Raw genomic sequence first — 288,358 nt, 5'->3', positions numbered from 1 at the left:
TACTTGGTCACTTATTCCATGTGTTTGTGATTCAATCTGTGAAGAATAACTTCCCAATGTTTGTGCAAAGTTTACCCTTCACAAGTTTCCAACTGTGTCCCCGTGTTCTTGATGAACTCATTTTAAAGTCACCGTCTCGATCCACTGGACTAATTCCCTTCATAATTTTAAACACTTCAGTCAGGTCTCCTCTTAATCTTCTTTTTCTTAAACTGTAAAAGCTCAGCTCTTTTAATCTTTCCTCATAACTCATCCCGTGTAGCCCTGGCATCAGCTTAGTCACTCGTCTCTGGACTGGACCGTACTGCTGTGTCACTCATGTGTGTCTGGGGATCTCTCTCCTAAATTCATCTTGGGTAAGCAATCCCACCCTGGGAAGTGAGGGGGTGTTGTCGCTAACAGTTTTGTCTCTTTCTGTTCCCACAGCCAGGAGAAGATGCCCAGTGAGAGCAACTGACTGCACCCCTTCTGGAAGTAAGACTGTATATACGTGAAGCACTCACAGAAGGTGGTGTCTCATTCTGGATCAACACATACGAGAGACAGAGCTCTGAACCAGACCTGATTGTTAAAGCAACATTATACTTTGTGTTTCTGCTTAAAGTTACTTTGATAATTAAACATGGCTGCCTCTGACAGTGTGGATCCGGCTCCATGACCCCTTTTCTCATTTGGGAACCTCTTGAACCTGACACTGTTGATAGTCATGACCAGGATGAGCTGTACAAATGAGGACATCACATGAAGCAAGGGGAAGTTGTAAAAGTGTTCAGTGCTTTGTGACAGATGGCCGGGGCCCATGCCTGGTCGGGACACCCCTTCACCACATCTGCCAGGGGGACAAGGGTGGGAAACCCAGTATCTCCCCCTGGATGCTGGATGGCAGCCTCCCTGGGTTGCAGCGGTGCCTCGGACTCCCCCAGGGCATCATGGGGGTTGGAGTTCTGTACAACTCTGTGGGATTCTTCAGGGGAGCTGCTGGCTCCTTTTGGGCACTGGTTTCGCCTTACCCGGAAGTGCAGCCGGATGTCGGAAATCGAACACCTGGAGCACTTCCAGATACCCAATAAAAGGAAACCAGCGACCACCACTCAGTGGCCAGAGTCGGGTGGGAGGAGGACAAAGCTTGCTGAGGAGGAGTGGTGGTGCCAAGAGGAAGAAAGTGCTTGGTGTATTTGTATACTGTGCTTGGAACTGTGTTGTGGCTGGAGGGATTATGGGGAAGACATGCCCTCCAGCTGAAGAATAATAAACAGTTTATTCATTTCACACGTGCCTCCCGTGTGCAATCTGTGTCGGGTCGGGCGCTATACAGCGTCCATCTTACAGCTTTTATTAAAAACAATCCAAAAGTGTTCACAAATGCAGTGCTCCATCAAAAATAAATAATCCATCAAAAGGTGTATCAGTGGAGGTTAAAAATCACAATAAATAAATCCATTAAAAGCAAGGATCAAAACAACTGGCAGGAACAATCCTTTTTTTAAAAAACCCGGCGCCTTCTTTTAACACCCCTTCAGGCTCCCCTGCTTATCCCGTGTGGGCCTTGCAGCGGAGGTGTCGCCCAAACAGCAGACGCAGCTCACCTTCCTCAGGTCTGTTTGCCTGCATTCCCAAGGCTATGGACAGGTTTCTTAACCAAACTAAGATTTGGGTCCTCAATGGCCAGGGTGCTCACGCTGGAGCTCTCCTCCCAAGTCTCCTCGACTCCCGCTGTCTTCCGATTCTTATACGGCGAGTCGCTTTTTTTTACGCACATCGCTCTGGCTCCCCAAGTTGTTCATCCAGTGCGACAGTCCTTCAGCCCTCGGGCGTCAATCTCTCACGCCGCTCAAGGGACTCTCCTTCCCAGCTGCCTGTCTTCTCATCCTCAAGCCTGCTCTCCTCAACTCGCACACCGGCTCCTTCTGCTTCCTGCCTTCCTCTCTCTTGATCCTCCATTCATTTTCCTTTCTGTTTCTTTTTTCCTCCTCGCACTCACGCTTCCCCTTTTAATATGAGGACATGGCACAGCTGTGTCGATTAGCAGCTCCCGGCCCCAGTTAGGCTCACGGATGATCCCTCACCTCTGCACTTAGTGTAGAAACCCCGCTCCTTCATCACTCCTGGGAACCGCTCTCGCCACGCTACCTCGCTCCCTCCTACCAAGACATGAGTGTGGCAATTATTTATTTAAAAAGGTGGAAATTAGCCACGGACCTCATTTTACCACACTGCCATCCCAACATTTCTTGGGATCAGTTGTCATACATCGCACGACCACAGCTGCTATGTCTTTTGTGTAGCCTGGAGACCAAAGGTGGTGACAGCACTCCAGGTGAGGTCTAAACAGTGCGTTGTAAAGCTTGAGTATAACCTCCAATTAGAGAGGAGGCTACCATTTCTCTTTGCCAAGGCTCTGTCACAAATATGGATTTATTCATAGAATAAAACATGAGTGGAAATATTGGGAAAGATGATTCACTGCAGTAATGGGCTATAAGTCTGAAAGAGGGCATCTGCAGGAAAAGTTAACCTGGGAATGTGTTCTTACACAAATTACTATTGTGACGGATGGCCAGGACCATTACCCGGCCAGAATGCCGTCTGGGTGAAAGGACTGAGGGAGAGACCACATTGGAGGTATTAACTTCCCTGAGACACTAAAGGGCAGCCCCCCTGGGTTGCTACAGCATCATGGATCCCTGCAGGGCATGTCAGGAGTTGTAGTTTGGAGCAGCCCTGTTAGGTTCCGTTGGCACCGCCAAAGGGTGCAGCTGAGTCCTTAGTTTTAACCACTTCTGCTACACCCGGAAGTGCGGCCAGAAGAAGGTCAAGAAACACCTGGAGAACTTCCAGGTGTACTATAAAAGGAGCTGCCTCACCATCAGTCGAAGAGCCAGAGTCAGGAGGTGGAGGACAAAGCTTACGAGGAGGAGTGGAGAAAAAGAAGAGAGAGAATGACGAAAGGATTGTATGTTACTGTATATTATTTGGTTCTTTTGTGCTGTGCTGGGAAGTGGAGAGCAACAGAAAACGCTTCCCCCATTTAAATACAGGTGTGTTGTCTGGCAAGCCTTGTGTCTCAGCCTGTCTGTGTCTGTTTTTTTTTTTTTTTGTTCTTTATTTCGCCTTATACAATTTCTTTTATTAGGAACTTGTTAGTTTTCACACACTCCGTGGGGTCAGAGCGCAGGGTCAGCCATTGTACAGCGGCCCTGGAGCAAGTGAAGGTTAAGGGCCTTGCTCAAGGGCCCAGCAGAGTAGGATCTCTTTTGGCAGTGACGGGGATTCGAACCGGCAACCTTCGGGATACCAGCACAGATCCTTAGCCTCAGAGCCACCACTCCGCCCTAATATGCCCTCTGTTGGTTCACACTTTGTTGCAGCCTTGTGCCAAAATCATTTTTAATTCTGTTTTTCTCCTATTAAGCAATACTCAATTCCCCCGAATGACAAATCAAAAATAACATTTTACACATTTTTGAAAATGTATTAAAACCAAAGCTTGAAATCCCCTATTGACACCAGTTTTCATACCCTTCCCATTGGCTCATGTGCATCCCATTCTCTTGATCATCACTGTGATGTTTCTAAATCGTGTTTGATGTCCGCCTGTGGTCAATTCAATGTATTGGACTGCAGGCACACATCTGTCTATAGAAGATCCCACAGCAAAGTGAAAACTCAAGCCATGAGGTCCAAGGAATTACCGGCAGAGCTCAAGAACAGGATTGTGTGGAGGCACAGATCAGGAGGAAGACTACAAAAACATGTGTGTCGCATTGAAGAAACCCAAGAGCACAGTGGACTCCACAGTTCTTAAAAGGAATAAGTCTGGAACAACCAAGACTCTACCTAGAGCCAAACTGAACAATCAGGGGTGAAGGGCCTTGGTAAGAGAAGTGACCAACAACCTAATAGTCCATCTGGCTGAGCTCCAGAGAACCTGTGTGGAGATTAGCGAGACCACCTGAAGGACAACCATCACCGCCATACTCCACTAATCTGAACTGTATGGCAGAGTAGCCAAAAGACACATGGAAGCCTACTTGGAGTCTGAAAAGAGGAACCTGAAGGACTCTTTTGAAGAATAAGATTCTCTGATCTAGTGAAACCAAAACTGTATGGCACAATTCAGTCTGAGGAAACCAAGTACTGATCATCACCTATGCAATACCATTCCAACAGAGAAGCATGGTGGTGGCAGCATCACACTGAAGGGTTGTTTGTCAGAGACTAGGAGACTAGACAGGGTTGAGAAAAAGCTGAATGGAGCAACATATGGAGATATCCTTAAAGAAAACCTGACGCAGAGGGCTCGGGACCTCAGACTGGGCTGAACATTCACATTTCAACAGGACAATGATCCTAAGCAGAAAGCAAAGACAACGCAGAATTGGTTTAGGGACAACTCTGGGAATGTGGCCCAGCCCAGCCAGATCTCTGGAAAGACCTGAAAATAGCTGTCCAGTGATGGTCTCCATCCAACTTGAAAGGATTTGCAGAGAAGAATGTCAGCAAATCCCCAAATCCAGTTGTGTTATGCTTGTTCCATCATACCTAAGAAGACTCCAGACTGGAATCGCTGCCTTGTGTCGTATTTCTGTTTTTTATTTTATTGAATTTGCAAACATTTCTAAATTCCTGTTTTCTCCTTATCATTCTGGGGTATTGAGTGTTTCTTGATGTAAATTTAAATAATTTTAGGACAAGGCTGCAACATAACAAAATGTGAATAAAGTGAAAGGCTTTGAATACCTTCTGAAGGTCTGTACGTCCCCCCTTGGCTCCAATAGCTGGTATTGCCCCTTCATTTCCCATAACCCTTCACCAGTCTCTGACATTCACTGTTAAAAGTTCTTCCCACTCCTCCATGCAGAATACTTTCAGCTGTGTGAAGCTTCAGGGGTGTCTTGCATGCACAGCTCATTTCAAATCTCCGTACAGCATCTCGATGGGATTCAGATCCGTACTTTGACTTGGCCATTCCAGAACCTTCCATGTCTTTCTTTTCAGCCATTACTTGGTGGATTTAAGAATAGGTTTAGGGTTCATTGTCGGGTTGCACGGTCCACTATGAGTTGAGTTTCAATCTTCTGGAAGGTGGCCTCACATTATCCTTAAGTACCTTCTGGTACAAAGAAGAGCTCCCAATGGATTCTATGATGTTAAGCTATGCAGGCCTTGATGCAGTAAAGCAGCGCCAGCCCAGAACATTTCCACCATCATCCATGCTTTACAGTTACTCTCAGGTTCTGTCCTGGGATTGTTTCTGCATTGCATTGCACCTGAGGGTTTCTGGGATAGGCTACAGCTTCCCTGTGACCCCGCTCAGGATAAGTGGTCTTGAAAGATGGATGGACAGATGGATAATTGGATTGCACTTCAAATATTACCAAGAGGGTACTAAGCATCAACCTGTGGGGCTTTAGAACCATTACGTAGAACAAGAAGTACAGGAAAGGACATTTTTGTAATAATAATAATAAAATACATTTTTGTAGCCTGCATTATCTAGGTGGCCCCAAAGTATAGTGGTTAACTTTGCTATTTCATGGGTAGAGCATCCTGCATTGAGGTTGTTGGCCATGTGGATTTTGCATGTGTCTCAGTGACATGTGTGGCATCTCTCAACTGGTACCAATGCCAACCAGGTGACAATGTGAATGGGCACTGCAATGGACCAGTGGCCTGTCCAGCTTTGTTTACTGTCCTGCCTTGCACCCAGTGTTTCTGAGATAGGCTCTGATGATCCTAATCTGGAATAAGTAGTCTGGCACAATCCAACAATTCTATTTCTATCATTTTTATTATTATTTAAAAGCGTTCCTTTGTACCTTATTATATGTTATGAATTTTAGCTATTCTTTCTTTCTTTATCTGCCTGGTAGGTTTTAATTGAGGCGAACTGGAGTCGCTTTCCATCACACACACTGTCGTCTCCCTATCAGCCCCTCTAAATGGACCATCAGATGCTGTCAAGTTGCTTAGCAACCGTGTACCAGACCTCCCTGTAGCTATTCTGATTTCTAGGAGAGAGTGAAAGACAGAGAGTGTTATCAAGGAGCATCGGTGGGGGGAAATAAATGACTTTTTTTTTTAATCTGACAAGTGTGAATCACCTGCTCATATCCACGAACCAAAAAACAAGATGGATTCAGTATCAGAGCCTCATGAGGAAGGCTAAAGAAGAATATTAAAGGGGGGGGGGGGTCTTCCAAAATAATCCTAAATAGGGCTTCAGGTGCCATAGAGAGAGAAACAGTCTGTCATCTGAACATCGAGTCAAACAAGAGGCTCATCTGCAGGCCCTCAAGTGAAGACAGAACTCCTCCAAATTGCAAAGTTCATTTCTTTTTTTAACAGACATCATCAGTCAGTGTCTTCTTCTATGATCTCATCTGTTGGCCATTGAGGTAAAATTAACAGACACATATGTTTATACAGTTTGTATATTTAGGACTAACGTTGACTTTATCCTCAGCACAGTACTGTGCTCTACAAATATACAGTGGTGCCTTGGTTTGCAAGCATAATTCGTTCCAGAAACATAGCTGTAATCCAAAGCACTGGTATATCAAAGCAAATTTCCCCATAAGAAACAATGGAAACTCAGATGATTCGTTCCACAAATCAAAAATATTTATATAAAACTGATTAATACAAAATACTGCCTACTTGAGTGTCTTGCTCCATCGTCACAATCCCCCTCGTGTTCTTAGATCCGCAGATCAGCTGCTCCTAACCGTTCCCAAGGCACATTTTAAAGTTCGTGGTGAAAGGGCTTTTTCCGTCTGTGCACCCAGGCTCTGGAACTCCTTACCTTTAGTGGTTAGGCAAGCCACTTCAGTCGCCACATTCAAATCACACCTAAAAACGCACTTCTTCACATTGGCTTTTAATTCTTAACCTGTTTTATTTCCACTTGCTTTTTGCTATTTCTCTGTTTTATTGGGTCCCCTGACCTGTTTTTAGTGTCTCTGTTTTAATTCTCTCTTAATGTTTGTTTTTAATATTTTGCTTTTAGTCTTGCTTGTTTTAACTGTACAGAGCTTCGGTCAGTTGTAATGCTGTGTTTTTAAGTGCTTAACAAATAAAAATGGTATGGTATGGTAAAATATAAAGTCAAAATACATAAAACAAATTAACCTGCACTTTACCTTTGAAACGAATTGTGGCTGGTGTGAGGGAGACGAGAGAGAGGAGAGGAAGACGAGGAGGGTTATTGTGTAGGACGACTTTCAGTCTAACTAACGGAATCCCTGCTATCTTGTTGGCTCACTGGAATCTTTTTCTTTTTTTGCGACTTTAACAAGGAACCTATCCAATGACAGTTGCTTTCACCTCCTTTTGAGGATTTTGCAGAAATGTGACATCACATTGTCATTAAACAGATTCATCGCTCGCACTGCTGCAGACTCATTCGGGTGGTGCTTTTCTACAAAATGTTTTTGTTGCAGTACAGTTACTAAAGAACAGTCAGTACACTTGGACACATAATAAAAAAATACTTTACGCACACACGCAGTCACAATGCTATAGTAAACGGCATACGTGTGCATGGATGTTGACTATATGAGCGAGGCACGCCAACTGAGAATGAGTATGGGAGATGATTACCCACAATCCCGCAGTGAGAGAGAAGAACCATTGACTCAGTTGTGATCACACAACGCTCAGCAGACAAAGTGTATATGTACTACTCGTATTGCAAGACCTCGCTTGTTTATCAAGTTAAAATCTCTCTATTATATAAAAACATCCTGCAACGAGACAAGATTTTTTTGAAGAGATTTTTACAAGTCCCGCGAGACTTTGGCCATGAGATATTTTCAAGTCACGCCCTCCTCTCAACCATATTCAACCACTCCTCTCACCTCTCATTCGTGTGAATGCTTTTGTCAGACACAGTTCCTGCTTTCTCAGCTCTGATAAATTTGAGCGTTTTCCTCACTTTAAGTTCCCAATAAAAGAAGACTTATTATGTCCAAATCTTATTGAAGAATTTCATCACGAAGGGTAATCAACAGAAAATATGAGTAGACGGGCAATCTTAGCACCGAGAAACGATGAAGTCAAACAAATTAACACGAAAAATGTCGATCAGTTACACGGCAAATTGGTTAAATGCGTATCAGTAGACTACGCTGAAACAGTTGGTGGTGATCATGTGGAAGATGAAAACATCAACTTACAATGTCCTGAAGAATATCTACCACTGTTAACACTGTTCGGTCTTCCACTGCAGGAATTACTGTAGAAAGAAGGATGTATCCAAGAAAGGTAATGTAGTACATCTTCAGGGGATAACATTAAACAGCAAAGGAGATCTTGATATGCTATTTGTATTAAAATGTTAACAGTTTCCCATTAGAATGGCTTTAGCAAGTTGTTTTATTTAATAGAGAGAAATAAACGAAATTCAATCACGAGCAGTTATATGTTGTGTTGTCACGATGAAATTCCAAACACAGAATCAAAATTCAATGCAATATTGACGAAAATTTAATTCAAAAAATAGTTTTTACTGAAGTTTCACAGTAAAAATGTAAGTTTATAAAGTATTTGCGTTTTAATTTCAAAGCCAAACAGAACAAAATCGTATTATCAATGAATAACTCTAATGCAACATGAAACATAATTTACTTTCAAATTATTATGTTTTACTATTTTTGAATATGGTTAATTACTCGCTGTAATGTAAAACCGTTAGTTCTATTATGTATATGTAACAATTCCCACGAAAATAAAAATCTGTTTAACTTGTACGGCCGCATCTCCATATGCGAGTGGCAGAACCGCAAAGAGTCTAATGTGTAGCGCAGGCCCGGGAGTTGGCGAGCGAAGCGAGCAGGGTGCAAAGCCCCCTAGTTTATTAAAAATTTTTGCTCGTCTTGCAATACACTTGCATACCAAGTTACTTGCAATCCAAGGTTTTACTATACTTTATATTGTGCTCTATACATACTGTATGTACTAATGTACTATAAATAACATTCATGTTTATAATGCGACTTTCCATACTGAGCTCCATTCCAAGGCACTTTCAACAGTACACACCTACAGGACAATACTGTCTCCATCTGTCTGTTTTCTAACCCACTTCTCCACTTGAGTGTTACAGGGTGCTGGTGCCTGCCCCATGTGCATTTGGTACAAAGCAGTAACCAACCCCAGACAGGGTGACAGGCCACTGCCAGGACACTCATGTACACACTGCACTCATCAAATGACTCCACTAGCCCCTTTGGTTTAGATGTTTAAAGTGCATGTGCAAATACCTTTCATTCGGAAACAAATCCCATGATTCTTGTTCATTTGATTTTTGAACTGCCTCCTTACCTGAGAATGAGTCATGGAATTCTCGTTCATTTGATTTGCTAACAAGTCACGCAATTCTCACTCATGTGATTTGCAAAACATTCATCTGATTCTCATTCATTTTGTTCGTTAACTGAAACATTACCCAAGAAAGCGAGTGATACGATTCTCATTCAATTGAACCACAAATGAGTCACATGATTCTTATTCATTTGATTCGCAAATGAGTCATGCAATTCACCTTCATTTGATTTGCAAACTGAATCATTACCTGAGAACAAGTCACACGAGTTTCGTTTATTTGCTTTGCGAATAAGTGACACGATTCTCAGTCATTTGACTCATGAACTGAATCATTACCCGAGAATGTGTCACATGATTCTCATTCATTTCAATCAAGAATGAGCTATACAAATATCATTCATTTGATTTGTGAAGTGAATCATTACTCAAGAATGAGTCACATGATTCTTATTCAATTAACTTGTGATTGAGTCACACAATTCTCATGCATTTGATCCGTGAACTGAAACATTACCAGAGAAAGCAAGTCACATGATTCTCATTAATTTGGTTTGCAAATGAGTTCTCACTCTTTTGATTTGAAAATACGTCATATGGTTCCCATTGATTTCATTCATGCAATAAATCATTAACCGACACTGAGTCACATGATCCTCATAGACTTGATTTGCAAATAACTCATTCATTTGATAGCAAATTAGTCACACAATTCTCATTCATTTGATTCATGAACTTCATCAGTCCCTGAGAATGAGTCACATGATCCTCATTCAAGTAACTTTGAAATGAGCCACATGAGTCTCATTCACATGATTCATGCACGAGTCATGTGATTGTCATTCATTTGATTTGTGAACTAAATCATCAGCTGAGAAGGAGCCATACGATTCTTGTTTATTTGATTCGCAAACAAGTCACACAGTTCTCTTTCATTTGATTCGTGAACTGAAACATTACCTGAGAATGAGTCACATGATTATCATTTACTTGACTTGTGAATGAATCACATCATTTTTGTTCATTTTATTGATGAACCGAATCATTACCTGAGAATGAGTGACATGTAGGTAGTGCCCGAGCTAGGATTTGAAGCTGTGGTATTATTCTGCATATATTGCTAGGACACTGGCAGGTGTAAGACGAAAAACTTACTGTATGAATTTTTAAAGTGTGTCAAACTATTCCTGCCTGTTTAAATCCTGATATCATTTGTAACAGCACATCAAGTTATATGTGAGACCATATGACAGATACTGTACCAGCACAGTGACAAGTCAGGCCATTGAAAGGTGTGAAGCTCGGCAGGTCAATGACAGGTGCTAATAGGGGAGGTCAGTGTGGACCCTGGCCTTGCCCTAAAATTTGAGTATTGCTTGGTGGTCATAGGGTGATAGGCCTACCATCCAAAGCTTGTTTGTATCGGCTAGCCCACATCACTTGCCACTTTGAACAAGAGGTAGTGGCAATCTTTTTTTGTAAGGGCACAAAACTCTCCACACAGGAGCATAAAAATAAAATAACATAAGAAATCTGACAAACAAGAGGAAACCATTCATTCCTTCTGGCTTGTTTGTTTAACTAATAGCTAAGCTATCTTAATATCTCATCCAAATCTTAAATATAAACGTCTACATGTGGAAGTGTGTGCGTGTGTCTGTCCAGCCCGGAAGTGAGAGGTGGATTCGGGGTAAGGGCTCCACCTCCAAGATACACAAGTGAAGCCAGCAAAACAAAACATCCAAGTAGAGAGTTACTCGCTTAGCGGCTAATACAGAAGTGAGGCGAACACATAGGCAAAACGGTAACCCCTTTGACTTTTCCTCCCACCGCTAATACGCTAAGGAATGAAACCAGGAAGAACATCTTTACACAAAGAGTTGTAGGAATTAGTAACAGACTATCAAGACTTGCAGCAGACCACCTTTATTAAGTACTAGCTATGTTAGCCCGTGCTGTAAAAAGCCCGGGGTCCTAACCTACAAAGTTTTAAATAACCTTGCACCAAACTACATCAGTGACCTTCTCCATCACTATGTGCCTGCCCGCCCACTAAGGTCCTCTGATTCTGGTAATCTTGTTGTGCCCCCCACTAATCTACACTCCATGGGTGACAGCAGGGCCTTCAGCTGTATAGCGCCCAGACTCTGGAATGGCCTACCAAAATTAATCAGGTCAGCTGACTCCATGAATTCTTTTAAAAAACAACTCAAAACTCATCTGTTCAGGAAGGCTTTTAGCTCTACTTGACTTTATTACCTTTCTCTCAGTTTACTTCTCTGTCACGATGCTCATGTAACCTGTGTGTGTGTGTGTGAGACCATCAATTATGTTGTCTGTTTTTTTTTTCAGAATTTACTGTCTTAATCTTCTTTATTTATTTATCTGGTTTGTACAATGCTATATACTGTATATTCTGCCGTTCTTTATTATATTCTGTAAGTGCCTTGAGCATGGGAAAGGCGCTATATAAATAAAATGTATTATTATTATTACACAAGCGAGGCGAGCACGTCGGCAAAACAAAACCTCCGAAGAAAGACAAAGTCACTTAGCTGCTAATACACAAGCGAGGCGAGCACATCGGCAAAACAAAACCTCCTAGGAGAGAGATGCCCAGAGTAGTTCCTGTCAATTACCTGACATCTCTACATTTCAATTTTGGTTCTGACGATTTCAGTAGTTTCTAGGACCCCAGGCTTTTTACAGCACGGGCTAACATAGCTAGTACTTAATAAAGGTGGTCTGCTGCAAGTCTTGATAGTCTGTTACTAATTCCTACAACTCTTTGTGTAAAGATGTTCTTCCTGGTTTCAGTCCTAAATGCACTTCCCTTTAACTTCCACTGGTGTCCTCGAGTGTGTGATGCACCCTTAAGGTGAAAGAACTCTGCTGGATCTACTTAAACAGGTTTAATTCTCTAGGCCTGTCAGAGTATGACATGTCCTTAAGTCTTAGGGTCAGATTTATAAAACTTGCATCTGCACAAAAAGAGGCCCATAATGTGCGTAGACAACTTTCCATACAAAATATATAAAATAAAACTTGATGGGAGAACATGTGTATTGTCAAGCATGAGAGCATAGGGAGCCATGGGTGTTGAGCTTACTACTATTGCGGGGAAAGATTTGAATGGGACACCACAGCTAAACGAGTTTCCATGTGACTTAGAATGGAGGAGAACCATCTAGAGGACTGAAGACGTCACTTCCACCAAGGATGACAAACGCCCGTCTCTTTTGCTGCACCAGAAAAACATTTGTGACTGGATCTTCAATGTTTGAGATTGGACCTTTCAACCGAAGGCTCCCTATCCTGTTGTACCGTGATGTGCCAAATAAAAAGCACCATGTTTTCATTATTTTGCTGTCCCTTGGCACTAGACATTAACCAGGATACCCACTCGTACCCCAACTCTGATTATTTCTTTGTGTATTTTTACAATGTGCTTATAGCAACTCTGAACCTTCCATACACAAAAAAGTGGGAATGCACTCTTCCTTTCAAAAACCCCAGAGTACATTGGAGAAAGGATCTCTCACTTAATATTTCAGAAATGGAGTGGAAGGCGGCCATTTCGCAGAATACACTCGAGCTCCATACGCACAAATCATCCAGCCATTCAACTTTAAATCTTTTATCGGTCACATTTATCTTGTTTAAAATTGTCCAAAAATGTTTCCAGGGCGAGACTCAACCTGTGAACGTTGCAATCGAGCTCCAGCCTCACTTGGCCACAAGTTCTGAGCGTGCACCAAATTAATAACATTTTGGACAAAAATCTTTGGTGCCTATCAGACAGCCTTGGTGTCACAATCCCTCCTAATCCACTAACAGCTGTGTTTGGTGGGCTACCAGAGGGGCTTAAAGTGAAGAAGGACAAACAAACTGTAATTACCTTTACTTCACTATTGGCACATAGACTTGTCTTGCACAATTGGAAGAATCCCACCCCACCACTTTTAAGTCAGTGGGTAACTGATGTTCTATACTACTTGAAATTGGAAAAAAATCAAATTCACACTTAGAGGATCTGTGCAGAACTTTTTAAAAATATGGCAGGACCTAATCAATAACATTTTAGAATAAGCTTCCATTTTGGAGAAAAGGATACCCTTCTTTCACGTACCTTTCATAGAATAGCTTCGGTTGCTCTCTCTTTCTCTTTGGTGGGGATTGAATTTTGCTTTGATTTGTAAAATTGACTATATGGAATATTATCTGTTTCTAATTAAAATCAATAAAAATAGGAAAAAAAACAGTCGGAAGTCAGTGTTGTTTAGTGGGTTCAAGAGACTAAGGCAGTGTGGTGTAGTGGTTAAGGGTTTGGACTTCAAACCCTGAGGTGGTGGGTTCAAATCCTGCTACTGACCCTGAACAAGTCACTTGACCTGCCTGTACTCCAGTTGGAAAACCAAAAGAAATGCAACCAACTGTATCATAAATGTTGGAAGTCACTTAGCATTAACCAAATAAGTAAATGTAAATAATGGACCATTGATCAAGTATGGAAATTCAACCAAACTAGCTAAAAGACAAATCACTCGCATAATAATTCATAGCACAGAGTTGGTGTTGTGAACTAAATCAGCCTCGGACACGCAGAAAGGTTTGGGGCAGCCACCCATGTAATGTACTTGGCTGCAATGGTTTAAATAAGCACTGAAGTGCACAGGTCGAGTTCTCAAGTTGAACTGACTCATTGAGTTAAAATGGCGTCTTTATAGACCAGGTCCCAGAAATAATGTCATCTTGGATGCCGGGACTGGAATGTGATGTTTCATGATGGCCGGGGAACCAGAAGTGACATCTTTCGGGGTCTGGAACCGGAAGTGACATGTTTTGGGGCACCAGAGCCGAAAGTGACATCTTTCGAGGCTCCGGAACCGGACGTGGCATCTTTCATGGTGCCAGAACCGGAAGTGATGTCTTTGCAAAGAAATCAGGCAGTTTTTTCCGTATCTGGTCTGCAGAGGAAACAGAGGAAAGTTTAGCGTACCCCTCCATCCACTATCCTGGCGTGGATTTACCTTCTTTCGGTCCACTCAGCTTCCTCCTATTTGCACGTGTGTCACAGCGTGAAAAACATATTAAACCTCATAAGTGAAAAATATGACGCCCAGACTGTATCGTAGTTCCCTTTTGAAAGGATCAATGCTGCATATTTGCACTGAAGAAATAATTTGGTTTTCGTTAGTTTGTATCATTTACCGGTTATCACTTCTCAGTGAACTGACCGACAGGTTAGGAATATCACTGCCAGGCTTCGCTCCATCATGCCCACTGCGCTGGAAGCCATTAACCAACCGACAAGGCACTATATCGAGTTGTCGTATGGTGTGAGTGCACTTACAGTACATAAAGCATAACATGTTTTTACCAGCATAAAAATGCAATTTGCTGTCCTGTGCGGTTCTCCCCACATAATTGGAGCACTTCACTGCACTCATATTGCAATAAGGGCACCTAGCAAGAATGAAGCTGCTTTTGTTAACCATAAGCAGTGACATTCCATTAACACACAGTGCTCCAAAGTGTGAAAGGCACACATCATGTCTCATTTTCTTGGGTCAGCTCATGATTCATTTATTTTTGATAGACATGATGGAGCTGTACATGGTGAATGGTTTGTTGGTAAGGAAATTGGCTGAACCCTCAGTGTTTCATATAGATAGATAGATAGATAGATAGATAGATAGATAGATAGATAGATAGATAGATAGATAGATAGATAGATAGATAGATAGATAGATAGATAGATAGATAGATAGATAGATAGATAGATAGATAGATAGATAGATAGATAGATAGATAGATAGATAGATACTTTAGTAATCCCAAGGGGAAATTCACATACTGTACTCCAGCAGCAGCATACTGATACAAAAAACAATATTAAATTAAAGATTGATAACAATGCAGGAAACAACATATGGCCTGTGCTATTCATTGTAACAGCAATCACATCATTACATGTGCCAGGTGATAATGGCTACCTGCTCAGATGCTCACACCTGTCTTTGTCACCCAGAACATAGAGGAGAGGAGCTATAATGCCACACATGCTCTTGCGTTCTCATTTGTGGTGCACACCACAGGACTCCTTAAATGCAGGGCCCAATGTCTTGATGCCCCAGGTGGGAGGCGGCTCTACCAACTAATAAAGGGCTGCAGCATCGTGTTTGCATATGTATGAGGTTGATTTGCATAGTCCATATATGGCTGTTTCAGGGTGGAAACCAGGCAGGGTTTGAGGCACATTCATGTATGCCCATTTACAAGTTGTGTAGAAATGTGTGTATGCAAAACTTCATAAATTAGATTTTTTTTCCTGTTTTTTTAGCATATGCATTCTTTCACAATCAAAAACATGCAAAGTTTTTCAAAAGAGATCCCCTGGAATGCAGTTGGCTGCTTGGTTGCTATCTTCTGCACCTCTCCAAATGCTGAGGGGCACTACAGCAGCGGGTGAAATAGGAACTGGCATACCAATAACCATAGATGGACATCCTGGAGGGAAAACAGCCTGACTGGCATGGTTAGAAGTCCCTTTCCCGGTCAGGAGGCTAGATGTTTGGGACAAGTGGGAGTCTGCCTCCAATGGACAGATTGTTCTCTCATACACTTGATTGCAGTATCTCTTCTAGAAGCCAACAGGGAAGCATGGGATTTGTGGAGTCATGAGGTGATGGACTCCACAGGATTGGATTGTGACTCAAAAGTAGCCTGTCAAAGGCACTTTTGGGTAAACAAAGTAAGTTTAATTGAGCCCAGCACTGTTGCTGTACAGTTGAGTCTGGGGTTTGGGGCTCAGTAACACCCCTAATGGCCACAGATGCTATGTCTTTCTTGTAGTGCTGAGACCACAACTGTACACAATATTGCAGATACGGTCTGACTACTACATAGGAATATTACATTTTCTTTTTTGTTGGACAGAAAAGTATTTACATAAAATACATAAGGTATACCTTGTGAACACGGCCCCAAGGGGACGCCATCGCTCCTCCGAAACCCCCTTTTAAACAGTGATTCAATGGGAAACAAACACAGCTTTTCATCTCCGCTTTGCGGGATCTGCTGCTAGCCGGATCATCTGCATCTCGCACAGGGCTTTGAACATTTAAAAGACCGCGCAACGGCTGTCCTACTGTCTCACTGCCTTGTCTCTCTCCCCCCAGACACCATCTGCTCTGGTCGGGGCTCCCCAGCTGCTATGCCCCTTTCAGAGAGGAAGATTTTGTGTTCTTTTGACCAAAAGGCGGAGCCAAGGCAGCCAGTTGTCCCTTGTGCAGCCTGAACACTCCTGAAAGAGACTCGTGTTTGTTCCGCCTGTACTGGAATAAAGTTTCTGTCTCTTGGGAAACCCTGAGTGCTCCTGTGCAACTTTGTGACCCAAGCGTGACAACCTCTGTATCTTCAAAGCACAATCAGTTTGTCTCAGTACAACGGTGTGTTTTGAAACACAGGTTGGATATTTGGCACCCTGCTACATCTTTAAATAATTCAAGTCTCTGTCATGTAACTTTTTGGTCTTGACCCACTATGGGACAGTAGGATGGTTTAAAGTCAGAGTGAGTGGGAAGAAATAATGCAGTGTGATCTGTCAGCAGAGAAATGGGGCCACATGGGCCGTGACGGTGGTGTGATGGTCAGCACTAAGATATCAGGGTTCAATTATTGACCGTTATGTTGAACTTTTTCCTTAGTGAAGCATTTCTCTCGTTATTTTTGTCACAGCCCCAAGTCACCCCGAGTGAGGCCATATTTATGGGAGTCTGAGGGGTGGAGTGGAGAAGAGGACACACGCCCCTGCAGGAAGGCCAAGTCATATTTTTTTCAGTATTGCTGCCTTTGAGTTAATGGAATTGGACTGGAATTCCTGTGACAAAATGAATAATTATTTTGTGTTTTCAACTTTTAGTTTACATTGCGGGCTTTTACTAATTAACTATTATAATAATAATAATTCATTACATTTATATAGCGCTTTTCTCAGTACTCAAAGCACTATTCACACAGGGAGGAACTGGGAAGCTAACCCACAATCTTCCACAGTCTCCTTACTGCAAAGCAGCAGCACTACCACTGCACCACACACCAGTCCTTCACTATTTTCAATCACTCTAGCCGAAAACTATTGTTTTATGCATATTATATTCTTCTCGATTCAAAATCATAATCATAGACTTTGCCTGTTTATTGGAATATAATAATTGAATTTCTTACTGTAAAAAATGCCTTTTAAAATAAAGAATTTAGGTGTCATATCATCTCAAATAAATATGCTGTTTACCTTTCCTTCTTATCAGTCCTTTATCATGGTGGCGCGGTGATAGCGCTCCTGCCTCGCAGTAAGGAGACGTGGGTTCACTTCCGAGAGCCTCCCAGAGTGGAGTCTGCATGTTCTCCCCGTGTCTATGTGGGTTTCCTCCCACAGTCCAAAGACATGCAGGTTAGGTGCATTGGCAATCCTAAATTGTGCTTGGTGTGTGTATTCCCTGCAGTGGGTTGGCGCCCTGCCTGGGATTTGTTCCTGCCTTGTGCCCTGGCATTGGCTCCAGCAGACCCCTGTGTTAGGATAATGGATGGATAGTTCTTTATAAACATTCCTTAACTTTTGGTTTACAGAAAACATGTTGTTGCCCCCTGGCTACCAAAGTTATCTACCGGCACCCATGGTCATACTGTCTCTGGAGTCATTTATTGCAATTGGGGTTTGCACCAAACGGAAAAAACAAAAATGTTGTAAACAAAGAAGTTTTCCAATGCTAACAGGAAGTATGTACTAAATTAAACAAGTTTTTGGGTTTCCACTATATACCTTGTAATTAATAAAATTAAGGAATATGTAATTATTTACTTTTCCTCTTTCTAATCATTGTAGCTCAGCTAGTAATGCCATGTCACACGTGTGCCTGGTGATCACCATCTGGGCTCTGATGAGGTAGGCCAGTGGCTCTCAAACTGTGGGGCAGGCCCCCCTAGGGGGGCACAAAGTAACAAAAAGGGGGGAGTGAAGATGTGAAAAAAAGAAAACAAGAATCGAAAATATGAAAAATACATCTATTGAAAAACAAAACAAATTAACTTAAACAACATTCTGATATAGAAAAATAAATACAGAGTTAGATAAAAGTTAAGTAGGTATAATAAAATATGCATCTATGATATATCATTAATTAAAAAAGAACAAATTGGTATAGTGGGCTCCTTTCAAAAAAATGTTAGGGGGGGGGGGGTGTGATTAAAACGTTATGAAAACTCGTGTGGCAAATACTTAAAGGTTGAGAAACTCTGAGGTAGGCAAAACCACTCCGGGACAAGAGGGGGTGCTAGTGCTGACTGTATCTTCTCTTTCCTTCATAGCTCTGAGATGACAGACAAGGAGGATACCAAACACCCAACACACACCCAACCCCAGTGCCTCCAGATGGCTCCGTCCTTCCTGGCAGAAACACCAATACAACAGGTGGTCCCTGAAAGGTGGCGCTTCATCTTGAGTGAGCAGTCATCGAGGACGTGTTGCTACTATGACAGGATGTTTTGAAGCCAACTTTATTTTATGCCAAGCACTCTCTTCTGCTGATTTTGTTAATGCTGACTAAAGAGGGTCACCCAACTGGTACCCCAAGCATTTCTTAGGGTCTGTTCACCCAGTCACAACAGTATAAATAAATGTGCACTGAATGCTGGTCTGGTCTCGTGTTCCACATTGGTCACTTTAAACTGTACATCATGTCCGTATCACATCCTGGTGCCTGACATACCAAACATTACACATGGTGCACCCTTTCACCAGTCACATCCCATAATCTAACAGGTTGAGGGTTGAGGTAGGCGGGATGAGTATAACTGAATCAGACCTCCTCTTCCTGCAGACCCTCTCTGATCCACAATCTCACTAGTGACACTACTCGCTCCTCTCCACCACCTCGCCTGGGCTCGGGTCCTCAGGACGGCCCACACTTCACAGGGAGGTACACTTTTTTGCCTCTATGATTAAGGACACTCCTTAAGTTTTAAATAACTATTCAAAAAATAAATAAATACCAAATTGGCAGAGATGAGGCTAACAAGTCACACTCGACATTGCTGCACTTTTCTGTACTTTAAAGATCTGCATAAAGATGAGCCGACACAATTACCCACTTATGCGCAATCACCGAAACTCGCGCCCTGCAATGATGAGATGCAAAGTGGCTCCCACCCGCCGACCATTTCAATTTGCATTATAAAGAAAATTACAGCAGTCAGTGGGGGGTGGTGGCACTTGGGGGGAGGGGAGTGTTTAAAAGAAATCGGGCAGTTCAGTGTGCCAGAGTGTGAATGAGGATGAGGTATGAGTGAGCTTAAAGATGCACATCTGTATATCTCATATAGTGACTTCCATATCTATCAGTCTAAGCCAGAAGTGCTTAAGTGTGTTTTATATATAATGTACTGTATATATAGCAATACAGCCTCCCTAACCCGACACAGACAAGCAAACACACAAGTGCAGCACACAACACACTTTTATTCACAGCTGGGAAGTGTTTTTTCCTTTTAGTACAAAGTACCAAAGTACACTGTTCACAGTCCTTCTCATCTCTTTGTCTCTCTCTCTCTGTCCTTCCACATCCACTCCTCTTCCGGCAAGCTTCGCCCTTCTTCCTCCCCACTCTGGCTCTCTGAGTAGTGGCAGCTGGCTGCTTTTATAGGACACACAGAAACAATCCAGTTGTCCAACGAGCTTCTTCTGGTAGCACTTCCGGGTGTGACTGAAGTGTTGCCAAACAGGGCTTAGCAAACGTCCAGGTGCTCCTGGTGGTGACTACGGACCCCAGTAGGGTTGAGCTTCCATGCTCCAAATCTGTGGCCCAGCTCCAAGCAAGGGGGGGTCCCCTAATGTGTCCCGGGGGAGATAATGTCCTGGACAAGCTCTCTCTCCTGGGTCCTTCCATTATCGGGGCATTCTGGCCGGGTTTCTCTTTGGGAATTCTATCTATCTATCTATCTATCTATCTATCTATCTATCTATCTATCTATCTATCTATCTATCTATCTATCTATCTATCTATCTATCTATCTATCTATCTATCTATCTATCATATAGTGCCTTTCATATCTATCTATCTATCTATCTATCTATCTATCTATCTATCTATCTATCTATCTATCTATCTATCTATCTATCTATCTATCTATCTATCTATCATATAGTGCCTTTCATATCTATCTATCTATCTATCTATCTATCTATCTATCTATCTATCTATCTATCTATCTATCTATCTATCTATCTATCTATCTATCTATCTATCTATCTATCTATCATATAGTGCCTTTCATATCTATCTATCTATCTATCTATCTATCTATCTATCTATCTATCTATCTATCTATCTATCTATCTATCTATCTATGTATCTATCTATTATATAGTGCCTTTCATATCTATCTATCTATCTATCTATCTATCTATCTATCTATCTATCTATCTATCTATCTATCTATCTATCTATCTATCTATCTATCTATCTATCTATCTATCATATAGTGCCTGTCACATCTATCTATCTATCTATCTATCTATCTATCTATCTATCTATCTATCTATCTATCTATCTATCTATCTATCTATCTATCTATCTATCTATCTATCATATAGTGCCTGTCACATCTATCTATCTATCTATCTATCTATCTATCTATCTATCTATCTATCTATCTATCTATCTATCTATCTATCTATCTATCTATCTATCTATCTACAATGCATCTGGAAAGTATTCACAGCGCATCACTTTTTCCACATTTTGTTATGTTACAGCCTTATTCCAAAATGGATTAAATTCATTTTTTTCCTCAGAATTCTACACACAACACCCCATAATGACAACGTGAAAAAAGTTTACTTGAGATTTTTGCAAATTTATTAAAAATAAAAAAATTGAGAAAGCACATGTACATAAGTATTCACAGCCTTTGCCATGAAGCTCAAAATTGAGCTCAGGTGCATCCTGTTTCCCCTGATCATCCTTGAGATGTTTCTGCAGCTTCATTGGAGTCCACCTGTGGTAAATTCAGTTGACTGGACATGATTTGGAAAGGCACACACATGTTTATAGAAGGTCCCACAGTTGACAGTTCATGTCAGAGCACAAACCAAGCATGAAGTCAAAGGAATTGTCTGTAGACCTCCGAGACAGGATTGTCTCGAGGCACAAATCTGGGGAAGGTTACAGAAAAATTTCTGCTGCTTTGAAGGTCCCAATGAGCACAGTGGCCTCCATCATCCATAAGTGAAAGAAGTTCAAAAACACCAGGACTCTTCCCAGAACTGGCCGGCCATCTAAACTGAGCGATTGGAGGAGAAGGGCCTTAGTCAGGGAGGTGACCAAGAACCCGATGGTCACTCTGTCAGAGCTCCAGAGGTTCTCTGTGGAGAGAGGAGAACATTCCAGAAGGACAACCATCTCTGCAGCAATCCACCAATCAGGCCTGTATGGTAGAGTGGCCAGACAGAAGCCACTCCTTAGTAAAAGGCACATGGCAGCCCACCTGGAGTTTGCCAAAAGGCACCTGAAGGACTCTCAGACCATGAGAAAGAAAATTCTCTGGTCTGATGAGACAAAGATTGAACTCTGGTGTGAATGCCAGGCGTCACGTTTGGAGGAAACCAGGCACCGCTCATCACCAGGCCAATACCATCCCTACAGTGAAGCATGGTGGTGGCAGCATCATGCTGTGGGGATATTTTTCAGTGGCAGGGACTGGGAGACTAGTCAGGATAAAGGGAAAGATGACTGCAGCAATGTACAAAGACATCCTGGATGAAAACCTGCTCCAGAGCGCTCTTGATCTCAGACTGGGGCGACGGTTCATCTTTCAGCAGGACAACGACCCTAAGCACACAGCCAAGATATCAAAGGAGTGGCTTCAAGACAACTCTGTGAATGTCCTTGAGTGGCCCAGCCAGAGCCCAGACTTGAATCCGATTGACCATCTCTGGAGAGATCTTAAAATGGCTGTGCACTGACGCTTCCCATCCAACAAGATAGAGCTTGAGAGGTGCTGCAAAGAGGAATGGGCAAAACTGGCCAAGGATAGGTGTGCCAAGCTTGTGGCATCATATTCAAAAAGACTTGAGGCTGTAATTGCTGCCAAAGGGGCACCGACAAAGTATTGAGCAAAGGCTGTGAATACTTATGGACATGGGATGTCTCAGTTTTTTTATTTTTAATAAATTTGCAAAAATCTCAAGTAAAGTTTTTTCACGTTGTCATTATGGGGTGTTGTGTGTAGAATTCTGAGGAAAAAAATGAATTTAATCCATTTTGGAATAAGGCTGTAACATAACAAAATGTGGAAAAAGTGATGCGCTGTGAATACTTTCTGGATGCATTCTATCTATCTATCTATCTATCTATCTATCTATCTATCTATCTATCTATCTATCTATCTATCTATCTATCTATCTATCTATCTATCTATCTATTATATAGTGCCTTTCATATCTATCTATCTATCTATCTATCTATCTATCTATCTATCTATCTATCTATTATATAGTGCCTTTCATATCTATCTATCTATCTATCTATCTATCTATCTATCTATCTATCTATCTATCTATCTATCTATCTATCTATCTATCTATCTATTATATAGTGCCTTTCATATCTATCTATCTATCTATCTATCTATCTATCTATCTATCTATCTATCTATCTATCTATCTATCTATCTATCTATCTATTATATAGTGCCTTTCATATCTATCTATCTATCTATCTATCTATCTATCTATCTATTATATAGTGCCTTTCATATCTATCTATCTATCTATCTATCTATCTATCTATCTATCTATCTATTATATAGTGCCTTTCATATCTATCTATCTATCTATCTATCTATTATATAGTGCCTTTCATATCTATCTATCTATCTATCTATCTATCTATCTATCTATCTATCTATCTATCTATCTATCTATCTATCTATCTATCTATCTATCTATTATATAGTGCCTTTCATATCTATCTATCTATCTATCTATCTATCTATCTATCTATCTATCTATCTATCTATCTATCTATCTATTATATAGTGCCTTTCATATCTATCTATCTATCTATCTATCTATCTATCTATCTATCTATCTATCTATCTATCTATCTATTATATAGTGCCTTTCATATCTATCTATCTATCTATCTATCTATCTATCTATCTATCTATCTATCTATCTATCTATCTATCTATCTATCTATCTATCTATCTATCTATTATATAGTGCCTTTCATATCTATCTATCTATCTATCTATCTATCTATCTATCTATCTATCTATCTATCTATCTATCTATCTATCTATCTATTATATAGTGCCTTTCATATCTATCTATCTATCTATCTATCTATCTATCTATCTATCTATCTATCTATCTATCTATCTATCTATCTATCTATTATATAGTGCCTTTCATATCTATCTATCTATCTATCTATCTATCTATCTATCTATCTATCTATCTATCTATCTATCTATCTATTATATAGTGCCTTTCATATCTATCTATCTATCTATCTATCTATCTATCTATCTATCTATCTATCTATCTATCTATCTATCTATCTATCTATTATATAGTGCCTTTCATATCTATCTATCTATCTATCTATCTATCTATCTATCTATCTATCTATCTATCTATCTATCTATCTATCTATTATATAGTGCCTTTCATATCTATCTATCTATCTATCTATCTATCTATCTATCTATCTATCTATCTATCTATCTATCTATCTATCTATTATATAGTGCCTTTCATATCTATCTATCTATCTATCTATCTATCTATCTATCTATCTATCTATCTATCTATCTATCTATCTATCTATTTATCTATCTATCTATCTATCTATCTATCTATCTATCTATTATATAGTGCCTTTCATATCTATCTATCTATCTATCTATCTATCTATCTATCTATCTATCTATCTATCTATCTATCTATCTATCTATTATATAGTGCCTTTCATATCTATCTATCTATCTATCTATCTATCTATCTATCTATCTATCTATCTATCTATCTATCTATCTATCTATCTATCTATCTATCTATCTATTATATCGTGCCTTTCATATCTATCTATCTATCTATCTATCTATCTATCTATCTATCTATCTATCTATCTATCTATCTATCTATCTATTATATAGTGCCTTTCATATCTATCTATCTATCTATCTATCTATCTATCTATCTATCTATCTATCTATCTATCTATCTATCTATCTATCTATCTATCTATCTATTATATAGTGCCTTTCATATCTATCTATCTATCTATCTATCTATCTATCTATCTATCTATCTATCTATCTATCTATCTATCTATCTGTCTATCTATTATATAGTGCCTTTCATATCTATCTATCTATCTATCTATCTATCTATCTATCTATCTATCTATCTATCTATCTATCTATCTATCTATCTATCTATCTATCTATCTATCTATCTATCTATCTAATAACTAGTAGTGAATGCCCACTTTGAGTGTTAATAAGAATCCAGCCACATTTGCGTCACACTTGTGCCACTATGCTTTGTGAATGAGGGGCACGTGGAATCAGGCCAACACAACAGCTCTACCATTTTGGCAAACTAGGTGGTTGCTTAGGTTACAAAATTTGAGGGGGGTGTCATTTTCTAACCATTACAGATCCTAACTTACAAACACTTTGACAAAATACAACAGTAAGGGGACCAACTCCCTGGTTTTTGTTTGAATGCATAGATTTCTCAAATTGAAACACCAAGCTGAAAGAATGCAGAGATCGTAGTTTATAAAATAGCCCCCCCCCTCCATCTTTGATTTAAATACCATTTATGAAAGCAGCCAAAATGCCAAGTGAGGACTGCTAACAGCAAGCTCTTCATTTTTATATACGTGTAACTAAGCATGAGAAAGTATAATTCTCCTTATATATGAAGTGAAACCCAAAGGTTGTCTTTTATTGGCACTTCCTCATCCAAAACTCCTTTTTATTTAACAAATTTATTCTCAAAACTAATTACTCAGTGGTAATTTTTTATGACTCTGATTTTTGCAACACGTGACTTCTCAGTCTCTCAGTTTTGACCCCTTTTATGCTTTCTGACTGTGTCTTATCGTCTGATCTTCTTCAAAAGTATTTTTTTCCTAGTTCTCACTATATTTAACTTTATTTCCTAGTAGGCCTTAGGAGACTCCAGGGTTAGGGTTTTGTGCTTTGGTTATAACCCTGGTGTTAGGATTCTGTGTTCTCATTATGAATCTGATTTTGGATTTTAATTTTGCCTTCACGTTCTGGTTAATTGTTCTCGTTTTGGCTCCTCTGGAATTCCAATCCTTTCTTACGTTTTTGACCCTGATTTCCTGTTTCTCAGTCCTCTCCGGGTTGTTTTATACTCACAATAATTCTCGCTACTCTGTGTGTCTTAACAGTCCAACTGAGTGCCGCAGCTGTGAATTCTAGCCTGGTTTGCTTTATAAAGTGCATTGCACAGACTCATGTGAATGTTGGATTGATGACATCCTGACTGCAGCTGGATTACTTACACAAGCCCTGAGTCGTGCTGACTTAAAAAACTGGCAGCCATTGCACCACATCCTCCCAACCCCCTCGCCATCAAGCTGCTTAAAAATCTAGAAAAAGAGGTCAGTCAGCACCTACCTGATGATAAATCCTGACAGGTCGAAAGCCTCCGAGACAGCGCTGGTCAGATAGCTCAAGTGAAGCCCAATAAAACACTGGAAACCTGCAAGCTCGTCTGACTCTTAGAGGTAGTGAACATATATCAGGTCAGCTGGGACAGGAAAAAAATCCATCCAGCCATTATCAGTCCAGTGTGGCATCAAAGAGGGCTTAGCACTCATCCCAGGAGCACTGGAGTGCAAGGCAGGCACCAGCCCTGAATGGGACATCTGTCCATCACAGAGCACACTCATTCCCTCCTAGGGGCCCAGACTTGCATATTGAACCAACACACACTATTTTGGGATGAAAACCGGATGTTAAGTTTCTTTATGATTCATTTTTTAGTATTGGCCATTTCTTACGATAGCTTCTGTTAATGTTGTTCTGTGGACTTATTATTTAGTAGATGTGTTTAATATACTGATTTTGTTCTTGTAAGAGCCATTTGCTAGTTATTTAAGTCATTTTAAATGTTTCCCTATATAGTCTATGGGAGGCTCTTATAACCCCCACAAGCTGAATTGTGTTCGCATATGTACTCGCATATAACCCGAAAAATGAATCATAAAATCAGACCCCGACTTATACGCCCGTTCAATTTTTTTTTTTTTACATCTTCTTGCCTCCTCCAATCTCACACCAGTTTCTCAGACACATCGAATTTTGTTGCAGCAGAGCAGTTACCAATTTCTTTCGCCACTTGAACGACCTTTAATTTAACCCTTAAACTGCCACCTACTTGGGGGTTAATGCACCCCTGGACACCAAATACTTTTTTACTGCACTTTTTAAGTAAACGTCACAATTTACAAAGAAAATGTGAAATTTTAATGGAACACATTTTTTTTCAATGTGATGTCACGTCCGGGCTTGAGCCAATGGTTGAAGACCTTCATGAGCCCGATCCTCTTTGACCTCACTTCCTGTCTTCCCCTTTAAAAGCCTCCACCTTTTCCCTATCCTCTCAGTTCTCTTTTGGACTCCGTTTTGTAGACATCCATCCATCCATCCATTTTCCAACCCGCTGAATCCGAACACAGGGTCACGGGGGTCTGATGGAGCCAATCCCAGCCAACACAGGGCACAAGGCAGGAACCAATCCTGGGCAGGGTGCCAACCCACCACAGGACACACACAAACACACCCACACACCAAGCACACACTAGGGCCAATTTAGAATCACCAATCCACCTAACCTGCATGTCTTTGGACTGTGGGAGGAAACCGGAGCGCTCAGAGGAAACCCACGCAGACACGGGGAGAACATGCAAACTCCACGCAGGGAGGACCCAGGAAGCGAACCCAGGTCCCCAGGTCTCCCAACTGCGAGGCAGCAGCGCTACCCACTGCACCACCGTGCCGCCGTTTTGTGGACATCAGTGCTGTATTCATTTTTCGACTTTGCAGCCAGGATACCAATTATACAGGTGGCTGGCCCAAACCTTGCTATGGCTCTGTGTGGAGTTTGTTACACTGGTATAGTCGGCAGGATGGAAAGGTCCCAGAAAAGAAGGGGACAGGACCTGCGCCGTACCCAGATGGGAGCGTACCAGGGCTGAGTTTTCAGACGGGGAGGGTGTTCCGTGATTCGGAAAGACCCGGTGCAGGCTCTGCTCCTGGCCCACTTAACTGGACAACCCAGGTGGGAGGGGTTCACAGACTGGGGCTGCCTTGGAGGAGAGAGGTGAAGGGGGCTTATTATGCTCTCCTGGGGGAGAGTGCCCGTCTCCCTGTGAAGGCAGAACCCTGAGTTTCACCTAGGGGTGCCCCAGACTGGCAGGTGAATAAAATATGAAAGTGGAGGTTCGACCCAGAGCGGTCGACCCACAAGCAAGCCCGGTCGCAGTGGGCTGCGGTAGAACACTGGTTACAGGCAGGTGAAAACAAGCCCTACCAAATAATAGAGCAGGTGGATTGCTACCTCGCGGTTTTGCCCAGCCGGTCTGGGGTAAAGACTTTCAAAATATGAAAGGTTTGATAGACCTCATTGACATGCAGGGGACGGCCTCGCAACCTGGGGGAACAGAACCGTCTCTTAGTCGAGTTCAGCCGCTGTATATCCCTGTATCCGCTGTATCCCCCTCCAGTACAACTTGTGCCAACGTCCATGGAGTCGCCAGGCGCGCAAACCGCTTGGGAGCGAGGAGGAATGCAGGTGGAGGGGCAGGAGGGGTTGGTGTGCTCTGACTAACCTGTTGGCGGTCCCACACACAGGTACGGTGATCGTAAACAGGTATAATACCACAGCCTTGTTTGATTCCAGCAGCTACATTACCATTGTTGCCCACTGATTTGTGCTACCACGATAGTGGTTAAAATTTAAGACCAGTATAACCTGTGTCCACCGAGAAATCCGCTGATACAGGTCCGCCATCTGTGTCATCAATTACGGAGGATCGGTTCAGAAATGAACCGTGGTGGTCCTCCCAGATCCACCACACCCGGTGATACTGGGGCGGGACTGGTCTAAAATTAAAAGCGGCGAGACACACACCACTCCTGGTGTTAACTTAGGCCTAGTTATAGAGGGGATGAGCCATCTCAAGCTGCCTCCACGTCGTGTAACCAGCCGGCAGAGAGACGAAGCAGCCTCCCTGAGTGACATGGCAACTCCCGGAAAATATTGCCCCTTAGTGGACAGCCCGGACCCTCTCTCCTTGTTGCAGTTTCAGTTTAGAGAAACATCTGCTTCTTTTGAAAGAGAGCAGTGGAATGACGATTCCTTTAAGTTTGCCAAAAATGCGGTGGTCCTGGTCAACAGCCAACGTACTTACAGGGTCCTCACTTTGTTTTAGAGAACGACCTTTTGTATCCTTTTGTATCGTGTAGCTGAGCACGAGGAACAGGAGAGATGGCTGCTGCTAATCCCGTGGACCTTCCGGCAGCAGGTCTGTGAGTTACAACACGCCCTCCTCCTAGGTGGCCAACTGAGCACCGAGAAAATCATGGAGCGGATCAAGCTCCACTTTTACTGACCGGGAATCAATGAGGAGGTTCGTCACTTTTGCACTTCCTGCTTGGAGTGTCAATTGTGACAAATTCCTAGGAAGGACCGTGCTCCTCTCATTCCTATTCCCCTAATTGATGTCCCATTTCACAGAATTGGGGTCGATTTAGTCCAAGGACACAAGTACATTTTAGTCCTCGTGGATTATGCTACCAAATACCCCGAAGCTGTTCCATTGTGCTCAGCCACTTCTAAAGCCATCGCACGGGAATTAGTAGTGGTCTTTGCACGTGTAGGCATCCCTAAGGTAGTCCTGACGGACCAAGGGACACCTTTTACATTGGAGACGTTCAAGGAGACTGACAAGTTACTGAAAATAAAGCATCTAAAGACCACGGTATATCATCCTCAAACCAATGGTTTGGTAGAGAGATTCAATCAGACTCTCAAACAAATGCTTCTTAAGGTGGTCAACGAGGATGGAAGGAACTGGGATCAGCTCCTCCCCCTCATCCTTTTTGCCTATCGGGAAGTCCCTCAAGCCTTCCACAGGGTTCTCCCCTTTTGAATTATTGTATGGGTGACAACCCCGGGGCATATTAGATATTTTAAAAGAAGGATGGGAAGAAGAGGCTCTTCCCTCAACAAATATATTGGAATATATCGCACAATTACACGATAGATTTGGTAAAATTCGGCCCCTCCTCAAAAGTCACGTGGAAGATGCAGAAGAAGTACAGGTCCGATATTACGACCGTGGCACGTCTCTCCAGGAGTTCCACCCGGGAGATCACGTCATGGTCCTAGTACCTACCTCCCACTCTAAGTTACTTGCCCATTGGCAAGGTCCCTACGAAGTTAAGGAGAGGAAAGGACTCGTCGACTATTTGGTGAGTCAACCCAATCGTTAGCTGAGGGATCAGGTTTATCATGTAAATCTGCTGAATACCGTGGAAGGACAGGGATCCCGATCCCTCCTCCAGTCAGCCCCGCTCACTGTTTGCTCATATGGCTAGCTGTGCTGAGCCAAAGCGTCAATGGTGTGGAACACCCCATCATGTTCCTGAGCTGGAAACTGTTGGACCAGGAGGAGAGGGAGGCTTTAGCGATTAAATGGGAAATTACTCAGCTGAGGTACTACCTGTTGGGCTGGGAATTCACCTTTATCACGGACCATGCACCTTTACAGTGGATGGCCCTGCACAAGGAGTCGAATCCGTGGGTCACCCAGTGGTTTCTTGACCTCCAGCTGTGCAAGTTTTTGCTCATTCATCATCGGGGCTTTCTTCACGCCAATTCCGACGCTCTTTCTCGGGTTCGCAACCTCTCGGTTAGGGTCGCCCGACCCAATTGGTCTGGGGTGAGGGGAGTGCCTTATCACACACGTGCGCATGGGAGGCAGCTAAAGGGCTTGAGTAAGGGCAGTTCAGAATCAGACCGGGATGTGGCAGAGTGCACTGACTCTTTTTCTCTCTTTCCTGCAGACCATTCACGGAGATTCCACCTGGTCCTCTTGACATCACTTCCAGGGTCGAACCTATGGAAGGAGACCTTGCCGGCTCCGGCCCCTGTGATGTCACGTCTGGGCTTGAACCTATGGTTGAAGACCCTCATGATCCCGACCCCTTTGACCTCACATCCTGTCTTTCCCATTAAAATCGTCCACCTTTTCTCTATTCCTCAGTTCTCTTTTGGACTCGGTTTTGTGCACATCAGTACTGTATTCATTTTTCGACTTTGCAGCCAGGATACCAATTATACGGTGTGATGGACGGCCGGCTACAGACTCCGGTCAACACCCCGAGGCCGCCAGAAGGACCCCTTCCGGACAGCATGATTGTGCCCCGAGTTCCAGCAGGGCCTCATGGACTTTGTAGTTTGTATACACAGCCCTGCTGGATACCTTGGGGACCACCGGGAGTCGCTGTAGGGGGGGCTAGTGGGCTCTTATGTGCCCTATAACCCGGGAGTGCATCATCATCACGTGACAGGAAGGAACGACGTGCTCCCGGGCTGAAGAAAAGGACTGTTTACCCTGACCCAGAGGGAATAAGGACTTGTGGGTTTGGCCGGGAACCACTTCCGGGTTAGGGGATATAAATGGACTGTGGGAAAGCCCAGACACTGAGCTGAGCTGGGAGGCAGGGTGGCAAGTGTCTGGGCGAGGAGGAGAGAGTATTATTGATTTATTATTGTGATTTATGAGTGTGGAGTGGAGGGTGCTTTGTGCACAGTGTAACAGTAAAATAAATAGTGATTACACTTTCATCTGGTGTTCAGAGTGGTACCTGAGGGTTCAAGAGGTGGACCACGCCTCTATCTGCTACAACGGGTGGCTGCCCCAAAACTTGCTATGGCTCTGTATGGAGTTTGTGACAATGTGTATGAGGGTGTGAGATACAAAAAACACAAAACAGTGTCAATGTAGTTTGTGTATTACTGTGTGGTCACAAGGCACAATACATAGAAGTAAAAAGGCAGTGTGCTCCGTGGTTACTCTCTCAGGTGGCTGTTAGCATATCATTGTCTCTTGGACCAAGAGCATGAGTTTTCCGCATTCGACTTATACAACCGACATTATAAAATATGGAAATTAAGTCCCGACTTATCCGCGGGAGAACTTAAACGCGAGTATATATGGTAGTCTAACTATTTCTTGTCTCACTTATAGATTAGTCTCAGTTAGTGACCTGCCTTGCCGTGTGTAAGGCATGGAGGGCACACAGTTTTAAACCGGGCCTTAATGTGCCCAATAGTACATAACACAACGTGCTCTATTGAACTTCCAGTGCCATACATTTAGAGCTTACTGAAGGCAAAGTAAAGCATAATTTAAGTTTAGAAACAATTGAAGTTAGACAAGAAAAGTTAAGTTTAGAGAAGAAACGTTTTTTTCCATTTTTTTTTTTTGCTTTTTTTTCTACGTGTGTAACAACCTTTCCTTTATTCTTGTGTGGACTGTTTGTCTTGAATTTTCACTAAACCTTTTAAAATGAACTTTTGGACAAAGATATTTCTTTCAGCATGTGTTTGTCCCGTGCTTGATCCTGCTTTACTGACCAGCAGCTACAGTTATGTTTAGGGATATTGACAGTATGTGCTGTCTTTCTAAGTGCCATTGTGTTCTCTGTTGTCACATAAATGGACAGGACACATAAAAAAGTTTGGGGCAGCCACCCGTATATTATACCCTGGCTGCAAAAGGGTTGGAGTTGTGTCTGGTTCAAAGTCCAAAACAGAACTGATGATAGGTGGCAAAGATGGAGGCTTTAAAGGTCAGGACAGGAAGTGACGTCATCCTGGAAGGCAGACCCGGAAGTGATGTCATCACATGCACCAGAACTGGAAGTGGTGTCATCATGGAAGGCAGAACCGGAAGTGACGTCTTCGCAGGCACCGGAAGTGGTGTCATCATAGAAGGCAGAAACCAGAAGTGACGTTCCTCACAGGCGCCGGAACCGGAAGTGACATCATCATGGGAGGCAGAAACCAGAAGTGCCGTGCTCAGAGGCACCGAAAATGGTATCATCATGGGAGGCAGAACCAGAAGTGAATTTGTGAATTTCCCCTTGGGATTAATAAAGTATCTATCTATCTATCTATCTATCTATCTATCTATCTATCTATCTATCTATCTATCTATCTATCTATCTATCTATCTATCTATCTATCTATCTATCTATCTATCTATCCATCCATCCATTTTCCAACCCGCTGAATCCGAACACAGGGTCACGGGGGTCTGCTGGAGCCAATCCCAGCCAACACAGGGCACAAGGCAGGGAACCAATCCTGGGCAGGGTGCCATCCCACCGCAGATCTATCTATCTATCTATCTATCTATCTATCTATCTATCTATCTATCTATCTATCTATCTATCTATCTATCTATCTATCTATCTATCTATCTATCTATCTATCTATCTATCTATCTATCTAAGTGACGTTCCTCACAGGAGCCGGAACCGGAAGTGACGTCATCACAGGCGTCAGAAACCAGAAGTGATGTTGTCTGGGCAGGAAGTGACGTCATCACAGGGCGCCAGAAACCTGTGGAATTTCCCGTGAATGGTCTGCAGAGGATTGAGAGAAAAAGTCAGTGCACCTCGCCACCCCCTGGTCAGACATGGAATTGTCACTATTCTCGCCATTTAGCTGCCTCCCATGTACACATGTGTGACATGTGTTTAGGGGGTGGAACCCAATGAGATGGGATCACACTGTCCAGCATTGCTAGAGACCACCATCAGCCATTTAAAGAATGCTAGCGAGTGAGTTGGGTTGTGGTTCATTGGAATGTGCTCTTGTAAGTATTCCATTTGATTTTGATTATCTGGCTTTTGACTTTTTCTGCTCTGGTTATTGTAATCTTCTTTTGGTTTGTATTTTTGGGACATTGTTTTTAGGATTGCCTTTTGCCATCTGTATTATTACTTCACCAAAGTGGACTTCACCAAATTTGTTTTTGGGTTGGTCTGCTCTCTCACCCTAAACACCCTACACACTGTCACACGTGTGTGGCACATGGGACAGCTTATGGGCCCTGGTGATTGTAATTACCTACTTCCCCAGATGTTGGTGTTGTATTGTAATGCCTTTTCTCTTCCTCCAACTGTAGACCAGAAGATTGACAGCTGTAACATCTCTGATGTCACTTCTGGTGTCCATCTGCCTGGACCCACCTATATCTACCATGAAATGACTGGAAGTTCAAGCATTTTGAAATCATTTCACTTTGGAACTCTTGTCTGAAAAGATTTTTTTTTTTTGTAATTACTTCTTGTTTTCTTAATTCTGGTGCGTTCCAGCTATAGGGGGTGTGGAAGCTGGCCCGGACACAGACAGGTAGACATGTTTAAAGCACCACAACACGTTTATTTACAATACTAATATTTACAATAGTGACACACACAACCCCAAACTCCCCCAAAGTCCAGGCCTTCACGATAATGCCTCTCTCTCTCAGGTCCGCCTCCACTCCTCTCCTCCAAGACTTTGTCTCTCGTTCTCCCGACTCCAGCCACTGAATGGAGGGTGGTGGCCCCTTTTATAATAACATCATTTTCCGGCACTCCCCAGTATGGCGGAAGTAACGGCTGTGCACCTGGAAGCATTCTAGGTGTCCCTGGTCTTCTTCCCCCAGAACTTCCAGGTGTGGCGGAAGTGCTGAGGGTCAGGGCTCCATAGGCATTGGGGCACCCCCTGGCGGTGACCACAGGCCCCTATAAGGTTCAGCTTCCAAGCTCAGTTCCCATGGTCCCCAAAACCACCAGGGCGGTCGCCCCCTCGTGGTCTGGAGGAGGCATAAGCCCTCCCCCAGTCCTCCTGGGCGTCCCGGGTGGGTACCACCCCCAGCCACTTGCCACAGGGGTCACCAGGTGGTGCCGCAACTCTTTATCATGGTCTTTCTAATCTTTGACAACACACTCAAAAAGGCACAGAGAGATAATCCACATAAACCCTGATTAGGAGTAATGCTTGCACAGCATTATCACTCTTCAGTATTCCATATAGGGACTCACTTGTATTAGCATGAACAACACATGGGAATCCTCAGGTATATCCTAAGGCAAAGGCTGCCTTAGTCCACAGGAAAAACCTAAACATATAAAGGCTGATACACCTTCACTGTGTCTGCAGATAAAGCCCAGACGTATAGGCTGAAACACCTTGTTCCCCAAGAATAACAGACGCATACAGTGAATGTCCCTAGATAAATCCCAACTCTTTTACCTTGGTCCTTGAGAATAATGTCCCCTGATATAACATGGACCTAAAGCTGACACACCTGGTTCCTCAAGAATAACTGAGACTCATAAAGGCCAATTCACCTTCATTCTGTCCCTGGATATGATCTACCTCTAAAAACTGACACACTTTGATCCTCAAGGATATCCCAGGCCAAGGTTATTATAGTTTTTGCCTTTTTATATTAGTTTTTATTTCTATATTTTTTCTGAACTTACTTGGAAATTCAGTTTAGTGTTCGTTTTCCCTTGTTGTTAGTTTTAATTTAGTTTTTATTTCACAAAGACCTTTCTGTTTTCTTTTTATATATATATTAGTTTCAGTTTTAGTTTTAGTAATTGTGGTATGGTTAAAGAACTACTATGGGGTTTTGTTTTGTGTCATAATCAGACAGTGAAGTACACTTAATGGGTTGGGATATGAGCTTAAAGTGAGAGCGGCATTTGGGGGTGGCAAGTGGGGCAACCGCCCCAAGCCCCATGCCTAAGGGGGCCCCGCTTTTGAGGTCCACATGTCGAGCAGATTTGTCAAGCTATACTCTCCAGTATATACAGTATATATTTGAGATGCCTCTAAGAGGAACCCTCTTCAAGGTCAAATTCCATATATGTACGTCTTTGAAAATATTCCATAGTCCACCTTCATTGCTCAAAAAGGGTCGCCAGTATAATCCCTTCCTAAAATAGGTATAGCCCATTAGTCGCTGGGTTGGCTTCTGTTTTGACTTAGGAACAACTGATGGCTTGTCGCTTACGAGTCATTTGTTTCTGGAGAACCAACCATCGTTTCTTTGTCGAGTTTTTGGTTCAGTTTGTTACAGTAGGCCTAGTTGATTCAGTGCAGGAAGTGTTTGGTAGTGGAATGCACAGCAACGTTTTATTACTGGTTTAGCCGTATTCCTGTCGACGCCATGGGTGGCACACTTTTTAATAGATTATATCGTTATATTTTGATAAAGTCCGCATGTTATCTTTAAAATTTAGCTGAATACTGTAATGAGAAAATCCGGTGTATGTTTATACAGTCCACACATACTGGTAACAGCATTTGACGTAACCGGCCCCGCATGGTTTACTATCTGGTTTTGTTTTTGGCTGATAAAAACAAGCATAATTAAAACCAGATTCTGAATATGAACAATTTCATGCAATTTTATAATTTTTTAAATATTTCCTATGTCATTTGTGTTGAACAAATGTGCATTGACTATTGGCACTTTTTAGCTTTTCCTTTTCTTGGCCCAAAATGGGCCAATTTGTGATACAATTTAGGTGAATTTTAAGGTTTGAGGGTTTTTTACTTTAAATGTCTACAGCACACAATATATCTCACTCCAAGACAATGTGCTCACAATTAATGCCTTCAATATTGTACTCAAAAATCTCCCATACTGGGCTTTATTATTTTCTACCTGCCATATTGATCTCTGATTCTTTCCCAATCACATAAAATTTATAGTAAGAATTTTGCCACCTGTAGGCCTGAAAAGATAACAAGAAGCAGAAAACAGATTCTACTGTGTTCTGACAGGTGTGATCATGAAAATCATGGGGGCTTAGGAAGAACGGGGGTCTTAGGCTTGAATCTGTGTGCAGATCCCACCTAGCTGTATTAAGGGACACAAAGTAAAAATATATACAGCATATTTTCTAAACTCACTCATCCAGAGCAGGATCATAGAAAACCTGGAGCCTTTCCCAGCAGGTCTGGATGCAAGGCAGGAAACATCCGTGGACAGGGTGCCAGCCTATTGCAACTTCTTCTTCTGCTCCCATTAGGGGTCGCCACAGCAGATCATCTTGTTCCTTCTCTTCCTGTCCTCGTCATCTTGCTTTGTTACACCCGCCACCTGCCTGTCCTTTCTCACCACATCGATATACCTTCTCTTAGGCCTTCCTCTTTTCCTATTGCCTGGCAGTGCTATCTTTAACATCCTTCTCCCAATATACCCAGCATCTCTCGTCTGCACATGTCCAAACCAACGCAATCTCACTTCCCTGACTTTGTCTCCCAACCGTCCAACTTGAGCTGACCCTCTAATGTCCTCATTTCTAATCCTGTCCATCCTCATCACACCCAAAGCAAATCTTAGCATCTTTAACTCTTCTACCTCCAGCTCTGTCTCCTGCTTTCTGGTCAGTGCCACCGTCTCCAGCCCATATAACATAGCTGGTCTCACTACCGTCCTGTAGACATTCTCTTTTGCAAGCCTATTGCAACAATACTATATACAGTACTGTGCAAAAGTTTTAGGCAGGTGTGAAAAAATGCTCTAAACAAAGAATGCTTTCAAAAATGGAAGTGTTAATCATTTATTTTCATCAATCAACAAAATGCAGTGAATGAACAAAAGAGAAATCTAAATCAAATCAATATTTGGTGTGCCCACCCTTTGCCTTCAAAACAGCATCAATTCTTCTAGGTACACTTACACATAGTTTTTGAAGGAACTCGGCTGGTTGGTTGTTCCAAACATCTTGGAGAACTAACCACAGATCTTCTGTGGATGTAGGCTTCCTAGAAGGATGCTGTCTCTTCATGTAATCCCAGACACACTCAACGATGTTGAGATCATGGCTCTGTGGGGGCCATACCATCACTTCCAGGACTTCTTGTTCTTCTTTACGCTGAAGATAGTTCTTAATGACTTTGGCTGTATGTTTGGGGTCGTTGTGCTGCTGCAGAATAAATTTGGGGCCAATCATACACCTCCCTGATTGTATTGCATGATGGATAAGTATCTGCCTGTATTTCTCAGCATTGAGAACAATATTAATCCTGACCAAATCTCCAACTTCATTTGCAGAAATGCAGCCCCAAATGTTCAAGGAACCTCCACCATGCTTCACTGTTGCCTGCAGACACTCATTATTGTACCGCTCTCCATCCCTTCGATGAACAAACTGCCTTCTGCTACAGCCAAATATTTCAAATTTTGACTCATCAGTCCAGAGCACCTGCTGCCATTTTTCTGCACCCCCAGTTCCTATGTTTTCATGCATACTTGAGTCGCTTGGCCTTGTTTCCACGTCGGAGGTATGGCGTTTTGGCTGCAAATCTTCCATGAAGACCACTTCTGGACAGACTTCTCCAGACAGTAGATGGGTGTACCTGGGTCCCACTGGTTTCTGCCAGTTCTGAGCTGATGGCACTGCTGGTCATCTTCCGATTTTGAAGGGTAATAAGCTTGATGTGTCTTTCATCTGCTGCACTAAGTTTCCTTGGCCGACCACTGCGTCTACGATCCTCAACGTTGCCCGTTTCTTTGTGCTTCTTCAAAGAGCTTGAACAGCACATCTTGAAAACCCCAGTCTGCTTTGAAATCTTTGTCTGGGAGAGACCTTGCTGATGCAGTAGAACTACCTTGTGTCTTGTTGCTGTGCTCAATCTTGCCATGACATGAAACTGTCTTCCACAACCTCACCTTGGTAGCAGAGTTTGGCTGTTCCTCACCCAGTTTTAAGCCTCCTACACAGCTGTTTCTGTTTCAGTTAATGACTGTGTTTCAACCTACATGTGACATTGATGATCATTAGCACCTGTTTGGTAGAATTGGTTGATCAGACACCTGACTAGAATCCTCCAAAATCCCTGACTTTGTGCAAGTGGACCTATAAGAATTGATGCTGGTTTGAAGGCAAAAGGTAGTAACACCAAATATTGATTTAGATTTTTCTTTTGTTCACTCACTTTGCATTTTGTAAATTGATAACAACAAACAATCATTATTTATATTTCTGAAAGCATTCTTTGTTTACAGCATTTTTTCACACCTGCCTAAAACTTTTGCACAGTACTGTTTATGTAATAGGTATGACATGACTGATGTTAAGACAAAACAGCATGATATTTTAACTATTTATTCTAAGAAAGAGAGAGAAAGATTGAAGAAGGAGGCAAATACAGTATTTTAAAACATAATTTTACCAATGGATTATTTTTAACAATATTACTTATTTTGATCTGTGAATGTAAAACTAAAAAGTTAAATTAATAAATACAGAATAAATGCAAAAACATATTGGTAGGTTTATTTTTTTCTCCAGTTGGCAGACTCTCTTCACCTACCTTCCTGTAGTTCAGCAGATATGTTACCAACTCAAGGTTTGTATCACTTCATTGTTAAACGACCTCTTTAAAGCAAAAGTGATTGATGAGCAACAATATGCCGATCTTGTATGTTGACCATCAGTCTCTTGATCAGTGCCGTTTTATTTTCAAAAAGGATTTTTCCTGTGCGAAGTGGCAGGTGAATTATTCTCAACAAAACACAGACACCTGAGAAATAAACTGAAATGTTACTCAATCGTAATTTTTCTGTCCATACAGTAAAGATTTTGTTGACCAGCACATTCTGACTTCAAGCATTTGAATTATATTTTGTTTTAAAAGAAGTGCAAAGAAATGCCGCAGCTCATCATAATGGACACCAGACTCAGGCAGCCAGGAATTTAGCTTAGTGTGTGTTTGCTGTATTAACTGCTGTGTACATATACTGTATCTTGGGTTCAGTCAGAATTACAGTTAACATGTCGTCATTTATGAACAGACTTAAATTCTGTAAGGGATCATCTGTTTCTAATACAGGGAACTATCAGCCTTGAAAGTTGCTGAGCACATCCAAACCAACATCATCACCTTGGTATGCTTCACTAACACCTGAACCAGAATCTATCATGCTGTCACTATCAGCTCCTGAAGAACTGTCATTATTATCACACAGTACATTGCTTTCTTCACACGCTTTGTGCCCGTATTCAGCTTGCTCTGTCACCGCAAATGTTGTGTCAACACGGCGGAGTGGTGGCTCTGAGGCTAAGGATCTGCACTGGCAATCGGAAGGTTGCCGGTTCGAATCCCGTAAATGCTAATAGAGACTCTGCTCTGTTGGGCCCTTGCAATTGCTGAGCGCTTTGAGTAGTGAGAAAAGCGCTATATAAATGCAAAGAATTATTATTATTAACACCACCCTCCATTACCAGCCACCATTTACTGGATGAATGTACGTGGGCGGCTCGTGGTGGATGACTTTTTGTTTTAGAGTTGGTTAAAGACTAACAGCAGGAATGTTTATTCAAAAACCAAATATGAAATTCTAATTAAAATATTTTGATTAATTTCAGGACTCCTGCAGCTCAGGTTAGCCCTTGCATAAGTCCAGTTGTTATGAACTAAAAATATTTTTAGCAAATTATTATTTTATTTCAGTTAGTTTTTCCAGGGGCGGCACGGTGGCGCAGTGGGTAGCGCTGCTGTCTCACAGTTGGGGGACCTGGGTTCGCTTCCCGGGTCCTCCCTGTGTGGAGTTTGCATGTTCTCCCCGTGTCTGCGTGGGTTTCCTCCCACAGTACAAAGACATGTAGGTTAGGTGGATGGCAATTCTAAATTGGCCCTAGTGTATGCTTGGTGTTTGTGTGTGTTCTGCGGTGGGTTGGCACCCTGCCCCGGATTGGTTCCTGCCCTGTGTTGGCTGGGATTGGCTCCAGCAGACCCCCGTGACCCTGTTTTCAGATTCAGCGGGTTGGAAACTGGATGGATGGATAGTTTTTCCAGCTACTTTAATAGTTTCACTTAGATTTAGTGTTTCACTTCGGTTTTGTTAATTATTTTATTTCACTTTACAAAAATGTTTTTTCACTAATTGTTTCAGTTTTGATTTTAGTTTTCACTAACTATAATAACCTTGTCCCATGTTGCCGTATACATCCTAAATCTAAGGCTACATTGGTCCCCAAGTATAACCTAGACACATAAAGCCTGAAAATCCTTCACTGTGCCCCCAGATCTAACCTAGACCTTAAGGCTGAAACACCTTGAAAGTCCAAGAATAACCTGGACACATACATCTTCCATGATAATAACCTGCATCTAAAGGCTGGCACACCTTGATCCCCGAGAATAAGCTAGACACATAAATACCCCCTGATGTAAACCGAGACCTAAAGCTGACACACCTTGACCCCCATGAATAATCTAAACACAACTTGGTTAATACCACTTACTAACTAATTATCAAGAGTTTCACTTACTGTGGCATGCCCTTCAGCCTGCAGGGGAAATTTAACAATAATCTCCCTTCATTAGGTACCCTGTGTTTGTTTTATTACTTCAGTCACTCTAGATATAAAGACTAAGTATTGTGGTAAAAATTAGGCAGCAGACAGAAAATGATTTGAGGATGGCCACCCCGTATACTGAAAAATCACAAGAAGAAAAGAAATACATCTTTACATAAACAGAGTTCACAACTGAACTGACTAACAGGTTGAGTCTGCTCTATAAATATGGTGGATAGGAGGAAGAGGTGGAGTCAGGGTGGCCAGAACAGGAATTGATGTGGCAGAAAGGTGTATTCTGAGTACCAGAAATGACATCATCAGGGTTTGCCGGAAGTGATGTCAACAGTGGGTGGACTGGTGGTGATGTCATTGAGAGGCGAGGCCTTTGGCTGAACTGCAGAGGAACAAGAGGAAAGAGGATCAGGTGAGAACGCCAACCCTCGGTTTGGCTGGTGAATAACGCTATGTGAGACCGTAAACTGCTCCCCATGTGCATGTACTGTATGTGACAGTATATACATTTAAAATCCAAGTTGTATTTATTAAAAGTGAATGATAGCAGTAGAAGAAAGTCTGAATAAATATACTCTTAGAAAGTTTACTGAAAATTAGCAGGAGCGTCAAAAGAGGATGTTGTCCTGAGCATCTTTTAGATTCGGCAGTTGGGCTGATGCATGAGTTGCGTTCTCAGTTGATCAGATGGAATGGTGTCTCTTTCTCTGATGTATCCGTCTTTGACGTCACTCTCCCCAGTTGTTAATCCTTCGGATGGGCTGTTATTTATGTCAAAAATTCATGTGGGCTATGGACCTCATGACATTACACATCAATGACTGGCTTGCTATCCCGGTGATGGATGGCTCTGTCCAAAAGCTTTGATCATTGTACTTATCTGTCTTGCTGTCTCCCAGTTCTTTTACTATTAAGTTGTAAACTGTCTAAGCATTTTAAACTAAAAGCACCATTAATTACTTAGTTAACAAAACACATGCATTACAGTTCTAAAGTTGCTAAATTAATGATCACAAAAAAAGATTGTAAATGTGGTTAGATAAGTTGCCTTCATGGTCATTTTCCTTTATTAATTGTAAATGAAAAGTTGATTCAGTTTCTTTCGGATCTCCTCAGACGACTTTCTCCTTTGCTTTCTCTGGTCCATGTTCAGTGTGGGACACACGTTGATACCAAACAGCAGAGTGACGACTTTTCTCCATTTACAGTCATATGAAAAAGTTTGGGACTCCCTCTCAGCCTGCGTAATAATTGACTCTCCATAAAAGATAACAGTGGTCTGTCTTTCATTTCCTAGGAACATCTAAGTACTGCGGTGTTTTCTGAAACAAAGATTTTTTAGTGAAGCAGTATTTAGTTGTACGAAATTAAATCAAATGTGAAAAAATGGCTGTGCACAAATGTGGGTCCCCTTGTCATTTTGCTGATTTAAATGCCTGTCACTGCTCAATGCTGATTACTTACAACACCAAATTGGCTTTTTCTTTTAAAAGCACATTTTCTTAGGGTTATGTATTCTGGTTCCCACTTCTCCATTCAGTTCATCTTCATGTTGTAATTCTGGTGATAGGCTAGTAATGATGAGAAGTAGTGAATTCAACATGGAAGTGGGTTGGGGTTTGGCAAAGGGCGACCCTACTGGAATTAAGGCAACACCAGCAGACCGGAGGAAAATGGTCATGGCTGAAGTCCATCAGCATGAAGAGGAGAGAAGATGGGCCAAGGTTGTGGTGCAGGCTAAACAGGGTCAATGGACAAGGTGGGAGAATTTGGAAATGCGAAAGATCAGCTGGAAGGACATGTGGATGATGGAAGCGGGTAGGATAAGTTTCCTCATTCAAGCTACTTATGATGTTCTCCCTACCCCTCAAAACCTCAACCAATGCCTAGGTGAAGATCAATCATGCCACGTCTGCTCAACACCAGGTACACTGCGGCACATCCTCACAGGTTGCAAAGTAAGCCTCTTTCAAGGACGATATACCTGGAGACACGACCAAGTGCTTAAATGTCTTGCAGCTACTCTGGAAAGCAAGAGAACTGCCATTAATGGAGTGCAATCCAGAGAGACCAACTTAAATGTGCCTTTGTTGTTTGTTCGGGAAGGGGATCAAAGACAACACCAGTTTTCCCTGAAGACCAGATTGGGTGAGATGAAGACAGCACGGGACTGGCAAATGCTAGTGGATGTGGGCCAATGACTCACAGTCCCACCAGAAATAGCAGTCACCAACCTGAGGTCTGACCTGGTCTTATGGTCAAGCACACAGCGCAAGGTATACTTTGTTGATCTCACAGTTCCCTGGGAAGATGTAGTGCAGGAAGCTTTTGAAAGGAAAAAACTGAGATATTCCGAGTTTGCAGCGGAGGCAGGACAGCAAGGAAGAAATGTAAAAATCTACCCAGTGGAGGTTGGATGCAGGGGCTTAGTTGCAACATCCACAGTAAAGTTGATGAGGGACCTTGGCATTAGTGGGCATGCCCTACACTATGCCATTAAGGAAATATCTAGGGTAGCAGAATGGAGCAGCCAGTGGCTATTGATTAAAAGAGAAGACCCTATCTGGTCTCCCAAATAAGAAGGCTGGAGAAATGCAGAGGGGGTGATTCTGGGATGCCAGATACCACTGCTGAGGATACTGGAGACGTCGTGGGCCTAGTCAGTGAAATGCTGATGAAAGTAGGAGCCCACTTGACAACCCTAGTGATGTGGCTGCCCAGCCTCCTCAAAACATTGGAAACATAATGCGATTTCTTCTTTTAGGTATGCTGTCAGGTGTAAGTTTGGCTCAGGGAAGAGGACGCCCCTGCCTTGCATAGTCCCCGGGCACTATGGATGTTAAACATCTCATCCTGTGTATTTGAAATCTTGTTTTGACTTCACTTACGGCTTAGTCCTCTTGGTTTTGTTGCATCATTAGAAAGAAATGTCTCCCAAGAGGCACCATGTGTCATGTCATGAAGGCTCTGCTATTGAATTTAGTACAATGTTTCAGCATGATGTTTAAGCTCGCTAGACTCCTTCAGTACTGTGTCTCTCCGGAAAATCGTTGGGTACCGTTGGTTTGACTTTGTGTCGAATGAGCAGTTGCTCATGGAGTCTTGAATGAAGCACATTAACTGCATTGTGAGGGAGTGTCAGTTACGGCACTACGGCCATGTGGCGCGTTTCACCGAGGGTGATCCAGCTCATAAGATCCTCATTGCTGGGGACCCGAGTGGCTGGAGCAGGACAAGGGGTTGCCCACGTAACACCTGGCTACAGCAGATAACGGGTCATTTCCGGAGGGTGGGACTGGACTGCGTGTCTGCTTTGGGGGTTGCCAACCAAGATCCTGAGTTGTTTCGTAGTGTAGTGGGTGCGGGAATGCACTGTACCAGTTGTGGCGGGCGGCTGGGGGCTATGCCAAGAAGCACCGAGAGAGGGACTATGCCTCCCCCGGACCATGAGAGGGCAGCCGCCCTGGTTTGTGTGGGGGCCACGGGAATTGAGGATGGAAGCTCAACCCTACAGGGGCTGTGGCCACTGCCAGGGGGCGCCCGGACAAGTAAGGAGCCCTGGACATCAGCACTTCTGCCACACCCAGAGGTGCTGGTCAAAGAAATACCAGGGACCAGGGATGCTTCCGGGTGCTCATGCGCCACACCAGGAAGTGCCACAGGAAGCTCATCAAGGGTCAACTGGAGCATGTCCGGGTGGAAATAAAAGGGGCCGCCTCCCTCCATTCATTAGCCGGAGTCGGAATGAAGAGGACAGAGCTTGGGAAGACGGAGATGGAGGCAGCAAAGGACCAGTGGAAGATCTGGGAAGAAGGGTGATTGGTGCAGGGGCACTGTGTGTTGTGCGGGACTTAGGACTTGTAAAATAGTGTAAATAAAACTGTGTGTTGGACTTATTGGTGTCTGTCTGTCTGTCTGTGTCCGGGCTGAACTTTCACACAGTGCATGCTCTCCAATTTGACTTGACTTGACTTAAGCTCGCTGTCCGATGTTACGGATTTAAACATTCCATGGTGTTAGTCTTAAGCTCATTGTATTAAGTATTTTGGTTCCTACTTCTCAATTTTGTGCAGAATCTTGGTGTTTTAATTCTGGTGATATTCTTTTAGTTTTGGTAACAACTCCTGAGAATTCTTGTTCTGGCTTCACTTACGGTTTAAGTTTTCATGAGTTTGTTAATAAATTGCTAGGATGAATGGTGTCGTTAGTAAAAAATATCTTCCAAAAAAGCACCACATCTCGCATCACAAAGACTCTGCTATAGAATTTAGTACAATGTTTCAGCTCCCTGCCCAAAATTAGGGATTAATCCTTCTATGGTGTTAGTCTTGAGCTCATAGTGTTAGTTATTCTGGTTTACACTTCCTAATTCAGTTTACAGCCTTAATGTTTTGGTCCTAGGGATATTCTCGAAGTCTTGGTAATGATTCCTCGCAATTACGCATTGCTCATGTCACGTCACAAATGCTCTGCTATGCAATTTAGTACAATGTTTCAGCTCGCTGGTCAACCTTCCACATTGTTAGTCTTGAGCTCATAAGATTAGACAGAATGGTTTCTACTTCTCAATTTAGTTAATAGTCTTAGCATTTTAATTCTGGTGATATTGTTTTAGTTTTGTGAACGACTCCTGCAGTTCTTTTTTTCAACATCGCTTATGTCACCTCACAAAAGTTCTGTGATAGAATTTAGTACAACGCAACAGCTGTTTGTCCGAGGTTATGGATTTAAACCTTGCCATGATTTTAATCTTGAGCTCTTAACAACAAAAACATTTATTTATATAGCACATTTTCATACAAAAAGTAGCTCAAAGTGCTTTACTTAATGAAGAAAAGAAAAATAAAAGACAAAATAAGAAATTAAAATAAGACAACATTAGTTAACATAGAAAAAGAGTAAGGGCCGATGGCAAGGGGGGACATAAAAAACAAACAAAAAAAAAACTCCAAACTAATTAGAGTTAATTAGAGTTAGCTAATTTGGTTTCCACTTCCTAATTCAGTTCATAGTTTTAGTATTTTAATTCTGGTGATATTGTTTTAGTTTTGGGAACAACTCCTGCAATTCTTTTATCGACTTCGCTTATGTCATGTCACAAAAGTAGAATTTAGTACAACGTTTCAGCTGTTTTTCCGAGGTTACGGATTTAAACCTTCCATGGTTTTAATCTTGAGCTCTTAGGGCTGACTAATTTTTTTCCCACTCATAATTCATTTCATAGTCTTAGTGTTTTAATTCTGGTGATATTCTTTTAGAATTGCTCCTGCAATTCTTTTTTTGACTTTGCTTATGTCACGTCACAAAAGTTCTGCCACAGAATTTAGTACAATGTTACAGCTGTTTGTCCGAGGTTACGTATTTAAACATTCCATAGTTTGAATCTTGAACTCATAGAGTTAACTAATCAGGTTTCTGCTTCAAATTCAGTATATAGTTTTAGCATTTTAATTTTGGTAATATTCTTTTAGATTTGGGAACAACTCCTGACAATTCTTGTTTTGTCTTTGCTTATGGTTTAACCCTGTTGATGTTGTTACTGATCACACTGGTCAACAAGCATTTTGCTACTGGGATTCTTTCATCTGTACTTTAACAAATTTCATCTTGCTGACTCCAAATCTGAAATACCGGTTTCGTCCAGCACGTCTCATTTTTTAGTTATGATGTTCCAGGTCTTGGACAACTAGGGTGACTGGACAGTAAAGGCGATACGTTTTCAGCATTTAAGAAATAAGTTTGGTCTCGAGAAAAGTGAAGCCAAAATTACGGAAGGTGTTTTTGTTGGCCCTGAAATACGTGAATTGATACTTAAAGAGGAGTTCAAAAGGAAACTGAATCTGCACCCTCATTCATGCAGGTTGTACAGAATTTTCTTGACAGTCACAGAGCAGAGAATTATTCTGAGCTTGTGGAGAATATGCTGAAAGTATATCAGCTTACGGGAGCCAGAATGTCACGGAAGATGCATTTTTTACATTCTCATCTCGACTTTTTTCCACCAAATCTAAGCAATGTCAGAGATGAGCATGGGGAAAGATTTCATCAAGATATAAAGGTGATGGAAAATTCACTCCGAGCATGATGGGTGACTACTGTTGGTTCTTGGAAAGAGAGACGGATGTGCAGTACAAGCGCAAAAGCCATTGCCTCCAACATTTTTGGGCACGCCGACCTCACTTTTATATTGAGGTAAATTGACATAAATATGCTTTAACGTGTCTCTGGTATTGTCTTCTGGTTTGTTTTCAGAATAAACACACCAAAACAATTTTGGTGGGACAGAGTCCAAACTCCAGATATTGATATTGTTGATATATTTATATTGTGGCGGCACGGTGGCGCAGTGGGTTTGATTCCCAGGTCCTCCCTGCGTGGAGTTTGCATGTTCTCCCCGTGTCTGCGTGGGTTTCCTCCGGGCGCTCCGGTTTCTTCCCACAGTTGAAAGACATGCAGATTAGGTGGATTGGTGAGTCTAAATTGGCCCTAGTGTGTGCTTGGTGTGTGGGTGTGTTTGTGTGTGTCCTGTGGTGGGTTGGCACCCTGCCCAGGATTGTTTCCTGCCTTGTGCCCTGTGTTGGCTGGGATTGGCTCCAGCAGACCCCCGTGACCCTGTGTTCGGATTCAGCGGGTTGGAAAATGGATGGATGGATATTTATATTGATATTCAAAATTGTCAAAATGTCAATGATGTGTATTTCAAAAACCTGATTTGCTAGCTTAATTCCGATTTAATATTTGAAATCAGTGTAAAAAAACTTAATAAAAAGATGCTCTGAAGTTCCCAGAAGCAAATAAAAAAATATTTTTTTGTAGACCAGTGTTATACTTGGGTATTCTAAAACGCTATTTCTCCAAAATGCGCACATCTCCTGGTTGATTTTAAACAGCTTCTTTTTGACTGATCACAAGCTGAGTGTCAGCAGACAATACAAAGAGGTTGGCTAGAATTACAGTAAAAAAGGGCATTTGCAGAGAGTCAGTGCTGTGGTCCAGCTGAGCCACTTTAAGCATTCACAACTGGCATAACACATACAAAGTACATAAAGGCACTCATTCTTTAGAATGATGGCACAACGGTGAACTTTCTGTGCCTCCACCCTTCACTTTTAATATACCAAACAATGAAAATGAATCAAATACTTCACATCCAAAAGAGGAATTCTTCATCCCAGGCCAACGGCTTAGCATGACACAGAGCTAAAGGAGTGCAGGTGAGAAGAGATTTCATGTGAGTGTGGCAAATGACAGCAAGGCCCTGGACTGAAACACCAAGTTATGAAGCTGCCATCCCCTGATGGTCCAGAGCTACACGTTCAAGTCTCCCCCCGTCCGCAGTCACAGGTTGCCCCCAATATCACCACATTTGAAAAGACAGTGATACCTTCTGTGAGAAACCTGTGCCATCATTTGTTCTACCAGCGTCCCTGAACAGCAATCAGAAAACCAAGCAGTCACTTTAACCCTTTATTCGCATTTAAGAATGGTACTCAACAACCGACAGCTACACAGATTCCTACTCAGGAACTCTTGGTGTACAAGAAAAGTCCTCATTTGGATCTCCACAGACTACTAGTGACATTTTTTATTTTTTTTTTTGCAGCAAATGAAATCTTCTTCTTATAAACAGCAAGCGATTTACTACTGATATACCCTACTAAATTTCTTCCAAGTTGGCCCAGGTAATAAAGCTGTTTTTATTTTTTAACATACAAGTTGTTTGGTTTAATTAATTAATTTATTTAATGAATTATTTATTTTAAATTTTTCATTATAACAATCCCAACAGAATATTCAGCTTTATTTTTCTTGCATCTCCCCTCCTGTTATCCAGGGTTCAGCATCTCCGTCATTGGAAGGTGTGCTCACTTTTTTTTTTTTTTAACTTTTATTAATAATTTTTCCCTTTTGCTTTGTCAATTTCCGATGGCTCGGTGGCAGCGGTTGGACTGTGCTTGCCAGCGTCCTTTGGAAAACAGGAAACAGTTTTTAGCTTGCAAGACCGCCGGGGAGGGGACGGCTAGCCCACCACCTCCTTACTGGGCTCTCTTTCTCGCTGATTGCACTTGTTCATTTTCATCTCTGTGAGCTGGATGTACCTCAGCACGTTGGTATCTGGAAAAGAAAGAAGAAGACAGACAGTCCAGCATGGAGAGTCACTTGGGAGGCGAAACTTGGGACTCTTTACCAGTACAGTGCATTCAGGAAGCCCTCAGACTCTTTCATTTTCTGCACACTTTATTGGGTTGCAGATTTCATTTTCAATGGATACATTTGCCAGTTTAGCTCATCAATCCACACTCAATAACCCATAATGACAAATTGAAAACGTTTTCAGAAAGATTTTCAAATTTATTAAAAATAAAAAACTAACATCTCTCATTCCTAGAAGTTTTCAGAACCTTTGCTATGGCACCCAGAATTTTGCTCAGGTTCATTCTCTGTTTGCCTTAATTCTCCTTGAAATGTGTCTAGAACTAAATTGGACTTTACCGTTGTGTGGTATAGCGGGTCCACAGCTTCAAAAATTTGGCCAGTTTTAAATCCAGATATCCGTGTCAGTCTCCGTGGGCACAATTGCACGACTGCGGGTAGTTAATGAGGTAATTGGTTAAGTCGTACCTACATGTGTGAGTGCCATCTGTGAACGACCAGCTTCGACCATGAACAGACACCAAGACAACTATGTCCGAAACACACTCATTTATTGTGTTTTCCTTCAGCCAGTACAGCACAATGCCCAAAACACTCTCAGTTCTTATTGTTTTCTTCTCCTGCCACCTCTACTCCTCTCTCGTCAAGCTCCGTCACGCTACCTCCCAACTCTGGCTCTCGGTATGGAGTGAGGCGGCCTCTTTTATCCAGTACCTGGATGTGCTCCAGGTGCTTCCTTACGAGCTTCCTGCAGCACTTCCAGATGTGGTGGAAGTGCTGCACGAGCATCTGGAAGCACACCGGGTGTCTGTCTTTGGGCTTAGCAGTACTTCCTGTTGTGGTGGAAGTGCTGCACTCCATGATTCCTGGAACGTTTGGGCACCCCCTAGTGGTGGCCACGTGCCCCAACCGGATGGAGCCTCCCAGCTCCGATCTTGTGGCTCCCCTGCACCCCAGGATGGTAGCCCTCTCATGTCCCGGGGGAGGTATTGGCGTTCTCCCGGTCCTTCTATGTCCCAGGCATCCCGACTGTGCAGCCGTCTATCACACATCATTCTCAATTGCTTCATCGGCTTCCTGCGGAGTGTGATTAAGTTGCTGCGCCCGTATAAGTACGGGCCGGCACAGGGGGATTGAGGGGGAAAAAAGGACAAAAAAAGAAGATCGAAAGAAAGAGAAGGGGGTTAAAAGACGTGAAAAGCAGTCTTGGGGGGATGATCTGGCCACCTGGAAGGAGAAGGCAGTACGAGCTGGGGCCCTGCAAAGGAGCATCACCTGTGGCGCTCTAGGGGCTGGTTCACCCCTCTCAATATTTTGGTGGAGTGGGTCAAGCAAGGAAGATGACCTCCCTAGGCATGAGTGAGCGAGAAGAGAGCCGACTTCGGATGGTCAGGCTGCGCAGTGTGGAGAGACAGGAGTTGGCAGAATGGAGTTTGTGGCTGCTGAGTCTCCGCCAGCTACGCGAGTGATGGGTGAGCCGGGGAGATGATGAAAGAGGTGGGCTGAGATTGTGAGGAGTTAGGCTGCGCGTTAACCACTGATTTTAATGGATTTATTATTTATTGTTTTTATCCCCTCACTTTTCACCTGGTTTTATGGATTTATTTATGCACTGTTTTTTAGAACACTGCACAGTGGACATGTTTGACTGTTTTTTAATAAAAGCACCTGAGTACTTTTTCCACCATCCCCATGCTTCATCTGAGATTTGTCCCGATTTGTCAGCTCAGCTTCTCCATAACTTTCATCAGTGTTGGGTTCTACAGACTCCAAGAGGTGAAGAGAGAGTCTGGAAGGGACCGGCATTGTCACACGTTGGCAGACTGAATTAATTGGACATCACTTAGAAAGGCACATGTATACCTGTGTATGTAAGGTCCACAGTTCATACTGCATATCAGGACAAAATACCAAGCCATGAAGACCAAGAAACCTTGTGGACCTCCGCAATCAAATAGTGGTGTGGTAGAGATCAGGGCAAGGAGATTAAACCATTTCTAAAGCTTTGTTTGTTCCCAGGATTACAGTAGCCTTGATAGTTGTGAAATGGAAGAAGTGTGGAACCACCAGGACTCTTCCTTGAGTTGGCCCTCCAGCCAAATAGAGTAAGTGGGCAAGAAGTCCCTTGCTCAGGGAGGTAACCAAGAACTGAATTGTCTCTCTAACAGAGCTTCAGAAGCCCTCTGATGAGATGGGAGAATCTGCTGGAAGGCTGGCCATCTCTGAATCACTCCATCAATCTGGCATTTATGGTAGAGTGGCAAGATGGTAGCCATTTTTTAGTTAAAGGGATACGACAGTTTAAAGGACTCTGAGAGCAAGAGAAAAGATCCTCTGGTTTGATTAGACAAAAATGGAGCTCTTAGGGTAGAACATGTGAGAGTTGATTATTACTGAAAAATATGATTTTCACTAATTCATTATATATTGATAATATTGAATGACTTCTGTCCTTGTTAATTGTTAGCTTTTGCTTTTAGCACTATTAGAAAGTGTTTCAATTAAAGCCTCTTGGTCTGTGACCCAGTCTTGCTGCTACTTTAGCACAAGGACAAGTATGGATAAGGGAACAAGTATAATCTAGTGGAGCAGAATCCTGTCTATCAGTAACTAGCAAGGACACCAGATGTGAAACTAATCACATACGGCATTTAAGAAGCATCACCACCATCTGTACGTCAGTCATATCTTTTTATGTTCAGAGTGACTCCATGTACTGTATGTGTCAGTAAAGGTATTCTTCCCATCCTAAACTGCCTTTCTTGATTTAATGTTGTTAAATTCAAAGAACTATTCCTGGCGAAGACCAGACAATACTCATCATCTGCTTAATACCATCCCTAAGGTGAAACATGGTGGTGTCAACATTATGCTATGGACTTTCAGGGACAGGAAAATGTGTCAGAATTGAGTGAAGAATGAATGCAGCCAAATGCTGAGAGGTCTTTGATGAAAATTTCCACTCCACCTCCAAAAAACATACAATGAAGACAACACTGGAGTGGCTTCAGTACAAGTCACTGAGTGTCCTTGAGTGGCCTGGCCAAAGCACAGACAAACCCCATAGAACATCTGCGAGGAGACCTGAAAATGGCATTTTACAGATGCATGGAACTCGAAAGGATCTGCCAGGAAGAATTGGAAGAAACTGCCTGAATCCTCGGAAACCCACTGTGGCTGCAGGACTTTGTTCCAACCAGCTTCTGTTTTTAATTGAACTGCTGGTCTAATTAAGTGAACTATTATTTCCCAAGTTCTGTGTTTTGGGAACAATATAGAAATTAGAAAACTAAGTTAGGTAAATATATTTATACCAGTAATGGTGCACTGCACGATAACGTGCACTGAATACACTTGACTTGTAGTTTTCATTCTCTTTCTCTGTACGTTTGCCATTCATTTGCTCAGAGGCTGATGCGCTTGCTGAGCAGCCTGCTTCTTCTCTTCTTTCGTCTGCATCTTTTCTCGTTAAAACTGATTAAGTCGGTGTTTGTATTGCAGTTATTTAGTACGTTTTCTTTAATTTTTCACTTAAGCTGGCTTCAATATGCCTCAAGAATGATTTAAGATATGAAGAGGTAGGGGAAGTGACAGCGAAGGTAGAGAATGATTAGTAACACACCAGTTAACCTGTCAGGGAAACACATGGAGAACATGCAGCCACCACACAGAGACCAGGGAGGCATTGTGTGATATTACAGCACCCTCAGAGTGTATGTAGATCCTGGCACTTTTTCACATTTTGTTTTCTTGCTAAAATCATTTCAGTTCATTTTTTTTCCCTCATCTAACAACACTCAATACCCCAAACTGACAAAGCAATATTTCAATTTTTTAAGTGTACGGTAGTAAATTTGAAAAGGATACATTAACTCCTTCTTTCTCTTTGTCATTCTGGGCTACTGAGTGTTGTTTGATTTCAGACCAAATGAATTTAAATAATTTTAGCACAGGATTGCAACCAAACAGAATGTGTAAAGAGTGAAGGTGTCTGAATACTTTCTGAAGGCGCTGTATATTTGTGAAGGTCTACAGAGCATCTAAATGGAAAGTGCACTTTATACAAATCAATGACATTGAACAAAATTCTCATCGAGTATAAGCAGATCTTCAGCAGAAACGAGACGAGCTAAAGCCCATGCTGCACACAGAAAACACCCCCATGCACGTCTTCCATACTCCGCACATCCATAATTGCTAATGTAAATGTCAGTGCTGAGCAGTAATGGCCGTTTCACGTGGAGATGTTCACTGGTGCAGATATGCGAGTGCACAATCTGACGTCTTCACGCCAGGGGCCAACGTTCACCAAGTTAAAAGTGCGTCTCCGAACGGTCTGTGCTGGCTTGCCGCTGACTGCAGAATCCTTGGAGACATTTGTGTGTCACGTCTCATCTCGCTGAGCACCACCCTGCTAAAGGAGCCGCAAACGTCGCCACTTCTAGGTATCTGGGATGGACTCAGCTCCAGCAACCTGGGTTCACATTGCAGACTCATCACAATCTGTTATTATTATTATTATTATTATTATTATTTGATGGACACCTTCATATAAGGTGACTTGGAATATTTGAGATACAATTGGTTCCATGTCTTTTGTTTTTCCAATTGCAGCAGACACAATGGCCACACAGTGTCAGCAGCAGGATTTGAACCCACAACCTCAGGGTGTGAAGTCCAAAGCCTTAACCAAGATGCCACACTGCCACTCTCTATAATAAAATTGACAGATGGCTTTGTTATAAAGCACTTGGTAGCAGTGCCTGATGTTAAAATGCACAATACAGAATGATGGAAATGCAAACAAATTGGAAGGAGGGGGCCAGCACACCCCTAAAAGAGGGGGCCTGAAGGCAGCAGAGGGTAGAAAGGAGGTGCAGGATAGACTGATAAGGAGATAGGCCATCTTAATCATGACTCTCATCGAGGGGCAAGAGAAAGTAGAATCATAAGACAAAGCCACCATTTTCTAAAGGTCAAACAGCACACCCCTGAGGCTGCTCTCCATACCTGAGGGAACTTTAAAGTAAGGAAGGTGGGCAGTGCAGAGCTGACCCTGAAAGAACCCACGTAGTTGTGCGTAGTTACCTGTTGGTTCTCGGATTTTGGCCTCCTTCAAGTACTGCAGCGCGTTGTCAAAGTCACCCAGGTGGTAAAACGCAATGCCCGCTCGGTACATGGCTTTGAAGTTGTCCCCCTGTTTCTCCAGAACCTTCAAGCAATACTCTTTAACGCGCTCATAATTCACCAACTCGGACTGCAGCAGGCAGGCTGGGGAAAGACAGAGGGAGAGAAAAGGAGAATGAGAAATGAAGAAAAAAGAAAAACCCTCAACACCAGGAAGTATAAAACAGAGAGCTGAAGGTGCGTTTGTGTGCCTGCAAATCCACAGTTTGAACCTCCCTGAGGCAAACTCTGCACTGACCCCCCACTGGCACAGGGCAACACCACAGGCACAGGCTACATCTCAGTGCAAAAGCTAAGCAGTGGCCTCCGCCTGGGCAGCACCAGGGACACCTGCTAGTACAAAATGAAATGGAATTAGCAAAACATAAAGGAATGCTAGAAAATTAGAAAAAGTGAATCCGTCATTCAGTCAGGGAACATAAGTAACATCTCATATTCATCTAATTTATATAGAGGGCTTTCACATATATCTACCTACCTACCTACCCGCCTATCTCTAATACAGTTCCATCCCTATCCATCTACCTACTATGTGGTGCCTTTCATATCTATCATTTTTATAGTTTCTTTACTATTTATCTATCCATACTAGTTTTATATAGCACCTTATCTCCTTAACTATCCATCTATCTATTTTAAATCCCTCAGAGGAATGACAGGCATCCTGGCTGGGATGGAGAGTAATCTCTTGCCCGGACTGGATGCCTTAATTTAAGGACCACTGCAATGGAGACGTAACCCAGTTGGAACGCCCTTTAATCTTCATCTCAGCTGGGATCAGTCTATGATGGATGGACGGGCTCAACATTGATTCTGGGAACAGTTCTAGGATTGTCCGTGTACTTATTTTTTCTGTTGATTACCCTTCGTGATGAAGTTCTTCAATCAGATTTAAACATAATACATCTTCTTTAATTGGGAACTTAAAGTGAGGAAAACGTTAAAATGTATAAGAGCTGAGAGCGCAGGAACTGTGTCTGTCAAAAGCATTCACACAAATGAGAGGTGAGGTCTTGTTTGAAAATGTTAGAGAGGAGGCCGGAACTTGAAAAAATCTGTCTTCCAAAAAGTCTCGTCTCCAAAAAGTCAAAGGACTTTTTTATATCATATAGAGACTTACAGAATCTATTTATGCATTTATTCATTTAAAGAGCTTCTGTAAAAAGGCAAATTTCACTTTAGGGACAAATAAAAGTTCTATCTATCTATCTATCTATCTATCTATCTATCTATCTATCTATCTATCTATCTATCTATCTATCTATCTATCTATCTATCTATCTATCTATCTATCTATCTATCTATCTATCTATCTATCTATCTAGTGCCTTTATTTTCAAAGATTCCTTGGTTTCCAAAAGCTGTCACTGTCTCTTTGCTTCATATAGCTCCTTTCACAGAGTGCATTATCACTAAGCACTCAATAAACACATCCATCATTCCTTGCATGGCACCTTTTACAGGCAGTGATTATACAAAGTGTTTACTTCATCTGCAGAACACTTCTCACAGAGTGCCCTAATAAAAGAGCACTTTACAAAGCCATTCATTGATTTTTATTTAATGCCTTGCTGTTAAGAACAAGACCACCAAAGTGCTTCAGAATGGAGTCCAACAAGAAAAGAGAAAGCCCCATGGGAAGTCTATGGAGGCAACACAATATACACAAAGTAGCACTATATAAAGTTTATACCTGAATCTCTTACCCAGACTGGAGGCCGTAATGCAAGGACCACTGGAATGGAGACATAACCCAGCTGGAACACCCTTTAATCCTTATCCCAGCTGGGATCAGTCTATGATGGATGGACGGGCTCAACGTGAATTCTGGGAACAGTTCATACCAACTGGAAGATGGCAGTATTCTTTCGAGGCTGATCCCAATCAGGACAACTTCAGGGTTGGAGCACAGAAGTGCATCCCTATTAGGGTCCTTGTGCACCACCAGAGGGCGCTGTTGTGGGGAGGATAATTTTGACCTACAACTGTTCCCAACTAGCAATGCAGTGACACTGAAACAAGCCTCGGATTTTGCATGAAAGGAAACCTGCCATCTCACACCTCACCTCGGGGAGTCAGGAGGCAGCGAGTGACTTGTGTTTTGCTGATTGATTCTTTGCATGGTTTATTATTGGAAGGGTGATTTGGTTTAATAAATTTCTTTTTTTAAAACTCAAAATCGTGTTGATCGTGTTGATCACAATATTCTTAGAAATCGCCTTAGTCAATGGGTGGGACTCTCTGCCGGTGTCTTAAATTGGTTTGAGTCCTACCTGGCAGGTAGAAAAGTCTTTCTTAGTTGTGGTAATTATAGTTCAAAGACCCCTGATATTCTATATGGTGTTCCACAAGGCTCTATCCTGGGTCCGCTGCTCTTTTCGATCTCCATGCTTCCGTTAGGTCAGATTATCTCAAGGCCTAACGTGAGCTACCACAGCTATGCTGATGACACACAGCTGTACTTATCAATAGCGCCTGATGACCCCGACTCTCTTGATTCACTGATACAATGTCTTACTTGTGTTTCTAAGTGGATGAGTAGTAATTTTCTCAAACTAAATAAGGAGAAAACAGAAATTTTAGTGATTGGCAAAAATGGATATAATGAGGTTATTAGAAATAAACTAGATGCATTAGGATTAAGAGTCAAGAAGGAGGTAAAGGAGGTAAAGAATTTATTGACTCTGACCTGAATTTTAAATCACATATTAATAAGATTATTAGGACAGCACTTTTTCACTTAAGAAATATAGCAAAAGTTTGACCTCTTATAACATTTCAAGATGCTGAGAAATTAGTTTACGCTTTTGTTTTTAGTTGACTAGATTGCTGTAATGCACTCCTCTCAGGACCACCCAAAAAAAAACATCAATCAATGAGTGCAGAAGGCAGCTGCGAGAATCTTAAATAGGAAAAGAAAATCCAAACACATCTCTCCAGTTCTGATGTCACTACATTGGTTACCTGTGCCCTTTAGAATTGACTTTAAAATACTGATTATGGTTTACAAAGCCTTCAATAATCTGCTCCATCTCAGAATGTCTTTCACCTTACAATCCAAATCATAACCTTAGATCTTCAAATGGGTGTCTGCTTAGAATTCCAAGAGCTAAAATTAAAAGAAGTGCTGAGGTGGCCTTCTGCTGTTATGCACCTAAAATCTGGAATAGCTGACCGATAGAAATTCGCCAGGCTAATACAGTGGAGCAGTTTGAAAAACTGCTAAAAACTCATTAGTGTAACATGGCTTTCTCATAGCTTAATTTTAGTTTAACCCTGATATTCTGTATATGCATTGAATTATCATCATCATTCATGGTGGCTCTGAAATCTTTACTAACACCTACTTTCTCTGCTGTTCTTTTTCCGGTTTTCTGTGGTGCCGATCTGCACCACCACCACCTGATCAAAGCACCGTGATGTCCCTACATTGATGGATTAAAGGCCAGAAGTCCACATGACCGTCATCATCAAGTCCTTCCATGTGAACCCTGAATACCATGAGGACTGACTGAGGTTATTGATGTGAGGTAGAATGCCTAGAGGGGACTGGATGGTCTCATATCCTGAAACCCCTACAGATTTTATCTTTTTCTCCAGCCGTCTGGAATTTTGTTTGTTTTTTCTGTCCTCCCTGGCCATCGGACCTTACTTTTATTCTATGTTAATTAGTGATCCCTAATTCTATTTTTTAATTTATTTGGTCTTATTTCTCTTTCTTCATCTTGTAAAGCATTTTGAGCTACATCATTTGTATGAAAATATGCTATAGAAAGAAATGTTGTTGTTGTTGTGTTGGACATTACTGTGTCTGTGGTTTGGGGCTCAGTGGCACCCCCTTGTAATTACCCTGTCTATCTCCTTTTAGATGTACTAGGGGGCTTCGCCCCCTTCTCGCTTTGCTCGCCAACTCCCCAACTGCGCTTCACGCCAGCAACTTCACGTCTCTGCTGCTTGCAAACAAAACTTTTAATTCTTGTTGATAGGCCTCTTCATTGGGAAGAAACACTACTTTTCCTTGATGGCAACATGAATTAGATGATCTACAAGTCTGCGATTTAAAGTTTAAAGCCAAACAATATCTACATTCAGTACTTCTGTCATATCACCTCTGTCCATATATTCGATCTCTTTTTTCGCTTTTACCTTTTCGTCAATATTGCATTGAATTTTGATTCCGTGTTTGGAATTACATCGTGACAACGCAACGTATAACTGCCCGTGAGTGAATGTCATTTATTTCTCTCTACACGAACTGTGTCTGGCAATAACATTCACACAAATGAGAAATGATTGAACTGTGTGCGTGAATGTAAATGTTTTAGATGTGATCGTGACTTTTCCAAATCTCTTTGCATAAAGACTTGTCTCGCGGGGCTTGAAATTTTCTCTCTTTCACTTTCACCAAACAACAAATCTTTTAATTCTCGCAGATACGTCTCTTCTTTGGGAAGAAACATTATTTTTCCCTGATGGCAACACAAATTAAACGATCTACAAGTCTCCGACTTAAAGTTTAAATTCGAACAATATAATCAATCTATTTTCACTGTTCCGTTATTTCACCGAGTAATAATTTCCATTTGTTTGCGCTAATGTGATCTTTACTATCATTTGTTTGAGACGTTCGAATTTTCGCTCTTCCATTATCTCTAACCTGCTCTGCATGTGTGTCATGCCAACGTTTTTAAAATCTTTACGACGTTCTACTTTGTCATCTACAAAATCTTTTATTTCCGGCTCCGGGCATGGTGAAATTTCTTGGCACAAAGTCCCGTCTCGCAGGACGTGAAAGTATTTCTCTGAAAAAGTCATGTCTCATCACAGGATAATAGAGAGATATAGTATATAGTGCCTTTCATATGTATGTACTTATCAATTATCTCCTCCATTATTTTAAATAGCACCTGTCTATCTATCTATCTATCTATCTATCTATCTATCTATCTATCTATCTATCTATCTATCTATCTATCTATCTATCTATCTATCAATTGTAACAGATAGAGGGCGTTGTCATCCTCTTGAACCCTCAGACTTGACTCCAAACACCAGTTAAAAGTCCAATAATGTGTTTTATTTGGACAATACAATGCACAAAGCACCCTCCACTCCACAATACTCATAAATCAATAATCACTACAATACTCAATAATCACAATCCTCCACTCCCAGACGCGTTGCCACCCTTCCACCCAGCTCAGCTCGCTGGCTGGGATCTCCCACAATCCTTTTATAGTCCATGACCCGGAAGTGTTTCTAAGCCCTCAGTCCATGTGATTACCCAGCACTTCCAGGTCAAACGAAAACTCCTTCTCTTCATCCGCCCGGAAGCACTTTATTTCTTCCAACCATGTGACTAGGATTTACTTCCGGACTGTATGGAAAATAAACGCGTCTGTGTCTCCCTGCTGCATCCCCTGGTGGCCCCGACGTTATCCAGCAGGGCTGTGTATTAAAACTCCATAGTCCATGATGCCCTGCTGGAATTCGGGGCATCTCCACATTGCAAGGAGGGCTCCATCTAGCAGCCTAGGGGTATTGGCCAGGATGAATGGCCAGCCATATCCCACACTATCTATCTATCTATCTATCTATCTATCTATCTATCTATCTATCTATCTATCTATCTATACGGTGTCGTTGTTACCTATTAACTTATACCTGAATCCAACTCAGGGTCTCAAAGTGGTCCCAGCCAGTCCCAGACATTTTAGCTGCAAGGCAGGAGAGAATTCTAGACAGGTTGGCAATCACACCTGCACAAACTCAACCTCACTTGTATGGAGTCTCTGTGTAATCTGACATGGTCATCATTAGGGACATGAGAGGAACACCACAGAGATGGTGAGAACATGGAGGCTTTGAACTCAAGTTCCTGCTGAGGTTAAGCAGCACTATATAAAGATGTCCAATTTAGGGTCACTGGGTAATCACTGGGTGCAAGGCAAGTAAAAAAAAAAACCCTAGAGAGGTCATCAGTTCATCACCTACCCGGGGACAGTTTAGAGTCTCCAGTTTCCAGAACACGCTGTTCTTTATGGATGTGGCAGGACTCATGCAGGGTGTTGGGGGCTCAGCAATTCATGCAAAGTAGGAGAAAGGCTGTCAGTCCATCACAGGGTAGACTTGTCCACACTCCCCCACACTTGTATGGTGTCTCAAAATAATCTGACAGGCACATCTTTAGGGATAAGGGAGGTGATACACACAGAAGGGGAGAACATCTGGACAGCCAGCAACCACATTTTGAACCCAAGTTCTGGCAGAGCTGAAGCAGCACTTTATAAAGATTCCACATTACCCCAGTCCCAGACCCCACACTGCTCGGTATAAGGCAGGACAAAACCCCCAGGTAAGCCACCCGTCCATAACAGCTCACACTCACACACACATCAACAGTGGGGACAGTTTGGGGGTCATCAGTTTACATAACATGCTATCCCTTACTAATGTGGGAAAGGAAAATCCGCTCAGACTTGGGGAGCACATGGAAAGGCAATGCGGAAAATGACCAGGTTGGGATTTGAACTAACGTCCTACAAAGGTGAAGTAGCACAACATAAAGACTGATCACATGGTGGTCCGGGCCTATCACCACAGCAATGGGTGCAAGGCAGGAGAAAATCCCAGACAGGCCATCAGTCCATCACAGGGTAGACTTGTCCACACTCACCCTCACTTGAATGGTGTCTCAAAGTAACCCGACAGACACATCTCTAGGGACAAGGGAGGAAAAACACAGATAGGGGGGACATGTGGACAGGCATCAACTGGGCTTTGAAGCTAAGTTCCTGCAGAGGTGAACTAGCACTGTATATGGTGTCATGCATGTGAACATCTTAAGGGCTCTGGGGATTGTAATTCCCCGCTGCTCCGGGGGTTGGCACTGTGTTCTTATGCCTTTTCTCTTACTCCTTCTGCACTTGGGTTCCAATCCGGGTGGTTTGGCATGTGGTGGGTGTGGCAACGTGCTATTGGCACAAGCACCCCACCTCCTCCTCCTCCTCCTCCACTGCAGATAGGAAGATTGACGGCTATAACATCAGTGACATCATGCTCAGTGTCCATGAGCCAGGACCCACCTCTTCCTGCCAGAAGGACCCAAACCTTACTTGAGTCACTTCTGATATGAACGTGCGTCCGTGAAGATGTTTCCTCAATTGTTGCTTGTTTTCTTTGCTTTAAAACTATTCAATTATACAGGGTTACCAGGGTGGTCCCCCAAATCGTTATCATGGTCTTGTCTATTCTCTTACAACAGATTAGACAGACAGACAGACAGACAGACAGACAGACAGACAGACAGACAGACAGACAGACAGACAGACAGACAGATAGATAGATAGATAGATAGATAGATAGATAGATAGATAGATAGATAGATAGATAGATAGATAGATAGATAGATAGATAGATAGATAGATAGATAGATACTTTATTAATCCCAAGGGGAAATTCACATACTCCAGCAGCAGCATATTGATAAAGAGCAATATTAAAGAGTGATAACAATGCAGTTATACAAACAGACAATAACTTTGTATAATGTTAACGTTTACCCCCCCGGGTGGAATTGAAGAGTCACATAGTTTGGTGGAGGAACGATCTCCTCAGTCTGTCAGTGGAGCAGGACGGTGACAGCAGTCTGTCGCTGCAGCTGCTCCTCTGTCTGGAGATGATACTGTTCAGTGGATTCTCCATGATTGACAGGAGTCTGCTCAGCGCCCTTCGCTCTGCCACAGATGTCAAACTGTCCAGCTCTGTGCCTACAATAGAGCCTGCCTTCCTCACCAGTTTGTCCAGGCATGAGGCGTCCCTCTTCTTTATGCTACCTCCCCAGCACACCACCGCATAGAAGAGGGCGCTCGCCACAACCATCTGATAGAACATCTGCAGCATCTTATTGCAGATGTTGAAGGACGCCAGCCTTCTAAGAAAGTATAGTCGGCTCTATCCTCTCTTACATAAAGCATCAGTATTGGCAGTCCAGTCCAATTTTTTTATATTAGATTATACATGAGAGGGTCTTGGGGGAGTCAGAACATATACCAGATGCACTCAATACAAGGCAGGAAAGAACTCTGAAGAGGCCATCAGTCCATCACAGCCCACACACGCACACACACCTACATGGAACCGTTTTTAAGTCACCAGTTAACTGAACAAGCTGTCCATTGAGGATGTGGGGGGGGGGAATCCACTGAGACACAGGGAGCACACACAGAGTCTACATAGGCAATGATCTGAATCAACTTCCTACAGAGGTGAAACAGCGCTATATAACGACTCATACAGGGACTTGGGGGATCAGAGCCTATCCCAGCAGCAATGGGTGCAAGGCAGGGAAAAAAACATTTAGAGGCTGTCAGTCCATCACCTACACTGGGGACAGTTTAGAGTCACCAGTAAACAGAATGTGCTGTCCTTTATGGATGTTGGAGGACAATCCACTAAGACATGGGGGGCACACATAAAATCTATGTATGCAATGATTTGGGCACAGCTGCACACACACACACACACACACACACACTCACTTCTATGGAGCCTCTCTGTACAACCAGATATGGGGAGGACCTGGGGAGGAAAACCACAGAGACAGGCAGTAACCAGGCTGGGACTATATAAATGTAATGATTATTATTATTATTATTATTTGAGCCCAAGTTCCTGTAGAGACGAAGCAGCACTATGTAAAGATATCCCATTCAGGGTCACTGGGTGGTCACAGTCTGTCCCAGCAGCACTGGGTGCAAGGCAGGAAAACACCCCAGTCCATCACCTATACTGGGGCCAGTTTAGAGGTACCAGTAAACAGAACATGCTGTTCTTTATGGATGTGGGAAGAAAATCCACTTAAATATGGGGAGCACACGCAAACACTATGTGGGCAGCAACCAGGCTGGGACAAGTTCCTGCAGAGATGAAGCAGCCTGATATAAAGAATCATACAGGGTCTTGGGGGATCAGAGCCAATCCCAGCAACAGTGGGTGCAGGGAGGACAGAATCCCAGCCGGCCAGCAGTTCATCGCAGATCAGATACGTGCACACTCATCCTCACTTGTATGGCGTCTCCAAGTAGCTTGACATGCACAACTTTAGATTCTACATTAAGCCAATCCAATATAAGGATTACGCAAAAAGAGGGTCTTAGGGTGGGTCAGAGCCCACCCCAGCAGCAGTGGGTGCAAAACAAGAAAGAATCTTAGGCAAACCAACAGTCCATCACAGCTGACACGCACACTTACATGGGACAGTTTAGAGTCACCACTTAACAGAACATGCTGTCCTTTATGGATGTTGGAGGGACAGGCAAAGTCTACATACTGTAGGCATAGACCAGGTTGACATTTGAACCAAACTCCTGGAGAGTTGAAGCAGTATCATATAAGGTTGACAATCATCTAACTCAGGATCATAGGGTGGTCAGAGCCGCCAAGGTGAAATAAAGACCCCCACAGGCCCCTCCTTAAAAGAGAGACAGCATTTTGCAATGCAGTGTGCGGACACCAGGTAATTTATTGCAGCACAGCATTTCTCACTTTGATCTCAGTGCAAGATTTTGATGCTCCCCCCCCTCAGTGATTTTGACAGTTTCATTGAATGGTGGAGGGTCCTTCTTGGTCATTTCGAGTCATTTCGGTGGGAGGTTTGATCATTTTGGCATATGGATACTTCATCGTTTCATCAAATGGATGAAATGGTCATTTCGACCCACGGACACTCAATCATTTTAGTGAGCCCCTGGGTCCTCATCCAGAACATCCTGACAGTAGATCTGCCCTTGGCAGCAGCACTGTGTGCAAGGTGTGAGCGAACCCTGGATAGGCCGCCAGTCCATCATAGGCCACCCTCACTTGTATAGAGACCCTTTGGAGTGACTAAGTGACCTAATATGCACATCATTTAGGGACGTGGGAGGAAAAACCATACAGACAAGGAGAACATGTGGACAGGCAGCAATCTGGAGGGGTTTTGAATGTGAACTCCTGGAGCTGCACTATTTAAAGATCATATTAACGATGATTAGCTACAACATTTAACCCACTGACAGGTGAAGTGAATAACATTGATTATCTCGTCACAATGGCACCTGTCAAGAGGTGTGATGTATTAGGCAGCAAATGAACAGTCACCGCGTGAAGATGATGTGTTGGAAGCAGGATAAACGGGCAAGTATAAGAATCTGAGCAACTTTGGCAAGGGCTAAATTATGATGGCCAGATGACCGGCTCAGAGTGTCTCCAAAATGGCAGCTCTTGTGGGGTGTTCCTAATATGAAGTGGTTAGTACCTCCCAAAAGTGGTCTAAGAATGGTCAACAGGGTCATGGGCACCCAAGACTCATTGATGTATGTGGGGAGCAAAGGCAAGCCTGTGTGATGCAATCCCATAAAACAGCTAATATAGCACAAATTACTGAAAAATGTCAAGTTGACAGAAAAGTGTCAGAAGACTTGCTGTGTATGGAGCTTCATAGCCACAGACCAGTCAGAGTGCCTGTGCTGACCACCTGTCTACCACTATGGGCACGTGAGGTCAGGAATGGACCATGGAGCAATGGAAGAAGGTGGCCTGGTCTGATGAATTACGTTTGCTTTTACATCACTAGGGGGCTCCGTCCCCTGATCGCTACGCTCGCCAACCCCTAGGTTTGGTTAACCGGATATACAATTTAAAGCGATTGTTATTTTCATGGGAATCGTTACATATGAATTATTTTCACTTTCACTTTAAAACTTCAGTAAAAATAATATATGGAAATAACTTTTCGTCAATATCGCATTGAATTTTGATTCCGTGTTTGGAGTTACATCGTGACAACGCAACGTATAATTGCCCGTGAATGAATATCGTTTCTTTCTCTCTAATAAATAAACCAAATTTTTGGAATGCTTGTCCCTGTGATTTGTTAATTGTCATAGCAAAAGCTGTTCTAACTGGAAACTGTAAACGTTTTAATACAAATGGCAAGATCTCCTTTGGTGTCTAATGTTATCCCCTGAAGATGTACTACATTACTTTTCTTGTTGCCTGTCAAAATTTTACATGTTAGAATTGTTTGAACAATTTTGAATACAACTAATCTTGTTCTATTGCATAGCCCATCACTCAGACATAAATTACATTACGATACATTCTTCTTTCAACAGTAATTCGTGTGGTGGAAGACCGGACAGTGTTAACGTTTGTAGATATTCTATGGGATACTGTAGATCGATATTTTCATATTCCGCACTATCACCACCAACTGCTTCAGCATAGTCTATTGATACGTATTTAACCAATTTGCAGTGTAACCGATTGACAGTCTTCGTGTTAATTCGTTTGACTTCATTGTTTCTCGCTGCTAGGATTGCCCGTGTACTCATTTCGCATTCACACGACTAAGAGCTGAGAGCTCTGGAAGTGTGTCTGACAAAAGCATTCACACGACTGAGAGGTGAGACGACTGTGGTCTTGTTTGAAAATGGTTGTAAGTAGGGTGTGACTTGAAAGAATCTCATGGGACTTGCTACCAAAAAGTCTCTTCAAAAAGTCTAATTTCGTCCCAGGATTATTTTATATAGTAGAGCAATGTGGACGGCCGGGTGTGTTTGTCATTTCCCTGGGGAGGAGATGGAAACAGGCAAACCAGCAGTGGCAGTGTGATGCTCTGGATAATGTTCTCCTGGGAAGCCTTTGGTCCTGGCATTTATGTGGATGTTACTTTGACACATACCACCTACCTAAAGGTTGCTATACCCCTTCAAGGCAACGGCATTCCCTGATGGCAGTGGTCTCTTTCAGCAGGATAATGCGCCCTGCCACACTGTTCAGGAATGGTTTGGAGAGCATGACAAAGAGTTGAAGGTGTTGACTTGGCCTCCAAATTCTCCAGATCTCAATCTGATTGACCATTTGTGGGCCGTACTGAAAAAACAAGTCTGATCTATGGAGACCCCCGATTCACAGCTTACCAGATTTAAAGGATCTGCTGCTAACGTCTTGGTGACAGATACCACATGATACCTTCAGAGATCTAGTGGAGTCCACGCCACGACAGGTCAGCAGCCCAACGGGGTCCAACACTGTTAAGTGGTTTTAATGTTGTGCCTGATACTGTACATACTGTACATGCACTATCAGATCCCCTTAATCCATCTCAGGGCTGAAGGGGAGTGGAGCCTATGCCAGCTGCTGTGGAAGTGAGACAGGATGCCAGTCACAGCACCTACTCAAACGTGCACACAGAACCAATATGGAATCCCCAATTAACTGAACCTGAGGATGAGGGTGAAAATTTAAAAAGAAGGACAAGCCACCCAGACAGAGGAAGAACATGGAAACTCCATAGAAACAACATGTGGCACGATATTCAAGGCCAGAATGCTGGATACGTGAGACAGCAGTACTAGCCACAGTGCCACCATGCCACCGTTGTGTAAAGATCAATGTGTTTAAAGCAGAGCCCCTAAGCCTGTGGTGCCAACAATACCCAGCCCAGCACCTTTGCCCTGGCATGTACCAACGCCAGTCCTTTGGCTTTGAACCCTCAAAGTGGATGCACATGATGTGCTCAACACAGTTGCTCATGGCTCCTTGCCCTAACTTTAAAAAGCCGCAAGTGTCAAGGTATTCGGCCGACCTTTGAGAAATTCCTCAAAACGGATTTTCTCCACTTTTTTCTTCCTCCCCTGTTTATGCAGAAGCACTCAGAACAAAACTGTCAGACGGGGAAACTCGCTGTATTTTAATGAGGTCTTCTATCTCCTGCCACTTCAACTGTGACATCCTGGCAGGCCTGTCTCTGCAAGCTTGGATACGCTGAGTGGGTAAAACTGTCAGAGGAGACCAAATGCAGCAGAAAGCAGCTGGCAGATAGTTTGTCGTCTCTGCAGAAAACAGAAAGTAATAAAAAAAAGGATAGCAGGTTGCAATTTTCACATTGGGCTGCAAGCCCAGGCTGGTTTGTTCTGCGTTGTTTACAGTGCAGGCAGTGAGATGTGGCACTTCACCACTCTGCACATACAGGCCTGACAGCTGGCACCCAACACTTGATGCCATGCAGACAGCAGCTGTTCCACTCTCTGCCACTGCTTGGTGCTGTCTGAACTCAGAGTTAGCCCTTGCCCTGCTGTTTGTGTGTGTACCAGGCATGCCAGTAAGCTGTCTAGTGTGGGCACAGCTGCTACAAGCAGGGAGGCAGGTTAAAACTCCTCTGAGTGAAGCCCTACCACCAACCAGTGTATACAGCACTGTGACATCAAGCTCACTACGAAAGACACTATAAACAATCAAGTGTGTTTTAGAAACATTTCAGAATGACAAGGCAAGTCTCCAGCCACTGCAGCACGTGCCACAGAGGATCCCACACCGGACAGGATGCCATCCTTACACCAGGCAGATTCAGTTTAGTTCAATTGAGTTTATTTTTGTATAGCGTTCTTCATTGAGTGCTGGCACCAAGCGCTACATCAAGTACTCAGGTAAATTGTAAGTATAGGACACATCATAAAGGTTTTTGGGGCACTTAGGCAAAAAATTACGGGTAGTTAGACTGAAAACAAAAGGATGCGTAATAGCTGTGATGTCATCTCGTTCAGACACAAGTCTTCCTCTGACTGCACCAAGATGGCGTGGGAGCCGTTTTTTAAGGAAGAGATGTGAAAGGGGAGGGTTCAGGAAGTGAAACAACCATCAGTCACCCATTCTGCGGAAGGAGGAAGAGAAAAGGCATCGGGTGACATCGCCACCCACTGGTTTGGAGTGTAATTACCAGCAGATGTGCCCTGAGGCTGTCTCCCATATGCACGTGTGTGACAAAATTCTACAAGCTACTAAATACAGAATTAGTACACATAAAGACACAGCTTTGTTAAAAAGCACAGAAAACAAAACAGGAACCGATTAACATGAAAGGAAACCAACAAAACCTGTCATTAATTAATTGTTTGACTATAGGCAGTTGGCAACGGAAGAGTTATTAAACTGCACAAAGGAAAAAAAAAGAGGAAGAGCATGCCAATGCCGCAAAGCGGTACCTGACTGAGCTGGAGACCCCCATACTGCATATAAATGTGTCAAGAGGATACAAGCTGACACCCCCGATGTACCCTAGCGTGCAGTTTGTACCTGAAGCTAACCGAGTATGTGAGCCCACTTGAGTACATTGAGAGTGAAGTTGCAGGCTTGTCTTGAGCCTGTCAAATCTTTGTCACCAGAAATTTTCAGTCTTAACCTTCTTAGAGACTAGGGGGCTCTGCCCCCTGCGCATTTCGCTTGCCAATCCCTGTGCAGGCACTACGCGCTAGCCACTTCGCAGCTCTGTGACTCGCGTATGGGGAAGCTGATGTACAATTTAAACAGATTGTTATTTTCATGGGAATTGTTACATATGCATAATAGACCTAACTATTTTACATTACAGCGATTAATTAACCATAGTAAAAAATAGTAAAGCATATTAATCTGAAAGTTAATTATGTTTCATGTTGCGTTAGAGGTATTCGTTGCGTTATACACTTTCGTTCTGTTTGGCTTTGAAATTAACATGCAAATACTTTTTAAACTTACACTTTTACTGTAAAACATTCAATAAAAACAATATTTGGAATTAACTTTCATCAATATTACATTGATTTTTTACTTTCATTGTGACAACGCAACGTATAACTGCCCATGAGTGAATATCATTTCTTTCTCTCTAATAAATAAACCGACTTTTTTGAATGTTTGTCCTTGTGATTTGTTAATTGTCATAGCAAAAGCTGTTCTAAAGGGAAACTGTAAAAGTTTTAATACGAATGGCATATCAAGATCTCCTTTGGTGTCTAATGTTATCCACGGAAGATGTGCTACATTACCTTTCTTGTCGCCTGTTCAAATTTTACATGTCATTGGTGTGTAGCCAATCAATAATTTTCACGTTAATTCGTTTGACTTCATTGTTTTTCAGTGTTAGGATTGCCCGTGTACTCATTTCTTCTGTTGATAACCCTTTGGGATTACATTTTTCAATCAGATTTGGACCCTAACCCTAACCCTAATTTCTTTTATTGGGAACTTAAAGTGAAGACAATCTAAAAAATTTTAAGAGCTGAGAGTGCAGAAACTGTGTCTGACAAAAGCAGAGAGGTGAGAGGACTGTGGGCATGGGCCGTTAACCAGAAGTGGATAAGAAGAGGGTGGGACTTGAAAAATCTCTTGGCAATAGTCTCGTCTCGCAGGACTTGAAAAAATCTAATAACAGAGAGATAATCTTATCCAGTCAGTGGCATTCAGTGACGCACTCCCGTGAAGATGATCGCCTAATGAGACATAACCCAATGACTGAGACCAACTAGTTCGCGACAGGGTTGATTTTCTCGTTAGTTGGAGCGGCAGGCTGTGTACACTGGAGAGCTGACATCCAATTGGACCGATGAAAACTCATCTGGAAGTGCGATGCATTGAAAGTAGTGACGAGAAACAAGTAATATGAGTGTTTTGAACCGCACAGAAGAGAAGCTTATCTCGTGTTTAATGTACTAAAACAGAATGCAAAAGAGAAAAAAAAAAGGGTCAAGACTGCTACTGAATGCACGACAGCTAATAACTCTTCACATAGTGCCAGTGCAGCTCCGGGTCTGTCAGGCAGCACGGGGATTGTGGAGCTCGCAAACCAAAGAGAACCTGGTCTTTTTGATGTCTCGTGTTTTATGCACTAAAACAGAATGCAATAAATAAAAAAAAATAGGGCCAAAGCTGTGGCTGAACGCACCACAGCTATTAACCCCGCACAGTGCCATTAAAGCACCGGCAAGAAAGAAGACGGGCAGCGGACCTCACAAATAGAAGAGAAGCTCGTCGTTTTGATGTCTCGTATTTTACATATCATTACAAAAAGGAAATAAAGGGCAGGGATTGCCGCTGAACCTGCTGCAGCTGTTAACTCTTGTGAGGGATGACAAAAGGGGACTGGCATCCCGAATGGAGCTGAACCAAGATCTTTACCCAGCCTAGGACGCCCCTGGCGTAGAAGGATGGGAGAAGATAGCTTGCACAGGGCAATGTTTTCCACAAAACACTAGATGGCTGCCCCCCTGTGTTACAGTTCCACCAAGAAATTCCCAAAGGGCATGTTGGGAAGTGAAGCTCGTTGGCTCAGCCCTGTTCAGTTCTGTGGGTGCCACCAGGGAACGCTGAAGGGACTAGCAAGCCCAAAAGTGCTCTTGGGTCACAGTGTTAGGACACCAGAAGTGTCATATTAAAGGAACAGTCTGCTGCTGTTTGGGGAGCCACAGACAGGATGAGGAAGACAAAGTTTGCTTAGAGGACTGGAGGAGAGAGGACAAAGAGTTCTGTGTGTTAGAATCACAGTGTGGTTGTGGGAAACGATTCATTGGAAGAGCTTCAAACAATAAAAACCTATTGTTCATTGCTGAACTTGTGTCTGGGCTTGTGTGTTGAGAGTTTGGGGAGCTGCAGCGCCTCCTAGGGACGACACCCTCCATAAAGTGCCGGCTCCATCAGGCAGCATGCTATTGGCTGTCAGAAAAACAACAACCATGGTAGAAAATGGCCACTCAGTCGGTAAATGTAACATGGCCTACGATTTGCAGTCGTATAATTTGACATGGGGCAACAACAAGATCAGCAACTGTGATCAGCAAATCTGACATACCCCATGACAAGAAGTCGCCTAATCTGACATCGGCTTTACTAGTTCAAGGGGATAGCAAACTTGACAATCGTAGCTGCTGATCTTGTTGCCTGAAGATGTCAGATTACATGACCAGCAAAAGCTGGGGATGGCAAATCACACAATGTAGTGAAGACCTTCGAGCACCGTTTCATACTTTCAAAGTATCGCAAGCTCGACCTTTTATCTGACACCCAATACCGTGCTGACTTGTTAATCCAAGTATGGCGAGTTCAGCTGCAATCTCGGCCTGTGTGCAAGCATGGAGGTCCACAAGCTTGATTTGCCCTGCTATTTGCAGTCACATAATCACTCACAGAAACATGAGATATGTTTGTTCATTTAATCTTTTTATGGGAAAAATACACCTGACCTGCATAATCATTAAGTTGGGCAATGCTCAGCATAGTAATAAATAATAGGCAGATAAGATACTCAAACTAATGGAAAATTGACTTCATTTATTTTATTTAATTTTATTTTACTTGTCACTTTTATACTTAATTAGTTAAGTCTAAATTGGAGGAAATGAAGTGGACTTTGGGTTGTGTCAGGTCCTTTGGTTTTGACAAGTACAGCCCAAAATGGACTTGAGGATTTCTCAAGGACAGGATGTTTATTCCGATAACCTGGTTGTTTATTTTGAAAATCAGCATTTATAAGGTATATGTTAGTGTGAATTGCTAACGGTCAAACAAACTGTATTAAAGGACATGTCTGGAAAAGAGCAAGGCGCACACATGACACCTTCAGCTAGGGTCTGTGTGCAGGTCAATAAAGGAAATTCTAGCTTTGGACAACTAAAGAAATAAAAGTGTCTGCAATTTATTTTGTTTAGGTGAATTCTTACTGAATGCCGTCAGTTGGTGGCATTGATGGGATTCAAGACTGATAGTTTCAAACCTGTCCCTGGCCTGATTCAGGGAAAGAAAGTAGAATACACCGGTGTATAAAGGTAAGGTTTAGGAAAAGCTTATAGTCCAATTTCTCTCTTTCCCTTTCTGCTGCTTCATAGGAGTTGAGCATTAGAACATTAAAACAATCAAGACAAGAACAGGCCATTCAGCCCAACAAAGCACTTATTTCTTCTAAAAAAACATCAAGTTGAGTTTTGAAAGTCCCTAAAGTCTTCCTGTCTACCACACTACTTGTCAGCTTATTCCAAGTTTCTATCGTTCTTTGTGTAAAGAAAAACTTCCTAATGTTTCTGCGAAATTTACCCTTAACAAGTTTCCAACTGTGTCCACGTGTTCTTGATTAACTCATTTTAAAATAACAGTCTCGATCCACTGGACAAATTCCCTTCATAATTTTAAACACTTCAGTCAAGTCTCCTCTTAATCTTCTTTTGCTCCAACTGTAAAGTCTCAGCTCTTTTAATCTTTCCTTGTAACTCATCCCCTGTAGCCCCTGAATCAGTCTCGTCACTCTCTTCTGGACCTTCTCTAGTGCTGTTATGTCCTTTTTGTAACCTGGAGACCAAAACTGCCCACAGGTCTTGAGAAAGAAAAAACATTATTAACTGTAATGATTATAAGTATTTAACTCAAGGACTGTATTTTGTATTAATCATGCTGCAGAGAGCTATATGATTTTTACTTCTATTTGAATTTGTTCTTCATTTAGGTAGAAAAAGAATTAAGCTTGAGCACAGTTTAAGGGACTAACTTGCACTCTTTTATGAGAAAATGCTGACCTCTTTACACTAACAGAACACCCTGTGATATTATAAATCAATGTGATAGTTTCTGAATCCTTGCTTAAAACTATAAGAAACATGTCCCTTATGGATTAATAAATAAGGATTTATTAATCTAACCAGACAAAATCTAATGATGATATTAAAGCTATAAGAATGTAATTTCTTTGAAACTAAAGTACTGAACTATAGAAACTGCTTAAACTCTTTCAGGGCTGATGTCGACTTTTGTCAAAAGGAGGAGTTGACAATGGTAATCGACTGTAAACTGTGACAAAGCCAACCGTTATGTTTTAAATGGACTCTCATTGCAAGACGGAAAGTTAGATTCATTGGTGTGACTGAGATTTCCTGCACCTGCGTGAGGAGCAAGGTGCAAACAATGGCAAAAATGGCACTGACATCTGGTGAGAGATCAAAGCGAATGCTTAAAGCAAAATACTCTGTGGACGACGTTCTGCCTATTATCTCTGAACTGGACTATGACTTGTCGGACTCAGATTTTGAAACAAGTGATCAAAAAAGAATGTGAGGTTCCAGCTAATCGTTGTACTGACAATGTTCACCAGGGAGGAGTGCCACTTAACAATGATAAGAGGTAGAAACCAGATTGCAATGCACTTTGACCGTGTCCCAGCCATGCAAGACAGCCGGGCAGCTAGCCTGCAACATATTCTTAGCAAACTGGCAGCCGCAGCATGCAGCAACAGATGTTTTATGTTGATTTCTGTGTGAAGCCATTGCTTTTCAGAAACTATGTTTTTTGGAAAAAATATTCAGCCCTCAAAGAATTAAAGTGGTCTTGTGTGCGTGAGCTGATAAAAGCGTATTTTTAGGAAAGCGAGTGCCTGGTGGCTCTTTGTTTTGGTACACTCCTGTATGTAATAAATCAGGATGTAACCCGTAACTTACAGCAATCTATTTATGACCTCAAAATGAACTGTCATGTTTTTTTCTTTGGCTAATGAATAAGCTAGGTAATATAAGAGAGGATTTTTCTTTTTTTTATGTGGATTGTCTGTTCTAACCAGCCAGTGGCATTGAGCTTGGGGGGGGGGGGGGGGGGGGGGGGGGTTGCAGCAGTCTCTTTAACTCACCAAGAATAAAGAATAAAGAAATTGCTTTTTATTTAAAATTGGTGTTTGTTTTCCTGTTGTTTCTGACTTCAGCGACCACAGACTCCAGATGAGGCCTCACCAGTGTGTTATAAAGTTTCAGCAGAACCTCCTGTGACTTGTACTTCACACATCAAGGCGCTATATAACCTGACATTCTGTTAGCCTTCTTAATGGCTTCTGAACACTGTCTGGCAGTTGAGTCCACTATGACTCCTAAATCCTTCTCATAAGGTGGACTCTCGATTTTCCGACCACCCATTGTGTATTCAAACCTCACATTTTTACTTCCTATGTGTAATACTTTAACATTTACTGACATTAAATTTCATCTGCCACAAATCTGCCCAAGCCTGTATGCTGTCCATGTCCTTCTGTAATGATATAATGGATTCCAAAAGTTGAGATCAAGACACCCTAGCAGTGACACCACCAAAGGAGGGCACTAGACCTCCAACATAAGAAGTAAACTTTGGGAAAACAAGCAAAAATGGTTAGTAATCTTCAAAAATCAGTTTACTAAAAAACTACAAAAGACATAAACTGCACATATAAAACGTGTAATTACTGTTACTACAAAAGAAAAATCCAGCAGCAAAACAAATCAAAATTGTCATGACAAAAATGAAAACAAAATCACAAAACAGTGATGCAACAAGTCACTGTCACGTCAGTAACAATAAATGAGACTATAAAAAAATCCTGATTAAAAATATGAAAAATGAATTCTAGAGGTTAAAAACTCAAGACTCACAACAAAGGACTGAAATCACACAAAGTTGGACACAAAGAACGGACAGAGGATAACAAGTCTGTTATTAAGTCAATACCTTCCTGTGGTCCAACATGAAACAAAATATCCTCTTTAATAAAATCTCTTTGTGCGTCCAGGTGTCCGTGTGTGGGTGTCTTCTGGTGAAGTGCGCATGCGCGGGCCACGGTGCAATGCGCGATATTACTATCAGAGGAAGTTAGAGGCGTTTTACGGAAATACAAACCAGTATTACTGCGAGAGGAAATTAAAGGTACACAATACAGTGACGCATATTACAGCCACATACAAGCCAGTATTACTGTCAGAGGAGATTAAAGGCATATTACCGACGCGCACGCCTGTATTACCGCCAGAGAAAATTAAAGGTATATTATGGATGTACAAGCCAGCGGACGTACAAGACAGTATTACTGTCACAGAAAATTAAACACACAATACACGGCAGCAGCCCATTAAGAACGGTCAGCTCAGCAAGTAAACATCAACAAAAGAAAGGCTGAAAGAAAGAAAAATACGACCAACAAAAAGAATGAGGTCAAAGTCCCTTGCCATTTAATATAGACTGTTCCTACTAATGTTTATGCACTGCTGTTCTAGCGCCCGTTATTGTAACGGGCTAAATGACTAGTTTTATAATAAAACATGCATCGTCATTTTTGTTGACATTATTTCATTACATTTTAAACCTAATCCGTGTCCTCCTGAACATCAAATGTCATTTAGAATTTTAAATTGGAGGTCTTTTCCATTAGGTGGAATAGAAAGCAATACATAATCACGTCTTACGTCCCTCAGACAGGCTGCATTCATATCTGAAAAAAAAAAATCGTCTTTCTGAAATTTGTACTGTAAAACTGGCTGCCACTTTCCTAACACGCTAATTAGTGCATTTAAATTAGAGAAGAATGAATTTCTGATTAATACCATAAAAGATGGAGAAATTGCTTCTAGGAATGAATTATAGGACCCGGGAGTGCAAGTCAGACATATTCATAAGCCTCACTGTTATCTTTTAATGACCATATTCTCCAGTCTAATGATTATTTATACAATGAACTCTTTTTTTTCTAATCTAAATGTGTCCATCTTTGATAGACGCACAAGGCAGTTGTGACACCGGCTGCCTATATCACATGTTTTTGCAATCATTTTTTACTGGCATGCTTGACTTTTCATTCACAAGCACACACACACACCACACTCTTAATTTACACCCGTGATCCATCATTTGCAGGGAGTTATGGAGCGTCGGGTGTGAGGCAGTATACTCATCCATCCCTGAACACACTTAGCCATTCTGGGACACTTTGTCATCCATTCATTTTCTGTTGACACTGTTCTGCTATTGACATAATCCGAATTTGGACTAGGGGATAGACATTACCAAAACTGGGGCCAAGTTACAAAATCAAAATTACTAAAAAGAATGAAGCCCAATGTGCCAAACAAAAGACAAGTGGAAACAAAACATGCACAATAACATTAGGCCATCACTACAAACTACATGGGGTAAGTAACATAAAAAATATATACAGTACGAGGGTTGTCTGGGTTCCGCGTGGAATCACTCGAAATAAGTAGCCAAGGATTTTTTTTTCTATTTTTCTCATGTACTTCAAACCTTTTTAAACTTTTTCCAAGTATTCATCGCCAACATCAATGCACTTTTGGGCTCTTCTGACCCACGCCGCAAAACACTCGCGAAAGGCTGTCTTTGGGAGGTTGTCCAGCTGTTCTTTGACAGCTGCAGTCAGTTCCTCTCGAGTTTCGAAGTTGTGGCCTCGCAGGGGTTCTGTCACCTTAGGGAAGAGCCAAAAGTCACATGGTGCAAGATCAGGCGAGTAGGGTGGCGGGTTCAAAACGTTGACACCACTGTCTTCAATGAAATGCTTCGTCGCATTAGCCGTGTGGGCTGGCGCATTGTCATGATGCAAAAAGTGCCTTTGCAAGTTCTTGGACCGGCCTCTAGCCATCGCAGAAAAAACGTCAGGCAGGCACTGAGTGGTGTGCCACTCAGAGGTCACAGTTTTCCTCTCCATCAGCGGAATTGACGCGACAATGCCATCGATGTTGAAAAAGATGGCAAACACGGTGTGTTTCACCGAGCGGATTAAACCATCAGAAAAGTTGTAAAAAATCATCACTCGAAACTCACGCACGCACGGAGTCGGGAGCTTCGCCACTAGCGCCGGCTGCACACTCTCAGTTCGTTTGCTTCTCGTGTTCATTCTGAAGGAAGAGAGGAAGCAAAACATCTGAACAAAAACATGCAACCACTTGAATAATCCCTCTACACAGCAGAACAGGTTTCAACAGGCTGACACTCGACAAACGATAAAATTCCGCGCGGAACCCAGACAACCCTCGTATGTTAAGGTCGAGAGAAGAAAGACAAGTCGAAAAGAATTAATGTTGGGGCATCAAATTGCCTGTCCCTCTTTAATCCATGTTGGCTTTTCTACAAATGTAAAACAAATTGGCACTACCTGGCACATTTGTACAAAAAATAAAACAAACTCAAGGTTCCCTTTAGGGTTTAAATGATGCGTTCTTCGAACGTAAGTCAAGAAGGTGGAGCTCCATCCTGTGGATGCCTTTTTACAGAAGCCCTCTTAGTTTTTCTTTCGGTTTCTGAAATGTTTTATTAGTTACTACTTGTGTTTCTGATTAAATTTGATTCTGGCTTTTGATTCGCCACTAATAGTAGCCAATAGAAATCAGATAAATGGATTTTAAATTTACCGATGATTTACAGTCAATGCAAACCCAGACACTGGCACGTCTCAAGTGTGGTGTGAACTTGGAAAGGGTCGTAAAGAGGACCCAAAGGCTGGTAACATAAGAGTCACTGAAAAATAAAAGCAGTGTGTATAAAATACTCCTGTAATCAGCTACTTGCGAGTTCCTATGCATGTCAGTCTCACTGTACTGCAAAAGCAGTTTGTCTGAAGATGGAGAGGGCAACAAGCTGGCTGGCGCAGGAGCAAATTCAAGGCAAAAAGGGTTCAGAATTGGTCTGCCGTCCATTGTAATGGGCAATGATGAATCAGTCTCAAATAAGATGGATGAACTGTCTGTGTGTATAGTGGGTCAGGTACTTGGGGGATCACATTAATGACAGGTTGGACTGGCTCTTATAACACAGAGGAACTATAGAAGAAAGGGCAGAGCAGGCTCCTTTTCCTTAGGAGACTCCATTCCTTTAATTTGGAAGTGACATCCTTCACATCTTCTGTAACTCTATGATGGCCAATGGGATTTTCTACACTGTGGTGTGCTGGGCTGGTAACATCACTTCATCAGAGGCCCACCGCATCAACAAGCAAATTAAGAAGGCTGGCTTAGTTGTACGACACACTCTGAAGCACTGAGTACTATCAGCCAAAGAAATTATTCAGCGAAATTATGTCAAGAGACGCGACGGGGTCTCCTTTACACCAACAGCAATACTTCTGCATAATGTCTCACCGGGACTCAGAAGTTTTCTTTCTTTATAATTCGCTTTCTTTTTAGTGATTCTGGTGTGAGTTCAGACCACAGTGGGTATATGTATGTAATACTCTGATCTTCACCCTGTCACGTAGGTGAACCAGCCGCCATACTGCAACGTCAGATGCTTCGCCCACAGGCACTGACATCTGAGGTTCGATCCCCATAAGGGGAAGCAAAGCTGTGTTTACCTGATGAGCCCCAATTAGGGTGAAACACATGTCGTGTAGTCTTTAAAATATTTGTCCGGTATTATATCTTATATACTGTATATAATAGCCATCCCCCATGGCTTCGCCCGCGTATTACTGAAACAGGACAGTGAGAAGGGTCCCGTCCCGCTCTCTACGCCTGGCGTCACTCTTACCCCTCCCCTCAGCCCTGCAGACTTTGTCTCGGATTAGCACGAATATATCGCTCCTGCAAGCGAACTATGATTCTTAACACAATGAGAGAAGTCTCAAATCAACAAGCAAATTATAGAAAAAAAAATCTAAAACCGTTAAGTAGTTCTCTCATTCGCTCACTAAGCGGAGTTAAGGTTACACCCCAATGCAGGCACGTGAGTGACGAGGGAGCCGCCCCCCTCCCCGCAGCCCAATGAGTCTCTCTCGGAGTCGCACTAATAAATCAATCAATAAATAAATAAAATAAATAATTTTTTTCTTTTAATGAGAAAGTCGCAAAATCCATGGAATGTTCAAGCAAGTTATAGAAAAAACCTGATCTAAATCCGTTAAGTAGTTCTCTCGTGAAACACGGACAGACATACAAAAGGGTTTAAAAAACTATAAGAAATTTTGGGCTTGGACCACGAAACTTTTAAAACCGTTTCTTAGCGAGCACCTATGGGCCAAGGGTAACCTACATTCCAAATTTCAAGTCCCAAGTCCTCATGGTTCGGGAGATTTTGTGATGAGTAAGTCAGTGGTATTTGGCTTTTATATATATCCTTTTTAATAAAATCCCTGTGTGCGTCCAGGTGTCCATGTGTGTGTGTCTTCTGATGAAGTGCGCATGCGCGGGCCACGGTGCGATGCGCAATATTACTGTCAGAGAAAGTTACAGGCGTTTTACATAAATACAAACCAGTATTACTGCGAGAGGAAATTAAAGGTACACAATACAGTGACGCATATTACAGCCACATACAAGCCTGTATTACTGTCAGAGGAGATTAAAGGGCATATTACCGACGCGCACGCCTGTATTACCGCCGTGGGTGCCGCCGTGTGACGCTGCAGGGAGACACAGGGAATTGTTGTTTCCCGTATAGCCCGGAAGTACTCCCAAGTCATGGGGATGGAAGAACAATAAGAATTTTCATCTGACCCGGAAGTGCTATGGAATCACATGGACAGAAGGACAGAAGCACTTCCGGGTCAAGGACTATTTAAAGGACTGTGGGAAACCCAGCAGAAAAGCTGGAGTGGGGAGGTAGTGATACAGAGTTGCTGGGAGTGGAGGATTGATTATTGTTGTTATTATTATTTATTGATTGGTTTATGGTGGTGATTGTGGTGCACTGTGGCACCATTGAAAAAAGAGAAGAAATGAAAATTATTTCTGGTACTTTTACCTAGTGTCTGGACGTGTGTCTGTGAGGTTTAGAGGAGCGACAGTGACCCCTAGTGTCACAATATATATATATATATATACAGTGGTGTGAAAAACTATTTGCCCCCTTCCTGATTTCTTATTCTTTTGCATGTTTGTCACACAAAATGTTTCTGATCATCAAACACATTTAACCATTAGTCAAATATAACACAAGTAAACACAAAATGCAGTTTGTAAATGGTGGTTTTTATTATTTAGGGAGAAAAAAAAAATCCAAACCTACATGGCCCTGTGTGAAAAAGTAATTGCCCCCTGAACCTAATAACTGGTTGGGCCACCCTTAGCAGCAATAACTGCAATCAAGCGTTTGCGATAACTTGCAATGAGTCTTTTACAGCGCTCTGGAGGAATTTTGGCCCACTCATCTTTGCAAAATTGTTGTAATTCAGCTTTATTTGAGGGTTTTCTAGCATGAACCGCCTTTTTAAGGTCATGCCATAGCATCTCAATTGGATTCAGGTCAGGACTTTGACTAGGCCACTCCAAAGTCTTCATTTTGTTTTTCTTCAGCCATTCAGAGGTGGATTTGCTGGTGTGTTTTGGGTCATTGTCCTGTTGCAGCACCCAAGATCGCTTCAGCTTGAGTTGACGAACAGATGGCCGGACATTCTCCTTCAGGATTTTTTGGTAGACAGTAGAATTCATGATTCCATCTATCACAGCAAGCCTTCCAGGTCCTGAAGCAGCAAAACAACCCCAGACCATCACACTACCACCACCATATTTTACTGTTGGTATGATGTTCTTTTTCTGAAATGCTGTGTTCCTTTTACGCCAGATGTAACGGGACATTTGCCTTCCAAAAAGTTCAACTTTTGTCTCATCAGTCCACAAGGTATTTTCCCAAAAGTCTTGGCAATCATTGAGATGTTTCTTAGCAAAATTGAGACAAGCCCTAATGTTCTTTTTGCTTAACAGTGGTTTGCGTCTTGGAAATCTGCCATGCAGGCCGTTTTTGCCCAGTCTCTTTCTTATGGTGGAGTCGTGAACACTGACCTTAATTGAGGCAAGTGAGGCCTGCAGTTCTTTAGACGTTGTCCTGGGGTCTTTTGTGACCTCTCGGATGAGTCGTCTCTGCGCTCTTGGGTAATTTTGGTCGGCTGGCCACTCCTGGGAAGGTTCACCACTGTTCCATGTTTTTGCCATTTGTGGATAATGGCTCTCACTGTGGTTCACTGGAGTCCCAAAGCTTTAGAAATGGCTTTATAACCTTTACCAGACTGATAGATCTCAATTACTTCTGTTCTCATTTGTTCCTGAATTTCTTTGGATCTTGGCATGATGTCTAGCTTTTGAGGTGCTTTTGGTCTACTTCTCTGTGTCAGGCAGCTCCTATTTAAGTGATTTCTTGATTGAAACAGGTGTGGCAGTAATCAGGCCTGAGGGTGGCTACGGAAATTGAACTCAAGTGTGATACACCACAGTTAGGTTATTTTTTAGCAAGGGGGCAATTACTTTTTCACACAGGGCCATGTTGGTTTGGATTTTTTTTCTCCCTAAATAATAAAAACCATCATTTAAAAACTGCATTTTGTGTTTACTTGTGTTATATTTGACTAATGGTTAAATGTGTTTGATGATCAGAAACATTTTGTGTGACAAACATGCAAAAGAATAAGAAATCAGGAAGGGGGCAAATAGTTTTTCACACCACTGTATATATATATATATATATATATATATATATATATATATATATATATATATATATATGGAAGAGAAGGTCTGTGATACGGTATGCATATTTGCAGCTGGAGATCTACAAAGGGAGAAAAAACGAATCACGTATCATAAAGTAGTTTTCATTCCTGAGCTTTCAACCCCTGCCAGGGGTCATCATCAGAGGATAATGCTTAGACTTACAAGAATCAAAGGCAATAAGCATTATCCTCTGATGAAGACCCCTGGCAGGGGTTGAAAGCTCAGGAATACAAATTACTTTATGATATATGATTCGTTTTTTCTCCCTTTGTGGATCTCCAGCTGCAAATATATATATATATATATATGTGTGTGTGTGTATTTATTGTGACATGCACACAGCCCTGCCATGCTACAGATCCTGCTTCAACAGCGCCTTTGCAGTCCCGTCACAAGGTAGAGCGTCTTTTGGCCATAGGAAACTCATCACCATTTCGACTTCACTCCTTCAAGCGAACTCTGATTCTTAGAGTGATGAGAGAATAGAAAAGAACCCGATCTAAATCTGTTCTCTCGTGAAAAGCTGAGAAACATACAGGCAGACAGACAAACAGACATTGTATTTTACATATATATAGAGATGTTTGATTCTAAGTGACGACATACACAAGCCACCACTAACTATTACAGGTGGTCTTCCAAATCTGGACAGAGAGGAGGGAGGTGTGAGGAAGTGTTAAATAGGGCTTACAAAACTCCAATGCTACAGCATAGACAATAATAGTAAGAATAATAATGCTAACAATAATACTACTACTAATAATAATAATCCTCAAACTGGCATAGTATTGGACTGCCATTCTTGACTGTAGTGCTAAAGGCTGATTTAATTCAAACTCTAACCATCTCCCAAATGGGCCTACATTAAAACAAACATTAGACAAATATTGTTCTCTATTGCTCAACATCATCTAAGACCTTCACTCTTAACATGCTAAAAATGTTCTCCATAGTCCCTCTGTCTCTGGGAAAATTCTCTGAGGTCATGTATTTCTGGGATAGTTAAACCATATTTTCTGCGTATGTTAGTGAGGATGAGGTGAACAGAAATCATGGGTAACTGTTTAAGGACCGTCAGTGTGCTTCACAAAGATCTAAGTTGGGAGAGCTACATAATACAGCAGGGTGAAAGTCATGCATGGATCCCTGAAATTGGCCTGTCAGTGTATCAGTTTTATGTTGTGGACACTAGGGGGTGTAACTGAGCCCCAACCCCTTGACACAACTACACTTGAAACAGAATGGGGTTCAGATCAGCCCTTTTATTAAACACAGTACCTTTACACGGGCATCTTTCCTAATATAGCATACTTTTCTTTCTATTCTTCTCCTTGTCCTTTTCCTCCACTCCTCCCCAGTGAGCTTCCTTCCAACACCGACCCACTGGGAAAGTGGAGTCTTCCCTTTTAAACCCAACCAAGGACCCAAACCATTGTCTCCAGGAAGCACTTTTCTGGGTCAGACGAAACCAAGCAGGGTGTTCATCTGCTGATAGCTCCCCTTGGCTGCTCCTCCTGAACCCAACAGGGCAGTTCTATGGGACCACAACTCCCAAGCTGCTGCGCAGGCATCCATATAGGGGGCTCACCACAAGGGATGCTGCAACCCAGTGTAAGAGGGGACGACCTGTACATGGGAGGCAGTCTCCCAATGTCTCACATTTCTTCTGGCTTCCTGACAAGGGATGGGACTGCAAATCATCCCGGTTGAGATGTTTCTTCACCCAGGTTGTTAATCCACTATGCTGGCCTCCCAACCAACCATTGTTGCTGGTATGCCAGTATGCCTATCGCACCATCTCCCCCTCCATGCTCACCTCCTAGCAGGAAGGGTGAAGGGCACATCTACCTTCTTAACCATCCATTACACTGGACTCCTGGTCATGTAGAGGAACAGGGTCCATCTCACCAGGACGCTGGTCCTTCCATCACTATGTTAATCAGTTTCAAACCACTTTGTTTCCTGTCTGTTTAAACAAATCAGTGTCTTTACTCATAAAGTAAATAGTAAAGTGTAAAGTTTTACCTGAGAACTTGTCATGGTGCTCTGAGCCTGCACGCAGTGAAGACACAAGTAAACTGAATTGAACTGAACTCAGATTCACTCCTTGTGGTGGATGGCTAGGACACCTCAACAGGACCGGGGGACCTTCCATTGTCGAGGCATCCTGGCCAGGTAAGGGTCCCGGCCATCCGCCACAGCCTTCAGACATCTCCCCTGCTCCCTCAAGTGTTTTCCCCCATCTTATTTGTCCACCCTAACCCCAACATCCCCATAGTTCCTATGGATTTTGTATAATGTTCATTCCTTGCACCAGTCTGTTTTTGGACAGACCCATGAAGCCACCACTGACCCCAAACCAAAACCCACACCCAGTTTTTGAGACCACCATGAGTCATTCCACTTTCACTTTCCCCCAATGACTCAGGCATATTCACTCTGGGAGCGCTGCAGCTCCAGTTACGAAGCTTGTGCTGCCTTTTTTTGAAAAAGCATGTCATCCGTCTTGATGAGAAATGACAGCCGAGCCAAAGTCCCCTGAATGAGCAGCCATCACTCCTGCAAACAAGCTTTCAAGATAAAGCAGCAAGCAAACCCCAAAGGGGGAAATGCCGTCGACCAAACTTGGAGATCCAGCAGGGAGCAATGGCTAACTGTACTCTGGCCTGATGAGCTGCCAGTCTGCCACCCAGTGCCTTAAATAAAATGCGAGGCTGCTCTGAAATGGACCAGTGGCCAAATCAGGACTGGACCTGCAGTGTGCCAGAGTCTGTAACAGGGAGCATCAATGGATCAATCTGGACACTCAGATTTCACTTTACTGGACACTGAGAGGACCCAGGAGGAACAGCAACCTGTCAGTAAATGAGGGCCATGATGGGTGAGGCGTGAGCCAAACTGGGTGAGGCTGTCAGATAAATTGCCTGATAAAAACTTTAAGGACTTACAAATCTCTGTAAGCATCTGGCCAGACTTCTCCACGAATGCTGGCCATCAGACCAGGAGAGTAAAGGGTGCAGGTGCCACATTTATTCATCCATCCATCCATCCATCCATCCATCCATATCTTGAAGCTTGTTTTTTGGCAGAAAGAGTGGGGCACAAGGTTCAAGTACAAAGGTGGAAATTTAAACACAGATCCTCACGCAAACATACAAATGGCACCCAATCCAGGGCTCACATGTTGTGAGGTGAAAGGACTTCCAACAGCACCAATCTAGTTTGAATTTTCCTTTTTCACTTTTCTTAACTTTTATCATTTAATTCCACTCTGGGTGAAACAAGGGGACCACAGTGTTTGTGGTTAAAGAGTGTGAAGGCATTTTTATCTTTCTTGGTATCTGTCCCTGTGTTAATAGGATGGGGAGGGCAGTGTGTAGAATACCAAAACTCCTCTGACACTCGGCAAAGTACAGGGATTAACTTAGAAAATATTGAATCTCCATTCATTCATTACGTTAAAGTGCTGAACTCATTTCAGAGCAAAAGCTCAAGTGGTGAGATTAGCTGGCAGCCACTGGGCACTCCCGCTAATCACTTCAGAGCCGCCAATCGATTGTGTAGGCAGAGGGGCTTTGCGGTTAAAGCGCTGGACTGTGAATCACAAGACTGCAGGTTCTCAGCAGGTCACTTAAACTGTCAGAGCTTCAGGGGCAGAAATATACAAATAAATAAATGTACAGTGCCTTAAAATAGTGGGCAATGAGGAAAGGAGCCTTAATATTTATACTTGCTTCATGTAGCGCCTTTTCAATCAATCTCTCTATCACAGGGGTCTCCAAGACGTCGCTCACGAGCTACTGGTAGCTCACCACCCCTTTCTAAGCAGCTCGCCAAAGGGTTAATGAATCCTACATAAATTTGAAAACTTGATTAGTCAAATTAGGGGTGGGTGATCTTTCCAAAAAATCATATCATCATATCCTTTAAACACAAAATCACAATCCACAATCTGAAATGTAATCTGTCTTTTCAATGTGGCAGACACTTAACAGAATATCCGGACTCAGACTCATCAAGACCTAAGTAACACTTTATTTTAAATATCAAACAAAGTTGAACTCAATTGTTCTCTCGTTCGCTAGCTAAGCGGAGTTAAGGAACACACCCTGAAGCTGATGAGTGAGTGAGGAAGGCCCCTCTCCTCGGCCTCTCGGATTCACACAAATAAATTGGTACCGCAACCGAACTGTGATACATAGCGAAATGAGAGAAGTCACAAAATCAACCGGAATGTTCAACCAAATTATAGAAAAAACCCGATCTAAATCAGTTAAGTAGTTCTCTCGTGAAAAGCAGACAGACATACAGACATTGGATTTTATATATTATATATTAGTAAACCTTCAAAATAATGTGCAGTTAAAGTCTCAACAGCATTCTCAGCATTCCTGGAGCTTAGTAGAGCCAGATAACTAGAAGAATCTTCACCAAGCAGCTCTGAAAATGTCTGCTTTGTTTGGGTCTCCATACCCCTGTGAGTTAGACATGAATGTCATGAAATCAAAGTTCAGAACACGACTGAGAGACGAACATTGAAATGACTCCAGAAGAGTGAACCTCAGTGGCTCCACTCCACCACACACCTGCCTCTCTTGTTGACTCCATGCAGTGCCAGTCATCTGACTAACTAAAAAACACATCACACATGGAACTGGACCTGTGAATAAAGTGACACAGTGACATGTGACAAAATGACAAATGAATAAGTCATATCTGTGGATTTGGAATTGCATTGTTTTGTTCTGACAGCATTCATGTTTTAATTCAATAGTGTGAGATACACTAGAAACAGACATACACAATGCACTTGCAGGTGAACTAAATACTTTTTGTGATGTTTTACTGCAAAATGTGAGTTGTGGACATCAATGTTCATGCAATACAAGCTTATTCAGTTTGTTTGGGATGAAATAAGCTATGAGAATAAACGTTAGAAAACATGAGGAGCTCTCGGCCATTTTCATTTTGTAAAAGTAGCTCTCAGGGAAAAAAGGTTGGAGACCCCTGGTCTATCATATAGAGCCTTTCATCACATGCCTTCCTGTGCCTGCTGCAGATCAGCATCTCCACAGCCTGATGCTACCATCGCCATGCTTCATGGTGGAGATGACATATTTCTGATAATGGGCATTGTAACACAGCCTTTAGTCTGATGGCCAAAAAGCTCAAAGTTCTTTCAGCTGATTTTAGTCAAAATGTAGCTGAGGTGTCCTGTGTGTTTTTTCTCTATGGCACTAAACCATAAAGCAGAGACTGGTGTAGCACTAGTGGTCCGCACAGTCTGTCCGATCTCAGCAAGTGACAGGTCAGAATTCAAGCACAAGTCATAACACTTTCTGTTATATAGTGCCTTTCCTACAAATCTATCTATCTATCTATCTATCTATCTATCTATCTATCTATCTATCTATCTATCTATCTATCTATCTATCTATCTATCTATCTATCTATCTACTGTAACAGATAGAGCCACTGTCGACCCCTTGAACCCTCAGATCAGACGTCAGACACCAAATAAAAGTCCAATATGACTTTATTTTATAATAATAATGTGCACCAAGCACTCTACACTCCACTATACTCATATAGTGGCAATATTTTTCGCAAATATAACATTAATTTTCACTGTTATGCTGATGACACCCAGCTCTACCTTGCTGGTAATCCCACCTCCTCTTTTCCACCACCCTCGCTTATTGACTGCATTGCTGAAATTAAATCCTGGTTTTCTTCGAATTTTCTTAAATTAAACAGTGACAAAACTGAGGTTCTCCTCATTGGTTCAAAATCTTCATTATCCAAAACCAATAATCTTTCTCTTATTATTGATAACTCTGTTGTTTCCCCATCATCTCAGGTCAAGAGTCTGGGTGTCATCCTTGACAGTACTCTATCCTTCCAATCTCACATTAATAACATCACCCGGTCTGCTTACTTCCACCTACGTAATATTAATCACATTCGCCCCTCCCTCACTCCTCACACCACTGCCATTCTTGTTCATAGTCTTGTCACTTCTCGGCTGGACTACTGCAATTCACTCCTCTTTGGTCTCCCTAATAAATCTCTTCATAAGCTTCAGTTAGTCCAGAATTCTGCAGCACGTATCATCACTCAAATCCCATCTATTCACCATATTACTCCGGTCTTGCAGCAGCTTCATTGGCTCCCGATTAAGTTTCGTATTGATTTTAAGATTCTACTATTAACATTTAAGGCCATCCATAACCTCGCCCCTCCATATCTGTCTGACCTTCTTCATGTTGCCATTCCATCCCGTAACCTTAGATCCTCTTCCTCCACCCATCTGACTGTTCCTCCCGCCCGTCTAACCACCATGGGGAGTGGAGCGTTCAGCCGTTCTGTTCCCAAGCTCTGGAATTCATTGCCTGCGGATCTCCGAAATATCAAATCATATTCATCCTTCAAATGTAAACTTAAAACGCATCTGTTTAAAATGGCTTTTTCTTTTTCCTCCTGATTATAATGGTTTTGTTTGGTTTTAATTTCTAGATTTTCTGATGTTTTAAGTTTTTTATAATTGTGTCTTTTATTTAATTATTTATCTATTTATTTATTTATTGTTGTTCAGTGTCCTTGAGTTCCCTGAAAGGCGCCTTGTATAAATAAAATGTATTATTATTATTATTATTATTATTATAATACACAATCACTGCACAATAATCCCTATAATAACCAATACAATAATCAATCCTCCACTCCCAGACGTGTTGCCACCCTTCCACCCAGCTCAGCTCAGTGTCTGGGGTTTCCCACAATCCTTTTATAGTCCCTGACCCAGGTAAAAAGTTCTCCTTTTCTTCAGCCCGGAAGTATATCATTTCTTCCGTTCCCATGACTTGGAAATACTTCCGGGCTATACAGAAAGCATAAATCCCTATATCTATCATATAGTGCCTTTCATTTCTTTCTATCTATCCATCTATCTATCATATAGTGCTTTTCATATCCATCTATCTATTGATCTATCATATAGTGCCTTTCATTTCTATCTATCTATCTATCTATCTATCTATCTATCTATCACATACTGTCTTTTAAATCCTGTACATCTGTCAATTAGATACTGCCTTTTATCTGTTTTATAGTGCCTTTCCCATAGATCTTTTAGTCCACTATTGCACTGTTGATAAGTCTTGAAGGTAATGGAAGTGTCAAGCCCTGTGTGTCCCCAGTCCTGGTCAAACCATCTCTCGGTGCTTCAGAAACAGAAATATGAATGCTTGTGTGAAGTTGTGCTTCTGCTGTTTAGAGTTCATTTTAGATGGACACACGAGCTACAGAACAGAACAGAATGTTCTCAAACCTGCTTAAATCTAATTCAGGAATGCGGGGGTGGAGCCCTTCCTGGCAGCTCTGTGTACAAAGCATGAGCCAACCCCGGACAAGGTGCCAAGTTAAGTACAAGAAATCTAAAGTGAACAGCCGGCACTGAGACTGTAGGATGCGGTGTGAACAAGCAGGCTGCACATCCAAGACTCCCCAGCTGGGAATTGGACCAAAGTGCATCAAGAACATCAAGCAGAGCTACAGTACATGCTGAGTCACTGCACCCCCACAACTTACAAATGAATGAACCTCAAGTCTGTAGAAGCAGTGACACAACTGAGAGTACAGATCAGATCACAGATAGAGTTGCTTTTGTTTTTTCTTGTGACAGGTGGACAAGAAGAGCGAGATCCACTCATTTCTCTGGTTGGACCAGAAAACAACCAGGCCTAAACACACAAAAGTGAGGTCCAGGATGGATCTGCTGGCCTTGTCAACAAGGAAAATCCAAATAAGGAGACAGCAGAAGAAAAGGAAGTTCAGTTAGCTTTGAACCTTTGAAGAAGAAGAAAGAGGAATAAAGAGATGAAACTCCTCCCTGCAGAAGGTGTAAGCTGTGTATAGAAAGGGAGTAAGTAATTAGTAAAGTCATCTTGTTACAATTATAAGGCAGTAATTATTCATTTGTAAAGGACTCCATTCTTTAGTGACTACACTAAATCAAAGTGCCACACCCTGACATTGAGAACACCACAACCACCAAATCCTTGACATGCTGAAGCACCACAGATGCGGACCTGCTATAGCCTGACACTTTCAACCTTCCACCCTCCAAGCTTCTACAAGTTCTGACAGTGGACCTTACGTCTCACAATGTGAAGACTTTGGAGAGGCTGGTTCTGAACTACATGAGTCTTTTTGTGAAACTTGTACTTGTACTAGCAGGATTACAGCATTGTGAGGCTTATTTGGATGATCTGGTGGTTCATTCCAAAAGCTGGTCAGAACATCTTCAGACTCCAGGACTGAGTTTGAGAACCACTGCTCTAGAGCAGACCTGGAGGGCCGCAGTGGCTGCAGGTTTTCATTCTAACCCTTAGTTAGTTTCTTGTTTCTGCTGCTAATTAACTTCCTTTAAATAAATTGTAATTGATTTGCTCTTGAAGACTCAGACCCCTTAATTGTTTCTTTTTCCTTAATTGGCAACCAAACAATAACGAGATACAAAATGAGCCAAAACATGACAAGTAGTCAGTGTCCATCATACAGTATCTGAAAATGAAGAAAGATGAAGGTCTCAGGAATGCTGATCTGTTCAGGTCCACTAAACATTTTAACAGTGATCTTAGAAAAGAGAAAATCAACAATTTAGGAAATGCACGCTAGTGCAGAATGAGAGCAACAACAAGCCATGGAATTAAAGAACGGACTTAATTAGCGACAAGATTCGGCGCCTAATTAAGCAGCTGCTTGGAGTGAAATTGGTTGGAGTTTGAGGCCCTGACTTGGCTCCCTCACTTCACATTTCATTTCTGTTTGGGTGCCATTTAAAGAAAGAAATGAAGTAATTCAGAGGAAAGATGAAGAAATCCAGGGGAACAAATCTTGAAAAACAAGTCAGTTAAAATTAATTCAAAGGAAGTTAATTAGCAGCAAAAACAGGTCATTAATTAAAAAAAGGGTTAGACCGAAAACCTGCAGAAACCGTGGTCCTCCAGGGCCAGAGTTGGGGACCCCAGCTCTAGAGACTTGTCTGTATGAAAATCCCAGGGGATCAACAGTTACAGAAACACTCAGACCAGCCTGTGACGCACCATTGGCGACGTCTTTGAGATCACATGAACATGAACTGAAGCTCCTGGCCTGGATCTGCAGGATTTTATGCATTGCGCTCCTGCCTCATGATTGGCTGAGTAGATAACTTCATGGATAAGCAGATGTGCTTAGTGTGTTCCTTTGTGTGTTTTGTATGTTAGTTTTTTATATAATTTTAATTTGTCTTTTCTTTGCTTGTAACTTTTTTCATCAACATTGTTATGATTTCAGCTGAAGATTGAGGTTTTGTAGCCTTTTCCTGTTAGTGAAGCCATTTTGTCTATCGTTGTCAGGGTCACATCCCACATTTCTAGGGGTGTGCTGTCTGGGGTCGTGACCTGATAGGATAAAAGGTCAGCCCTTTGCTCTGAGCCTTATCCGATCTGCAGCTAAAACCTTCTCTACATTTTTTTCTTCTCGTGTGATTACTTTTCTTGTCTTGTCTTGTCTGGTTTTCGACTTACTGCCTGTTATTTTGCCCGTTGTCTAGGTTTCGATTGTGTGACACGAGTGTGTTCCTAATATTTTGTTCAGTGAGTGTAACATTATTATTTGTGTTGCAATTTTGCGCTTGTCGCTGTTATTGACTTTATGATTCCCAGCATTGAACTTGGTCGGTTTGTGGAGCTAAAGCTCCCTACTGGACACAGAATGTTACATGATATAACATTTGCCATATTTTAGGAAAATACATGCCTGCATAAAAAACAAATAAACATTACATTTAAACTGTCTCGTCACGAGTGATGGTGGTTGAGAGCTTCCTGCCATTGACTTCCAGTTCATCAGGTGGGTTTCAGTCTGATGCTGCCAAGATGGACTCCAGCACCTTATAACTAAACTAAACTGAATGGATGAAGGTCTCACAGGTACGAAGACAAACACTTCCATTTCTCAATGACATTTTCTCTTCCCCCTGAAATGGACTGGCACCCTGTCCAGGCTTGCTCTGCCTTGTGCCCCATGCTTGCTGGCATAGGCTCCAGCCCCCTGCATTACAACATTAGAACAATCGAGATGAGAATAGGTCATTCATCCCAACAAAGCTCACCAGTCCTATCCAGTTAATTCTTCTAAAATAACATCAAGTTGAGTTTTGAAAGTCCCTAAAGTCCTACTGTCTACCACACTACTTGGTCACTTATTCCAGGTGTCTGTGGTATGTAAAGAAAAACTTCTTAATGTTTGCATGAAGTTTACCCTTAACAAGTTTCTAACTGTGTCCCCTTGTTCTTGATGAACTCATTTTAAAGTCACAGTCTCGATCCACTGGACTAATTCACTTCATAATTTTAAACACTTCACTCAGGTCTCCTCTTAATCTCCTTCTCCTTAAACTGTAAAGGCTCAGCTCTTTTAATCTTTCCTCCTAACTCATCCCCTGTAGCCCTGGAATCAGCCTAGTCACTCTTCTCTGGTCCTTCTCTAGTGCTGCTATGTCCTTTTTGCAGTCTGGGGACCAAAAAGCCCCCTGCATCCCTGTTGAGGATTAAACAGGCGTAGAAAATGGAATGGCACCGCATTTTCTCTTCCAGAAGGCCACTGTAACGTTCATTTGTACTTTGGGGGGTCCACTTGAAGGGCTCTACCCAGGGATGAACACTGTGGATCTGGACACCATTTAAGATGGGTGCCATTTAAAGATAAGGGCATACACCAACACCAAGAGTGAGGGGGTGGTGGAATTTTCTGAAAGACCACAGTTCTGGATAGCGGCCAGCATTTTTGTATTTTATGTTTTTTATTTATTTTATTTATTCTCTTTCTCTCCCTCTGTTACTCTTAAGACATGTTCGGTTAATTGGCCCAATGTGATTGATGGCACAGTGGCGTTCTGCTCCAAAACTCACACTTGTCGTGTTAAATTTCGGCCCCCATGGTCATAAACTGGATTAAACTGGTTCAATAATAGATGCACTTTTATGCATATGGATTTTTAGCTTAATTTAAAAAACAAATAGACCAAAGTGTGTGATTTTGCAGTGTATGAGCTCTGCTCATCTACAAGGCCGCTTATAATTTGTTGCGTTTTTGCAGATTCTATTCAATGTACAGCAGTGTTATAAATATTAATAGTGCAGTCATAGATTCTTTAGATTAGCTTGTGAGAGTTAAATGAGCAGAAACGCTGTGGAATTTTGGAGCGCCGCTGATTAATCTGCCTCAGCATTCATCTGCATATTTAGGAGATGACATCAGAGCCAGGGCTGTAATTGGGGGCGGGAGGCCATCCTGCCAGACAGACGCACCCCATACGCCACTCACTCAAAGAGGCGATGCAAATAACAAAATGATCGCAGCACATTCTGAAACGCACTGAACCCAACGTAGGAGCCTAACTCTGGACACATGGCACGAAACAACGTGGTGGGGAGCGCTAGACCATCGCAGTGAGCGGTCCTGAGCACACCAACACTGCGGTAATGAACCCAGCGCACATGTCTATGTGGATATGGGAGGACAACTGGAGCACCTGGAAGGAAAACCCACATGGACACAGAGAGAAGGTTCTCTGCATGAGCTTACTGTTATCTTTCCACCAGGGATCCCCAGGCTGATGTTCAGATTTCTCATTTATGTCTGTTTTATTAATTTTTTTTAATCATTTAGTTTCTATTAGTTCATGCATTTACTTTTTTGTATATGCCATGTGTTTTGTGTTTGGAGTGATCTGCCAAACACTAGAAGAAAACCTACAGTCCCTTGCGGTTCATTGAATCCATTGGCGTTGGTGAGTGTCTTTTGTGATTTTTCTGTGCTTTTATGAATTACTGGACTTTCAACATGTGTGCAACTTCCCATTTAGACTGATGGCATTGAATTCTCTAAGACAAAGCCTAAAAAAATAAAAAAATAAGGAACAACTTAAGAACATTTATGTTAGGTAGAATGTCCAGTGTGGACTAGGTGGTCTTTTGGCCTTGAACCCCTGCAGATTTTGTTTTATCTCTACCTTAACTGAACTTATTTTTTCTGTCTTCCCTGACCATTTAACCTTATCATCAGGCTCATCTTTAGAGACTGAAAAAATGATTTCTATATATTAGGATTTCTTTATTAATTATATATTAATTGCATGGAAGTCTGCATGATTTTTTTTGTATTTTATTTTTTTAATCTTATTTTAATTTGTTTTTTCTTTGCTTGTAACTTTTTCATTGACATTGTTATGATTTTGTCTGAAGCTTGAGGTTTTGTAGTCTTTTCCTGTTAGTGAAGCCATTTTGTGTACCGTTGTCAGGGTCACATTCCCGCATTTCTAGGGGTGTGGTCTCTGGGGTCATGACCTGATGGGATGAAAGGGTTGGCCCTTTGCCCTGAGCCTTATCCAATCCGCAGATGAAATCTTCTTTATATTTTTGACTTCTCTTGGGATTATTTTTCTTGTCTTGCCTGGTTTTTGAATTACAGCCTCTCATTTGACTCTGAATTTTTGCCTCTTGTCTGGGTTTCAATCATTTCATTTTATTTGTGTTTTTGTTTGTTTTGCGTTTTGCTCACATCTCTCGGTTTACTCAAGAAACAAGTTATCTGTTTTACCAGTTAAGTGGGGACAAGCATCTTGTAAAGCACTTTGAGCTACATCCTTTGAATAAACATGTTCTATTAAAATAAATGTTGTTTTGAAAAAATAAATCTTTTAATTTATAAAGATTCTATGGTCATCCTTTTTGTGAGAAGCCAGGGTTTAATGGTTTTCCCCCTCTAGTACTCATTTTGAATTATTTTTGGTATATTGTGCTAAGGAATCCCATAGTGCATGTCACATACCTGATATACCTTTGACAAATTTGAGAGAACAGCCTGTCTGTTGTTGGGTGTAACCCATAAAGCACTGAGGGGAAGAAGTTAAAAGTCTCACAGCGAACTAAGAGCTCGAGAGGGGATTGCTGTAGACTTTAAGAGCAAAAACTCTGAGAAAGGTGCAACTATAGCCTGCAGCCCTGCTTGCTAGTCGTCATTACTTCTGAGTGAGATAACCCTCCCTCAATCCTAACCCTAACCCTAGTGTAAGGACATTTTTTCATGAGAATGATGTACAAGGAATGCCTTGTGAAGAGAAAGATGCAAATGACTGGGCATGTTGTGTAACATGACTAACGTGTAACACAAAGGCAGCAAAATGTTATCAAGTGTGTACAATTCAATTGGCTCATCAATGGAGCAAAGCTATGGAAGTCTGCTACTCGACACTAGTGTAACAATTCAACTCAAGCTAGTGTGGACCACCGGGGGGGGCGTACACCTCCCCAAACCTCAGGCACAACAAACACAGAGCCCAAGTTCAGCACACAAGACACGTATATTCAGCTGTGGGAAACGTTTTTGTCTCGTTCCCCACAGCACCACAGTTCCCAAGCACAGTACAATACAGCACCCTTTCTTTCTTTCTTTCTGTCCACCTCCACTCCTCCTCCCACAAGCTTTGTCCGCCACCTCCCAACTCTGGCTCTCGGAGTGGTGGCTGCTGGCTCCTTTTATATGGCATCCAGAAGTGCTGCAGATGCTTGATGTTCTTCTTCTGGCAACAGAGAGCTCCTCAATTCCTGCAGCACCCCCTGGCAGTGCTCATGGTACCTAACAGGGCTGCACCAAACTCCAATTTCCATGGATCCCTGAGGGAGTCCGAGGCACCGCTGCAACCCAGGGGGGCTTCCATCTATCAATTGTCCACCACACTAAGAAGATCCAAACTTGGAGACACCGTGATGTCACTCAAGCTCCACCTCTTCCAGTCCCTCCTGCTCACTAATAAGATGTTACATTATGCGACTTCTAGTCGTTGGGTATGTCAGACTTGCCGACCACACTTACTGATCCATATCCAGACCATGTCAGTTTAAATGATTGAAAAACGCGGGGCTTTGTCAAATTTCATGAATGTGTGTTGACATTCCAGCACTACTGTGCATCGCCCCTTTTTCTGACAGACAATATTGTGCAGCCTGATGAGGCCAATGCTACACAAAGAGTTAACAGGTATGGCAAACTCAACCGCAATCTCTTTCCTTTTGTTTTTCCCTTTCTTCTTTGGTACTTAAAACACGAGACCTAAGACAGACCATGCTGTCTTCTGTTATCAAGTCCCAAAACACATTCTTCCCTTATTCCTTTATGTATTGTACCCCTGGATGTGCACTCATTGGTTGTCAGCTGTCACGCACACAGACCCCATTCCTAAGACTAAAGACAAAATCAAATCTGATTGATTTTGTTGGGTCACACCGCAGACTAGTTGGACTGACTCGCTGGGCATGTCAAATTATGCAGCTGGCATTCACGGGAACACATTGTCATCTCCCTTTGACTCGCTATGGTTATGTGCTGTACATAGTCACACGCGTGTGCATAGGGGACAGCTGACTGTAATTCTACCAAGGGTTGGCGCTGTGTTCTAATGTCTTTTTCTCTTCCTCCCTCGGCAGACCAGATGATTGACGGCAATAACACCTCTGACATCACTTCCGGTCTCTGCCCACCTGGTCCCACCTCTTCTTGCTGGAACGACCCAAAACCGGAAGCTCTGCCTTATTTGACAGTCATGTTTTGATCTGTCCTCTGCAAATACAATATGTCTCTGTAATCATTCCATATATTTTGTTGATTTTTTGCAAACCAGATATACAGGGTGTCCAGGTTAGTACCCCAACTCTTTACCGTTGTTGTCTGTTTCTCTTATAACATGAAGGCCATGAATGAAAATTGCTGGAAAAGTAATTTAATATGACATGGCAACACCTAAATTGGATAACAACAGACTAACAAAAGGAACAAGACACCGTCATGTCACGCTTACCTGAACTTATTAAGCGCAATATGTACTAAAAACTGACATCAATATCATTAAGGGTTGTTGTGGGGTACAAAATCTGTAAATTTTGTTCTGTATTTTCATTATATTTTGCTCAAGACAACAACACATTAACTAAATTCAGGACACATCAAAGCATATCCTCTTCCCAGTTTTACCTCACTTTTCAAATAGCTGTTACAGCAAAGAGAGGAAGACATGATGATGCCTCAGGCTATCAATTACTTTACAACCTGAGAAAGGATGGACATCTGGGACCACAAGTTGCTAAATGGGTTTACAGCCTGGGAAAGGAAGACATGCCAGTAGGTACTAAGCAACAACAAAAAAGTCTTATTGTTTGGGAAAATGGACAAGTGAATTCATTCATCATATTGACAGCCAGCCAATCAGGATATCTAACAATCACATCTTGCAAAACCCCCCAGTAGAATTTTATAATAAATATTCCTCTTCTGAAGAGCGACATAGGAGGGAGGAAGAAGAAGGGATGAAAATGTCAGGAGAAGAGAACACAGCGACATCAACATGCGGCCATTTCTATCTGATCGTCAGCAAAGCATCTCATGAATAACTATGAGTGCTAGATCAGAAACCGCCTGCAACATTCATCCTTGTCATCTTTTAACTTTTCGTAAGCTTTTTATAAAGATTATATATATCCAGACTTTACTATCAGTCCTATTTTCTATTATTCTTTATTTTACGGGTATTATTATTCCTGTAATAAATACCATGCTGCTTTTAACTTTCTAGGCTTTGTGTTAATGTCTAGAGAGATTGAAGTAATAAGGCATATTTCTCTGAGCACCTGCTGCAGCCAGAGGTTTGCCATACGCTCTGTGCTGTGAGGTTTATTAAGGCTGAAGGTGAGAGCTCCACCCAAAAGTAGGGAACAGTATCTGACATAAGGCATTCTTGACTGATAAATAGCCTATAGTCAAGGATGCTGAGCCTTTTGTATGTTTAAATGTATTCTTGAAGACCAAAAGTAATATTCCGGTCTGAGATATCATTAAAACATCGTATGTTGTTCGTGCCAATAATAAGTAAGTCTCTTGAAGTGCTGAGAGAGTGACAGGCTGTGTTATTCCTAAGGCACTTGTGTTGTTTATAGTGCCAGAGATTAACCAGCTGTGTGTGTGTCATTCATAGGGTACTGTTGTGGTTAGGGTCTTGTGAAAGGCGCTATATAGCGCCCGACCCGGCCCAGACTGAGGCAGAGGCACGTACTTAAATAAAACACTTTTTTATTTGTCTTCAGTCATGGGGCATGCCTTTCCTGTGTCCCACCGGCCCAACACAGTCCCAAAAACACTCACAATCTCTACAATAATCCTTCTGGCACCACCAGTCCTCCTCCTCCCGACTCTGGATCTCTCGAGTGGTGGTGGCTGGCCCTTTTTATATCCCACCCGGAAGCGTTCCAGGTGCTTGACCACCTGGTCCTAATTGCACTCCCGGGTGGGGCTGAAGATACGACCAGCCAGGCTGCTGACTCCATGCAGCTCCCCCTAGCAGCCATCCGAACCCCCAACCAGGCTGTGAAGGACTCCATCTCCCATGGAGCCATGCGCCGGGTTGGGGAATCATCGTCTGCCAGGGAGACTGCCACCAAGCGTCCCCAGAGAGGTATTGAACTGTCCATGTCTGCTCCCCCGGAACTGATGCAGCAGGGGCGTCCCTGCCGGGCATGGGACCCGGCTGTCCATTACAGTCTGTGTGTATGTGTATAGCTATGTATGTGTGTGATAATCTTAAGGTGCGACAGTAGACCAACCCAGTAACGAATTTGATGAGTATACTTATTCATAGGAAAAGGGTAAGTAGAGGGAAATACCACTATAATACAAGGGTGTCTTGGCCCTTTGAGATGTCTATTCTTCATTTTGCAAGTTACACACTTCATTTATTAAATTATCTAACAATGTATGTAATATCTGGAGGTGTTCTCATTGTCTGTGCTCTCTTCACGCTCTGCTCTTTTTATTGTTCCGCTGTCACTGCTCTCTAGAAGATATACAAGTTAGAATCTCATTGTACTGTTGACTTGACAAGAAATATAAACTTGAACTTGCGTGGAATTTGTTTCTCTTTTTAATCTACTAACTCACTCTGCAGAGTGGACTTATTTTGAAATCGTTCAATCCAGCAACTAAATAATCGATCAGTTGGTCAGTTAGTCACTGCCTCACAGCCCCTGGGACTCAGACAATGCCCTTGTGAAGTTTGTATGTTCTCCCCCTGTCCCTATAGATTGCTGTGTCCAGTGTCCTGGTTTAGATCCTGCATGTTGTCATTATTTATGTGGAGGCTGCATGTTCTTCCATTGTGAATTGCTGTGGGCTCACATCACAAAGCATATTAGTCTGAGGATGGTGGTAACTGCTGGTGGTCAGTCGTAAACCCGCAACATCTGATCTCCATGCAGCATGAGTAAGATGGAGAGCTCCCTTTTAATCAGCTGCACACAGAATGCCTCTGAACACTCTGAGCGGAGTGGTTCCTGGTGACATCAGCCAATCTCTTCTTCTGTCAGTCCCTGCCTTTTCTGCTCAGTGTCACCACAACATTCCACCCATGCACAGTGCAAATCCCATCCTCATTGCCAAGTGAATTGCCATGTTCTCACACCAAACAGCATCTCAGTTTGAAGATGGTAACTGCTGGTGGCCAGGTATGAACCCGCAACATCTGACCAAAGCTCTCCATTTAGCTCACGGTGTCATGAGATTGCTTCTGAGACAGATGTAGCAGGTTTGCAGTGCAATTCACTTGAAACTGAGATAATTCTTGATGTGAGTTCCTGGCAGTTCACCAGGTATCTACAAAGACTTAATGGTTATGTTATTTCTCAACTCAAGTTGCTCTTGAACCGATGCTGTCCTCACTAGAGTCGTATGGACGGTGTGGCACTGGATTTGCCTGACACTCATAAATTTCAATGTAAGCATCCAGTCACAGTGAGGAGTACCTGACCGACTCTATAAAGCTACAAAAATAACTTTATAGTGTCACACACGTGAGACTAGGAGGGAGCTGAAACGACCATGTGAAGGTAAATCCATGCCAGGCCAGGGTGGTGGGGTACACTAAACCTAATTTGGTTATCTGTGTAGACAAAACACGGGAAATCTGCTCTGATTCCACATTGATGATGTCACTTGCAGTTCCGGCGCCAAGGACGACATCACTTCCGGTTTTGGTGCCAAGATGACATCACTTCCGGCCCGGATCCTTTAAAACCACCATTGTTCCTGCTTAACTCCAGTTCAGTTCAGGACTCAATTCCATGCACATTAGTGGTATTTCTAAACCCTTTTGTAGCCAGGGGCAATATATGGATGGCTGCCCCAAATCTTTTTCTGTGTGTTGAGGCTGGTCATTTCACAGTAGCCATCAACATTCTTATTGTTGAGTATCCTTTATGCTCACCTAAAGAGTAGTCAATGGGTCAGCCCACTACGTATATGAAGGCACTCGTGAAGTCCTATGCTCCATGTCACCCACTTAAGTTTGCTAATGAATGGCGTCTGGTGATGCCACCCCTGTATGGTCTCAAATGTCAGTCCCAGCAGTTTTCATATGTAGCTTGCATCTGTTATATTTGTCACACGCATGTGAGCAAGAGCCATTGAAAGGGCTTATATGGTGTTGATAATTCCACACTGAGTCGAGAGGGGGCGCTGTGTTTTATATCCTGTCCATTTTCATTTAAAGACCAGAAGCTCTGAATGCTGATGATCTGTGATGTCACTTCCAGTTCCACTTCTTAGCCCCGCCTCATCCAAACTCCTAAAATTTCATCGTCATATAAGCTAACATGTAAATGGAGTATAGTCGACCCTTGATATACGACTGGCCTGACATGTGAACAACTTGCTTTACGACCAAAATTTTTGTTTTGAATTACAACCAACATCTTGCGTTACGACCCGAATGCGGTCACGTGTATCTGCTTGTGTGATTGTAAACAAACAGCCGAGAGCGTTTGTAAGCGTCAGTCGGAGCCCAGATACATGTGTTTATGGATGTAATTTCGGTCAGTGCAGTGATTTATATAATTTATTTTTGATAATTGCTAAGGAAGGAAGCGAAGTTAGCAAAGGTAAAGAAAGCGATCACAATCGAAACGAAGAAGGAAATTATGTGGAAATATGAGAGTGGCGTTCGTGTGACCGATCTCGCTAATAAGTACAGCATGTCAAAATCCACCATCTCGACAATTTTACAAAGAAAAGATTTGTATACGGAGGCTCCTTCCAAACAATAACCACCTTCCATTTCATTCTCCTCCTCCTTCCTTCCTGCAAGCCAAAGATGTCAACTTAAATGGTGAGTACAGTGTTAAATTGTTGTTTCTGGTAGGCTAGGCACTTTTTATAACTTTTTGGTTAGTACATTAGAAAAAGTATTGATGTTTTTGGTACATTATGCACATTATACAACCCTTTTCTATTAAAAAAAGTTAAGTAAGTGTTGCTGTGGGCGGTTCGGAACACATTAAGGGCATTTCCATTATTTCTTATGGGAAAAATAGTCTTGACTTACAACCAACTTGAGTTACAACCAGCCCTCACGAACGGATTGAGTTCGTAAGTCAAGGGTCCACTGTATTTGAATTTATTTCTTATCATTGTGAGTAGAGAATGTTCTGCCTTGTAGGTGGCAAAGCATGAAGGGCAAACAGTTGTAACCAGAGTTGAAAATGCACTATTTGATACTGTGATTTGGGTGCCTAGTTATGTTTAGCCTGCATATGTCTTTCTAGCTGAAGCAAGGACAATTCTTTCAGGCAGAGACCATATGTGATTACAGCAGATGCACTGTTTGTAGACAGTGACAGTATGTGCTATACTGGGGTCTTAGAGAGCGTAATCCATACACAGCACATGCAAATAGCTCACTGAATGTGCTAATTTGGTAGTAAGCCATACAGGGTATTGGTCAGTGGAAAGTAAGCTGATATAAGGCCTCGTAAGATGTCTTGAAGCCAGAAGACCTGTCGGCACAGAAGTGACATTGACTCCATGCCTCTGCTCCACCAAAAGACCCCACTGAAGAGCTGAAAGACAATATCACTTTAATGTTACGCGATTTCAATATACGTCACCACTGTATGCAAGTCGGATAACAGGTCAACCCCAAAATCGCTCTCAGACCCCTTCCTGCGATACTTATAGATTAAATAATACAGTTTACACAATATCAACAGAACGACAGTGGAAGACAGACAAACACAATACACAAACATAAATAGCAGCAACCAAATCCGTGAATGCAATACCCCAACAAATTCAGTACGCAAATAACTGAAAAGATAAAGAAAACCCTTCACCACAGACAACCCTCAAAGTCCAGGCAGTTCTGACACTTAGGGTATTATTAGGCCTTTTGCTCGTTCTCTTGTTCCAAGGGTCTCCAAACACACTATCCTGGGTGAGCACGGGTCGCTTTTAGTTCACCCACATCAATTTTTCCTGACTTTCTCGTTCATTTCTATTCCACAGTGGGTCAGGGGGTGAAGCCTTTAAGGTGGTCACCTCCATAAGTGGGAATGGACCCCAATCTGGCCGTGGATACGTCTACATTTGCTGTTTTTTCCCGTTTTTGCAGTTGTGTTGTAAACCTTGTTGCCTTTTTTTAACCGTATCTCAGCGTCCTTTCTCAACCCCCAGAAGCTAAAGCAACAGAACACCCCCCTAAAGGTCCGACTTACAACCGTCTGTCCAAAGTGCCTGACCCCCCACCCATCTACCCCCTTCCACTATATTGTAGGTGCTTGGGCAGCAACAGAGTTTACATCTAGGACAGCAAAGAGACAAAAGGCAACTCAGATAACATGCACTGTATTTGTAGGTCATGTCATTGTCAATTTCCTGACCAAAGGCATGGGTCACTGGTGCCTATCCCAGCCAGCATACACTTCTAAAAATAAAGATGCCAGAGTGCTTTGTGATGGAAACCAGGGGCGTAAGCGAGCCTCAAACCCCACAACAAGAGCACACAGAGTCCCGGGTTCAAATATAGGATTGGTTTATTCACCAAATCCTGCACAAGTAGCAAAAGCACAAGTGATCTCTCTCTCTAACAAATCACAATTTCTCTCTCCACATTACTCTTACCACCACACTGCCCTCCTCCAGTCAAGTGTTGCCTCTCTACCTTCCAGCTCCGACTTGCCTGGCCAAGGGAGTGCAGTCCCTTTTATTAAGGACCTGGGAGTACTTCCGATGCCAAGGCCATTGCCCGATGGAAGGTCATATGAAAGTCCATTACAGCAGGGAGCTTGTCTCCCTGCAGTTCCCCCTTGCAGCACCCAGTGACCCCAGCAGGGCTGCTCTGCTGGACTAAATTTCCCAGCTTGCCCTGCTGGCTTCCCACTGGACACTGATATCTGGGGCTGCTGCCATCTAGCGTGGTGGGGGAGTAAAAAGCCCCTAGCTTGCTCTTTAGGGACAAGCTGACAGAGATGGGAGTAGATTCTTACCTGGTGGCATGGATCGTGGACTATCTTAAAGACAGACCTCAGTATGTGCGTCTCAGGAACTGCAGGTCTGACATTGTGGTCAGCAACACAGGAGCGCCACAGGGGACTGTACTTTCTCCGGTCCTGTTCAGCCTATATACATCGGACTTCCAATACAACTCGGAGTCCTGCCACGTGCAAAAGTTCGCTGACGACACTGCTATCATGGGCTGCATAAGGAGTGGGCAGGAGAAGGAGTATAGGGACCTAATCAAGGACTTTGTTAACTGGTGTGACTCAAACCACCTACACCTGAACACCAGCAAAACCAAGGAGCTGGTGGTGGATTTTAGGAGGCCCAGACCCCTCATGGACCCCGTGATCATCAGAGGTGACTGTGTGCAGATGGTGCAGACCTATAAATACCTGGGAGTGCAGCTGGATGATAAATTAGACTGGACTGCCAATACTGATGCTCTGTGTAAGAAAGGACAGAGCCGGTTATACTTCCTTAGAAGGCTGGCGTCCTTCAACATCTGCAATAAGATGCTGCAGATGTTCTATCAGACGGTTGTGGCGAGCGCCCTCTTCTACGCTTCTGCGATATTTTCTTGGCACATTTTGGGCCCCTTAGTACCAACTGAGCATTGTTCAAATGCCACAGCCTACCTGAGTGTTGTTGCTGACCATGTCCATCCCTTTATGACCACCATCTTCTGATGGCTACTTCCAGTGGGGTAACACACCACGTCACAAAGCTCAGATCATCCCAAACTGGATTCTTGAACATAACAATGAGTTCGCTGGACTCAAATGGCCTCCACAGTCACCAGATCTCAGTCCAACAGAGCACCTTTGGGATGTGGTGGAATGGAAGATTCGCATCATGGATGTGCAGCCAAGAAATCTGCAGCAACTGTGTGATGCTATCATGTCAATATGGAGCAAAATCCATGAGGAATGTTTCCAGCACCTTGTTGAATCCACGCCATGAAGAATTACAGCAGTTCTGAAGGCAAAAGGGGATCCAACCAGATTACTAGCAAGGTGCACCGAATAAAGTAGCTGGTGAGTGTATATTAAGAATGAAAGCTGCATTTTAAAGGAAGTTAAATATATGATTTCTTTTGTAGTATTTTTCTTTTGTCTTAATAATTCTGCCATTGGTGACTGAAGCAATATACAGTATACAGGCTAAAAATATGAGCTGCATTTCCAAAACAGTGCAATCTTAGGGAGTGTGTGCCCCCTGCTGGACAAGGCAGTTATAAACCGTGCTGAAGCCTGTAAAAGTAGACGCTGTTATTATCATCTTGAAGTTTAACATTGTATGATTCTAACAAAAACAAGAAGAAACATATTTTCCTTTTTTCTACCTTTTTTCCTTAATTTTTGATCTGCTCTCTTTTGAATTTTCACTAAACTTTTGGACTATGGCATTTCTTTCATTACACGTTTGACTCTGGATGCTGGATCCTACCTGGCCAACTCAGCAGCCGCTCGATTTTGGGAATCTGGAGAAGACGCAACTGCATGACACGACATACAAAACTATGTTGCAATGTTCTGCTAAAATCATAGAAATTCATTTTTTCCTCCACATCAGGAAACACTCAGTGACAAAGCATAAACAGGGCTTTAGAAATGTTTGCAAATTTATTAAAAATAAAAAAAATGGTCATATCACACTGACTCAAGTATTCAGAACCTTTGCTTTGGCTGAGGTGCATCCCAGTCTGTTAATCATCGTTGAGATGTTCTGACGCCGTGTCTAAAAGTCCATCTGCGGTTGATTCGGTTGACTGGACTTATTAGGAAAGGCACACAACTGTCTATAGAAGGACCCACAGCTGAGAAAAAGCCAAGCCATGAAGTCAAAGGATTTTGAGATTAAGATTAACAGTCCATGCCGGATTTTCTGCTGTAGCGGTTGCCCCTTTTTGCTGATTAGGATTGCAGAGCACTCTAATTGGCACAATCCTGCTTATCCATCACAAGTGCCTTCTTCAGAGAATTAGCACATTTCACTCTCATTGTGACACCCTCTGGGGGTATAGAGAGATGTATTTATAGAACTGATGATTTGTACTGTATGTATTCAAAGAGACTTGTAGTGGGGCTACATAATAATAAGTATTTGTTTTTGTCTGTGCCAAGGTGCGGTCGATGGTAGACCTTTTAGGCGTAAGAGTTTACTGCCCTGTGGGACATCCTAAGGGTTCGCGGGATCCCCTCAAGGTTGCTGGATATCATGGCCGGCCTGTACACTGGTACTGTGAGTGGTACTTCTGTGTTCTTCCCAGTTGATTCTAGGGTTCGTCAGGGGTGTGTTCTGCTCCTACTCTGTTCAATGATTGTATGGACTGGGTGTTGGGCAAGGTCCAGTGGCTGCGGAGCATCTGTTGGTGAAGAAAGATTCACTGATCTTGACTTTGCTGATGATGCTGTGATCAATGGAGGCTCTGATCAGGGCAGTCGAGAGACTGTGTGAGGAGTCTGAGTGTCTGGGCTTGTGAGTGTCCTCATAAAAACCAAAGAGCCAGGCCTTTAATGACCTCTTGGACACGGCCATTAGCAGTGTGTCTGTCTGCAGAGAGAATGTCGACCTTATTGAGAGGTTTACCTACCTCAGGAGTGACATTCATGTCTCTGGTGACTCTTCCTATGAAGTCAGTAGACGGATTGGGAGAGCATGGAGGGTCATGAGGTCGCTGGAAAGGAGTGTGTGGAGGTCCCAATATCTATGCAAAAGGACGAAGGTCCAAGTCTTTAGAGTCCTGGTGCTTCCTGTCTTGCTATATGGTTGCAAGACTTGGACGCTATCCAGTGATCTGAGACAAAGACTGGACTCCTTTGGTACTGTGTCTCTTCGGAGAATCCTTGTGTACCGTTGGTTTGACTTTGTGTCGAATGAGCGGTTGCTCATGGAGTCCCGAATGGGGCACATTATCTGCAATGTGAGGGATTGGCAGTTTCCCCGAGGGTGATCCAGCTCGTAAGATCCTCATTGCTGGGGACTCGAGTGGCTGGACCAGGCCAAGGGGTCGCCCAAGTAACACCTGGCTGCGGCAGATAGAGGGTCATTTCCGGAGGGTGGGACTGGACCGTGTGTCTGCCTGGGTGGTTGCCAACCGGGATCCCGAGCTGTTTCGTCATGTAGTGGGTGCGGCAATGCACTGTACCAGTGCATGCTCCCCAACTTGACTTCACTTGACTTTGTCTGTGCTGAGTGCGTTTCGTTTCATCGTCCCATTTACCATCTGTTGTTGTATGTGCGTCAGTGAATGTTGTCCCCATAAATGAAAAGAGGAAGGATGACGGAGAGAGACCGCAGCCCCAAGATGGAAATTGCCTGTCAAACTCATCTGATACATCTGGGACATTGCGTATTTAAAAAAGAGGAGCATAGGCAAGAGGAAGAAGAGGAGAGAGAGAGAAATCAAGGAGCGAAAAGAAGATGATTTAACCATTCATTTATCAACTCATCACTGTCGATCATTGCTTTAGTCCACTGCTTGCTTCATCTGATTCTACATCACAACAGCCAGAGCCGAGTCACCCCGGGGTTCGGATTCATACCAGCCATTGCCAGGACTTTTCACGGTGAGGTCATTTTGTTTTCGGGAAGGAGCACAATAACACTACACTCAGTATCAATACCACCGGACTTTATTTTGGACTCATTTTTCACCACATTTTCAATTGCTGTGTTTAACTAATCCGTGTTTGTATTTGTGTTACGTGTTTTTGTTTATTGTTTACGGGCAAAGGAGGGTTCAATGTAAATATTTGTATAGTCGTGTCTTATATAATAATTAGACATTGGTGTTTTTGGGATAGTGGTATTTTATGCACAGACACACATATATATATTATTGAATATTTGTATGGCTTTTCAATTTACAATATATCCTTGTTTGATTTTACATATCTGTTACTGTTTTCTGGTTATTTCGTTGTGTTGGGAAAAGTAAGACAACTTGTAAGGAGTACGGCTTGTTATTAGAGCAAGAAGCCTCAGGTGATCCAAGGAATAGTCTTGGTAGTGTAGTGGTCAGTTCTGGGTAAGGGGTCAGCGGTTACAGACTCATGAGCACATAAAAAGACGAGTATTATATTTTATTGAGTACTAGCACTGTAAGGGTTAAAGTGGAAAGTTTTTTTATGTATCTGAGTAAGCTAGAAACCACCAAGATATTATAAGTCAAAGATCAGGTATGCAAAGAGAGGTGGGGAGAGCAAACTCCCGTCTTCCAGGAGTTTGGCAAACACTGGACCAGTAATGGGCAGGAATAAGGCCTGTCAATTGGGCATGATGTATAGGAAGGGTGCTACGCCAGGTAAGTTGGGAAAATATTGGTGGAAGGCAGTATGGAGGGGAATGGGATGTTGGGAGTCAGATGAGGATGACAAATGTGTTGGGAGATAAGAAATGTAATAAAACTAAGGTTTGCCCATCACTGGGCGCTCATTCCACTTGATCTGCGTCACATCATAAAGCTTGATTCTGCTGCCATTCCTGAGACCTCATGTGCCTTTCTTGGCAGAGAGAGGGTGCCCCCTGCCCCTTCCTGACCCTTACACCCATTTTATCGTTTCTATTGATTTAAGGTATTGTGACAGGGCCTCCGAATTCCAATTCCTGAAGCGTTCCTCACAGAGGTCTCCATGTAATGCCATGCAAATTTTCCCACAGCAGCTGGGCTGAGACAAGACACTTGAATCTCTAAGACATTTTCTTTTTATAGAAATGCAGATGTGGCCTCGCGGAGTACCAACTTCATTAAACCGATTAGAGCTGCAGCCGCTGTCATTTCCATACCAATGCAGAGCTGCCGCTCCTCAGTCTGTGATCCGCGTGCCGCTCAATCAGCAAGGCCGTGTGCCCACTTCACCCTCCTCGCGGTTAGCAGTGCTCGTTCATCAGCAACGGGCTCCTGTTTAGCAGGCCTCTCCACACGCCTTCATGCATAATAAAACCTGCAGGAAGTCGCTAATGGCAAATCTAACAGCACAAGCTTTCCGGTTTTATTTGTTTCATTAAGTGAGGAGGATATTAATGAATAAAACATTGAGCCCAAAAAAAGCATGATGCCCGCTTTCTTTGTTTGGGAGCAAAGTGCAATATAATGTTCATCCCTCCATCCATTTCCCCAGACAGCTACATTAATTCAATATTCCAGCAGGAGATTTGTTAGATTTGACAAGTGCAGATAAAAAGGGCTGGCATGGTGGTTAGAGCTGCTGCCTCACATCCTTAGGGACTCAAGTTCGACTCCTAGTCTGGCATCTGTCTGTACTGAGTTTGCACATTCTCTGAGTGTCTGGCGGCCCCACACCCTGAAAAGGTGTTGTTAGGTAAATGGGTGCTTGTTTAAGACTCCCTGTAATGACCTGGGGTCTCGTTTATAAAACTTTACATGGATTTGAGTGTTAAAGTATGCATGGCTTTGTGCAATTGATTGACGCGGACAAAAGAAAAAGTGTGAGAGTGAGCATAAAGGCACAAAAGGCATAAGGGACGGGAAAGGCACCTCGAAGATAATGATGAAGTCCGAGAAGAAGGGTTTACAGGAACGTGCTCGACAGACACACATGGCGCCACACACCTGCACATGGGAGACAACTTAAGGGCTCAAATAAATATGCTTTTCCACCAGACCGGGGGGTTGATGCTGCCCTCTAACTCTATTTCCCTTTCTCCTGCACACCCACAGAAGATTTCACACACTAATCAGTCTTAAGGTCCTCAGGTTTCAGACAACACTTCCTCTTCCGGTCAACCAGACCCTGCCTCTTCCTATGACAACACTTCCTCTCCTGACCATTCAGAACCCGCCTTCATATGACCTCACTTCCTCTTCTGCTCCACAGGAGTCCACCCTCAAACCTTCATCACTTCCCTAATCCCGCCTCTTCCTGTCTGTTGTATACAGTGGTGTGAAAAACTATTTGCCCCCTTCCTGATTTCTTATTCTTTTGCATGTTTGTCACACAAAATGTTTCTGATCATCAAACACATTTAACCATTAGTCAAATATAACACAAGTAAACACAAAATGCAGTTTGTAAATGATGGTGTTTATTATTTAGGGAGAAAAAAAAATCCAAACCTACATGGCCCTGTGTGAAAAAGTAATTGCCCCCTGAACCTAATAACTGGTTGGGCCACCCTTAGCAGCAATAACTGCAATCAAGCGTTTGCGATAACTTGCAATGAGTCTTTTACAGCACTCTGGAGGAATTTTGGCCCACTCATCTTTGTAAAATTGTTGTAATTCAGCTTTATTTGAGGGTTTTCTAGCATGAACCGCCTTTTTAAGGTCATGCCATAGCATCTCAATTGGATTCAGGTCAGGACTTTGACTAGGCCACTCCAAAGTCTTCATTTTGTTTTTCTTCAGCCATTCAGAGGTGGATTTACTGGTGTGTTTTGGGTCATTGTCCTGTTGCAGCACCCAAGATCGCTTCAGCTTGAGTTGACAAACAGATGGCCGGACATTCTCCTTCAGGATTTTTTGGTAGACAGTAGAATTCATGGTTCCATCTATCACAGCAAGCCTTCCAGGTCCTGAAGCAGCAAAACAACCCCAGACCATCACACTACCACCACCATATTTTACTGTTGGTATGATGATCTTTTTCTGAAATGCTGTGTTCCTTTTACGCCAGATGTAACGGGACATTTGCCTTCCAAAAAGTTCAACTTTTGACTCATCAGTCCACAAGGTATTTTCCCAAAAGTCTTGGCAATCATTGAGATGTTTCTTAGCAAAATTGAGACGAGCCCTAATGTTCTTTTTGCTTAACAGTGGTTTGCATCTTGGAAATCTGCCATGCAGGCCGTTTTTGCCCAGTCTCTTTCTTATGGTGGAGTCGTGAACACTGACCTTAATTGAGGCAAGTGAGGCCTGCAGTTCTTTAGACGTTGTCCTGGGGTCTTTTGTGACCTCTCGGATGAGTCGTCTCTACGCTCTTGGGGTAATTTTGGTCGGCCGGCCACTCCTGGGAAGGTTCACCACTGTTCCATGTTTTTGCCATTTGTGGATAATGGCTCTCACTGTGGTTCACTGGAGTCCCAAAGCTTTAGAAATGGCTTTATAACCTTTACCAGACTGATAGATCTCAATTACTTCTGTTCTCATTTGTTCCTGAATTTCTTTGGATCTTGGCATGATGTCTAGCTTTTGAGGTGCTTTTGGTCTACTTCTCTGTGTCAGGCAGCTCCTATTTAAGTGATTTCTTGATTGAAACAGGTGTGGCAGTAATCAGGCCTGGGGGTGGCTACGGAAATTGAACTCAGGTGTAATACACCACAGTTAGGTTATTTTTTAACAAGGGGGCAATTACTTTTTCACACAGGGCCATGTAGGTTTGGATTTTTTTTCTCCCTAAATAATAAAAACCATCATTTAAAAACTGCATTTTGTGTTTACTTGTGTTATATTTGACTAATGGTTAAATGTGTTTGATGATCAGAAACATTTTGTGTGACAAACATGCAAAAGAATAAGAAATCAGGAAGGGGGCAAATAGTTTTTCACACCACTGTATATCTGCCAGCCATTTTGCACCTCTCGTCAGTTCTCTTGTGAACTCTAGTCTGTAAAGACTGTGAAGGATGGCTGTGGTCCCTGCCCAACCAATATACTGGAGTGCTAGAGGGCAGCCCCCCTGGGTTGCTGTGGCTCCACGGATTCCCACAGGGCATCATGGGAGTTGGAGTTCTGGACAGCCCTGTTGGGTTCCGTGTAGGCCGCCAGGGGGAGCTGCAGAGCTCTACATTGGGCTTCCACCACACCTGGAGAGTGATTCCAGATCTGACTAACAAGCCACCTGGAGCAGCATAAAAGGAGTCGCCTCACTTCACTTGAACAGCCAGAGTCGAATGGAAGAGGACGAAGCTTGCCAGAGGAGGAGAGGAGGTGGAAGGAGGAAGAAAAAGAGAGAGGGAAGGACGGTGTGTTGTGTTATTGGTGCTTGTACTATGCAGGAGACAAAAGCGTTTCCCCATGGCAATAAAGTCGTGTTGTGTGGCAAGACTTGTGTCTGGGTTTGGGTGGCTGGATCGCCCTCTGGAGGCCACAACACATATTTGCCAAATCTATTTGCTTATTTGACAAGTATACGGGGCGGAATCCCCAAACCTTTATGTTGTTCCCTTGTTTTCTTTCACAGCAGATACAGAGAATACCATAGGGCTACCAAATATTTTTAAATTATTCTATTACCTTGTCTTCAACAGGAAGCGTGAATAGTATAAAATAATTTAATATAACTCAATGTAACATGGTACAACATAAGATAATGTCACACCATGTAAGATAACATGGTATGGAACATAACTCAACACCGGGTGACACAGTGGCGCAGTGGTAGCACTGCTCCCACTCTTTAAAGAGACTGGGATTCACACCCTGCATGGAGTCTGCATGTTCTCTCTGGCTCTGCGTGGGTTGCCTCTGGGTGCTCCGGTTTCCTCTCATAGTCCAAACACACACAGGTTTGGTGGATTGTTAAATTGGTCCTACTGTGTGTATGCCTGTTTGTGTGTGTGTTTACCCCATTATGGACTGTCTCTCTGTCACGCCCCTTGCTCTATGCTTGCTGGGATAGGCTTCAGCTGTCATGTGACCCTGCTGAGGATCAAGCCAGTCTTTAAGACAGGTGGGAGAATGGATGGATAACTCAACATAACATGACATGTAATGACGCAGCACACCTAACATAAAATAATGAACCTTAGTAAAGGACAAGTCCAGGTCCGTGTGTGTGTCTGTGTATCTGTGTGTCCAGTCAGTTACTAAGGTTAGGAAGATATTTTTAAAATAAAAAAAATAAACAATGATAATAAAAGTACCAAATAGGGCCATAAAAAGGGTCTAAAAATACAAAAGTCACGTCAGGCTGTCCTATTCTTCAATGTTATATGCCAGCAACAGCAGCACAGAAGCGACTTTCTTACTCCCACTAAAGCCATGTGAATAAGGTTTATAGCTGTAATTAGGGAATCCATTCCTGGACGGGTTTATCCATTCCCAGGAATTCGGGAATCCCGCATTTCATTCTTGGGAATCCCGGGCGCCCGGGATGACACAGTGCACGGGCATGTCACATGTGAACGGTTTTAGAACAACCAACACTTATTTTTAATAAAACTACTGCAATATGTTGACACAAATAAAAGACTAACCCTATCTACAAGCAGTTCATGCTGTCATATAAGTACATGTATCTTCAGTTGTGGTAATAAGAGTGTAAAAAGCACGACGTCCTCACAGGTGGCGCAGTGGTAGTGCTGCTGCTTTGCATTAAGGAGACTGTGGAAGATTGCGGGTTCACTTCCCTGTGTGGATAGCACTTTGAGTACTGAGAAATGCACTATATAAATGTAATCAATTTTTATTATTAACGTGTCCAGCGTGTGGTTGTCCATGCTAGAGCGCACCTTCGTGCAGAAGTACGCCAGCCGCTGAGAAGCACGCTCTGCCTCCACTGAAGTAGGTGGCACAGTCATCAGATACTGATACACTTGTTCTAAACAATGCCTGCGCTTACCGTTGCTCTGAAACAGCGCCATTTCAGCTTTTACTGATGCATCCAGTTTCTTGTCATCATTCTGTGATGGCAAGTTTCTTAGCACAGATAATGCGGATGCAACAGACTGACGCATTGCAATTTCAAGTTGCTGTTCAAAGCTGTTGTCTGATGAAGTGCAAGCTGCAGCAATGGCGCCACCTTAATTATTTTTTGACTATAACTCTGTTATTTCTTGATCGATTTTTACACTTTTACACGTTATATATGCAAGCTTGGCTGTTCCCGTTATCGGGAATGCGGGAATGAAAAATGCCCGGGAATCCCGGGCTCCCGATTACTGTAATACCAACAATTTATCACTTAACGTGGTGGGCAATGAATGAATGAAAATAACATTAAATTGACACGCACATCGGGAAACCAAAGCCCTGAAATGTCTAGGCTGGAGTTTCTGAACCAGACCAATGCAATAGCTGGCACTGGCACTGGCATATTTTCCCCGTACAACATTAAGACTGGGCAGTTTGACTAGCAATGCCACGAAAGGGAAGCAATGAAAATGGGCAGCTCGATTCAAAGAGGTAAAGGCCACCACGGGGGAAAGAAATAACGACACATGTAATATAGCACGGCGTTAAACGGTTAAATCAACAGAATGTAACACAGTGTAACATAACACAATATGACACAACATACAGCACCGTAAAATAACATGACATACACAGCAAGCAATAAAATGATGTAACATTATATAACACAATCCATATTACTTTACTAAGGAGTGTTGTTCTTGAATGTTTTGGGAATGTTGGGTGTAGAATTTGGACAGGGTTTGTGTTTATTCTGGGCTTTTTATGCAAACATTTATTCTGCTCTACACAATATTTTGAAGTAATTGAAAACTATTTTGTGTTTTACCTCAACACCATTTTGTTTTAATAGGGTGCCACTTTCCATTGTCACACACGTACTCATGGGAGGCAGCTAAAGGGCTCGAAGGAAGGTAATTCCACCTGAGACCAGGGGGTGACGAGGTGCACTGATCCTGTCTCTTTTTCCACTACAGACCCATTACGGGGAATTCCGCCTGGCCTCCATCACTTCCGGTCACTAGTCCGATGATGTCACTTCCAGTTCCAGTCATAATTACCTCACTTCCTCTGCCACACTTTAAAAACCCACCGTCTCAACCTCACCAGCTAGTTCTATTTTGGACTCCAACCTGTACACATCTGTACTAAAAATTCATCCAGCAGAAAGCATACGGGTGGCTGCGCCAAATCTTTTTTGTGACTCTTGTCTGATCTTTGACACCATCGATAGCATTGTTAGTTGCTATGATGATCGCTCCCAGAATTTCTCATAGTTGTGTGACAGGTGATGTCAGTAAAGCAGCCATGTATACTGTAGGACTCGACACAGGCCTTCTCCATGGTCCGAGATCAGAATCCTGTGAGCATTTGAGAGCAAACCTTTGCTTTTTTTCTTTTTTTGTAACGACTTTGAACTCTGCTGTTATTTTGAAGTCTGATTTTTGACTAGCGGTTTGGGTTTTGGTGATCGATCATTTAGTCCCCTGGTATGAGTTCGGCATGTTTGCTGGCCGTATTTTTACTCCAGGTCCATTTCCATTAAAATTATTCACTGTCTCTTTTTCGAGTCAGTACAATTACAACATAAGATAACGTCACCCATGGTGGCATAGAGGTAGCGCTTTGCAGTAAGGAGACCTGGGTTCGCTTCCCGGGTCATCCCTGCTTGGAGTGTGCATGTTCTCCCCGTATCTGCATGGGTTTCCTCCGGGTACTCTGGTTTCCTCCCACAGTCCAAAGACATGCAGGTTAGGTGGATTGGCGATTCTAATTTGGCCCTAGTGTGTGCTTGGTGTGTGCCCTGCGATGGGTTTGGTGCCCTGCCTGGGATTTGTTTCCTGCCTTGTGCCCTGTGTTGGCTGGGATTGGCTCCAGCAGACGCCCGTGACCCTGTGTTCGGATTCAGCGGGTTGGAAAATGGATGGATGGATGGATGGATGGATGAATGGATGGATGGATGGATGGATGGATGGATGGATAATGCCACCCACAGCGCACCATATAAAATGGCATAAAATGGTTTGACATAACATAACAAAACAAAACATACTGTAACATAACATGACATGACATGAATAAACATAAAACACCATAGTATTACATGACATGTGTGATAGACAGCCCGACCACAGACAGACAGACACCGGATGTCAAATGCCACACACGGTTTAGATAGATAGATAGATAGATAGATAGATAGATAGATAGATAGATAGATAGATAGATAGATAGATAGATAGATAGATAGATAGATAGATACTTTATTAATCCCAAGGGGAAATAATAAACTAAATATTTATTTATTATTTTATTATTAGTTTATTATTTATTAGTTTATTATTAGTTTCTAAATAGTTAATAAACTATTTACACAAATGAAACAGTCCTGCACCACACACAGTGCTGCAGCACCAAACACCCTCCAATGCGGGCCTTTAAATGTCCATGGGCCGCCTCTCTTCATCCTGTCGCTGGAGCTTCCTCCACCTCCAGCTCCCGACTCTAGCTCCTCGACTGTAGGAAGGCGCCCCCCTTTATAGTCACCCGGACGTGCTCCAGGTGCTCGCTGACGTTCTTCCAGTGGCACTTCCTGGTGTGTCGGAAGTGTCGCATGAGCACCCGGAAGCACTCCGGGTGTTGCTGGAAGGTCCTTCCTCCACCTTCCTAAGTGTGGCGGAAGTGTCGCTCTCTCTGGCTTTATGAGGCTTGGGGCACCACCTGGCGGCAGCCACAGGCCCCCACGGGTTTGAGCCTCCCTGCTATTTCCCTGTGGTCCCCTTGCTATCCAGGGTGGTTGCCCCCTCGTGGCCCAGGGGACGTATAGATCTCCTTCCAGGCGTCCTGGCTGGGTCTGCCCCCCAGCTTCCCGCCACACATGATAACATTCATAACACAACATAAAAAAGTAACATCATTTTATATAAAAATAAATAATAAACTTGACATAAAATAACATACACACAATATAGCCTAACATAAATCAGTCCAGTATAGTACAGTGCATATATTGTGATGGACGAGACACATGGGCAGGTGTATGGTTCCTCAACCGGACGACAGGTCAGCCTTACTGTATGTCATTCCAAGAAACAGGGTGAAGAACATCCTATCACACCCAGAAGACAGGCAGAGGATGCTGATGCCAGAATGGATACACTTGTGTCCCGGCTGGGATAGATCCAGGAACCGTACACAGCCAGGAGGCCCGTATAATGGAGGGACTGGGGAGAACAATTGATTTTGTACATTTACCCGCGCCCCCCAGGACGTTAATAATAATAATAATAATTCATTACATTTATATAGCGCTTTTCTCAGTACTCAAAGCGCTATCCACACAGGGAGGAACCGGGAAGCGAACCCACAATCTTCCACAGTCTCCTTACTGCAAAGCAGCAGCACTACCACCACGCCACCTGTTAGGTGGCTTAAAGTTGCCACACGCACTCCCGCAGGGCATTCCAAAACCTGCAGTCCCTTCATGCAGCCCTGTGGTGTTCTGGAGGGACTGCTTGGGGGAACTGAAGGGGTTAAGAATCCCTATGTGGTGGGAATTCCGATTGACCTGGACTAACTTCCATCTGGCTATGCCCGAGCACTGGAAGTACTTCCAGATGTAAGATAAAAGAAGCCACTCAACATCATCCAGGAGAGTCGGAGTCGGGAAGAAGTGGACAACGATGTGTAAAGGAGGAGAAAAGAGAAAGAAACTGAGGAGAATTGTGCTTAGTGTCTGATTGGAACCTTTGTGGTTGGTAACCGTGAAAAGAAACCAGTTGAGCTTGTGTCTGAGGTTTGGGGCTCTAATAAAAAACTCCTTTAATGAGTTTTGTGTTTGCCAAATCTCATGAGAAACAAGTTTTAGTACGATTTTCATCATTTTCAAGAAGTTGTGTGTAAACTGACCTTTTAGTGTTGATTTTGAGAAATTTAGTTTAACATTAATTTCAAGAAACTGCATGCAAAACAAAACTCAGCAGTTTCACTAACCACTACCAATTAACCCAAAAAAACATTTAAAAAGTTCTTTTAATGAGTTTTGTGGTTGCCGTATCTCATGAGAAACGAGTTTCAAGAAGCTGTGTGTAAAATAAAACTCGCCTGCTTTGCTCATTACTACTGTCACACACGTGCGATTGGGAGACAGCTGAAGGGCTTGAATGATAGCAATTCCACGCCCAGACCAGGGGGCGGCAGGGGGTGCGCTGACTGTCTCTCTCAATCTCTTGCAGAGCGTCTACGGGAAATCCCGCATTGATGACATCACTTCCGGTTTTCATCGCCGATAATGATGTCACTTCCGGTTCCAGTGCCGCTGTTGGTGGTGACACTGGTGGTCACGCCCCATGATGACACCACTTCCTGTCCCGGAGACATCACTTCCGGTTCTACTGCCACTGATGGCGACACTTGTGGTCCCGCCCCCCCCATTATGATGTCACGTCCGGTCCCGGCAACATCACTTCCTTCCTTGACTGGCCTTTCTGTTCTGTTTTGGACTCGCATCTGTGAACATCTCTGCTCATTTTTGCAGCCCTTGAATAATATACGGGTGGCTGCCCCAAACCTTCATGATGTCTAGGTCTCATTCTTGTGACACTACCAAATAACCAAAACAACTAATAAAAAAAATATTTTAATGAGTTTTGTGTTTGCCAAATCTCATAAGAGACACATTTTAGAGTCAATTTTGAGAAAGCGTGTGCAAAATAATACTCCTCCGTTTCACACATCACTTCCAATTAACCAGATATTTGAAGAAAAACAACAAGTCTTTTAACTGAGTTTTGTGTTTGCAAAATCCCTTGACAAACGAGTTTTAGAGTCAAATTCAAGAAACTGCGTGCAAAGCAAAATTCACTGCTTCACTCATCACTACCAATTAACCACAAAATGTTTAAAAAAAGGGGTTTTATTTTGTTAAATCTCCTGAGAAACAAATTTTTATAATCAAGTGTGTCCAGAACAAAACCTGGCTGTGTCACTCATCCTTTCCAATTAGCCAAAAAAATTTGTGAAACCTCATTAGAAATTAATTTTAGTGTAAATTTCAAGAAACTGTGTGCAAAACAAAACTCACCTGTTTCACTCATCACTACCAATTAACCAAAAACACATAAAAAATTATTTTAATCAAGTTTCATGTTTGCGAAATCTCTTGAGAAATGAACTTCAAAATCAATTTTGCAAAGCTTTGTGAAAAACGAAACTTGGCTGTGTCGCTTAACATTACCAGTTAAACAAATAAGTACAGGGAGAGACAAAAATGAGTACCACATTTCAAATGTTTGTTCTACAAAAACTCTACAAGATAAAATAAATTTCATTACGACACAAGACAGGAAATACAAAATAGATTTTTTTCACTGTGTTTTAAAAGTGATGATGTCTTCAAGGTGGTGGCCATCATTAGCGATACACTGTTCGAGACGATTGCTGAATGACTCGTTTGGCCATTTCAAGGGGAATAACAGTGATTTCGTAGCAAATAGCATCCTTGAGGGCTTCAAGGTTTTGAGGTCGCTGTTTGTATACCTTCGACTTGAGATAGAAAGAAGAAATCTCACGGAGTGAGATCAGTCGAACGTGAAGGTCACCCGACATCGGCGCACAGGGAGATCAGCTTCCCTGGGAACATCTTCCGCAAAACTTGCATGGATCTCTGGGCCGTATGTGCTGTTGCTCCATCCTGTTGAAACCAGACATCCACCACATCCACTTCTTCCAGTTGGGGGCCACAAAAAGTTCTCTAGCATTCTAATGTAACGTTCTGAAGTGACGGTGACCGTTGCTCTCCTCTCCTCAAAAAGGTAAGGGTGCACCAAATTGTAACCCGCTTATCGTGCAGGGGTCTCTGATGAAGTTCATGAGGGTTGGTTTCAGCCCAATAACAAATGTTTTGCTTATTTATCCAACCATTCAAATGGAAATGTGCCTCATTGCTGCACATGACAATGGGATCTCGATGAATGTTCGCACGCAACTCTCTATGGCTCTCCCAGCCTCTCTCAGTGAGTTCCTGCACTACCATCATTTTGTATGGATGGAAATTAAGATGCTTGTGCAAAAAACCTCCTCAAAGATGTGTTGGAAATGCCTAAGAAAGAAGCAGGTTTGCGTGCTGAACATCTAGGAGACTGCAAAATTGAAGCCCTTCCAACTTGGATGTTTTCAGGCGTTCATACAGTCCAAGGAGGGCCTGGAGATTTTATGTTCAATGTTGTACCCGCCTGTCTAAATTTAGCCACCCACTGAAGAATTGTTTTCCAATTTGGGACGTCACCGTTAGGAGGAATGCTGAAGTGCGTTCGGAAGGCGTGTTATGTAGTGATGATGGATTCGTTGTTTTTGAAGAACACTTCGACAACAAAAGCACGGTGTGCTCTGGTCCAAGGCATGCTGCCGACTGAAAACTACAAGGGATCGCCTATCAAAGGACCCCCACACCACCCCAACCCACTTGGCTGCTTCTACCTCGCGCAATGACCTTGAGAAAGGTGGTACTTCATTTTGACTCGCACTATCGAGGCATTTCTCCACTTTCTGAATGTGCTTAGCTCAATCGAGGGCCAAAGGAGCGTATCCTTGCAGTGCCAAATCAGATGCGCCCTTTGCGCACTCGCACATATCCACAGTCGTCTGTCTGCTAACTCAAGCACCCTTTTGCTCTATTTAAAGCAGAATCTGATTTGGCTGTAAAGGGTTAAAAGCAAAACTGATTAAACGTGCAGAAACAGAATTATTAGTGGATGAATCGGCAGCATAATGAAATTGCCAGAGTTTATTGTCCCATAAGTAAAGAAACTAAGGAACACAACAGCAAAGATGTCAGTTAATTATCTTTACAAGTCCAGAACCTTGGAAAGAACTGCCAAGAAGTGACAGTCAGCTTAGAATGAAATTCTTTAGAAACGGCAATCAATGAATCACTGGCTTTGTTGAGTCGGGTTTCGTCTATTAGTTTAATTAGAGTTCTTCTGTGTTGCAAACAGTAATAATTGAATTCATTTTGTTGGTAAACATGCAGATCTGAGTCACTCAAATCTCTTTGACCTAAAGATCTTAGAATTCTAGCAACAGAATTTCATCAAAATTAAACCTGTTCTGAATAATTATTTGTCTTTTCCAGAGTTCATTTATGTAGCAAGAGAAAAATAAGAAAAAGAAAACATCAAATCTGGTGATCACATGGGTTTCTTCAAGCTCTGAGTGGTAGCACCTCTACTGAAAATGAACCAAGGTGAGATTTTTGTTTGAAATGATTAGACGGCAAGAAGATCAGGAAATGGCGGTCAGGTGAGATAAAAGTACAATTACATGTAGAGCTGGGAGTCAGAAGGTGCAACTAGTCCAATCGACAAACCCAAAAACAGTAGACACATTTCATAGTTGAAAAAGAGCAATGAAAAACTCCTGGCTACCCAAATATCATCTTCCTATATAACTATTGTGACAAACATCTGAGACGTTTTGAGAAGTTTATCCATAAAGTTTACAGCAGTAGTACCGCACTTCCCAAATACGGAGAATGTAATCGTGTTAAATGCAACAATTCTGTGAAAGCATGTTAATAGCATTTTCCCTAACAAAGTTAAAGTTAAAGCTAAGCCTTCGTTATCTAAAGAGCCTTTCACTGTTTCAACACACTAGCCAAACATTCATTGTTTCTTAGATTTTATCCATAAACTTGACTTCTATCTTAAATACAGATGGTGCAATGGCGTCACAATGCCAGCAATCATGTATTAGTATCTTATTACTGCCAGGGTTTATTTCCTGGCTTATGTTTACATTCTGCTTCATTGACACTTTTTAATGATTATTTTTCATGTTTTGATGTTATTTCTATTAGACTAGTTTATTATTTGTTATTTGTCTTATCAGTTAATTTTAAATGTGCTTCATTTGATGTGTTCTGTTGGTGGCACCCCAAGAAGCAGGAACACCCTGGTACCACCACTGCTGAGAGACCCCAAATCTCCAACTACTTACGAAGTCAGAGAAGAGGATCTCAGAAGGGCTGCGCTCAAGTGTGAAGGAGTCAGTTTTAAGTATTGTACTTTCTTGTGGATTTACTGGTTTCTCTTACATTTTCTGCTCTGTTTTTTGGATGTTTGATTTTGGATTGTATGTCGGCAATCTGTTGTTTTGGATTGCCCTTCAGGCAACTCCCTTCCGCCTTTTGAACATTTCTGTTATATTTTTCTATTTTATGAATAAATGCCTACATTTTAGTATTGTCTCTTCAAGCCAGAGTTTTTCCACAGTTTCTTTCCCTTGAGAGGCATTTTAGGATATTCTGAGTCATTAAATGCATTTTAAAGTCAAAAGTCAAAGTCAAAGTGAACTTTATTGTCATCGCAGCCATATACAAGTATTGCGAAGCTCAGGGTCCACAGTGTAACAACATGATGTGCAATAAATAAATTAAAAATAGAATTAAAATTAAATTTTTAAAAATTAAAAGTTAAAACACAAACAAGACAAGTCATTGTGCAAAGATAGGACAAAGAAGTAGCAGCAATATTAACAGGAACATGGCGGCGCCGTGCAGAGCTTACAGAGCTCCCGCGTCCACGGTGTTTAATGTTAATCTTTGCCACCTAGTATAAGTAAAAAAGTAGATTTAAGTGATAGTAGTATGCAGACATACATTTAAACTGTAAAAGCCCATTTTAGGCCTGCTTAGTCCAAAACGTGCAGGTAGAAGTTAGGGAAATAGCTGATGTAGGAGGAGAACGGCCATCCCATCCGGGAAGGAGAATGGTTTCTTGCCCAGATTGGTGGCCAGTGTCTATGACAGATGGAGTGGTGGGAGAGACAGAAAAATAACTTTGTGTCCAGTTAGCATGATATAATGGATGGACCAGAGTTGGGCCGAGAGATGGGAGCTGTTCCAACCTTCATATGCCATGTGGCAGTGGTCCTCATATGGCAACCCACGGGTGCTTGAGAGTTGGAGTCCAGAAGTGCAGCACTGTTTGGGGTTCCAGGGTACCAATAGAGGGCACTGCTGAGGAGAGGACCTCCCTACTTTCTTTATGGCCTGGAAGGGCTTCCAGGAGGACACGGCATAGCATCAGAAGCATTTCCGGGTCTGGCTTTAAAGGGAGCCCACTGCATCACATCAATGAGTCGGGAGGCAGCAGGCAACACTCAATGGAAGGACCAACCATACACGGCCCAATGACGACTCTGTGCGACCCAAAAACAGACAACCTGTGACCCATAGTTTAAGTCCTGCACTCCATCACGCTACTTGGTCATTTATGTCATGTGTCTGTGGTTCTTAGCGTGAAGAAAAACTTTCTAACATTTCTGCAACATCTGCCCTCAACAAGTTGCCAGTTGTTCTTGTTGAAGAATTTATTTAAAAGTAACAACGGGGATCCACTGTACTAAATTGGTTCATAATCTTAAACACTTCGATTATGTCACCTCTTAATCTCTGCATACTTAAACAAAGGCAGATCCTGTACCATCAAGACCCTCCATCATCTTATGACTAGAAAAGAAAAAGACACTCCAGGAAAGAGCGCCCCCTATGGTGACATGCTCTAGTATGGCAGCATTCATGAGAATATCCAAAAACAGAAAGGATGGACGCTCCAAAAGACCACACTGCATAATGGCATGAGGAAGGGTCCTCCTATAGGCAAAAAGGCTCATGTGGTGACAGAATGGCTGTACTCAAGGACACTGACATAGTGACCACGTGCATGGCCTATCCAGAAAAGAGCGCCTGCTACAAAAGGAAGTTCATGTTTGGTAGCAGGACAGAAACGTCTTGGTATGTTTGACAGATACCAAAGACATGCGCCTGGCAATGCTCCAAAGAAGGCAAGGAGTGCCATCTACCGGCAGGAGGTCCACTAGGATGTGGTAGCAGGAAAGTTGAGTGTGTAAGGAGCAACATCCCTGAAATAATTAAAAAATAAACTGCCAATTGATCACTCAAAAAAAAGAAAACAAAAGTAACTGAAAAAGACCTGAGTGGACTGTGATTTAAGAAGTACTGTCTGCAACTGCTCAGAGCAAAGAGCAACAGAGAAAGGAAATCAATTCCTTCACACTCCATAACCTCAGTTTAGAGAACTCATGGCTGGTAGTGTCCCTTCAACATGGGCTCCAGGCCTTAAGGCTCAGGGCTACAGAGATTTGCATTAGAGAGGAGAAAAAATGGCTGAAGACAACACAGATGGAGTAGCGTCTTAGCTGAGGATCCGAAACATAAAGAGATGCAAGGCAGTCAGGCAGTGAGGTCAGAGAGGCTGTTCTGCTTGACGGCACCAGAGCTCTAACAAGAGGGTCAAGCTGCAAAGGTGACAAAAGCAAGAGACAGAGCGCAGTAGCAAAAGACGTGGCATGTTGAGGTGAAGGACATTTTGAGGTTGTGAAAGCCGAGAGAGCAAAGGCACAGTCGGCAGAAAAGCCTCCAGAGGCCCAAGCTGCAGACACAGGGATTTACAATGTAGTGCCATGCATCTTCATGACGCTTTAGCTGGGAAAACAACCTACACTGTCCATCGGGCACGCGGGTTCACCAAATCAGTCCAACACTAGGGTGTCACTTTACTTCTATTATTTAACTTTAATTAAGATACATTGTGGGCTAAAATGATTACTATAGGACTGCACTGTGTCTGTAATAAGCACAGTGCTTAGTGACAAGTCAAAAACTTGACGACAGGATAGGCATCATTATCAAAGGATGAGAAGGTTAACAAGCAGAGAGAACTGTGAGACCTTAAAGGGACAGACGTCAACTGTTAGACTCAGCAACAGACACTTAGGTGAGATGGGCTATAAGATAGATAGACGTGAAAGGCAGTATATTATGGATAGATAGATAGATAGATAGATAGATAGATAGATAGATAGATAGATAGATAGATAGATAGATAGATAGATAGATAGATAGATAGATAGATAGATAGATAGATAGATAGATAGATAGATAGATAGATAGATAGATAGATAGATAGATAGATAGATAGATAGATAGATCTGTAGCTCAGGGTCTTTAAACGTCACATTGTCATAGAAGGTGACCTTTGCCACAGGTCAGTATGTAAAATTTCTGCTCTGCTAGATGTGCCCTGGCCAACTGTAAGTGCTATTATTGTGAAATTGAAGCATCAGTGAGCACCCACAGTTCAGTCCCATATGATTTTCTTATTACAAAGCACACAGGCACAAGGAGACCATGTCAAACCCACACAGACACTGTAACTGTGAGGCCTCAGTACTGCCCGCTGTGCCACCATGTTGTCCGTGCTCTTCAGCCCACTGTTACAGCATCTCGCCAGCTCATCACTTTAGAGATGATTATCTTAATATGAAACTGCAGTTCAATCAGAAATGTGATATACTGTATTTTCAAAGGCAGGGGCTCACACAGATATCTTCAGGGATTTAAAAAAGTGAACTGGCAAGCAAGAAGGCAACTTAGCTGAATAAGCAGGAGAGGAAGCAAGTCAGACTGTGGGGGGCCATGCACTTTGAAAATGGCATGAAGCGTTAAGGGAAACAACACAGGCAAACAAATCCATTTATACCTTGGATACCCAAGATGAAAATTATGTTTAATATTAAAAATAACTTGTCCGATATCCCAGTTTTGTTTAGTATAAAAGTAATATTCAACAAACACTGACTCCATGTTTGCCTGCTGCACTGACCTGTCACCATTGGCAGCCATGTTGACTGCTCTGTTTAATGCAAGTTCTTTTAGGTGGTATGGACGTCGTGAGTGGACAGTCTTATTCAGTCCAGCCATGGATTCCCGTTGGGTCTGAGATCTGGGCTCTGCCTTGGCCACTCCAGGACATTCACATTGTTGTTTTGAAGTCATTCCTGCGTAGCTTTAGCTTTATCTCTGGCCTTGTCGTCTTGCTGGAGCACAAATCTTTTTATGTTTTATTCAAGTACTTTCAGTTTTTTTTCCAGGATTTCTTTGTATTTTTGCTGCAGAGAAGTCTCCCCACGTCCTGATGCTGCCACCACCATTCTTCACTGAGTTATGATGAGGTGTTCCAAACTTGATGAGACAGTGTGAGGCATCCAAAAGCAGACCTTCACTGCTCTACCCAGTAGAAGCTCACTCTTAATCAGCAAGTCACCAACTACTACCTGTTGGCTTTGGCCTACACAGACCCAAATAGGGGAACTGTTTTAAAAGTTCAAAATAGAAAGAAAGTTCCAAAATATGACTCAAAAAGGGCTCAAAAGGGAGTGAAATCATCAAACTCTATTTTACAGAGACAAATCCCACAAGAAATCTTAATAAATGAAGATTTATTAACAAAATTTATAAAAAGAAGGTATAATGCCCTAAGGAGAAAAAAAGGATTTGCCTAAGAGGCATCCAAAATTGCAATCCAGAACCAAAATCATAAAATAAGCCAGAAAAATCTACAAACCAGTGTATGACCACCAGGGGGCACACAGCTCCCCAAACACCTGACACAATGGGCACAGACACAAAATCAAGGACAAGACACAGTTTTATGGACTCCTTCCTGGCCAGGATGCCTTCTTAAGGGAAAGACCGGGACAAGGAGCATGTATGGGGCAATAAGGATGACAGAGGGCAGCCCCTTTATGGCTTTCTACAATGGAAGCTCAACACTGCTGGGGTCTGTGGCCACCACCAAGGAGTGCAGGGGGAATGAATGAGCCCTCCTCAGTAGGACTGCCATCACACCTGGATGTACACCTGGAAGGAGATCACGGGACACCTGGGGCACCTCTGGGTGCTCTATAAAAGGAGCTGACTCACTCCATTCAAGGTGCCATGGGAAACGGACAAAGCTTGAGGGAGGAGTGGAGGCGGAAGAGAGTGAGAGAGAAGAGAAAAGAAGAGAAGAGAATAAAGTACTATGTGCTCTACTGGTGCTTATTATACTGTGTTACTGTTGTTGGGTGCATGGAAGGAGTGCTTCCCCCTTGGAAATAAAATATGTTTTGTATTTGATCTTGTGTCTGTGCCTGTTGTGTCGGGTTTTTGTGGAGCGGTGCGTCCCCTGGTGGTCAAAAGTGATAATAAATGAAAAAAACAATACAGATAACCCCAAAATTCGTGGGGGTTATGTTCCTAGAGCACCCGCGAATTGTGAAAAACCACAAATTTTGGATGTGGTCAAAAAATGCCTATAAATGCCTATTTTTATAATATAAACCCTAAATATGCCCCCAAAACACTTTACTTTCATTTCAAACTCAGCTTAACACATTACCCTAAAAAAAAGAATGTAAAGGTAAACCTACATACTGTACAGTACTGTACTGCTATGTCTCCCGCAGTGCTAGAATGTAAAATACAGATGTTTCCGCTATATGTACTGTAATTCATGCAAGCGCATTTTCTTTTGTATGTGCTGTCGTTTTTTTTGGTATAAGTAGGCTAAATATGTAATAATTTAATTTAATTTAATAAAAATACAGTCAAATGTATGGGTACTCACCAATAATGAGTAATATTGATTGAAGATCATGATGATGATGATGAATTAGCTGCACAGCAAAGTTGAAGGGTGTTTGGGCGGCATCTTAGGACTTTAAGAAGAAGAAAATGAAAAACACGAGAACACTCAGCGAAACACTCGAGAGAGCTACACGCGGTAAACTGTTATGATGCAGGAATGCTGGGCTATATCTGCCGGAGATGCGTCACAGGGCAGCAGCCAATCAGCAGCAAGGAGAAATGAATAACGCTCTCGGATTGGCTACTTTCACCATCCCAAGCCCCGTTTTCCTCTATGGTTGCTTGATGTTCTCTCTGCAGTACAGTATTGCCAGGAAAAAAGCCATAAAAAATTATTGAGGATATTTGCGGTTTCTGCTAACAATTATTAGTTAGATTCTAAGGAAAAATCTGCGAACGGCTGAGGCCGCAACTTCATGGGGGTCTACTGTACTTCAAATCCAAACTAGCTCAATGATTCTCTGCTGAGTTCTTCTTCTGGCTGACTCAGAAGCTGTGATGTCCGCTAAGGTCTAAACAATAAAGTCAGCCAGCAGAATCGCCACAACAAACCTGAAGGTCACAAATTTACATTTAAAAGAGCCCACTGCCTAAATATGATTTCCCAATTTAATTAAATTTTGCAAAAGTTTTTTATTTTACCAGAAACACGGATGCTTGTATTACTGCTGTCACAATTTTGCATTTGTCCAGATAGATAGATAGATAGATAGATAGATAGATAGATAGATAGATAGATAGATAGATAGATAGATAGATAGATAGATAGATAGATAGATAGATAGATAGATAGATAGATAGATAGATAGATAGATAGATAAAGAGTTTTTCCTCCAAGCCCCATAACATTCAGTGTAAAGCAACAGTGAGGGCAAGATATTTCTTGAAATGTATAGAAAGCGCTTAACTTTAGAACATAATTTTGTATAGCAAATGCATTTGTGAAGAAATAACTTGGACTTGAAAAATAACAAACTAATCCTTTAAGTCTGCAGGCTTGTTGTCAGAATTGAAAGTCTTGGTGGCAGTGGGTCATAGTAATGTTGTTATTTCCATCCATTTTCTAACCCGCTGAATCTGAACACAGGGTCACGGGTGTCTGCTGGAGCCAATCCCAGCCAACACAGGGCACAAGGCAGGAACCAATCCAGGGCAGGGTGCCAACCCACTGCAGGACACACACAAACACACCCACACACCAAGCACACACTAGGGCCAATTTAGAATCGCCAATCCACCTCACCTCTTTGGACTGTGAGAGGAAACCGGAGTACCTGGAGAAAACCCACGCAGACACGGGGAGAACATGCAAACTCCACGCAGGGAGGACCCGGGAAGCGAACCCGGGTCTCCTAACTGCGAGGCAGCAGCGCTACCACTGCGCCACCGTGCCGCCCCTATGTTGTTATTTAAATATTAAATAATATTTATAATATTACATATTATTTAATTGGCTTTGGACTTCAAACCGTGACGATGTGGGTTCAAATCCCACCACTGACACTGTGTGACTCTGAGCATGTCACTTCACCCATCTGTGCTTCAATGGGAAAATTGTATCTTAAATGTTGTAAGTCACTTTGTATGAAAGCATTGGACAAACAAATATATATAAATGTAAATAAAGTTTTAAAAACTCTGACACTTTGAAGAATCTGCTTATAGATATGAAACATAGCTGAGATTTTGAGCACTCAATAATAATAAGAAGATATATGTACATTTTTGGCTTGAAACTTAAAGTTTGTGGAGTTTGCATGTTCTCCCCGTGACTGCGTGGGTTTCCTTCAGGTGCTCTGGTTTCCTTCCGCAGTCCAAAGACATGCAGGTTAGCTAAACTGGTGATCCTAAATTGGCCCTAGTGTGTGTTTGGTGTGTGTGTCCTTGGTGTGTGTGTGTGTTTTGCCCTACAATGGGCCGGCCACCCTGTGCAGGTTTTGTTTCCTGCCTTGTGCCCTATCCTATGCTAGCTGAGATAGTCTGCAGCAGACCTCCACAACCCTGTTCAGGACAAAGTGGGTTAGAAAATAACTGATTGACTGACTTATAGTTCATCATTTTTCATAAAACAACAAAAACAGTCAATTAGTCAGTCATTTTCCAACCCACTATATCCTAACACAACAACCCAAAAAAGAATAATAATGATAATACTCATTCAACGAGAGTAGCATAGGAGACACAGGTATAGACCAATTGAACACAATTATGAACATTACATGGTTGTAATTCCAGGCTTTGAACGCATTGCTAAAGGCAGATTTAATTCAAAATATAAAAGTTTGAAGTAGTTGCACGGTTGTCCTGGGGTCCTAATTTGGGATCCTGAGGTGGTTTGTCGTGTGCTGGGTTCGGCAACCCACTCGATCAGTGCAGACTCCCAACCGCTGTCTCTCCCCCAAATGGGCATTCATGAAAGTTTGTGTTAAAATCATCTCTGAGCTGACTGATGACAACACTACATGTTCACTCCTGGCTCACTAAAAACTTCTATACAGTCAGCTTCAAACCACTCAGCCATTGTGCATTGAGTGTATGGTGACACTGCCTTCTCTGCATAGATTGGCGTGGATGCAATAAACAAGAATCATGAGTTTTTATATGACGATAATTATTATTCTTCTGTTTAATTGAATTTTGTGATCATATTATTCTCAATTTTTATGTTTTTCTCTACAGACTTCAGATGGGTATCTTTGTTGACAGTCACATGTTTGGATTGCCAATTGCATTTTTGTAACATCCTGTTCTTTGGTTTCAGTTTTGACTCAAGCTTATAATTATTTGGTTTCTGTTTTTGGGCTGTTATATTTCTGTCCTGATAGTGAACTGAGAGGTCAGCCTTTTGAGTAGCACCAGGAGATGTGTGCAAGAAAACAACAAAAAAAGCAAACGGGGAAATCACAATTAGAACACAATTCCAAGATGTGAGACAAAAATCAAAGTCAAAAGAACAAGCAAGAGGTCAAAACCAAACAAAACTCGCGAGAATATTTAGAGCAAGGCTTTTTGATAAGAGTTTTGGTATCCGCAGATCAGATAAGGAGATGAACCCCTAGCCAAACTTTTATCCAATCACGTTGATTATGAACTGGTCACAACCTCTAAGGGCACAGCCCTAAAATCACAACAAAACAGACCCAACGATGGGAACTCAAAATGACGGCTGTAAGGACCTAAAATGGCCTCCAAGATGTTGCCAAAACAAAACATAGCAAGTAAAAAATAAAGAATTCCAAGTATAAGATAACAGAAACAGAAACCTTCAACTCGAAAACCCCCAATTCAAGTGCTAGATAATAAAATATAACACCAGATCGTAACAATTTCTTATCATGGGGTGTCAGAGGCAAAGCATTTTTTTCTCTTAGGCAAAAAACAGGTAAATAATAAATGTAAAAACACATAAAAGGCCAATAAGCACCCATTATTGAAACCAGGGGGATAAGTAGAGTCAAAGCTGGGGGGCTGTTAAAAGACAAGGCCTGATAAAGCCCATTGCAGCACTCCTTGTGTGATTTTGGGCTATACAAGAACAAATTGTTGTTGTTGTTGTTGATATGTGAAAGGGCAAATCTCCTGAATTATTATTGTCAATGTTTGTCTACAGGATGAAGATATTTACCTGTCTTGCAAAAGAGTCATCTGCTTTGAAGACTAAATTGCTTTTTATCTCATCGACATAAAAGATTGTGATAACAGAACTGTCTGCATCCATGGAAAATGTGTGTACTTACCTGGTTTAAAAATTAATATGTTCTGGGGACATTGGTTTCTAATTAGCACCCAGTGGTATACGTACTTCTCGATAGCAGACAACAATATTATTTTTCTTTAACTAATGAAAATCTGTTTACACTATTGATAAGCAAAGGAAATTGATATGTACCATTGTTTATTCTATCATCATGTTGATCCAGGCAGAGACAGAAGCAGTTATATTGTTCTGGGCAGTGGGTGTTGTTCAGACAGTGCGAAGACAAAGAGCACAAGCAGAAGGGAAAGAGAGAGTCCAGAGGATGGAGTGAGAGAGCAGATGGTGTAAATGGGAGATGGTCCACCGACAACGCTGTCAAGATCTCTCGCACTGAGCATAGAGACTCACAGACAGACGAGAGTACATGGCTGACAAGACACTCTGACAGGGCAGGTTGGCTCCACACTCCCACATCTGTTTTGGCAGCCTCTTGAACCAGACACCATCAATAACAAGCGAATGAGCCAGTCTGATGAGGACACACAAACAACACATTGCAAGGGGTAATTGCAAAGGTGCTAAGTGCTTTTACTTTAAAACCAAAGCAAATTAACAATACAGTGTCCAAAGTGCAGTGCAATAAATAAATAAATAAATACAGTGATCCCCCGCCTATCGCAGAAGTTACATTCCAGACCCATCAGCGATAGGTGAAAATCTACGATATAGAAAGACCATATAAATAAACATTTTTTTTATAGTTTAAGCCTTAAAATAACCCTCCCACACGCTTTAAACACATGTAAACTTCCAATGGTGCGTGACGTCCACATAACACTTTCCTTCCCAAAGCATATCCAGGAGTTTTACCTTCTCCTGAATGGTCAATGTCTTCCTCTGGCGCTTAGGCTCACTACTACCAGAAGGCTTAGAAGATGCAGGACGCTTGGGAGCCATCGTAGGGCTTAAAACAAAATGAAAAGTTCACAAAATGTTTGCTCACAACAATCGGACCACAAGCAAGGTACACAATACGCAGAGAACTGAGATGTGTCGGGGACCCACGCTCGCTGTTCCTGCGAGATTACACCAAGTTAGCAGCAGCCAATCAGAGCCCAAGAGAATGAAAATCCCACTCTGATTGGTTGAATCTCCTCTCTCAGCTAATAATGGGCCTTGTAAGAAATCATCTGGGTACTGTAATGCCAAACTCTTTGTCTACTGTAGTGTACAATGTATGTATATTTAATGATTTACTGTACTGTATTGCTTAAATGTTCATTATTTTATATACATATTGACTTTTTACTGCATTTTAGTCAATATTTACAGTTATGTTATAGTTATTATAAATTATAATTCGTATTGTTCTAACGAACTCTTGTCTAGCACGCGTAGTGACAAATGAAAAGCGTATTTTGTTATGAATTGCAACTCTGTCTACGTATTCCTGTACTTAGCAGTATGTTTTATGATTTACTAGTGTATTGCTAAAATGTTACGTATACATTAGTTATTATTAAATTATAATATTGTACTGTTGGACAGTTATCTTATCCAGAGATCTTGACAATACATTGTTCTTTTCTCTCTTGCTAAATTAACCCTAGCCTGAATGAATCTATTAATTTTTTACATACAAAATTTCTCATTTAAATATTTACCAATGTTGTTTCTTGTCCTAGAGTGTGTATATAAACATAGGAAACTTCAGTTTCTGTATTACATCTTGCCTGAAGAAGGGGCCTGAGTTGCCTCGAAAGCTTGCATATTGTAATCTTTCTAGTTAGCCAATAAAAGGTGTCATTTTGCTTGGCTTTTCTCTACATTCATAATGGCTAACACGGTACAGCACCCTAGTACTACTAATATTGTTCTAACAAACTTTTGTCTAGCCCACATAGTGACTGCTGAAAACCGTATGCTTTGTTATGAATTGGCTACAAAGTTCACTACAGGTAGGATGTACTGTACTTATTGAATTTTTTACTCCATTTTTATTTATATACAGTACAGGTATATATATATATATATATATATATGTTATAATTACAGTAATACATTGTTGTTATTAATAGTTTAGCATAGAAAAATGCTTATTTCAATGTAAAAAGTTGTCAGAAAACAATAAAAAACAATCACTATAAAAACTGCAGATTTCTGCAATAGAAAATTAGATATGTTCCACAGAAAAATCTGCGATATAGCGGGGGGCGCAATAGCTGAACCGCGATATAGCGAGGGATCACTGTAATCCAATAAAACAAAGTCTTATATTATTAAAGTCCATCCATCCATCCATTTTCCAACCCACTGAATCCGAACACAGGGTCACAGGGGTCTGCTGGAGCCAATCCCAGCCAACACAGGGCATAAGGCAGGAACCAATCCTGGGCAGGGTGCCAATCCACCGCAGTATTAAAGTCTATATTATAAATTATAATTCGTATTGTTCTAACGAACTCTTGTCTAGCACGCGTAGTGACAAATGAAAAGCGTATTTCGTTATGAATTGCAACTCTGTCTACGTATTCCTGTACTTAGCAGTATGTTTTATGATTTACTAGTGTATTGCTTAAATGTTACGTATACATTAGTTATTATTAAATTATAATATTGTTCTAACAAACTTTTGTCTAGCCCACATAGTGACTGCTGAAAACCTCTCAAAAAAAAATAAAAAACAATCACTATAAAAACTGCAGATTTCTGCAATAGAAAATTAGATATGTTCCATAGAAAAATCTGAGATATAGCGGGGGCGCAATAGCTGAACCGCGATATAGCGAGGGATCGATGTAATCCAATAAAACAAAGTCTTCATAGGGGAGGTTAAAACCAATAAATAGAAGATCCATAAAAACAAAGTTAAAACACAGGCAAGAAACTGACGTTAAAAGTCAGAGCCCTGGTGCCCTTTTATAAATGACCTCTCCTCGACTTGCCCTTTTCAGACCTTGCAGTCACGGAGAAGTCTACCAGCAGGTGCAGACCACCTTTTGTCCTGGTGCGGGTCCCTGCCACCAATCCCACAGCATTCCACGGGGAGCCACCGAGCCCTGCTCCATTCTGACCAGTGAAAGCGTGCTGACTTCCCACCGCTGCCAACTCAATGGCTCCCCCAGGCAAAAGCACAGTCCAGAGTGTGATGTTCGCTCCTGCTACCTGGTCGCTCAATAGGAGCAACCCCTCAGCCCCCTCCTGAGCACTGGCCACACACGCTCCTCCCTAGAGCTCCATTCCTGTTCGCCTGCCTCTTTTCAACATCAACCAGCTTGCTTGCTTGCTACCTCCGTTTCTCCCTTCATTTTTCTTTCTTTCCTTCCTCTCTCTCTCTCTCTGTAATCTCACTCTCCTTTTATGCCTTTTACGTACTGGGGTGTGTTGCAGGTGCAATCCCCTGACTGCCGCCCCGGGTTGATAACAAGAGAATCAACCGCTGCACATGCCAACAAGGCTGCACACTGTCTGCTGACCGCCTCGTAACAACCCAAAGATGAGCCTTCTTCTCAGTCAATCGTTCGCACCTGCTTCTCTCACCAGCATAAGCGCGTCCATTATTTATTTATTTAAAAAACGTGAGCCACGGATTTATCTTACCACAGAAACAAGGTACACAGATGGTGACGCTTACATCCAGGGAGGATGAAATAGTTTCACCAGAGAGATGCCGGGTCTAGCAAGAGAGGGAAGACTCACAAGAGGACTGAGCGAAGCTGGTGGACAAAATCAACACTTCTGTTGGGAAACATCCATTCGGCGAACAGAATGTTTCAGTAGGACAGTTGGAAGACAAATCGTTGTGTTAACACAACGTGCAACTTGGACTTTGCACCACCAAAGGTTGTATCCTCTACTATTATGTTTAAATGGACTTTGAGTGTGGACTGTGTGCTGTTCTCTTTATTATAATAAAAAAAATCCTGGGACAAGACAAGACTTTTTAGCCTGGGACTAGACGTGACTTTTTCAGGGAGATACTTTCATATCCTGCGAGACGAGACTTTGTGCCAAGAGATTTAACCACACCCGGGGCCAGAAATAAAAGACAAAGAGTAGATGACAAAGTAGAACATTGTAAAGAATTCCAAAACATTGGCGCAATACACATGCAGAGCAGGTTAGAGATTATGAAAGTACTAAAATTCGAAAGTCTCAAAAAAATGATAGTAAAGATCGCATAAGCGCAAACAAATGGAAATTATTATTCAGTGAAATAACGGAACAGCGAAAAGAGATCAAATATATTGTTCGGATTCAAACTTTAAGTCGGAGACTTGTAGATCGTCTAATTCGTGTTGCCATCAGGGAAAAGTAGTGTTTCTTCCCAATGAAGAGACGTATCTGCGAGAATTAAAAGATTGGTTGTTTGGTAAAAGTGAAATCGACATATGCGAGTGGCAGGGGAAAGTTGGCGAGCAAAGCAAGCAGGGGGCAAAGCCCCCTAGTCTTTTTAAAAAAGAGTTTTCGCTCCAGATATTTTTAGATTCTTAAGTACTTTTATCTCCTTGGTAAATTTTATATTGTCCGGTGTAATAAAACTTGCTGTTGTTTTTCTTGAAATTGCTGTTGTGTCTTTCGATGCGTGTTTACTCACCGCCTGATTTAAAGAAACCTGTCTGCTATTATCGTTAAATTTCAAGAGTTCACAGACCGTTAATAAAACTGTGTGGCATAGTCGGATATTTTAACTGTGTTTAGGTTTGATTACTCATAAGTGTGACCAGACACCCATCACAGGTCACCATCAATCGATATATTTTTGAGTAGCCATGTTGCTACTGGCAACCAGCCAGCCCTGTCACTACCAGGTGACAGCTGAACGTCACTGTGCATGATGTCATCCACAGGACGATATTTACACATTATCTAGCAGTGCCCAAACTTTTCAATTGTGAAACAAACCTTTCAGAGAGCAGTCGTGATTTGAAAGTACTTTAGGGAAACAGACTCTTGCGTGTTTTTTGACTTTTGATTTTTGGCATTTACTTTGGCTCTGGTATTTTGGTATTAATTAACTTCCCGACTTCTGAATTTCTATTTTTTTTTTTTTTTGTCTTTGTTTAATTCTTCTTTTCCTGGTCCTGATTTAACATTTTTCTCCATGATTGTTCAGACAGTGCGAAGACAAAGAGCACAAGCAGAAGGGAAAGAGAGAGTCCAGAGGATGGAGTGAGAGAGCAGATGGTGTAAATGGGAGATGGTCCACCGACAACGCTGTCAAGATCTCTCGCACTGAGCATAGAGACTCACAGACAGACAAGGGTACATGGCTGACAAGACGCTCTGACAGGGCAGGTTGGCTCCACACTCCCACATCTGTTTTGGCAGCCTCTTGAACCAGACACCATCAATAACATAAGCGAATGAGCCAGTCTGATGAGGACACACAAACAACACATTGCAAGGGGTAATTGCAAAGGTGCTAAGTGCTTTTACTTTAAAACCAAAGAAAATTAACAATACAGTGTCCAAAGTGCAGTGCAATAAATAAATAAATAAATACAGTGATCCCCCGCCTATCGCAGAAGTTACATTCCAGACCCATCAGCGATAGGTGAAAATCTACGATATAGAAAGACCATATAAATAAACATTTTTTTATAGTTTAAGCCTTAAAATAACCCTCCCACACGCTTTAAACACATGTAAACTTCCAATGGTGCGTGACGTCCACATAACACTTTCCTTCCCAAAGCATATCCAGGAGTTTTACCTTCTCCTGAATGGTCAATGTCTTCCTCTGGCGCTTAGGCTCACTACTACCAGAAGGCTTAGAAGATGCAGGACGCTTGGGAGCCATCGTAGGGCTTAAAACAAAATGAAAAGTTCACAAAATGTTTGCTCACAACAATCGGACCACAAGCAAGGTACACAATACGCAGAGAACTGAGATGTGTCGGGGACCCACGCTCGCTGTTCTTGCGAGATTACACCAAGTTAGCAGCAGCCAATCAGAGCCCAAGAGAATGAAAATCCCACTCTGATTGGTTGAATCTCCTCTCTCAGCTAATAACGGGCCTTGTAAGAAATCATCTGGGTACTGTAATGCCAAACTCTTTGTCTACTGTAGTGTACAATGTATGTATATTTAATGATTTACTGTACTGTATTGCTTAAATGTTCATTATTTTATATACATATTGACTTTTTACTGCATTTTAGTCAATATTTACAGTTATGTTATAGTTATTATAAATTATAATTCGTATTGTTCTAACGAACTCTTGTCTAGCACGCGTAGTGACAAATGAAAAGCGTATTTTGTTATGAATTGCAACTCTGTCTACGTATTCCTGTACTTAGCAGTATGTTTTATGATTTACTAGTGTATTGCTAAAATGTTACGTATACATTAGTTATTATTAAATTATAATATTGTACTGTTGGACAGTTATCTTATCCAGAGATCTTGACAATACATTGTTCTTTTCTCTCTTGCTAAATTAACCCTAGCCTGAATGAATCTATTAATTTTTTACATACAAAATTTCTCATTTAAATATTTACCAATGTTGTTTCTTGTCCTAGAGTGTGTATATAAACATAGGAAACTTCAGTTTCTGTATTACATCTTGCCTGAAGAAGGGGCCTGAGTTGCCTCGAAAGCTTGCATATTGTAATCTTTCTAGTTAGCCAATAAAAGGTGTCATTTTGCTTGGCTTTTCTCTACATTCATAATGGCTAACACGGTACAGCACCCTAGTACTACTAATATTGTTCTAACAAACTTTTGTCTAGCCCACATAGTGACTGCTGAAAACCGTATGCTTTGTTATGAATTGGCTACAAAGTTCACTACAGGTAGGATGTACTGTACTTATTGAATTTTTTACTCCATTTTTATTTATATACAGTACAGGTATATATATATATATATATATATATGTTATAATTACAGTAATACATTGTTGTTATTAATAGTTTAGCATAGAAAAATGCTTATTTCAATGTAAAAAGTTGTCAGAAAACAATAAAAAACAATCACTATAAAAACTGCAGATTTCTGCAATAGAAAATTAGATATGTTCCACAGAAAAATCTGCGATAGAGCGGGGGCGCAATAGCTGAACCGCGATATAGCGAGGGATCACTGTAATCCAATAAAACAAAGTCTTATATTATTAAAGTCCATCCATCCATCCATTTTCCAACCCACTGAATCCGAACACAGGGTCACAGGGGTCTGCTGGAGCCAATCCCAGCCAACACAGGGCATAAGGCAGGAACCAATCCTGGGCAGGGTGCCAATCCACCGCAGTATTAAAGTCTATATTATAAATTATAATTCGTATTGTTCTAACGAACTCTTGTCTAGCACGCGTAGTGACAAATGAAAAGCGTATTTCGTTATGAATTGCAACTCTGTCTACGTATTCCTGTACTTAGCAGTATGTTTTATGATTTACTAGTGTATTGCTTAAATGTTACGTATACATTAGTTATTATTAAATTATAATATTGTTCTAACAAACTTTTGTCTAGCCCACATAGTGACTGCTGAAAACCTCTCAAAAAAAAATAAAAAACAATCACTATAAAAACTGCAGATTTCTGCAATAGAAAATTAGATATGTTCCATAGAAAAATCTGAGATATAGCGGGGGCGCAATAGCTGAACCGCGATATAGCGAGGGATCGATGTAATCCAATAAAACAAAGTCTTCATAGGGGAGGTTAAAACCAATAAATAGAAGATCCATAAAAACAAAGTTAAAACACAGGCAAGAAACTGACGTTAAAAGTCAGAGCCCTGGTGCCCTTTTATAACTGACCTCTCCTCGACTTGCCCTTTTCAGACCTTGCAGTCACGGAGAAGTCTACCAGCAGGTGCAGACCACCTTTTGTCCTGGTGCGGGTCCCTGCCACCAATCCCACAGCATTCCACGGGGAGCCACCGAGCCCTGCTCCATTCTGACCAGTGAAAGCGTGCTGACTTCCCACCGCTGCCAACTCAATGGCTCCCCCAGGCAAAAGCACAGTCCAGAGTGTGATGTTCGCTCCTGCTACCTGGTCGCTCAATAGGAGCAACCCCTCAGCCCCCTCCTGAGCACTGGCCACACACACTCCTCCCTAGAGCTCCATTCCTGTTCGCCTGCCTCTTTTCAACATCAACCAGCTTGCTTGCTTGCTACCTCCGTTTCTCCCTTCATTTTTCTTTCTTTCCTTCCTCTCTCTCTCTCTCTGTAATCTCACTCTCCTTTTATGCCTTTTACGTACTGGGGTGTGTTGCAGGTGCAATCCCCTGACTGCCGCCCCGGGTTGATAACAAGAGAATCAACCGCTGCACATGCCAACAAGGCTGCACACTGTCTGCTGACCGCCTCGTAACAACCCAAAGATGAGCCTTCTTCTCAGTCAATCGTTCGCACCTGCTTCTCTCACCAGCATAAGCGCGTCCATTATTTATTTATTTAAAAAACGTGAGCCACGGATTTATCTTACCACAGAAACAAGGTACACAGATGGTGACGCTTACATCCAGGGAGGATGAAATAGTTTCACCAGAGAGATGCCGGGTCTAGCAAGAGAGGGAAGACTCACAAGAGGACTGAGCGAAGCTGGTGGACAAAATCAACACTTCTGTTGGGAAACATCCATTCGGCGAACAGAATGTTTCAGTAGGACAGTTGGAAGACAAATCGTTGTGTTAACACAACGTGCAACTTGGACTTCGCACCACCAAAGGTTGTATCCTCTACTATTATGTTTAAATGGACTTTGAGTGTGGACTGTGTGCTGTTCTCTTTATTATAATAAAAAAAATCCTGGGACAAGACAAGACTTTTTAGCCTGGGACTAGACGTGACTTTTTCAGGGAGATACTTTCATATCCTGCGAGACGAGACTTTGTGCCAAGAGATTTAACCACACCCGGGGCCAGAAATAAAAGACAAAGAGTAGATGACAAAGTAGAACATTGTAAAGAATTCCAAAACATTGGCGCAATACACATGCAGAGCAGGTTAGAGATTATGAAAGTACTAAAATTCGAAAGTCTCAAAAAAATGATAGTAAAGATCGCATAAGCGCAAACAAATGGAAATTATTATTCAGTGAAATAACGGAACAGCGAAAAGAGATCAAATATATTGTTCGGATTCAAACTTTAAGTCGGAGACTTGTAGATCGTCTAATTCGTGTTGCCATCAGGGAAAAGTAGTGTTTCTTCCCAATGAAGAGACGTATCTGCGAGAATTAAAAGATTGGTTGTTTGGTAAAAGTGAAATCGACATATGCGAGTGGCAGGGGAAAGTTGGCGAGCAAAGCAAGCAGGGGGCAAAGCCCCCTAGTCTTTTTAAAAAAGAGTTTTCGCTCCAGATATTTTTAGATTCTTAAGTACTTTTATCTCCTTGGTAAATTTTATATTGTCCGGTGTAATAAAACTTGCTGTTGTTTTTCTTGAAATTGCTGTTGTGTCTTTCGATGCGTGTTTACTCACCGCCTGATTTAAAGAAACCTGTCTGCTATTATCGTTAAATTTCAAGAGTTCACAGACCGTTAATAAAACTGTGTGGCATAGTCGGATATTTTAACTGTGTTTAGGTTTGATTACCCATAAGTGTGACCAGACACCCATCACAGGTCACCATCAATCGATATATTTTTGAGTAGCCATGTTGCTACTGGCAACCAGCCAGCCCTGTCACTACCAGGTGACAGCTGAACGTCACTGTGCATGATGTCATCCACAGGACGATATTTACACATTATCTAGCAGTGCCCAAACTTTTCAATTGTGAAACAAACCTTTCAGAGAGCAGTCGTGATTTGAAGGTACTTTAGGGAAACAGACTCTTGCGTGTTTTTTGACTTTTGATTTTTGGCATTTACTTTGGCTCTGGTATTTTGGTATTAATTAACTTCCCGACTTCTGAATTTCTATTTTTTTTTTTTTTGTCTTTGTTTAATTCTTCTTTTCCTGGTCCTGTTTTAACCTTTTTCTCCATGATTTGCCAATTTCAGCTTTTACTGACTCGAAAAGGACCGGGAGAGAGACAAAGTCAGAAAACTAGTCGAGATCAAAGCCAAGAAAACCCTCAGATTTAACAATGAAACCAAAAGGAGAACGAAAATCAACAGTTAGGGTCAAGAGCAAAAGATTGAGAAAGTGGGAAGGCCTTGAAAGTCTCAAAAAAAGAGATTTGTTGTTCATAAACTCGGACACAAAATGACCATCCAGGTGATCTTTAATCCTCTCACCAATTGACCCTAGAGGTCATTATCATTATTATTCCTGGTGGCTCCATAATCCGTACTACCCCATACTTTCTCTGCTGTTCTTTATCCGGTTTTCTGTAGTGCCAATCTGCACCACCACCACCTGATCAAAGCACTGTGCTGTCTCTACACTGATGGATTAAAGGCCAGAAGTCCACATGACCGTCATCATCAAGTTCTTCCATGTGAACCCTGAATACCATGAGGACTGATTGAGATCATTGATGTGAGGTAGAATGCCTAGAGGGGGCTGGGTGGTCTCGTGGCCTCGGACCCCCTGCAGATTTTATTTTTTTTCTCCATCCATCCATCCATTCATTTTCCAACCCGCTGAATCCGAACACAGGGTCACGGGGGTCTGCTGGAGCCAATCCCAGCTAACACAGGGCGCAAGGCAGGAACCAATCCCGGGCAGGGTGCCAACCCACCGCAGTTCTCCAGACATCTGGAGTTTTTTTTTTGTTTTTTTGTTTTTTCAATCCTCCCTGGTCATCGGACCTTACTTTTATTCTATGTTAATTGATATTACCTCATTTTTTCTCTTTCTTCATCCTGTAAAGCACTTTGACATACATCATTTGTATGAAAATGTGCTATAGAATTAAATGTTGTTGTTATTATTGTTGTTGTTGTTGCCCCTAGCACCCAGGATCCACATGGCAATAACAGAATCCACAAAATGGAAAAACAAAATGGCATTGCGGAAGAACGCTAAGTGCCTTAAAAAATGCATTAAACCTGAAATCTGAATCCCTGAGTGTCATGACCCCAGAAGAGAGATAAAATTAGCCTGAATCCTTTTAGGATAACCCATTAAAAATGTATTAAAAATAGCAGTCATCACACAGCTTATAAACATCAGCCTGTTTCGCGATTTCTATTTGGTATTCTTCCACTCCCAGTTCTCTCTTCAAGCTGGCTTTTTGCTTAATTCTGGTCTCCCTGTCATTGCATAAATTCGGGAGGTTCAGAAGTACTTTTTATGCCAAGTGTTCAAAATGCATTTTCATTTTTACACGCCTGCCAGTTGTGACAGCAAGCATTTTCAAAATTCACCTTGGAGCTCTAATTTAACGTCCCTCACTGTTTTGCTTTTGTTAAGGCAGCCTGATATCATTTTTATAACACGCCTTGAATAAAACATGCCTTCATTTGGCAGAATATTTACGTGCGGGCCTGTTGGAAATGCATACTGTTTGTGTTTATAGCAACTTATTGGTCAGCAGTCACAACACAACAGACAGCTTGGCTTATTTACACTGCTGGCAGGGCTGCATCTCCACATCATCTGCTGCAGAAAATGAAGATGTGTCAAAAGCCACCAGAGCCTGAAAAGATGAAAAAGGAAAATGTCTAGTAAAGATAAATGTGCCATACAGTATCTCTGCAGTAGTTCCTGACTGGAAAAGGAAATTGAGTCAGCCAAGCTAAAGAGTTTAAGTTGGGCAGACGAAGCCGAATAGAGACTTCAGTTTATAAGAGGGAGTGAAACCTGCTGAAATTCACTGAAGGATGCTGGCTTCTGCAGATCAGTATGCTATTTGGGTACCCATCTTGTGCAAACTTGATGGTACCCCAAGTTATTATTCATGCAGATCCAAAACTGATATCCAAATGTACAGCAACAGTAGACAACGTAATTCATCGATGTTCATAAATGAAGGCATTCACCATGTCGATGTCGGCTTGTGTACACGATGTTGATGGTCAACCAACAACAACATTTATTTCTATAGCACATTTTCATACAAATAATGTAGCTCAAAGTGCTTTACATGATGAAGAAAGAGACAAAAAAAGACAAAATAAGAATGAAAATAAGAGAACACTAATTAACATAGAATAAGAGTAAGATCCGATGGCCAGGGAGACCAGATCAAGTTTCATCAGTTACACTCATTGTTCCAGCTTTAAACCTTTCCACCCATTCATGAACCTTTTGTCGAGTCCTGCTGTTTTCACTTCTATACTGAGCCGAGATCCTTCAGTGAATTTCTGTGGGTTTCAGTCCCTCTCACTATGGCATCAATCAACAATCCAGCAGTGGAGCATCCATATTCATTTGACCTCGGCTTCAACTAGACTAATGGCAGAGCACTGCACTCTCAGTAATCAAACTACCCATATGTAAGTATGAATGCGATGTGTGGCGCCAGCTTCTATCAAAGTGCAGTCACCTCTGTCACACACATGCACATGAGAGGCAGCTAAAGGGCCTCAATAAGGGCAATTCTATGCCAGACCAGGGGGTGGTGAAGTGTACTAGTCCTTTTTCTGTTTCCACTGCAGACCACTTATGGGAAATTCAGCCTGATCCAATGATGTCACTTTCGGTTCCGGCCCCAATGACGTCACTTCCTCTTCCACTTCCACTTCCTCTTAAAACCTTAGCAGCTCAGGTCTGTTTTGGACTCTAACCTGTACACATCTGTACATCAAACTTATCCATTGTAGAAGATTAGCCCAGCTACAGACAGACACACAGACCAGCAATGTCCAGAACACACATGTTTATTGTTCTTTGACACAGCACAAAGCACAAACCCCAATAAAGCTCCGTTCTCTCTTTTCTCCAACCGCTTCTACTCCTCTCCCACAAGCTCTGTCTTCTTCCTCCCGACTCTGACTCGCTTGCTGGAGTGAGGCAGCCTCTTTTATACCACACCCGGAAGTACTCCAGGTGCTCCTTGATCAAGTTACGGCAGCACTTCCAGGTGTGGCGGAAGTGCTGTAGACCATGGCTCCAGAACTGTCCTGGCGCCCCCTAGTGGTGGCCATGGGCCGGCACAGAGTTGAGCTTCTAAGCTCCAGTCCCGTGACCCCGATGTAAACCAGGGGGGCTGCCCTCTCGTGTCCCGGGGAAGGTACTGCTGGTGATATGTTCACTCCCCGGGTCCTCTCCTCAAAAGGGCATCCCGGCTGGGCATCACACCATTTTGCAGCCAGGAACAATAAACGGGTGGCTGCCACAAAATCTGAAAGACTTTTTCACAAATATTAGATGAGCAGGAAACACAAATTTACCGTATATACTTGCGGATAAGTTCTCCCGCAGATAAGTTGGGAATTGATTTTACCGTATAATTTATGGTATTTCATAATGTCGGTCGTATAAGTTGAATGCGGAAAACTCACACTATTAGTCCAAGAGATTATGATATGCTAACGTCCACCTGAGAGAGTCACCACGGAGCACACAGCCTTTTTTTGTTTTTGTTTATTGTGCCTACGTGACCACACAGTAGTACACAAACAATTCTGAAGCAATATTTGCACTCATTTGTGTTTTTTGTATCTCACACCCTCATACTCCTTTATCGTAAGAGCATCCCTTATCTACGATGGAACATTCAGTCAGAAGAAAATATGAAGCTGGTTTTAAATTAAAAGTCGTTGAAGTAGCGAAAGAAATTGGTAACTGTGCTGCTGTAGCAAAATTCTATGTGTCTGAGAAACTGATGTGAGATTGGAGGAGGGAAGAAGATGTAAAAAAAAATGTGTCTCATTTTTGAACGGGCGTATAAGTCGGGGTCTGATTTTATGATCGATTTTTTGGGTTTCAAGACTCGACTTATACACGAGTATATACAGTATTCTCGTTTCTTTAAGACTTCTGGTATATCTCTTGTTCTGTTGGTCTCTTTGGAGACTTTTTATTTAGGATTACGCTTTTGAATTTCTGTTTTTTGAACTTTTCACTACTTTGGGTCATTCTTGTGTTTTAGTTAAATTTATACCTCTCTTTATTTGTTTCATGTTATTGTTATTTTCCACAGGTATTTTTCCAGTGCTTAAAGGAATACTTTAACATATAAAAAAAAATATAATTTTTAATGTGCTTACCTCATGTACTTTGTAGCAGTGGCCAAGAAAAAATTTAATCTGATACTTTCATGAATAATGAAGATAAGAGAATAGAATGGGACCGAATGGCAACCAATTCTCACACTACGCATATTACATAATCCATATGACAAGTTATCCAGTCAGACTCTAATGATTGTTAAACTCAGGCAGCACCAAAATGATGGAGGCCTTCAAGAAAGCAGAGCCCCCAAATCACTCAAAATGCCCACTAGAGAGAGTTGGAAATGGTCAAACAAAAGAGCAAGGCCAGAATTTTTATAAAGAAAAATACTCTGAGGAGTACAAAGGGACACAAAAGGAGGCAAACAAGTCCCAATGCAAAATCCACAAGAATGTGTCAAAACAAAGCATTAAGGCTAATAAATCCACAAAAGCAATAATCACAAGAACGCACCAAAACCACCGAGTGCTTTCAATGAACCACAAGGGACTGCTTGTCCCTCTGATGGAAATGGACAAGTGGCCCTGCCTTTTGGGGAACCACCGACAAAACAGAGGGAACATGCATGATAGAAGAAACATAGACACATAGAAACTATGATGAATAAATGAAGAATGCATTAGTCAGTCAGTCAGTCAATATCCATCCCGCTATATCCTAACACAGGGTCACGGGGGTCTGCTGGAGCCAATCCCAGCCAGCACAGAGCACAAGGCAGGAACAAATCCCAGGCAGGGTGCCAGCCCACCGCAGGGTACACACACACACCAAGCACACATTAGGGACAATTTAGGATCACCAATACACCTAACCAGCATGCCTTTGGACTGTGGGAGGAAACCGGAGTACCTGGAGGAAACCCACGCAGACACAGGGAGAACATGCAAACTCCACACAGGGAGGACCCAGGAAGCGAACCCAGGTCTCCTTACTGTGAGGCAGCAGCACTACCACTGCACCACCGTGCCGCCCAAGAATATTATTAAACAAATAATAAACACAAACAGCAATATTAACATTGTGGAAGATAACGAGCGCTATAACCCGACACACACAGATGTAGGAGGCACCAGTCCAAGCACATGCGATTTATCTTTCTATTTACACAGTTCTGCAAGCACAAACACACTTTCTTTACTTTTCTTTTACTTTTCTTCTCTTTACTTTTCCTTCCTTCCTTCCTTCTTTCTTTTCTTTTTCTTTCTCCTCCACTCCTCCTCAGCAAGCTTTGTCTTCCTCTTCCTGACTCTGACTCCCTGAGTAGTGGCTGCTGGCTCCTTTTATAAGGCACACAGAAGTGCTCCAGGTGCTCGGTGACCTAATTCTGGCAGCACTTCCGGGTGTGGCAGAAGTGTTGCTCTCCAAGGGTCAGCAGCAGCTGCAGCACCCCCTGGCGGTGTCCACAGATCCTAACAGGGCTGCACCAAACTCCAACTCCCATGAGGCCCTGCAGGAGTCCTAGGCACCGCTGCAAACCAGGGGGGCTGCCATCTAGCGCTCTGGGGGACGTAATGCTCTGGCCATGCTTAATCCCCCTGGCCCTTCCAGTGTGGAGGCGTCCCGGTCAAGCAAGGACCCCAGCTGTCCAGCACAACATAAACAAAAGCATCAAAAAAAAAAGACCTAAAAAATGAAATCTGAACCCCAGCCTGCGGTGGAACCCTGGTAGAAGCATCATGTTTTACTAAAATCCTGGTCAGTGAATCACTCTGGAAAGTGAAAGTAGTCCACAAACAGCAAGCCCCTTCACACGGGGTCAGGTTTTTGAATTGAAGACCCACCTCTCCTCCTAATTCATTGGTCAAGAGTCCAGTCCTTTCTCCATGAAGACATGATGTTAGAATTTTTCTCAGCCACCATATCATTTTTGGACAGACTATTCCTTTAAGTTTACTTTTTTTGAGATTCTTTTCCTTTATTTGGGTAGTTAACCTCCTCTTGTTTACAATTAATTCATTGGTTAATATTAATTTTGATTATATTATTTAATGCATTCATTAGTTAGTCTGTACTTACATTGTTCTTTTAATTAATTCATGTTTAGGGTTCATTTTCTGTTTATTTGTGGAAAATGTTGTGTGATATAATAACAAATTAATGTACTGTTTTTGAGAGGCTCTGGAGGCTCTTTCATTGTTTTTGAAATTCATGAGCTCGATTACCATGACACAGAGTGTTCATTTTTTAAAACAATGGTATATTTTTAAATATGCATATCTACTGTTCAGTACATCTCAGGAGGATTTGTCTCGACTACAGAGTCACACTCTGGCCTTGTTTAATACACATCTTCTTACAACAGGAGTGCCTTCATCCTTCCACGTCAGGATCCGACACCACAATATTGATTTCTAGTGCACATTTTCAACAACTAGCTTTTTAATGTACATACAGTTAGGAGACCCGGGTTCGCTTCCTGGGTCCTCCCTGCGTGGAGTTTGCATGTTCTCCCCGTGTCTGCGTGGGTTTCCTCCGGGTGCTCCGGTTTCCTCCCACAGTCCAAAGACATGCAGGTTAGGTGGATTGGCGATTCTACATTGGCCCTAGTGTGTGCTTGGTGTGTGGGTGTGTTTGTGTGTGTGCTGCGGTGGGTTGGCACCCTGCCCAGGATTGGTTCCTGCCTTGTGCCCTGTGTTGGCTGGGATTGGCTCCAGCAGACCCCCGTGACCCTGTGTTCGGATTCAGCGGGTTGGAAAATGGATGGATGGATGGACAATGGCCACATAACCCAACCTACATGTCCCTGGGATGTGGCAGTAAAACCCATGAAGAAGACATAGGGAGACATGGGTAGAACGTACAGATTTTACACACATATCTCCAGACAGAATTCCATCTTAGGATAATGGATCCGTGAGGCAAAAGCGTTAACCATTTTGCAAAGGTGTTTTCACCATTTAATAAAAGATCTTGAAATATCATCGAAAACCTATGCAGTTATCACTGCAGTTCTCCATTACAATTGCCCAGACCATGGAACATCTGTTACATAGTTGTAGTTACATACCCTGATGTTTTTATTACATTTTGAAAGTACAGTACAATGTAACTATGTAAGTACACTTTTTTTTTGGATCAGTAATAACTGTTACATTGCACTTATATAAACTGTGGAATAACAATGACAACTGAGTAATTAACTATAGCGTTACTTTGTATTACACAATGAGTATGGAGTAATAGCTCATAGTTACACTGTACTTATACAGGTAATTACATAGTAGTTACAGTGTAGTTATGGACACAATGTAAAGTGTTACCCAAAACACCTTCTGCCAGAAAAAAAATGTATTATAACCGGATTTTATTATAGCTGATTTTTCAAAAATTAAGCGCAATGCATAGGCCCTATCATTAAAAACTGTATACTTTACGCAGCTGCACTGACTGTTATAATCGACTCACACAATCCAAGCGAAACAGTAACTGAGGTGACAGTTTAGCTCATTTTCTTTGTAGCGTTCAGATGACAACAGGCACCTATGCAGTAATGCAGTAATGCAACATTCAGTATATAAAAGGTAATCAGTCGCAGTGACGATGCGGGTTCGGCTCCATGCTCCCATCTGCTGTTTGGGAGCCCTTGAACCCTACACTGTCAGTAATGTTACCGATGAGCTAGACAGTGAGGCAACAACATAGCAAGGGGATGGTACAAAAGTGCAAAAGTGCTTTTATTTAAAATCCAACAGAACAAGAACAAAAGAAACAAGTGTTCAAATTAAAGTGCAGTGCCTTCCAAACAAAGTCACTCATTAAATAAATAACCCATTAAAGCAAACGTGGAGGTTTAAAAATCAATAAATAGAACAAAAAACAATCCTTTAAAAGCCAGCTGGAAGCAGTCCCTTAAAACAATTACAAGCATGGTTCTTCTTTTACACTAGCGTCTCACCTGATTCTCCCGTTTGGGCCCTGCAGCAGGCGAGACGCTCTCTCTGCAGCTGACCTTCTTTCATTCGCACAGGTCTGGAGGCCTCCTGATCCTAGCTTCGGTCGCACTCTCATCCCAGACTGGGACTTAGCTTCTCTCCAACGGCCAGGACTCCCACGCTGGAGATTACATGCCTAAGTCTCCCGACTCCCGCTGTCTTCTACGGCGAGTCACCTCCCTCGCTAGTCACTCCTGCTCTTCTCCAAATGCTCAGTGGGAGCGACTACAATCAACTGCCCTAGGTGTTAGGTAAACACCTCGCTAGGGCCCACAGTCCAGCTGCACTCGAGCCTGCTCTCACTCGTTCGTCTTCGCGCTCTCTCTCTCTCTTTCTCACACCGGCTTTCTCCTCCCTTCCTTCCAGCAACCTCCGTCTCTTTCTCTTTCCGTTCATTCTTCTTTTTCTGTTCATCCTCCCTTCTAGCCGACTTGCGCTTCTATATATGTCGAGAGGGCATAGCAGCTGCAGCACATTAGCAGCCCCAGGAACAATCACGGATGTGGGCAGTCTCTCACCTGTGCACTTAGGTGAGACACGCCCACACCGCAGATCGCCCTGAGAACTGCTGCAGCCACAACCATCACGCCCCCTCGCTAAGCCGCGAGCGCGGTGATTATTTACTTAAAAAACTGGCTTTTGTTAAGAGCTGTGGACCCGCTATACCACAGTCGCGTGTTAAAAATTATGAAGAGTGGTTTTCATTTTGCTGTTGAATGCTGTGTTAGTAACAGAAAATTACAAATTGCCTAAATTACAAAAATCCTCAGCAGAAGAAGAATGTTTCAAAAGACAGACGCGCACATCACGTGATTTTTTTTAAAGATGTCAGGAGAGGGTGATTGAGGCTGGCACGTCTACCCCTCCCCAACTTTTGCACTGACAGCGTCTTCCCCAATTTTCATGCTCAACAGTTTATTGCACACACACACACACAGTCGCATGACGTAATCGCGTCCTTCCGTGTCCGGCGTCTGGAGTTTCTGTCAATCGCATGTCTCAGCTTGAAGGCTTAACTGCACAGAAAACAGCAAGTGCCATGCAGATAGTAAATTTTTTATTATAGCCGCTTGCATGTTTCTTTACTTTTGCTTGAGAAGACTGAAAAAATTTTTACTATAACCGATTTTTTATTTTACAGTGCATCTGGAAAGTATTCACAGCACGTCACTTTTTCCACATTTTGTTATGTTACAGCCTTATTCCAAAATGGATTAAATTCATTTTTTCCTTAGAATTCTACACACAACACCCCATAATGACAACGTGAAAAAAGTTTACGTGAGGTTTTTGCAAATTTATTAAAAATAAAAAAACTGAGACATCCCATGTACATAAGTATTCACAGCCTTTGCTCAATACTTTGTCGATGCACCTTTGGCAGCAATTCCAGCCTCAAGTCTTGTTGAATATGATGCCACAAGCTTGGCACACCTATCCTTGGCCAGTTTCGCCCATTCCTCTTTGCAGCACCTCTCAAGCTCCATCAGGTTGGATGGGAAGCGTCGGTGCACAGCCATTTTAAGATCTCTCCAGAGATGTTCAATCGGATTAAAGTCTGGGCTCTGGCTGGGCCACTCAAGGACATTCACAGAGTTGTCCTGAAGCCACTCCTTTGATATCTTGGCTGTGTGCTTAGGGTCGTTGTCCTGCTGAAAGATGAACCGTCGCCCCAGTCTGAGGTCAAGAGCGCTCTGGAGCAGGTTTTCATCCAGGATGTCTCTGTACATTGCTGCAGTCATCTTTCCCTTTATCCTGACTAGTCTCCCAGTCCCTGCCGCTGAAAAACATCCCCACAGCATGATGCTGCCACCACCATGCTTCACTGTAGAGATGGTATTGGCCTGGTGATGAGCGGTGCCTGGTTTCCTCCAAACGTGACGCCTGGCATTCACACCAAAGAGCTCAATCTTTGTCTCATCAGACCAGAGAATTTTCTTTCTCATGGGCTGAGAGTCCTTCAGGTGCCTTTTGGCAAACTCCAGGCGGGCTGCCATGTGCCTTTTACTAAGGAGTGGCTTCCGTCTGGCCACTCTACCATACGGGCCTGATTGGTGGATTGCTACAGAGATGGTTGTCCTTCTGGAAGGTTCTCCTCTCTCCACAGAGGGCATCTGGAGCTCTGACAGAGTGACCATCGGGTTCTTGGTCACCTCCCTGACTAAGGCCCTTCTCCTCTGATCGCTCAGTTTAGATGGCCGGCCAGCTCTAGGAAGAGTCCTTGTGGTTTCGAACTTCTTCCACTTATGGATGATGGAGGCCGCTGTGCTCATTGGGACCTTCAAAGCAGCAGAAATTTTTCTGTAACCTTCCCCAGATTTGTGCCTCGAGACAATCCTGTCTCGGAGGTCTACAGACAATTCCTTTGACTTCATGCTTGGTTTGTGCTCTGACATGACCTGTCAACTGTGGGACCTTATATAGACAGGTGTGTGCCTTTCCAAATCATGTCCAACTAACTGAATTTACCACAGGTGGACTCCAATGAAGCTGCAGAAACATCTCAAGGATGATCAGGGGAAACAGGATGCACCTGAGCTCAATTTTGAGCTTCATGGCAAAGGCTGTGAATACTTATGGACATGTGCTTTCTCTGTTTTTTTATTTTTAATAAATTTGCAAAAACCTCAAATAAACTTTTTTCACGTTGTCTTTATGGGGTGTTGTGTGTAGAATTCTGAGGAAAAAAATGAATTTAATCCATTTTGGAATAAGGCTGTAACATAACAAAATGTGGAAAAAGTGATGCGCTGTGAATACTTTCCGGATGCACTGTACCTAATTTTATGATAACTGATACAAAAATACATACATTTCTGTAGTCAGATGCTGTTGCCACAAAACAATTTTACTTTATCCAGTTTTTTATTATATCCAACTTTACCATATCCGGAAGATACTGTAATTATATGCCTCTTTATGGGGATTTTTAAACTCAAGGATTCTGATTGTGAAGTCAGGTTTCGGGTTTAATGCATTCACGAGAAACTTAAGAGTCTCTTAACATTTTGCTGTGACGCCATTTTATTTTTCATTGGGTGCTGCCATTTTGTGGTTTCCGTCATCATGGTTGCTGGGATTGTGACTGGAAGGGTAATGGCTTTGATGGGTTAGTAGGCGATGAGTGGTTAAACACTTGTTTCAGTTTCATCTTATTTTTCAAGACCTTTATTTTTCATTCCCCGATTCTCAGATCTTTTGCTCTTGTCCCTAACCTTTGAATTTTGATCTTGTTTTGGCTGCATGGTGGTTTTGATCTCAGGTAGGGTTTTTGACTTTGCTTATCTCCCAATTCTTTTCATAAAAAAACACCTTGTTTTTCTTTGAGTCAGTAAAGTTGTAGTGTTGGAGAAACGTCATGGATTAGAAGGGCGAACCAGTAAGGATGGAGTGAAGGCAGGCAGGGGTCATTTCATGAAAGTTCAAAGGATCCAAGCAGAAGAACGTCAATCTGAATCAGCCGACTTCATTCTTTTCAGAGTCAGTGCTAAACTAAAACTCAGATTATTTCCTGTCCGTTTGAATTGTGCTTGCACAGGACAATCCCTAATCTTTGCATATTCTTCAGGCAAAGGGTGGACGCCCATCTTTGTTACCAGCAGCTTATGTGGGCGTCAACAGCATGACGGTGATTTTCTTCTGACCAACACCACCATTTTCGACTCTGTTAGCATAACCACAGCCATGTAGTTTGGTGAAATGCCTAATCGCATGAACACCAATGTCGTTATGTGTGAAGTCGCCTTGTCAAGGCTTTAAAGGATTGGAGGAATGCATTTCTCAGCTTTCTAGTTGTGAATAAAAAAATGTAAACAGTGAACAAACCTTTTGTCAATTACCATTTTTTTAGGGAAAGAATTTAGAATAAGGGCGCTGTGGTGAGTTAGGCGGGGTGTTGATATATTTAATTGTTGGTCCATTTTTGATGGTTTTATTAATTTATGTTGGCGATGGACGCGCATGTGTCGATATGCATTAGCGTTAACTGATGATCGTCAGTCGACAGCAGCGCAGCAATCAGGAGGCACCAGCTTTAAAGGAAGAGGGTTTACTGCAGGAGGAAAGAGAAGAAGGTTGGTTGTGCTGAAGCCAAGAGAGAGCAATCGCTGGGTTTGGAGAGTTAATCACGATGAGGACAAGTTGGGCAGCCTCCATTAGTGTGTGGAGAGCAGGACGGAGGGCTGGGTGAGAGCGCCGCGTGCTGGATGTGCTCTTGTCAGATGAACAGCTCAAAACAGGAGCTGGCAAGAGGAGGAGATGCCACAGGTTCTGGAGGGAGGAAGGAGTTTTGAGGCAGTGGCATCCGGGTAAGGGCATGGCATCCTGGGAGCTGTGGTGACGGGTGGAAGTGGCAGCTCCGTGAACTACGAGTACCAACAGTCTAGATCCTGAGGTGGCAGATCGGTGGGATGCGGTGGGGCTGCATCAGGGGAAACTCCCATGATCCTGCCAAAGATGGGGGAATTTACCTCTCCATTGGGAATTTTAACATATTTATTGGAATACAAATTTGAACACCCAAAGACACTGATTTGATTTTATAGCACAATTTATTTATTGAACTATTTATTAACTGTTGGGATATGCACCTTTAAATATACTTTATTTCTCTGCATTTTTAATAAACACTGTTACTCTTTTGACAAGTAAGTCTCACTTTTTTGCTCCATGATTATCGATGACCCAGACACAGGAAGGTGACATTGACGGCAGGTCCAGAGCGTCACAACCTCGGCTTTGACTTTTGATTTTGTTGTTTTTGTTATGTTTGGATTTTGACAAACGGTTTCCTCGTCTTTATTTTGGTTTACAGCGTGGCCCAAATTTCAAAAAGCCCTCACTCTGCTCGTCTCTCTACTGCTGCCCATCAGATTCATTGTAACCATTTTTCCACAGCGGTTACACCTCATTTAAAATGTCACCTCACATCACAACATCACCACAGCTGTTGCCTAGAAACCGCAGGCCCTGCCAATAGTGAAAGGGGGGCGTGGCCAAATGAAAAACGCGGACGTGTGCAGTCCAGGAGATTTAAAAATATCAGACTCCATGGTGCAGGTTTGGAATGCTGCTGGCACCAGAAAAAATGCAAACACATCGGGGATTATTTTGGATTTACAATCGGATGTGATGTGCCGAGGATTTCAAGGGTTATTTTTCAATATGCAAATGTTGACACCAAAAATATGACTGAATGTTTAATGTCACTGCACTCTGACTCATCTTTAGATGACATTTTATATTCACTTATGTGAAGACGTTACGGGTCAACTGTTTCTGCTATTGGATGTAATATTGTCCCAGTGAAGAGTCCCGAAATGAAGCTCATCCTACAAGGCTTGAGCAGTCAAACGTATCAATCAAAAAATAAGAAAGTTTACAAATGAGGTGAGGACATTCAATCCGTCGGGCTCAACTTGGCTTCTGCAACCTGATTTCACATAGCCAGATGCCATGTATATTATGGGATACCCTCCCTCATGCTGCCAAGTTGTTCAAATCTTTTTAAATGTCATAACTAATCACTTAAACCCAACGCAGAACTTCACACCACTTGTGAGACACGTATCAGCACATGAGCCAACTGAATGAAAAATACGAGGAGCAGCAGCTTGTCAGCTCAAAACGACTGTCTGGAATATTCAGGTTTGGAAATCCACAATCTGGAAATGTGGGCCAACTTGGTGAGGAAAACTTTCTCCATAATAATAACAAGCCTCGAGTGTGATGTGGGAAATACCAAGCAAAGACACGGAAAGATCTCCAATCACACATCAACTTTCATGTCTCACTCAAAACGCAGCTGCGTCTGTCCAGGGTCTTCTGCACCTTCAGTTTGCTTCATGGAAAGGTTTAGGCAATGAGTGAGACATTTCAAATGTTTTACTTTAGTAAAATTGAAAGCAAAAACAATTCACACAAAATGAAGAGAAAAAAAGGAAAAGTTACTGCACAGGATGTTCCTGGTTAAGGCTCACATATCTTGTTACATTTCTTCAAGTTTCTTTTCATTACCACATACGTACATTAGGGTGGTCCACAACAAAAGTGGCTATGTGATTAGTAAACAATAGAAAAATGAAAAAGAACATTCTAGTAGAAAGTAGAAGTTTCCAGAATATTCTAGTAGTAAGAAGGATTTTCAAAAACATTCTAGTAATAAATAGCAGTTTTCAGAACATTATAGTAGTAAGTGAAAGTCCATCCATCCATTTTCCAACCCGCTGAATCCGAACACAGGGTCACGGGGGTCTGCTGGAGCCAATCCCAGCCAACACAGGGCACAAGGCAGGAACCAATCCCGGGCATGGTGCCAGCCCACTGCAGGGCACACACAAACACACCCACACACCAAGCACACACTAGGGCCAATTTAGAATCACCAATCCACCTAACCTGCATGTCTTAAAGTTGCCAGAATATTCTAGTAGTAAGAGTTTCCGGAACCTTAACTCCCATTTAATATTCTAGTATTAAGGAGGAGTCTCCACAACATTCTAATAGTAAGTGAAAGTTTCCAGAATATTCTAGTATTAAGTGGAGGGTTGCAGAATATTCTAGTAGTGAGTAGGAGTTTCAAGAACTTTCTAGTAGTAAGTGGAAGTTTCCAGAACATTCTCTAGTATTAAGAAGTTTCAAGAACATTCTTGTAGTGTTTCCAGAACATTCTAGTAGTAAGTGAAAGTTTCCTGAATATTCTAGTAGTAAGTAGGAGTTTCTGAAACCTTAACTCCTATTTAATATTCTAGTATTAAGGAGGAGTTTCCAGAATATTCTAATAGTACGTGGAAATTTCCAGAACATTCTAGCATTAAGAAGGAGTTTCAAGAACATTCTAGTAGTAAACTGAAGTTTCCAGAATATTCTAGTAGTAAGTTGGAGTTTCCAGAACCTTAACTCCTATTTAATATTCTATTATTAAGGAGCGTTTCCAGAACATTCTAATAGTAAGTGAAAGTTTCAAGAATATTCTAGTTGTAAGTGGAGGGTTGCAGAATGGTCTAATAATGAGTAGGAGTTTCAAGAACTTTCTAGTAGTAAGTGGAAGTTTCCAGAACATTCTAGTATTAAGGAGTTTCAAGAACATTCTTGTAGTAACTAAGGGTTTCCAGAACATTCTAGTCATAAGTGAAAGTCAGTCCGTCATTGTCCACCCTGCTATTTCCTAACACAGGGTCATGGGGGTCTGCTGGAGCCAATCCCAGCCAACACAGGGTGCCTGGCAGGAACAAACCCCAGGCAGGGTGCCAGCCCACCACAGGGCACACACACACACACACACCACACACCAAGGACAAACTAGGGACAATTTAGGATCGCCAATTCACCTAACCTGCATGTCTTTGGATTGTGGGAGGAAACCCACGCAGACACGGAGAGGACATGCAAACTCCACACAGGGAGGACCCAAGAAGCGAATCCAGGTCTCCTTACTGTGAGGCAGCAGCGCTACCACTGCGCCACCGTACCACCAGTAAGTGAAAGTTTCCAGAATATTCTAATAGTAAGTAGGAGTTTCCAGAACCTTAACTTCTATATAATATTCTAGTATTAAGGAGGAGTTTCCAGAACATTATAATAGTAAGTGGAAATTTCCAGAACATTCTAGCATAAATAAGGAATTTCAAGAACATTCTTGTAGAAAGTACGAGTTTCCAGAACATTCTAGTAGTAAATTGAAGTTTCCAGAATATTCTAATAGTAAGTGGAAGTTTACAGAACATTCTAGTATTAAGAAGGAGTTTAAAAACATTCCAGTGGTAAATGAAAGTCTCCAGAATATTATAGCAGTAAGTGGGAGTTTCAAAAATGTTAACTCCTACTTAACATTCTATTATTATTTAGGAGTCTCCGGAACATTCTACTTCTAAGAAGGAGATTCCAGAACAGTCTAATAGTAAGTGGAAGTTTTTGGAATATTCTAGTAGTAAGTAGGAGTTCATTCATTTCAAAAACATTAAGTGCAAACTTCTACTTAACATTCTAGTATTAGGCAGGAGTTCCAAGAACAATCTAGTAGTAAGTGCAAGTTTCCAGGATATTCGAGTAGTAAGTACGACTTTCAGGAACACACTAGTATTAAGAGGAAGTTTCCAGAATATTTTAGTAGTAATGGGAGTTTCAAGGGCATTTTCAAGGTTAATAAGAGTTTCTTAGAGTTTTTTGCAGACTACGCAGAAATTTTTAGAAACATCTCATAATGACTGCTGCCTAAATAAAGCGTTGTAAACTTCACAAGTGGCAAGTCGTTATTGATACGTGTAACAGTCGTAACAGTTACTACCGAAAGTCAGTGTTTGACTTTCATATTGGAGTTACTGAACTAATATGACTTCATCGAGTTTAAGATCTGACCCATAAAACCAGTTGCTTGGAACGCCAGTTAGCCATTTGTCTACCACTGGTGTACTCCAAACATCTCAATGATGATCCACAGGGCCAAAGCAAAGGGCCTGAATATGTGCACACACATAACTAGGATAACCCGGTCAAAGCTACAAATCCACCGATGTCATTAAAACGGTGCAAAAAAGAGCTAAAGGCCATCATCAGCCACCACAAATCTGAAAATAAGTGTGGTCATTTTCTGAAGTTTCATAAATATGCTAAGTCCTCCGTGCGCTGTGAAGTAAACAATGCGCGATCCCCCCTTTTTACACCCTCACCCCGAGCCATCGATGATTTGCTGTATGAACATTGGCTGTTGTGTCACCCGATAACGCTGTTTCAACATATCTACAGCAAATAGCTGGATTACAACTAAGTGAACACTTTAATAATTTGTTTCTGTTGCGCGCAGCACACTCTTCTGCCTGACTGTGCGATTGCACCCTACCCATACGTGTCGTTCTTGATTAACACGCAGCGCTGCTGGGATAAAAGTAGCGCAGGGATTTTTCCTTCTGTAAAATACGCATGACGTTAGGTTACTCGTCACTTTAGAAAGTAATCGGACTACGTAACGCACATCACTTTCAACGTGTCACCCTACTGCTCTCGAGGTTGTGCTGCTGAGTTTAGCACTGCACGTTCAGATCATCAACATACTGTATATTTAGCGATTTCTGAAATACCGAGACAGATTACTTCAGCCAGGGAAAGGAATCATGCGATCGCCTGAACATTCATCTCGTGGACACTTTCTACCTCTGCCAGCTAAGCGGGTGATCAAAGTGCAACAGACATGCGCAGATTACAAAAAATCCTTAACTGTACCCCAGTTAGGGGTTTACACGGCCAAAGATCTGGGCTACTCGCAAAGAAACATACGTCTGTTAAGTCTGGAATACACTGTACGATTTTAGCCATGATTTTAAGCCTGATTTGCAGTTTCCTCAGATTTCCTTTTCATTGGCCGTGGTCTCACATGCAGTATGAGAGGGGCTGCGATGCCCGATTGTATCTTCAGATTGGACTGTCATACGATCAGAAGCATTTCTGTTGTGTCAGAAATTTCAGTCTGCTGTCTTGTAGTGTGAATCGTCTCATTGGCTGATTTTCTTATGTCGCCACCAACTTTCCCAGACTTCATTGTGCAGCGACTGCAGTAAGTGTGCTGTGCACTTTGGGTGCTGTCGTTGTCGTGCTCATTTTTTTTTTCTTGTTTGATTTCAAAAAGCTAAAAAATAATATAGAAAGACACATACGACTAAATGGCCAACAACAGTATCTTTGAAAATTTTCACTGGAAAAACAAAATAAACACACGCAATAGTAGATATGTAAAACAGACAGACCGTCTTGTCCTTCCCAACCATTTGCGTGTCCAGTTACGCATTTTTCTTTTCTTTGTAGTTTCAGAATACAGTACAATAAGCATCATTGTTCTGACCATATTGGTTTTTTGAATAGTTAAATCTGTGCTACCTGTTTTCAGCTAACCAACGAATATATATCTGTGTTAATGGCCATTTGGTGTGGGATTTGTAAAAGCAGTGTTAATGTTTCATGCACCATCTGTTGGAATGACAAATGCAATGCATATGTCTCTGTTATATGCCATTTGGTATGGGATTCGTAAAAGTAGTGTTAATGTTTGTGATGCACCATCAGTTGGAATGGAAAATGTAATGCATATATTTCTGTTGTATGCCATTTGGTACGGGATTCGTAAAACCAGTGTTAATGTTTGTGATGCACCATCTGTTGGAATGGAAAATGCAATGTATATGTCTCTGGTTATGCCATTTGGTATAGGATTCATAAAAGCAGTATAAATGTTTGTGATGTACCACCTTTTGGAATGGCAACTGCAATGCATATGTCTCTGTTATATGTAATTTGGTATGTGATTCATCAAAGCAGTGTTAATGTTTCAGATGTGCCATCTGCTGGAATGACTAATACAATGTATTTTATTACTAAAAATGTTTGTGATTAGCTATCTTTGGATTATAGAGATATAGCAACCAGACAAACACATAGATACAGACACTTATACTTTTATTAAGGTTGATGTCAATAAACAAGGCTGTCCGTCTGGGCCATTTTCACAAATATTGTGAGCAGCCAGTCATGTACTACTCTGTCATACATTGCAAGTAGTCACTTGATCGTGATTTCTAAAAACTCCTCAGTGTACGTGTGGCATTAACCAACATTCTGAGAGACCAATAACCCAATTTCTCTAACCAGAATTAGGGTTAGCAGGGCATGTTAGGAACCAGGTTTTTGTGAATAACCAGATTATTAAAGTGCATGTAAACGCTCTGAATTTAAGATTTCAGTTTTTTCGGTGCGTTGGCATATAATGCTCAAGGCACCTAATTTGAAAGCCCTCGTCTGTCTGTCGGTCTGTCTGCCTGCCTGAAACAACTCCCACCCCCAATTCTGTTGAGATGTGGCACACTTGTTCTTCAATGCAATTTGTAAAGACAGTTCAATTTTCAGTTCAATATCTCGAACATATCACGATTCACAAAGTTTTAAAATTTCCCATTGAAAAGTACTGGCAAATTGACAAACTCTTCCATCTTAAAACGGAGAAACATTCTGTGTGACTTCAACTAGGAATGAGTTTACTGTCTCAGTTTTGAGGGAGGTTACTTGAACTTGTCTACTTTGTTTATTTTGTGTATTTTCGTCTTTTATTCATCTGACAGCCACTCAGATGCCCAATGCGAGGTGATGGCATGATGGCAGGCACAGCACGGGCACAATCAGCTCACACAGCGCTGCCTCTTCTGGCTGCTTTAGGTAATTTAAGTAACAGAGGACAAAAAAAAAGTCATTACTCTATAGATAGATAGATAGATAGATAGATAGATAGATAGATAGATAGATAGATAGATAGATAGATAGATAGATAGATAGATAGATAGATACTTTATTAATCCCAATGGGAAATTTACATTCTTCAGCAGCAGCATACTGATACAATAAATAATATTAAATTATACACGGAGCTGCTGAAAAGGCTGCCACTCAAGGGGAAAGCAAATACGTAGGCAGGGTGCTACCATTAAGGCGGATTAGGCATTGGCTAAGGGTGCAGATCATAATGGGGGGGGGGGGGGGGACCAGCAGCACGGTTGGGGCACTAATAAGCTTGGCCTAGGGTGCAAAATAATCTAGCACTGGCACTGGTTGTAAGCATATATAAGACTGCGTTGATTAAACAATATTATCTACTAATTATTATTGTAAAGAACCAACCTTATCAACCTGCAGCTACATGGTGTTTGAACAAATTAATAACACGGGAAAGACACAGCTGCCCTAACTGATACAAACACAGGGCGGGTTCAGAAATGGACAGTGGTGTCTGGAGGTGGGGGGCTTCATTGACTTAAGCCCCTGATCTCTGGCACCCAGGCCCTGATCTTTCAGTCCCAGATATAAATGAACAATCACAGCAGGCCCCTGATTGTCTTGCCCATCGTGTTACCAATCACATTCCTGTTATTTAATAAATCAGTTCCTTTCCAAGTTCTTACTTATGTATATTATTTTAACGAATTACTGCGTTTAACTCATATTAATAACTGGATGGGGAACTTGCTTCAGTTCCTTTTCTCCTTTCATAGGGTAACATTGATCCTGATTTGATGCTAGTATTGGTCATTTTGTATTAATAGACATTTTTCAATTGCTAATTATTGGATATGGTTCTATTGGGTTTACTTTCAAAAATGTTATGTTTATGAATATTGCACAGCAATTAGTCAGAGACCCTCCACCACTAACACCCATCAGTCGATGCCATTGTCACATGTCTTCTGTGTTTCGTAGCCATTGAGCCACCACAAGCCACTTTTGTGCTCCGTTTTTAACTCAATTGTAAAGTTCTGTTAAAAAGCACACATTTAATGGGGTCTCCTAACAGATGGAACTGCATTATATTGTAGCTATGAATTTTGAATATGACTTATTGTTGCAGAAGTATTTAATAAATAAAAAAGTAATAATTAATTTTGGGATGAATTAAAAACAGAATGTCAAATGCTTCAATTTTCGTATCAGTTAACTTAGAGGCCGAACGATCCCGAGTGTTACGTCACGAGACATTGTCTAACTTGTTTTATTTCTAATGAATTTGTTAAAGGTTCTAAAATCCTGTTTTCGCTTTGTCATTCTGAGGCTTTTGCTTGCTTAGGGAAAAATGAATGGTGGGAGTTGGAGCGTCACAGTGGACTTTTGTTTAGGTTCCTTTCATGTCCGTGCGGGTTTCCTCCAGAGAGCGCAGAACGAACGGCCCTCGTAATTCTGCCCGCTGTCGGTGTGCGTGTGTCGCTATGGGAAGGCCTCCCGAAGCAGCATCGGAGTAAACAGTTTCAGAAAACAAACGGCCGATTGCCACGTCTTGATTTGGGAGTTCGTGCCGGTGGTTGTTTACTTTGTGTCTTCCTCCAGAGAATGTCCCCAGCTCGCTCTCTCTCTCTCTCTCTCACTCTCACTCTCTCTCTCTCTCGCTCTCACTCTCTCTCTCTCTCTCTCTCTCTCTCTCTCTCTCTCTCTCTCGCTGTCTCTTTCTCCTTGCAGGATGACAGACCCTGTAGTGATGTAATCCTGTTAGGTACTTTGTCTGCTCTCCGTCTCCCAGGCAATCGGCTGTTGTTCCTAAAGAGCGGAGTCCCTGCGGTCCCTCGACAAGGCTGTTCTTTGCTGCGTGTCTTCCAACGAGATCAAGGCGTCAACGAGCTCGTGCTAACGAGGTCTGCCGTCTTCTTACATGTCCCCGACCTCTGCCGGCATTACCTGCCGTCTTCAGCATCTCTAAGCCTGTCAAACGAAATTTTCATCGGTGATTAAACTTCGGCTCGTTCTCCGTCCCGCTGATTATAATTAAAAGTGTGAGTCAGTTCTTGATCGAGTGCATTGGCAATTGGCAGAGCAGGGATTCTGCCAGATGGAAAACGGGGTGGTTGCACGAGCGCCAAGTGAAATTGCTGGCAGTTTTAAAAACAATCAGTGAATATATAATGTCTGAACGGCTGTTCGGCCGTGTGTGAATCAGAGTTATGTTTTGATGTTTTTTTTCTTTTATACTGGACTATTTTTTCATACGATTTAATGTCCTAGACAATCCCCATATAATTATAATCATAATAATAATAATAATAACAGCTTGTCCCTAAAGCCGCCTGAATAAGCCCCGCCCCCGATGCTGAACTGGATTGGGCGGGTTTGGCCCTTCATCAGTGGAGGAGTGTGGGCGTGTCCGCATTAAAAAAGGCGCACCGTCAGGCGGCGTTCGGCCCTTGATGAATGGCGGAGTGTGGGCGTGTCCGCATTAAAATGAGGCGCACCGTCCGGCGGCGTTCTTCACAAAAACACCTCATCAGTGGCACTTCACTCACTTAGTTGTGTGCAGTGCAGGATTTACATATAAGCTACACAAGCTATAGCTTAGGGCCCCCGCCTACTTGGGGGCCCCCAAAACAAATTGTCCGAGTGAGCAATTGTCATATATACTTAAATATACTGCAGCATTATTTGTCCCAATCAGGCCCGGCCTTAGGCATAGGCGAAGTAGGCGACCGCCTAGGTCCCCGGCGTCCGGGGGGCCCCGGATCGACTCCTTGGTCTAATTTTCATGCATTTCACAGAGCTTCCAGGGGGGCCCCTGGACCCCCCTTTCGCCTAGGGCCCCATAATACCTAAGATCGGGCCTGGTTGTGTGGTAGAACCATCGCCTGACTAAGAACCACTGCATTGCGGGAGAGGTTATTTGTCTATGAAGTTGGTTCTTCATGCTTTGAAAAGACTCCGAAAAAATGGAGAAAACCAAAATGTACCTCATGTACATCATGATGCAGCAGATCAAGCCGACCTGAACTGAGCCTGTGTGAATGTATGTGGTAAGAGACCCTTTAAAATTAGGGGCCTATTGGTATTTTATTAATCTGTTGTCATCTTTTACTTATGGAGCTTGTTATGGATCAAAATAGTTTTTTTTTTTTTTCTGGAACCTTCATGTAGGTGTCTCTTTTATTAACCAAAAATGTTCACCTGTGGCATCAATCTGAAGAACGCATCCGGTACCTTTATTTGTAATACTGTACTGAAAGTGTGGAGTTTATATGGTCATTGTTCATCCATTGCCCACTCTACCATTAGAATGGAAATGGCCAGGTGCGTGATGTTTGTTGCATAACTCATGATCACTTCAGTTATCAGTTACACATAATCAGTATTAACGGATGGGTGTCCTTTCACCATTAGTGTAGGTGTGTTTCCCAACTGGGTGGAGTTTGCAGGTTCTCCCCATAATAGTGTATGTTTCTACAGGGGACCTTGATTTCTATCCATTCCAAAACAAGCAGCAGTCTGGTTGACTGATGACCAATGTCATAACTTACCACACAAATGTGAGGGTACACCCATCCAGGGGACCACATTTTTGCATGATACATTACCCCCAGATGAGTACACTCCTAAAAATCATGGTTCATCATTGGCACTTTATTGGGTTGTGTGGTTCCTCGTGGAACCCTTGTTTGACAAGAACCTTTCCATTCTGGGAAGGATTCTTTGAAAAGTGTCTTAATACGTAAACACATCAGAAATCTTTAATGTCTATTATACAGTAGGTGACCTAGTAGGACACTAACTGATCAAGAAAATGTGAAACAGATCAAGAAAACATGAACCCTTTGGGATTTCAAAAATTTGATATCATACTGTTTGCGGTTAATTATGAACCCTAGAATGGATCTAATTACATACAGTAAAGGTTCTTTCTGGAATCTTCCTGTGGATGATACCTAATAATGGTTCCCCAATGGCTTCGCTCTGAAGAACCATTTTGGCACTTTTAGTTTTAGGAGTGCATGTGGTCAACCCTGCCGGGATAGATGGAGACTCCCCGTAAACCTGAGCTGTACAAGCAGTTTAGAAAATGGGCAGATGAGTGCATGTTGGGTGTGTGTGTGTGTGACAGTAGGAGATGTTCCTGCCTTGTGCCCTGTGATGGCTGGGATAGGCTTTACCCGCCCCATAACCTTGCCCCAGATAAACAGGCTAGAAAATGAATGTACATGTTCCTGTATGACACATAGAAAAATAATCTGCCCACTCTGCAATGGACTGGTGCCCCATCCAGTGCTTGTCGCTTCAATGCACCTGAAACTACCAAGATAAGTCCCTGAATTTGACAAAATAGAGATGGGGGATCTATAATAATAATAATAGCAATCAGATTTTTGTTTGAACAGCCAAAGGTTCAGAATGAGCCCCGTCAATGGCAGATACAAGAGGAAAGCATGCTGGGCCCAACCCTGAATAAGATGGCAATTCATGAACATTAACTCACCCGGAGCCATTTTACAGCAGTGATGTCCTGTTCAGATGGGGCTTTCTGGCAAAACAAATATGAAACTTTGCCTCCATCAATGTTTACAGTGCTTCACTTATACAACATATTAATTAGCTAAGTATTGTAGCGCCTCTTGGACCAGACCTCAGACATGTTCCACAGGTAGCCAGGGGGGTAAGAACACCTGGAGAAGCTGGCTATAAAAGCCTTGTGGGGAGGTGCAGGCACAGCACTTTAAAGGGCACTTCGACGACATCTCTCGACTGCTAAAGCCCGTCGGCCCTGAAGCGAGGAAGTCGTCGTGGACCCTGGCCTTGAAGTCAGCTTACGGACCCCTATAGAAAGTGTGGCAGACGGGTTGCTTCTGACCCTGGGTGAACAGAGTGAACCATAGCCAGGCAGGCAAAGCCGCTGGGAGCACATGCTGCTGCTGAAGACCTAAGGCAGCGTGGTGGAAGAAGCCAGAAGACTTCTTTATAGCCACTTGGTGTAAAGAGGCTAATTCCATTCCTCCTTATCTGGCACCCCCGGGTCATTACAATATTATAGAAAATCTTAAGGGGATTGACAAGCCAGGGTGGTTATGAATCAAACGTTTCACAACCAGAAGTAGAGAAGGTCCAATTAAAGAATCTGGGGCATCTCAGGGATGCTGTTGCCCCTGCCTAGCAGATGATGAACGTAGGCCATGCATCTACTATCATTTATTACTACAAAAATGCATGATTTTGCTAGAAGGTGATGAATGCTCTTAAAAACAGAGATGCCAATGTGGTTCTTCCGAGTGATGCCATAGGGCAGCGGTTCTCAAACTGAAATAACAAAAAAGGGGGCGCAAATGTTGCCATATATGGTGTAATTTCACTATTCGTAGGGAAATTTTAAACTTGTAGCGGTGTATCGGCAGTAAAAAATATAGGAATAAATTTTATTATGGTTTTAAAAAAATGTTAGGGGTGCGCGATTAAAACTGTCATGAAAACTCGGGTCGCAAATACTTAAAGGTTGAGAAACGCTGACTTAATAGTTAAAGCAGTTGTAAACACCAGGGGGCACCCCTGAGCCCCAAACCACAGACACAGCACTACCCAACACAATTCCAGGCTCAAATTAAGGATTCCTTAGTTGATAAGTCACCTTCTTCACTCGGATGCCAGTAAAATAAACCAATCACAATTCCTCCTTCCTCCTCCAGAAGAGCGTTGCCCACTGCCTCCCAACTCCGACTCCCTGGAATTGCTTCCAGTCTCTTGTCCCAGTGATCTGGAACACTTCTAGGTTGTGCAGAAACCTGGGTAGTCCTCTCCCAGCAGTGCCCTCTGGCGGTTCCAAAAGACCCCAAGAAGGTTGCGTTTCCAGACTCCAACTCCCATGCCACCCTGAAGGTGTCCTAATCGGGTTTAGTCCTGAGTTACACTGCCACCTGCCATGAGGGGGAATGACCTGCTCCTGGTAAGCCCATTCTCCTGGTCCCTCCCTTATGGCCTCCTGGGCGGGTATGAAACTTTTTGTTATCCCAGCCAGGATGCCTGTCCCTCCTTCTGGGCACCCACACAGTATAACTTCTGATACGTGTTGACTAAATCTTTTTTTAAAGGGCACCTTTTCAAGCCAGTTTTGGGTTGCAGAATCCAGCACCTTGAGGCGTAAGTTGAGGACCAGTCCTGTACAGGGTGGCAGTTAGTGCCCTCACTCACTCCCACTGGGCCAGTTTAGATGAACCAGTAAACCCAACATGCGTGGCTATGGGAAGGAAAAAATATAACGTATACAAATAACGGTCCACACAGACACAGACAGACCATGCTAGCCATTTTTGTCTTTGTGTTAGTACGCTCCCCACACATTAGCTATTAGGTGAAGACGGGCTGAGAGAGCGAGATAGTTAGGGGAGTGATTAGTTGGACCAGAATGGACGATGCAATGATGGGCAATCTAGCCAGGACATCAGAGAAAATCCTAAACTGTTCAAAAGATGCCCAGGGATCTTTTTCTGACCAGAGACACTCAGGACCTCCACCTTAAAAATAAAGGTGCCAAATGAGTTCTTCTGATATGTCACTGGGGAAGCTTTTATTACTTCTAGAAAGAACCTTTACTCATTTTTGATTCATGTCTACTGTCGTTCAATAATGAACTATGAATAGGTGGCAACCAATTTGTGAAATACCAATGGATCCAGATTTCAAAAGCACTCTCTCTGCATACAACAGCACACGCTAAGTTCAGGCTTTGTCCATCTGATGTGTAGCCCGCCATACATTACAGATTACCGTTTCGTCCTCATATGCGGACCCTTTTCAAAGTCTAAAGAATCGACTTCATATGCAAAGAATCCTTCCCAGAATTCAAATGTTCTTTGTCAAGCAAGGGTTCTATGAAGAGCCACACAACCTAGTAAAGTGCCACCAGTGTACCAGAGTGTATTCATTCAATACGTTTTTATAGCACTTTTCTAGCCACGTAAAGTGCTTTATGTAGACAGAGGGGAGCCACTCTAACCACCACCAATATGCAGCATCCATTCTTGTGCCAGTACATTCGCCACACATTCACTGTTATTAGAAAAGAAATAGTTATTATTACACTCTAGACAAGAACAGGCCATTCAGCCCAACAAAGCTCGCCAGTCCTATCCACTTATTTCTTCCAAGAAAACATCAAGTCGAGTTTTGAAAGACCCTAACGTCTTACTGTCTACCACATTACTTGGTAGCTTATTCCAAGTTTCTATCGTTCTTTGTGTAAAGAAAAACTTCCTAATGTTTGTGCGAAATTTCCCCTTAACAAGTTTCCAACTGTGTCCCCGTGTTCTTGATGAACTCATTTTAAAGTCACCGTCTTGATCCACTGGACTAATTCCCTTCATAATTTTAAACACTTCAATCAGGTCACCTCTTAATCTTCTTTTGCTTAAACTGTAAAGGCTCAGCTCTTTTAATCTTTCCTCCTAACTCACCTCCTGTAGCCCTGAATCAGCCTCATCGCTCTTCTCTGGACCTTCTCTAGTGCTGTTATGTCCTTTTTGTAGCCTGGAGACCAAAACTGCACCCAGTACTCCAGATGAGGCCTCACCAGTGTGTTATAAAGCTTGAGCAGAACCTCCTGTGACTTGTACTCCACACATCAAGGCGCTATATAACCTGACATTCTGTTAGCCTTCTTAATGGCTTCTGAACACTGTCTGGAAGTCAATAGTTTAGAGTCCACTATGACTCCTAAATCCTTCTCATAAGGTGTACTCTCGATTTTCCAACCACCCATTGTGTATTCAAGCCTAACATTTTTACTTCCAATGTGTAATACTTTACATTTACTGACATTAAATTTCATCTGCCACAAATCTGTCCAACCCTGTATGCTATCCAAGTCCTTCTGTAATGATATAACGGATTCCAAATTATCTGCTAATCCACCTATCTTGGTATCATCTGCAAACTTAATTCGGTGTTGGTGAAGGGGTGATAGAGATAGTTGAGGGGTTCTTCATAGGGGAAACTTTCTTAGTTCCATAATGAACTAGCCACTTGAAGTTTCCAGAAAGAACCTTTATTCATTTAAATCCCTATCTACTGTAGTTCAATAATTAAGCATGACTAGATGGTAACTGATTTGTGAAATACCAACAGGCAGGGGCGGACTGGCCATTAGGGCATTTGGGCATTGCTCAGTGGGCCCCGGACTGTGGTCTGGTCATAGGCCAGACATTTCATGAAATAAATTTTATGTACTGGTTACTGTTTTCCCGGGTCCTCCCTGCGTGGAGTTTACATGTTCTCCCCGTGTCTGCGTGGGTTTCCTCCGGGCGCTCCGGTTTCCTCCCACAGTCCAAAGACATGCAGGTTAGGTGTATTGGTGATCCTAAATTATCCCTAGTGGGTGTGAGTGTGTGTATGTGCCCTGCGGTGGGCTGGCACCCTGCCCGGGGTTTGTTTCTGCCTTGCACCCTGTGTTGGCTGGGATTGGCTCCAGCAGACCCCCATACCCCCCCGTGACCCCCACCCCGTGACCCTGTAGTTACGATATAGCTGGTTGGATAATGGTTGGGTTAAGGTTGGTTACTGTTTGACATTAAAATTAATTTTCTAAACTACTAAACTACTAATCATTATCTGTCCGGTACTGTGATTTATAAAGTCCTATATAATATGCCATATTATGTCATCAAGTTGTTTTAGTTGTCAGTACACAACGTCGCAGCGAAAAATTTGGTCAATAATAATTAGTTTAGATTATGTATTATGCATTTTATTGTTCTCTGGTCGTCGGCGTGAGCGATAATTAGTGGTCTTCAGCTGTGATTATTAGTATGATGAAATAAAGTTATAAAGCACAGGATAGGAATTTTTCATATTAGGACGGAACATTTCTAGTTTACCGTTAAGTTAATGGAACATTTCAATCTTGTGAGGTTTTCATTATAACCTCGGTTATCATTTATTCCATTGTTAATGAGCAGCTGCTAGGGTACTGGCACTTGAACATGACATTGACATTTGACGTGCACTCTAATAACGTTTTTATTTTTCATTAAATTTTATTTCTAAGCATTTCGTCAAATTTTAAGTTGTGTCTAAACAACAGTGTACAGATAAAGTTTAGACAGAGTTCATATCATAGGCGCATAGCAAGTAGCGAGCCGGGCACTCATCACAAATTTTAAGAAAATTACAATGAATAATGGGCCGAGTGGGTCGACCTCATCACCTCACTGGTTGAAGGACACCCGGGCCAGTTTGGAGACCCAGTTCACTCCTGCCAACAGGTTCCTCATTTCTAAAGCACAACAACACAGGCGGAGTTCATGGGTTTATTCATCTGATGTATCCTGCTAGGTAGCCTGCCGTACATTAAAGATTTCCATTTTGTACCTCATATTCGGACCCTTTTCAAAGTCTAAGGATCTCACTTCATATGTAAAGAGTCTTTCGCAGAATTAAAATCTTTTGTCTTTATCCAGATAACGTAGCACGCAGAGTGGTGGTCCCCTCGACAGTCGTATCCCTCAGGTTTGTGTAGTATGTTATGCCATTGCTCATTCAGTCAGTCAGACTGCTTATTAGGGAGTGGATGAACGACTCCTTCCCAGAATTAAAATGTTCTTTGTCAAGCAAGGGTTCAACGAGGAACCACACAACGCAGTATTGTACCAATAAAGTTTCAGTGTTTCTAAGAGTGTACGGTGCCTAATTAATTAATTAGCACATTTCTAGCTACTCGCAGTGCTTTACATAGACAGTGAGGAGCCCCTTTAACCATCACCAACATGTAGCATCCACCCAGCCATTCTTGTGCCACTATGCTGAGCCCACAATAGCTTTTTGTGTGATTCAGGGGTGACAGAGACAGTTGGGGATGATTAGGGAGACCAGAATGGACAAGGCCGTGGTACGACATCGGGGCACACCCTACTCTTTTCTAAATTCTAAATATGGCCAGGGATTTTTTTATGAGCACAGAGAATCAGGAGTTTGGTTTAAGTTGTCATCTGAAGAATTGCACCGTTTATTTAGCACAGAGTCCTCGTCACTGCACTGGGGCATTGGGATCCACACACAAACCACAGGGTAAGCGCCCCCTGCTGGCCTCACCAACACCTCTTTATGCAGCAACATAAGCATTCCTGGCTGCTCCGCCATCCAAATATGCTTAGCTTGAGGGGCTTGAACCAGAAGCCATCAGGTATGACCACTGTGCCACCCACTACCCATATACACATACACGTGCTGTACAATTATATCACAGTGTTTTATATCAATTACTTTTCATGTTTTTTTATAAAAACGCCGATGAATATCATTAGTTTCAGTATTCACCCAAAAGTTGTTTTTTTGACAGCAAAATGGCTCATTCAAAACACTAATTAAAAATACAATACTTATTTAATTAAAGAAATCGTTACGTTCACTAGGAAGAAAATAAACCCTTCACCCACCCCCGAAACTTTATAAGGAATGTAAAAGTTTGCCAGCCGAGTCATTGGACACCAAAGAGTGATTTGTAATGTGCCGGATACAAGATTGTCAGTTCCTTCCTTTGTTTTTCTTGCTTTAAGAAAACAAAAAAGATTTCCCGGATAGTAAACGGCCGCATGGAGATTCGGTACAGCCTGAAAAATCTAAACACAGAAGTCGGGATTAAAAAATAAAACCGCATATCAGATAGATTTACTAAAGGTAGAAAAGCCGTCGTTTCCAACAGCACGGACCTGCGAGCTTCGCACAGGTGTTCTTCCAGTCTGAACGCACGGACATCTTACAGGTGTGAGTTTTTTTTTTTATTTTAACCAGCAGACCGAAGGGGTCTGTCCTAGGAAGGCACCTTATAAGATTTAAATATAATATGCATATGCAGTATGACAGGCAGCATTTCACTCGGTATAAAGCGAGTCCCCTCTCGAGAGCGCCGGCTTTGTTCCTTCGGACCAGAGCGGGACGGTCTCTTACCATTGCCATTATTTATTGCCTCGCATTGCGCTACCATGACTGTACGAATTCCGTTTCGGCCATACTAAGCAAAGCGGGTTGATCGAACTAATGAACATGTCACATAGGCCATGTCACATTCCCGGCAAAGGAACACAAATGAATAAATAAATAAATAAATTGTGCATCAAGGAGACAAAAGCGACGAGAGAGTGTGCAGCTTTCAGTCACTTACCCGTCAAGCTATCGTAACAGTCAATCTCGGTGCACTCGATGAGTCGCTTCTGCTCCTCCGTGAGCTTTGTATTGGTTTTGCTGCGCAGATTGACCTCGGAACCCGTTGTGCCCTCCACGACCAGGACCCCCTTAAGCTGGAGCAGTGCCCGGTGATACTTCCCGATCGCTTCTCTAAATTTCTTCTCCTTGTAGCAGCGGTTCCCTTCCACTTTAAACTCCACCGCCTTTTGAATTTTGGACTCCATTTCCACCTCCGCATTGACTCGGTAACACCCTCCACCGTCGCCGCCTGCCGCCGCAGCCAGACTCCGACCGCCGGCCTCCGGGTAGCTTTTAAGGCTTTTGATCGAATGATGTTTGGCTTCCATGTCTTTCATTGACGCTGAAAGGCCATGTCTTTTAAATTCAAACGCCTGTTTTCTCTGAATGATCTGAAACAATGTACTGTGCATAAAGGATTGGAGACACAGAGGAAGAAAAATAAATAATAAATAAATTGTTTTTAAAAAAATGACAGGAAAAAAACAGTCCCAGTCTCTGGTCCAGCCCCTTTTCTCTCTCACGCTCTCTCACTCTCACTCTCCCACCTCACTCTCTCTCTCTCTCTCCCTCGACGGCTCTCCCTTCTCGTAATAAAGACAGGGCGGTTGGGGCCGCTCCTCAGTCCAATCGCGTCTCCAGGCTCGCAACCAAAAAGCTCAGCTTCAGCACCACAGACAGCGACCGGAGCAGGCGCTGAGCGCACGGCATTCTGGGTAGGGACCATTGCACCTCTCTCCCTCGTTCGCCAGTCTGACATTCACAAAACCAAACGGTAGGAGAAAGGGAAAGGAAAGGGGGCTCGAAGAGGTGGGGGTACGGATCGTATTTAAAATCTTCTCTATTTTTTTGTTTGTTTTTTTTTTGCACTGACATTTATCAGTCTACACAAGTACACATTGAGCTTACCAGCAGGTGCGCCAGCAGCGGTGTCTCCATTGGTGACTTTACTTTTAAACATGGGCGGAGCTTCACATTGAGGCTTGGGGGGTGGGGTGGGCAGACGAACCATAAAAAATATACGCATTTTTCAGACTCTCAACCGTATTGCTATATAATTATATCGTATCCTAAGTCACTCATCATAATATAAAGAAACAACAAGACCTAAATATTAATATACGTTTAAAACTTTGAAAATATGGGGAAAAAGTTATAATATGACCTAAATATTACTTTCAAAAATACGTTTAATACTTTGAAATTATGAAAAAGTACAAAAGTTCCATTAACGATACTGAAATAACAGGAGTCTTATTTGCCGCCCGATGCTTCTTGGTTTAGAACCCATCTTTCCCTTCGTTCCTATATCTGGATAAAGGGGTTTAGAAAATGGATAAATTGATGTAAGGTTAAAGCACTTTGAAATTTTGATTTGCTTCATCAAATTTATCTGAATATATTGTCGTGGAGCTGTGTCTGAAGTTTTGCTCAAACCGTCGCCACCCCAAAAACGTTTGGACAGTCCGCCAGATCACGGGCACCCGCGCGGGACTTTACGGTCATTTGAAGATCTGCATGAGGAGCGGCGATCCAACGCGTAAAAGAGGAACATACTGAAAATAAAATATATATAAAGTTGAGATAAATATGAAACAGCAGAGTAATCCGTAATTTGTGTAGTAGAGAAAGGGTACGTGGCGTTAAATGATCGTATTCGTTGATTAATTACATTTTGATATTAGCAGTTGTCTTAAAAAAATAACCTTTATTGTAGATTTAGTGTAAATAGTGCATCTGTTTTTTGGGGCGGATGGGGGGAGGCACCCTTAAACTACGCAACTATCACCTTGTCATATTATTTTGCGTCTTACGTTGATGATCAGTCATTTTACAAATGATCTGCAGAAAAAGTATATTAACTGAGTACATGCATGTAAATGGAGGTAATAAAACAATGTTTTTACATTCATTGTGTTCATCAGAATTATTTATGAACGGTTTGAAGTCGATTAATTTTATTTTCTTTTGCCCCGCGCGTCCAGCCTCATCGGTTCGAGGAAACCTCCACTTATGATATGCAGTTCTACTCGTCTTGGTGTCTACTTATACAAGATGTCGACGGGGTTTCCCTCCTATTTTAGACCGTCTAGACCCGAACACCCCTCACTTTTTTGGTCCGTATTTTATTTAGGAAATCACACAGTTGTGATAAAGAGTAAAACAATGGGTGTCCTCAGCAAAAAAATGTTCCGATGGACCTGAAGTTATGTAGGCCGCATGAATCGACCCCATAAAAGTGGAAATTGGTAATGCAGGCCTTTGGGGGTCGTTTAATGCTATTTCCAAGTTGCTGATCTTGAATATGATGAAAGTTTTGATATTTGATCCTTCACAGGTGGCGCTACCCCTCAAAGAGCTACTCCCACATAATAAAAGCCACTTATAATGCACTTCTGCCTCATGATGTAAATCATTACCTTTCTTATGAACATCCCAATTAGGTCTGCTTACACTAATTCAGACTTTTTGTTTGCTTAGAGGGCACTTTAATCCAAAGGAACTTACAAAGGAGTTCAACAAAATCAAGTAAACATCAGTCTGGGGGACTGTTTGGGAGCAAGTGCGACAGGACAAGGGTACAAAATTGATCATGTGAAGTGATGAACTCAGAATAAAATAATGTCAATGTCAATTTATTTATATAGCACATTTAAAACAACATAGGAATGCTGTGGCCAAAGTGCTTTACAATAATAGAATAAAAGAATCCATCCATCCATCCATTTTCCAACCCGCTGAATCCGAACACAGGGTCACGGGGGTCTGCTGGAGCCAATCCCAGCCAACACAGGGCACAAGGCAGGAACCAATCCTGGACAGGGTGCCAACCCACCGCAAGAAAGAAATAAACAAATAACATAAATAGAAATAAAAATATATGAACAAAAATAAAAAATAAAATAAATAATAAATAGAAGTGATGTTATATAATCACAATGAGGAAACCATCAGTATTACTGAAGGTCACGGAATGCAGGTGAATAGAAATGAGTCTGTAATCTCGTTTTGAATTGTAGATGACTCCTTTATGTGATGAGGTAAAGAGTTCCACGGGTGAGGAGCAGCAGCTGCACAATCCCTGTCTGTCCCCCTTAGTTTTACACTTGGTACGAGGGACAACCAGAGACAGCTGACCAGAAGATCTAAGCACTCTAGATCAGGGGTAGGCAATGTCGGTCCTGGTGAGCCGCAGTGGCTACAGGTTTTCATTCAACCCAATTGCTTAATTAGAAACCAATCATTGCCAATCTCAGACCTTATTTAATTTTATGGCTTGTTAGTCTGTGCAATGTAAGGCTATTATATCGTAGATTTTTTTCTTTTCCAAGGATATCATCCAAATGATTTGAAGCCTAAAACAGATCATTTTCAGTCTGTCACATTTTTTTATTAAGTGTTTTATTAAATCAAACCGTGCATGATGAACACACACAGATGTAATTGGAAAAAAGCTAGCTGGAGAACTGCTGGCTGCTTTGTCTTTTACATCTTATTGCTAATAAGGAGCAATTAAAACACTGAATGCAGCAGTTTAAGATTGAAATAAGCAATTAAGGTTGGAGAACCTTAACAAGCGAGACCACTAAAATGAAGCATTAAAATGTCACTTAAGCAATATGTGCTTCATCAGCAATAATTGAGTTGTCATTAAGGAACTGGGTTCTAGCACAGGGGTAGGCAACGTCGGTCCTGGAGTGCCACAGTATGTGCAGGTTTTTGTTCCAACCCAGTTCCTTAACGAGAACTCAGTTATTGCTGATGAAGCACATATTGCTTAAGTGACATTTTAATGCTTCATTTTAGTGGTCTCGCTTGTTAAGGTTCTCCAACCTTAATTGCTTATTTCAATCTTAAACTGCTGCATTCAGTGTTTTAATTGCTCCTTATTAGCAATAAGATGTAAAAGACAAAGCAGCCAGCAGTTCTCCAGCTAGCTTTTTTCCAATTACATCTGTGTGTGTTCATCATGCACGGTTTGATTTAATAAAACACTTAATAGAAAAATGTGACAGACTGAAAATGATCTGTTTTAGGCATCAAATCATTTGGATGATATCCTTGGAAAGGAAAAAAATCTACGATATAAGAGCCTTACATTGCACAGACTAACAAGCCATAAAATTAAATAAGGTCTGAGATTGTCAATGATTGGTTTCTAATTAAGCAATTGGGTTGAATGAAAACCTGTAGCCACTGCGGCTCACCAGGACCGACATTGCCTACCCCTGCTCTAGATGGCTGATGTAAAACACACAGTTCAGATAAATAGGCCGGAGCGAGCCCATGTAAAGATTTGAAAACTAGCAACAAGATTTTAAAATCAATTCGAAAACTGACAGGCAGCCAGTGTAAAGAAGCTAATATTGGAGAAACAGAATCAGACTTTCTTGCCCCAACCAGAAAGTGAGCGGCAGCATTCTGGACCAAATGTAACCTGCGTATCGGGGATTTGCTAATCCCAGAATACAGCGAGTTGCAGTAATCAAGGCAAGAAAAAATAAACGCATGAGTAGCTATCTCAAGATCCCTAGAAGATAAAAAAAAGGCTTGATCTTACCTAAAAGACGAAGCTGGAAAAAGCAACTCTTGACTACAGAATTAACTCGTTTCTCAAAAGAGAGGTTACTGTCAAAGATAACACCAAGATTGCGGACTTGAGGTTTGCAAAAGACAGAGAAAGAGCTGAGAAGTGCAAGACCAATTTGGGCTTTAGCTGATGGACCCACTGTAAGCACCTCCGTTTAATTTTGATTCAGATCAAGAAAATTATACAATACAAGTGAGTGACACTTCATTGGCTGCAGAAACATAGAAGCTCATATCAATTTGACAAAAATTCACCAAACAAGAGAGTCTTCAGATGCTTTTTAACTCTTTCAGGACTTTTGTCAAAATTCAGGAGTAGAGGAGGGTAATCGGCTGTAAACTGCAACAAAACCCGTCCTTATGTTTTAGTTTGACTCTCTTTGCTAGAAGGAAAGTTACATAGCCTTGTTGATTTAACCTCGATTCCCTACATGTGCATGAGTAGAGCAAACAACCTCTAAAATGGCACCGACATCTGGCGAGAGACCAAACCAAACATGCAAAGCAAAATACTCCATGGCCGTTTTATGTAATTTCATTGAATCGGACTCTGACTTGTCAGACTCTGAGTTTGATGCAAGTGATCTGGAGATGAGCATCATCTGATTGGTCCCCAAACCAAACACTTTTGTGTAGCTGATGCGCCTACAGCAGTGTTAGCCTGGGAGGACCACCACTTATGATGACAAGAGGTACAAACCAGATCGTGTCACACTGTGACCATCACCACCACCCACCTGCTGTGCGAAGACAGCCAGGCAGCTGGGCCACCGTGCATTCCTGATGACCATTGAGGAGCCCACAATGCAGCCACTGCCACCAGAGATGCCGAACATGCGCCAACAGCACCCACAGCACATAGCAACAAATGTTTTATGTTGACTTAAGTGTGAAATCATTGCTCTGTGTGCTTTTCAGAAAACTGCGTTTTTTGGAAAAAAATATTTAGCCCTCAAAGAGTTAAACACATGGAGGGAATCAGAATTTCACATGGAGGTGGGCAACTCATCTCACCATCTAACAGCTACACATGAAAAGAATCTGGGAGATCTGAGATTTGATGCCACAACAGACGTGATTCATCAGCAGACCTGAGTGGTCAAGAAGGAGCTCAGGACCTCCCGTGTGTCTCCATATACAGCACATAGGTGCTGCCCCATTACTAACACTGTAGCCAAGAATCGAGGATTTGAACTTAATACATGCCACCACAGGGAGCCAATGTAGTGATCTGAAAAGATGAGTGACACGTGCCCATCTTGGATCTTTGAATACTATATGCTGTGGCGTAGAAATGGATTGTGCAGATTGTGCAAAGCACAAGGACCTACGAGCTTGGGGGGCCGACTCGGGGTGGTATAGATTAAAAAAAAAAAATTTGAATAACTGAAATCACTTGCACAGATCATTGCGTTAATACTTCACAGTTTCAGTGACATGTTTGAACCATCGCCAGGCAAGTGCAATCCAATCCACGATAATATTACGTATTCAGCAGGCCTACAGTTTACACAAATGTAGAGTTCGGGAGTTCGGCACAACACGGTCTAGTCCGCCTTACAGAGAAGTGAGCATTCCCAGAACAGAAGAAGTTTTGAAGAACGTCACACAAATAATGTAAAAATACATTATTATCGTAAATAATTGTTACTTTTGTACTTTGATTTGATGTCAACAGTTTTCGAAATTTGAACTCATAAACAGTAAATCATAGCAATTCTGTTGTTAAGTTGCAGTCCCTGTTAGTCAGCAAATACAGAATATTTGAACGATTTGACGCTTTTTATGCTCTCACCATATGATGCCATGTCGGCCAGTAGCAGTGCATCCAGCAAACATTATAAGAGTGGTGCTGCTAAACGTAAGGCTCGCCTGCAGCAGGAATTGAAAAACACTAAGCTTACCAAGATTTTGACCTTTCCCAAAACTGAGCGAGGGCCAGCGGTGGTAACTGAGAATGCTGATGCTGGTGAATCGTCACAACAGTTGCAAGCAGGTCATGCAGACAGGGCAGTGAGTGAAATGGTTGCAACTACCGAGTCTAGAAGCAGCGATACAGCAGTTTCAGATCAGGTGCTATCGGCTGAAACTGTTAAAAATGGAGAAACTACTGAAGACAAACAAGAATTTCCTACCCACAAGGCAAATTTCTTGGCACCCTTGACTTTATGATGTCCATTTTCTCAGACCTTGTGTAAAACAGCTCAATTGTGTAGTGGTATCCCATCAGCCAGTATTGACTCTTTAATTTTTCACAAGCTGAAATTGCTTCATTTGTCAGCACAGAACCATTTCTGCTTTCTGGCTTACTTTACATTTTAATCATCTTCCTTCAGAAAGTTGTCTTGGAAAAATATGCGGGTCCACATCTTACATAGTTCGCTTCCCGGGTCCTCCCTGCGTGGAGTTTGCATGTTCTCCCTGTGTCTACGTGGGTTTCCTCCCACAGTCCAAAGACATGCAGGTTAGGTGTATTGGCGGTCCTAAATTGTCCCTAGTGTGTGCTTGGTGTGCGTGTGTGCCCTGTGGTGGGCTGGCACCCTGCCTGGGATTTGTTCCTGCCTTGCGCCCCTGTGTTGGCTGGGACTGGCTCCAGCAGACCCCCGTGACCCTGTAGTTAGGATATAGCGAGTTGGATATTGGATGGATGGACATCTTATATATATTTTTGTACTATTACTACTACTACTACCCACACCACCCACAATTTATTTTATTGTTGCTAACTTACAGCTGCTGTAATAAAGCGATTAAAAAAGTTATTACAAATTCCATTTAGAGAGCCGATTTGTTTGTCACCAGCATGTGATTTGAGAGCATTGCGGTCGTGGACACCAATGCCCAGCCAACCAATAAGATTTAGTGGTGAATAAATTACTAAAAGTTATGTTAGACAGGAGACAGGCCCACCTCAGGACGCTGCACGGGGGCCTTCATCAAGCGAGCTTCGCCACTGACTAGATGTGCTGGTGTACATTGAATCATCCGCAGTGGCCTGGTGACACATGTCGGTACTCCTGCCAGCAGGGAGATGCAGTAGTCCAAACGTGTCAAGACCAAAGCCAGGACTTGGCGTTGTGCTGCTCACACACACACACACACACACACCTTGGACACTGTATGTGTGCTGCTTTACCACCTGGCCAGTGGTACACGACGATTCACACTCGCACTAATAGACTGTGGACGAGCTTCTGTCCAAGAGCTGCACTGCCATTGTTCTGTCCTAAAACTGTACAGAGCTCTGAAAGTGGCGTATGCTCTGCTTTATCATTCACAAGGATTGCTTAATGAGAATCTTAAAGAACTGATGATAGTGGAGTTTAGTTTATTTTTTGTTTGTTTGCTATATCAGATTATAGTAGACTATAGATTTGTGTGCAATTATCGTTCTTCTTTCTCTTCATCTTTTCACACCTTTATGTGGGGTCGATGCGGTTGACCAACCTTCTCCTCACTCAAACCCTTTTATCCTTCACATCTTCATCCACTTTGGTTTTGTCCTCACTCACTTTCTCTATCTGTGGTTACTTCCATTCCCATCCCTCTTTTTCCCACATCTTCATTGTCTCTCCTCATCACGTGTCCATACCACTTCAGCCTACTTTCCTGCCCTTACTTAGATATCTCCCCTGCTTTTGTTGTATCTCGGATTGCCTCAGTTCTTATTCTGCCCTTCTTTGTAACTCCACATGTCTGTCTCAACATTCTCAATTTCCGCCACATCAAACTTCTTCTGTGCTCCTCTACTGCCCATGTCTCAGCTCCACACATCATTGTTGTCTTAAAAACCTTACCTAACCTAACCTAACCTTTGCATCTAATTCAATGTGCTACCACTGATCACAGATATTTAAATGTCTCCACTCTTTTTAATGGCTCTCCCTGCAGGCTAACTCCTGAATTCTGATCATCGTTAAATCTCATATATTCTGTCTTCTTCTTCCAATTGATCTGCAGTCATCTATCTTCCAAAGCTCTTCTCCATTCCTCCAATGTCCTCTTGTGTCATTCTATACAACACAACATAATCAGCAAAAGGCCTGCACCAGAGGAATTGTCTTTAATCCCATAACTCAACACATCCATAACCAGATCAATGACATAAGGACTTTAAGAAGATCCCTGGTGCAGACCTCCTTTAACGGGGATCTTGTCTGCTACCTCAGCACTGCTTTTAACCCAAGTCCTCACTCCCTCATACACATCCTGGACAATCCTCACACACTTTTCTGGTCCTCCTTTCTCTCTTGACGTTGCGCTCTATCATAATCCTTCTCCAAATCAATAAACGCCATATGCAATTCTTTTTGTTTTTCTTGATGTTTCTCTAGCAGCTGCCTCAGTGCAAAGACTGCATAAGTGGTCCATCCCCCTGGCATAAAACCAAACTTATTCTCCCCTGTGGTGGTCTCCTCCCTAAGCCTTCTCTCTATAACACTCTCCCAAATTTTTCATTGTGTGTGACACATCAGCTTTATCCCTCTATAGTTTCCACAGTCCTGAAGATCGCCCTTCTCCTTATAAATGGATACAATCACACTGCTCCTCCACTCCTCTGCTATTCTCTCCTCTATCTATCTATCAAGCACCTGGAACACTTCCGGGTGGGCTATAAAAGGAGCCAGCAGCCACTACTCGGGAGCCAGAGTCGGGAGAAGGAGCGACAAAGCTTGACCAGAGGAGTGTTTGTGCCGGGACTGTGTTATATTTGTGGGGAACGGGGAAGGCGTTTCCCACAAGGGAAAAAGAAAATAAAATCAGAGTGTGTATTGAACTTGTGTCCCACGCATGTCTGTGTCAGGTTCAGCTGGCAGTGCCAGCCTGGTGGGCCACAATATGCACACTAAACATTTGAAAAATTGTAAAAGGAACAACTAAAACTCAAACAATGTATATGCTAATAAAGAAACAAATCACCTGCAGATTATACCTTTACAAGGGCTAAATAAACCTGTGTGTAGATCACACATCTCTCACATCTGGAGAGAAATTTCCAGATAGGCAACCACTGTATCCAGCAGGGGGCGTTAGCTCCCTGGGAATGAGTTCTTTTGTAATTGCAGCGTGTTACACAACCCAAATCTATATAGATATAATATAAAAAGGCGATACCCCTCCCTTAGTGACACGGCGGTTAGAGATCACATAGGAGAAATAACTTAGCTTTGTTTAATGAAGGCTTACACTGCATAACAGATGAAGGAAGCTATGGCAAGACCTTTGGGAGTGGGGGCCCAATGTTAGAGTCTGCCATTTTCGTCGCTGCGTCGGAAGGATTTTCAGGATCGAATGACATTATCTCCCATCTGTCCGTCGGCTTCAAAGGTGTGCCGGGCAATATTCCAAGGCTTTGTACTCGTTCTTCATGTGAAGGCCCCCACTTAGGTGAATCATGCCATTCCAAACAAAGAAAAGAGGATACAGTTTCATGCGGACTTTGACACACAGAAATAGCATACAATGGTCATCTGCCCATTTCGCACTCGTTCCTAACTTGTCTTATCTTAAAATGCTTGCCTAGCAGCTCTTATATGTTGAACTCCTGTGTGTTAAATCTGGCTCTGTGTCAACTGTGCACATGAGAGACAGATATATAAAATATATTTGCACAGAGGACATTGACTATTAAACTTATGTTACAACCAGCACCGCAACACTTCACTGGTCTGGGCTTTATGGCCAAACAGAAACATCATCTCAGCAAAAGACACATGGAGCCCACATGGAGTTAAAGGACTTTCTGACTATGAGAAAGAAGATTCTCTGGTCTGATGAAACCAACCAGGCACCAGTCATCACCTTGGCAGTGTCACTCCCACAGTGAAGTATGGTGGTGGAAGCATCATGCTGAGAGGTTTTGGGCTGGGAGGCTAGACAGAGTTGAGGGAGTAGAAAAAAGTAGGAGAAATATTCTTAATGAAAATTGCCCCTAAGCACTCTGGACCTCAGACTGAGGTGAACGTTCACATCCCAGCAAGACACAAAGCAAAGACAACACTGAATTGGCTTAAAAAAAAACTCGATGAATGTCCTTGAGTGGCCCAGCTATAGACCAGCATTGAACCCAATGCAACATCTCTGGACAGCCCGTCCACTGATGGTCTTCATCCAACCTGACAGAGCCTGAGAGGATCTGCAGAGAAGAATGGCAGCAAATCCCCAAATCCAGGTGTGCAAAGCTTATCACATAAAACCAAAGAAGACTCCCGGCTGGAATCACTGCCAAAGGGGGCTTCAACGAAGGACGGAGTAAAGGGTCTGAACATTTGTGTCAATTGGAATATTCATTTATGCTCAACTGTGGGACCTTCTTTAGACAGCTATGTGAAAATCAGTCCAATCCATTGAATTGACCACAGCTTGGACTCCAAACATGTCAAAGACGAGCAATAGAATGGGATGCACCTGAGCCAAACGTCAAGTGTTAAAGCAAAGGGTCTGAGTACTTGAGCCAGGGTGAGACTTCAGTCTTTTATTCGTAGTAAATTTGCAAACATTTCTTGAAATACTGTTTTCGTGTTGTCATTGTGGATTATTGAGTGTTGCTTGATGGGGGAAAAATGAATTTAAACGTTTCTGGCACAAGACTGCAACATAACAAAATGTGTAAAAAGTGAGGGGATCTGAAGACTTTCTAAAGGTGCCATTGACCTTCACTTAAAACACACAAATAAACAACAAAACAAAGGCATACTGCGTGGACAGTGGACTGTTAATGGATAAGGAAACAAAGATTGGGAAAAACAGAACGATTACAAAGAATCATTTCAATTGATACCCAAAGTCAGTCAGTCAGTCAGTCAGTCAGTCAGTCATTGTCCATCCTACTATATCCTAACTACAGGGTCACGGGGGTCTGCTGGAGCCAATCCCAGACAACACAGGGCGCATGGCAGGAACAAACCCCGGGCAGGGCGCCAGCCCACCACAGGGCACACACTAGGGACAATTTAGGATCACCAATGCACCTAACCTGCATGTCTTTGGACTGTGGGAGGAAACCAATGCAGACACGGGGAGAACATGCAAACGCCACGCAGGGAGGACCCGGGAAGCGAACTACAGGTCTCCTTACTGCGCCACCGTGCCACCTGATACCCAAAGTATTTATATTAAATGGAAGACAAAGGAAATTACCTAAGTAACGTCTTTAGTCATCAATTAAAAACATTAGGCTCAATTGATTGTCCCATTTTAGGGGCTGGGGATCACCAAAGTATTTACAGTAAATGAGAAGAAACAAATTGTAAAAACCGACAGTAGGTGTACATATTTTAAAAACATAAGACTGTGATGTGCTTCAGGTATGCTGAAGATAATAAAACTCTGGACCTGAAGGGACGTTACCAGTAGTTACCAAAGAACTGGAGATTTATACACCTTGACTAAGCATCGTCAAATCAGAGGGGAGAAGACCATGTTGATGGGAAATTGTAACTGGGATACCAGTCCATTGGAAGGGTGACAAAATGGACCCCACTAATTAAAGACCAATAAACCTTATGTCTGTCACATGTAGACTGGCCACTTTATTAGGTACACCTTACTAGAGCCTCGTTGGATCCCCTTTTGCCTTCAGAACTGCCATAATACTTCATGGTGTAGATTCAGCAAGGTGCTGGAAATATTCCTCAGGGATGTTGGTCCTTATTGACATGATAACATCATGCAGTTGCTGCAGAATTTTTGGCTTCACATCCATGATGCGAATCCACCACATCCCAAAGGTGCTCTACTGGATTGAGATCTTATGACTGTGGAGGCCATTTGAGTGCAGTGAACTCATTGTCATGTTCAAGAAACCTATTGTGAGATGATCTGAACTTTGTGACATGGCGTGTTATCCTGCTGGAAGGAGCAATCACAGGATGGGGACACTGTGGTCATAAAGGGATGGACATGGTCAGCTACAATACTCAGGTATGCTGGGGCATTTAAATAAAGCTCAGTTGGTACTAAGGGGCCCAAAGTGTGCCAAGAAAATACCCCCACATCATTACATGACCACCACCAACCTGAACCATTCATGCAAGGCAGGGTGGATCCCTGCTTTCATGTTGTTGATGCCAAATTCTGACCCTACCATCTGAATGTCATAGCAGAAATTGAGACTCAACAGACCAAGCAACGTTTTTCCAATCTTCTGTTGTCCAATTTTGGTGAGCCCGTGTGAACTGCAGCCTCAGTTGCCTGTTCTTAGGTGACAGGAGTGGCACCCGATGTGGTCTCCTGCTGCCCATCTGCTTCAAGGTTTGACGTGTTGAGTGTTCAGAGATGCTCTTCTGCGTACCTCAGTTGTAATGAGTGGTTAGTTGAGTTCCTGTTGCCTTTCCATCTGCTCAGACCAGTCTGGTCATTCTCCTTTGACCTCTGGCATCAACAAGGCATTTTCACCCAGAGAACTGACATTCACTGGATATTTTCCCTTTTTTAGACCATTCCCTGCAAACCCTAGAGACGGTTGTGTATGAAAATCCCAGTAGAGCAGCAGTTTGTGAAAAACTCAGAGCAGCCCGCCTTGCACCAACAACCATGCCACGTTCAAAGTCACTTCAGTCCTCTTTCTTCTCCATTTTGATGCTCGGTTTGAACTTCAGCAGGTCGTCTTCACAATGTCTACAGGCCAAAATGCATTGAGTTGCTGCCATGTGATTGGCTGATTAGATATTTGCATTAACAAGCAGTCAAACAGGTGTACTTAATAAAGTGGCCAGAGAGCGTATATGAACTGTATAATTAGAAAGCTATTCATATGAAATGATGGCACGATGGCGCAGTGGTAGTGCTGCTGCCTCGCAGTTAGGAGATGCATGGAGTTTGCATGTTCTCCCCGTGTCTGCATGGGTTTCCTCCCACAGTCCAAAGACATGCAGGTTAGGTGCATTGGCGATCCTAAATTTTCCCTAGTGTGTGCTTGGTGTGTGTGTGTGCCCGGTGGTGGGTTGGCACCCTGCCCGAGGTTTGTTCCTGCCTTATGCCCTGTGTTGGCTGGGATTGGCTCCAGCAGACCCCTGTGACCCTGTAGTTAGGATATAGGGGGTTGGATAATGGTTGGATGGATGGATGGATGGATGGATGGATGGATGGATATGAAATAATATAATAAATAACAGCCATGTGGATTTATGATGAGAAGATCCTGCCAAACTAATGTGACAGACGAGCATTTTGAACAGGCAGCTAACAATATAATTTACTTTGCCTTTCAGAAGGCTTTGGTTCAGCTCTACACCAAAGATTAATTCTGAATCTAGAAACCATTAGCCTCAGATAACTTACAAGGATAAAAATAAATGCATTTTAAGACAGTTAATTGGGCAGAGTCAAAGACTACTAATGAGGGGAGTAGACGTGATCTGGGGTCTGATCTCGGCCATTGCTTTTACTAATTTCTAGTATATAAATGACGTCAAATCTGATATGCACTATTATAAATAATGGTTATTAAATGTTTTTTTAATTGGGACTAGGGGGCTTCCCCCTCTGCTTGCTTCGTTTGCCAACCCCCCAGCCTGCGCTACTCGCCAGCCAATTCGTGTCTCTGCCACTCACGTATGTGGATTTCATTTTCACCAAACAACAAATCTTTTAATTCTTGCTGATACGCCTCTTCATTGGGTAGAAATACTACTTTTCCCTGATGGCAACACAAATTAGACGATCTACAAGTCTCCGACTTAAAGTTTAAAGTCGACCAATATCTACATACTTCTGTCATATCACCTCTGTCCATATATTTGATCTCTTTTTGCTTTTACCTTTTCGTCAATATCGCATTGAATTTTGATTCCGTGTTTGGAATTACATTGTGACAACGCAACATATTACTGCCCGTTAGAGAATATCGTTTCTTTCTCTCTATAAGAAATGTGTTTGGCAATAGCATTCACACAAATGAGAAATGATTGAACCGTGTGCGTAGTTATGTGAGCGGAACTTTTCTAAATCTCTTTGCATAAAGTCTTGTCTCGCGGGGCTTGAAATTTTCTCACGCAGGATTTCACTTTCACCAAACAACAAATCTTTTAATTCTCGCAGATAGGCCTCTTCATTGGGAAGAAACACTACTTTTCTCTGATGGCAACATGGTATTAGACGATCTACAAATCTCCGACTTAAAGTTTAAATCCAAACAATATATTCGATCTCTTTTCGCTGGTCTGTTATTTCACTGCGTAATAATTTCCATTTGTTTGCGCTAATGCGATCTTTACTATCATTTTTTTGAGACGTTCAAATTTTCCTATTTTCATAATCTCTAACCTGCTCTGCATGCGTATGGTGCCAACGTTTTTGAATTCTTTACGATGTTCTACTTTGTCATCTACTCTTTGTCTTTTATTTCCGGCCCAGAGTGTAGTTAAATCTCTTGGCACAAAGTCTCATCTCACGGGACATGAAAGTGTCTCTTTGAAAAAGTCACGTCTCATCTCTCTTCCCAAGATTTTTTTTTTTATAATAGAGAGATGTGTGGTTCCATTGCTTTGGGGCTTCCTAATATGTGGACAGATAAGAACTTTGTAATGTATAGTAGATGACCTAGCAGCATACGTTAGCTCATGTTAACTGAGGCAGCGATAGTCTTTTTACGTTCAGGACTCCATTGGTATTTCGCAAATCTGTTATCATCAATCCATGGCTATTTATGGAACCTGTTACCTAATCTAAATAAATGAAGGCTCTTCCTGAAACCTTTATGCGGAGGATTCTTTAGGGAACCAAAAACAGTGCCCCTATAGCCTTACTCTGAAGAACCACTTTTGGGTTCATCTGGCTCCTTTGCCGTTCACACCTTGCTTTTCTGGTGTGGTTTCTTCAAACTCCAGTCCTGTTTATTTAAGACAGACGTGAACAAGCCAATCTCACTCTGGTTCAGACCAGAAAAAGCGTAGTGCGACACGTATTCCATCCCATGAGTTCTGTCAGCGAGTTCTGGCAGATGAACTTTTGAGCAAAAACCGGGAGATGCAAATTACAAACAAAACAAAGAAAAAAATATGAAGAGAAACTGAAGCCCAATATGAGAGCCCATAATCGTGGCCAGTAGAACAAGAGAGTCAAAGCAAAAAGCACACATGAGAAAACAGGACAAAGATAAACTGAATACTTCAGAGATATGATATCTGCGGATCAGACAGGTGGCAGTGTTCCCCAGGGCTCCATCACTTTAGGACACACGCAGGGTGGCATGGGAATTGGAGTCCTGTTGGGGTCTTCGGGAACCGCCAGAGGGCACTAACAGGGGAAGACTACCCTGGTTTGTGTACGACCAGAGGACTGTGACAGGAAGCAGGAAACAGTCTCCAGGTCAAGATTAAAAGAAAGGCCGCACTTGGACGAGTCAGAGTTGGGAGGCAGCAGGCAGGACTCCATTAGAGGGAGGAATAAGATTTGGTTTGGTTTATTGTTATTCTGCGTGATCTTTGAGATGGGTCATTTTGTGACGGTGCTTTGGATACATAAATATTTTTTATTTTATTCCAGAAACGTGTTGGGCATTACTGTGTCTGTGGAGTGGGCTCAGAGGTGCCCTCTGGTGGTTATAATATAAACATAAACACACAGTCACACAATAAATATAGTATATGTACTGTAAAGGCCTTGTCACACGTGTACATATAGGGGACTGCAGTTCTACTGCCGCTCCAGGCGGTGGCGCTGTGACCCAATGCCTTCTTTTGATGGAGATGACACCTCTGACATTACTTACGGCATCTATCCACCTGGACCTGCCTTTTGCTGCTGGAAGGACTGAAAACCAGAAGCTCTGCCATCTTTGTCACCTCGATCCTGAATTTGCATCAGAAAAGCCGTCTCTGCAATCATTGTGTGTTTTTGTTTGCTGTGCAGTTCGATTATACAGAAATACCAGGCTGTTACCTAACTCTTTATTGTTGTCCCCTTGTTTCTCTTACAGACATGCATGTATACGTGTACACAGAAATGAGACTCACAGAGACGTCTTCATTATTGGACACCTCTGGCTGCAGCTTTTCTGAGGTCTGTGCACACTGTGAGGAAATGCAAATCACATGAATGCGATCATGAAGGCAGAAAATGTACATGCAGTATATATGTGTGTGTGTGGAGGGGATTGTAATGGGGGCTTAGCATCCATAGTGGTGTTATTTCAATTACATTTATCATATGTACAAAGGTTGTCACACACGTGCACTTAGGAGGCAGTCAACAAGCCCAGAGGTGAGTGAAATATCGCGAGACAAGGGGTTGATATACGGTACTAACGCCTCTCTCTCTCTCACCAGACAAAAAGAAAAAATATAACATACCTTCCATACTTCCAGGTTCCCAAGATGGCTTCCAATCGTCACTTCCACCTCTGACTCCCGATGATGACGCCACTTCCAGTGCCTTCGACGTGACCTCACTTCCGGCTCCCAGTGATGATGTCATCTCCTGCCAACTTATTTCCATCAGCCATTTTTTCTCTCCATCCCTACTCATGTATGTTGTTCAATTGTTGTAAAGTATTTTGATCCAATTTATTGCCTTTTTTGCATTTATTGTCCTTTGGACATTGTACAGGGGATGGTCCTCAACTCTTTTTTGTTGTTTTCCATCACAAGATAAAGAGCAGGGCAGCCATTAAAGTGCAGTATCAACAAGAACAAATTAACAACATCATATGATTTAGCAAGAAAATTAATGATTCAAACCTTCAAATAAGGGGATGAATCCAAAAACATAACCAGTAAGTAACCCAAACACTAAAGCTGGCACAGTGGTCAGCACAGCTTGTCTCCCCGATCAATCAGGCCGTCCATTTGTCATCACTGAGGGGTTTTCCTCCATGCGTTATGTGTTAATTGGGCCAACAGAAGTGAGTAATAATAATAATTGCACATTTTATTTATATAACACCTTTCTCTTCATAATAATAATAATAATAATAAAAATAATAATACATTTTATTTATATAGCACGTTTCCCTTAATAAAAATAATAATAATACACTTTATTCATATAGCACCTTTCCTTTAATAATAATAATAATAATACAATTTATTTATATAGCACCTTTCTCTTCATAATAATAATAATAATAATACAATTTATTTATATAGCACCTTTCTCTTCATAATAATAATAATAATACATTTTATTTGTATAGCACCTTTCCCTTAATAATAATAATACACTTTATTTATACAGCACCTTTCTCTTCATAATAATAATAATAATAATAATACATTGTATTTATATAGCACCTTTCCCTTAATAATAATAATAATAATAATAATACATTTTATTTGTATAGCACTTTTCCCTTAATAATAATAATACACTTTATTTATATAGCACCTTTCTCTTCATAATAATAATAATACATTGTATTTATATAGCACCTTTCTCTTCATAATAATAATAATAATACATTGTATTTATATAGCACCTTTCTCTTTATAATAATAATACATTTTATTTGTATAGCACTTTTCCCTTAATAATAATAATACACTTTATTTATATAGCACCTTTCTCTTCATAATAATAATAATAATACATTGTATTTATATAGCACCTTTCTCTTTATAATAATAATAATAATAATAATAATACATTTTATTTGTATAGCACTTTTCCCTCAATAATAATAATACACTTTATTTATATAGCACCTTTCTCTTCATAATAATAATAATAATAATACATTGTATTTATATAGCACCTTTCTCTTTATAATAATAATAATACATTTTATTTGTATAGCACTTTTCCCTTAATAATAATAATACACTTTATTTATATAGCACCTTTCTCTTCATAATAATAATAATAATACATTGTATTTATATAGCACCTTTCTCTTTATAATAATAATAATAATAATAATAATACATTTTATTTGTATAGCACTTTTCCCTCAATAATAATAATACACTTTATTTATATAGCACCTTTCTCTTCATAATAATAATAATAATAATACATTGTATTTATATAGCACCTTTCTCTTTATAATAATAATAATAATACATTTTATTTATATAGCACCTTTCTCTTCATAATAATAATAATAATAATACAATTTATTTATATAGCACCTTTCTCTTCATAATAATAATACATTTTATTTGTATAGCACCTTTCCCTTAATAATAATAATACACTTTATTTATATAGCACCTTTCTCTTCATAATAATAATAATAATACATTGTATTTATATAGCACCTTTCTCTTCATAATAATAATAATAATACATTTTATTTGTATAGCACCTTTCCCTTAATAATAATAATACACTTTATTTATATAGCACCTTTCCTTTAATAATAATAATAATAAAAATAATAATACATTTTATTTATATAACACCTTTCTCTTCATAATAATAATAATAATAAAAATAATAATACATTTTATTTATATAGCACGTTTCCCTTAATAAAAATAATAATAATACACTTTATTCATATAGCACCTTTCCTTTAATAATAATAATAATACAATTTATTTATATAGCACCTTTCTCTTCATAATAATAATAATAATAATAATACATTTTATTTATATAGCACCTTTCTCTTCATAATAATAATAATAATACAATTTATTTATATAGCACCTTTCTCTTCATAATAATAATAATAATAATAATACATTTTATTTATATAGCACCTTTCTCTTCATAATAATAATAATAATAATACAATTTATTTATATAGCACCTTTCTCTTCATAATAATAATAATAATAATACATTTTATTTGTATAGCACCTTTCCCTTAATAATAATAATACACTTTATTTATATAGCACCTTTCCTTTAATAATAATAATAATAAAAATAATAATACATTTTATTTATATAGCACCTTTCTCTTAATAATAATAATAATAATAATACATTGTATTTATACAGCACCTTTCTCTTCATAATAATAATAATAATAATATTAATAATACATTTTATTTGTATAGCACCTTTCCCTCAATAGTAATAATACACTTTATTTATATAGCACCTTTCTCTTCATAATAATAATAATAATAATACATTGTATTTATATAGCACCTTTCTCTTTATAATAATAATAATAATACATTTTATTTATATAGCACCTTTCTCTTCATAATAATAATAATAATAATACATTTTATTTGTATAGCACCTTTCCCTTAATAATAATAATACACTTTATTTATATAGCACCTTTCCTTTAATAATAATAATAATTAAAATAATAATACATTTTATTTATATAGCACCTTTCTCTTAATAATAATAATAATAATAATACATTGTATTTATACAGCACCTTTCTCTTCATAATAATAATAATAATAATAATACATTGTATTTATACAGCACCTTTCTCTTCATGATAATAATAATAATAATAATAATAATAATAATAATAATAATAATAATAATACATTTTATTTGTATAGCACTTTTCCCTTAATAATAATAATACACTTTATTTATATAGCACCTTTCTCTTCATAATAATAATAATAATAATACATTGTATTTATATAGCACCTTTCTCTTCATAATAATAATAATAATACATTTTATTTGTATAGCACCTTTCCCTCAATAATAATAATACACTTTATTTATATAGCACCTTTCTCTTCATAATAATAATAATAATAATAATACATTTTATTTATATAGCACCTTTCTCTTCATAATAATAATAATAATAATACACTTTATTTATATAGCACCTTTCACTTTATTTACAGTATCTCACAAAGTGACTACACCCCTCACATTTTTGTAAATATTTTATTCTATATTTTCATGGGACAACACTGAAGATCTGACACTTTGATCCAATGTAAAGTAGTCCGTGTACAGCTTGTATCACAGTGTAAATTTGCTGTCCCCTCAAAATAACTCAACACACAGCCATTAATGTCTAAACCGCTGGCAACAAAAGTGAGTAAAAAATGTCCAAATTGTGCCCAATTAGCCATTTTCCCTCCCTGGTGTCATGTGACTCGTTCATGTTACAAGGTCTCAGGTGTGTTAAATTTGGTGTTATCGCTCTCACACTCTCTCATACTGGTCACTGGAAGTTCAACATGGCACCTCATGGCAAAGGACTCTCTGAGGATCTGAAAAAAAGAATTGTTGCTCTACATAAAGATGGCCTTGGCTATAAGAAGTTTGGCAACACCCTGAAACTGAGCTGCAGCACGGTGGCCAAGACCATACAGCGGTCTAACAGGACAGGTTCCACTCAGAACAGGCCTCGCCATGGTCGACCAAAAAAGTTGAGTGCATGTGGTCAGCGTCATATCCAGAGGTGGTCTTTTGAACATAGACGTGTGAGTGCTGCCAGCATTGCTGCAGAGGTCAGCCTGTCAGTGCTCAGACCATGCGCTCGCCGCACACTGCATCAAATTGGTCTGCATGGCTGTCGTCCCAGAAGAAAGCACATTTACACTGTGATACAAGCTGTACATGGACTACTTTACATTGTAACAAAGTGTCAGATCTTCAGTGCTGTCCCGTGAAAACATATAATAAAATATTTACAAAAATGTGAGGGGTGTACTCACTTTTGTAAGATACTGAATATAGTGTGTAACAAAGGCGCTATATAGGCACCTGACCCGACACAACAACAACAACATTTATTTATATAGCACATTTTCATACAAAAAGTAGCTCAAAGTGCTTTACATAATGAAGAAAAGAAGAATAAAAGACAAATAAGAAATTAAAATAAGACAACCTTAGTTAACATAAAAAGGAGTAAGGTCCGATGGCCAGGGTGGACAGAAAAAACAAAAAAAAACTCCAGAAGGCTGGAGAAAAAAATAAAATCTGCAGGGGATCCAGGCCACGAGACCGCCCAGTCCCCTTTGGGCATTCTACCTAACATAAATGAAATAGTCCTCTTTGTAGTTCGGGTTCTCACGGAGTCACTTGATGCTGATGGTCATACAGACTTCTGGCTTTTAATCCATCCATCATTGTTGGAACATCATGGTGCTTTGGGTAGATGGTGGTGGCGCACGCCACCACCAACAGGACACCGGAAAAGGAAACAGAAGAGAGAGTAGGGGTTAGTACAGATTTTGAATGAATAGTTATTATAATGAATTGGATATACAGAGTATCAGGATTAAATTACAGTGAAGTTATGAGAAGGCCATGTTAAAGTAATGTGTTTTCAGTAGTTTTTTAAAGTGCTCCACTGTATTAGCCTGGTGAATTCCTACTGGCAGGCTATTCCAGATTTTAGGTGCATAACAGCAGAAGGCCGCCTCACCACTTCTTTTAAGTTTTGCTCTTGGAATTCTAGGGAGACACTCAGTTGAGGATCTGAGGTTACGATTTGGAATATAAGGTGTCAGACATTCCGATATATAAGACGGGGCGAGATTATTTAAAGCTTTATAAACCATAAGCAGAATTTTAAAGTCAATTCTGAATGACACAGGTAACCAGTGTAGTGACATCAAAACTGGAGAAATGTGTTCGGATTTTCTTTTCCTGGTAAGGATTCTAGCAGCTGCATTCTTTTTCTTAAGTAGGGGTTTAATTACCGCAGTCTTAAGACAGTCTGGGAAGACCCCCGTATCTAATGACAAATTTACTATGTCAAGAACATTATCAATAAGCACACCCGATACTTCTTTGAAAAAATTTGTTGGTATTGGGTCAAGGGCACAGGTGGATGGTTTCATTTGAGAAATTATTTTATGTAAATCAGGTAAATCTATCCTAGTGAAAGACTCTAATTTATTTATTATGACACAGATGGACACAGAGGCACGTATAAACAAACAAGACTTTTATTTTTTTCACCCGTGGGCGCACGTCTTCCCCGTGATCCACAGGCAATACACAGTCCACAAAGCACTACAACACCAACAAAACACTCTTCTCTTCCTTTACTCCTCCTCAAGCTTTGTCTCCTTCCTCCCAACTCTGGCTCCTCGAGTGGTGGTGGCTGGCCCTTTTTATATCCCACCCAGAAGCGTTCCAGGCGCTTGACCACCTGGTCCTAACTGCCCTTCCGGGTGGGGCTGAAGATACGTCCAGCCGGGCTGCTGACTCCATACAGCACCCCCTAGCGGCCATCCGAGCCCCCAACCAGGCTGTGGAGGATTCCATCTCCCATGCAGCCATGCGACAGGTTGGGGAATCACTGTCTGCCTGGGAGGCTGCCACCAAGCGTCCCAGGGGAGGTATTGAGCTGCCCATGGTTGCTCCCCCGGAACAGATGCAGAAGGGGTGTCCCTGCCGGGCATGGGACCCGGCTGTCCCCCACAAGCGCCTTTCCCATGTATGGTTGTACTGGCAGACCTTCAGTTTTAGCTTCTCCCTTTCACCTAATTGTGCTGTAATGGACTTCAGCTCCCCATAACCCTGGTGGGTTCAGAAAATCAATGGATGAATGAAAAGACTACAGCAAGCCTAGCCAAGGGCACAGCATTAAATTGAATGGCCGTTTAATCAGCTCATCTTGGTTTGCTTCATCACTTTGGCTTTGAAACAAATGTATTTTTAAGAAGGATTTGCAACTGGCATTAAAATCACAATATTACATAAACTTTGACTAGTATCACCATTGCTATTTAACTGTTAACTAAGTGCCATCCTGAATGGGATGCCAACTGGTTACTTACCAAGAAGGAAGGCCATAATGGAAAGATGAGGATTGACTGGCATCCCAACTGGGATGGTTGCTGGTTACTTGCCAGAATGGGAGGACTGCTCGGAAGGGCAGTGGGGGGCTACTTCCTGGGGCTGCATTCTTCCAGATGCACATGACAGCAGCATCCCACTGGTGCAACTCTCATATGGATACCTGCAGTGCAGGCTGGGATTTGTAGTCCCATAGGAGAGCCTTGTTGGGCCTCTTGGATGCCACCAGGGAGAGCTACAAGGGAACATGATAATAACAGTCATAATAATTCTTTACATTTACAGTATATAGCGCTTTTTTCACTACTGTGAGACAAGCCCGGACACCATCAGACAGACAACGCATCTTTATAAAATGCATGTTTATTTTTCTTCCAATACACACTGTGCTCCTCACACCAATCCCTTTTGTCACGGGCCTTTCTCTCACTGTCCGTGGGCCGCCTTTTCCTCTCTCCACGGGAGCTTCGTCCTGCTCCCACTCCCGACTCCAGTCCTCTGAATGGAAAGAGGCGGCCCCTTTTATTCTTACCCGGATGAGCTCCAGGTGCTCTGCCTGACGACACTTCCTGGTGTGGCGGAAGTGTCAGGAGCGCACCCGGAAGGATCGTTGTCCATGTTCCCGGGTGTGGCAGAAGTAGACTTTTCCTGGGCTCCATGAGGCTTGGGGCGCCCCCTGGTGATGACCAGAGGCCCCAACGCGCTTGAGCCTTCTTACTCCCCTTCCGTGGCCCTCTCCCAATCCAGGACGGTTGCCCCCTCGTGGCCCGGAGGACGAATACGGCACCACGCGATCCTTCCAGACGTCCCGGCCGGGTCTGTCCCCCAGCCTCCTGCAACACTACTCAAAGTGCTTTACATAGTGAGTGGGGAGCAACATCAACCACTACTAATGTGTAGCATCCACCTGGATGATGCAGCGGCAGACATTTTATGCCAGTACGTTCACCACACATTAGCTGTTAGGTAGCTAGAGATGGCCAATTAAAGACAGAAGATGATTGGGTTGCCAGAATGGCCAAGATACACTGTGCTTTATATGAAGGATGCCCAGGGATGACCACAGACAGTCAGGACCTCAGCATTATATCTTATCTGAAGGACAGCACCGTTTGTGCAGCACAGTGTCCCCGTCACAGCAATGGGACATTTGGATCCACATTCAGACCACTGGGTAAGCGCCCCCTGCCGGCCTCACCAGCAGCAACCCAAGCATTTCCTAGATGGTCTCCCACCCAAGTACTGGCCAGGCCTGACGAGGCTTAGCTCCAGGTGGATGATCTTTTCTGAAGTGCAGGTGGTATGGCTGCTGGTTACCTTCTTTATTTTACCGTCTTTGAAGCGCTTCTGCCTGACAGTGCAAAGCTGTGGCACCAGACATTCTCCCGGGTCTGGCATAATAAAAGCCGGTGTCCCTGTCTTAGCAGTCTGGTGTGGAAAGAGAGGAACACTTGTGAACGCTGTGAGGTCTGGAGATGAGGATTAGAAAACCTGTTAAGATACTTTTGTAAATGAAAACATCAGCATTTGCACCCGGGACTGTGTGCAGTTGTGTCTGGGGTTTAGAGTGCTGCTGTGCCCACTGCAAGTCCTGGAAGTGACCGATCCTTAAAGCCCGTTCCTGATATACATAATAATACAGCAGATCTTTGTCGCAGGATGTTAGAATCAAAGGATGGCAGTGAAAGAACAGATTCCATATTTCGGTTCAAGCACATTCAGCCAAGGACTTTCCAGGGTCTCTCCCATCCAGCTCTTCATTATTTTTTTAGGGTGATTAAAACTGGAGTAATGAATCACCTGAGTCACGTGCTTGTGAAAGTCTCCATGCAGCATGACACCCACTGCCAAGGCAGGCAGCAGCCAGAGGGTCTCTTTTGTAATAGGAAAGTCAACTAAAGTCTAATTCTGAGCAGGCTACCCGGGGCGCGGCGCCACAGCGCATTTGTCATGTCAGGTTTAAAATGAAGCCAACGGAGTTCTGTAATATTTCATACTTTGTGTGTGTGTGGGTGTGAATTGAGCTGCAGCACACTCAAGTATTTGGAGCCACACTAATTCTTCCATCCATCCATCCATTTTCCAACCCGCTGAATCCGAACACAGGGTCACAGGGGTCTGCTGGAGCCAATCCCAGCCAACACAGGGCACAAGGCAGGAACCAATCCTGGGCAGGGTGCCAACCCACCGCAGAACACACACAAACACACCCACACACCAAGAACACACTAGGGCCAATTTAGAATCGCCAATCCACCTAACCAGCATGTCTTTGGACTGTGGGAGGAAACCCACGCAGACACGGGGAGAACATGCAAACTCCATGCAGGGTGGACCCGGGAAGCGAACCCGGGTCTCCTAACTGCGAGGCAGCAGCGCTACCCACTGTGCCACCGTGCTGCCCATACCCTAATTCTTATCCTAGGTTTACATTTATTATTCACTTATGCAATGTGACTTACAAGTCGCACATGCATACAGGACACGTTTTATAATGAAATGGTGGTCTGAGGCTAACAATCTGCACTGTGTAACACTAGATGGCGCTATACCAGCGCTTAACCCGGCACACACACACTGACGTCACGTTTTTAAAACACCAAGAAGTATTTTAATTTCTTTTGCCTTCTTGTATTGTGCCTTCAAAGCACCACAGCCACAATAAACACAAATCAAAACAAAAACACAATTCTTCTCTCTACTACACCTCCCAGCAAGCTCCATCACACTCCTCCCAACTCTGACTCACTTGCCAGGTCTCCATCAGTCCTTTATGTAGTCCTCGACCCGGAAGTGCTTCTTTCCTTCCATCCACATGACTCGTCGGATCAGATAGAGAATTACATTTTTCTTCAGCCTGGAAGTACTTCAGGATTCCTGTCCTCATGACTTGGGAGTACTTCTGGGCTATACATCTGGTACGAGTCCTTCTGTCCTTTTGCACCCAACAGGACTGCGCAACCAAACTCCAAGATCCAGAATGCCCTGCGGGAATCCGGGACACTGCCAGATTCCAGGAAAGCTGCCATCTAGCGTTTTGGGGGAGGCAGTGACCGGGAAAAGCTGCCTTCCCCCATCCTTCCATCACAGGTGCGTCCCGGCTGGGATGAGCTACTGGCTGTCAGCCACAGCTACTATCTGGAAGGTTACCGGTTCAAATCCCATTACTGCCAGAAGGTATCCTACTCTGTTGGGCCCTTGAGTAAGGCCCTTAAAAAACCTGAAAACTGATCCTGTGCTATGACAGAAGGTCATCTGAAAAGAATGTTTCCCATCTGGGATTAATAAACTACATAAAATAAAGAAACAGGTTTTTTTAACGTCATGATTCCTGAAAATGTTTTGGTGACTGTGTTAAAGAGCTTCAGGAGGAAGACAAGTATCATTTCAGATTGATTGTATCACATAGGAAATTGGAGAAACAGGAAATTAATTTGTGTTGACTGTAATGTGTTTATTCACTTAATGATGCCAACACACTGCACCCACTCAAATGAGCTAACAATGTTTTGTTGCTGATTTTCATTTGTACTCTGATGCTTCTCCTTTCACTGTCCAACAACAGTTGGCCACCACTGATGGGATTCCGCTTGCCCGGACTCCGCTTTTCCATTGTCCTGATGTTCGTTACTGATCGCACTAAAGATAGCTCTGAAGAAGTCCAAGTATGAATGCAGACAGTGCCAGTCGAAGCCCATTTGGAGCCCTAGGAGGGTTGATGGAATTCACCCCCCATTGGCCACAGTGGGTAGTCGATATTTTTAGAAAACTACAATCTTGCCAGGGAGGTCCCCCCTTGGTTCTCAGAGCATGCGTCCTTTTAATAGCATAAATGGCATCCTTTAAGGAGAGAGCAACCATTGGTGTAGGGAGCTTGTGCACTTTTACTTTCACAAACGGTGTCTATTCAGCATCATTCAATGACTGCGTGTTGGGGGTCCCTCTCACTATCTGGAGTGCTCGCCCCACCCCATCATTGGCTTCCAGATAAATACAGGATACACTTTGTAAAATGGTAGAAGAGCTAGTGAACCAGCCAGCGATCCCTAAATATCATGAGAAAAATGTGTAGTGCAATTATTAACTCTTTGAGGGCTGAATATTTTTTCCAAAAAACATAGTTTCTGAAAAGCAATGGTTTCACAAAGAAATCAACATAAAATGTCTGTTGCTGCATGCTGTGGCTGCCAGTTTGACAAGAATGGGCGGCAGGTTTGCTGCCAGGCTGTCTTCACGAGGCTGGGGTGGCAGCAGCAGTGGTTGCGGTTGCAGTGCATTGCAATGTCGTTTCTATCTCTTATCATTGTTAAGTGGCAGTCCTCCTGGTGAACATTGTCAGCACCATGACTAGCTGGGGACCAATCAGCTGAAGCTGGAACCTCACATTCATTTTCGATCACTTGTATCAAAATCGGAGTCCAGCAAGTCATTGTCCAGTTCAGAGATAACAGGCAAAACTTCGTCCACGGAGTATTTTGCTTTACACATTTGCTTTGATCTCTCGCCATTATGTCAGTGCCATTTTTGCCATTGTTTGCACCTTACTACTCACACGAGCGCAGGAAATCTCGATCAAACCAATGAAGCTAACTTTCCTTCTAGCAACAAGAGTCCAACTAAAACATAACGGTTGGTACTTGTCACACTTTAGAATTGATTACCATCGTCAACTCCTCCTTTTGACAAAAGTCGACATCAGCCCTGAAAGAGTTAAGCAGAAAATTAGAGGAATGTCTCTCCAGACACAAGTCCACAGCAACAACATTTATTTATATAGCACATTTTCATACAATGAAGTGCTTAAGAAGATGTCAAACAGGACTGTAGATATAGTCGCTGCCATAAGGTGGGTTCTTTTCCAGATGGGCAGGAGTTTCCAGAGGAAGTAAGCAGGTCTTTGCATACCATTGAGTTCTGCAGCCTCATGCATAACGCCATGCGTAGAACTCACACTAAAACATGGCGTATGGACAAAAGTGGAAATGTGCGTATGCACAAAAAATTCAGATGGACAAAACCGTGCGTAAGTCAACTTCCACGCACTTCAGCTCCATAACTCCTGGTCAGCATGAAAAGTAATGCATGTGCACATACCTGAAGTCCCACCCTTGCTCCTCCCAGAATTTTGCATATTTTAATATGCAAATCAATATAAATATCACCTTCCCCATTCAGTGTTTGGTTAAAAGACAATGGCAAAACCACGTGAAAAAAACAATTTCAGCAAATATGAAATGGAGGCAAGGTAAAATGTACTATTTGTTGGCTTAAGCAGTGGTATAAACAACAAAAGGAAGTTGATGAAGTGAAACAGAGTGGTGGGGAAACTGGAAAGTTCAAGTTCAGAAAATCATACACTGCCCGAAATAAAAAAAGAAGTGGTCAGATATCAAAGTCTTAGTGCCATACAGAAGCATATTAGGGTACCGAGAAAAGAAAAAAAAAATAGGGACACAGTGAAGAAAAAAAGGTTGAAATATCAAATTTAATTTTGAAATTTCCACTTTACCGGGCGGCACGGTGGCGCAGTGGTAGTGCTGCTGCCTCGCAGTTAGGAGACCTGGGTTCGCTTCCCGGGTCCTCCCTGCGTGGAGTTTGCATGTTCTCCCCGTGTCTGTGTGGGTTTCCTCCGGGCGCTCCGGTTTCCTCCCACAGTCCAAAGACATGCAGGTTAGGTGGATTGGTGATTCTAAATTGGCCCTAGTGTGTGCTTGGTGTGTGGGTGTGTTTGTGTGTGTCCTGCGGTGGGTTGGCACCCTGCCCGGGATTGGGTCCTGCCTTGTGCCCTGTGTTGGCTGGGATTGGCTCCAGCAGACCCCCGTGACCCTGTGTTCAGAGTCAGTGGGTTGGAAAATGGATGGATGGATGAATATCCACTTTAACCTCGTTGTTTATTTTGTCATTAAAGTAGAACGTTGTAAACTTCATCTTAACATCAATGTTTCATTTACTAGGGTTTCTCAGATCCCATCCCATCGATCACTCTGTCCACAAACTGTATTTTGAATCATCTGCACCTGCTTGGTACTCCTGCCAGCAGACAGTTGCAATAGTCCATCTGTGACAAGATCAAAGCCTGACAAGTCCAGGGTTTGTACTGCGTACTCCATCAGGTGCCTTCTAATGCTATACAACATCTGCATGACCAAGAGACTGTTGCAACATGGTCAGTGAAGGACAGTTGTTCATTGATTACCACCCCAAGGTTGTATACTGACTTGGTGGGCATTAGTGACAGCGAGCCAAGTTGTACAGAGATGGGGAGTTGAACAGACTGGTTGGCCATGATTACCCCAGTCTTGGCCAGGTTGAGCTGTAGGTGATGATCCTTCATCCAAGTTGAGATATCAGTAAGACATGCAGACTCCAAGTGATACCGCATTGTCCTCGAGAGGGAATGACAGGCACAGCTGTGCATCATCAGCATAGCACTGATAAGAGAACCCATGGAACTGGATGATGGAGCCTAGAGAGGTGGTGTTCAGAGAGAAAAGTAGAGGACCCAGCACCGATCCTTGGGGTCCACTTGTGCATGTCTCCTCGCCAGGACACGTTGTAGGATCTGCCTGAGATTTAGGACTGAACAGAGAGCTGGTGCCGAATAGATGGGATAGTTTGGATAACAAGAAGGTCCAGCTTTGCCAGGTTGAGCTAGTGATGGTGTTCCTTCACCCTGGTCACAATAGCAGTGAGACATGTAGAGATTCTAACTGATATCATGAGGTCCTCTAAAGGTACAAAACAGCATGGGATAGGAAAGTTTAAAGGCAAGTTCTGTGATCAGCAGACCAACATCCATAAGATACACCCAAAAGTGTTCAGCAAGCAAAATCTTCATTGTCCATGTTATTAGTAGGGTACCAATAATTCATAGCATGATGTGAACTGCTGGAGGTGTCACGTAATTTATATTACTGCTTCGAATGTGAAAATGTCTGTTAAGTTATTTGTCTTCCCCAATACTGTGGCGTTCATCATGGCCAGCTGTTATTAATCCTTTTTCATTTTCGAGACAGGGCCATTCCAGCCTACAAGAGGAGCTGAAACCTCACTGGAATTATTTTGAAAATATATGGAGCTCGTTATCTAGGATTTCCGCAGCAATTCTTCACTCCTTACCTTACAGCCGAAATGTAAGTTGGCCCCGTTTCTGTGGAAGCAGACGGCAGCTTCATCAGCACCAATGTCTGGCAGCTGAACATTCTTGCAATGCAAAGGCATGGATTTCCGTAGGGTGGAACAGAAAAGTGTAAATCTTAGCACAGAAAAAAGACACAAAATGTATCAATAAAGGATTAGAGGAGTGTGCTGAAATTGGAGTCAGAATACAAGTAGAGCAGCTGAACAATATGGAAAATAAAGTTCACGCACATTGTCTCACATACACATATACATTTTTTACTTGAATGCTTTTGTTATTCTAGTGACAGTAATGCAGTATCAATGACATGAAAAACAAAACAAATGACAATAAACAATACATGAGAGCATGTATTTGTCATGGGGCGGCACAGAGGCACTGTGGTAGAAGTGTTGTCTCGCAGTAAGAAGACCAAGGTTCTTCTCCCAGGTCCTCCCTGCATGGACTTGGAATGTTCTTCCCATGTCTGCATGGCTTTCCTCACACAGTCCAAAGTCATAACCCTCATTTATTTGGAATTCTAAACATCCACACATCCAAAGGGCGACTCTACAATGACCTAAATCAGAAAGTGGCATGGTACTACCCAACTTTCAATTTGATTACTGGGCAGCAAATACACAGGCCATAAGGACGTGGACATCGACATAAATCAATGAATATACACAAGCCTGGTCTGCAATAGAAATCAAATCTTGTAGTACTTCTTTATGTTCCTTGCATTGTGTCCCAGTAAATACAAATTACTGTCAATGCACTAATAATACAATTGCCCGTCATTCATTCAGAATATTGAACCAATGAAGGAAGCACTTTAAGACAGAGAAGCTCTTATCTGTTACACCCCTACATGACAACCACTCTTTTCCACCCTCTCAAGCATACACTGTATTTAATGTCCTGGACTAAAACATTTACATAGTTTTACATTGTCACACACGTGTGTTTTGGAGACACCCAAAGGGCTTGAATACATGTAATTCCATGCCAGACCAGGGGGTGGCGAAGTGCACTAACTTTCCCTCTCGATCTTTTGCAGACCAGTCTAGGGAAATCCCGCCCGGCTCTGGGACAGCCAATGACATCCTTTCCGGTTCCGGTGCTGATGACATCACTTCCTTTGCTGGCCTTTAAAGCCGACATATTGCCTGAAGAAAATCAGTTCTGTTTTGGACTCTGTTGAATAAACATGTCGCTCTTTTTGAATCAGTTTTGCAGCCGGGAACTATTAAATGGGTGGCTGCCCCAAACCTTCGCAATGTCTCATGGTCGTTATTGCGACAACATCAATAACGTTTTTGAATCCTACAAACAAATATGTTTCAAAATTAATTCTCATCAACACAATTTTTCCACTACTTTCAAGCTGGAAACGATACTAAACTGAACCTGCCCAATTGCCCTCACCTCCCACCTATTTCTATTCCACAAGAAGTATTGATCAGTCCTGAAGAGTCAGATAGCATCTCTACAATTTATAAAAACGCTTTCAAGTCCCTTCCTTTCAAAGATCCCAGGGCACAATGGGGAATGCTCTTTCACCTACCATTTCAGAAAAGGAATGGAAGGCAGCAATGCAGAGAATTCACTCGAGCTCCATATGTGCAAAGCACTCAGTTATTCAATTTAAAATCATCTATCGAGCACGTCTGTCTCATTTAAAATTGCCCAAAATGTTTCCAGGGCAAGATCCAACCTGTGAACACTGCAATCGAGCTCCAGCCTCACTGGGTCACATGTTCTGGGCCTGCACCCAATTAACAACATTTTGGGCAAAAATCTTTGCATGTCTACCAGAAAGCCTTGGTGTCACAATCCCCCTAAATCCATTAACAGCTGTGTTTGGTGGGCTCACAGAGGGGCTTAAAGTGGAGAAGGACAAGCAAACTGTGATTGCCTTTACTTCACTATTGGCACGTTGACTTATCTTGCTCACCTAGAAGAATCCCACCTCACCACTTGTAAGTCAGGGGGTAACTGATGTCCTATACAATCTGAAATTGGAAAGAAAATCAAATTCTCACTCAAAGCATATGTTCAAAACTTAAAAATAAAAAATATGGCAGGATTTAATTAATAACATTTTAGAATAAGCTCCTATGTCGGGGAAAGGGATATTCTGCCTTCCTTTCTTCTTCAAAGATTTGCTTTGTTGGCCAGCTCTCCTCTCTTTTTTCTTTTGGATGGAGGTTGAATTTTGGTTTTATAGGTTTGATTTGACTGCGTTGATTATTATTTGCTTGAAATTTTAATTACCGTATATACTCACATATATGTCGGGTCTTGAAACCCAAAAAATCGATCATAAAATCAGACCCTGACTTATACACCCGTTCAAAAATACGACAATTATTAGGCGCTGCCGAGAGTGGCAGCCTTTTCAGCAGCTCCGTGTACGACTTTATTTTTGTACCTTTTATTTTTCTCTTTATTACTCTTTAATATTGTTTTTTTGTATCAGTATGCTGCTGCTGGAATATGTGAATTTCCCCTTGGGATTAATAAAGTAGGCGGCACGGTGGCGCAGTGGGTAGCCCTGCTGCCTGGCAGTTGGGAGACCTGGGGACCTGGGTTCGCTTCCCGGGTCCTCCCTGTGTGGAGTTTGCATGTTCTCCCCGTGTCTGCGTGGGTTTCCTCCGGTTTCCTCCCACAGTCCAAAGACATGCTGGTTAGGTGGATTGGCGCTTCTAAATTGGCCCTAGTGTGTGCTTGGTGTATGGATGTGTTTGTGTGTGTCCTGCGGTGGGTTGGCACCCTGCCCGGGATTGGCTCCTGCCTTGTGCCCTGTGTTGGTTGGGATTGGCTCCAGCAGACCCCCGTGACCCTGTGTTTGGATTCAGCGGGTTGGAAAATGGATGGATGGATGGATTAATAAAGTATCTATCTATCTATCTATCTATCTATCTATCTATCTATCTATCTATCTATCTATCTATCTATCTATCTATCTATCTAAACAGATCCCCAATACAAGTTAATGACACACCACCAGTCAGCGTGCACATGTAGAAAGTCGCTGTCACTGACTGCCTGAATACATGAGGGATGACAATATACTTTTGGCAAGTCCAGTTGGCCGCACACACAAACCTCAACATCGGCAAGTTGTTTCTGCTTTATGAAATCTTCCCAGCTTGAGCACAAGCCCATGAGATCCAACTCATAAGCATCTCACTCTTCCTAATACTTTTAGTCATAAACACATAAGCCAAATGATCTTCCTAACTGTAAACATAAAAAATTCAAGTAAAACAAAGGGTTTTCAAGATATGAATGAAGTGCTCTGTTGCGTGTAAACCACTGTGCATGGAGCACATAAACATTTATTTAGCATTAATCTGAAACAACCTCACAGCAACAGAATCTATCTATCTATCTATCTATCTATCTATCTATCTATCTATCTATCTATCTATCTATCTATCTATCTATCTATCTATCTATCTATCTATCTATCTATCTATCTATCTATCTATCTATCTATCTATCTATCTTTTTTACATCTTCTTGCCTCCTCCAATCTCACATCAGTTTCTCAGACACATCGAATTTTGTTGCAGCAGCGCAGTTACCAATTTCTTTCGCCACTTCAACGACTTTTAATTTAAAACCAGCTTCATGTTTTCTGATCAAATTCTCCCTCGTAGATAAGGGATGCTCTTACGATAAAGTGTATGAGGGTGTGAGATACAAAAAACACAAAACAGTGAAACGTCGCTTCAGAATAGTTTGGGTATTACTGTGTGGTCACATAGGCACAATACATAAAAATAAAAAGGCCATGTGCTCCGTGGTGACTCTCTCAGGTGGGCATTAGCATGTCGCAATATCTTGGACCAATACCGTGAGTTTTCCGCATTCGACTTATATGACCTACATTATAAAATACCGGATATTATACGGTAAACTCAAGTCCTGACTTATCTGCCGGAGAACTTAAACACGAGTATATACGGTAATAAAAAAAAAAACAAAGATATACAGGTTAGGTGATTGGCGACACTAAACCGGTCCTGATGTGTGTGTATGTGGTGTGTGAGTATGTGCCTCTGTGTTTGCTCTGCCCTGTCTAGAGTTTGTTCCTGCCTTGCAACCAATGCTAGCTGAGGTGGGCTCCACCATCCCCTCGAAACCCACTGGAAACGTGTTCTCTGGAGTGAAGAACTTCGCTTCAATATCTTGCAGTCTGATGAACAAATCAGAGTTTGCTGGATGCCAAGCCTTCCACATTGCATGGTGTCAACTGTAAAGTTTGGTGGAGGTGGGATACTCCATGCTTGAGGTAGAACCAAATTATTGGTGGTATTCTGCACAGAGAAACACAGATGCGATGTTTGCTCTGAGGGTGTTTGATGGAGAAATATAGAGAAGGCCAGAAGGAGTTGCATTGCGTCTTTGTGGACCTGGAGAAAGAATATGACAGTGTGCCTTGAGAGGAGCTGTTTTATTGTATGAGGAAGTCAGGAGTGGCAGAGAAGTATGTAAGAGTTGTACAGGATATGTACGAGGGAAGTGTGACAGTGGTGAGGTCTGTGGTAGGAGTGATGGATGCATTCAAGTTGGAGGTGGGATTACATCAGGGATCGGCTCTGAGCCCTTTCTTATTTACAATGGTGATGGACAGGCTGACAGATGAGATTAGACGGGAGTCCCCGTGGACTATGATGTTTGCTGATGAAATTATGATCTGTAGCGATAGTAGGGAGCAGGTTGAGGAGACCCTGGAGAGGTGGAGATATGAGGAGGAGAGGGGAGGAATGAAGGTCAGTAGGCACAAAACAGAATACATGTGTGTGAATGAGAGGGAGGTCAGTGGAATGGTGAGGATGAGGGAGTAGAGTTGGTGAAGGTGGAGGAGTTTAAATACTTGGGATCAACAGTACAAAGTAATGGGGATTGTGGAAGAGAAGTGAAAAAGAGAGTGCAGGCAGGGTGGAATGGGCGGAGAAGAGTGTCAGGAGTGATTTGTGACAGACGGGTATCAGCAAGAGTAAAAGGGAAGGTCTACAGGACGGTAGTGAGACCAGCTATGTTATATGGGCTGGAGACGGTGGCACTGACCAGAAAGCAGGAGACAGAGCTGGAGGTGGCAGAGTTAAAGATGCTAAGATTGGCATTGGGTGTGACGAGGATGGATAGGATTAGAAATGAGGACATTAGAGGGACAGCTCCGGTTGAACGGTTGGGAGACAAAGTCAGAGAGATGAGATTGCGTTGGTTTGGACATGTGCAGAGGAGAGATGCTGAGTATATTGGTAGATGGATGCTAAGGATAGAGCTGCTAGGGAAGAGGAAAAGAGGAAGGCCTAAGAGAAGGGTTATGGATGTGGTGAGAGAGGACATGAAGGTGATGTTGGTAACAGAACAAGATGTAGAGGACAGAAAGATATGGAAGCAGATGATCCGCTGTGGCAACCCCTAACGGGAGCAGCCGAAAGAAGAAGAAGATTCTGCATATAGCAATATACTAGCATTTGATCAAAGGCCAGTGGAGGGGGTCCAACTATAAAGCTTCAAGCATCACAGGTATAGAAAAGGTGTCAGTACTCTAGGTAGAAACTGGAAGAGGTGCTGGTGTGAGTACTGGCCCACTTCAAGCATTGAGGACAACACAGAATACACAAAGATATGAAATATGATGCAGCAGACGAGACAGAAGGAGAGAGAGAGGTTAGGAGCGTGCGCTGACAGCACCCACCACGCGGCGAGCCACCTGAGGGCAATACAAAATATACAGTAATAAATAGAATTAAATGGGATAAAACATAAGCAGAAAGTCCAGGGAGTGCAGGCATACATAGATATTTGGTAAAAACTCAGACCTGGTCCGTCAGGGCAACCACACATGGAAAGAACTGTTTAGGTGACGTGTTCATTTGGCTTTCACCACACAAAGGCGTTTGCCTAAGTGAAGTCAGGTGATGCCCTGAATGAGTCGGATCAGCGATGATCTTTGCAGCCCGCTTCATTATCTTGGACTCATACAGGACTTGAATGGAAGGGTAACTTACAGTCTATGATATTTTGACAGCTTCTGATGATGCACTGCAGATTGACCTGAACCTGAGCAGAGGCAGCACCAAACCAGACACTTGATGACGGCTATAGCTTGAATTTCCTCAGCTGGTGTAAAAAAGAGCATTTTCTGATGGGCTTTCTTGATAATACATGAGATGTTTTCATCCCACTTAAGGTTTTGTGACAGCGCAGCGCCTGGAAACTTAATGGACTCTGCCATCCCAAAGGATGAGCCATTTAGAGCGGGTGGCAGGTGAGCAGGTGGCTGTTTGCTGAATGTTAAGGTCCAAATGATTATGCCTGCACCACACTGTCAGGTGATCTGCCTCGTATCTGTATATTTATTGAATTATCTTTGTTTGATAAGAGGCTCATTAGTGTGATGTCAGCCACAGATTTAAGAAATCTGACAGACACATCACCAGTGGTCTAGTCGTCAGTATCTGGTGAGAAGAGGATGTCTGGGTCAAAGTCTGTTTCCTCTACAATCGAAATTGGCTCTAGAAAGTGACAGCACAGCTTGATACGTCACACCCTCCGCCTCAGCTTCAATCACTTGTTTATTGAAGCAACCTTTTAACACCGGCTCTGCGATTCGGGAAAGGACATCTTTGTTAACATGTTGTTTGTCGGGACAGTGTTGAACAGGGAAATTAAAAGGCCGCAATTGAATAAACCGTCTATTGAGTCTTGACTTTATGTCCTTTTGTCTATAAAGCATTGCAGTGGTGTTGTGATCAGCTACCAATATAAACCTGTCAAGTCATTTCCTGACCTGCTTGATCCAGTCCAGGCTTACAGTGGGGGGTTGGATGAGCTGGAGCCTATCCCAGCTGGCATAGGGCAAAAGGCAGGAACATACCCTGAACATGGCACTAGTCCATCACAGGGCAAACGCAGACACACGCGCGCACACACACACACACACACACACACACACACACACACACACACACACACACACACACACACACACACACACACACACACACACACACTAGGGCCATTTCACCTAACCTGCATGTCTTTGGACAGTCGGAGGAAACAAGTGCACCCGAAGGAAACTACATAGACACAGGGAGGACATGCAACATCCACACAGGGACGACCCAGGATGGGAATCCTGGTCTCCTTACTGAGAGGCAGCAGCGCAACCACTGTGCCACTCTTTATACATTGTGGACGCTAGGTGGCACTGCTTCCCCTTTAAACCCAACAGACTGACACTCAGGACACCAAGTAAAAGCACAAAGAAGTATTTTAAATTCTTGTCTTCTCCAACAGTGCTCCCTGAGCACCACAGCCACATTAAACAGGCAAATAATTACAATAACAATAATTACAATTCTCTCTCTCTCTCTCTGTATATATATATATATATATATATATATATATATATATATATATTGTGACAGTTTAAGGTCTCCGTGACCCCTTGAACCCTTTCAGACACCAGATAAAAGTCCAAATATTAATATTTATTATAATAATAAGTGCACAAAGCACCCTCCTCTCCACAATACTCATAAACAATAACTATAATCAATAAACAATAACCAATCCTCCACTCCCAGACGCGTTGCCACCCTTCCACCCTGCTCAGTTCAACCTCTGGGATTTCCCATCATCCTTTTATACCCCCTGACCCGGAGGTGTTCCTGTCCAACAATCCACAAGTCCTTATGACTTCCGGGTCAGGGTAAAAGTAATTTTCCTAAACCCGGAAGCACGTCGTTTCTTCTTGTCATGTGATCATGACGCACTTCCGGGTTATAGGGCACATAAGAATCCTTGAGCCTCCCTGCAGCGTCCTCTGGTGGGCCCCACGGTGTCCAGCAGGGTTGGGAATAAAAACTCCATTGTCCATAATTCCCTGCTGGTCTTCGGGGCACTTCCATGCTACAGGGAGGGCTCCATCTAGCAGCCTGGGATATTGGCCGGGGTAAATGGCCGGCCTTCCCTCACAATATATATCTCCTCCACACCCCCCAGCAAGCTTCATCCTCCTCCACCTGACTTTGGCTCGCTTGCTGGGTTCACAGCAGTCCGACCCAGAATTGCTTCTGTTCTTCCATCCATGTGACTGGCCAGATAGACAACTTGAATTTTCTTCAGCCCGGAAGTACTTCTGGATTTCCGTCCTCGTGACTCACTAGTAGTTCCAGGCTATGAGGGAAGCACGAATCCCCAGGTCTTCCTGCAGCGTCTCCCGATGGTACCCACAGTAACCAGCAGGGCTGTGAAGCCGACCTCTAAATCCCATAGTGCCCTGCAGGAATCCGGGGGACCGCTATGCTGCAGGCAAGTCCCCATCTAGCGTCTTGGGGGAGGCAGTATCTAAACATAGTTGCCTTCCTCCATCCTTCCCTTCTCGGGGTGTCCCGACTGGGTTGAGCTGCTGGCCGTCCTTTACAACATTTGAATTGTTTTTAGAGAGTATTTTGTGTGTTTTCTTCTTGTTAAGTTCATCGTTTTCTTTTTCTCCAAAAATAATATGTTATTTATTTTTATTTATTACCAGTAACGGCACACTGCATACACTTGACTTGTAGTTTTCCTCCTCTTTCTCCGTACAATTAACATTCGTTTGCTCAGAGGTTGATGCGCTTGCTGTTTCCTGAGCAGCTCTTCTTTTCTCCACCCTAGCGACCCGCTTTTTCTCTTCTTCCGTTGGTATCTTTTCGCGTTAAAACTGATTAAGTCAGTGTTTGTGTTGCAATTACTTAGTAAGTTTTTCTTAATTTTTCACTTAAGCTGGCACTTAGTTTAAGACATGAAGAGGTAGGGGAAGTGACAGCGATGGTGGTAGGGATGAGAACGGCGCCCGTACACGTGTGCCACACGACCGCCCTGCTGGCCACTGCTGAGAGTTGATTCTACAATAAAATAAAATAATAACAGGAATAACCTTTAGAGGGCGGAGTGGTGGCTCTGAGGCTAAGGATCTGCGCTGGTATCCCGAAGGTTGCTGGTTCGAATCCCCGTCACTGCCAAAAAGGCCACTGCTCTGCTGGGCCCTTGAGCAAGGTCCTTAACCTGTAATTGCTCCAGGGGCGCTGTACAATGGCTGACCCTGCGCTCTGACCCCAAGGGGTATGCGAAAACTACCAAATTCCTAATACAAGAAATTGTATAAGGCGAAATAAAGAACAAAAACAAAAAAAACCTTGGAGGTCAATCATCACCCTAAAATCGGATAGTAGACGTCACATAGTATATGTGTACCAAATTTCAGGTCAACCAGTTTGTGAGCTACAGGTGATTTAAAATCCTGGACAGACAAATGGACAGCCACGGTAGCATATTCTATATAAGGATTTTTTGTAAGCAGTTCCAAGGATTAAATGTATCATCTGTTATGAACTAAAAGTTCTAAAAATACTCACTGGGGGGTAATTACTGTCAACCCCCAGCTAGTAATGAGGCCAAACACAGGATCTTCAAAAATAGTCAATTTTCACAAAAATACAAAATGCTCTGTCACATTATGCATTCTGAAGACCATAAAAGGCATAAAGGAGTGGCCTGCCAGGTAATGCAAGGCAAACAAACTCCCAGCACAGAATCCAAAGAAAGGTTAAAATAATAAAGCAGAAGAACAAAGAAATCCAATAAATCAAACAAACCCAAGTAAACTCACCAACTCCCAAGCGCATTCTCAATGATCCTCCAGGAACTGAGGGGGTCCCTCCAGTTTTTAGAGAGCGGAGGGCAGTTAATGGTGCTGATTGGCACGTGACCACACCTCTTAGGGTGCCACTCACAAAACACATGGGACATAACAAAGGTAGCTTACATACATAAACAAAATCCAAAATAAAGAATGACTCACACAATCAATAAATGCAAAATTCAAGAGTGAACAAAAGAGACATGAAACATGACTTTGAACTGCAGGCTGAAGCATAACATTGTCTCATGACTGGTAAAAAATATAAGGGATAGAGTTTGTAGGACAGCACAGATGTGGCACTGCTAAAACGCCAACAGCTCTGCTTCAAGGTGTTGCCAAACTCATCTTGGAAATCTCCGCTTTAGGTAAAGTCGGTCATTTTCTAACCCGTTCAGTCCTGAAGTGGGTCGTTTGGTGCTGAAGCCTATGTGGATAAAATTAAATTGTAAATAGTTTAAAGAAAGAAATCTTGTCCTCTACTAGGACCTCTTTGAGTCAGGAACCAGGCAGGAGGAAACTCATTCATTGAGTCTTTTATTTTCTCTTCAGAAAATGCATGAAGAAGGAGTGTCCTGTTACAGCAACCCACTAAGGGACAGTGCCCAGGGCTGAGGTTGTCAGCAAAGGGTCACCGAACAATCAGAGTCAGAGAGACACATTTATAGACAACTGAATTCGCATAACAGAGCAGAATTCATGCGTACACGACATCTGACATTTACTCTGATTGGTTCATTGACTTACACACCCACAAACGTTCCCAAAATAAAAGACTCATTTCACTACAGTCTTGTCTTTCCCAATACTTTTGAATTCAACTCTGTGTGCGTGACATCTCTCAGATCTTACTGCGTACGTGACAGTGCTCCACTTTTGGAACCTGCACCCAGAACCTTCTTGTCTTTGTCATTAACTTGACCTTTATCTAGTGTCACAAAAAAACGACACAAATTCATCAAGAAGGTTTGGGGCAGCCACCCATATAATTGGTTTCCTGGTTGCAAAGTTTCAAATAAATGTGCACAAAATGGAGTCCAAAACAGAACTGAGGGAATAGGGAAAAGGTGGAGGCTATTAAAAGGGAAGACAGGAAGTGAAATCAAAGGGGTCGGGCTCATGAAGGTCTTCAGCCATTGGTTTGAGCCCGGATGTGACATCACAGGGGCCGGAGCCGGCAAGGACTCCTTGCATAGGCTCTGTCCCAGAAGTGACGTCAAGAGGACCAGGTGGAATCTCCCGTGCTTGGTCTACAGGAAAGGGAGAAAAAGAGTCCGTGCACTCTGCCACATCCCGGTATGACTCGGAACTGCCCTCACTCAAGCCCTTTAACTGCCTCCCATGAGCACGTGTGTGACAACACACACACACACACCACAACCCAGGGCCATCTTAACGCATAGGCATGCTGGGCAGTTGCCCGGAGGCCCCATGCTGTATGGTTTACCAATTGAGTATCATTTATATATTGAAATGTTTGTGTTTTTCAAGGCTCAAATTATATTGTTCAAACGTTTGTGTTGATTAATCTTTGCTGTACAGCATGTTTTTTTTAATGTTTAAACACTAATAAATATATGATTCATTTTATCGACCATTTACATTTTTATTCCTGTCAGTGGTTGTGTAGGTTTGGCTATCAATATGGCTGAACGGAGGAAGAGGGGGAGTCAGGGAGGCCAGAACTGGAACTGATGTGGCAGAAAGATGGATTCAGGGCTGGGCCATCTTAACCCATGGGCAGGCTGGGCAGTTACCCAGGGGCCCCATGCTCATCTATGTATGTTGTGACTTGCTGAGTGGTTGTGTAGGTAGGGGTCCCAGTGCACTGCTTTGTCTGGGGGGCCTATAATGCTGTTAAGATGGCCCTGCCGCCAGGGCCGGATTTTCCTATAGGCTAACTAGGCTTCAGCCTAGGGCCTCAAGATCAAGAGGGGCCTACATTCAAATTGTTAGCAAAATTAAAATTACACTATTCTAAAAACAGTGAACACTAAAACACTGAACTGAAAATAAGGAGAAATTCTACGCGTATGACTAATAAACAAACAGAAAAATGTATTGGTTAAGATCAACACGTATTACGTATTTTATTATCTCTCATGTAATTTACAAACTTAAAAATGGAAGGTGAAAGGGCCTCATAAGTGGAATAGCCTAGGGCCTCTTTTCATATAAATCCGGCCCTGCCTGCCGCAACCACACACTTGGGCCAATTTAGTATCACCAATCGAGCTTTAGGTAAAGGCGCCTACCAAATTAGAACAAAAGAAAATCACACATCTCCAACCACGCACCACTGCGGGGGGCCTTAAATCATTCCGGGCTTAAGCGGTCTGCACTTTCTTGCTATAATGATACTGACACGAGGCTCTGGAAGGTAGCTGGGATTCTTTGCGTGCCAAAAGTACAAAAGAAAAACTGCATGTGGTGTAAGGCCATTAGATGCTGCAATAAAGAAATAAATGAGTACCACAGCTGCTTAATGACCTGTCATTGGAAGGCTTCTACAGCCACATTAGATAGCACATTTTGCCATTTTCGGTTCTTTATTAAATTACTGATTTTCTTTCGTTTACATTATTGTTTTACATCAGGGCATTTATTTCTAGGCCTCCGCCGTTTATCGGTAGTATTCTTCTGCTGCAAATGTGCCTAGGCGGCTTTAATTTTTACTGCTATACTTCAGGCTGCTCACAGTGAAAAGTAAGAATGGAGCTGAGCCAGCGAACTTTCTGCAAGCCTCTTATTCAAATATGCAGACTCTCAAATTTTATGTAAAAATATTTACCAGGAAGCGAGTACACTTGTGGGCTGCTACAGCAAAATTTTGAACCTTAATGAGAATGTCTCAGGTCACAGTTATTACTGCTGCTCTCTCTCACCGTTCCAAGGACCCCCAGCGGTCATTATCTGTGCAGACTTTGTGCATGTCCCCCTATGTCCTCATGAAGGTTAGCATCTCCTTCAAAGTTCATCCCAGCCTTCTGTTCAGTACTTTTATTGGCTGCTCCATAATGGTAAAGTCACATTTATAAATGGACTGATGGATAAGTAATTGAGTCTGAGCCCTGAATGGACTTGAGCTCCCATCCTGCTCCACCCTCAACTCTGCCAGATTAGGCTTCAACTCACAATGACTCTGAACAGTGTGGCCACGGGGGGGTGGTGGGGGGGCACCCCAGATCCCCAATCACCCAACCTAGAGGGTCAGACACAAGTATAAAATGAACAAAAGAGTATTCAGTGTTGGAAACTCTTCCTTTATAAGAGTTTCTCACGGCACACAGCAGATACTTTGTTTTCTTTTCTCTGTCTCAGTCACTCCTTCCTCCCATCCCTGGCCCCTTGAGCAGTGGCAGGTGGCTCCTTTTATGTGAAACATGGGAGAACATCCAGCTTCCCATAATCGTGGTGCAGGAGTACTTCCAGGTTAGGCTGGAGCTGGACAAGGCAGGACTCATTAGGCCCCATAGCACCCTCTGGCGGTGCCCACAGAACCCAACAGGGCTGTGTTCAAGAACTCCAGTACCCATGACGCCCTGTGGGAAACAATGGCACTGCCACAACCAACTGGGGCTGCCATCTAGCAGTCTGGGGGAGACAATGCCCCGTGCATACTGACCGGTCCTTCTGTGTTGAGGAAGAGGGCACCAGCCGCCCCTCACAACAGACAAAGGGAATCAATGAACAAGCGGGGCCGAGTGTAATGGAGAACATACAGGACGTGCAAGCCCTGCTTACCCCTCTGAATTTATCATCACTTACAAACCAGAGTATGCGTTAAGATCTCAAGACGCTGGCCTATTCAAGATTCTGAGGTTTCATAAACATTAATAACAAGGGGGCTCTGCCCCCTGCTCCCTTCGCTCGCCTACCCCCGGCGTTGGGTAAAATATGCATCGCTTCTCCATGATCATCAATATACACCTGACCGAATTGTGTATTCTTTGAAATTTAACTTGTTGTTTTAACTGTTGCGGGACTACAGATTCTCATAGCGTATGGTCCATTATTGTGTAAATCCACGTTTTGTGCTTTGAATGATGCAAATGCAAAAATACTTTGTTGTTTACTCTTTGCCTTTTATTTCGGACCTCCATTTGTCCTGCTATTTTTTCAATTACACCTGTTTCTGATGATTAATCACCTTTTGTTTGCGGTAATGCGATCTTTTCTATCTGTTCTTTGATACTGTAACGACTGATATGATAAAATGTCACAAAAGTTTTACTTGAACAATCGTCGACTTCCTAACGCCAAACACAACTTTCTAGCATACAATCCAACGTCCGCCCTTACCGCATCAATCAATACCCCGCTATCAGTCTTCCGTGCTGAACTCCGTCCTCCCTCAATTGGACCTAACAGTCACTTAAAACCAAAAAGCCCTCAAACTCACTGGGACGCTACAATACTTGTGGATTTAACTGCTTTCATATTCTGTACCTTTCTCTGCATGTGTATCGCACCATCGTTTGTTGGAGCCTTTCGAATTTCACTGCTTTCATAATCTCTTATCTGCCTTTTTTTCTCTGCAACGCCTTTGGGTCTCTATTCTCCGTATTGTCCTTATACGCTTTATATGTGCTGAGAGCACATGATCTGTGTGTACCACATGACTGAGTGTTTTTTGATGGGTGAGCTCTTATATGATGAGCTCGTTCATCTTGGAGCCGTGCCCGCTTTGCTTGCGGCATTTCAGACGTGCGTTGTAGGCACCTGCGTACATTGATTTTATCCAGCCGGGCTCGTGTTTGTATATCCGTCAGTCGAGCTCGTTCATTTTGAACCCGTGTCTGCTGTGCTTCCACAGTTTCAGACGTGCGTTGTAGGCGCCTGCGTTAATTGATCTTATCCAGGTGAGCTCGTGTTTGTATCGTTGAGCTGCATTGTGTTTGAATTCGGTGTAAAGCGTTCAGTGGTTTGTACAATCCCAAGCAGTACATTACGCCTCACTTCACTCCGCAGTAGTGCCACGTACAATATGGCGGCGACGCCTGCGCGTTTCGTACCATCTTTGTGGACCTGTGGGGCCGCTGTAGCCTCTTCCGTTTGAATCCGGGCTGCAGCGCAGAATCCTCTTTTTGGCATGGCTGTGTCGTTAGTCTTTAGCTATGGGTGCCTTGTTGCTTCATTTCTCATTCACGTCCGTTGAGCTGTTTCGTTTTTGGGCCGTGAGTCCTTCGTTCACGGTGGATACGACTTCGATTGCGGTTTATGAGACGTGCGCTGTACGCGCCTGCGCAGTACGTCTCATGGTCCCATCGCCATGTACCTGCGTCCATGCCATCTGGTTTACCATTCTCGGTTAGTAATATGGATAATAAAAATTCATTATTTTGCCAAGTTTGTACTTACATCTACCTGGGAACTTGTTACAGCACTCTGAGTCTGCTCTCAATGAAGAGCACTATACAAAAATAAGCTGAACTGAAGTCAATGTTACTGCTTCAGCTCCAGAGCTGGGCCCTTCTTCTTTTTGGGCACGTACAGAAGGAACTCTGAGTCCAGCTCAGGGCAGCGAAGGAGCAGTACAGGAGAAAGCTGGAGCAGAAGTTGCAGAATAACAGCATGAAGGAAGTGTGGGATGGGATGAAGATCATCACTGGCTGCAGCTCGAAGCGGGGTGCCACCATCGAGAGAGACGTGAAGAGAGTAAACCAAATGAACAACTTCTTTAACAGGTTTGACCACCCTAACCCACTCTCACCTCAGAGTACTGCACCCTCCAACCATCCTTCTGCTGATACCAGCATAGGAGAGACATCCCCCCCCCCCCCCCCCCCACAATTACAGCAGCGCCGATAAGCAGAGAGCTGAGGAGACTTCGTGCCAGCAAAGCAGCAGGTCCAGATGGAGTATCGCCACGACTGCTGAAGGCCTGTGCGCTGGAGCTGGGGAGTCCTCTACAGCGCATCTTCAACCTGAGCCTGGAACAGGGGAGAGTCCCGAGGCTTTGGAAAACATCTTGTATCACCCCAGTCCCAAAGGTATCACGTCCTGGTGAGCTGAACAACTTCCGGCCTGTCGCTCTGATGTCACATGTGATGAAGACCGTGGAGAGGCTGCTGCTTCACCACCTGAGGTCGCAGGTACGCCATGCCCTCAACCCTCTGCAGATCGCATACCAGGAGAAGGTGGGAGCGGAGGATGCCATCATCTATATGCTACACCGATCCCTCTCTCACTTGGACAGAGGCAGTGGTGCAGTAAGAATTATGTTTCTAGACTTCTCTAGAGCCTTCAACACAATCCAACCTCTGCTCCTTAGGGACAAGCTGACAGAGATGGGAGTAGATTCATTCCTGGTGGCATGGATCGTGGACTATCTTACAAACAGACCTCAGTATGTGCATCTCGGGAACTACAGGTCTGACATTGTGGTCAGCAACACAGGAGCGCCGCAGAGGACTGTACTTTCTCCGGTCCTGTTCAGCCTATATACAGCGGACTTCCAATACAACTCGGAGTCCTGCCACATGCAAAAGTTCGCTGACGACACTGCTATCGTGGGCTGTATCAGGAGTGGGCAGGAGGAGGAGTATAGGAACCTAATCAAGGACTTTGTTCAATGGTGCGACTCAAACCACCTACACCTGAACACCAGCAAAACCAAGGAGCTGGTGCTGGATTTTAGGAGGATCAGGCCCCTCATGGACCCTGTGATCATCAGAGGTGACTGTAAACGTTAACATTATACAAAGTTTTTGTCTGTTTTTATCTGCATTTTTGTTGCTAATATATATTTTTTTTTGTATCAGTATGCTGCTGCTAGAGTATGTGAATTTCCCTTTGGGATTAATAAAGTATCTATCTATCTATCTATCTATCTATCTATCTATCTATCTATCTATCTATCTATCTATCTATCTATCTATCTATCTATCTACACCATCAGCATGGCACTGCCAGATCTAAACACTAGCGTGGCGAATTGCTTGCGTACTGAAGTGACTATAACTGCAGGTGGAAGTCCCAATTTATTTATGGTGCCAAGCAGAGTTGCGTCACGGTGCAGCAGTCTATTAGCCAGAAAAGGCGTTGTGAAGAAGCTGTCTGTTGTTACAGTCCTGCGTTTATCCAGAAACGGCTCCATAAGCTTTATAACCACAGACTCAGAAAGTCTTTGCCTTGGGTTGCAAGTCAAGACACAGCTCTCAATAAAACGTTGCATGTGTTCCAAATAATGATATATTATTTACCCTATACAACTCCAAGCACTTCACACCCACATAAACAAACATGAGCTTTGAGAATTTTGTGAATGGGCTCCATCGGTGGAAGGGATGGGACAGCAGGCTGCTTGTGCTGATCGACACATTTACAAAACAAAAGACACTGATGGAGAGGTGTGAAGGGATTTAAGGTGGCCAGGGATTACGAGTTTTTCGTAGGCTTCAGGGATTCAAGTGTTAATAACAATAACATTTAATTACATTTATGCCTTTCTAACTTATTCAAAGTGCTTTACATAGACAGTGAGGAGCCATTTCAATCACCCGCCATTCTTGCGCCAGTGCGCTCACCACACATGAGCAATTAGATGGTGAAGGGGTGAAAGAGACCGTGTTCCAATAAGAGATAATTAGGGGGACAGAAAGGACAAGGCCATGTAGGGCAAGTTAGCCAGGATATTAGGAAACACCCCAGTCCTTTCGAAAGATGCCTGGATCTTTCATGGCCACAGAGAGTCAGGGCCTCGGTTTTATGTCTTATTAGAAGGACAAATGTTTTTACAGCACAATGTCCCCATCACGGCACTGGGGCATTGGGATCCACACACCACAGGGTGAGCACCCCCTGCTGGCCTCACCAACACCCCTTTCAGCAGCAACCCAAGCTTTCCTAGATGGCCTCCATTAAAGTACTGGCAGGGTCCAAGTAATATTTACCTTCAAATGGCTTACCTGTTCTGAAGTGCAGAGGGTATGGCAGCCTCACTGTCGAAATGATAGGCTTTAGGTCTCTGCAACCCTATAATAGAAATAAAATCAGCATATCAAAAAATGAATGGATGGATAAAAGTCAATGTAAGTGCTATATGATGGATATGGGGGGGGGTCCTGCCTCACACCGAATGCTGCTGGATAACACCCCAGATCACTACCACCCTGTCGTGGGAAAAGCAAATTCAAAAGATGGATAGATGAATACTTTATGATGGAGTTTGAAAACAAGATGCAGGAACTATACTGCTCAAAACGTTATGCCGCCTGTAACATCATTCAGCATGACTGGTTTGGTGGTGGGTCAGTGATGGTCTGGGGAGGCTTATCCATGGAGGGACACACAGACCTCTACAGGCTAGACAACAGAACCTTGACTGCCATTAGGTATTAGGATGAAATCCTTGGACCCATTGTCAGACCCTGTGCTGGTGCAGTGGCTCCTGGGTTCCTCCTGATGCACGACAATGCCCAGCCTCATGTGGCGAGAGTATGCAGGCAGTTTCGGAAGGATGAAGGAATTGATACCATTGACTGGCCCCCACGCTCACTCGCCTGACCTCAATCCAATAGAACACCTCTGGGTGAGACATTATGTTTCGCTCCATCTGACGCCTCAGACTGTCCAGCAGCTCAGTGATGCCCTGGTCCAGATCTGGGAGGAGATCCCCCAGGACACAATCCATTGTTTCAATAGGAGCATGCCACCCCACCCAAATGTTGTCAGGCATGCATACAAGCACAGGGGCGCCATACAAACTACTGAGTGCGATTTGGAGTTGCTGCGATGAAATTTTGGCAAAATGGATTTGCTTGCCTGCCGCATCATTTTGTCCCTTTGATTTTTGGGGTGTCTTTAAATTCAGCCCTCTGTCGGTTGATCATTTCCATTTCCATCAAACGATGTGCCATCCCTTTGTTTCTAACACCTTACCATATCAGTCCATATCAGTAGAGATAGCCAGCAGGATTTTTTTTTCCCATTGAGATCTGATGTGTTTTCAAAGTGTTCCTTTAATTTTTTTGAGCAGTTTATAAAGGGGTGTAACTAATGACCCACAAAAGCTAAATGTGAATTAAAAACCTAAAATCTTAACAAACCTTTCATTATTCCATAATCCTAACTTAGTGAGAGTGAATATGACTGCCAGGCGAAGTCTGTTTGACTCCTTTTTGTCAGGCTGACTCAAGGAAGTGGCAGCAGGAGCTGCATGATGGACGTGCGTCAGATTGCTGTCAGTCAGTGAAGTCTGCGTTGTCAAGCAAGCAATGGCATCTGCTGTCACATATGAAGAAGTCTCAGTAGTAACACCAGGAGGAGGGCAGCCAGCCTTTTTTTTTTTTTTTTTTTTTAATTAAAGGACATAATCTGCTCTGGTGCCAATGGCACTGCTGTGATTCAGAGGATTGCATGGACACCAAAGTCCCCTCAGCAAACAGTTTAAGTCTTCTGTACATAATAAAGTGAGAATCTCATTCTGGACTAGCAAGGGGATGGGGGTGAGCTTGCAGGAACCACGACAGGAACTGAAAAGAAAACACCAGAGGATACACGGCTGACAATCTGCACTCCCAATTCCCAAAATGTTCAGACAGTATGGACAAAGCTACTGAAAATAACAAGGAGTGGTTTGTAGTAGTCAGGCGTTGTACCGTGTTAGCCATTATGGATGCAACAGCAAGTCAAGCAAAATGACACCTTTTATTGGCTACCATACAGTGCATCCGGAAAGTATTCACAGCACATCACTTTTTCCACATTTTGTTATGTCACAGCCTTATTCCAAATTGGATTAAATTCATTTTTTTCCTCAGAATTCTACACACAACACCCCATAATGACAACGTGAAAAAGTTTACTTGAGATTTTTGCAAATTTATTAAAAATAAAAAAATTGAGAAAGCACATGTACATAAGTATTCACAGCCTTTGCCGTGAAGCTCATAATTGAGCTCAGGTACATCCTGTTTCCCCTGATCATCCTTGAGATGTTTCTGCAACTTCATTGGAGTCCACCTGTGGTAAATTCAGTTGACTGGACATGATTTGGAAAGGCACACACCTGTCTATATAAGGTCCCACAGTTGACAGTTCATGTCAGAGCACAAACCAAGCATGAAGTCAAAGGAATTGTCTGTAGACCTCCGAGACAGGATTGTCTCGAGGCACAAATCTGGGGAAGGTTACAGAAAAATTTCTGCTGCTTTGAAGCTCCCAATGAGCACAGTGGCCTCCATCATCCGTAAGTGGAAGAAGTTCAAAACCACCAGGGGCCTCATGTATAACGCCGTGCGTAGAACTCACACTATAACATGGCGTAAGCACAAAAGCGGGATTGTGCGTACGCACAGAAAAATCCAGATGCAGGAATCTGTGCGCACGCATACTTTCACGTTCTTCTACTACATAAATCCCGATTTGCGTGAAAAGTAACGCACGTGCACGCGCCTTCTGTCCTGCCCCAACTCCTCCCAGAATTACGCCTCTTTCAATATGCAAATCAATATAAACAGCCTTCTGTGAAAAGACAATGGGAAAAGCACGGGAGAAAATATAAGAATTTCAGCGAATACCAAGTGGAGGCAAAGGAAAAATGTACTATTTGTTGGTTTAAACAGTGGTATAATCAACAAAAGGAAGTTGATCGAGTGACAGAGTGTCGGAGAAACTCGAAGGCTCAACTTCACAAAGTCGCACAGTGCCCGAAATAAAAAAGAAATCACATATCAAAGTCGCCGTGAAAAAGCGAGTCGTAGCCCACCGTCTGAGTGTCATATGAAAGCTTATTAGGGTACAGACAAAAAAAGGCACACAGTGGGGAAAAAAGCATGAAATGTCAACTTTAATCTCGAAATTTCCACTTTAATCACGTAGTTTATTTGCCATTAAAGTAGAACATCATAAACTTCATCTTAAAATCGTTTAATTTACTAGTTTCTCAAATCCCATTGTAACTAAAGTGGCATGTTAAATGCTTTGTTCTGTATTTGATCTTCTATGTGCTCTATGTGTATGAATCACTACCTGCTTTTTAAATGGGCTTTCTTTTTCTCCGACAGGACACATAATCCATTACATTCTTGATATTACAGCTCTCTGAATAATTAAAATACTGAGATGTATACGTGATATCTTTTTCATGATGATAGGAATGAAAGCATGTTATTAAACATGGGAACACGGTGGCGCAGTGCTTGTTCATGTCTCACGCAAGAGGCTTGCTGCGCCATGCGCGACCTTCAATGAAATAATTTATCACAGCAGTACTGTCTCTTTCAAACGTACTAACCTCCAATTCCTGTCCTTACTTTTCTTTCTCCAAAAACTCAATCGCCACACAATAAGCTATGTAATAGACGTGAAGCCATCTGTAAGCTTAGAACTTCGATTCTTCAAAACTTTTAAGGAACATTGAAATATCTTAGTAGTACGTGTTTAATTATTCTATCCGTCTATCTTTCCAGTGTCGCGTCAGCACCAGCAAGAATACAGAGCAAGGCAGGAACAATTACTGAACTAGCTAGCACTGCGGCACCGTGTCCTCACATGTTTAATTATTAACAATACAGATTATTTAAATGAAGTTAAAGTTTTATCTGTATAATATAATCAACATGTTTTGCTGCATTTCGTCTTAGAAATGAATACCGTCATCACATGTAAATACACGCTTTATAAAGTGGCGCAGGTTGTGCAATATTATAACTGTAGTGCAAGTTTACAGTGGGGTAATTGTACTTATAAGTCCAAACATTTCTACAAGGAGCACTTGATGGACTGATTTAGTGTGTTTAGAGTTCTTGGGATGAAACTGTTTCTAAACCGCGAAGTCCGTACAGGGACTAAAGCGTTTGTTGTGGCTCAGGCAGCGTCTGCTTCATTCTGTATACCGATAATTCTCTTTCCAATCAGCTGCTGCTGTGATTTCCCACTCAGATACAGTGACATAAATACTCTGAGTGGTGCAGTGAGAGTAATGTGGAAAAAGATGATCTGCTGTGGCAACCCTTAACGGGATCAGCTGAAAGAAGATGCAGTGAGAGTTACAACGCTAAAGCAGTTATGGTATTTGGAATACTATGGCTATTCCCTGGACCATTATATTGCTGCAGGTTAATTACAATCAGATGCATTACACTAATAAACAATATGCAGTTAATTTCAGTGTATTTATAAAGCCGCGCCAGGAATGTGGATCTAAGAAAGAAAGGGTGATCACACAGGAACAGTAGCACTGCTTTGACACTGGGTGCCGCCAGTCTGCAAAACCGGGCGGATAAATTGCGTACGCCAAGGAATGAGTTACCGTGGAAATGTGCGTGGCTTTACGCCAAGTTTAGGTTTTATACATCGCGATTTGAGCGTGGAAAGGTTCGTACGCAACATTTCTGTGCGTACGCACTGTTTATACATGAGGCCCCAGGACTCCTCCTAGAGCTGGCCGGCCATCTAAACTGAGCGATCGAGGGAGAAGGGTCTTAGTCAGGGAGGTGACCAAGAACCCGATGGTCACTCTGTCAGAGCTCCTGAGGTCCTCTGTGGAGAGAGGAGAACCTTCCAGAAGGACAACCATCTCTGCAGCAATCCACCAATCAGGCCTGTATGGTAGAGTGACCAGATGGAAGCCACTCCTTAGTAAAAGGCACATGGCAGCCCGCCTGGAGTTTGCCAAAAAGCACGTGAAGGACTCTCAGACCATGAGAAAGAAAATTCTCTGGTCTGATGAGACAAAGATTGAACTCTTTGGTGTGAATGCCAGGTGTCACGTTTGGAGGAAACCAGGCACCGCTCATCACCAGGACAATACCATCTCTACAGTGAAGCATGGAGGTGGCAGCATCATGCTGTGGGGATGTTTTTCAGCAGCAGGAACTGGGAGACTAGTCAGGATAAAGGGAAAGATGACTGCAGCAATGTACAGAGACATCCTGCATGAAAACCTGCTCCAGAGCACTCTTGACCTCAGACTGGGGCGACGGTTCATCTTTCAGCAGGACAACGACCCTAAGCACACAGCCAAGATATCAAAGGAGTGGCTTCAGGACAACTCTGTGAATGTCCTTGAGTGGCCCAGCCAGAGCCCAGACTTGAATCCGATTGAACATCTCTGGAGAGATCTTAAAATGGCTGTGCACCGACGCTTCCCATCCAACCTGATGGAGCCTGAGAGGTGCTGCAAAGAGGAATGGGCGAAACTGGCCAAGGATAGGTGTGCCAAGCTTGTGGCATCATATTCAAAAAGACTTGAGGCTGTAATTGCTGCCAAAGGTGCATCGACAAAGTATTGAGCAAAGGCTGTGAATACTTATGTACATGGGATTTCTCAGTTTTTTTATTTTTAATAAATTTGCTAAAATCTCAAGTAAACTTTTTTCACGTTGTCATTATGGGGTGTTGTGTGTAGAATTCTGAGGAAAAAAATGAATTTAATCCATTTTGGAATAAGGCTGTAACATAACAAAATGGGGAAAAAGTGATGCGCTGTGAATACTTTCCGGATGCACTGTATATACTCGCGTTTAAGGTCCCACAGATAAGTCAGGATTTGATTTTACCGTATAATTTCCAGTATTTTATAATGTCGGTCATATAAGTCGAATGCAGAAAACTCACGCAATTGATCCAAGAGATTATGATATGCTGACGCCCACCAGAGAGTAACCATGGAGCACACGGCCTTTTATCTCTATGTACTGTGACTACATGACCACACGGTGATACCCGAACTATTCCGAAGCGACATTTTCACTGTTTTATATTTTTTGTATCTCACACCCTCATACTCCTCTATCGTAAGAGCATCCCTTATCTATGATGAGTATTCGATCAGAAGAAAATTTAAAGCTGATTTAAAATTAAAAGTTGTTGAAGTGGTGAAAGAAATTGTTAACTGCGTTGCTGCAACAAAATTCGATGTGTCTCAGAAACTGATGCGAGATTGGAGGAAGCAAGACGATGTAAAAAAAAAATAAATAAGTGATGTATTTTTGACCAGGCGTATAATTCGGGGTCTGATTTTATGATCGATTTTTCGGGTTTTAAACCCCGACTATTACGTGAGTATATATGGTAAATAAAAAGATTACAATATCTAAAATTTCGAGGCAACTCAGGCCCCTTCTTCAGGAAAGATGTAATGGGGCCTTGAAAGCTTGCAAGGAGTGGTTTGTAAGTTCTATTCACTCTGAATTATACTGAAAGCCCCGTGACGACACATTATCTGATGCTTTTTTTCTTATGAATTGATTTTTATTTTTTAAATATACACTTTGACTGCAACATGCTACTAAACGTTGGGACAGTCAAGTGTTTCCCACAGTATCACATCTCCATTTCTTTTGATGCCACTTGGACACTGAAGACACACGCCTTGTTAGGTTCAACAAGCGGACATCTTCTCCTTTCATTCATTCATCGATTCCTTATGCAGATCTTCAGCTGCCCACTTGTATGTATTTTGCACTTATGCCACATTGGTCAGGACTGCCAGTCTCGTACCCGCACTAGCCTGCTTATGCAGCCATGCCCTGGTAATTGGGCATATTGTGTTTTGCCTTTGTCCTGTTAGAAAATACAGTGACATCCCTGGAAAAGATGGCATCTGGATGGCAGTATATGTTGCTCCATAATTTGCACAATACTTTCTACATTAATGGTGCCTTCAAAGATGTGCAAGCTGCCCATGCCATGGTCACCAACACACCCTGACAGATGCTGGTTTTTGGACCCGACGCTACCTAATAGCTGGGATGGCTGTGTTTTTTTTTTTAAATGTTGACTCATCAGACCGATAAACACAATTCCACTGGGCTACTTTCCACCTTGGATGAGGCCGAGTCCAGAGAAGTCGGCTGCGCTTGTGGACAGTGTTGATGTGAGGCGTCTGCTTAGCACAGTAAACACTTAAGTTGCATCTGTGGATCCAACAGCGAATGGTGTTGACCGACAAAAGTTTACTGAAGTATCCCTGAGCTTGTGTCATGAAATCCATTACAGGAGCGTGACGGTGACGTCTGAGTGATCAGAGACCACGCATGCTTTTCAGCCTTGACCTTTACGCACCAAAATCTGACCTGATATCTTAAATCTTTAATTACATTGTGCACAGCAGAGGGTGAAATGCCCAGAATTTTACCGAATTGTTTTTGGGGAATGTCTTTCTCAAAGTGCAAACTATTCACTGACACATTTGTTGGCAAATCGGCGAACCTTGAGTCATTCTGGCTACTGAAGGAAGGGGACTTTCTGGAGGCTTCTTATATACAAGCACAAAACGGAGTAAGCAGAAACCTAAAGCAAATTATACATGCCGAATAACTAAAATTATAAACAATCAATTGTCACAGGTGGATGGGGGTGGTACCTGGCCGGGACTCCCAGGAGAACCGGAGGAGGGCTTACACCTCCCCCAGACCACATGGGGGTGACCACCCTGGTGGCTTTGGGGAGCTTTGAAGCTTAGTCCTGTAGGGGCCCGTGGTCACCGCCAGGGGGTGCCCCAATGCCTTTGGAGCCCTGGACCTCAGCACTTCTGCCACACCCGGAAGTGCTGGGGGGGAAAGAGGATCAGGGACACCTGGAGTGTTTCTGGGTGCGCGGCCAGCACTTCTGTCACACTGAGGAGTGCCGGCGGAAGAGTGTCGGGAGGCACCTGGAGCCCATCCGGGTGACTATAAAAGAGGCCGCCTCCCTCCATTCGGGGGCTGGAGTTGGGAGCGAAGGAAGACAAGGTCTTGGAGGAGGAAAGGAGGCGGCCGCCTGAAGAGTGAAAGAGGCCTGGACTTTTGGGGAGTTTTGTGGGTTTGTGTGCACAATTGTGAATAGTAGACCTGTAAATAAAAGTGTGGTGGTGCTTAATACGATGTCTGCCTGTCTGTGTCCAGGCCACGTTCCACACAATCAATCAATCAATACAGAACAGCCAATTTCTTAAAGTATATAATTCCACTCTATGCATATTATTTATAATAAAGGAGGAATGATTTTTACATAAGAAAAACCTATTATCCATAAGGCAAAGAAACTCCAAATCTCAAAAACAAATCCAAGTTAATAACTTGAATAGAATTACAATAAGAAACATGTAATAGTGAAATCAAACCACAATAAACACACATATAATCCCCATAAACTGATAAAATAATACCCACTTTCAATTATCTTGCATATCTTTATAACACATTACAAACCCAAAGAATTGAAGATTTACAGGCGCCTATAAAAAATAACAAAGGATACAGAATTACCTTCAAAGGATATAGAACAAAAATGGAAAGTAAAAACAATTGTGTAAAAAATAGTTATAAAATAAATATAGCAAAATAAATATAGACATGTGGTAGAATTATTCAGTATATATAATTTGGTTTAGGTTTCTGCTTACTCTATTTTGCGATATTCCTTTTAGTAAGCAGATAGATAGATAGATAGATAGATAGATAGATAGATAGATAGATAGATAGATAGATAGATAGATAGATAGATAGATAGATACGTCAATCATCCCCTTAGGGAAATTCAGTCGTTCAGTAGCTCAAGCACATCAGTAAAAATTATTACAAATTATTAAAAAGCAAGAAGAACAAATATAATAACTAAATATTAAAATGTACAGATGGGTCAGTTGTTACAGTGTTGTAAGGTAGAGTGGTGAGCAGGTCCTGATTCACTTGTGTTGACAGCAGTGTTATAAAATCTCATGGCAGTAAGAACAAATCCATCTTACTAACCGAAGGTTGTAAACCGGATATGGACGCAGGGCGCTGGGCACATCGAGGAGCACGCGCACTGCCGCACTGCACGGAAAACACAGAAACGAGAAGGTTGTAAACCGGATGTCACGCGCACTGCCACACTGCAACGAGCCTGCCACCTGTAAACTAGACCTGCTCTAATCCACTGTGCCAGTAATGTAGATCACATAACGGTCATTCAGTTTGGCGCCCGCCCCAGAGTCAAATGCAGCGGTGTCCACAGAGAAAACAAAAACGAGAAGATTCAGCACATATGTGAATCACATTACAGTATTACAGTACGGAATCCCCAGGCGTCCAAACTACACGGCATGAACCGGATATGGACGCAGGGCTGAACTTGCTGTGCTCCACTCTGCCAGCAGTCCGTGTCAGCAAAGGCAACAGAATCACGTCTCCACAAAACGAGACCGCTTTACTACAGATATGCGTATGTAATTAAATGACATTTCCCCAGACGCACACACCCTCCATGATATGTCATCCATCCAGATATCGGACGGAACAGAAACCGATTGCCATTCTTGGATTTCCGATTCGCTGGCGAATCGCGGGCTTACTAGTGATCTCCTAAAGTGTTCTGCTCTGCAGTGCGGTGAGAGATGGTGTCTGCTGCCTTTACTTCTCTGACCCACCGCAATGCTGAGGAGAGGGTGACTGCCATTGTCCGAGCCAGCCATCTTCACCAGCCTCTTAGTGTTCTTATGTGTCACACTGTCACCCCAACACATGGCAGCAAAGATGACGACACTGGCAACGACTGTCTGATAGAACAAAGACATTTCACTACATATGCTGAATGATCCGAGCCTTCTGTGGAAGAACAGCCTGCTCTGCCCCATCCTGTAGAGGACATCTGTGTCCACAGACCAGTCCAGTCTGTCATCAAGGTGGACATCTAGACATTTATAAGTCTGCACCACCTCAATGTCCTCCCCTTGGATGTTCACAGGCTGAAGGGGGAGCTTAGACTTGTGGAAATCCCCAATGATCTCCTTGGTCTTCGTTGTGTTCAGAGCCAGACAGGTCTTATTACTCCAGACAATGTAAGCTCCACTCAGATCCCTATACTCCCTTCCTGCCCTTTCCTTATAAACACCACAATAGCTGTATTGTCAGAGTACTTCTGAGTGTGACAAAAGTCTGACTTATATTTAAAGTCTGCTGTGTATAATGTGAACAGGAATGGGGTCAGAACAGTCCCTTGTGGAGTCCTGTTGCTCACTACCGTCCTGTAGACACAGTTCCCCAGTTTAACAAACTGCAGTCGTCCAGTCAGGTAGTTATGAATTCTGAGGTGAAGGTGGAATAGAGAGTTTGAATACAAGTCAAAGTACATTTACAAATCACTCCTTTTTGTTTGTATTACCTTTGTTCTTGCTGTCCCATTGTTTTTGGAACTGGAGTTATGGGTGTAGAGGAAATTCTTACTTTGATGTCCAATATACTTGCCACATGTCGCCACTCTCTGTAGCTTTGATAAAACAAGAAGGTATTCAAAAATATGGAGACTTGATGGTGTTTGCATGAAAATTCTCATGAAGCTACATGGACTTTGGAGATGGATATTACAGGAAGGGACAGAGCCAGCTTGAGTGGTCATGGACGTGTGTGTGTGTGTGAGAGAGAGAGAAATGGACAAAGAGGAGAGTCAGGCACTTACAGAACAGCCTTTACAAGATCTGCTCTTCATTTGTGCTAGGGCACACGGGCACTGATAGTCCTGGCAGGTATCCGTAGACAGAGTTGGGGGGAACGGAATGCAGATGGTGTTGTCTCTGACCCCGAGTGAGCAGCGTTAGGCACAGCCGGCAGCATGAAGAGCTGTGGACGTGGTGGAGAAAAGATCAGTGGAGCAGCAGGGAAGGAGCCATAGAAGATCAGAGTAGTAGCGGCAGAATCGGCTGTAATGTATAAATATGCATTTATGTATCTGAATGCCGTTTTTGAGCTATTAAGTGTCATGTTTTTATGTATTTTCCATCACACCTCTGCTCTTTGTGGGTGAAGCTCCAGGGGGACACCCTGACATCACCACACCTGCAGCCCACCCTCTGGGTATTTAAGTCTGAAAAGAAGCAGCAGATCATTTTGTTCATTGTAGAGTTCTTTGAGTATTGTAATTTCTGCTCGATTCACTGTTTTCTGTGAACTTCTTCCCTTTTTTTTCCTTGGATGCGGTCAATGGATTGAGTATTGGGATATGTTTGGTGTGAAATGCCTTTCACTTTTCTTTATGCTGTGTTGGGTATTTTGCCTAATTTTCTATTTAAAAAAAAAAAATCTTTCAGATATAAAGATTCCTTGTTGTTTTTGTTTTGTGGGGTTATCTCCTCCTCTTGTAAGGAGTTTTGATATTTTTGTGAACTTTTTGTGTTGTTTTACTAACTTCTAATTTTTTTTTGATCTTTTGTTGAATTTATTACAAACAAGCGTGGTCTTCCTTACTCCTGACTCTTAACTCCTCGAGCAGTGGCACACAGTTGATGTGAAAGCTGGGAGTATTTACAGTATCCCATAATGATTTTCCAGGAGCACTTCTGGGTTAGGCTGCAACGGGCACTACCCCACTTACCCTGAATGCAGAGACACCACTGCTTTTAGGACAACCTGTGATCATAAATCCACAGTTGTTTTCTATACAAATTGCAACGAGATAGGCTCCAGTTTCAACAGGCCTACTGATATGATTATAATTTTCAAGAATTTACCATGCAATTTTTTGCTAACTGTATATTAATTACAGGATTTTAAACACACAGACATTCCAAATCTAAGGTATTTCTGCTTCTTGCACCTGAAAGTTTAAAATGTATTTACACTGTACCTCAACAACATTTTATTGTTTCTCTCAAGCACCTCCATTTTACTGCTACAATGCGTCCCCTGATTGTGGAGGGGGAATGTGGGAGGTGGATTTACAGACGTCCTTGTTAGATCAAGGGTTTAAAGTTGGCTCAAGTGACATGTTGTATCTGAGTCTTAAGGATAAACCTTGAAACACTATGATAAATACTTTGGGTTTTGTTTCTCCTTTTTTAACTTGTTTTGTTCTCTGTGAATTTGATTTCAGAGTTCAGGTTTGGCGTCTGGCAAAAGACCGGTTTGACCTCCTGTTAACAAACTTGACATAAATATTTCCTCATCCTCTTTCATTTAAAATACTATTTCCAGTCTTCAACATACAAAGGCTCAGAAAGTACTAAGACCCCTTTACTTTCAGAACACTTCTACTGTGTTGCAGATTTCAATTTTCAATTGAGACATTTGCCATTTCACTCATCCATCTGCCCTTAGAAACCAATAATGACATATTGAAAACATGTTTTCAGAAATGTTTCCAAAATTATTACAAATCAAAACCTTAAAACCATAGACCCTTTGCTGCATTACTCCAAATTCTGCTCAAGTGCATCCTGTATACTTTCAATCTCCTTGACATGTTTCTAAAACTTTACTGAAGTCCACACCTCTGACAAACTGAATTGACTGCACATGGTTTATAGCAAAGCATGCGTCTGTGCATTAAGCTCCAACAACTCACATTGCACGTCAGGACAAAAATCCAGGCATGAAGCCCAAGGAACTCCCTGTAGACCGCCACGATTGAAATTGTGGCAAGCCATATATAAGGGCAAGGGGAAAAAAAACATTTCTAGGGCTTTGAATTTTGCAAGAGCACAGCGGCAACAATAATTGTTAATTGAAAAAAGTTTAGGAGGAGTCCTTTTACTTTACAGAGTTGGTCATACGTCCAAAGTGAGTAACTCAGCAAGAAAGGCCTTGGTCAGGGAGGTGACCAAGGACCCAAAGGTCACTCTAACATTTGCTGAGATGGGAAAACCTGACAGAACAATGACAACCATCTCAACAGTACTCCATCAGTCAGGTGTTTATGGTAGCATGACTTAGACAGAAGTCACTTTTGAGTATAAGGTATATGACAGCCCGCTTGGTGATGAAATTACTTTAAATAAAAATTACAAAGGAGTAAATTGCTATGCAGTCAGTTTAGAGTTTAATTCCAGCTGGTTGAGAAAGAGCAGTGGGACAGATTTTGATTTTATTTGGTGTAAAACAGCAGCAGCAGTTTGGATGCAAAACAACAAAGCATGGAGTACCATGCAAGAACCACCTCTGGACAGAACACCACTGTATCACAGGGCACAATCACTCACTTATACCATATTAGGGTAAAGAAAAGCTGCCATTTCACACAATCAACTTGAACCTGGGGGTAGGAAAGGGAAAACTGAAGTACATAAAGAGGACCCATCAGCAAACATCATGTCTCAAAGCTATAACCTGATGCTCCTAACTGGCATTTGAAGTTAGTGGTAAATGCAAAAATAACATAGAACTACGCAAAACTATTGAGAACTTACTATCACAACAGAATAAAATGGGATTGAAACCATTTAAATGTGTCTTTACTGGAAGAAAAGCACATCAGTACAAAAAACCCCAGTATGCAACATTATTTGAAGTTTCCTTTTTCAGATACAAAGACACCTTTAAATACCACATAATGTACCCCAGGCTTACATAATGTTTAAACTCACTGTAAAAAATTACATCCAGATCTTGAGTATGTAGAGGTAGCTTAGGCACTGGACTTCAGACTACAAATTGCTTGTTCAGGGAATTATTTACCTCCTTACATATTATGTGTATGTATATATATAGCTGCTGATTGCCAGAGATATTACATCCACGTGCTTTTCCCCCCACTTGGGGGACGCTCTCCTGTCAGGTCTGAACATGATCATATACAGTGCAAACGTTTGACGTTGGAGCGTACCTACCTTCCACCTGGCCAGAATTACATTTTTTTTTAATTGATTTTTAAAGTTTGCCCTATTTCACTACTACGTAGGCGAAGCCATGGGCGACAGGTAGTATTGTATAAATATACACACGGTACTGTGCAAAAATCTCAGGCACTTTAGATGCAGTTGTGTTTGTACCCTGACATACGCCCAGCAGAATGTATAAAATGTGAAGCAGTTGTGAAAATATATGATCGATCAGGCAAAACACCATTCTTCTATTTAGAAATCATGGACAGGTGAAGCTATTTATCATCACTAGTGTGTGTGTCCTTTAGTACTCTTAATGATAACTGAAATCACATAAATTGCCCCAATCAAACATTTAAATACCCTTGAAGTATCCACATCTGTGCCTTGTCTGATTGTAATTAGTGTCTGTGCATAAATAGTCAATGAGTTTCTTAGCTCTTCAGAAATCGTTGCACATTTTATTCAAGGCTTTGCAGCATACTATGTGGAAAGGAATTAAACTGGCATAGGATCTGTGAGGAAAAGTATGTCAACTTTATAAATTAGGAAAGGGATTTAAAAAAAATATATATAAACATCTGAAAATGCCAATCAGTATACTGTGTTCAATAAATGGAAAATTTGAGATTCCGTTAATACCAAGCTCACAAAAACATGTTTTATGCAGTTATTTTATGAATTCTGGATTCAATTGTCAATAGAAAAGAGCACATTTTAGAGCTCCAAAATTCCTTTTTGCACAAAGTGAAGCAATACATTAAGATATTTGAATGCTATTAAAGAAAGAAACTAAACATAATAGTAGAGCACTTTCCAGTGGTCTGCCTCAGAAACTGAGTACAGAAAACAAGAAATACATGAATCTTACTTTCCTTTGAAATCAGAAGATGCACAAGCACTGCTGCCAGCTTGGGACTGGCTGAAACCACTGGGACTCTGGTACACCCATCTATATGAGTAAGATTTATGTCTGAATAAGATTGATCAGAAGTGACCCAAAAACCACTTCTCCAAGGTGGAAATAAAGCACAAGGACTGGGGTATAGAAGAAAAGCAGCAGGTGAACTGGACTGATGAGTCCAAATTTGATTTTTTTTTTCTTTGGTACAAGAATGGTACATGATTGAATGTCTTTGGACAAGGGTGAAGCATGGTGAAGAATCTCTGAAGTTTTGGGGCAGTATTTCTGAAAATGAAGCCTGTAATTTGATTTCAATGTATATGAGTGCTCCGAAGGCACTCTTTTCCATCAGCCAGTACACCATCAGGGGCTTTAGATAGGTTTCACCTTCATTCGATGACCCCAAACGCATGGCCAAAATTAAATCCTAAAACAGATGGCATGGTCACTGGAAGAGCCTTAATCTAATCGAGGCCATCTGAAACTACCTGCAGACACAGAAGTAGCCGAGACAGCTTAAGTCTCCAGAGGAACTGTAGCAAGTTCTCCAAGCAATTTGGAACAACCTACCACGCTGGCATCTTCATAAACTGCATGTAAATATACTTAACAGAACTGCTGCAGTTTTTAAGGCAAATAATGGTCATACCAAATACTAATTTATATTTTTTCTGGTAACTGCATTTTCTAGGGAGTTTATTGATTAAAAAATATTTAAGGGATTATTTTCTGAAGTATTGCTGCTTCACAGCATTCCACCAGCGCCTAAGAATTATGAACAGTACTGTACGTGTGTGTGTGTGTATATATATATATATATATATATATATATATATATATATATATATATATATATATATATATAGACAGAACGTTTGGGGACATGAGAGGGGTGGTGGTGGTGGATAGGGTCTTAGTCAGTAGAGAGACTACACTAGCAACTGATTCACAGGTCAAAGCCTTAGTGACCAAACATCGTATTGTCACACCCACTTATTACTTTAACCGATTATTTGTGTTTTCAAAAATTCTAAAAAAATCAGAATGAAAACATGTAACATATTTACCACACAGAAAAATTATATAAAGTAAAACATGCCACACAGAAGGTAACACTGTATAATTTATAAAAACAGAAGAGAGATGAAGAGTACTGTGTTTACTGTTTTTTTTTTTTTTTTTTTTTTTAAATATTTGGTATCCTGTTCATTGTGTGACTATGTTACTAAAATAACCTTTGAATTAGCTGTGCTTTATTCTGCCTCAAATAATTTGCACAAATAAGAACTTAAATATATTTGTTACACATAAGAAAATTCTGAACTTCCAAATGGTTATTACAGGTCTAGATATGTTTTTAAAAATACACTCACCACTTAACCATGTACCTCTTCTTCACCATCATCATATACTATAAGAAAAATGCACAGGTGTTCTCCCCTGTTACAGTAGTAGTTAAGAGAATCTGCATTTTTATGGAGAAGGAACTACAGTGTGTGCAGTCTCATGACAACATATTACAAAATGTATTTATTTAAACTATATAGCATTGCTTAATCAACAATGACATTTTTAATTTCATACCAACCTTTAAGCACTGGGCCTCTAAACACATTTACAGCCAACAACCCACAAATGTGAAAATGTACACTCATGTTATGCAATGTTTCCAATTCAACAAGACAACTAAAGAAAAAAAGATTTATGTATATTAAACATTTTTTAAATGTATCGTTTAAATATTTAATTTCGAAGTTGAAATTGGAGTATGAGCCATTTCCAAAAAATGACCCAATCAGATTGTAGAGAGTGGGGCAGAGGTTAACTTGCATAGTTGAAGCTGATACTGGACAAAAAGAATGGTATCTTATTATGACAAATTATACCTAAGTAGACCAACATTTAAGTGGTTAAAAGGTAAATAACTATTATGAAAATAAAACGTTTCTTATGATTTTACCATAGCTGTTATAACTGTAACGTTAATTCTGATCTCCGCTAAGTAATGCTATAAAATGATGTGAAGGCAAAATAAAACGGATCTTCTTTTGCTATGGTAGCCCTCTGATTTGCTGATCTAAGAATAAGAAAGTTCACAAATTCTGTCCACAACAACCATCCCCAAGACTGGATGTTGGCCCATCACACAGTTGCTGGATATTAAAAATACAAATGTGCCGCTAATATAAAATAATCTGGGAACCAATAGAAATAAATGTGGCTTCCAATGGAAGTACTTGCGTACTTTGCCACACAAGTTCCGCAGGAATATTTAAAAAATAGTATGATACAACAACATTTAATTAGCATAGATCTAAAACATCTACTAAGAGGTCTTCAATCCCAATCTCTTAAAGACACTAACATTGCCCATACTGTCCATTTGTGCCCCTAGACACTCACTGCTGGTGGCAGTACTGCTGCTCACCTTGGCACTGCCTGTCCCGCGGCTGATGGTAACTGTAAAGCCTTTGCTCTTGGAGCTGGTAACCCGACTGTCCTGAGTGTCTGCTGCTGAGACTGGGGGCTTGCCTAGTCTCTTCAAAATGCTAATTTTGCCAGGTGGCTCTGGCTTCTCTGGTTTCCTTGCTGAGGTTGAGGATGCAGGAATGCAGACCGGTTTAGAGAGGCGCCTTATTGTAACAGTGCTGGATTTATTCACTGCTGGAGATACTGTCCTTGACTTGCTGGTGGTTGCAGCAGCTCTAACAGAGATCCGGCCTTGGTGGTGTAGTTTGTCTCCTCCCTGAGGAGTTTTCTTTAGTACCCCAGCATACTGCAAAACTGAACCATCTTCATCACTCTGCACACCTTCTACATTATCATCTCTTTCTTCCTCCTTTGTAGCTTCTTCTTCCTCCTCAGTTATACAGTTTCTTGTGGCATCCCCCAAACGGCTAAAAACTCCAGTAGGCTGAAAAACAAAAGAACAGGTTTGTCCATCAAGGGGCTCAGGTGTTATGGTAAGGAAGATGAAAACATATTTCAAACTGAAGAAGTGTTTACCAACTAAGTCAATTCAGGTTGCACTTACACGGAATGAGTATAGAACATTAACTGTTAACACTCTGACACACTGCTGCATGAAGGATGTAGCACATTCAAATTTCCAATGTCAGAAACTCATACTGCTGTTTGCTTTGTGTCCTCTGCCACCATAAACTAATGTCTACTTCGTTTTTTGACGAATCTCAATGTTTTAGGGTCCCCTGCTACTGAAAACACTGATATCTAAATGATGGGTGTGTGTGTCAGTGTATCACAGTTTCCTGAGGACAGTCTAGAGCTAAAACGGTTAGACAGAAAATTACCAATCTTAAAACTTATGAGATGACGATGTGCTGATTAGCTTTTGAGGCAAATCATAGAGTGTGAATACAAACCCTCAGTTAATTTACTGGGACAATGTAGGACACTACTGAAATCAATTAATCTTTATTATTTTTTTTTGTCTCTCTTTACAAATATGTGACAACACTTGTTAAACAATCATACCTTATTTGATCACTAAAATTATTTCACTTTTAAAAGCACACACAAATCTGTTTCTGAACTAATTCCACAATGGAGTAAAAGTGGAAAACTCATGAGCCGCTGTGTATTTTGCTTATTTTTTTTTTTTATATAAATAACAAAAATGATTCCTGCACTTGTGTGCTGAAATTCCCGTCTCAAGCACAAAATCTTTCCAGATATGTCCTCTGCTGTTTTTCTTTTCATTTACATTTACTTATTTTGCTGATGCCTTTATCCAAGGCAACTTACAACATTTATGATGCAATTGGTTCCATTTCTTTGGGTTTTCCAATTGGAGCACAGGCAGGTCAGGTGACTTGCTCAGGATCACACAGTGTCAGTAGCAGGATTTGAACCCACAGCCTCAGGGTTTGAAGTCCAAAGCCTTACTCACTACACCACACTGCCTGACATGTTGATGCAGTGCTGTATCACTGTGCACCATTTTTTGATGTGATTTCACTCACATTTTTCTCATGTATTATTGTGCCTTCCTAAGTAATTTGTCTACTTGTAGTCATGCATGAGTGTAGCACTGGATAATTTCTGAGCAATACTGACACTGTAAAAAAGCTGGTACAGTAACATTTTTTTGGAACTTTAGTAACAATTTAGTACCCAAATATCTGTTCATGTGACATTGCTACTGGTGAGAGCTAGTAAAAAAGAGGCCAGTTAATTCTTTCTGATGAAATCCTCAATTAGGCCAATAGCTTGAAGACATTTGTTTGGATTTGTGAAGATGGTTCACTTCAGAATTCTTCCTGCTGCTACCATCATTTACATTGTCAATAAAGCCCAACAAGACCATTCTGGAAGCTGCCATGCATGCTCAAATTATGACACTGCCTCCTCCATGCTTCACAGATAAACTGGTGTGTGTGGTTGAAATTTTACATCTTACTAAAGAAAGAAACATCCTTTAACAGGATAATTCAGTAATCAGGCTGGAGAAAAGTTGCTCATTGTATCTTTTAATTACTCCTCGGCAAAATACCTTGGAGAAAGCATTCTTCAAAAGAAGTCTGTTACAGAATCGTCAGAGAAACAAAGGATAGAGGTTCATTTTATAAACTGTTGAATTTACATTCAGTGTTAATCAATGCATACATTTTACTCTGGTTGGTTCGTTGGTTTACACCCAAATTATTTATATAAAATAAAAGTCTCATATTATATTCTGGTTCTTCTTATGCCTTTTGAGATGAGCCACCACCCTTGAAATTTCTGTGCATATAACAACTGTCCATTCTCATTTATAGGACATTTGCTGATTTCTTAGTCGTCCCTTAATCATCCTTCAGTACATTATGTATATTACATCAACCTTTCTTCTGGTACATTCTTCATTACTTGACCATTTCAGTATTTTTCCTAAACCAATTCTTATATTTCAGTGTTCATTTTGTTGTTCAATTGACCTTTATTTGGTTTCCCATATTTATTAACTCTATATGCTATTTCTTTAAGATGAATGCTATGTTACCCTAAAATTATTCTTCCACATGTGCTTAGAATCATTTGCAGTCCTCTCTTTCTGCAAATGTTAACCTTTAACCTGTTAAAGGTTAATCTTTACCACATCTGTCATAAAACTTATAAAAACTCATAAAAATCTGTCATAACCTTTCTGGCACCTTGTACTTCTTTGTGAAATTCCAGTCTGGCCTTTCCTGATCAGAGGATTGCATCTTGTAGTTTAGCTTCTGCATTTCTTCAGTTTAATTCTTCTGTGAAAGGTGAACAGTGACACTTCACCCCTGCAATATGTAGACTGTCTTTTATTGCTTTGGATGTTATTTTGGGTATCTCTTCACTGCTCTAACAATAATATCCCTGTCGTCTGCTGTCGATATCTTACTGGGACAGCCTGCTCACTGCAAATTGTTTATACCGCCAGCAGTTTCTTTCTTTTTCAAACTATTCTATACTGTTGAATTTGGAATGCCCAGTTGTTCACCAATGGTTCTGATGGGTGTTTGTTTTATTTTTTAAAATGGCTTGCTTTTCTATCATAGTTAGTTCTCCACTTTTCATTTTGTTTTGTACCTTTGAAGTCAACACCAGACCCCAAATGCAGACTCCAGTAACTACAACCAACCCTACACTCTTGAACCTCTTTTATGTGTTAATAATTAAGGGAACACCTGAGCAATTGGAATTACCTGGCATTCATTTGTCCCAATACTTCAGGAGAACTAAACACAACAACTGTCATTTTTTTCCCAATATTGTTTGATACCTGTAAAACAATGACCAAAAGTAAAAGCTGACATTCTGTACTTTAGTCTCACATCCATCTTTTCACCTAGGATACATAGAATACATATAATAAAAATAACATATTACCTCATCTCAGTATTTTTGCTTCTCGCTGTATATCTGAGAACCCCATATTGTAATACTGTGTACAGCTCTCATCTCTAACATATCAAGACAGACTTACAAGTGAAAGTCCAGAAAAGTAAAACTGCACATTTATTACAAGTCTACAAGGTAGGTATGGTAGTATTCTAAAGCCTTTTAATTTTTTCAGACTAAATAAATGAAGAGGAGATGCTCTAGAATTGTTATAACATTATGATGTGGTTACATTGTGCTGCTGCCATCTGTTGCTTTAAAAGAGGTTTAATGAGAAATTGTTGCTACAGATGGAGATTGTAACTAGCAATATTATTAAATGAATGAAATATTTAAATGCACTGAGAACTACAGATAAACAGTACCAGTCACCCAGCAGTGTAGTTTAACTCTTTTAGGGCGGATGTCGACTTTTGTCGACAGGAGGGGTTGAAGGCGAATGTCGACAAAAGTCGACATCCAGGGATAGGGGGCGACAATCAGCTGTTAATGGCGACAAATCTCACTGTCACGTCACAGGCATTCTCTCTGTGCTTGGAGGAATGCTAGACTCGTTGACTCGGCAAATAAACATTGCGTGTGCGTGAGTTGCGAAATGTAAACAAAGGCAAGATGGCACCGACATGTGAAAAGGCAGCGAAGCAAGTGCAGAAAAGAAAACACTCGGCAGGCGATGTTTTGCGCATTATCGCGGAGTCGGACTCTTGATTTTTCAGAATCGGACTTTATTGGCAGTGATCAGGAGATCGAGCAAGAGAGTTAGAAGCAGGCATCATCTAATCAGACACCAGCCGATGCCGCGCCAGCGAATCTGCTGCCAGTTGAGTGCCTTCACGCAGCCGATGCATCTACGGCAAAGTTTGCATGGAATAAATACACAGACATTGATCCGTTGAGAGCCGATCTGGCTACCGGAGTTTACAAGATGGCATGGCTTGCTGTTGGACACGACAGATCACCAGCTGCTGTACTTCAGGCTGCTCTCTCCTGATGCTGCTTTTCAGCTACTGTCAGACGAGACAAACAGGTAGGCAGAGATTTTTTTTGAATCGCGGGCTGCGTTTGCATCGCATTTTCGTTTTTCAAAGTGGAAACCCACAACGAAAGACGAGATGAAGCGCGCTGTGGCATTACAAATAGAGATGGGACAGAACTGGTGATATAACTTCAGGGAGCATTGGTCCAAACGTGTTTTGTCCCCTGGTGGCATAGGTACGTGCTGCTGCAAAGTTTTATTCACTTCTGTAATAAACAGAAGCAAATCCCACGGGGTGAGCCAGGCTATAATGCCATACATAAAGTTCATAAAGTTTCAGAAGATGAAAAGAGGTGACAATACGGTTTTCATGCAGGCAGAAAACTTGGTGGCAGTGGCATGGCACGATGGCAAATGGGTGACTTGTCTTTCTACAGTACACACTAACAATATATGTTAGAAAGTGCAGCAACAGACAATTGAAAAATAGGCATCAAAGCAACACATACTGTAAGGAGTGCAATGTGGCAATGACTGAAATTGGCTGCTTTGAGCGAGATCAGACTTTGCTGTGTAAAATGTATGTGATATGTATGTGAAATCATAGAGTATGCAGGCTCATACAACATGCAAGACAGTAACATTTGTCAAAAGTAAATTTTTTTGTTGATTTGATGTGTTAAACAATTGCTTTGTGTTCTTTTTTAAAAATGTTAGTTTTTGGAAAAATATTCAGCCCTGGGAGAAAAGAAACAAAAAAAAAATTAGCCCTAAAAGAGTTAAAGTAACACCAAAGTGTCAGGCTACCATTTTGAAACACTCCGTGCACTGAAACTGGGATGAAGGGCAAGTACTCATCACCTATCACAAAGTTTCTGCCATTCTGGCTCCAACCAATTGCCTTCATAATCTATTGCCTCTAATGTGTATGCCTACACGCAAACTAGCATTTACAAGTGTCTACTTGCAAAAGGCTAAACACAAGTTAAGAAAGAGGATAAAAATGGCTTTGTGGAAAGACATTAGGAAAAAAAAATGTAATTTATAATTTAACTAGGGGGCTTTGCCCCCTGCTCGCCCACCCCCTCCCTTCTTAAGAAAGAAAGAATAAAAATGGCTGGTGGATGCAAGGTAAAGACATTAGAAAAAAAAATTAATTTATAGTTTAACTAGAGCGCTTTGCCCTGCTCGCTTCGCTCACCCACCCCCTCCCTTGCGTCTCTGCCATTCATGTTGTGAAGGGGAGGGGGGGTGCTGAACGAACGCTAAGGAGATGCAGTCGGATCAGCTGCTGGCTGGCTGGCTGCTGCTGCCAAGGTGTGTGTTCTGCTTGTCGTGCTGCGCGTCGATCATTTAAAAACCTGTACAGCAGCTGTCCTTTTGTCTCGCTGCCTTGTCTCGCGGGACATTAAAGTGTCTCCGAGAAAATTACTTATCGTCTCCTTCCAAGATTTTTTTTTTTTATAACAGAGAAATGTAATTTATAGTCTATAAATCGCAACTCGTGTAGAAATAAAGAAAATGAATACAAAATGCAAGTTTATCACTATTAATCTGTAAATGAGCAATATTCGTGTACAAAATACACGAATTTATAGACAGCAAACTTTTCACTACTTTCTGTTGAGGCCAATCCTCAAGAGATGCAATCCAAACTCACTGTAAACCTAAAGACGTTAAGGTAATATAACTAAAAAAAACAAGAAAGCGTCTTAAAAATGGGATTCTTCCCTTGTATTGCGGATTGGGGTTTTGGATTGCAAGGACACATGAGGCTGCCTGTCATGTAGAAATAAGCTGTACTGTGTGTCCTATCTGACAGAGTTTGAATAACCAGTGTCATACAGTAGATCAAAAGAGTACTGGTAAAACAAAACGTATGCTGTGATCAATAGCAAGGACTGAATACGCATAAAGCTTCACCAAAATGTTGAAGCACACACCTAAACTGAAGTTTGAATGAACCAAAGTATTCAGGGAAGATTCTGCTAAGGGTTTACCCTGAATTTACTCCTGAGAGAAAGCTTAAATGCTACTTTTGATTGTGATTTCAGTGACCTTTGAGTTAAAGAGTGAAGTAAGAGGCAAGGGGCTTGTGTTTCTTCCATCGTTCAGACATGTGTTGTTGGAGAGAAATGAAAGCAACATAGACAACAGGCCTAATTTTGGTGGATCTCTGGGGAAAAGTGAATCAACCACTACATAGGCTAAGTAAAGAACCTACTACTGCTTTTCTTTCTTTGATTACATTGTACTACTGACACTACCTTTGTGCTTACTTTGTGCTAATAAATCTTGAGGGTGAGTATTAATTACAATAAATATGGCAAGTCCTAATATGGTAAGCAGTTACACATGTAGCCTATATCAGAGTTCCACCATGCTTTGCTATAAAAGGAATAAAAACTTTTATTTATTGGAAAATCTTCTGGCTACTACCTCTGAAGATTATTGTGTCCAAAACTGCAGTATAATTTCAAGATAAATGGTATTTTTTATTATTTACAATTATTCTAAAACAGCCTGTGTAAACCTTGAACATATTTATAATGGAATATAACTGGGTAAGTGAACCCATTGCTTTTAACATGAATCACTCCACGTTTATTCCCCAAACACTAGTCTACTGCCTTGTGTGTAAATGCCTTTCTAAGCAATACATTTACAATATTTGTACTGACTTGACTGTAAGAAAATCAAGTCACTTGTGCCTTTAAACAATCTAAAAGAAGACGAAAGAAAAACACAGAATCAACAGAGATGTACAAGGACCACCTTGGAGCAAGAGGTGGCTGCTCACAGTGGGCAGTAAGATGTTGAGAAAGTGACTCAGATAATTGCAAAAACAAATAGCCAGGTGCCTGAATAAAAATGCAACATCTATGTCCTAAACGAGTTTCAAGAGAACATCTTCAGTTGCAATATTAAAAGGGTCAAACAGTACATACAGAAAAATCTCACTGCATTGAAAGGTATAACAGGCGTTCTTTTTGTCCTTGACAGTTTTTTTTTTCTGGGAAAGATGTAAGGGTACCAAAAGGGATAATTTATACAAAAGCAAGTGAAAAGCAGTAAATCGGCCATCTTAACTTTGTCTTTTTAGTAGTCACTAGCCTCACCTTGCTTCCTGTTGTGGTATCTGCCTTTGACTCGGCTCCAAGTCTTTCAAATACTGACGTTCTATGAACCCCCTTTTCTGCAGAGAAAAAATATATAGAAAACTAAGAATCAAATTTAGAAAAGGTTTATTTTAAAATATCATCAAAACAATTTTGTGACACAACAAATTTCTCTTTCATTATGTAATTTAAAATTTAGTCTAATTACACACATTTATTTTGCTGGTGCCTTTTGCCCTGAGCGACATAAAAAATCAAATTCAAAAGTGCAGTTGCCTCTACATTCTGTAGCGCAAGTATCAATAAGTGACACTCTCAGAGTAACTGTGGTAAGGACTGAATATTAAATAAAGCTTATTATTTATTTTTGTGTAGCACCTAAAACTAACATCTCAGCCACTACAGAGAAAATGTGCTTCATATAATCCAACTTTATTTTGTATAGTGAATTTCTTTTGCCGTACCACTGAGCCTCTATTGAAGGTCACTATTGAGGGATAGGATGTGGAGGTGGTGCCCTTCTACAAGTACTTGGGGGTCCGTATCAATGACAAGCTAGACTGATCTAGCAACACTGAGGAAGTACATTAAAAAGAGCAGCAGCAGGCTCTTTAATGCGGGTAGTGACATCCATCACATCTCCTATAACTCTGTGAGGGCCAGTGTGTTTTTCTATTCTGTGGTGTGCTGGGATTCAAGAGATGCCCACAGAATCAACATGCTAATTAATAATAAGGGACACGTTCTGGACCCCCGGAGGATAGTAGAAAAGGAGAGAAATAAAACAAAATTGAGTGCCATTATGAACAATGCTGCACGTCCTCTCTCCAACAAACTAACACTGCGTACACAGTACTTTCAGCCAATAAATCATTTAGCAGAAGTGTCTCTGGAAACGTGACAGGGGCTCCTTAATACAAATGGCAATAAGCCCACATAATGCCTTACGGGGACAGTGACTGCTAAGTCAGAAGATTTCTTTTTAATTTTCTTCCTTTTCAGTCATTCTTGTGTGTGTGTGTGTGTGTTCTTGTGCGTGCATGTTTGTGTGAGTGCATAACTATATCTATCTATCTATAGAGCCACTATAAAAAGTCAAATTTCCCCTAAGGGCAAATACATTTTGATCTATCTATAATTTTATAACAACTCTGCACAATTTGAGTACTGCTAGGTGAATTTACTTACTAAGGTAAACATACAGTTAACAGTATAACTGGGATAGTTGCATTTAGATTGTAAAGATCATCCCCGATAAGCTAAAATTAAAGATCTCCGCTTCTGAAAACAGCAAGAACAAAACCATACTGAATGATCTTTAATGAGCAGCTGCAATCCGGAAGATGGCCAAGTGCCAAATTCAATTCTTTACAATTCAGCGATAGATAATATGCAATTTCCACGACATATGATGTGTGCTATTACACAAGCAATCTGACAACAAACAGAAACACAGTCTGATCTGCATTCCCAAATATTTGAACAGTTATAGAAAGTACCAAGGGCAATGATATTTTTTGGGGAAAATGTTCAGCACTTCAGACTGTAAGGAGACGTCACTGTGTGTGGGCTCAGCATCTGTGTGGTTCCTGAGTGGTAATCCCAGTCATCCCATCCATAACACGAATGTTTTCTAAATCAAAAATGCTGTTGAATTTAGTAATTAAAATTTCATACTAAGTTTATTATTTTTACTGTTAACTCCATTACACCATGCAGAGATAATGTCACTATCTATTTCTGTGTATTCCAACTACTTTAACCACAAAACTCTAGGTAGACGCTTTATTATATACTAGTCATGAGATCAACACTAGTTTTCAGAGACCTATATGTTGATGCTGTTTATAAGTCCTAAATCTATAAATTGAGTGCCACAGCTTCCTGTACAATTTGCTACAGATGATGTAGGACAGCTATTTTGCATCAACGTTTGATGGTAAAAACAGTGAAAGAATCAAATACACAGGCATAATTTTTTTCAAAGACAATAGCTTCTTATACAGAAACAGTAGAGAAGAGTTTCTTTCCAAGAAGCAGACTATTACCATAATGACAGCAGAGCCATACACAGACAAATAACAATGGCCATATAAAAAACAGTAAAGTGTCTTGGATTCCATTTAAACATATTTATCTCATGAAAGTAAGTAAAAAAAAAAAGAGAAATGGGAAGCAAATAAATTGGTGCCTATGTGTAAGGACTCCTCGGACACAGGTGCAGTGGCAGGCATCTTGAATTTAACTCAATTTCAAATGTAAAAGGGATCTAACATGTTTAAACTTTCAAAAGAATTTGAATGGTAAAGTCCGATATTTTGGTCACATATACAGTTCATTAAAGCCAAGAGTGTCATTTTACAGACCAGACTACCAGTAACAATTCTGCAGAAAGTACCAAAAAAAAAATTCCCAATAAATACCCTAACCTTTGGCAGCTTTCATTTCCAATATCTTTTTTGTTTTGGCAGTTGTTCCCTTAGGCATGTTTATTATGTATTTCCCCTCCATCTCTGCTGTGACTCGTCTCCTCTTCACAGGAATTTCAGGACTCTCATCTGCAGATTTAGACACTATTATAAAATGGAAAAACAAAAAAAAGAAGATAACATGAATGCTGACAACAAACACTTTAGAAAAACAAAGCATATATTGTGGACAACAAACTGAAAGAACGCTGGCAAAATAAAGCAAAAGCTAAATGCAAATATCCTTGGATTTACAAGATCACACCAAACTGTTTTGAAATTTGAACTGCACTGAAGTTTACAATGAGAATTCTAAATAACAGCTGTTTTACCTTCATTTGTGTTTTTCAGAGTTCAGCTGTGACAATATGTTTAAATTATACACCTTTGATTTCATGCAAATGCATTTTTCTATAGCAGAGAGATGATTTTCTAAACAAAATGCTTTAGTGATGATTATGAAGCAGAAAAACAGAATCCATGTACTGTATTTTTCACTTTCCGTTAATGTTTTTTTATGTAGTGCTGCATATAAGTAAAAACATAGCACAACTATAACAATGCTCTTCAGGCTCGCTTGGAAACACCACTACAGCACCAAAAGGGAGAAGCAATGAGTCTAAAAAGTGTGCAACTGAAGTATATTCCACAAGAAGATACAAAGGCAGTAACTCATTTTATATCTCATCTTCATGGTGACAGTTAAAGTAGCAACAAGTCCTCCTGAAAAACTCTCTGGTGCTCCTAGACCAAATGAGAGGAATTACTGAATCTCACTATCTCAACCTCTTTCAGATGACATTTTTTTTCTCTAACTCTGGTCCTCCCCCAGTCTGGAGAGCTCCTCATCAGAGATACCGTAATTCTGAACAGAAACCTAATTTTGCCAAGTTGCACCCACAACCTCAGTCATTCTGTTGATGATAAAAGGTTGTGTCTTTTAAATAAGAATGCTGTCTCAACTTACAACATGGCTCGTAGTAGATCTGCCACTGCACCTACCCACTCGTTGATGACTAAGTCCAAGCGGCCATACGTATGAACAATAATCTGGTATATTCTTCCACAAAGGAAGGTAAGTTCAAAGAAATAAGTTATCAAGCATTGTGTTAAGTAGGAGAATGTTTTAATTGTGAAGTTTTTCAGTAAGCATCACAGATTTTACTCAAATAGTGCCAAAGACATATCATCATATGAATGCATATCCAGTCTCTAACCAGATATTTCTGCAAGTCTGGGATACATACAAACAGCAGGGAAGACAAGTGTAATCATTGGCAGACACACTTTAATTTCAACTAATACCAAGAAAAAGAATACAATTTCGATTTTACAAATATACAGTCTGAACTTAAAAGTTCACATCATCACTTCTAAATATCATTGACATACAATACCATCAGGTGTGCAGAGAGGGTTTGGAGAGATGCTTGGGGGTTATAATAGCTGCTCCACCATCTCACAATAAAATTGCATGTACCATATTTTAAAGATACACAGCTCAATTTTTACCATTTTAATGAAGTAAGGAAATACAGTATTTTTATATTGGTAGGTTGTTTAAAGTGAAAGATCCTTTACAGTGTTTATTTTGCATTTGGCCAGTAGATGTCCTTATTTTGATTCTCCACAAGTACATGAAACTATTAGCAAAATAAGGAGGAACTACTGGCAAAGAAACCTGTAACCTCAACAGTTTTCTGGTACTTTGATTTTAGTCCCAGTGAAAAAACAAATACTGTAAATGAAGCAATTTTTAAATTACGTATGAAGGCAATTAGTGCAAAACAGGCCCAGAAAACAAACCTTTACAGTCAGTTGAGTGTGCATCATTTGGTTATCCCACTCAAAAAAGAATTACTACTACAAATAAAGGAGGCCAGCAGTCAATCAAAAAGGCATATGGTAAAGGTACAAAAATATATGAGAGTGCAAGCTGGACACTGTACTATAGCGGTAGCATGCTATTAAACTAAAGAGGTGGCTCCTTTTCACACTGTAGAGAAGAGCATTTTTGAAGAGATACTGTAGATGTGGCGCCTGACATGGACCTCACTTAAAGAAAAATGTTAACAGCATGGTAGACAAAACGTATTAAAAACTTGAATACAAAACTGCAAATTGCTGTATTTTTCTAATCCACTTATCTATTAAATTTATGAAAACAGCCTTTCTACATAATTTCTGGAACTCATCAATTACTTAGAACCTTATAAGCTATGTGTTACTATATATTCTAGCTGGTGCTAAATAGCTAAACCAAGTGCTTAGAATAATACATACACATACAGTACTGTGCAAAAGTTTTAGGCAGGTGTGAAAAAATGCTGTAAACAAAGAATGCTTTCAGAAATATAAATAATGATTGTTTATTGTTATCAATTTACAAAATGCAAAGTGAGCGAACAAAAGAAATATCTAAATCAAATCAATATTTGGTGTTACTACCTTTTGCCTTCAAACCAGCATCAATTCTTATAGGTACTCTTGCACAAAGACAGGGATTTTGTAGGATTCTAGTCAGGTGTCTGATCAACCAATTCTACCAAACAGGTGCTAATGATCATCAATGTCACATGTAGGTTGAAACACAGCCATTAACTGAAACAGAAACAGCTGTGTAGGAGGCTTAAAACTGGGTGAGGAACAGCCAAACTCTGCTACCAAGTTGAGGTTGTGGAAGACAGTTTCATGTCATGGCAAGATTGAGCACAGCAACAAGACACAAGGTAGTTCTACTGCATCAGAAAGGTCTCTCCCAGACAAAGATTTCAAAGCAGATTGGGGTTTCAAGATGTGCTGTTCAAGCTCTTTTGAAGAAGCACAAAGAAACGGGCAACGTTGAGGATCGTAGACGCAGTGGTCGGCCAAGGAAACTTAGTGCAGCAGATGAAAGACACATCAAGCCTATTACCATTCAAAATCGGAAGATGTCCAGCAGTGCCATCAGCTCAGAACTGGCAGAAACCAGTGGGACCCAGGTACACCCATCTACTGTCCAGAGAAGTCTGGCCAGAAGTGGTCTTCATGGAAGAGATGCAGCCAAAAAGCCATACCTCCGACATGGAAAAAAGGCCAAGCGACTCAAATATGCACGAAAACATAGGAACTGGGGTGCAGAAAAATGGCAGCAGGTGCTCTGAACTGAGTCAAAATGTGAAATATTTGGCTGTAGCAGAAGTCAGTTTGTTCATCGAAGGGCTGGACAGCGGTACAATAATGAGTGTCTGCAGGCAACAGTGAAGCATGGTGGAGGTTCCTTGAACATTTGGGGCTGCATTTCTGCAAATGGAGCTGGAGATTTGGTCAGGATTAATGGTGTTCTCAATGCTGAGAAATACAGGCAGATACTTATCCATCATGCAATACAATCAGGGAGGCGTATGATTGGCCCCAAATTTATTCTGCAGCAGGACAACGACCCCAAACATACAGCTAAAGTCATTAAGAACTATCTTCAGCGTAAAGAAGAACAAGAAGTCCTGGAAGTGATGGTATGGCCCCCACAGAGTCCTGATCTCAACATCATCGAGTGTGTCTGGGATTACATGAAGAGACAGAAGGATGTGAGGAAGCCTACATCCACAGAAGATCTGTGGTTAGTTCTCCAAGATGTTTGGAACAACCTACCAGCCGAGTTCCTTCAAAAACTGTGTGCAAGTGTACCTAGAAGAATTGATGCTGTTTTGAAGGCAAAGGGTGGTCACACCAAATATTGATTTGATTTAGATTTCTCTTTTGTTCATTCACTGCATTTTGTTGATTGATGAAAATAAATGATTAACACTTCCATTTTTGAAAGCATTCTTTGTTTATAGCATTTTTTCACACCTGCCTAAAACTTTTGCACAGTACTGTATATATTCTACTTTGTTAGTTATTTTGTTATGCTTAAAATAATAACAAAGCAATAGCTTATTATTCCAAACATTGTCTTTCTTACTATGAAGCCTAAGGACACGTGACTAGTTTTCTAAAACCCTGTTACATATGCGTACAAATAAAACAAAATCAAGAAAGAGAAAAGTCAGCATGAATCAGGTGTACTCACTGAGCTGTGCCGCAAACTTAAAGCCTACTTCACCCTTAAGTTTTTTCCAAATCCAGGAATCAATTACTGACAAAACTGGCAAGCAATCATGATGTCACCTTTCTTTACGTTAATATTGTCCCTAATAATGCTATCCACTGCCATCAGTTACTGAGAATAAACTTGGTGGGACCTTGAATGATTTCCTTTCATTCAAGCAAAATTTATATATAATACACTACCGTGGCTGTTTGTTTGTTTGTCCAGGATTTTAAATCACTTGTAGCTTGCAAACCGCTTTGACCTATTCACCTGAAATTTGGTACACATATACAGTCATATGAAAAAGTTTGGGAACCTCTCTCAAACTGCATAATAATTTACTCTCCTTTCAACAAAAAAGATAACAGTGGTATGTCTTTCATTTCCTAGGAACATCTGAGTACTGGGGTGTTTTCTGAACAAAGATTTTTAGTGAAGCAGTATTTAGTTGTATGAAATTAAATCAACTGTGAAAAACTGGCTGTGCAAAAATGTGGGTCCCCTTGTAATTTTGCTGATTTTAATGCATGTCACTGCTCAATACTGATTACTTGCAACACCAAATTGGTTGGATTAGCTTCATAGACAGATGTGTCCAATCATGAGAAAAGGTATTTAAGGTGGTCAAATTGCAAGTTGTGCTTCACTTTGACTCTCCTCTGAAGAGTGACAACATGGGATCCTCAAAGCAACTCTCAAAAGATCTGAAAACAAAGATTGTTCAGTATCATGGTATAGAGGAAGGCTACAAAGAGCTATCTCAGAGGTTTAAACTGTCAGTTTCAACTGTAAGGAATGCAATCAGGAAATGGAAGGCCACAGGCACAGTTGCTGTTAAACCCAGCAGGTCTGGCAGGCCAAGAAAAATACAGGAGCGGCATATGCGCAGTATTGTGAGAATAGTTACAGACAACCCACAGATCACCTCCAAAGACCTGCAAGAACATCTTGCTGCAGATAGTGTATCTGTACATCATTTTACAATTCAGCACAATTTGCACAAAGAACATCTATATGGCAGGGTGATGAGAAAGAAGCCCTTTCTGCACTCACGCCACAAACAGTTGCTTGTTGTATGTAAATGCTCATTTAGACAAGCCAGATTCATTTTGGAACAAAGTGCTTTGGACTGATGAGACAAAAATTCAGTTATTTGGTCATATGCACGGCGGAAGAAGAACACCGCATTCCAAGAAAAACACCTGCTACCTACTGTCAAATTTGGTGAAGGTTCCATCATGCTGTGGGCCTGTGTGGCTAGTTCAGGGACTGGGGCCCTTGTTAAAGTCAAGAGTCGGATGAATTCAACCCAATATCAACAAAATCTTCAGGATAATGTTCAAGCATCAGTCACAAAGTTGAAGTTACGCAGGGGCTGGATATTCCAACAAGACAATGACCCAAAACACAGTTCGAAATCTACAAAGGCATTCATGCAGAGGGAGAAGTAATATGTTCTGGAATGGCCATCGCAGTCCCCTGAATTGAATATCATCAAAAAATCTATGGGACGATTTGAAGCAGGCTGTCCATGCTCGGCAGCCATCAAATTTAACTGAACTGGAGAGATTTTGTATGGAAGAATGGTCAAAAATATCTCCATCCAGAATCCAGACACTCGTCAAAGGCTATAGGAGGAATCTGTTAGATTTGCAAAAGGGGGCTCAACTAAGTATTGATGTAACATCTCTATTGGGGTGCCCAAATTAAATGCACCTGTCTAATTTTGTTATGATGCATATTGCATATTTTCTGTTAATCCAATAAACTTAATGTCACTATTGAAATACTACTGTTTCCATAAGGCATGTCATATATTAAAAGGAAGTTGCTACTTTGAAAGCTCAGCCAATGATAAACAAAAATCCAAAGAATTATGAAGAGTTCTCAAACTTTTTCATATGACTGTACTACATGATGTCTACTATCCGCTACTACTACTACTATCAGGGTGATGATTGACATCCAAGGTTATTCCTCTTTTTATTTTTATTTTATTTTATTGTAGAATCAACTCTTGGCAGCAGCCAGCCATTCTCATTTCCTACCACCTTAGCCGTCACTTCCTCTACCTCTTCATATCTTAAAATCATTCTTGAGGCAGAAAGATGACTTTAGTGCCAGCTTAAGTGAAAAACTAAAGAAAACATACTAAGTAATTGCAACACAAACACTGACTTAATCAGTTTTAACGTGAAAAGATGCCGACGAAAGAAGAGAAGAAGTGGGCTGCTAGGGTGGTGAAAAGAAGAGCTGCTCAAGAAGCAGCAAGCGCATCAACCTCTGAGCAAACGAATGCTAAACGTACAGAGAAAGAGTATGAAAACTATAAATGCTCAAGTCAAGTGTATTCACATGCAGTGCACCATTACTTTCACTGATGCAACTGTGATCTCTCTTTGATCACCGAATTCCAAGACTCTTCATCTATGTCACTCATCTCATTGTTTGCTATCCTTCAGTTGGGTTATAACAACTCTTTTCCGGCAGTCCTTCCAACATGTTTATTTGGCTTCTCCAATGCCACCAGCTTGCTTCTCACACTACCCCGCTATCTCCACTGGCTTCCAACTGCAGCTAGGACCCATAGTTTAACATGTACCAAAGATCCACAAGTCTCTCCATGACTCTCCAGGAGCTCCAGGTTCTACCTGTTGGCTTACTGTGCCTCTTCTAACATGTTGAAAATGGAACACGCTTCTTAATCCTCCCTTACAGACTGTAGAATGCACATTCCATAACCAAACAAACTGTTCCCAACCTATTTCTATTAGGACCCTCCTGAAGACAAACCCCTTCACAAAGTATCTTGGGGACAGCTTAGACTTTCTATACCTCTGCTTTCCAACTGGGTATATAAAGCTGTACTGAGCCAATCAACCACCAAATATCTCTGGATCTGTTTGAGTTGTAGTCTGTTACTGTGGAGAAAACTCTGTACTCTATGTTAAATTTAGTTCTCTGCTACTTGTTAACTTTGTAGTTTCTAAATACTCAGCTGAATAGTATATGGATTGCATTTTTCTAACACATTTTGGCTAAATTTACCTGCCGAATAAAAGATAAAAATATGAGCAAATATCGGTGCTCCTCAGAGGTATATTAATTGCTGAAGAGTTAATATCGTCATTAGTAAGTACTGATTGGATTTTCTTGTTTCATTATTTTTCTGCTTTGTTCTTGGATTGTGACATTGGATTGGACTTGTTTGCACTGGATAGCATTTTTTAGGTGTACCCTTTCACCTTGTTTGGTCATTCTTCTATTCATATATATAAATAATTTTATATATGTTTACACATTATATATATATATATATATATATATATATATATATATATATATATATATATATATATATATATATATATAAGAAACAATGTTTTGTGTTGATCCAAAAACAAGAGGTTTGTGGTTTCCTTCACCTTTGATGGGCATTTTTGGCCTGGAAGCCAGTCTGTTGAGTTCGGTTATATGTGCCTGGGTGAGGCATGTATTGGGGTCAGAATGGGAAAAGTTCTAGCCTGGCTGTTAACATCTGGAAGCCTGCTCACCCTTATTGCCATTTCTGCATGCTACTAATTGCAACTGTAATTTTTTATGCCATAACAATTCGACTCACCTTATGATGGCAAGAATTTGTACACAGCATCCAGTTTAATAGGTGAACCTGCCCTTCATCTTTAATTATCAACTACACCACACGCCAACACACAGCAAAGCTGAGAATAACGCTGGCTGCAGTGTAGGAAATGCCAGCACAGCTAAATAGCCATATCAGCCACTGGCTAAAGGGAGTCCTCTGATTAGCTCAGCGTTAGAACTTGCAGACTGTCATAAGTTCATGTCCCACCTCTACAGTCTCTTAGGTGAGCACAGCAGTTGGAGTGACACCGAGCAGATTCCTCAGCAAAAATAAATTGCTTAGAAAGAGGGTAAATGTAACCTGCAACACACACGTAGCAAACCTGAGAGAGATGCTCTCTACTGCACAGGAAGTTGTGACACAGCTAAACAGCCAGATAAACTGCTTAACTCACTGGCGGAACTAGTGGCTACAATTCTTGTAAAATTGACCTCTCAGGCAGGATGGGGTCCGGAAATGGAAGTGACACACAGAGTAATTCCTCAGCAGAGATATCAGCTTAATATGAATAGATGGTGTGTGAGTGGAATTGAAGGGGTAAATAGACAAGGCTAAAGTATAACATATGAGGAATAGCAATGCAAAGCTAAATCAAAGGTGTTTTGAAAATGTGGTCAAAAACAGACTTGATGAAACAGGCTGATGGAGGTTAACATGACATATGCTGAATAACAGATGGCAACAGTGATATCAAAAGAGGAAATTTCAGATAGCACAATTCATTATATCTTCTTATAACTGGGTAAATGTGTCAAAAACCCACATCTAGACAATGGAGGCTTGCTAAATCACCTGGCCTAATGAGTCCTGGTTCTAGACGATTAACGCACATGGAAGATGGGGATATGATGAATACTTGATAGGTGCATAGATCTGTTCTGCTAAATATCAACAAAGCAGAGCATGTTCTTTATAGCACATTTTGATGCAAAAAGATCAATGATTGAAAAGCACACTATATCTGAACATTACTGCTTTTTGGTGCATCACTAATTTCATCAAGACGATTTTGGTTGCTCTTTACTGTATAGTGAAATATTTAGTATCTATACATAGAATAAAATGTGCATATTGGAATTAATACAATGGCCTTTTCTGTTTCTTGTAATTAAGTCCAAATTATCTGCAGCAGTTTAAACAAGAATATTAATGAGTAAGGTGGCAAGCTACAAAATCTCTAAGCACTGTAACTTCTTGGGTTTACTTCTTTTCTTAGGACTGCATGGCCACAGCTGTATCATTGCCACATGGGTAGATGACAAATTTTCAATCCTGAAACCTGATGGTAAGTTTATTCACAATTAACAGAATATAACAATTACAATTAAATGAAATCAGTTAAAAGAAAGCAAACAGCCCATCGGGCAATTCAATGGTTAACACAATAAAAATTATCACTGCAAAAGATTTCCGAACAGTTTTGTTTAGAACTTAACATAATTTTGATAAAAAAATTACAATAAAAATGTATTTTGCTGCTACTTCAGGAAAAAGCATATCTGCATAAACATCTGCCATAAGAATAAAAAAAGAAAAATGAAACATCGACATTAATTACCTACAATTTCATATTTTCCACAGCAGGATGACAATTTGCATTCTTTACTGGTATCTAACAATGCACTATATACTACTGTTACCTTACTCATTCTCCTGTCTCACCTGTTTTAGCAATTTTCGCAGCCTGTTTATTGGAAACAGTAACAGAGAGACGATTGTCTGGTCGCCGCACAGGTGTGCCTGGAGGAGATTCCCTGCTTAAGCTATTAGCAATCATTCGGGATGCAGCTAAAGAGAAAGGAAATAAAGTCAAAAGTCATTTCAATATAGCACAAAATAATAAAGAGATGTTATTGAAAAAGTGGTTTACATTTACAGTATCTCTGAACTGTGACATATCCATACACATTGATACACTTGAGATTTTGTATATGTAACTTCTTATCAAGAACTACCATTTATGTGAAACTAAATGTGTAATTTCTGAAGGAAGTCCATGTATCACTTATTAATATATTCTACAATTCTCTTTCACCTCCCAAACATGCTTTGCTACCTGAATGCAACTGAATGCTTACTCAGATTCTGTTTTTAGAATCTGTTTGGCCATACATTCAACTTCATTTGGCAATGTTTATTTTTAAAATATTTATTCAAACTTTTACTTGGACTAATGATATGTCAGAATGCTGTGGACTTGCTCCACGAAGCCTATCAGTTCAAAGATTTGCACTGTGGTGAGCTGTCAGTGATCAGTTTTGAACCTGTAATCTTTAGTTCCAGGCAAGCGCTTTGCAACGTCAGCTAAACAGAGTGCTCTACCTAATCAGCTGCACTGAGCCCGTATCTGAACATTGTGAGCAATGCACTTTCTTGTAGACGTCAGCTGATCTCTCTGTGTCAACCAAAATATGAGATTAAGATTTGACAAGAAAGAGGGTAAAGATAAAGGAAGAGGTAGACGCACAGCTTACAGCTGTGAGGCTTAAGAATAATTAGTAGTGGATTAGTGGGAAACATTCAATAAAGATTATGGAAAATATATGCTGTAGGAACTGCGGTGGGCTGGCGCCCTGCCCGGGGTTTGTTTCCTGCCTTGCGCCCTGTGTTGGCTGGGATTGGCTCCAGCAGACCCCCCGTGACCCTGTAGTTAGGATATAGTGGGTTGGATAATGGATGGATATGCTGTAGGAAGGGGGACTACTAAAACCGGTGCTGAAAAACCTGAATATATTCAGTCAGGGTTGGAAATAACTTTTCCTGCAACAATGCAATCTGTGCTCCTGACAAGCTTTAAGCTTTAAAGGTATCCTTTCCATCCTCAGAAAACAAAGATTGTTAATAAATGATTACTGTGATTAAAGTATGCCACATATATAGTATTTTTTGGAAAAGTAACATTCTTTTTATTTTTAGTTATTTACCTTTGCACATGTGGTTCTTGTGCATACTGTACATTTGAGTAAAACAGTGGATTCAGACACCCCCTTTCATTTTCTGCACTTTGTGTTGTAGATTAATTCAATTAATAAATTTGCTACTTTTGCCAAATCAGTCTCCACTCAATTGCCCATAATGACAAAGTGAAAACGTGTTTTCAGAAATGTTCGCAATTCAATAAAAAATGAAAAACTGAAATATTTCATACAGGTATTCCAATGGTTTTTTGCGGTACTCCACATTTAATCCAGATGCATCCTTTTTGCTTTAATTATCTTTGAGATTGGAGTCCACCTGTGGCAAAACTAATTGAATGGGCATCTTTAGAAAGGCACACACCTTTGTATATACAGTTCGACAATTTACACTGCATGTCAGGACAAAATCCAAGCCAGTCTGCAATTAAACCATGGTGTGATATAGATCAGGATAATGGGATAAAACCATTTCTAAAGATTTAAGTATTTCAAGGAGTACAATTGCCTCTAACTGTGAAATTAAACAAATCTGGAACTACCAGAGCTCTTTCCAAGTGTTGGCTGTCTGGCTAAGCTGAGTAACCAGGCAAGAAAGGCATTGGTCAGGGAGGCACTTATGTTAGTGTGGTTTGAGGGAAGCCACTATTGAGCAAAAAACATATGAAAGCCCACTTGAATTTTGTCAAACAGCATTCAAAGGACTGAAAGCATTAGGAAAAAGGTTCTCTGGTCTGACGAGACCAAAACTGAACTCTCTGGGAAGAACTCCAAGCACTATGCCTGGTGAAGAACAGGCATTGCTAATCACTTACCTAATACCATTCTTTACGGTGGTGTGGTACGCATCATGCTGTGGGAGTGCTTCTCAGTGACAGGGGACAGCGAGACTGGTCAGAATTGAGCACAACAATAAACCAAAGCAAACAGCCAATACAATGCTTGAGTGACTTTGGGATAAGTCTCTGGCTATCCTTGACCAACTCAGCCAAATCCGAAACTTAAACCCCAGAGAACACATGTGGACAGACCTGAAAATGGCAGTTTACGGAGCTTGAGAGGATCTGCCAGGAAGAATGGGATAAACTGCCCAAATTTAAGTGTGCAAAACTTGTAGAGACTTACAAAGTAGATTCAAAGCTACACAGTACTGAAGGTCTGAATACTGAAATGAGATTTCAGTTTTTGATTTGTAATAAATTTGCAAATCTTTCTGAAAACATGTTTTAACTTTGTCATTATTGGTTACTGAGTGTGTAGATTGATGGGCAAAAATGGCAAATTTATTAATTTAAAATTAAATCTACAACACAATAAACTGTGCAGAATGTGAAGGGGTCTGAATTCTTTCTGAATCCACTGTATACAATACCATTTCCCAGTCATTAATTAAATATGGTGTGCAACGCTAAGACAACAGAATGTAATACTGTTTGCTGAAAGAAAATATCCTGTAAGCATTCAACAGTTTAGCACAAGAAAGCAAGGAAAGAAACCACCTGATGTGAAATTATTTCTTTATGTGCCATACCTGCAAAAAGAAAAATGTTAAGTTGCATTCTTCAAAAAAATTGATTGTATGCTTTAATCAAAAATTATAACTAATGGACTCTGGTCCCATTACATTCATTAGTAAGACATACAAAAGGAAAAAAAATTAAAAATCTTAGTCCACTGCATAAGAACAGAGATTATTTTTAACTGACACTAACTGAATGGTGTTACTCTGCACACTCTTTTCTATTTTATTTCCATGCTCAGCTGCCTCCTTATTCTTATTTGGTTAGTCAGTCAGTCAGTCATTGTCCAACCCACTATATCCTAACATGGGGTCACGGGGGTCTGCTGGAGCTGTCTTGCGGTCTGTTATTTTACTTTTTTTTTTTTTTTTAAACATAGAAGAAAGATGAGCTCTGGCATTACATCATCTGACTTCTGGCAGAATAGAAACACTTAGCTAAGAGCAAGAAGGATTAATTAATGGATGAGTTGGAGTAATCACAATCAGTGTTTGCCTGGATTTATTACAGGTACAAAACAAATGTGTGTGGAGGGTTATAGTATCTGCTTTCTTCTTGGTTAAGTCACTTTGTGCACACGGAAAATATTAGCTTCGCTTTTTGAAGGCACGTGTTTTCAAGTGCCATTTGTCATATTTAAATGCTGTGGTTAAAGCAACAGCACATACAGTTATAAACATTTCACATTTTCAGGGCTTACCATAAGCAAAATAAAATAGAAAAAATGTACTAAAATAAAAAATGTATTAATTGGGGTGGGGGATTAATTACATTATACGATTTTTCTGTCCAGAGGCCAATTAATATGGAACTTCTATGTGTTTAAGCACAAGTAATGTTCAACATATTTTGCCCACCAGTATAATGAAGTGACAAAAACTTTGGGAGTTAAAAAAAAATTGAAACCGAAAACAATATGTTAGTGTTATTATTAATGTAAAGTACCTTATATACAGTTATACATGTTGCACATCGGATTTTTCAATGTATACATATATTCAAATACATTCACATCAATATATATTCTTGAAATTATCATTTGAATCAAAAGTATTGGCTAATCTGACAGCCCTAATGAGCACCTTGTACACTGGATTATGCAATTAAGGATAGGAAGACCAATAGACAATGTTCATTTCGTTAAGTCCAATTAATTTTGCTTAGCTGCAGTGTAAGGACTTCATTAGTTTCCTGTTATAATATATCACTGGCTGTGTAAGCCCATGCTGTAAAAAGCCTGGGGTCATAGAAACTATTGAAATCATCAGAAAAAAACCTGAAATGCAGAGATGTCAGGTAATTGAAAGGAACTACTCTGGGCATCTCTCTCATCTCTTTCATTTTGCTGATGTGCTCACATTGCTTGTGCATTAGTGGCGGGAGAAAAAGTAAAAGAGATACCGTTTTGCCAACATTAGCGGCTAAGCAACTTTTTCTTCTGTGGTTTCGTTTTGCTGCCATGCTGGCCTCGCTTTTGTTATTAGCGACTAAGTGAGTTTTATGTTTCCTCGGAAGTGAAGCCCTTACCCCAACTCAGCCACTCACTTCCGTGCAGGACAGACACACACACTTCCACGCATAGACTTTTATATATAAGGTAACTGACTTGAGAGTTCAATGCCTGAAATACTAAAACACTCTACTGCACCACTACATACTATACTGGCATATGGACATCCAACTGGTGCAACTAGTCTTAGTGTCAAAGTTTGGGATTTTTATGGAAGGGTGAGGTATATTAGTGGCAGACTTTTCTTTTTTTTTGGTCACATCTTGGGGAATGTGCATTTTGGTTAAATTATTATTTGCAATTTTGTACTACCATGTGCTTCTAAATTAGGATCCCTCTCCTACGAAAAAAAATATGCAAAAATTCAATAATTTGTTGTAGTCACTGGTCAAAACACTGAAAATACTCCAATTTTTCTTGTAGAGAAAAGCCAAGCAAAATGACACCTTTTATTGGCTAACTAAAAAGATTACAATATGCAAGCTTTCGAGGCAACTCAGGCCCCTTCTTCAGGCTTTGGCTAACTAAAAAGATTACAATATGCAAGCTTTCGAGGCAACTCAGGCCCCTTCTTCAGGCGAAGAAGGGGCCTGAGTTGCCTCGAAAGCTTGCATATTGTAATCTTTTTAGTTAGCCAATAAAAGGTGTCATTTTGCTTGGCTTTTCTCTACATTCATAATGGCTAACACGGTACAACACCCTAGTACTACCAATTTTTCTTGAAATTTAAGCAGTTCAAGTCCACAAAATAACTTGAAATGGTACAAAAGTAAGTATTAAATTGCCAGAGGTTACAAAAAAAAAGTTTAGGATACCAAAAAACGAAAAATAATGTAATTTTTCAAAGTTATGCAAATGTGCATTTTCAAGGAACGAGTAATGGGTTAACAACTTAAGGGTTTTCTGCTGTGATGAAAGTTAACTAAACCTTGAAAATTGATGCAAACAATTCATACAGGTGTCCCAACTTTTATGCAAAAAGAGGGTTTGTAAGTAATCAACAAAAGTAGTGTTGCACCAAGTTGCATTGGTACACCCTCTCAAGCATTATTTGGACAATATTGCACTGTATGTTGCTATGACAATGGTGAGAAAGGTTAATTAACAAAAGAAAACAGACCATTATAAACATGAAAAGTATTCGTCTTTCCTTTAGGGAAATTGCAACACCAATGTGTGGGTGAGTACACATTTCTATACCATCAAAAAGAATTTGGAAATTGGAGGAAACTCTGGCAGGAACAGATGTGGCACACCCAAAGCCACAAGAGACTTAGAGGACGGGTATCTAAGAGTCAAGAGCTTGTGTGATAAGCACCTCAACAAGACAGAAGCTTAACAAATAAATTATGAAAAAAGAACATCTAAGATGACTCAAACTCTCGTTGTGGACATCCTTCAGAATTTTCCAACAAAAATATTCAGTAACAGCATATCTATATAAAACTTCTAGTATGTCAATCTCCTACGCATGGTGTTGACTTTTGTATCTCAATATACAACAACAACATTTATTTATATGGCACATTTTCATATAAAAAGTAGCTCAAAGTGCTTTACATAAGGAAGAAAAAAAAATAAAAGACAAAATAAGAAATAAAAATAAGACAACTTTAGTTAACATAGAAAAAGAGTAAGGTCTGATGGCCAGGGTGGACAGAAAAAACAAAAAAAACTCCAGAAGGCTGGAGAAAAAAATAAAATCTGTAGGGGTTCCAGGCCACGAGACCACCCAGTCCCCTATGACATAAGATGAATAGAAATGGCATTCATAGGAAAGGAGACTGAAGTTAAAAGGGGGGAAGTTACTCATTATTTGCTTTAGTACCGTTTTGGTAACAGTACTTAGGGCCAAAATCTGGTATCAATACCAAAGTCAATATTTTACTACCGATCCATCATTACAAAGTATACATGCTTTTACAAGCGGGGATCAATTAACTTTCATCAGAAAATACAGCTCATTTTATAAAGAAAGTATTTTTTAATGCATACCCCTTTTCTTTTTATCAATAACTGGAGCTCAGATGATAGATTTTTTTAGATTACTCATATAAAACATGAAAAAAATATTTACATACTTTGGACGCAACATTACATTTGCACAAAATCATTCTTGGCTTTTTTCTTCCCCTGTAAGGGTTATTTTTTAAATGACTAATGATCAAATTCAAGTTTCTTGCCACATGCACACAGCATAATGAGATACCTGACTCTCACACACTAGTCTCAGTAGTATAATATAAACAAAATACAACGGAAACAACATAATATGTTAAATACATCAATAGACGTACAATTTATAACATAACCTACTCAAACCCACTTAATCAAACTAAGGGTGGGCAGAAACTCAATTAGTTGTCAGTGCTATTGTGCTTTTAATGAGTGACAGTTGAGTACAGTCATGATCCAAAGGTAATAATATAATTTTATCAACTGGCAAAACAAAGGAGGGACTAGAGTGACCATGCACAAAATACAAGCACTTTAATAAATCAGTTTTCTTTTCATGGACATTGTGTGCTGTACATTTACTGAACAGAAGGGGGCAGTGCACCAGCAATAATGTGTATTGCTTTCACTGCCCCCTTTTGTGGCCCTACATGCTGTACTAGGGTTTTATGTACCCAGTAAAGATGGACATCTACCTATACAGGTTGGTGAGCACAAATGGAGACATCTAGGTTTTCCTCATATATGTGAGGGATTAAAGCCATTAGTGATCCTTCTTGATGAAAGCCAAACTGGTATGACCATCAGGGCTGTGGAGTCGGAGACAATTTTAGGTACATGGGGTTGGAGTCGGCAAAAACGTACCGAATCCGACTCCTAATAAATTTAAATTGTAATGAAAAAAAATACAGAAAGTTCAAATGTCCCATTTCACAAACAATAGTCATAATTAAGTGCTTCTCTGATGTAAGAATAAAGCCCAGTACATAGTTGTGTTACTACTAGTGTGATGTTCAGCTGAGCTATTATAAAACCTGACATTCACATATTGTTATCTGGATTATGGTACATTACAAAAAGTGTTTTTTGTTTTATTTCAGATATAATGTGTTTAACAAGTTCATTTGAGTGTAAACAAGTGTAATGATGTAGGTGTAGGTGTGTGCTATGGCCTGATGTGTGTTCAGGGGTTCTGTCTGCACTCTCCACATATACTCCCACCCAGTGCTAAACTTTAGCATAACTTTGCACACCACTTGTTCTAGAAGATTTTGAAATTAAAAAGGAACAGATTCTATGTATTGTAACAGATAATGCTTCTAATATGTTAAGCACAACTGAGAAAATGAATGAAGTAGATGAAGAAAGTGACAAACAGATATTAGAGGAAGACAGTTCCGTGAAACCGAAGAGAATAGTGGAATTTTGGATAACATGGCTGAAGAAGCATTTAAGCTTACTACTATTCAACACATGCATTGTGCTGTTCATACTCTGCAACTTGCAATAAGAGATTGATTGAAAAATCGTCATGCAGCTACTCTAATTGGCAAATTGAAGCAAGTAACTGTTGCAGCCAGGGCCCCTAAAACAGATGCCATTTTGAAAAGATGTGCAGGAAAAGGAGCCATTTTGGATCAAACAACACGCTGGGGAAGTACTTATTTGATGGTAAAGCGTTTGCTTGAACTAAAAGACTTTCTTGAAGAACTGGACAATGAAAATGTTTTATTAACTGAAAGCCAGTGGGAACAAGTAAAAAAAACTGGAAAGTCTACTTTCTTACCCCTTTACTGTCACCAAGAGGTTGCAATATGAAGATTTAACACCTGGCAAATTTTTCTTGGAATGGAAGAGCTTGATATATTGCCGGAACAAAAGTGGAGGGTTAATAGCTGATGGCACTGTATCTTCAATGAAGAAAAGAGTGTTTCATACTGGATAATCAATCTTATTAGCTGCTATTTATGTTGATCCAATGAGCCAAATTTTGTTGAGCAGTGATCAGATTGCTAATGGAAAAAAGGCACTCTATGATGTAGCAGTTCACATGAAGGGGTTACTACTACCTGAAACACCACCACTGGATGAAGCTATAAGCAGTGGTAAACTCAGGATCATCCTCTTCAAATGAAGAATTAGACTGATTTCTACTTGGACAAAATGGAAGTTTAAAAAGCAAAGCGACATCGCCTATGCGTGAAAGACAAACGACCAGTAAATGTCCAAATAAAGAGATTCCAGCAGGAGTTTTTTAAAGAATTAAAAGAAGTTGAAAAGTATGATCACTCATCAAAACTGACTGTAGAAGAAGCCATCCTTGTTGATCCAGATATTATTAGTGATGTGGCTAGAACTGTAACAGCAATGCCACCCACCCAAGTCAGTGTTGAAAGACTATTTTCAGCTCTAAAAATAATCAAGTCAGATTTAAGAGCTTCTATGAAAGAGGATTTGGCAGTAGCAATTCCGTTTCTAGAAACACTGCATTGAGTTAAGTTTGGATTGCATTTAACAGCTTTTCTACTCTACAACTGTATTCCAAGTTTACTATATAAACTGTTTTTTGTTCAATTAGTTAAGCTTTGTTTTTGTTTTAAAAACTACCAAAGAATCTGGTTTATATTTTTTGAACATGGTAAAGTTCCTGTTCCTGATTTTTATGCATGCTACTACTTTATAGCAACTTGATAAAAACAATGAATAAAACCTTATTGTTTACATTTTTTTGTTTAACTGGCCAATACGGTAGAGAGTCAGCTTCGTAGCCAGTAGATCTGTGGTTAAATGACATGTATGTTGCCTTCTTTCAATCAACATGCAAAATACATTAGCATCTTAAATACAGAGAAGTCGGAGTTGGGGAGTCAGAAGTACCGGAAACTAAGGAGTTGGAGTCGAAGAATTTATCTACCGACTTCATAGCCCTGATGACCATTTCAAATCGTCAGTAAAGCCCACTCCAAAAGATGTAATGCCGCTAACTCTCTTCATGGCATCTTCTAGATTATACCTGTGAGTGTGGTCTGCCTCCAGTTTGCTAACATTAAGGAAGAAACTGTTGTCCTGGTGCCAATGTATCAAAAAGAACACCAATTCCATACAAGTCATCTCTTTGATGAGGATCTGGCCTATGATAGTGCAGTCTTTAACAAATTTAATGTTGGTGTTTGGAAAACTGTCATAAGTGAACATGGTAGAGACCAGCTTACAAGTGATGGTTCACATGCTACAGTCTGCCATATATAAAGTCTAAAAATTCATCTGCAGATGGCTGGCACTAATTTCCTAAGCCTTGTTCCTTAAAAATAATATGATAAAAGACATAAAATTTAAAATATAAATAACACAAATGGTGCTCATAATATGTATCTGAATGGGGGAAAGTTCACAGATGCTTAAAAAAAAAAACTGGACTGAAGCAAGCTCGCTTAAGAACACCTGGACCAGACCCATCATGGTTGAGAAGTATGCAGGCATACTCACGTGTATTTGCAGTTCTCCTCAGCTCTGCCTGAACGCTTGACTGGCCAACAGATATAGCTTCAGTGGCCATTTTACACATATCCTGCAAGAACAAAAACAAAGTCAAATAATCTTTTTTTGGTTTGTTTATTTTTTTTACATTTGCTGAATATATTTTAATCTAAAACAATCTGTGTGAAAGCTTTGAAGGCTGCAGTAAACACACACACACACACACACACACACACACACACACACACACACACACACACACATATATATATAGCATCAACGTCAACCATAGCGTAAATTCATGTTGATAGTGGTTGATGGTTTCCTGAAACTTGAACTAATGGCATCATTTTCACAAACAAAAACACTAACGCACTTTGATTAAGTCATGCATGCAAGCACTTATTAAAATTAACATTCAGTAAAAAATGCACTCCAAAAAATAATTCCAAAGGTAAAAAGACTCATTCCGTCTGGGCTTTGAAATCACAAAAACTACTTTTTAGTTCAGAACTTGCATTCAGTGCCATCAAGACTGGCTCCAGTAAAGCACAACCTTGAAAAGAATCAAGCAGGTTTAATAACTGATAGACTGATTATTTAAAAGTTCATGAAAAAATTCAGTCTTCATTAGTTGGTGAGAAGAGAGCATACAGTACTGTATATGCAGCAAGTATTACACCATCTAAATGACGATTTGTAGTCACAGTTTTTTTTTTTTAGTGCAACTGCAATATTCTAACTTGGGAATTAACAAAGTACAGTTACATTTGCCATGCTGAAACATACTGAATCAGAAGCATAACTTCTGGAAATGTGAAATGTACTTTTTCTTTACTGCCTGTTCTGGCACACAAATATACAACATATAAGTTTATTAGACTACATAACTCTCAGTACCAATATATCTTTTTGCTATATGTGTAATATAAAAGATAGGTAATTGTAGTATACTTGCAGCACATGATTTAATTCAGACTGACCTCAGTAAGACTACATTTGTAGTTGCATCCCAAATGAGAGACTGAACTATTATTAGCAGAATTTTAATTTCCAAACTACATAGGTCTAGTCTAATTATAAATAGTTATAAAGCAATATAATTCTTGAATGCTTTTCAAATCATTTTAATGTGCTACATGTCTTCTTATTAAGCAACCAGTACAATAAAGTGTGCTGTGAGTAAAAATTCACTGTTGTCCATATTACTAACCGAGAATAAACCAGATATGGACGCAGGGACACGGCGATGGGACCATGAGACGTACTGCACAGACGCGCGTCTCATAAACCGCAAACGAAGTCGTATCCACTGCAAATGAAGGAGTCACGGCCCAAGAACGAAAGAGCTCAACTAACGTGAATGAGAAATGAAGCAACAACGCACCCATAGCTACCACTAACGACACAACCACACAAAAAAGAGGATTCTGTGCTGCACCCCAGAGTCAAACGTGAGAGGCTACGGAGGCCCCACAGGTCCACAAAGACAGTACGAAAGGTGCAGGCGTCACCGCCATATTGTGAGTGGCACTAATGCGGAGTGAAGTTAGGAATAATGTGCTGCTTGGGATTGTACAAACCACTGAACGCTTTACACCAACTTCAAACACAATACAGCTCAATGATACAAACACAAGCCCAACTGGGTAAGATCAATGAACGCAGGCGCCTACAACGCGCGTCTGAAACTGCGGAAGCAAAGCAGGCACGGGTTCAAAACGAAAGACCACAACTGACGGAGATAAATAATCTCTTTCGGAGCCCCCTAGTATATACATGAACAGGAACACTTGTCATTTGGAATAACAGATGCCATTTGCTGGTCAGCACTGGCTGCAGGTGAGTTTTGGTTCAGGCAGCAGGTTTTTCATTATCATGGGATCCTATAGATGAAGGCTGGCACAGATTCTGGCATAACTACAGCCCATGGTATTCTAGTATAATGACAATGTGAAATGAACATCCCACACAGAATAAATGTATATTGGAATGTGTACTTTGTTTAGTCTGGCTTATTTTTGTATTGCTTCTTTTTGTAAAAATGTGTATTTTGTTCAATAGGTAGATGCCCTTGTCCAGTCTGGATGGCAGATTCCTGATTTGTACCCATTGTTTCCTGTGACCCTATACATATAACTGCATATATAAACCCATTTTGACTCTGAATTGGATGAAGAGGTCCTGAAAATGTTGATTGTGTATGTATGTATGTGTCTTCACTAACATATCACTTAAATAATTTAATTACTCAAAGATTACTCAGGTAATCTTAACTCAGTTACTCAAGTTTGTGGCAGTCTTTGCTGTTTGATAAGCAGAACACTGCAACTGAAATAAATTTGACAGTTCAACATTTAGTGCAATGTTTGAAGTGGGAATTCAGGGCATGATCTGTATTCATGTACAGCACTGCCTCAAACACAGGAAGCAAAGGGTTATGGTGAAAGGATTTTTTTTTAGAATTAGGTGATGTTAAAATTGAATGGACGGACTATAATCTCTCACTTGAATATTTTTTATTTTCTCAAGTCTTTAACAAAAAGGGACTTCTGTGGAAAACTGTTTATATGTACAACTTTCTCCACTACAAGGGAACTAACAGAAAGTCTGGAATATGAGGATATCATCTGAGAGCTTCCTGCAGTGAGTAAGGAAAACAAAATTTTCAAAATAATCTGCTACAAATCTCTCAAATAAAGTTCCATAAATTAACCTGATAATTTAATTACTCCTAGTTTGCCTTTCATGTTTCATCATGTGTGTTTTGTAGCTAAAAAAAGCTGCTTTTCTTGATAAATAATCCATACAATATAATAATTTCCAATTTCTTGTACAACAGAAGTGTAAATTCATCTGAAAATAAAATGAACTTCTTTAGATCATTTATTAATAAACATTTATTTCACATATAAATATAAACATATCTTGGGGGTCCTTTTTAGTAAGGGCCCTCCTTCGAGATGCATGGAAATGTGTGTATATAACCGACGGGTGTACTGTTTAGAATATACTGAAGGTTGACATTAGCACCCCACAAAACTGAATTTGTTAAACTGGTTATGAAAATGGATAGGTGAATGGGTAGTCAGTATTATGGAATAACAGAATATTTGACATACTGGTAAAGTGGTTAGAACTGCTTTGTTACAGGTCCATAGTCCTGGACTGAAATCCCACCCTGAGAACTCTATATGTATTGTATGAGTTCTCTCTCTGTAACTCCAGGTTCCTCCTTTCTTGGGTGTGGAAAGTAACACCTTCCAGGGACACCCAAGTGTCGCTGCAGTACTGTACTTTCAGAGTGACTGAAATCAGGATTCACACTCACCACTTGCCAACTGAATAATTAAACATGTAAATTAATATTTACAGTCTTAGGAATTTACGTTTGTTTGTTCAAAAAGGTATTTATATATTATTCAAACCATTTATAAATTTCTGATATAAATATATATTTCTGATATAAAATATAAAGTCAGAACAAGCAGTTTCCTTTCCTCAAACATGCTTACCAAAAACCAATGCAACTGAAAATGAACCTCTTTATTAAATAGTGTGACCTGAAAATGACTGAAAGGTAAGATTAAAAATGATAATAGCTTCTGTACCTGTCTGTAAACCACCTTGGCATGTTTGAGAATGGCGATAATGTCACCAATTACAGTGATTCCCAGGTCCATCATAATCTCTTTACTTAGATCCATCAGCATATTCTTCTGAATGCTACAAAGTAAAAACAAAAAAATATTTTAGCAAGAGAGGTCTTTTAAAAAAAAAAAAAAAAACAAATTTATATAATTGAATTGGAAAGTAGCCCCAAAAATGGACAAAACCAACACACTGAACCAATCAAACAAATAATCTATGGCTTATCCTATCAGCGTGCACCATCACAAGGCATGAAACAAAGTCATAAGCAGAAAAACATTTTAAAATAATTGTTGTACAATACATAAGTGAGACATGACTAATAGACTTTTACTATCAATTCAGTTTTACCAAATTTTAACTTTACTGCTCTATCTTTCATCTTAAAAATCAAATAACAAGGCCAGAGGAGGGCAAAGAGTTTAAGCATAGTTTATGTGCCAACAAAACAATGAACCCTGCCACAATCTGGAAAGAACAGATTGATGAGGAATGCCACTGGTGTAGGATAAATGTAATTATTTGCTTCTTCTTACTCTCAAGATTATTACGAGCACATTTAATTTTCTTAATTTTACTACATCTTTATATTTATTTAACTGTCATCTTAATTTAAAAGAAAACAACAAATTAGAAATGCTTATTACAACTGTTTCCTTCTACAGTGTTAGTAATAGAAGATTAAATAAATTCAACTTCAGGCAATGCAGTATCTCAGAAGAGGAAACCAAACTGGATATCATCTGGCAGAGAGTTTACTGCCATAATCACTGCCCACATCATCTTTGGAAGGCGCTTTTCAGACACATGCTGCTCCACCTAAAAGATTCATCCATCTGTGTAATCTCTGAACTCACAAATTGCATTATGAGGTCTTGGAGGACCAGGGCTTACCCCTGTAGCATCGAATCCAAGGTTGCAGCCAACCCTGGTTAAGACATCAGACAATCTCAGGGCACAATCATCTTTACATCTATGATACACTCGCACTTAGGCCAATCAAGTTCACAAGCACATCTTTAGGATATGGGAGAGAAAACACAGATAGCTTACCTAAAAATAAGTTATCTGACAGGGCTCAACACTAACTTTTAAAAGTGACTGCAAAACTGCAAATAGGTATTAGCTATTGGTTGCTGTAACTGAAAATACAGTTGCCATACATGTGGAGTAATTCAAATGCTAAGCAATTATAGTGTATGTTATTTTATACAGTAAGTGAAACTGGGACATAAAAGAATATTATTTCACCTTAATTATTTTTAGTTTGTATGTTGGACCTTTTGCTTTACACAATTTCAATCTGGAATCTTATCACTTAACTTGTAAGGGAAAAAAACAAAACACATATCATGTCAGCCCTCAATCCTTGGAATACAAAGTACCACCAGTTATTTCAATGGTGTTCAACAACAACATTTATTTTGTGATGGATGGCAGGAGGCCCATGCCTGGCCGGGACACCCCTTCACCACATCTGCCAGGGGGACAAAGGTGGGAAGCCCAGTATCTCCCCCTGGACAGTAGATGGCAGCCTCTCTGGGTTGCAGCGGTGCCTGAAGTGCAGCCGGATGTCGATAATCAACCACCTGGAGCACTTCCGGTTACCCAATAAAAGGGAGCCAGCGACCACCACTCAGTGGCCAGAGTCAGGTGGAGGTGGACAAAGCTTGCTGAGCAGGAGTGGTGGTGGAAGAGAGGAGAAAAAGAGTGCTTAGAGCACTGTGCTTTAATTGGGACTGTGTTGTGGCTGGAGGGATTACGGGGGAAGACGTGCCCTCCAGCTGAAGAAAAATAAAAAGTCTTTTAATTTTATGCGTGCCCCCCGTGTCCAATCTGTGTCGGGTCAGGCACTATATAGCACCATTATTACAATTTATATAGCACATTTTCATACAAATGATATAGCTCAAAGTGCTTTACATGATGAAGAAAGAGGGAAAAAAAGTCAAAATAAATAAGAATTAAAATAAGGGAACACTAATCAACATAGAATAAAAGGAAGGTCCGATGGCCAGGGAAGACAGAAAAAACAAAACAAAAAAAAAAAACTCCAGACAGCTGGAGAAAAAAAAATCTGCAGGGGTTCTGATGCCACGAGACCACCCAGCCCCCTCTAGGCATTCTACCTAACATAAATGACCTCAATTAGTCCTCATGGTATTCAGGGTTCTCATGGAAGAACTTGATGATGACGGTCATGTGGACTTCAAAAACCCTTTAAAAATTAATCCAGCAAATTGCTGCTTGCTTGCTCATCTGTTCATTCAACTTACGGCAAGTTGCTATGGAATACATATCTTAAATGTACTTAATGTGCACTGAATACGATTATATCCTGCAATTCATTTATAATCTTGCTTTTGTATAATACTGTGAACCAGCAAATGAAAATAAACTGCTTACACAGGTCTAAACTACCAGATTTGGCTACAGTAAGCCATCCACAAACCCAACAAAATGGCGCTCTGCCATTTTAATTGCATAAAGTACTACATCATAACAGCATAAGCAACAGTACAAGGATTCTTTAAAGGCTGTGACACATAACCAGGAATTTATTTTTTAACACAGCTCAATGTTATGTATTTTAATTAATTTACATTCATTATACATACAGTGGATTCTGAAAGTATTCAGACCACCACTTTCTGCATAGTTTACTGTGGTATAGATTTAATCTTAAGTGGATATATTTGCCATTTTTCCCCCATTAGTCTACACTCAATAACCCATGATAACAAAGCAAAAGACATGCTTCCAGTGAGGTTTTCAAATTTATTACATATCAAAATTACAATACAGCTTACATTAAGCAAAAATTTATTAAAGTACTAGTGAAACTGAACATATAATAATAATAAAAATATAAAACATCCATTAATTAGTCATTTTACTATAATAAAAGTTTTTAAAACCAATGTCTATCTCTTAAATGCCAGTTTATTATTTTCATTGTTTTTTTTTTTAATCTTTAAAGCCAGAGGATAATGAAAAATAGGAAAACAAAAACTCCAGTAAAAGTACGTTTATGATGGTTCACAACAATAAAGGAATTCTGCACCCAAAAAATGATGTTTTTATATGTGACTTACCCTATGTAATTTGTAGTAATAGCCAAGAAAAAATGTAACATTGTTTTCAGGCAAAATAGAGATAATGTTTTTGAGATTATAAGCGTCTACAGTGACAAATCATGGACAACAGCAAACAATATCAAAAACATCCATGGAAAAAAAAAACTAACATTACTTGTGGTGCATAATTCGCATTTGAACTCATGAGATTTGTATGCTCACAACATTACAAACACATGTATTTTTACTAAAATACTGGTAGATAATCCACTTCCAGAAAACACTCCTGTGAACAAAAATGGAAGGTGCTCTGCATGAATGAGCATTTCAAATGTAGACCCACCTTCCATTGTTACATTTAAATTCATACCCACAACTGGAGTAACTCAAGATTATTTAGATAGATATTTAGTGACAGTCTATGAAAATGCACATGTGAATTGACCTTCCACTTATTGAACCATCTCAGATATGCACAAGTAGGATGCATGTTCTCTTCCCAATCACGTTTTCACTTGCCAATGAACAAGCTGTTACTGGGTTGGACTCCTGACCAATGACCAATGGTCTTCAATTCAACTGCTTAGGCGTGTCTGAACGCATTCCACTTTTGTTTTCCAAAAGTGACTTACTTATCAATATTTTAGTAAAAATACATGTGTTTAGGACATTGTGAGCATACAACAGGATGACATGACATGTGGACTACATGACATGAGGATTGTGAGATTTTTTCATGGACTTTTTGATATAGTTTGCTGTGGTGCAACATTGCTCACCATTTACCCCTATTATATCAAAAACGTTGTTATCTCCATTTTGCATGAAAGCATAACATTAAAAATGTTTCTTAGCCATCGATATATACTATATGGGGTAATATATCAAAAAATATATTATTTTTGGGTAGACTATTTCATTAAATAATTTAAGAATACAATGATTTGCTGCCCTAGGCTCAATCGCCAACCAAAATTTCATTGTACTCTATACAAATGGCGATAAAACTGAACACTAACTAGAAACATTGTGAAATTAATGTAAACTTTCCTAAAAATAAATTGCATGCAAAAATAATCATCATACCGATTATCCACAAAGGAAACTGCATAATTTACAGCCAGGCCAGGAGGAATTCCAGCATCCTTAAAAAACTGAATCCATTCCGATGTAGCTGTAAAAAATTGAAAAATGTTAGCAGCAGCTAATACATATATCTATATAACTCTCTATTATAAAAAAAATGTTGGAAGGCTTGGAAGGAGACGATACGGGATTTTCTCAGAGACACTTTAATGTTCCGTGAGACAAGGCAGCGAGACAAAAGGACAGCTGCTGCGCAGGCTTTTAAATGATCGACACGCAGCAGGACAAGCAGAGCACGCAGCAAGGCAGCAGCAAGACAGTAGTTGATCTGACCGCATCTCCTAAATGTGCGTTCAACCCCCCAACCCCCCCTTCACAACGAGAGCGGCAAAGATGTGAAGTGGTTGTTGCGCTGTGCACTCCGGGGGGGTGGGGGAAGGAAAGGGTGGGTGAGCGAAGCAAGCTGGGGGCACAGTCCCCTAGTGTGTGTATATAACAATCAAGAATAAAGATAAAAAAGAGGGATTTAAGTGTTAATTCTACATGAACATGTAATTTATTTGTTTTTGTATGTTTTCCATACGTTTTATTTTTGTTATTTCATCTTAGCCAGCAGCAAAGGACTACAATAATAAAGCATTATAATATCAAGAATTCTGAAAAGACTTAATAAAGACCTACCGTACTTGGCATTCCTGCATTTTTCAGAGTGGTTTTAGGATAATGAAATTAATCTGCTAACTGAGACTCTCCAGCATGCTTATTATCTAGTATAGGATGGAGTACCACTAAACATGCAATGCAGTACTGTGCTGTGCTGCATTAATTGTTAAATCAAAAGACATAACTTATCTGAGATCCTGATCAGATATGGAGTTTTAAGAACAGAAGCTAAAAGCTCAAGGCAAAAATGAATGCAATTTCCACTGCCAGCATGATAAGCAACAAATCAGACAAGTAGAGCCCTGGGTTTAAAAAGGACACCCATGTGCTATTTTGTGTGTTTTTTTTTCTCCCAAATACCAAGGACATACACAATACCTTAATTGGCAATTCTGAAGTGGTTCTTGTAAGTGTGTGGATGTCTGAATCATTGGCAATCATGATGGTTTAATGATGCAATTTATAGGCTTAAACGTCCTGAAATGAGCTTGAAAATGTAAAGCTACTGTCTCCGTAGCACAAAATTAATAGGCTTGTACAATTTTAAAGCACTAATAACTGTGTCAGGTTTCATTTTGCTTAAGGTTACATTCATTATTTTGTCCATAGACTCAAACTCTGATAGGCAGGTAGGCATAACTGAAAGGGGTCAAATTGTGTTCACAGCTGCCTAAAACAAACCCTATCAAAATCCTCTATTAACCTATACCAAAGGAAAATATACAGGAAAAAAATCTCAAAGTTTAGTTTAAGTAAGCTATTTCAAGCTTAAGCATGCCTAATGTCCTTTCAGAATTACTTCAAAAGCTGCATGTTGCATTTAAATTTTAGGTAGTGGATCAGCTATAAGACACTGACAAGGTACACACTGACCAGATGTGCCAAAAGAACTGAAAATGCAGCCCCTTGGTGCAGGCTGGCCCATAGGAAAGCAGAGCGGCAGGGTTGCAGTGTAACACACTGCCTGGTAAAGTGCGACTGTTGGTATAAATCCTAGTTGCTGTGTAGACTAAGTGTTACCCACACATAGAAAAGTTAGTGCTGGATTGCTGCTGCAAAGTTTTTGCCACATCTGCTGCTAGAAAATGGTGTACATAATGAAAATCCATAACCATTTCTCACACTGCACTTAATACTTTTCGAAGTTTATGCAGTGAAAAACTATGCGAGGAGAGGGCTACTTTATATTTAATTAATTTGCTAGAGGTTTTGTATAGCCATACTTCAAGGGTAACAGTCACTGCCCAATTTGGGTGTTTTAGCTGTCCTTGCAAAATCAATCTAATACCACACACTACTTACATAGTCTCTTGTGCACTGTATGATTACATAGCCACCAACTTGATACCCAGATTTCCTCACAATTCCCCTGCACTGATAAGCTGGCCCAGCTTTTTATTCATTATTGTGCAGACCCTCAAACCAAATGATTTGTTCATCTAAATAACATGAATGTCTTTTGGACAACAAAGTAAAACTGAAGTCTCTGCACATAACCTTCACACCCAATGCATCTTGCATTTTCCCAACCAGCCTTATCCATTACAGAATCGTGGCTGCTGAAGCAATAATAGGATAACCCGACCAGGGCTGTGGAGTCGGAGTCAGAGACAATTTTGGGTACCTGGAGTCGAAGTCGGCAAAAATGTACTGACCCTGACTGCTAATAAATTTAAATTGTAATGAAAAAAAAATAGATCAAGTATAAATGTCCTATTTCACAAACAATAGTCCTAATTAAGTACTTCTCTGATGTAAGAATAAAGCCCAGTGCATAGTTATGTTACTACTAGTGTGAAGTTCAGCTGAGCTATTATAAAACCTGACATTCACATATTGTAATCTGGATCATGATACATTACAAAAAGTGGTTTTGTTTTATTTCAGATATAATGTGTTTAACAAGTTCATTTGAGTATAAATAAGTGTAATGATGTAGGTGTAGGTGTGTGCTATGGCCTGATGTGTGTTCACGGGTTCTTGTCTTTTGTTTAAACTGGCCAATACCGTAGAGAGTCAGCTTCCTAGCCAGTAGTTCCGTGGTTAAATGACGTGTATGTTGCCTTCCTTCAATCAACATGGAAAATACATTAGCATATTAAATACAGAGGAGTCGGAGTCGGGGAGTCAGAGTAAGAAGTACCAGAAACTAAGGAGTCTGAGTCAAAGGATTTATCTACCAACTCCACAGCCCTGAACCCAACGACAACCTATATATGCTTTCAGTATTTTTTTTGTAAGTTTATACTGACTTATTGCAAGCATTTAAATTTCATAACAGCTTTGTGTTAAGATAGAGACAGAGACGAAGCTTTACTGTGGTATTTGGTTTCACGCAGGCTGCTCAGAAACTACAGCTGTACAACATGCGACCTCACACTTACAGCGAAAGACTGTGTCTTTTTCAGAATCCCGCTGCAACTTTATTTCATTGTTTCACCTTAACATTGCTCCAGCAACACAAATTGAAATGTTGGGGATACACTTATTTGAAATGACGTGTGCTTGTAACAAAAAAAAAAAAGAAAAGACATTTCTCACCTGCAGAATTTGAATGTCTTTTGCAGTGGCATTAAGCTCTGTTACTCAGTTTTCTTGAGTCAGATATAATTAGTGATATAATTAACTTTCAGAGAAAGTTTTAAAATTGAACATTTTTTTGAGCTTATGTATTGTTATTTAATATTACATTTGATAAATTGTTGGTTATTATTGTTATCTACCTTAACAAAAGGATAAGTGTCTATGTGTTGTGAGAGGTAGCCCGAACACCATCAGACAAAAACCAGTAAGTTCTTAAAACACACATTTCCCTCAGTCCTTTCTGGGCCAACTTTCCTCCTCACTCCCGAGCATTGCCTTCTTCCACCAAACTCCGGCTCTCTGATCGCAGGAAGGTGGTCCCCTTTAATCCCCACCCAGATGTGATCCAGGTGCCTCCGATGAACTTCCGGCGGCACTTCCTGGTGTGGCGGAAGTGCCACACGAGCACCCAGAACCAGTCCGGGTGACCCTGGAATTCCTCTCGCCAGCACTTCCTGGTATGGCGGAAGTGCTGGTTTCCAGGGCTGTATGATTCTCCGGGCGCCCCCTGGCAGTGACCACGGGCCCCAATTGGGTTGAGCTTCCAAGCTCGGTTCCCATGGCCCCCAAACTAACCAGGGTGGCTGCCCTCTGGTGGTCCGGGGGAGGTATAGTCCCTCTCCCAGTCCTTCCAGGAGTTCCACTGGGTATGACGCCCAGCCTCCTGCCACAGTGTTCAGTTGGTTGCTATGTCTCTGTCATTTCAAAAGATTTGTGGTTAAAAAAAAAAAAAATGCATTCCGTTTGTCATTCTAATAGATGGTGCATCACTAACACTGCTTTTATGAATCCTATACCAAATGGCATATAATAGAAACATATGCATTGAATTTGTCATTACAACAGATGGTACATCACAATCATTAGTAGTAATACTTTTTTTGCTACACGCATTACAAAAAAAAAGAAATGCAATGGATGGTGCACTGCAAATATTAATGCTGAAGTCTACATTAATTACTTAGTTTTCAACCTGTCTTAGATGGATAGCAAAACTATTGGTAAAAAGTTAGAATTTTGTGTTTAAGTTTTGTAATGCACTAGTGAGGTCTCACCTTGAGTACCGTGTGAAGTTATGGTCTCCATATTACAAAATAAGACATATCAGCAGTAGGGATGGTCAAGAGGAGAGCAAATAGGCTGATTAACAGACAGAGTAATATGATGCCAGATGGAAGGAGTTGAATCTTTTTCAGTTTAAGCAGAGAGAAAAAGGTGACATGATTCAAGAGTTTAACATTATGAAACAAATTTGTACAGCAGATCCCAGCTGCTACTTTAAAATAAATTCGACAACAAGAACAAAGACACATGCTTGGGAACTTAAGGGCAGAATTTTCACAAATGTTAGAATTTTTTTTCACACAAAGAACCAAAGGGAATTGGAATAAATTGCCAAGTAGTCTGGTGGACAGTAAGACTTTAAGGATCCTCAAATCTCAACTTGACGTTATTTTGGACAATTTATGTGAACAGGGCGAAAGAGCTTGCAGGGCTGAATTGCATGTTCTTGTCAGAATGTTTCTAATGTTCTTATGTTCACATCATACATCTTCTGGCTGGGAGGGGGTGAAAATAAATTTACAGGCAAAAATAATGTCTAGAGATGCAGCCCCAACCAAATCCTGATACCAAGTGTATACATGTTGCATACTAAATACATTTCCATATACCCATTAGCCACCAATAGCCTATTCAAAATGGTCACCCTCTGTGGACTTTATTAACTTGAGATACACTTTTGATAGAAGTGCACCTTCCAAACAAATGCAGGGTTGTCAAATTGTATAGACAACATAGCACAATAGCTAAATGTTTCTCATTTGTAACTAGGTCAAGCAAGTCAAATAACGCTTCAACTGACAGCAGAGAGACATTGAGAAGCATGTCTGCCTTTTGAGGCTGCTGTCAGAACAACACAATCTCATCACTCCATGCTCCTCTCCTTCCTCAGTAGCACCAAATGTAAAGCAAATGGCATGTGATGTTTTAAACCATCCATCCATTTTCCAACCCGCTGAATCCGAACACAGGGTCACGGGGGTCTGCTGGAGCCAATCCCAGCCAACACAGGGCACAAGGCAGGAACCAATCCAGGGCAGGGTGCCAACCCATCGCAGGACACACACAAACACACCCAACACACCAAGCACACACTAGGGCCAATTTAGAATCGCCAATCCACCTAACCTGCATGTCTTTGGACTGTGGGAGGAAACCGGAGCGCCCGGAGGAAACCCACGCAGACACGGGGAGAACATGCAAACTCCACGCAGGGAGGACCTGGGAAGTGAACCCAGGTCCCCAGATCTCCCAACTGCGAGGCAGCAGCGCTACCCACTGCGCCACCGTGCCGCCACTGTTTTAAACCAGCGCATTCACATATACCCTTTATCAAATAGAGAAGTACAGTGGAACCTCGGGCCACAAACGTTTTGGACCACGTACAAATCGGGTTACGACCAAAAAGTTCGCCAAACTTTTCCATCTGTTCACGACCACACACTTGGGTGACGCACAAGCCAGTTTCCCTTCCCGTTCATACGCGCCGATGATTTCCCTGTGCATTCCCAGTGCAGCGAGCGAGAGAGAGAGAGCGTGCGCGTGTATATATATTTCCATACAGCTCATACAGTCCGGAACGGATTAATTGTATTTACATACAATCCTATGGGGGAAATTACTTCGGGTCACGACCAAATCGGGTTGCGACCAGAGTTTTGGAACGAATTACTGTCATGACCCGAGGTTCCACTGTATATCATCATAGACACTGAACTTTTTTCTTTTCATATAACACTGCACGGTTTCTAACCCATTAACATTTAAATTGGTTAGCAGTCACATTTTAATGTATGTGAGAAGTTGTGAGTGGTACACCGGTAGAAATTTTCACATATCATTTTTACCATGGTTTAGCACATAAGGAAGCCACCATAGTTACTTGTCACATATGTGGCATGTGTGGTGTGGAGAGGGCAATCCATTACAATTTGACACAATGGGGCAAATAATAATGTGGGGATGGAAAAAGAAAACGAAAATGGAGCTGCCAGCATTACCTCACGTTCACACGACAAACAAAACGACAGCACTACACACTATAGCTAAATGTGAATGGTTCACATGGAATTAAGTAACGTACAGCAGAAATGTCCTAATACTAATGGTGTGTTTGATCCGGCAATTAAATTTATATAAACACAGAAAATGCATGTTATAAGGATAACCAAGGGCAGTGGAATCAGAGCATTAGGGCTCTAGCTACTTTTATTTAACTCTCCAAAGCCACATGTGTAAAGCTTGCAGAGACTTACCCAAGAAGACACAAAGCTGGAATTGCTGCTAAAGGTGCATCTACATAGTATTAAATACGAGGTGAAACACAAAAATAACTGGACTCGGCTTGGGGCTTTCCTGGAAAACCATGTAGAGGTCGGCTGGACGTGAATCATAGAACTATTTCCCCTCCTACACGCCCTCTCAAATGGCTAGGTATATCCTGTGAATAGACCAGTCAGTATTTGCACAACAATCACTACATGACTTGCTGCGACAATGTCGGGTGAAAAAAATCGAACAGCGACACAAGACAATGCTCCCGTTCACAATGCTTTTTCCATAAAGCAGTTTTTGACTGACAAAAACATTCCTGTCCTTGATCATCCTCCCTATTCACCTGATTTAGCTCCCTGTGATTTTTACTTGTTCCTGAAAAACAAAAGTGACCTGAAGGGAACACATTTTTCTTCAATGGATGAAGTGAAGACAGAAACGGCAAGCCTGTTGAAGAGCCTCAAGTAAGACGACTTCCAGAACTGTTTCAATCGATGGAAGATACGCATGCAGCAGTGTAGAGATTGGGAGGGGGACTGTATAGAATATGACAAGGTTTAGAATGCTGTAATTCATCAATATTTTTTTTTTTTTTTTTTACCAATCCAGTTATTTTTGTGTGTATACTACCTTGTATACTAAAAATTGGGCTGAACATTTCTATGAATGACAGGTTTAAATTTTTGATTTTTAATAAATTTGCAAACCTTTCTGAAAAAATATTCTCACTTTGTCATTAGGGGTTAGCAAGTTTATGTTGATGGGCAAAAATGGCAAATGTATAAATTTGAAATAAAGTCTATAACTAGGGATGCACGATAATATTGGATTTATATCTGTATCGGCAGACAATGGGTTAAAATAATTTTATCGGCATCGGACCGATGACTAAATTGGACCGATAATTCGAACCGATATTGATGACACATTCACTGTGTTTTCCGGATGTGCCAGACGTTTAGGCGACGCTGGGCTACTGTGCGAAAATGTCTGTGGTGTGAAAGTTTTTCAAAGTGAGTGAGAGTGACATAAAATATGCCATTTGCAACACTTGTTCAACTAATGTTTTGCGCGGAGGGACCAAAGTGCAAAATTTCAATACCACCAACTTAATTACACACTTGAAGACATGCCATCCTGACAAATATACAGAATTCCTCAGAGCAAAAGAGGAGAATCCTGTGCCACCGCACACAAAATCAAAAACTGCAGTTGCTCAATGTGTTGATCAGTTACTTGAAAAATCAAAGAAATTTGATAAAGATAACCCTAAAGCTCAAACAATTACTGAAAAAGTGATGCAATTTATTGCTTTGGACGATCAGCCATTTTCTGTTGTAGAAGATACGGGATTTCGAAGGCTGCTTGAGCATCTTAAGCCCCGTTACCAGATACCCAGTCACTGTTATTTTTCTGACATAGCGCTTCCAGAGTTACATAAGATTGTGGAAAGTCATGTGCACGAACTCCTTGCTGGAGATGTCACAGCCATAAGCTTTACCACTGATATATGGATATCTGATATGAGTGCTATTAGTATGCTTAGTTTAACTGCTCAGTGGATCGACCGCAAGTTTGAATTGCAGAAAGCAATCTTGCACGTCCAAGAATGCTCCGGATCACACATGGGTGCTGCACTCTCTGTGGCGTTTAAAAGAATGTTTGAAACATGGAAAATACCCAAAGAGAATGTTCATGTAGTATTACGAGACAATGCACGCAACGTTGCAAAGGCTATGGAGGAATGCGGGATCCCAAGTTTGCCATGTATGGCTCATACTTTACAGCTTGCCGTGAACTATCCCAGCGCAGCGTCTCAGATACAATAGCGATCAGCAGAAAAATAGTCGGTTACTTTAAGCATTCACAATTAGGTAACTTGCGTCTAAAAACTATACAAACTGAACTTGGTATGTAGCCGAAAATGCTTCAGCAAGACGTTTTGACTAGATGGAACAGCACATTCTATATGCTGCAAAACTTGCTGGAGTAGAAAAGAGCCATTGGGGCTTATGCCTCCGATTTTGAGTTACCTGCAACTCTAGCGCCTAATCAGTGGGGATTGATCGAGAACATAATCACACTCCTTGCTCCATTTAAACAACTGACAAAAGAAAATTGCCAGTCTGAAGCCTTGGCTTCAACGTTATTCCCTCAGTTAATGCTTTAAAACGACTGTTGACTAAAAGCATTCATACTGACTTCGGAGTCAAAACCAGTAAAGGCGCTCTCTTGGAGGCTGTAAACAATCGTTTCATTGAGATTTACACAGAATCCATGTATTGTGTTGCCACTATTGTAGACCCGAGATACAAAGACCGCTACTTCGATGCAGATGTAAAATCACAGGCACTCAAAATGTTGCAAGCTCAGATGGAACTTGCATCGAACGAAATGCAAACAACTGAATCACAGATAGATGGTCCACAACAGAAAAGGGCCAAACGAAATGACGAGGTGGCATGCACGCTTTTTGAAATGTACAACAAAATTCTTGAAGAAAACACATTGATACCTCAGGAAAACAACCAGATGACAACAGACGTGAGTTAAAAAAAAAACTCTGTGGAGATCTTTACAACATTGTTTTAAGTAAATAACTACGGCTGTCGGATCAAATATCACTATTCTAACATAATTCGAATGTATAAAAAATCTTGGAAGACAAGAAAGAAAAACGGCAATCAAATGTAAAAGAGCGGTTGTTGGTTTTACCTGGCACTAACTTTGGCTTCATGTTACTTAAGACGTGCTGGACACTATTGTGGGATTTTACAGATCTGTTTTTGCACGTAACTTTTTAGGATCAGCATATACGTGTTTCTAAATTGTTAACCCATATTGTTATTAGTCATTAGTTAAACAGTCGGCATCTTCTGTGTTAAACACACCCATTTAAAAATATATATAGCATTTTTATTGTAGGTAGATCATTTCGACCTGGTCATTTTAAAAGTAGCTCGCAAGCCGATAAAGTGTGGGCACCCCTGATCTACAGTGAAAAGCAAAAATAGTAATAATAAAATGTTTCAAAAAACAGCAAATACAATACAGTCATGCATTCAATTCAAATGCCATTTACTTATTTTTATTGTAAGGATTCTAATCTTAATCTGACAGCCCTGGTAAAAGCCAAAATGCAGACATATCTTTTAGATATGAAAGATGACACAGAATATAATACTGTATACAGTATGTATGCATGCTACTCGGCAGGTGCAGGGATTTCTTTCTGAAGCACCAATCCCGAGGAATGAAAATCCACTGAAATACTGGAACAACAACTGGAGTCGGTTTTCCACCATTGCCAAAGTAGCACGCAAGTTCCTGTCAGCCCCATGTACTAGCATGGACAGCGAGAGATTATTCAGTTTGGCTTCTAATGTGATCAACGAAAAGAGAAACAGAATTTCCTGCGACAAGGCAGAGATGCTCTTGTTCGTTAAGAAAAACCTCACCATCATGCTTAAAAAATAGAAAAGAATAAGCCTCCAGAAAAAAAGTTATTTCTTTTCTGTTGTACGCTTTTCTGTTTTTTAAAATTATAGATTGGTTAGATTTATTCCATCAAAAAGAAAGAAAAAAAGTTATGTGGTATCTAATACTGTAGACTGTAAAACAAAGGATCAGATACCTAGCCAAATGTGGTTGAGCAGAAGCCATTTTAATGATTGTAAATAATCTGCAAAAGTTGTTATTCTTAAGTGGTACTGCTTATTTCATTGTCATTGTACATTTTACCATTTTTTTCAGTCTTCATTTTTTCGATTATTGTTGAATTTGTTGTATTTGTTCCATCAAAAAGAAAGAGAAAAGAGTTATTTAAAGCAACAAAAAAGAAAGAGAAAAGAGTTATTTAAAGCAACAATCTGCAAAACTGTTTTCCATATAACCAACAGGTAGCCAGCCAAATGTGGCAGATATCATTTGGTTTTAATGATTGAATGTGGTGTGCAAAATTGTTATACAAATAAATGTTCACTTTGTCTGTAATTCTTGTTCAGACAGATCAAGTCTCATTTTTCTCTGTATCTTATAAACATGTATATCGGCATCGGCAGATAAGTATATAGACATTATCGGATATCAGCCCAAAATTCCCATATCGGTGCATCCCTATCTATAATGCAATAAAATATTCAGAAAGTGCAGGGCTCTGAATCATTTCTGATTGCACTGTAATTTTAACACTTATGTCACATCTTAACCTCCTCTTGCTTAAACTGAATAGGTTCAAATCAGTTGTCAATCTTTCCTCTCTCAGCTCATACCTTACATCAATGTAATCTGTCTAGTTGCTCTTCTACAAGTATTCTCTAGCAAAGTTAGATCGTTTTGCAGACCTAAAAAGCACACATAAAACTAATTCTGACCAGCAAAGAAATACTCTCCAAGTCAGTGCTTCACAAACTCGATCCAGGGGTCCCCATGTGGCTGCCAAGTTTTTGTTCTAACTTTTGTTTTTAACTGGACCCCTAGACTAAGTGAGCTGACACTTGCCAGCTTTTGTGCTCTTAAATCAATGTAGAACTTATAAAACTAAGTTTGTAAATTTGTATTAAAATGTACTATACGGTTATATAGGAATAATGTAGTTTATTTCTACTTATATTTTCATCTTGATTTTCATTCTGCTTGTCCAAGTGTTCTGATTATTCAATCCATTATTTACTAATTAGTGGGTCTACTGCTGAAGTAGTTGCAGCCTTTCGTCATTCAGTGGTCTTTGCCCGGCTGTCTGCTTGTTTTTAATCGTTATTATTATGATACAATCAATGAAGCAAACTACACAGAAAAAGGGCAAAAAGAATAGGAACATAGCAAAACTCCGCTAAGCATCGAAAGCTATAGTAAAAATAGAATTTTTTCTAAATGTGTTATAAATGTAAGAATCGTATTCTGCATTCAGAAAATTACAGACATAAGAAGAGAAATCCTCACAGTTATCATAACTGATTGTGAGTCTAGTTAGAACAAAATCCCGCAGCCACAGAGTGCCCCGAGGACCGGATTTGGGAGCCATTACTGTAAAACGCCAGTGCCATTCGATTAGTTTGGGTTCCTTCCCTTAAGACAGACGCCCATGTTAGAGTCACTGACGACTTTAAGTGTCTCGGTATGAAGGAACGGGCTGTGTGCGTTCTTCTGTGGACTACCGTCGTTCTGGCTTGCGATCAGATTCAGAGCAGGTCCACGGAACTTCACAATGTAAAAATGAATAGACGGATGTCTGTTGAGTATTTATTTCAACTCTGTTAGATTCATATTCAACAAACAATGCCATGTGCGCATGCCAATAACTGTACGGCTTGTTTTATTAAGTACAGGAGCTATCACTGTAAACACATCAAACTACCAATCACCCTAACTCCTCCATATTTATTTTAATCAGGAGAGTATTGACGCCCTTAATATGATCAAATACAAAACTAGCCCCGTAGCTCACCAATCTCTCCGCTATGCACCGCTCACTAGCCGGCTGGCATGACGTCGTGCAAATATATTTAGAGGAGCTCAAGTCCTCAATCATGCCGGAGCAGCTGTTGCATTGAATGTCGGCCTGCTCTTTTTCCAATTCGTCTATCTTGGCAAATCCCCACCACTTCGCGAAAAAACTGAAAGCCACAAACCGAGAAGTAGTACGCCTACTACCCAGGGGCACCGGTTCCCATTGACCAAAACACTGTTTATTTCGCAAAAAAAAAAATTAAAAACAACCCAAAAAGAACAACACAATCTCTCTCACCAGTCGTGACGGACGCCATGATTTTCTAATCCTATCGGCGGCGGTTGTGGACGTCATTTCCGGAAGTCGAGTATTGCCGGAAATAAACGAAGTGGTGACGAAGTTCTGGACTTCAATCGAATCGTCTTGCTCTGTTGAATTTGACTACCTGAGCACAAATCGATAGTTAATAATAATAATAATAATTCATTACATTTATATAGCGCTTTTCTCAATACTCAAAGCGCTATCCACACAGGGAGGAACCGGGAAGCGAACCCACAATCTTCCACAGTCTCCTTATGTCTGTCGATCTGTGGTACTCTGCAAAACTACTAGCGCACGCAGCTTCGGCAAATGTATCAACTAAAGGAAATCGACGGTCTTTTTTAAGACAGAAAAAGGTTTCCAGAAAACCCATATTTTTATTTTTTTAATTTGTCTAACAAACATGAACACTTTCAATTAGGACACATTGACAGAAGTATTTCCTTTATCAGGAAATGCTGTCATACATCCATCCATCCATCCATTTTCCAACCCGCTGAATCCGAACACAGGGTCACGGGGGTCTGCTGGAGCCAATCCCAGCTAACACAGGGCACAAGGCAGGAAACAATCCTGGGCAGGGTGCCAACCCACCGCAGGACACACACAAACACACCCACACACCAAGCACACACTAGGGCCAATTTAGAATCACCAATCCACCTAACCAGCATGTTTTTGGACTGTGGGAGGAAACCGGAGCGCCCGGAAGAACAAACCCACGTAGACACGGGGAGAACATGCAAACTCCACGCAGGGAGAACCCGGGAATCGAACCCAGGTCCCCAGGAGTCCCAACTGCGAGGCAGCAGCGCTACCCACTGCGCCACCGTGCCACCTGCTGTCATACAATTTTTTATAATACATTTTGCAAGTGATTCATAAACACTGACTGCTGGGTAACATAACTCAGTAATGTAAAATGCATTATTAAGAGGTAACCAAACATCAATTTAAGTTACTCAGTAACATTTGAAATGGTCTTAAAAATGAATACATATACCCAGTGGCCACCTGCAAAATAATAATTGTGTTAAAGAATAACATTAACAAAGAATACATATAAGAGCCAATATTATAATGTTAATGGTAAAATTTGCATACAGTGAGTGTATGACACCTACAGACCTACAGACACTTGACACCTAGATTATGATTTTCTTTTTAATGTATGTGCCTCGTACTTAATGCTCAAAATTTTCCAACAGCCATATTTCCAACTATTTTGGAAACCCTTACCTACAATACTTTAGAAAGCATAAAGATACATGCATGTAGCAGATCAGTTATAATAATGTAAACAAAAGCAAATAAGATCCATCCATCCATTTTCCAACCCGCTGAATCCAAACACAGGATCACGGGAGCAAATAAGATGGATTCTATAATATGAATAATAGCAAATAATCACAAACGTGAGAAAAAAAAAACATGTCACAATTGAGAAACCAGAGTGAGGCAGTGGACACAATCGCCACAAAAGAGCAGGATGTTTTAGTTTTTGTACATACTAAGCACTGTATACTGGGAACACCCTACACAACCTGCCACCATTTTGGAGATGCTCTGATCCAGTCGTCTAGCCGTCACAGTTTGGTCCTTGTCAAAGCTGCTCAGATCCTGATGCTTGCCCATTTTTCTTGCTTCCAACACATCACCTTTAAGAACTGACTGTTCCCTTGCCACCTAAGACATCTCACTCAATGACAGGTGCCACTGTGACGAGGTCATCAATGGTATTCACTTCAACTGGCAGTGATTAGAATGTTGTGGCAGATTGGTATATCTCTGGATGCAAAATATGAGAAGCAGAAGATCAATTAAACAATTAGATCATATAGAAGTAAAGCTGAACCACTTACAAACCCCTTTTCAGAAAGAAGATGTTGGCAGCATGCGTGGATTACAGCGCATTGCCACACCCACCATACAGCAAACCACCCGGACTGAGGTCTGAGTGCAGCCATGCAATGGGGTGACGCCTCAGCACCACACTGAATAGTGTGTTTTTTTTTTACAGAAAAGTTGTGATCCAATTCTAAATTTGTGCATATTTGCAAAATACAATTAAGTTGGTCAGTAAAACTGAAAATCTTTTCATTGTACTTTTGCCAATTAAATAAAGCTTCATGCATTAACATATCACAGATTTTTATTTTTATTGCATTTTGGAAAAATATTCCAGCTTTTCTGGAAATAGGGTTTGTATTTCTGAAGCTGGTTGGAATGAAAACCTCCAGCTACAGGTTTCCTTCATTTATAAAAAGCATGTGAACTATGATTACGAAGACAAGTATACAATAAAAAGAAAGTAAACTTTGTAAACAATTTAAAACCAGTAAGCAGCATAAACAAATGTAATTCCTAAAACAGCTTGCTGTTTACTGCTTTCACGTTACAGGGCAGTAATCGTGAATATGAGTTCTCACCTCGTGATGACAATGGTGTTGTAAGTACAGGTAAGCCTCCTTATACCTCCTACTTATGGGATTTATGGACTACTTGTTGGCGACCCACCTCAATGACAAGCTGGACTGGAGCTACAGAAAGGAGGGCAGAGCAGACTTGTTTGTAAGTAATGACATGCTTTAGATGTTCAACACAGTGCTGCCCCTGGCGAAACTGCGGCCTTAAGTGGAACCGTCTTCATGGACATCCAACACTCCGCAAATGTCCGTCTCTGAATCCACTACATTAGTATTTAAATAGTTAAAGATGTTAAAACCTTTTGCCGTACTTGTTTGTAATATTTCTTGTATACTTTTGTTTAAAACAGTTTTGTTTCTTCAATGGAGAACGACTTTTGGACGGCTTCGAGGAGATTCTGGTCCACCGTCCGGCGTCTCAGGAGGGGGAAGCAGTGCAGTGTCAACACTGTATATGGTGGGGATGGTGCGCTGCTGACCTCGACTCGGGACGTTGTGGGTCGGTGGGGGGAGTACTTCGAAGACCTCCTCAATCCCACTAACATGCCTTCCAATGAGGAAGCAGAGCCTGGGGACTCGGAGGTGGGCTCCCTCCATGCCCGGAGTTCCTCAAGGCTCTGGATGTTGTAGGGCTGTCTTGGTTGACACGTCTCTGCAACATCGCATGGACATCAGGGACAGTGCCTCTGGATTGGCAGACCGGGGTGGTGGTTCCCCTCTTTAAGAAGGGGGACCGGAGGGTGTGTTCAAACTACAGAGGGATCACACTCCTCAGCCTCCCTGGAAAAGTCTATTTGGGGGTTCTGGAGAGGAGGGTCCGTCGGACAGTCGAACCTCAGATTCAGGATGAACAGTGTGGTTTTCGTCCTGGTCGCGGAACAGTGGACCAGCTCTGCACCATTAGCAGAGTCCTAGAGGGTGCATGGGAGTTCGCCCAACCAGTCTACATGTGTTTTGTGGACTTGGAAAAGGCGTTTGACCGTGTCCCTTGGGGAATCCTGTGGGGGGTGCTCCGGGAGTGTGGGGTACCGGACCCCCTGATAAGGGCTGATCGGTCCCTGTACAACCGGTGTCAGAGCTTGGTCCGCATTGTCGGCAGTAAGTTGAACCCGTTTCCAGTGAGAGTTGGACTCTGCCAGGGCTGCCCTTTGTCACCGATTCTGTTCATAACTTTTATGGACAGAATTTCTAGGCGCAGCCAGGGTGTTGAGGGGGTCCGGCTTGGTGGACTCAGGATTGGGTCACTGCTTTTTGCAGATGATGTTGTCCTGTTTGCTTCATCAGGCCGTGATCTTCAGCTTTCTCTGGATCGGTTCGCAGCTGAGTGTGAAGCGGCTGGGATGGGAATCAGCACCTCCAAATCCGAGACCATGGTCCTCAGCCGGAAAAGGGTGGAGTGCCCTCTCAGGGTTAGGAGCGAGATCCTGCCTCAAGTGGAGGAGTTCAAGTATCTTGGGGTCTTGTTCACGAGTGAGGGAAGAATGGAGCGTGAGATCGACAGGCAGATCGGTGTGGCGTCCGCAGTAATGCGGGCTCTGCATCGGTCTGTCGTAGTGAAAAAGGAGCTGAGCCGTAAGGCAAAGCTCTCAATTTACCAGTCGATCTATGTTCCTACCCTCACCTATGGTCATGAGCTATGGGTAGTGACCGAAAGAACGAGATCGTGAATACAACCGGCTGAAATGAGTTTCCTCCGCAGGGTGTCTGGGCTGTCCCTTAAAGATAGGGTGAGAAGCTCAGTCATCCGGGAGGGGCTCAGAGTAGAGCCGCTGCTCCTCCACATCGAGAGGAGTCAGATGAGGTGGCTCGGGCATCTGATCAGGATGCCTCCTGGACGCCTCCCTGGTGAGGTGTTCCGGGCACGTCCAACCGGGAGGAGGCCCCGGGGAAGACCC

General features: G+C 41.6%; 2 protein-coding genes across 3 annotated transcripts; both read right to left on the bottom strand.

Moving 5' to 3' along the window:
• Positions 1-48,290: 48,290 nt before the first annotated feature.
• On the bottom strand, positions 48,291-170,539 carry ttc9b (tetratricopeptide repeat domain 9B). Its single transcript, XM_028796136.2, has 3 exons — positions 169,825-170,539; positions 54,079-54,261; positions 48,291-48,951 (listed from the first exon to the last, which is right to left on the bottom strand). The coding sequence occupies exons 1-3, from the start codon at positions 170,276-170,278 to the stop codon at positions 48,857-48,859; spliced, it is 732 nt and encodes a 243-aa protein (XP_028651969.1). The 5' UTR covers positions 170,279-170,539; the 3' UTR covers positions 48,291-48,856.
• A 63,346-nt stretch (positions 170,540-233,885) lies between these two features.
• c1h19orf47 (chromosome 1 C19orf47 homolog) lies at positions 233,886-284,079 on the bottom strand. Of its 2 annotated transcripts, none has more exons than XM_028796114.2 (8): positions 284,011-284,079; positions 271,683-271,770; positions 267,480-267,594; positions 263,878-263,959; positions 254,153-254,278; positions 244,734-244,877; positions 242,305-242,381; positions 233,886-235,246 (listed from the first exon to the last, which is right to left on the bottom strand). In XM_028796114.2, the coding sequence occupies exons 1-8, from the start codon at positions 284,027-284,029 to the stop codon at positions 234,659-234,661; spliced, it is 1,239 nt and encodes a 412-aa protein (XP_028651947.1). In that variant the 5' UTR covers positions 284,030-284,079; the 3' UTR covers positions 233,886-234,658. The 2 variants fall into 2 exon arrangements, with proteins under 2 accessions (XP_028651947.1, XP_028651954.1); XM_028796121.2 differs by lacking the exon at positions 284,011-284,079 and adding an exon at positions 283,711-283,733.
• Between the last annotated feature and the right edge of the window lie 4,279 nt (positions 284,080-288,358).

The sequence above is a fragment of the Erpetoichthys calabaricus genome, chromosome 1, assembly GCF_900747795.2.
Source record: "Erpetoichthys calabaricus chromosome 1, fErpCal1.3, whole genome shotgun sequence".
NCBI classification, from domain to species: Eukaryota; Metazoa; Chordata; class Cladistia; order Polypteriformes; family Polypteridae; genus Erpetoichthys; species Erpetoichthys calabaricus.
The sequence above is the reverse complement of the archived record's forward strand: the minus strand, read 5'-3'. Positions and strand labels throughout refer to the sequence as shown.

Coding starts and splice junctions, on each gene's coding strand:
- ttc9b (XM_028796136.2), bottom strand. CDS start 170,278: ATGCACAGTACATTGTTTCAGATCATTCAGAGAAAACAGGCGTTTGAA. Junction 54,262..169,824: donor CTGTTACGATAGCTTGACGG/GTAAGTGACTGA, acceptor GTCTTTCCCCAG/CCTGCCTGCTGCAGTCCGAG. Junction 48,952..54,078: donor CAAAATCCGAGAACCAACAG/GTAACTACGCAC, acceptor TTTCTTTTCCAG/ATACCAACGTGCTGAGGTAC.
- c1h19orf47 (XM_028796114.2), bottom strand. Junction 254,279..263,877: donor GAGGAGAACTGCAAATACAC/GTGAGTATGCCT, acceptor CTTTCTCTTTAG/CTGCATCCCGAATGATTGCT. Junction 235,247..242,304: donor ATACCACAACAGGAAGCAAG/GTGAGGCTAGTG, acceptor TTTGTTTTTCAG/CCTACTGGAGTTTTTAGCCG.